Below are 288,358 nucleotides of genomic sequence, written 5' to 3' on the forward strand. Positions count from 1 at the left end.
GCTCCCGTTCATATTGATATTGTATTTAAAAGCCTTCATGTACGTGTCTTAGTTTTTCTGAAACACTTCCCCTACCCTGAGACCATTCAGTAGTAGAATCTTCAGGCCGTGAGCAGCTCCTAGCCCTTCCTTTCACCTCTGTGGCTCTGAAGATGGTATTTCTCCCATGATGCCAGATCTTCAAGTGCTGCTCTGAACTTGGGGGGTTGTGGATGAGGAGATGGTGAACATTCTTCAGCTCCAAGACAAGTGCTTCACCTGGCCTGGCTTACCCGTCATTAATTTCTCTATGTGTTATAGCTGAGCGCAGAGGAGCCAAGAGGAGGAAAACCTGAGATTTCACTCTCACCTTGCAGGATCTGCTGTCTTCTTTGCACCTGCTTGTGGGGGTCACCTCTGCTTGTGGGGGGTCACTCCACCTACTTTCTTTGACAGATGGTTACTAAGGCACAGGGCAAAAAAAGAAAATCTCTAATAATATCCCTGGACGAAACAGGCATTTGCAGGCCAGTACGGGAAGTGGGATGTGTGTTCTAAATGTCAGACGATCAATTTAGAAGCAAACTTGGAACACGATTGCTTTCCCATCTGAGTGCTGCCTGTTCCAGCAAAATCAGCCTCTTGCAGCGATGACGGCGACGCATGGAGGAGACCTCAGCTGATTACAGCTGACACCGGATGGGTAAACATCCAGCCCATGTAATAAGGTGGTTAATTATAGCTCTGCCATGTTTATAGAATCCGATTAATCTCTTGAGCGTATTTAACTTTGTCACCTACACTGGCTCAGGGCATCTGAGCAGGACTTCTGAGAAGTCACGCTCCTGCGTTGACTCTACAGGCATGCCTTAAGAATCAAAGGGCTAGGTGGAGTAGCTTGCTTTCATTATCCTCTGCTTGGGGATAAATCGACACAAAGTATCTGAGAAATGCTGAGGCAAATGAAACAGTGGCAGGGGATTTAGGAACATCTGACGGCACTCCCTGGTCCCCACCCTCAGTTACCAGCGCCCGGCACTCTTCCCTAGCGAGGGAGGATGTATTCAGATGTCCTGGAACAGTGAGCCCACTGCCTCATCTGAACTTGAATCCCTCTAGCAGTTGTACTGATCAAGGAAGGTTATTCTCACAAAATGCAGTATCCTTGGATGCCCTGGAGAGCCAGCCCATCCCAAGCAAGGATCATGGCAATTTAGGGGCAATAGCTGACTGGTCCATATTGCTCTGGTTCAGCTCCAGACAACAGGCTCAACTCTTGTGCATATTAGCCTATCTCCAACTACCCTGGATGAAACTGGCCAGATGCCCAGGCTAGCCCTGGGTCAGGGCTGGTTTATGTTCTGCAGGTCTTCGTAATGGGCAGCTGAGACTGAAGAGAGTAGGGAACCGGAAGCTACTGGGACTGTTTTTTAACAAACAAAGTATTCACACGGCGTACTTGTCACTCATAACAGAGTTGTAGATAACTGTCATCTTCCTAGGCCCTCTGCCAAGTGTGCAACTGTCTGCTCTTAGCGGGTGAGAAGACTGTCTAACAGCCCTTGGATTCTGCTACCTCATGGCCACATCCCATTCAGACTCTCGCCATCCTCTCTAGTCTGGCTTCCCCTCCCTAACCATCTGTAAGCACCATTCCGCTGTTTATCTCAAACCAACACACATTTTCTTCCTTCTGTATCATCCATCAGCGACTCCTTCCATCGAGGAAATAAAACAAAACCCAGTGTCTTCTCTCCGTATTCAAGACCTTTCACCGCTATGCAGAGAAGTCACCAGGTCCCTAGAGGTCCTCAAAGACTGCTGCCGTGTGACTTTCAAGTCTTTGTTTGGCTAGCCCCATCCTGTCAGGAGGCCCCTATTCAAGCACAGTCCCCCTCAAAGCCTCTGCTCTCCCACTCTTTTTTTTTTTAAAAAAATATTTATTTATTTATTTATTTATTATGTATACAATATTCTGCAGGCCAGAAGAAGGCACCTCATTACATATGGTTGTGAGCCATCATGTGGTTGCCGGGAATTGAACTCAGGACCTTTGGAAGAGCAGGCAATGCCCTTAACCACTGAGCCATCTCTCCAGCCTTTCTCCCACTCTTTAAGCCCAGTCCTTCATCGCTTTTAGGTTACGGCAAAGCCTGAGCCTTGTACATGCCTGGCATATCGGGTGCTAAAAAGCAAATTACTTAATTAGCAAATTTTACTTTCACCCCTAAAATGTGGTTCTTTTCCTTAGCGTCTGTTTTCTGTAAGGGCTTTGGTTAGGTTGGTAGGTACAAGGGGAAAGGTTTTGTGTAGATTTGGGTTTAAAACTCTTGATTCACGGGGCTGGAGAGATGACCCAGCAGTTCAGAGCAGTCCCGGCACCCACACGGCGATACACCTGCTCACCTGTAACACCAGCTCCAGAGGACCCGCGGCTTCCTCCGGCCTGTGCTGGCTTCAGGCGTGCACATGGTACTCATACATACATGGAAACAAGATTACTCAGACATAAAAATGTAAATGCCATGGTAACATTCACTAGCGACAGGGTCTTGAGCAAGATTCACTGTTTCCTCAAGTGGTGAAATGAGGATGACAATTCCTCCAATCGCCTGAGGATTAGACAAGACAGATGTAGCATTGGATGAATAACAAGTGGTCTGATTTTTTTTCCCATTGACTTCTTCAATTTACTCTGCAACATTCATAACACCCCACTACAAAGTTCTGGTTTTAGCTAGGTCTGATGATACAGGCCTGTAATTCATTCAATAGACTGAGACAGGAGGATCATGAGTTTAAGGCCAGCCTGGGCAACTCAGTGAGATCCTGCCTTGGGGGTAGGAAGCGGGGTGGGGGGGGGAGGACTAGGGGGAAAGCTCAGTGGATAAAGCACTTGCTTTGCAAACATAAGGGCTGGGGGTTGGAATCCCAGAAGTCGCATAAATGCTGGGCAGGTGTGGTGGCCACCTGTAATCCCAGTCCTTGGAAGGCAGGGACAGGGACTAGGCAGTTTGACTAGCTAAATTAACTAGGGTTAATGACTTCCAGGTTCAGCATGCGACCTGCCCCAATAGAGTGGAGAAAGATTAAGGAAGACAGTGTTAATTTTGGGCCTACACATGCATCCATGCACACACACAAGCAAAAAACCAAGGGCTATAGCTCAGCGGTACAGTGCCTGCTTGGGGCCCTAACTCCACACACACACACACACACACACACACCCATCCCACCTCTCACTGTGCACTCTAGACTTCTAAATGACTCGTTCTGAAAGCTCTTGCTTCTCATCCTACTCACCAGGGTATCTTATTACTTTAATTTCTCAAACAGTCCTTTGAATTATTACTGCCTCTTTGGAGCCGAGAAAATCAGAGCAGAGGTAAGGTCTTGCCATTGGGGGCGAGCGAGGCTCTGCAGAGATCATCTCTAGACACTAATTCCCGGCTCCTTCCCTTTATGCCTCAGGGCCTCCAGCCTCGCGAATGCAACCACTTAAAAACAACTGACAGTTTTAAATGTCTAAAGTTACTGCCTTTTTTTTTTTTAAAGAGTCAGGGAGATATCTTAGTGGATAAAGGTACTTACTGCTGAGCCCAATAACCTGAGTGCAATTCCCAGAACCCACATGACGGAAGAACCAATTCCTGCAAGTTGTCACCTGACCTCTATACAGGTACTGTGGTCTATGTGCGCCCACATGTACACACACACACACACACACACGCGTGCGTGCGCACACACACACACACACACACACACACACACACACACACACACACGTCCTTTGAGCCTCTGATGAGACAGCGGTGTGTGACTTTGCCACAGTATCTGGAAAAGCCCTTGAAATCTTAGCTGGCAGGACTCGCCGCCTCACAGACATGAGGATTAACGTGTGCAGCCCTAATCTGGCAACACAGGCCTGGCAGACTGCAGAACTCAGCATCACTTCTCACCATCCTCCACGAGGGTGTCCTAAATATCCTCTACTGCGGGACAGAAGAACGCAATGAAAGCATGCGAGCACTTCTTCCTGGTTCCTGCTTAGTGCGAAGTCGAATAACAAAAGATACCTTTAAGGCCAAAAAGTTAACTTTATTGACTGCCGATCTTACCATGAAACACCTATAAGAAATAATTACAAAATAATGCGAGTTTTTTTTTTTTTAACATACTTTCAGTATCATCCCGACACGGTGATCCTTTCACAGAAAGGATTATTTACAGCTTACTTAGATATAACACTCACTGCGGCAAATACACACGCGGGTGACATGGAGCGGTGGTGACATGTACCGACCTGGTCTATTGACCAGTCATCGACATGTTAACCAATGCAGCATCAGTAACAGCTGTGTCGTTTTCTTTTCCTTTGTTTTTAAAAACAATTTCCCAATACAAAAATGTCAATTATTCAAAGTGGGTTTTCACATAGCTACCTGTGTACGAGTCGACCACGGACCACAAAATTACAAATGATCCCTAGTAGGTTTCCTCTTTGAAAAATCTGTAAGGCTATTCCCAAATCCAGCCAAAGGAGAGGGAAGGAAAAGCAACGCCCCTGGCAGAGCCCTGGGGACTGGATTCTGGAGCAGAGAGGAAAAGAATACAGAGTATGACCTGTCCAATTAAACAACTATTTTATCTTTGTATCTGCAAGCGCCGCTGAGGGCTCGGCAACCGGGGCTCTCAAGAAGACCAACTTCACCAGGGCCTGGCCCCTAAGCGTCTATGAAAAGATGGTGAGATTGTGTAATGACTCATAAGCAAAAGAAGTCATTAAGTCATCCCTTCAACTTCCAGCCTTCTGCAAGGAGACTGAGATATACTCTGGTATCAGACTTTGGTTCTTCTAAAAGCATTTGACAACAGCAAAATAATGTCATGGCCACAGAACTTTTGTCTTTTGTTCTTCTTTCGAAAGGGTCCGGTGAGAGTTACTGGGTGACATTCTGTGGAAGCTGTGCCTGCACAGGAGGGCAGCATGGTGGGGCAGCCTTGTGGCTGCCACCGGCTCTGTAACACTGACTCCCACCCAGAGCGAACACTGCTTAAGTTCTGCCGCGCCCTACGTCTATTTCTTCGTTACTTGAAAACATAATTTTGTAGAAAAATATGAGCTTCTTTAGAAAATAATACATTGTTTTTTTTTTAATAAAACCTGGCAGATAGCAAAAATGGAGTATCAAAATATGGTAAACAAATGTTGTAAAATACTAAATCATCAAAAACACCCCCTAGAAAGACATTGTGCAGTGAAGTCCTCTCCTGAAGGGCGAGCAGCATTTTCACTGCACGTCAAGTTGCTAACTCGTCCCCTGTTGCTTTCACCACACTGTGACAGTAGCGGGGCAGTGGTTGCCTGCTTAAACACGGCCCATTCACCATCACTAATATCCTCTGCATACTTTTATTTCAAAGTTAATAAAAATACACTCTGTGGATCAGTGGGCTCCAAACCTACTGTGCATTACTTCTGCCTGGTAAACTTTACAAGAAAAGACAGTATCACCCGGGCCCCATCCACAAGAGGCTGATTTAAATTGACCTGGGGTAGGGCCCAGGCTTGTTTTCAAAGCTCCCCAGAGGAAGTCTTATGATGCAATCAGGGTTGAGAATCTTGGCCAAAGGCACACAAGGAAAGTCACTCTTAACTCTACATTTATCAACTGATTGTCTGTGGCTACCATTCTTTCAATAATGTATCCTCAACATTAAACAAGGAATTCGATGTGTGCAAGACATACACGGAAATCCAAATGAAGAGTCATTAGGTTTTAAACACATATAAACACACAGGGTATCTTTTTAAAGCAGAAACTAGCATTGCCACCATTAAAAAAACAACAAAGAAAAGACCACCAAACAAACTTTTTCTAAGACATTTCCACTGTCTTTAACATATACCAGCTTTGTAAACTCCACAAACCGCACCAGGTCACGGACACAAGCGAATCCCAGAGCTTGCTGGAAGACCAGCACAGTGGGCATGGCACTGTGTGAAGGAGTCCCAGCACACGTCTTCCCGGCTCTGAGTAGCGCTTCCGTTGTACACGCATCTTTGGCTAGAACCCCAGACTCCCGCCACTTCGTCAGCGTTCGTTCATTTTGGGCCAGCCTCTGTGAGGCAGCCATGGCTATGGACCTAAGAACAAACAACTCTCTGTAAAAGAAGAGAGAACTTCCATCTGTCCTCCCTCAAGACATAAGCGCTCCATGAGGGAGTGGCTAAAAAAAAAAAAAAATATATATATATATATACAAACAAACAGATAAGCCTAACATCTTCCATGTGAATAACGTGTATTTGAACTAGAAAACAAGAGATGAACACACACACACCACAGCCTAAGTCTGGAAGCTGGGCAGGCTCTAAAGCACACACCTCCCCAAAGGGTCAATAAACATCCGGGCACTTGTCTGCCTTTTACATTCCATGTATCTTTTACCTCTGCATAATACTTAAAGTGCATTGTCCCAAGGCTTTCGTTTCCATCGTGGATATTATAAAGAAAGAGCTAAGTTTGGGGCGAAAAAAAATATGGCACAAATAGTATGTGAAGGACCTCGGGCTCCACAGCCTCCAGCAGACAGCAGCTGCCCGCACTGGGGCTCACACGACGAACTCCGGGACCTCGTCGTGGGTGAGGTCCAGGGAGAAGTATTTGCTGGTTCTTTTGACTGGGAAAGTGTCTTGGATGTTGACGCACTGCTGAGCCAAGCAGCTGTTGCAGTAGAGGCTGTCCTCCTCCAGTCCGTGGCCACACCCGAAGGTGTAACTCTGAGCAGTGTCCTGACACAGGCCTGCGATGCGCAGGAAGTCTTTCTGGTACAATCTGATGTCGTCGAGGCTCAGGCTGTGCCGGTCGGTGGAAGTCTTTGGTTTCCGACATACTGTCTGCAAGACAAGGGAAGGGTGAGAAGATGCGGTGATGTGGACTGCCTGGAAAGGCAGTGTCTCTGGCCAGCAGAGAGAGCCGCGGCACAACTGTAAAACGTCTAGCAGTCCTTCCGTGTTACAAAGTGCTTTCCTACCCACGGCTTCTGCGGGAAGGAACTTCGATCGACTGTTTCAGTGTGCCTGTATTCTGCCTAGAGACCCAGCTGGTACAAACTGTGTGGTGTCCCTCCCCAGTGTATACAGCCAAAACAAAGACAGGTGGGCAACTACTCCTAGCACTTGAGAAATCCAGCAATTACTGCAAAAGAAGGCTATAAAGATAGAAATACTGTTTTTCTTTCTTTTTCTTTTTTTCCCATCAGGATAGGGCAGTTCAACTTCCTAACACCCTTCCTGTTTGTGTCTACTAATATTTTAATTAGAAATGGAAAAGCAATTATCACTCAAGAAACACAGCTTGAAGAAGCAAGTTCTAAAGAGTCCAGAACATAGAGCTCTTGCTGCCGACAACCGGGAGGAAACTGGGGCTGTAAAGACGGCTTAGCTGTTAAGAGCACAGGCTGCTCTTGCAGAAAACCCAGCAGTTCCCAGCGCCCACAGCCGTGGCTCACAACTGTCTGTAACTCTGGCTCCTAGGACCTGCCACTCTTTTCTGCCCTCTACAGGTACCTGCATGTATGTGCACACACATGCCCACTAATAAAAAAATAAATTTCAAAATGCAGAATGAAAAAGAACAGCAGTTCTAGACACTCAGAGAGGGCCTGTCCTTCCAAATGGTACCAGTAGGTGGCAGGCCTTTTGAATTCATTATCCAAGTGGTCCTGGTGTAAACAGAGAAGTTAACACTGGCTGGGAGAGTAACACAAATGGGAGACGCTTACTGGGTGATGTGGAGAAACTAGACAGTCTAAGCTTGTTGTTTGGCACCACAAGGAACATCTTGTTGGAAAAGGACACCACTTTTCTAGACACTAACATTCCAGGAGCACATTCTGCTAAAAAGGGTCACATATGAGAGACACTGGCTATATGGAATGTCTCCTTAAACTTGATATAGTTTTCTCAGGTCTCAAAAGGAGCTCAGACATGGAATCATTTGGTTATTACCACAAACCCTCAAGGCACACAAATGTCCCAGAGTTGTAGGTTTGGCATTTGCTGCTTAGCTGTGATACCTGTGACATCCGTGTACAGTGTAGTATACATGGGGTGACAGAACTTGAGTTTCAATTTTCCATGCTACACCCACTGTTTAATATCAGGAATTCTAGAAAGATATTTAATAAATGCCATTTTCATAGTATGACTTCTTTTATGGCAGTACAAAAAATGGATTAACTCACCCCCACTCTGAAAACCCCCCAAAAACAACGTGGCAGTAAGTAAGTAGAGTACAAAGTGAGCCACAATGCCAGAAAAAGAAAGAAAAGAAGGGGAAAAAGGGTATATAAGTATGTATATATTTTTAAAGATTCTATGAAGATGAAAGCCAAAAAAAAAAAGAAACCAAAAAACAAAACAAAAAAATATTTTTTAAAGAGTTGCACCAGTAGCCACAGCCGGCAGAGAGTGTAGCTCAGCATCAGTGGTCACAGCCGGCAGACAGTGTAGCTCAGCATACTTTGGAAATTCAATGAAACTGCCCTGCCAATTACCACACTCAACAATGATCCTCCCATCTGCTGAGGTGGCCAGTCCACCATGACACACACTAACACAAACATGCACCTTCTCAGGTACACACAAGCAGTTATTCAGAAACCTACTGACCAGAGGTTCCCACCTAAAGAGAGTGTATGACAAAGTATGTAATTATCCAAATAAAACCCAAATATAAGTGGAACTAGCCAGCAAGATGAAAATAAATTCAGAATATAGTGAGCTGTATGTAACTGGTCATGACATGTTTCCTTCTGGCTGTTTTTTGCTCATTTGTATGAACTGCAGTCCTATGTAAGCATGTGTTGGTCTGAATAGGAATGGCCTCCATAGATTCATGTTAATGCTTGGCCCATAGGAAGTGCCTCTATTAAGAGGTGTGGCCTTGTTGGAGGAAGTGCATCACTGTGAAGGTGGGCTCTGAGCTATACCCAGTATGGCCCACAGTTCACTTCCTGCTGCTTGTGGATCATGATGTAGAACTCTCAGCTCCTCTCTAGTACCACGTCTACCTGCATTCTGCCATGTTTTCCTGCCATGCTGATGATGGACTAAACTTCTGAGTTGGAAGCCAGCTCCAATTACATGCCTTCCTTTATAAGAGTTGCCGTGGTCAATGTCTCTCTTTACAGCAATAGAAACCCTACGAAGACAGAATGTTTGTAACTTCAGTTGACAATATAAAGGTTTCAATGCCCAGTACCTGTGGAAGGGAGTCGGTGCTCTGTCCACGCAGCTTGACAACCGTTTCTGAAGAGCTGGAGGTGGAAGAACTGACTTCTTTCACAATTAACCCTGAGGTAAAACAGAAAGAACAATGAGCCTCCTACACATTTTCCAACAAGGCCAGCTGTGACCATTACTGAGGACTCTCATGATGACTCCCCAGTGGCTCACAGCTAGTGGCACACACTCTTTGCTAGGAAGCAGAGGGTGATGAGTAAGGGTCAGCTGGGACAGGGAGGTTCAGGAGTAAGTTGTTCATAGCATGAGATAGGGGCCTTAGATATGAAGAGGCCTCTTTACTCCATCTTTGCATCTCCCTTCTCCTTACCATGTATGACAGTGTGCAGCACCAATATAATCTCCTAGCTTTGGTTCTATGTGGACATTGGGTGTGAGGATGTCGGCCTCTGCAATCTGGGGAGCTGGAACCTGCCCAGATAATTTACTGTCTGGGTATCCTGGCCAACTCTCAAGTCTCCCCACATCTCATTAGCTTCCTTTTACAAATAGGGCTGCTACTCAACCAGCATTTTCGTGATGGTTAAACAGTAATGGACCAAAAGGGTCAGGAGCTCCGGCTGGCCAACAGGTCACTATGACCACAGCCCCCATGGCAGATCCCAGGGGGAAGAGATCGAGATGGAGATGGTAGTGAGAATTCAGCACTGGGTCTCAGAGATCAGCACAGCCCGTGATCACCTCTGGGCCTCGAGGAAACCTCCATTTCCAGGACCAGAAATGCAAGGATGATAGTCTCCTTTCTGACTTTAACGTGGGAGTGATGCACTCTCCAAAAACGTTCCAGAGGCTAAAATCACCAACCCGTGCTGGATATTGGACCAAACACCACTGAAACAAGTGAGGACCAGCAGAGGCGTACAGACAATGGTTCAGAGGGACATACACCCCCACCACCACACCACTGCTAGCAGCCTACAGAGCCTAGCATGCACTTTGTAGATTCAGAGGATTCAGTAAGCAGCTCAATTGAAACGTGAACCATGAAGCCATTCCTGGCTTATACACAGGTGCTTTAGATGCTCTTGCTTGGGATGCAGTGTGAGCCCCTGAATAGATCCCACAGGACTGAAGGGCTCGCGCACTATTGGGCATGTGGGATGATTCTGTGTGGGTTCTCTGGTAATATTCTGGCTCCTATGCCTGTGAACACTCTCCTCCATGCTCAGATCCGCATGGCTGCCCTCATCAGTACTCAATCCGCTGTGAGAGTCCAAAGGCAATGACCATGTGGTACAGAAAGTGGAAAGCTGGGTGGCGCAAGGAGAAACTGAGAGCATCTGTGACCCCATCAAAGTCACGTTCTATAAACAGTTTTAGTTATATCACTTTTATATAACTTGTACTTTTGTTGCCTAGCTTTGGAATTCTGTATAGTATCTTTCGAAAACTCATGTAAAGGCTATCTAATGATCCAATGTCTAGTGATCAGATAATTCAACTATTCACTGTTTGCCTTTTTCACTATTAAAAAGGCATATCAAATATTAACAGCCATACTATTTAAATTCTGTTTCTATTCAAAATTACAAAATTAATAATCTCATGAAGATTGAAAGCAGAAACATACAAATATGAAGCACTTGCGAGTGGCCCACATATTCTACTTTCATGGGCATTTTGGTGCATACCACTTCAAATACTTTTCTTTTTACAAACATAACTATGCAGCACTTCCCATGCACTTATCACATGCACACAGTTGAGGATTTCCACATAATGAAAATGGGCAGGAGATACCAAGGCTGGCTCAGCATCATGAACCTGGGCTGGTGTGGAGAGGGAGCTCCATCTCCACTGTGGGTGGGTCAGCCACGGTTTGGTCTGAGCATCTACAAGTGTGGTTGGGCTGGGTGAGCAAATGGGATTCTGCAAGGGATTGGTCCTTGTGCTCTGTACAGTAGGAGGCGGGATGAAGGTGACTGTGTGTCTATCTAGTTTCCCTCTGACAGCTGGTGTCTGCCATTTAGGGAGACAGATGGAAGAGCCTCTCCCTTGATCAAAGCTGAAAGTGGTTGGGGAATAAGGATCCAGGGTCCCTTTACAGATCTGGCTCCCTAACTCTTAAGCCTAAAGAACAGACCAGTGATAGAGGCACACAGAGGTTTTAAAACAAACTCACATTGCTGACTTCAGATGGTGGAAATATGCATTACAGAATATTATATAACCCTAGCATTGAAGTTACTGTGAAGGCATGTTTTCTAGAAGAATTCATGCAAATATGCAATTTAAGAATGTCCACCTTTCTGAATGACAACATGGTTTACAGAGTGAATTCTAGGGCAGTCTGGAATTTGAGACAGAGAAGGCCTGTCTCAAATAAACAACAACAAAAGAGAAAAAAAAGACTATCAAAAAAACTACACTGGTTTTTCTTACAGATTCTTTTCTTCATATAATACAGTGGGGACACAAACCAGACCTGGAGACCTGACTTCTATTTCTAGCATGGACACTTGTCTCTTTAACCTCTATATATTTGTCATGTACACAAGGAAAGAGGCCAAACTGAAGGGTCTCCAAGGTTCCTTCTGTGGCCACAGGGTTCTCTAATTACCAGGTTGATAATAGCAAGGAGGGAGATGGGAGAAGGAAAGAAAAGAAAGTCAGTCACCCTATAGCACAGCATAGTCCACAGCCTGGGTAAAAGATGTTAAAGTCCCTTCCTGGTATTCCCCGCCCCAAACACACACACACACACACACACACACACACACACACACACACACACACACACACTTTCCACAGACGGCACCTGGCCTTGTGACAGTCAAGTGACCCGGAGAGGCTGTTTTCCCTGGTGAACTGAGCATGCCCACTCTCCTCCTAGTCTCAGAGTCACAGGCTTGTGGGTTGCTGCAGAGCTCACCCGAGTGTCCATTCAGCTTCCTTGACAGGAGCATGTCCTCTGTGATGTAGATGCACACGTCGGGGCTGACTTCCAGTGACTCTTCTGTCATTGGCTCCAGGTCCCTGGGGTCATCGACCAACATCTCTATTTCTGACACAGAAGCGGGGAAGAAGACACTGAATGAGCCCGAGGAAAATGAAGACCATACCCACAGTCACACTACACTGCGAGGGCAGCCAGGTAAATATCCACACTGAGAATGAACCGAGAACGCAATTCCGCGGCAGGTTCCTTCTGAAGGACCGCTGTGACTGCCACAGCCTCTGGGCCACCATCTGCCATCAACCGCTCCACTCTTTAGGCTGCAGGGTCATGCAGCAGTGACCCGGGGCTAACTGATGCTGGCGGGTCATTAGCACCAGGGTGAGGACTGCTGACCCATGCCCACCTGAGCGCCCCAAAGCGGCTGCTGTGGAGTCCCGTGCAGTGTTCAGGGGCCTAACGTGTGCTGCTTTTCCTAACAGAGTCAATCGTGTTTCTTTGTTTGTCTGTTTTCATCAAGCCCAGATGTCACAGATCTCATGTGAAACAGGAACAAAGGGAGCAAACAAATGCTACATCTGGCAGACACAGGCTGGGTGGGATCTGCTGCACTCTCCCCACGGAGAGCAATTTCCTAGCAGCCACGTTCCGTGTTTCTTTTATACGCCCTATAGTTCCGGTGGCATGGGGAACACTCAAGAAAACACTTTAGGGGTTAACGGTGTGTACTGGGTGCAATGTTTCAGGGGAAGAGGAACACAGGACAAAAGGGCTACAAGACTTCTGCCTCCTTGACTTCACACAAGCTGCCAACCCTGAGGCTGCCAAGGTCCCTGACAGACACGGGTAACTCAACCATGTCCCTGGGGAGACGGCCAGAACTCCCTACCACCATTACTTAGTCGCTAACCAGATACCAAAGCTACAGGACCAACAGGGGAAAGCGGCAGCGCCAGGAGTTACCGTCATCCTGAGAGTCCTCCTCCAGGCGCTCCTTGCCGCCGCTCTCCACCCCTGAGGTGTGGGAGCTGCCATGGCTGGTCATGGAGCTGCAGGTCTTCAGCTTGCGGTGCATGGCGCTGCCGGAACAGCTGTCTTCTGGCCCGGGGTCCCGGGGCTTAGTGTCGGCTTCGATGCCGGAGGTGTGGGAGCTGCTGTGGCTGGCCGTGGAGTGGCGGGACAGACGCTTGTGCTTCACGCTGCCGGCGCTGCTCCCGCTGGCCCGGGACCGCTTTTCCAGCTGGTCCATGTCGAGGTCCAGGTTGTCACTGATGTAGGATTCCCGGTACTGCTTCTTTTCTGTGTGGGAAAACGCAGCTCAGCAGCATGCTCAACCAGGGCAGTGAGCATGAGAGGGTCGGGCTGAGATCAAGGGCAGCCTCTCTGAATCTAGTGACTGAGGAATTCGGGGAGCTGGAGCTTGCTATAGGAACACTATGCGGGGAAGAAACATCAGTGCAGCAGTCCTTTGGGGGGACTTTAGAACGGCCAGTTATGAAGCTCCAGACACCAGAGAAGTGAGCTCTTCCGAGTGTCACGGCATGTCACTCCCTGTCTGCAGACTGCTACCATTCCACAGTGAAATAAATTCAGTGACCGAGAACACCTATCACCTTGCAGCATGATGGTGACATTACCACGGCAGTCACTATGGGATTCTGCATTTTGCAAAGCTGGCGGATAACAACATGTTTAATACCAAAATCTGGTCCTCCACAGATGATTCTAGAAGAAGCACTCAATTACTAGTTACTCAGTATGCTAGCTGCTGCTCATTTTGTGTCCATTTGTTCAGTTTGGTCTCCTGTTACCTTCAGTTGCTGAACCCAACCAGACAGAGATATTCAGAAAATTTCTTTCAAAAAATTCTAAAACTTAGCTTTTCAAGTAATCCAAGAAGAATGACTTTCTCCAGTTTGGCTAAAAAGCGAGGTACTATTTACCACGGTCATCACTAATGGCTTCGTGCCACACCCAGGTGACCTCCGACTGGTAAAAATCCTCAGATTCAACAGATCGGTGTTGTTGGCTGAAGCAGTCAAAGCAGACGCGGGAAAGCCAGACTTTAGGAAGCTTTCTTAGCAAACACTAAGCTAATATACACGGGGTTACAAAGCCACAAAGGAACACGTAAAATGAGCAGCTGAACTAGGGGGTGGAGCTCACTGCGGAAATCTTATGTTTCAGGTGAGAAAAACTTAAAAGCAACAGTCTAGCTTCCTTAAAACTGATGAGAAAGAAACACAGTAGACCAATGTTAAGGACAGAGTACATTTGGGGAACATTAAACTGATGTAATTTTAGACGAGCAGACTAATTGGGATCTTGGGGGTCTGTTAATGGACATACTTGTCTTGCTTCTTGGCTAAGTGGAAACACTTGCAGCCCTTCTGTCTGCACACAGCCCTGAACCTGCACCCCCACCCGCTCTCCGGAGGAAATGGGTGTCAGGAGAAAGAAAGGAGGCCTGGGGATGCAGTTCACAGTCCCCTGCCTCCTTCTGACCACAAAAGCCCATGGCCAGATCATCAGAACACCGTGCCTTCTACAGAGTAAGCCGGGAGAACAGAGGTTTTTTCCAGACTATATTTTGGAATATAATGTGGTAAGTGTGACTTCTTGATCTGGGACCTAAGAATGTGTTCTACTAACTTTAGATGATGCTTTTTATTTGTTTGTTTTTTTCAAGACAGGGTTTCTCTGTGTAGCAGCCCTAGTGTCCTGGATTTCACTTTGCAGACCAGGCTGGCCTCAAACTCACAGAGAATCGCCTGCCTCGACTGATGCTGAGATTAAAGGCAAGTACCACTGACTGGCTACATGATATTTTAAAGACACAAGGCACCCTTTCCTTCTCTCAACCCCGAGAAGTATTCTTGTGACTTTTTCTATAATAACGGTGAAACAGTGGTATCTTAAAAAGGTATGTAGAAATGAAATTTAAGAACACTCCTTTTTATGTTCAACTAAGTGCCAAAAAGGGCTTTTCTGGTGAAAATGATAAAGCCCTTACATGTGGATTAGTAAATCCGCAATAAACCTAGCTCACAGAAACTTGGTGTGAGAATTTTCTCAGACCTGAAGGTACCTCTAAGTAGGAAAAATAAACAAACAAGCCCCCCCCCCCCCCGCACCGCTTACGCCAAGATGGGGTTTCTTTGTGTAACAGTCCTAGCTGTCCTGGAACTCGCTCTGTAGACCAGACTGGCCGTGAACTCACAGAGATCCACCTGCCTCTGCCTCCCAGGTGCTGGGATTAAAGGCACGCCTCACCAGTGCCTGTATATATATATATATGTATATATTTTATAAGGATACTGCTCCCATAATTTATTTGAACTGAACCAAATAAAAGAAGCAACATGCACCGCTATCATTTCTCCGGTCCCCTATTATGCTCAACCCCGCTTGAAATTTCATCAGTGTTGAGACAGTGTGAGCTGTGGGCTGTTCAGAGGGATGAGGCTGTGACAGCTCTGTCCCTATTAATGGGCAAATGTGACCGTGGGCGTCTCCTCTGGTCTCCTGCGCCTGCTCCTTGCTCTTCCAGATGATGCATCAGGAAGTCCCTGCCAGACGCCCGGCCTTGTTTGGACTTCCCAGACATTCTCTCTGTATCACCAGCCTGGAGCGCTCTGCTCCGGCAGCAGAGTGAACTGAAACATTTGCTCCCTTAAGTTCTACACATCAAGGGGACCGTGCCCTGGCCTCCACGAGCTCAGCATCCTCTGTAACCTCACCAAATCTACCAGATCTCAAGGGCTCCACTCAAGGTCTGATGTGATAAATAAACCTCTTTTAAGGTGCCACAGTGGCCACTTAGGAACAAGGCAGAGGTGGAAAATCAAGGGCTCTACACCCAGCTGAGTCACCTGTTCTCACAGGCTCCTCTTTGGTGTTTTTGTCCCTGAGAGGATCCCTCTTAATATTCATGCCAGCCCAGAGGTGACATATTGGCTAGGCTGAAGGGACAATGGTGGTCTGCAGCAGCAGCCAGGACACGGGATGGTGCCACAGCGGGTCACAGTGGCAGATGGGACGGAGAGATTCACGTTCACGTTCCCATCATTGTAGACAAAGGACTCTTCACACATATTTGGCCACACCTGGCTTTAGGGAAGTTGGTCAGATGCGTGTTGTCTTTAAGGCTGTGCTGTTGGAGGACTGGTCCTTTCCACAGGAGCACTGCAGTCAGCAGTTGTTTCCTAGAGCTAATGCATGAACCACTGGGTCCTGAGGCCCAGGCAGACATTCCGCTTCTAATCTGATTACTGTGACAATGACCACAATAGGACTTTGTGGAACAAACTGAAAGCAATGCTCAGCAAATGCACATTTGGGGCTGAGAAGCTGGGATTTACTAAGCAGAGGAGCCCCAGGGTGTCATAACTGACGACAAAGATAGAATCTGTTAAACCGAGGTCTCCTACCAGAGGCCCCAACACTGTCTACTTCTCCACGGCTTCCTTCGCCCTCTTCTTAGGAACAGTGCTAGGACCTCAGACACGCTCTTCAGGTTCACTGCATCTCCACGTGGCTGTGGGCAAACTCCTTGGCTGGAAAAAGCCTCCACCTGTATTATAGGGTCACCTTGAGGGTCTCCCTGCTGTCAATCAGAGAAGCTGTGATTTATCTTCACTGCCACTTGGGCCTAAGGAAAGCAAGCATCTTGTTAGGAGGAACTGCAGCTTCCTGTAGCAGCAAGGCCATGGCCTGGTGCGGTCAGACTCTGATGTAGAAGGTTCCATCCTAACCCTCTGCAAGCTTTTCGGGCTGGGGCTAGAAACTCTAAATAGATGAGGCTGGGGAGCTGCTCAGGGGGAGGGCCTCCTGGGTGGAGACAGGACTGGAACTGAGCTCTGAAGTTCTAGTGCCTGTTCCTGGCGGGGAGAGCAAGAGGCTAACGGGGCCAAGGCCGTCTTTGCTTTCTCCATGTGGGACCCTCAATGCCACCCCACCCGTCCCACCTTCGTTCTCCTCCAGCTTGCGGAGGTGGCGCAGGACCGGCTGCAGGTTCATGTAGAGGCGGTGGCTATTGCTCAGGAGCTGCAGGAGATGCCGGGAGCGTGTGGGACACCCTGTGTAATAGACCAGCTTCCTGGCCGAGGGCAGGCCGTCGGGCAAAATCTCAAACTTCTTGCCCTGTGGAGAAAAAGCGCAAATCAAATTATGGTAGAAAACTCCCCCAACAGCCAAAGGCCCCTAAGCTTTTTTTTTTTGATAGTTTATTTTTATTTTATGTGTATTGGTGTTTTGTCTACATGTATGTCTGTGTGAGGGTGTCAGATCTTGGGGTTACAGACAGTTGTGAGCTGCCATGTGGGTGTTGGGAATTGAACCTAGGACTATGGAAGAGTGGTCAGTGCTCTCAACCGCTGAGCCATCTCTTCAGCCTGTCCCCTACACCGTTAAACTACGATTCTCACAGGTATGTGAAGCTGAATTGACTGTTCTGAGGGACAAATCATTGTTTTTTTCTCCTTCAGAGCTGTCGAAGGACAGAGAATACCGAACTCAGGTGGGTTCTACCCAGGGTGTCCGGGAAACCCTGACAGTGGGACAGGTTGGGCCCAGCACAAGAGACCCCTCCAGATACAATCCCAATGCCTTAATAAAGCAAGTGAAAGAAGGTGGGGCTGGAGCAAAGCAACAGGGGACTGAAACTCATATACAGATTGCATTTATGTTTTTAAACCATTGGCTCTTAATTTATTGGACCACAATGTTGGGACAGCAATAACTGATATTTCATAAGCATTAAATATGCATCAATTCATCTAACCCTCACAAGATATCTGCCACTTGGTAGAAGAGCAGACTATCACTATTTGAGAAAAATGCCAAGGTGGAGAGAAACTGAGTCTCTTGTTAAAGGTCACATGTAGGCAGGGCTGGGAGACTTGGGAAATGGATTCCTGGTGCCCATGCCAACTGATAAACCTCCCAGGGAGGGAAACGAGGCTGAGAAACCTGCCACCTTCAACAAGACCGTAGGTAAGGGTGATGTGGTGGGAGTTTCAGGGGTCACGGTCAGAGAACCCTAAAGAGACTTTAAAAGGGCCAGACCACGAGAGCACAGCAAGCAGGGGGCAGAGCAAGCTCGACTTGGCATGAGTGAGGCCAGAGAATCGGTGCTCAAGGAATTAAGGCAACGCATAGTCAGGCCTGACTGGCAGGGCTGTGCGGGCCAGTGTTCCGCTGCAACCAGGTAAGATGGCCCTCTGCCTGCACAGGCCTTTTGGGTGACAGAAAGGAATGTGTGTCTACACATCTTCTAACAGCGTTTCCTGGTCTACTTTTCTGGATTGCTTCAGAGCTCAGGAGGATTATGGATATTTGTGACCTCCATATAGACACACATGATGGTAATTCTTGGAATGCTACCACAGAGTGAACATGGCTGGTAGAGAGAGATACCGTGAAGAATCGAGACTTTGTTCTCACAGACTCTATGTCAGTCCTTACTGCTCCCCCATTTCTAGTGGACCACTAGAAATGGTGAGCTCAAGGTTACAGGGTCTGGCAGTCGTGGAAACACCTTTGTTAACTTCACGTTGCATTCTGAACTTCCCAGGCCAACAGTCTACACGCTGAGCCATGTACTCTACGTGCCGACAACTCCTCTACTGTGGAGTTTGAAATACAATTCCATGTGGTGGACTAACTTCTATTTTCTCCTTCACTTTCTCCCTGCACCCCAAGTGACTCACGGTGGTGTGGCAGGAACTGGACTCACAGATGAAATATTTTGGTTCTAATTTGCTTCTGACATAAATAACTCTGGTTTCAAGAATACTTACTTAAGAAAGCAAATTGCTGTCAGCTTTTTTACTTTTGAAAAACCACTTAAACACTTATTGTGTGTATGTTGTGAGGGGCACAAGCCACTGCGTGTTTCTGGGGCCGGCGAGAGGACAGTCTGTGGGATCAGGTCCCCTCCTTCCACCTGGTGGGTTCCAGGGAGTCAGGTCAGGTTGTTAAACTTGACGGGGAGCCCTCCATGCAGAGTCATTTCTCCAAGTTTAAATTTCACCGGTTTAGCTTAGATTAAACAGAAAACAACCAACCAACCATCCCTGGCCCCATTTAAAAAAACCCCGATGACTTTTGCTCTTGGACAAAATATTTTTCAAAATGAAACCCCCAGATTCTCAAAACAACCATGAAGACTTCTTTTTCTCCTTCCCACCCCTTTTCTTAGTTAATTTGTACTTACCACAAATACCAACTTCCCGACATTCGTCCAGGGGAAATCATACAGCAATTGTTTCTCTTCTTCTAGATTCTGTGGAGAAAGAATGTCAGCACAGAAGGAGTTAAGAGGAAACAACAGATATCCCAAAGCTGCTGGCTCATCTCATAGTAAACAGAGATTCAGTAATTAAAATCTCAAAGAGTTCTCAACCCTTTATGGAGAACTCAGAAGGCAATTTCCCCATTGGTCTTATCTCTGAATTTAAATAGGAAGTCCAAAAGACTCAGAAACTGGGCAACCAATGAGACTTCCAGATATTTTCCTGGATCAAAGATAAGACATCTTCCTCCCACCAGCAGAAGGGAGACGGATACACTTATGGGACATCGTGTATCAGAAAACTGTAAAAGACACGGAATCATCGGGAAGAATTTTCTATGCTATGGTCCATGAGATCCGAGGAGCAAAGTTTGGATAGTGAGGCTCTGGAGTGCTGAGACTGGGCCTGTCCTGTGCCCTGCATTTTAAGGGGGACCAACTAGCGGGTGGAGCCACTCTATCCATGACTTGCATCACCCACTCTGTGCCAACATGAGGAGATGAGGGCTGAGTCTGGCAGGTTCGCACAAGCATTCCCTGTAGTAGACCCGCTCACCACCATTGGATACTACTCCCCCTCCCCTTTACAAACCTGAAAAATCTGTATTCCCCGCATGGTCAATCCCAGGGCCAGTGAAGCTTCAACTTCCCTTTTATCCTGGGGGAACAAATTTTATGAAAAACCGTTTTTCCTTGTATAACAAACAACTGAGTAATGAAGAAACAAAAAGATACTTTTCAGAATTAGGTTTTTTTTTTTAAGATTTATTTATTTCTTATGTATACAGTGTTCTGCCTCCATGAATGCTTGCAGGTCAGAAGAGGGCACCAGATCTCCTTACAGATGGCTGTGAGCCACCATGTGGTTGCTGGGAATTGAACTCAGGACCTCTGGAAGAGCAGCCAGTGCTCTTAACCTCTGAGCCATCTCTCCAGCCTTGTTTTTGTTTTCTTAAAATAACTGCTCAAATCTTTCACATCCTTGGTTTCCTGCAAGACTTAAAATCTTGAGTATTTATTAAACCAATTGTTCTCTTTATTTCTGACTCCTTAGGTTTCCAGATCTTAGCGTTCAGCACCGTATACACAACTTCCACTTCTGAGACTTCTAAATACTAATGTCCCTGAGAACTTGGACAGCAAGGTGTTTCCTGCTGCCTTCCCCCTTTAGATCACTGTCTCCTTCCACTCTGTGCTCGCTTACTGTTGGACTACACTATTGATTCAGGGGTCTAGTTAGAGTATAAGACGGATCTGACAGGCTTACAGGTTTCAAATTGGGTAACTCTCCCAGCTCCCTATCCCTGAAGCCAAAAGGAGAGACAAGTGAACAAACATGGCTCGCCCACAGAAGATTTATATTGTTAGTCTGCAGATATGTGCTGATATACACTCTACTATTTATTATGTGTGTATGTATAGAGACTATAAAACTTAAGTCATTTTAACTATAAGAAAAACAATGCTACAATTAAAAAATGTGCTCAGATTGGGCAAATCTTTAAGGACTTATATGTAATGAGTAAGCCATGAAGCTTTAAAAGTTACTAATATTTTCATTACAAGTTATCTCAAAACAATAAATGAATATTATAAAATCTTTAAGTTTAAAAAATATTTTTAGATTTATTTTACATGCATGGGTATTTTGCCTGTGTGCGGGTATGTGTTGTGGGCTGGCAGAAGCTGAAAGAGGGTGTTGGATGCCCTGGAACTGAAGTTATGGATGCTTGTGAGTCACTATGTGAGTGGTGGGAATCTAATCCAGGTCCTCTGAAAGAGCAACAAGTACTCCAAACTACTAAGCCATCTCTTCAGCCCCTAGATCTTTATTAAATTTGAGGCCAGTTTTCTCAGGAATGTAGGAAGAAGTATTAGAAATTATGTTCTTGCCTGAAATCGAGAGAAGAAACTGACCTGTTACTAGGTTGGATTACTTCTGCCCAGCTAACTAATTTTTATGTCAAGAAAGGCACCCGCACTGTCAGGCTCAACAGGGCCTGCTCCATCAGCACACAACCTCAGGTCGGCTTCCCTCCCCAGGCTGTGCCTGTGCTTCTGAAATAAGACTGGGTCCAAAACAATACTGTGTGCATGCCTAGGAGTGCATGAAGAAAGCAGGCACCAAATGGTTCCCTGAGGAACGCTCCCCTCTGCCTTCTCCCTTCTATAAGTGGCCCCTAATGAAGCAGATTTAATGGCTGCCATTTGAACTTTCCAGACAGAAGGTGTCTATCAGGTAGCAGTATCTCCTTCACCCACTTCAGTTACAGCTCTGGTAAGTCTCTTTTTAAAGCAAACAAGGCATTTTCTATGCAATGTAGAACCATATACTAAACAAATTGCCCCCATGCACCCTCAAAAGATTAAGTTGTTTATATCAATTTTACTGAAAGACTAATTTCTTATCAAGTTTCTTTAAACTAGCAAATTGCCCTAGCAAATATGACGAAAAGCAATGGTCAATTTCTAAACACTTGCTAATGTCACAGGTGTCCTGCCTTGCTATTTCAAGCCCATTACTGCATGGCCTTCACAGGCCATAGAGTCAGTCTTACTCAACAGATGGCCCGGGACCAGTACAGCTGCCCAGGATCCCCAGGGCCTCTAACTGATACCTCATTCCAAGACCACAGTCTGTCCAGCATATCATTTATATCTCTAATGCACTTCAATATATGAACAGATTGTCCCCAACGCCACTTACTGGAATTGCCCCATGTAAAGTGAGGTGTCACAAAGACACCTCTTAGGAGAAGCTCAGCCCTTTAGGAACTTAGACAGATCATAGGAACTAACTCCACAGGCCTCCCTAGGATGGTGAGGTGTTAACTCTGAAAGCCAGAGTAAAAGAAGGAGAGTGTGCTGAGGTTTGCAAGCAGCTGGGAAGACTACCCAGCAATACGATCAAACACTCCCCTCTGCACGCATGTGCACGCACACACACGGGTTCAGTTATACTGATCTCATCACAAAGGATGTGGTAGGGACAGCAAACATATCAACAAAATAGTTCGCTGAACATCATGCTTGACATGTGACAGACACTGTTTTAAGCATGGCTCCCTCATCAATTCTTTTAGACTGCAGTCTGAAGGGTTAAGTAGGTTCTAGTGATCCTTTAAGCCATGGGACATCTGCAGCACAGAGATGTTATATGCTTGCCTAGGGTCACACAGTAAAGAGCCAAACTGTGTTCAACCTCACAGGTAAGACCTACTGACCATATTTTAACAACTTCATCCCATTGGGCTTGTAAAAACACCTTGAGTACTTAGGAGAATCCAGTTCTAGTCAAAGAATAGCACTTGTAAGGATAGGGAAGATGGAGGGGGCAGGAAGAGAAGGCAAGAAGATGCTGAAGCCTGGCATGAGTGTGTGCACAGCAGAGCACTCCTCCCCCAGTGCTCTGTGACTGTGTGGTCCATATCAGGACAGAAAAACAGGGCTAGGGATACATGGGCCACAAAGGAGACTAAGGCACCCGAGTGCGGCAGTGCTTGACTTACACACACTGTCATCGAGGAGCCCGGGCTGAATCCACAGTCTGCCACTTGGTTTTGCAACCTTCATGAATTATTTAACTTCCTTAAGCCTCAGGTTTCCTGCCTATAAAATGAGCATACACTTCTTGCTGAGTGGTGGAGGTCTGAACTAAATAACGAGGAATACCAGGCTCTGTCTGCACTGGCTGCTATGTGGACATTTCTGCAATTAAAGGACCTCAACAGAGGCGAATGAAGGTTAAATAATATCCACCAAGTGGGTTGCAAGGGTTACTCTTCAAAACAGAAAAAGAACTGCAGAATACGGGCTGCAGAGATGGCTCAGGGGTTAAGATCACCGAGACTCCTCTTTTGGAGGTCTTGGGTTCAATTCTCAACTGTAATGGTCTGTCCTGTCCCTTTAAGAGACAAGCTCAACCCACTCCCACATCCCTGTCTACCTAGGCAAACTGATCTTCCTTCTGCTTCCAGCCTGAGCTCCTTCCCTTTCTGTCTTTCTCCCAAAGAGGCAGCTTCTCTTCTCTTCTCCCCCTCCCTCTCTCCCTCTCTCTCTGGCTCTCTCTGCTCTTCCCCTTCTTCCCTTTCCCTTTCCCCTCCATAACCCACTAAATAAATACCCACTTTCTCTGCATGGTGTGCCTATCCGTCTGGTCTGCCTAGGACCTGCTGCCCCTCATGGACTACTGCCCACTGCTGTCCCTTGGGGAATGGGGCCATTTTATTTTTACCATTACACCAACACCACATGGCAGCTCACAGCTGTCTGTAACTTCAGGATCCAACACTCTCCTACAGACTTACACGCCAGTTAAACATTAATGCACATAACATAATGAATAATATAAACAAAGAACATTAAAAAAAAAAAACTACAGAACAAGCCCCGAAGAGGCAGATTCACGCTCTACAGACATCTGTTACTGCACTGTTACAAACATTTAAGGAATACTCCATCTTGCTTCCAGGCTGTATCAAGATGGCCTCTGGCCTGACCTGTGGAAACCGAGGGCAAGCCGAGAAGCTCTTCGCACAGCTGTGCAGTGCTCAGGCGAGCTTATCCCAGGGGCGTGGCCTCGGACGTTCCTACCTTGTACAGCCTGTAGTAATGGACGGCAACGTCGTCCAGCCGGACGGCCTCTTTGATGTAGTTCAGATGCGCCTCCGAGGCTGTCAGTGCAAACTGGTCTTTGTGCATGTTCGGAATGTGCTTCAGAATGTACTCCTTCCCCCTCTTGGAAACAACCTGTTGGGACACCAGCCCCCACAAACGACAAAAGGATGAGAAGCTAAAACAGGCCACATAAACTGGCTGATTTCCACCAGAAAACTCTAATTTTATCCCCTTTTCACTGCCTTGTTATGCTACTGGGTGGAACTGGCTAACATTATAAGCTACAAGTCCATTTGGTAGAAGAAAAATCCCGATGGGAAAAACAGTTTCTCCTTGTTTTAACAATCACCAAAGTGGGGGGAAAAATCCCACGCAATCTGGTGTAACTTCATACACTTCATGGATTATACTCCCAAAATGGTGCGTACCATAAAAAACGCCTACGTCAGAACATCTGCAGGCTCTGGTCCCGCTCACTTCCATGGTTACACACACACACACACACATACACACACACACACACACAGAGAACACGAGACTGTAAACGTGCATCTGGGGAAGGTAAAAGAGCAGGCAGGGTTCTTTGGAACACTTCTGGTTTTCACACAAGAGGCTGGAACTCTACTTGAAAATGTGTGAGGAAACTGTTTTAACTCAATGTTCAATGTGATTTGTGTGTGATTCATCTCAGATTCTGATGGTGTCAAAGGCACACAGGACCCAGCAGTTGCAGGCTAATAGATGCAGAGAATGCCTGACACACAGGACCCAGCAGCTGCAGGCCAATAGATGCAGAGAACGCCCTACCTGATCTGGAAATACAAAAAGGTGGTGGCAATGTGAGCAAAAGGAAGGGCTTCAAACAGGAGTGCGAATACTCCTGGGTTTCTAGCTTTAACGTGGTTTTTCAGACATGGTATTTGCTTCTCACTTTGAATATTTCATAAAGAATTTTATATGGCACACCTTTAACCCTAGCACTCAGGAGGCAGAGGCAGGTGGATCTGAGGACAGCCAGGGCTACACAGAGAAACCCTGTCTCAAAACAATAACAACAACAACAAACTATACATGATAGGACTTCCCACCACAGGGAACTGGGGAGTTGCTGCAGGCTGGATTCTCTCAGGTGCAAGCTGGGGAAGCAAGGACAGCGCCACCTGGTGTGCTGAGATCCGGGACTCAGATGGCAGGACCGCTGAAGGGAGGGGATGCAGGGGACATGGATGGGAAACAACAGTAACAAGAAGATTCGGGACTAAACAGGGTGGCAGGTGATGGAGTGGCCATGTCAGAGGATGTTGCTGTTGCTGGGTGGGACAAGGAGGAGGCCGAGCACCAAGCAGAGTCCATGTGATGCCAGCCCGGTTCTGGGCAACCAGGCCAAAGGCAACGTCCAGCACTCTATACCATGAATATGGAGGTCGGTGGAGGTCGGCTACTTCTGTGGAGTGGGGGGAAAGGAGCATGATCTGGGGTGCTCTGAGTCTGCGGTCCTTATGACCGCACGGCTATGTAACAATACTGTGTAAACATATTTAGGGGTCACCTTCATATTGTGACGGTAGCCATGAAAAGCAGTGATCAGGATGAAATCTCCCTGGTGTAAATGGCCAAGTGCCATGTGCAGTAGAAAAACTCAGCAGAAAGAGAAAAAAAACGTGCTAAATCAGGCAATGTGCATGGCTGAGCGGAAGCAGGCAGGTGGAGGTGGACCAAGATATGCACACGGGAAGGAAGAAGCTAGAAAAATCAAAAACACTTGGCCTATCTTTGGCTTTTTCAAGCTTTCCTGAGACAGGAAGCAAGCCAGGTGGCTCTGCTTTGTCGACGCAGGTGAACCACTGTTCTGTGAACACTACTGCAGGAGAGTGAGCCAGAGCCGAGGACCCAAGAGGGCCAGGGTGGCCTGCAGGAAGAACGGCAACCCAACAGGCTAGGGAGCCTGCTGACCTACATCTACCTTGTCACCGACAGAAGGGGGTGGCTCCTCGCCTGGCAGGGAAGGACACAGAGGGCAGAGCCAAAAGTTGATTTCGATTTCTTCTCTCAGCCCATTAAAACTGTGAATGACCTCACCTCTTGAGAAGCCATCATTTTTTTCCTCAAAGGGAGAAAATGATTATTAGCAGGAGGACCGTGAGTGCCACCGCCATGCACATCCAACAGGGGGCTGTGGACGCTTGCAGTCCCCTGCATCTAGGCTGGCCAGTGACCCTCCTCAGCTATGAGCAGACTGGGAAAGACCTGCAGTGTACCAAGCTCCTGTACTTGGGCATCGTGAGCAGTTTCACTGTCCCCAGAACCCGCAGGTTCATCTCTTAAAGAAGGTGGTGCACCTGAACGGGCAGGATGGGGAACCCAGACAGTACCTACCCATGCCGGGAAGTAAGCCTCGGGCTCAAAGTACTTTCCACAGTGCTTATTCCTTTTGAAGTTCCCGAGATCAGCCTGCAGCGCGAAGGCCGCCAGCAGGAAGTAGGCCTCCTCTCTGAGCACGCACTGAGAGTGCAGGACTTGTTTCCTCAGGTGCCAGTAGTAATAATACCGCGCAATTCGGTCACTAGAACACAGGAAAACAGCCATCATGTTTTGGAAGAATGGCACAAACACATGTCAACAGAACCCAAATCTCACTCTGCATCTGCTGGCAGACGTCCTTGGCTTCTGTTCCCCGTGCCTATATCACCAAGGGCGGAAGGCCCAAGCTGGGGCCAGATTACCACCTCAGGAGGCTGCGGGAGTCAGAAGGCCCAGATGCCAAAGACACACTCTAAGGCCCACAGTCTTTGATTTGTTCAAAGAAAGGGAGGTCTGAGGAATTCCACTCCAGTAAGGCAAGTATGTCACAGAACACAGTGTGGCCACGCTGGAAGCTGGGCATTGGCAGTCTGGTACATCACAGAACACAGAGTGGACATGCTGGAAGCTGGGCATTGGCAGTCTGTTTAATGCCTATTCTTCCCCTGCACATCAACGCTGTGCACACCACTCAATGGGAACAAGGCTGACTGATGCTCTTTGGATTGCTCCAAATGCTCTAAAGTCCTTTAGAATGCTTGTCGGTGAACACCACACACTAGTGGTCTGTTACTCTCCTGTGGCTGAGGAAGACTGGACCAGAGCTTCCCTTACACCTGCCCTGTGTTACAGGAAGAGGATTCTGTCTTACAGAGTGTTTTCCCTGGCACGTCATGACAACCATGATGCTTCCCCCAAGAGGAAATACCAATAGTGCACGCTCCATAAACCACTCCAGCCAGAAATAAACTCAGTCTCGGCTGAGATGAGTGGAAAGTGCTGGCCGTAGTGGTGGCAGGGGTGGGTGGGTCACAGGACATCTATGAAGACATTAACTCTACAGAAATGTTCCTAGGCAAATAGGATAGCTTTGCAATTAAGGAAAACAGTCACAGACATGCACGCTCTCATAGAGGTCACTGGTCTCCCTACTTCAGACTGTTTCCCTGAGGTCACGGCTCATCGGCAGGTAACAGAAACATAATGGTTTATTTTAACCAAGACCAAGGCTAAGAATGAAGGTCTTAGAAAGAAAGCATCTATGGCATTCCTTTCCCACGGACAGGGCACCTTTAGTGTTGCCTTTTATGACACTGACTACATGCTGTCGGAGGGGTGGTGAGAACCCAGCCTGCCTCCATCTTCCAGTAAGGACGAGCTAGGTTTATTCCTGCTTATGATTAAACCTCTATTTCTCAGAGATGGGGTGGGCTATGTCCCACCTATAACTTAACTACACATGGTGCTGTGCTGCCTGTTCCAGGAATGGCGATCATGTCTTTGTTCTAAAAAGTTGTTTATAACCAACTTACTACCCTACCTTTGTTTCAAAAGGTTGTAGGGCCACCTATGACTACCTCGCTATGACTACCTGTTGTCATGACTACCTCGTTACGCCCACCTTGCAACCATGTTATTGTTTCAGGTGGCTGTCAGGACTAACTTGCTATGCTCCTGTAACCCTGTCTATTTTGCCTACAAATCCCCCATTTGGAAATCCCCCACCCTGAGCTATAGAGGCTTTGTCTTTCTCACATCCAATGCTGACCCCTCAAACTCTGACTTAGGGAAAGGCAGCCCGTGGAGATGGATAAAAATGCTTGCTTTAATTAATTTGGTCAGGATGATTTGGGTCCATGGTCTTTCTCCTCCCATCTTTGGGGTTAATAGTGGGGGTAGGGGCACACAGAAGTAACGGGTTAACATTCGTTAGCCCTGTAGGGTTTATTAGTGGCCAAGTAATATATTTTCCTTTCTTGCAGGGCATTCCATATAACCAGGTAAAGTGGATGGGCACATCATACAAACTGAGGCAAACTAGTGAGGTTTTTAGCCTCTAGAAATAGTCTGGGTATTAGTACTTCTTACTCTTCCTATGCAGCTGATAATAATAGAAACAAATTAAGTGCTAACTTTTCACATTACATTGGCCCAGCATCCTTCAAGGTAAAGGGAAACAAGTTCTTTCTTGTGGTTTCTGTCGGCCAAATATGTGATCTCTTCACGTTCTCTAGCATTGAATCCCACACCAAACAAAGAGATTCAGAACCAGTTAATTCTGACTCACATCATGGTGCTGATCACACATCCACCTCTGAGAGAAGAACCCTGCTCCCTGCCCCTCAGAGTGTACCCTCGAATTCCACAGGAAGCGCCTCGAGGTTCACTCTTAGCTTCTGAACTACTGGCTAAGAGTGCAAACAAGACCTCAAGTGAAAACCAAGCTGACCCCTAAAACTCAGTGGCTTGAGAGTTTGTGGCCCTGTCCCACCTGGAAAAGATATAATTGCCGGGCCGTGGTGGTGCATGCCTTTAATCCCAGCACTCAGGAAGCAGAGGCAGGTGGATCTCTGTGAGTTTGAGGCCAGCCTGGTCTACATAATGAGTTCCAGGACAGCCAGGGCTACACAGAAAAACAAACAAACAACCCCCAAAATAAACAAAACAACCAACCAAACAAACAAGAACAGACTCATATTTAACGAGTCTCTTTTTACAACAGTGACAGTTCCTTCTTGGGGACTGTGAGTGAAAATGTGAGCCGGTGACATTAACATCATCACCTTTAGTCTATGATTTATTTAGCCCACAAACACTTTTTTGGCAACAAATGTACCCTGTGTTTAGGCACCGAGAATACACGAATGTGCAAAGACAAGCAAGCGAACAGACGAACGAACAGACTGCTGCTGTTGTAGACTTTACATTACAGCAGGAGAAGAAAGCAAAGAACACCATGATGTATCCGGTGTGTGTCAGGGAAACGTGCTGTGGAGCAGACCAAGGCCCAGGCTCACGAGTGCTTCGTCTTCATACCTGATCAGTTTTCCATTCTCCACATAGTACTGCACCCGGAAATGGATGATCATGGGAGGCCCGAACTGGTCGATGCCCTAAGACGGAGACACGGGCAGTGAGCTGTGTGAAGTCATCTCCACTGCGGGCTTCAAAGGCAGTCATACTGCTATCACTAGCAAAGCACATTCCCCCACACAGAGAGGTTTTATACGCTTGGAATGTGGAGCTTGTGGTAGGCACTGTTGTCCCATGTGGACACCAGGTCCACGTCCAACCAGAAAGCTACAAGGCACCCTCCCTCTTTGGATTCTCGTCCGTAGTGATGCCAATGGGAACATAAGGGAAGATAAAAATAAATGCCATGGAAATTTCTAGCTGAGATCCGGCTTCTGGCCCAGCTCTGTCCCCTGTGGTGACCATTTGCTCCCTATTACAAATGCTCTCTTGTTCCCTCAACATTCCACATGCCACATTCTAATATGCTGCTTGTTTACTTAAACGTTGGCGTGTTTTACTCTGTGGTTGGCTTTGAAGTCCGCCTTCCAGTGCAGCCCAAGAATCCTACACTGCTACAGGAGAATCTGGATTAGAAGTGTGATTTCATTCCTGACTCACCAGGATGATGGGAAACCACACAGCCCCCCTGTGCCTGCTCCCTCGCTCAAATGGAACTCATGTTTGCTACATAAAGACGCCAGCACAATAAACAACAAAGGCCCGAATGCAAGGACTGTGAGAAGGCAAATTTAAAATTACTAAAGACTCTGGCAAGTTTTGACAACACTGTCACAGGAGGAAAGCAAATACTTTCTCATGCTTCTCACCCCAGACATTACCCAAGACTACCGAAACATCAGCACCTAGAATTCATTTCCTTTTCTCATTTTCCAGCAGAGAAATTGTTGCTTAAGACTTTTTCCTAACGTGACAGCTAAAATAAACAGCTTTAAAGGATAAAAAGAATTTTGCACATAAATGTAATCTCACCCAAGTGACTTCGTATTGTCGTACCTTGCTGGCCTCTTTTTTCCATTCTTTAGGACAATACTTATAAAGCTTTTGTGACAACTCCATATATACGTGTTCATTATCTGCACATTAAAAAAAAAAGACAAGATGCTAAAGAGAAAAAAATCTGTTTCAAAGAAAAAATATGCCAAGTGACAGTTCAATAAACACAGCCTCATGATCTATGAATAAAATGTGAACTCAAGACACACACACACACACACGCACACACACGCACACAAAATCCAAGGTGTATTAGCTAGACATTAATGAGGTTATGAATTTTCTTGCTTCTGCAACACAGAACTCAAGATTCTAGCATGTACTGCTTAGAAGAACTGTGGCTTCTAACTCTCCATGTGCTTAGCTTCCAGAATCTGTAGACAGCACCAAGCACCCACTCCCATGGACACGCATCTTAGAAAATACACTTTGGTTTGGTGTACAGAACACTCTTCTCATAGATACAAAAACTCTGATCCAGCGGCAGCACCAGATCAACCACTGTGAGACACTAAACACGGATGGTAGCTCACTTCCAAGGGTGGGCACGACACCTGCTTTGCGAAGAGCTGGCTTTCAAACATTCTTTCTCTGTGTTCCCACGCTAGAGCACAGCTTGCCAAAATGGCAAACCACTACTGGCCCTGCCTTTGGGATCTACCCTATCAGAAAAGTTCGGCAAAAAACCAAGAGTTAACACCAAACAATCCCTCAAGGGGGTGACTTGCTCTTAGAGTGAACAGAAAATATGCCCACGGGAACTTATGAGAGATGAGTGAGTGTAAACCGGAAAATGCCATCAGGACAGTAATGCCACTCTGGCTATAAATGGGCTCTTCAGTCCTCTTAACATAGCAGAAGGGATGAGACGTCCCAAAGAGGAAAGGCAGGAGGTGCTGCTCAACCCAATTAGCAGGTCAGTGGGTGCTGCCGCCTCGCCTCTCGTTTTTACCGACTGAACACGACTGATCTGGGTGTGGCTGGAGCCCCTGTCAGAAGCAGCAAAATGATGACCCAAGTGAGGCCGCTCGGAGTAGCTCATGCATATTTTCATTTTACATACTGTCGAAAATAATTTTTTAGACAATATATTCAGATCATGGTTTCCTCTCTCCCATTCCCTTCCACAACTGCCCCCACCTCCCCTCTCAGCCAACTCCATGCCTTCTCTCTTTAGAAAACAAGCAGGCAAATAAAACAAACCAAACATTTAAAACAAAACAAAACAAAGAAAAAAAAAACATAAGAAACACAGGCACAAAATCCATAAAAATACAAAATCAGAAACTGTAAGATACAAGCAAAGGACCAGTTAAGATTAAAAAAAAAAAAGGCCCAAACAAAGCACTAGGAGACAAATGTCTGCAAAAACACCACTGAGTTCGTTTTGTCCACTGAGTTCGTTTTGTGCTGGCTATCTACTGCCAGGCATGAGACCTGCCCTGAAGTGTGGTTTGTATCCCCAGTGAAACTCCACAGGACAAAACTAATTTTTCCTTTGTGAGTGGTTGTTAATTAGAGATGGCTTCTTGGTTAGGCATGGGATCCACTTCCCCCTCTTGGGGCTGAGACTCCATTTGGCTTAGATTTATTTGCACAGGCCTGTGTATGCTGCCATAGTCTTTGAGTTCATGAGCACACACATATTTTAAAATTACCTTTATGTGTCTATCACTTGACAATGTGATCAGCTCTGTCTGGCTTAAGAACTCGGGGTATCTAAACACAGGGAAACTGGTATCCAATGAGAGCAGATGGTGTCCCCTCCCTATAACCTGCTCTAGTATCTGTGCCTCTGCAGCATCCTTTATGGCACAATCCTAAATGCCTGATCAAAAAACCCAGGTTTCACACTGTCTGAGGGAAAGAAGAAGGGGTAGGAAGAATCTCATGGAACTAGATTATAATAGAAGGGTTAATATGAGCTCATAAATATCAAGGAACACATGTGGAGCAATTTTTGCCGAAAGCTAACATCACCATTAAGGCATAAGTAACTATTGTGTGTCTCATGACACTGTATACTGAGATGGGCTAGTTATCATTTATCTGATATTCCCACCCAAATCATGTATAACCTGAATTAATCATGAAGAAACATGAACCAAATTCAAATTAAAAGACATTACACAAAGTAACTTGTCTCTTCTCTTAAGAAAAAGCTAAGATCACAAGGAGGGGTGACGGAATGGCTGAAGAACAGACCTGAGCCAGGCTATCAGTGACTGTGATGGCTATTTCCAGGCCCCTTGGCATTAGTGTGCCGACTTCCTGACAATGAAGTTCCCACCACAGTTATGTAAGGGATGTTGGAAAGATGGGAAACAGTAGATCACAGATGGAGAAGACATGCGCTCTGGCGGTGACACCTGAGGACATCTCCACTGCCTTCTTACATGGCTGGAAGGCGCAGAACTGGGATGACATTAGGGTTCCTCGTGCTCAGGTGGCTTTTGAGAAGAGTGTTAGAATGGCTGGATTTGAAAATGCCAATGTCTGAATTACATTCTTTCCAACCATTCGGCTGACAAGGAGAATTCAGCTGAGAATCTATAATGGTGCGAGTGGCTGGGGCAGTGACGTCATCCTGCACACCGCGACCACATGCCATACATCATGCCAAGCCATGGGATACAAACACCCGGAGTGAAACCAGGGGCAGATGATGGACTCATCAGGGTAGGTTCACTGATGGCCACACCAGGGTTGGGGCTGACAGTGGGGAAGCTGTGCCTGCTGTGCTTGCATGCGCCTGGTTTTCTGGAACTCTCTAAGACTTCCTGCTCAACTGGGTTGGAAGTCCAAAACCACACCAATTAAACAAAACCTGTGAGACAAATTCTCAAGCACACTTCCAATTTCTATCTGATGTGAAACACCTTGACAATGAGGAAGTCTGGTGACCTGTCTGCAGGTTCACTGCTAGCCAGCCAGCGGTAGAGCCAGAATCAGAGCCAGGTCACCCAGCTGCTGTTCCGACGCTTTCACCACACTGCAAACTCTCTTCTACAGAGCATTTCAAATGCTCCCCTTGGAAACGGAAGGAAGCTAGGAACTGGCTTTCTTGGACCAACTTGTTGAACCACAGAGGTCAACAGTCTGGCCGCAGGTGCAAAAGGAAGAATTAGCCTTGAGGAGACCACAGGAAGAGCCATTGGAGTCTGTAAGGCATCTTACTGATTCTAGACCAGTGGTTCTCAACCCATGGGCTGCGACCCCTTTGGGGGGTCTAACAACCCTTTCATGGGGGGCTGCCTAAGACCATCAGAAAACACAGATACTTAGATTAAAATTCATAACAATAGCAAAATTACAGTTATGAAATAGCAACCAAGTAATTTTATGATTGGAGTCACCGAACATGAGGAACTGTATTAAAGGGTCACAGAACTAGGAAGGTTGAGAAGCACTGTTTAGACCCTTCCTGGAAAGATGACGGAGGTCTGCACAGACACAGGGATGGACGGAGCTTAGCCTTCCTGTTTTCATTGCATTGACCACTACAGAAGCAAAGCAGGGAGTAAATGGCTTTCGCAGGGCCCTCTGTTCTCCATCCTACGTTCCTAGACAACTGAGCACAGTTCCCATTCAGAGGAAGGGAGCTGGCTTTATCTGTTGACCACAATATGTTCTAGAACTTGGCAGATGTGAACATTCACAGCGCAGACTAGATTCGCAAGCTATCATAATCCTTTAGATGTAAACTGATTCAAGTAAAATATTATCCACAGAAATATAGAAAGCATAATTAAGTACAAGTAAATCTCCTTGGAAAAGATGAGCAGAGATGCTAAAAGACTCTGGAATTTAGAAAACTAACGCAGAGGAATTTCCAGATACAAACTGACATGAGGCAGCTTTTATCAAACGGATGCAGGTGGTCCCCAGAGCCTAGAGCTACGGAAGGCACATGAGATGGCAATGCGTCTATCAAATCTCTCACGGAATGGAGGAAGAAAATGACTGTGTTTCAAAGTCACATAGCCTGACCAGAAAAAGAAGAGCACAAAGAAAACCAGAAAATAAAATTCAATGAATCATCTGTGACACTGTGAACCAGGAGTCTAAAAAGAAGAAAGGCACCTTTACTGAGCTCAAAATTTTGGTAATGTGACAAGCCATTACCACTTATAGCTATTATAGATCGCAATGATAACCGACAAAAACATCTACTTTCCTCCCAGCTACAGCTGGTCTGTGTACAAGAAAACTAAACAAAAATCAAACTTGGTTCACTAAAACAAAACAAAATACGAAACAGATATATAACCATCTAGATTCCTAAGAAGGAATCGTTATTAAGTTCAAAATGGAATAAATATAATAAAAATCATGAATCATGTAAAAAGTACATCACGCTGATATTGGAAAATAAATCCCAGACTAAGAATGAAGATTAGTTGATGGGTATCTGACAATCAGTTTACACAGTATGATGGCTTTAGGCTTTAAAATGTCATTTCCCGGGGACACCCGGCTGAACAGAGAACGGATTAAGACTTACTTTGTATAACACTGAGACCAAAGAGGTGACAATCCTTTAACCTGAGCAGGTCACACACCTGGACCAGCAACTCGTGACAGAGAATTTTAACCTGTAGGAGGGGAGAGAAAAGACACTTGAGACAATCCAATTCAGCCCACACTGAGTCCCAATCAGCTACTTTCCAGCAGGACTTGACACATCAGCACCGCTGGCTTATCACTGCAACCCGTGGCTGAGTGTCAACGGTTATCACAGTATCGGTTTTTACAGCACTAACAGAGCACCAACACAATCTTTCACAAGACTCATAAATCTTAGGACACACAGATCAAGTTCTCAGATCAGTAGGAAAAACGGGCCCTTCAGAGGGTCCCTTAGAGGGGCTCGCTCAACTACAGGCATTTGTTTGGCAAACATGTTTGCTCTCTTAACATTTTTTCTTACTTTAATGGATATGCTTTTACACAGTATTCAATGTTTTGGTATATGTATACCCTACAGAATGAATTACCAATGCATTGCTTCACATATCTATTATTCTTTGGTGTGTATTTAGGATTTGCTCTCAGTCAGCACAAGACTAGTTACAGTTGCCATTCTACATAGGTTTCCTGAACTGATTCATCCTGCAGCTGCAACTTTGGATCCTCTGACCAACACCTCCCCACCTTGACTACTTTAGGCCCTGGTACCTACAGTAACTGCCTTACACTCTGTTTCTATGAGGTAGCCTTTTTTTGGATTCCACACAAATGAGACCATGAAGTCTGTGCCTGGCTTATGACATTTAGTATAATGTTCTCCGGAATTACTCATATTGTTGCAAATGACAAGCTCTCTCTCTTCCTAGTGTGCTTATCACTTCAGCCTGTGTGGACACACTACACTTGGTCTCTTCAGTCATCAGCGGGCACAGCTGACTGCCCTGAACAAGGCTAGGGACTGTCACAGTGCAGGTGCATTTCCACCACGGTGACCTCATTTCCTCTGGATACCCAGGGGTGGACCTCCGAGATCACAGACTCATGCTATATTTAACGTTTCGAGGAACCACATGCTAGTTGCTACAAGGGTCACACTGCTTTTAATTCTGATCACAGATGACACGTGCTCCTCTTCTCCACGTCCTCGGGACTCTGTTTGGCGACAGTCATTTGAACAGCTCTAAGTTTCAATTTATGTTTTCTTGGTTGATTACCGAGGCCGAGCTCCTTGGTGGACACCCATCAGCCACTTGTCTATCTTCCCATAATAAACCTTTCCTAGGGCATCTTTGTTCAAGGAAGCTTTCTTCTTAAAGGTCCATGCAAAACACTCACCTACTGCACATGACAGCCTGCCCAGATTTTATTTATTTTAATCAATCACTTATAAAAGTATTAGAAGTACTTATTTTCCCTTTCTGAGTCTTAGCATAACTCAATCACACTAACATTCTGAGGATGAGCTATTACTGACTGAGAAGGCATCACTCACTTGGATGTATGTGTGTCTGTGTTCATGTATTTGTATTTGTGAAGTGTGCATGTGTGTGAGAGAGAGGGAGGACAACCTTGGGTGCCAGTCCTCACCTTTCACCTTGCCTGAGGGGGTCTCTTTGCTAGCGGTCCTCTGTGTCCACTTCTCCACCTCCCATCTCCCTGCTTGAGCTGCTGAGTCAGGCTTTTAACTGGGTTCTGGGGACTCAAATCCAGGTCCTCGAGTTTGCACAGTAAGCGCTTTTACCCTGTGAGTCAAAGCCCCAGCCCCCAGACACAGACTCGATGCTTTCTCTACTGTGGGTGAGCTGTCAGGTGGCAGTGCCGTGAGCCTCCAGAGTCAGCCACACTGAACCCAGAGTCACCTAAGAGACGGCCCAGCTCCATCGCTTCACCTCACAGAAGGAGAAAACAAAACTGTTCAGTCATGTAAGTGACTAGTGACAAAGGCAGGCCCTCACAACTTACATGTGTCAAAAGTTGCATACGGGCTAAAACGTGCAACACAACCTTGGCGATTTTGATCTGCTTACGGTCATGACGGCACCAATCGTAATGTCAGTGATTATGATTTACTTAACTCCGAGTTAATGATATTATGTTTTAATACAGGACTAAAATTAAGAAAATGAAAATATGCAAAATCCCACTGGAAAGAGAAGACACTGAAGGCCACAGGGACCTGTTGAATTCTCCAAGCCCCAGGGACTGAGAAAGCTGTGGCGGCTTCAGGGACTTTGTGCCACTGTGACAACATAGGTGACAAGCATCTGAGAGGGGCGCATCCTGGGCAACCGAGGAGGAAGGGCGCATCCTGGGCAGCCGAGGAGGAAGGGCGCATCCTGGGCAGCCGAGGAGGAAGGGCGTGTTCTGGCTTACAAGGAGCCACACTCCATTGCTGTGGGAGGGTGGGGTGTGGTGGGTGCAGGAACTTGAGGCGGGGTCAGCGGAGAGGTGAATGCTGCTGCTCACTCTGTCAGTTTTACTCAGTCTGGGATCCCAGTGCACGGGTGGTCACCCACATTTAGGATGTGTCTTCCTGTATCTGGGAACCTGACCCAGAGACTCCCTCACAGCCATGTTGTGAAGTTTCTAGATCCTGTCACGGTGACAATAAAGATGAGCTGTCACAGGTAGTGTCCCTTTACATGTACGATTCGAGTCCCTGTGTGGTCCCCTAGAGACCTTCCCCTCAGTTACCCCTATGGACAACTCTCGCTTATAAATAAATGTGCCATCCAGCGATATTGTAAACACTTACTTTATATGCACAGGCGTTTGCCTGAACGTGTCTGTGTATCTGTGTGTAGAGTGCCCTCTAAGGTCAGAAAAGAGAATCGGGTCCCCTGGACCTGATGAGCTCTCACCTGGGCCCTCTGGAGGAGCAGCCTGTGCATCTCGCTGTGGAGTCATCTCTCTAGTCCCAGCACCCAGCACAAGTTCACCTCACCCCCCCACCCCAGACCCATCACCGCCTCCCTCCCCACTCCGTGCTAGCTCGATCCAACAGCTTGGTGTACTTGACTTGTGTCCTAGAGAAGTTGACTTATTTCCGACACTCACTGTAAACACTGGATTTGGATTTCATGATATAACTATACGGCCGCAAAGAAGCTTGAACAAACTGGCAGTGAGGGGGAAAAAGGGCCACACTGACAGACAACTCTTACACCGAGCTCCATAAACTTGAGACTTACTTAAAATGTTGCACTGTTCTAGGGCACTTTTAACCCTTAGCTTGGCTGTTTAAACTTTGGTTGGCTTGGTTGGATATGGAGCAGCCAGGGTGAAACGTGACAAGCAAGCAGCCGAATTCCAAATTCCAAACCCAACGTTGGTCAAATAAAGTATGTGGTGATTCTTGACTAAATAAGGCCGTGTCTCTCTTCCAGGCATCCCATCTAGTTAATACTGTCCCGCTACTTAGATCAAGTATCTGGAGCCTTCTGCTAAAGCGCTCTAACAATCATCAAGTAAGTACAGTGTGCTTGTTTAAAAACTATAATTAAATAAGGATGTGGCTTGAAAGGGTTACCTGCTGTGAAAGCCATCTCCAGCCTTGGGTGTGTGCAGAGCAGAGTCTTTATAAAGTCACATGGCTGACTGAAATCTGGTAATTCTTCTCGTCTTCAGGGGCAATGGGAACTTTAGAAGCACTACGCTCTTGACAGCGTGGGCTTTACCTAAAAATACGCTCCATATGGAACTTTGAAGCGGAAGGGGGTTTGATCCTCGCTGTGCCAATGGTGTGTCACCATGCAAGGATATTTGAACTATTCTCTGGAAAGAGAGAATTGTTCGCCTTGCCACAGGAAGGAGAGTATAAGCTCCCGGCTCTGTGACTTCTACCACCCTAAAGCTTTCTGCCTCTTATATTCACCGTAATTTTATTGTTTAAGTTTCTATATTTTATATTCATTTGATGATTAAGATGATTTAAAATAGCCCCTACTAATACAATTCATGGAGATTCAAAATGACTAAAACATTAAATTGATTCCACATGCAGAAAGCCAATATGAAGTCACCTAACCTGAGAGGGGAAAACTCCCACTGCTGGGGGTAGGCACTGATAGACATTTTTTAAATACAATTAATTTGTTACCCCCAACTATGTAAACATCACAACCACCCTTCTCAGCTGTGGAGAAAGGGGTTCTGGGCACTCTGGGCTGTTCTTCTAGCAGTGGGCAAGGCTCCAGGCTACCACATCCTTCCTGAGGTCCCAGGGCTTGCTGGACGGGATGGTAGATGACCTATGTTTCCTGGAGGGAGGGATCCTCTGGGCCTGCACGGTGCCCAGACTTTCCATTCTACTCTCAGTGGCAGAGCGCCCTAAAGAAATGAATGAACAGAACAAGGAACTAGACAAGGGCAACGCCACTCCATAACGACCGACTCACTGAGCGACTCTGAGGGCAGACACTAAAGTGCTCTCTCTACATACAGTGTCTTTAAACCCTTGCCATGTTCCCACATGAGGCATAGAATAGCCAGCCCTTCATGCATGAGGAAAGGAAACCAAATCAAGAACAACAGACTTAAGAATCATGCCGAAGACTGCAAAGAAAGCCAGGGAGTAGCCAGTTCAGACAAGGTCCCTGGTGTCAAAGGCCTCAGAAAGTGAGTGGCGTGGAGAGTGGGGCTGGGCCACAGGCTCTTCTGTCTGCTTAGGACTTCAGCCATCTGGTCCCTGCTGAGGAATTTTGCTAAATCAAAATTCTTGCGTCCTGCCCTAGACCTACACCAGTGTCTCCATGGGTGAAGCCCAAAGAGCTGAGTACTAAGTCCCTCCCCCAACAATCCTAGCGATCTACACAGCAGGAGGTACGTGGGAAAACTAACCCACAGCGCTGCATTAAGGCAACTTTTGCTTAATTCTGTCAGACTGCAATTAGATGAAAGAAAAAATATGGAGGTTGGTAGTAGGAAGAGGCATTTTAAAAATGCTAGGTATGATACCATAAGACACGCCATGAGTCAGCCTGCAGTCGTTCAGTCTGTTCTCAAAAAGTATTTCCCTCGGTGGAGGCTTCAGTATCAGTGAGCGCCTTTAGAAACTGCAGTCACCTCAGCGTTCCTCACCATGACAGATCTGGTATGCCTTTCCCCATCCCATACGTGCCACACGCTCAGCAACATGGACACACCCTTTACCGGGTAAAATGACAGGGAAAAGGCAGGAGTTTCCTCGATGCTTATGATGTATGTCCTGGGTTGCATGTGCTTTAAAAATTCAAAGGACACATTGCATGTGTGTGTGTGTGTGTGTGTGTGTGTGTGTGTGTGAATGAGACTCACACAGCAGATCTACAGACACAGCAGAGTTTTACTTTTGGTTCCATTTATGTTGCTGACACCCACACTGAAATGTTTTCAATTTTCATTATATTTTAAAAATCAAGTGCTGCAAAGACAACAGCTAGCACTCTGCATGGCCAAAATCAGTTCCAGGTTTCCTAATCAGGAAGGGAGCCCATCGCTAGACACTGGCTGGGAGGCAGGTTTGATGCTCCAAAATGCATACGAGCAGAAACCAGGTAGCAAGAGTAAATCAAGAAACTGTTGGCTGCTTGAGTGAAGCCAAGATGTCTATGGTTACAAGCAGAACCTGCTGCAATCCAAGCTTTTAATGAGGTTATTTTAATGTTGTATCTGCTCTGCATAACTATCCCATTACACAGAAATTATTATTAAAACTAACTTGCATACCAGTCGGAAACTAAGTCACGGGGTGACAGTAAAGACAAGTTTTCCTTAGTTCCATCAGAATGCAGTGAAGGGGAAGAAACATTATGAAAACTGATCGGTCTAGGCGTGGCGGCCCACGCCTTTAGCTACAGCACTTGGAAGGCAGAGGCTAGCCTGGTCTACATAGTTTTTTCCAGGCCAGCCTGGCCTACTTTGTGAAGCCCTGTCTCAAAGCCAAAACAAGCAAACAGGTTGCTAGGCACAAAATTGATGGCCATGAGCCGGCCTGGCAGTTCCCGCCCAGGGTGCTCGCTGTCTCGCCATGGTGGTCTGCGTGATTCACACACCTACTCTGACAAGAGCGCGTCTGTGTTTGTAGGGCTATCCCGAAATGCTCACAGCAGCTTCCTTCATATTAGTCTGGAACGTCAAATGACATACCATCCGTCAGCCACAGTGAGTGCGTAGCTAAATGGGGCATGGCCACACCGCTGAAATATTATCTTATAATGAAAACAAACACTGCTGTGTCAATTTCATGGGCCAGATGCTGAGTGAGAAGAACGCATCGCATCGCTCCCGTGGCAGGATCACTGTCACAAAGCGTCACCAAGGGTCTTTCTGAGGAGATGGAAATTAGTATCTTATGTTGGGCAATGGCTACACGGGTGTATACACAAACAGTATATATACTGAGCTGCACACTTAAAAAGAAATTTTATGCTTTGCAGTGTGTAAATTATAATTTAACTGTTAAAAGTTAAAAGAAAACAACTAAAAATAGTATCCCAGTCCTCAGTGTCCTGGTTAACTAAGTATCTGAATCTGACTTACAAGCCAGAGGTAACATCTCAGCTCACCCATGGCCCTTCAGCTCATCTGGGATATTGCTTAGGCTGACTGATGAAACCAGTCAAGACACAGATGAGAAACTTAGCAACGGCTACCATCTTATGACACGGGCAACAACTCTAAGCATTTAAAACACAAAGAGGGGCTATACAGACGGCTCAAGTGATTAAGAACACTGGCTGCTCTTCCAGAGGGCCTGGGTTCTCCCACATGGCAGCTCACGACTGTCCACAATTCCAGTTCCAGGAGACCTCAAGTCCATGGCAAAACACCAATGCACAGAAAATAAACAAATTAAAAAAAAAACACAAATGGACAGACTTAAACAGAAATTTTATTCAGAAAGCCAAGCAATTTTAGAGGCAAAAACCAAGGCTCAAAAATGTTCAGCTTTGGGCTTCCTTACTCCACCTCTAGTCTCTGGCTCCTGTCTCATTGCATTAATTCTTAGCTAAGAAAGACACACAGTAGGAGTAGCAAAAGGAATTCTTTCTAGCACAGAAACTAGGAGCAGAGGAAGCCAAAGAAGAAGCTGAGTCTGATGGTGGAATATGAGGGGGTCCTGTTGCTCAGCAATATTAGGAGCATTCCCTAGCCCTAGAACTGAGTGGAAATGGGAAAGGTATTCCAAAGGATCCCAGATGGATCCACGGCTGAACACACAGAAGATGAAGAAACAGAGAAATTCAATAAATTAATTCAACTGAAAAATTATTCAATAAAGTTTAAAAACAATAAAGTTTTTTTTTTAAGCTTAGTACCCAAACTCCTAATTCTACCCCACTAAGACACTGCTGAAGGTAGCTGTGCTGAACGGAGCCAGAATGCCGCTTACAGCTGTGTGGATGTCTAAGAGGAAGCCTGCCACATTATCTCTGGTTCACTCTCTGATGATTTCGCCCTGAACTACCTGACGTGGGTGTGGTCTGGCAGGGGAACAGCACATTGGAACGCTCCTAGAGGAGACCTACTCACGTTTATGATGATGTTCAGGGACTCATCATTGGGAAGGAAGATACACACGCTACGCCGGTCCTGCATGACTCTGTTGTTATGAAAGGTCAGTTTGTTCATTGTGTTGTGGGCTCTCCAGTGGGCAGGCTGGGCGCACCGAGTGCTCAGCAGTTGCTCCAAAGCCAGCTTCTCCTCATCCTCATATGGCCAACAGGAGAAGCATCGTAGTGCCCCACTATGTAGGTTTCATAGCTGGAGAAAGTCCACGGGGAGGCCTGTGAAGAAAGGGGGCAGTCTGGTTAGCGGAGAGGCAGGCCAGTAGCACACAGCTATTCGTCAAGTGCAGGGAAAGTGCATTTCAAGAGAAGACTGCTGTACCCAGGACACGCCAAGGCACAGACACATTCTGCCCCTTAACACCCATCTCCACACTCCATTCTTAGACATCGATTTATAGATACAGTGAGAGCCTGGACATTCACAGACGGCCAAGCACCACAGACTCAAGGCGATGGATCCCGACTGAAGAGTTCCCAGTCTCTCAGGGGGGATGACAGGGTTCTGGAGTGAATGCAAGGATGGCATTAACAGAAGCCTCTCTCTGGGTATGGAACACAGATGGGTCCCTGGCCTCTAGCACATTTCTGATTTCAGCAGCTGGTTCTACAAAGGGAGCCCTGGCTGCTGGACCACCCACGGGGTCCATGGGAGCAGTAGCAGCCACTGGAGCTGATTTCTCCACGGCATCCTCCAGGGTTATTAAGTTCTCCTCGGTTTGGATGTCCTGCTTTCTCCTGGTTCCCTAACTAGCTAATGAAAAGTTAATTCATTAGTTCATCGATCAAATAATACATAGCAATACTGATGCTGTATTACCAAGCCAGGTATACATGTAAAAGAATTATGGGTCTTAGAAATCTCTTGTGTTTTGTCAGTTTACTAAATGTTAAGTTGGCCCTCTGCTCCCCAATGTTTTAAATTGTGTAACTTTGCTTGCACACTTTTATATCTCTGGTCTTCAGTAATTTCACCCTTCATTCTGTTTTCTGCCTCCCAGTATTGTAAAAGCCTGCAGAGTGATTGTCAAGCACTGGTGTCTTTTTCCAGCTCTCGAGGAGGGCTTCGTACATTGCTGCTAGCAGGACATTATTCAACCACACAGTGTGTTGAGACTAGCTGTCTCTGTGCCGTAGGTATTTACATTACTCCTCTGCAGCTGTATTTGCAGGGTGCGAGAAAGAAAGCCCAGGAATGCGAAGCTGATTCCAAGGCAGAATCTTGACCTATCTGCTCTTAAATCTCATCTGTTCTCAGCCAGAGAGACGATATTCACAGATGCTGACACGAGTAAATGTCATCTAGTGGTTTTTAAAAACCTAAGTAAAGCTGGGTGCGGTGGTGGTGTGGTGTGGGAGAATTGTCTGTATTCTGTCAATCATATTTTAATAAAACGCTGATTGGCCAGGCAGGCAGTATAGGCAGGAAAGCCAGACAGGAAGTAGAGGTGGAGCAAAGAGACTGGAAGTATTCTGGCAAGCAGGAAGTTCCCTCCGCAGTTCTGCCCAGACCACCGGAGAGGAAAGATGTAAGCTGCCCCACTGGAAAAGGTACTGAGCCATGTGGCTAACATAGATAAGGAAAATGGGGTAACATAAGTTATAAGAGCTAATAAGTAGCCTGACCTAATGGGCCAATCAGTTTATAATCTTATGGAGTCCTGATCGATTTTCTTTGGGATTTGCCGGCTGTGGGGTACCAGGCGGGAACAGATACCCCAACAAGCCGGCCCTCATGTTACAGTGGTGCACGCCTTCAATCCCAGCACTCAGTAGGCAGAGGCAGGCAGATCTGGTTCACAGAGCGTGTTCCAGGACAGGTTCCAAAGCTACAGAGAAACCCTGTCTCAAAAAACCAAAACAAATAAACAAACAAAAACCCAAAACAAAAAACAAATAAACAAAAACCACATTAGTAAAATATAATCTTCAAGAGATTTATTCAAAACTAAAATTAGGTGGCTAATCTTGTATGTGTTACTTCTTTCTTAGGAAGGGGACCATCCACTCAGGCATTCTGTCTTCCTTAGAGGAAAAGGGTGATTGCTTCCCCTTGGTTTCCAGTACATCTCTAGAGGCCAAGGCTTCTTTAGAATATGGATGCTCAATCCCTGAGTTCCAGGAACCACTCCCCAAATGCAGTCGCTCATCTTGAAAGTATTCTTTCCTTTTAAAATTTATTTATTATGTATACAGTGTTCTACCTGCATGCCAGAAGAGGCCACCAGATCCCATTACAGATGGTTGTGAGCCACCATGTGGTTGCTGGGAATGAACTCAGGACCTCTGGAAGAGCGGCCAGTGCTCTTAACCTCTGAGCCATCTCTCCAGTCCTGAGTGTTCTTTTCTGAACCAATGGTGCCCAAGCACCAGCTCAAAGGACAATGCTGGCTACATGTGACCCACACCTGGGGTTGGAGATAAATGCAGAGTCCACACCACAGTGACACTTCTCCTCATGACAACACCCTGCTGTGCAGCAATGTGGAGTCCACCACTTCATATTCCACCCCACTCTTGGGGCACGCCGGGAGAACATCCTAAGAACTGACCCATATCAGACAGTGACCCCTCATTGCTACTGCTGAAAATGTTCTCAGCATTTTCAAAGGTATACATCCCAAAAGCATGCTGGGAGTCTCAGCACTAAAGCACATGAATTTCAAGCTCAAGGTCATCCTGGGTTACATTCCCATCCAGTTCCATACACGGCAAGAGTCTACCTCATGGAGCCAAACATGAGTCAGGTGTGGTGGTGCACACTTGCAATCCTGGCCTGCAGAAGCAGGAGATGAATGGCCGCACATTCATCTCCTGGCCATAACCCATGGCCAATCCAGCCAGGGTTACACAGGGAGACTCTGTCTCAAAAACACCGAAACTAATGAAATTCCTGAAACAGATCAAATCTGGAGACTGGGAGCCCCCCACTTATACCCTCTCTTAAAAATTCATAAAGTAATAAAGGCTCTGAGAGGTGCATAGGCAAATTCCTTAAAGCTGACAACATCTCACATGCTCACTGATCTCAGCGCACGCACTTCTCTCCCCAGAGACTGCTATTAAGGTCCTGGAGAACAACAGCCTTAGGCACATCCTATCGATTGAGAAAGGCAGTTCTGGAGTAATTCTTTAAACTACTAAATTCCACAGCAAAAAGTTCCCCCTATCAATAGGAATAGTCCAACCTTTAGGCCTCTCTTTACTACATAAATTATAAGCTATGATTAAATATATCTTAAATTAAATATATCTTAAATCAAACCCTTAAGTGATATGAATCCCACTATAATTCCTCATATTTAAATCTGCATTTCATATTGAGAAAGTTCTATCTGTTTCCATTTTTAAATTAATTAATTAAATCAATTAATGCAGGATATTTCTACTGACCTACTTTTTGGAATTTAAAAGTTAAACGAGGGGGGATCTTCTGAGGTTTAGGATGGTTCTAGCTTCATTAAAATACATTAAAATTCTCATTTGGGTGTGATTTGTATTTTGCGATTTGGATACAGTACAAAGTCTGGTCAAAGATTATGGCAGCAGGGTTACTGACAGCCACAGAAGAAGGGGTACTGCTTCACTGCCGCCTTAACATGAGGGTGACACACCCAAAGCCCCTAAACAGAGAAGGGACTAAGCCTTCACTATGCCAAGACACCATCAAAGCTGATTTAAAAGTCCCACTAAAAAAGCAAACACAAACCAAAGCAACCCTATCTCTAACACATACCAGTATAAAATTCAATGTGACCTGGACTGTCCTGGCAAACAGTAAATAGATAGAATTTATACCAACGTGGACTGCAGAAATCAGGAAGAAATCACCGGTTACTTGTTCTGTGGTCTATGCTGGGACTCACCTCAGTGACAGGGGGACATTTCTACCCCAGAGCAATGCCTTCTTTCCCCCAGTTTATGGGCAAACCAGATGACAGTGATCAGACCCCCAACCCTTTTCCCAAATAGACTTACAAAAAATATACATTGCAGAATCTTTAGTTTTTAACCACATGATGTAGTTTCAGTTGGGAAAGAGGCAAAAAGGATTCTCTTTCTGGATCTACCTCCTCAAAATGTAACAAGATGACCCTTGTCTAGATCATGCAAGGCAAACATGATTAGGAAAAACCCCATCTGCAGCTAGCATGGTCACTCTATCACCCAATGAAAACGGAAGAAGTTATTTTGGAAAGTGAACTGTGAGAACCCTGCCTGTTTCCATGTCAAACAACTTGACTGTTTCCATGTATAGGGCTCAGGTCACACACGGACTTAGACTTTGTGCTCACTGCTTGCTGAAAACAGAACACAGAAGTTGCAGCCGTCCCGTCAACGTGGGTCACGGACACTGTCGAGAAGCCTGAATGCTGTTCTGATTCCCCAAAGCACACACACATGTGGGCAATGACATGTCAGTTCAAGGGAAGCTGCAGTTGAGTGACAGCTTCAAGTACACAAATACAGCCTCTACTGTAAGCTATACGATGTGATGAAAAAAACCAGTCTAGAGCAGCGGTTCTCCACCCAAGAGTCGCAACCCATTTGGGGTTGAAGGACCCGTTCACAGGGGTCTTATGTCAGATATTTACATTATGATTAATAACAGTAGCACAATTACAGTTATGAAGTAGCAATGAAAATAATTTTACGGTTGGGGAGTTACCAGAACATGAGGTGAGGGTACTGAGGGGTCATGACTGTGAATGTTGTGTTGAATAGGCAACAGGAATCCTTGCTGATGGGCTGATACTTGAGCAAACACCTGAACAGAGAGTGGTGGTGGCGCACGCCTTTAATCCCAGCACTTGGGAGGCAGAGGCAGGAGGATGCCTGTGAGTCTGAGGCCAGCCTGGTCTATGCAGCTAGCTTCAGGATAGCCAGGGCTGCTACACAAAGAACAAAAAACAAACGAGCAGGATGTCACATCTTCACCCACCCACCTGTCTCAGGGAAGACCTTCCAGACAGAACAGTGAGTACCCAGCCTCGCTCACTGCTCACACAGGCCTGACGATTGCTACCGTGTGCTACACACTTGCTGCGTGCTGGGCACTGCTGCTAAGTACTTGTGGATCAGGGAAGAAAACAGCGACCCCTGTGTCATGCACCCCAGTAAGGAACAGGTTGTCTTTCTCCCTGGAACCTGGGTGGACTGTGTGATCCAGTCATGTTAGGAGGATTTGCATCACTGAAAACCAACTTTTGCAGACACCTGTTTCTTCTTCTTTTTTGATACAAGGTTGGAGGCTGGAGAGATGGCTCAGGGTTAAGAGCGTGAGCTGGGTTCAATTCCTAGCACCCACATGGTGGCTCATAATTGTTTGTAGCTCCAACTCAGAGGGCTCCTATACCTTCACACAGACGTGCATGTAGGCAACCAATGTACATAAAATAAAAATAAAAAAATAAAAGACAAGGTTTTGTTGTGTAGCCCTAGCTGTCCTGGAACTAGCTCTGTAGACCAGGCTAGCCTCGAACTCACTGAGATCCACCTGTCTCTGCCTCCTGAGTGCTGGAATTAAGGGCGTGAGCCACCACAGCCTGGCCTGATAACTGTCTCTTATATCAAAACATCATCTCTACATGAACACTGAGCTTGGCCACTTCCAATTCTGCCTTTCCTTGTCCTTTCTTTTCAGATCTGAGAGTCACTATATAAACTCAAGGCCAGACTCATGGACCAACACTCATCAACCGCTGTCTGCAGACAACAACATCCCTGACCAGTGAGGCTCCTCCCACTGGAGACTTCTCAGTCTTGGCACTTGTCATGATTTGAATGTGGCTCCTGGTGGCACTGTTTGGGGACGTTATGGAACTCTGGAGATGTGAGACATAGCTGGAGGGGTGGAGTGCCTGGGAAAGGGCCCGTGGAAGCTGAGCCACCCCTGGTTGTTTCCCTGTTGCACCACCACACGGGAAAGGGGCCGTGGAAGCTGAGCCACCCCTGGTTGTTTCCCTGCTGCACCACCACACGGGAAAGGGGCCGTGGAAGCTGAGCCACCCCTGGTTGTTTCCCTGTTGCACCACCACACGGGACACCTTCCGTATGCTCCTGTCCCCAGAGCCTTGCTAACAACTTCCTCCTGCGGGACGGCCTGTGCCTCAACAAACCGTCCCTTCCAGGCACACTGTCACACTGAGACACTACCCAGGTCGGGACTGCTGTTATCTGGGGGCCAAACGGTCTCTGTAGTGGGGGTTCATCCTGAATCATGTCTGTTTAGCTACTTCTTGCTTCTGTCCACTAACTGCCAGGGGCCCCCTCTCTATCAGCTGTGACAATCCAAAATGTTAATGGGCATTGCCAAAATTTATCCCGGGGCAAAATTATCCATGGTCAAGAACCAACAGTCTGTATGTTTCTGTATAGAATTATTAAGGGCTACCTTTTTTTTTTTTTTTGGTGTTTTAACTACTCAACTATATTTTTTAGAGTAATAAGCTCTTAATAAATACATGCACTATTTATCTTTAGTTGTGTGTGTGTATGTGTGCATGTGTGTAAGCACACATGAGTGCAGGGCCCTCTAAGGCCAGAAGAGGGAGGTGGAGTCCCTGGTGCTGGAGCTACAGGCAGTTGTGAGCCATCTGATTTGGGTGTTGGGAATGAAACACAGATCCTCTGAAAGCGCTCTTAAGCCCTGGGCCATCTCGCCAGTTCCAAATGTGTATTTTTAAAATTAAATTAATTTAAAATTAAACATTTTAAATTAAATTTAAAATTAAATTAAAAATTAGGAAAGAAATCTGGCCTGAACTCCGAAGTCAAGTTTTTCCCTGCTGCTTGAATGAGCATGGCCTACAATTGTGGGGCAGCTTTGAAATCCGGCTTCATGACGGTGCCTTATCAGGCCCTCATACAGACCCTCCCATTACTGTGCTCTGAGGAGCTCACTGCTTTGAAGATATGAAAAATAACCTGAAAATATGACATTTGACTTTTGTGATATGCCTGGATTTCTGTCTTACAAAGGATTTTAAGAAAGGGTCATTTACTTCTAAGAGATACTTGGGAACAATAAAATTTCCTTTTGTTATTTAGCTAGGGGAATAAGTGAGTGGGATAGTTCCTGCTTATGGCCGGTTTCCATGTGCATGAGTGCTTACCTGTGTGTATATATGTGCACCGCATGCATGCCTGCTGTTCATGGAGGCCAGAAGAGGCAACTGGGTCCCTTGGAACTGGAATTAGAGAGGGTTGTAAACTGCCATATAGGTGTTATGAACTGAACCTGGGTCTTCTAAAAGAGCAGTAAGTGCTCTTAACTGCTGAACCATCTCTCCAGCCCTGTGGCTAGTTCTGAAGTGACTGTTGCTCCTCAGGAGAGAGTGCCTGGTGGCTATTAACCACAAGCAGCCAGATGTGCTGGGAAGAACATGCATTTCCTGCTTGCTCATCCGCCCTTTCCAACTCTGCTCTAGCAGAGCAATGGAGCCCTGGGGAAAGAGTAAGGGTGCATCTCCACAGAGCTGGTCCCCAGGAGTTTCCCATCATGCCCAGGACAGAGCAGGGAAGACCTGACCTCAGCAATCAGTCAAACCTAAATGCCAGCTGTGCGGCCATGTGTCCATTCCCTATCTGAGACCAATTCTTCATTTGCAAAATTCGTAATATTGGCCTCCTAAAATACTGGACAGATTAAATGGCATAGTGACTATAAAACATTTGATGTCAAGGCTTTTGGGCTAGGAAAGGCAGCTCGCTAGACGTTATGAACTTCCAGGTGGGGAGAAGAAACAGCTACGACTCGGCCACGCGACAAGTCACTCCACAGAGAGCTCTCCATTTCACATTTCCACAGCCAGCTAAACTACAGAAGCTTATCCTGGGAAAGGGGAAGGTATTGCTGGTTGCACACAGTAGAGTGACACTGTACTAGGCCACTGCCCCTCTGAAATTCTGCAAAAAGAGCAAGGCTGTGTGGGAGTGTGTGTTCAAATGTGTGCTGGCTGACCAAAGGATGTGCAGAGGTAGGGTGGTTCTTGACTTAAGACCATCTGAAGGACGAGACACGTGTTTCTTAGAGTGATACAATAAATTACACAATCTCCTCCATTATGGTTGGCATGGCCAACCACTACAGCTTATATGGCTCTAACTATAGAGATACTTACATCTTTGGTTTAACAACTCCACATTTGGAGCAATAATCTGGCCAGAGCAAACTACATTTCTGAAAAAAAAAATGCATCCATCAAAGGGAGGATGGGAGAAACGGGAAGTCTACCCACAACAAGGTGCTTGCAAACTAGGAAAAGCATTGGAAACCCTGTCAGTAAGAGTCATTTGCTACACATCCCTTTGGATCACAGACACCCATATATCCAACAGTCCCCATATACTTTAGAGTAACTACTGGAGAAACACAGGGACCCAAACCAGCAAATAAACCAATGTTAGCCGGCACCTGAGTACCACAGTAATTGGTAAAATATTTCTAGTTTTATATTCTGTATTTGAGATTCTTGGGACCAGAGTGTTTCAGGTTCTAGAGTGTTTCCCAGTTTTGGATATCTGCAGAGATTTACCAGTAAATATTTCTAACGTGAAACTCTGAAACTTTAAAACTTTGGCAATATTATGTTTATGGAGGAGCATTATGGAAGCTGTTCATAAAGCTTCCAATTGCACAGCATTCTGGTTTATGACTCTGTGTTAAGAGATGATGTGCTGGGGCCTGTGAGCACCTGTCATCCCTCAAGCCACTGCTGAATTCTGGCCACCAGAGCTCATAATCTCTGTGTGGAGCAAAGGAAGCACAGCAGAAACATTAGAAAGTAATACTGTGATATTCTAGTTAAATTACAAAGTGATGCTACAAAATGAGACACTCCTCAGAGGGAGGTCCACCAACCAATCGCCTGCTCTAGCCACCCTGGTGGTTCTGAGCGCTGCTGCTGCTGTTCTGACTTCTGCTCCCACCATCACTATTTTCTGTAACATTCGCACTCACTTGAGGAAGAAGGCTAAGCAAAGGACAAGACAGCTGTGGTACTTGGGGAAGTGACGTGACATTTCCTGCCCTATAGACTAGCAGCACAGTCCTTCAAAGCCTGACTTCGCATGCCTGTTCTCTAGAGTGAGGGGGAACAGGCACCGTACTGTTAATCAATGATTTTCCAGGGCTTTGTTCCTGGAGTCTATAAAGGAGTCAGGGTGACCTGCCACTCTTTCTAAAACCCTGATGGAAATGTCACATTTACTCTGGCCGTACACCAGGGGAAATAAGTATCAGTTAATTAGCACTCCTATCATCTGAATACTTACCTGGAGAACACAGTTTCACAGGCCAGAGTGATAAAATGAATAGATAATCGTTCCAAACCCAAAGACTAAGGGGAGGGGACAGATGACAAAGTGATCTTCGGGGTCTGACTGCCACATGTAAACAGTGAAAATAATCTTAGCAGGGAAAAGCAGTACTCCTCTCCTCTGGGGCACCCCTTCTGATGACCATGGTTAGCTGCTGTTCTCACCTGCATTCTCAAGTTCTCTTGTACTGTTCCTTAACCACACACCCAGGTGCTTCTGTGTTAACAAACGCTGATCACAGAGAACACATGCTCACATTCTTTAATGGCTCGACACGTCTCTGGACACAATTGTCAAGGCTCACTCACGCTCTGGGTTACTGCAAATCATTTCAGATTTTCTCTTGCTTTTGATCACGATATTCCCTCTGCCCAGGATAGCCCCCCTCACATCCTGCCCCAGCCGTCAACTTCTTCAAGAGAACAAACATGGTCCTTCCTGCTCCCTAGAAAATACAGGTGCTCCTGCCTCCTCATCCCGGGGTGGTCAGCAGCTGCTGCTTCCACTCCGGTCTGGGGATATGGTTCTTCTCCAGGACAGGTCTTTGTTAGCCCGGAGCAGCGCTCTACTTCTACACTAGGAACCCAGTGAGACTTGCTGAGTATTTTAGACTTACTTGCCAAAAAAGCAAACAAACTCCTTAGTAATTAAGATTAATATTATGTTCCTTAAATATCCTTTGGAGCCAGTCATAGTAGCTCATGACCATAATCCTAACACTTAGTAGGCTGAGGCAGGAGGATTGCTGAGTGTTTCAGTCTATCCTGAGCTACACAGTGAGTTATAGGGCAGCCTGGTCATTGCCAGGCCCTGTCTCAAACATCAACCAGTAAGCAAGGAAGCAGGCAAATGAACCCTTTCTTCCCCAGTAGTATTAAGAACTGACCTCTGCTGTTTGAACATCTACAAGGGCTAGAGACAAAATGGGCACATCTTTTCTTTTCCTCTAAATGGAAAAGGGCAAACAATGAGAATCCTGTTTCCCAACAACTATAAACAGAATAGGGTTTTTTTAGGTCTCCATATCTTCTGGTAATGTCAACTTATATTAAAATAAACATAATGAAAAGTCACGGTCAGATTCCCTAAATTGCAAGTGCCAAAAATACCCAACTGAAACCTGGACGGTGGTGCCAACTGCTTGAGTCCAACTCTTTGTTTGCCGTTCTCAAGCTAACCGGCCACTCACCAGCTGTATACTCTGGATGAGTCCTATCACCTTTTGGTATTGTCTGGGTGTTGGAGGGTCTTGTAAGGCATATGGTAAGTTCGATACAAATCTTAACTATTGTTAAGTAACATTACTCATTAAATAATTCAAGGAGATTTGTAAAGCCGATGTCTTATGTGGGTCTGATGGAGAACACAATGCCGTCTAGGACCTCGTTTCTTCCTGATGCCCTGAAATCGGTTCTATCTGAACCAGCATCTCTCAGAGTGGCTGCATCAGCTAGAAGGTGGCAGGCAGAAAACAAGAACACTCAACTAATGCCATGGGTCACAAGGCCCCATCAAAAGGCAGGAGCAAGTCCGCCTCTACATCAGGAGGAAGAATCAACTTCCCTGGAAGCAAACCAAAACCCAAACTGAGTACCGTGGTGAAGCTGAGACGGTGAGGTTAGACGGGCATCAGCAGGGAAGACAAAAGCAATGCTAAAATTCATGAATCTTAAACCACAGAAACGTTGTTTCCACAGCCATCTGCAGTCAAAAGTCGTATCATGGTTAGCAATGAGGCACAAAAATTCCTTTCAACCAAGATGAACTCCTAGCCTGACACTGCCAGCGGAAAGTGCTGTTCTCAGGGAAAACACTAGACCCAGACGCGTCTGCTTCTAATTCCTACAATGAAATCTTTGATTCCTTCATTAACAGGACTCGCAGTCAATTCCATCTGCCACAGGAATTATGGTTTTGTAGATGATGATTTTGTTGTAAAATTCTCATTTTATATATACATACATACACACACACATGGATAAATATATACATGTATGTATGTATGTATGTATGTATAGAATTTTAACATTAACTTTTTGGATGTTTCTCCTGAAATACTTTTCTCCAAAGAAAACATAATTATAATGCCTTTAAGAAAGACTGAATCAAACACTTGAGAAGTTACTAGCTTTCTTGAATACTGCATAGTCTCCATATCATTAAGGAATTCCTCATAACAACACACACAAGTTGAAAACAGAGATATCCATGACCATGAGTAACATAATACACAAATAAAAATCTCAGAAATGATGAATGAAAAAAATCAAGTTAATAGAAAGATATATGATTCTATTTCTAGGATTAGCAAGTTCAAAAATAGGCAAAAATAAAGAACGATTCATTTAGGATGACAGGACAGACGCACAAGGCAAGACTTTCAAGGGAAGCAAAGGAACAATTCATCTCAAAATTGTATAAAAACTACATATAAACTCTTTATTCTATGTGCAACTTACCAATTTTAGAGAGCAAAACCCCAATCTGTGGGAATTGATGATAAAAATAACCACACACTAGCAATTGAGTTTTAAATATATATTTAATATATATTAATATATATAATATATAATATATATTAATATTAATATATATAATATATAATATATATTAATATTAATATATATAATATATAATATTATATATATGGGCTGGAAATATATGTGATTCTGCTATGACTGCCTTCCACACTTCACAAGGTGTCCCACTGAGGACTGTATCAGCTTATCACATTTTAAGCTAATATAAAATATTTCACCTACCACATAATTGCTATCATGGCTCTGAAACTGAACAACAGCCTCCAGGGCACTCAGTGTTAACTTAGGAGACAATTTAGTGACAACTTGTGTGTTCTCATCATGAGTTTCTAAGTATCCTAAATGGAAACATTGTAATCAAGTACAATCAATGACACTTTTACCTCTGCTCCACTAGCTGAACTTGGGAACTTGACAGGTGAAAAAACTGGCACCTGACCAAATGACCCTGTTGGTGTGGGCTGGGCTTTTCCTTGCAAGACTCTCCCTCCCTAGTTTAAAACAATACCAGATATGAAATACTTTAAATCTCCTTGGAAGGCACAATAGCTACATATTTCATAGAAAGTTAAAAGACATTTGGAAGCATTTAACTATGTCAAACACACTCAAGTGCTAATAAAATGTCTTTTTTTTCCCTACCCGGATAGCCACAGAATTACATGGGAAAACATATGACGTTAGAGAAAGACTCTGAGATGCCAGAAATTCAATATCCATATATATATATATATTATGAGACTGAGGCTATACTGTTACATAATGTGACACACCCAAACATGTGGCAATTCCACAAGGTATCATCATGTACATGCACACATACACACATGGCCTGTATACATGTAGTCTGGGGACAGACACTCTTTTCAGGAAAAGATCAAAAGCACAATCTACAGGCTTCAAAGGAGAATTTTCTAACAAAGCTTTATATTGCTATGAAGTCTTGTTTTACACCCCCTTGGGGATTTTGCTTTGAATACATGAGTTGGAGACAAAGATGTCATATATAGACAGAGCTGTGATTTATGGCTTAAAAGGCACTTAAGAGAAACGATAAAAGTATTTGCTCTATGCATGACCTACTTTTTACAGCTTCACACAATGTTCGCTGTAGCTACTCGCACAGGGAGTCTCTATCAGACGCCTGGAAAAATATGTCTGCTCCGGCCAGCTTCGGTCAACGGTCCCTAAAGTGCCATTAAACTCATGAGCCGTCTGCTCTGAGGAAATCATGGTGGTTTGTGTACCGGCTGGAGTGGTTGTAGGGAGATGGTGGCAAGCCACAGCCATGACCCTTACCCAGGGAAATCTTCACCCCGAAGCTGTCTCTCTTAACCAATAGCCAATATTTAATTACTCCAGCTTACTCACGTCTGGAAGTAACTACCGTAAACACGCCAAGTCCACCACCAGCTGGAATGTCATTTTTGAAGGGTGCTTACCTGTGGAGTAGCATTCTGTTTTCCCCTACACCAATTCACAAGTCTTATTCTTTAACTCTTCTCACTGAAGTTTTTGAAATCAGATAAAAATCAAGGCCAACTCAATGATTATCCATTTCTTCTCTGGGGGATGGAAAGGAAGCCAAGGCCTGACACTCTGTGCCTTCTGGTTTGTGAGGCAGCGAGCCATGAGCAGCCTAGGCAAGCCCCGAGGGCAGAACCCCTGCTCCCTGGATCTCTGGTTGCGAGATGCGCATCTCCGCATCTCCCGACAGGGCACATTCCTTCTTACAGAGATCACTGGCTCACTGGCGGATGCTGGGAGAGACTTGCAGTCTGGCTTTCCGAGGGTGGGGAGGAAGGAAATCAGAATCACACCTTACCTACACTAACATGCTTAATCTTCCGTGAAACAAATGGAACTATCCCTCAACCTTAAAGGTTACAGTTTTAAAAAGTCCCAGGCTAAACAGAACCAGAAACTACCCCACCTCTGCTCGGGACTTTTTTCATAAGGCTGTGATCACACCGGAAAGGCAACTATTTTTGAATTGAGCTAGGGACTTTCTGCCCGGGGAAACTGGATGTGCAGCTTATTTGTGACCAGTTGTCACTCACGGCAGGACCAATGCCCGGCACCAGTGGTGCAGGGTCACCTATTAATTCCCTCGAGTCTAACCAGGACAAGCCTGTCTACTGCTAGTGGCCTCAGAACCATTTCATCTGTGAGCCAGAAGCAAAGCATTCAAATGCTTTATTTAAAAGTACTCCTCTTGCCAGCATAGTTGCGCATGCCTTTAATGCCTTTAATGCCAGCACTTGAGAAGCAAAGGCAGGCGGATCTTTGTGAGTTTGAAGCCAGCCTGGTCTACATAATGAGTTCCAGGAAGGCTGATCTACATAGCGAGACCCTGTCTCAAAATAAATTAAAAATAAAAAAATGTACTCTTAGGTGGTGGTGGCACACACCTTTAATCTCAGCACTTGGGAGGCAGAGGCAGGCGGATTTCTGTGAGTTTGAGGCCAGCCTGGTCTACAAATCGAATTCCAGGACAGAATCCAAAGCTCCAAAGCTACACAGAGAAGCTTTGTCTTGAAAAAAAAAAATCCCCAAAACAAAACAAACAAAACCCCCAAAACTGAAACATACTCTTGATTCAGTGAGATGGCTCTGTGGGTAAAAGGAACCTTATGCATAAAACCTGATGACCCTTGAGTTCAATTCCAGTATCCCACAGTGAAGGACAGAACCCACTTCTGAAACCCACCCCTACTCTGACCACCATATAAGCACCATGGTCACACACACACACACACACACACACACACACACACACACACACACACAGAGTACAAATACAATTTTTCATTATTAAAACTACTTGTGTGTCTAGACTAAGGATATGGCTAAGAGGCAGAACTCCTGGTTAGGGTTCATTTGGGCCCTGGGTTCAAACTCCAGAACCCTGGGATGGAGAGGGAATGAGTTAAGAAAGCATGTTACCCCTAATGCTGAGCTTCCTAGTATGGAGAGTTGAGTGAGAATTCTTTCTGCCATATAAGATCTGAAAACGCTATCTGCTGTCGATACAAGCCACAAAAATCAGATGATCCTAACACCTCCCCTGGCAAGTCTTTCTTTCAAAAGCCATCTTCCAAGTGAACACAATCTACCTGGAGCTCGGAAACGACTTCCTCCGAGGCAAAGGCAGGCAGTTTCCCAAGCATCTGCCTTCCAGGTTATCAACATTAGAGATGAGGCCGTCAGCGGCAGAGGTCTTCATTTCGGTCTTACCTTGGCAACTGCGCAGTACACTCTGGATGAGCCATAAACAAATTCCCATTAGCAGATGAGTGCTCGCTGGAGCCATGCTTCGAAATAAGCACCCGCATAAAAACTAGGCATGAGATACTGAGTGTGTTGCTGTCCATATTTTCACAAGTATTTCTTCTGGTTTAAGGAGTTTTAAAGATTAAAATCAAAACAAAACAAACAACACCACATCTAGGAATTTCTAGCGCTTGCCGAGTTCTGTCTGGCTGAGAGGAGAAGACTGAGATCAGAGCTGGAGCGGTAGAGATAGTGGTAGAGCGGTGGGGCTAGGGCAGCACCGAACATCAAAGAGGAAGTTGAGGTGCAAAGCAAGGGCTAAGCATCTATGGGGGTGAGGAGAGCATGCTGGAAACCACCAGCCTGGTGTCCGTATGGAAAAAGTCCCACAAAGTCAGACACAGAATCCTCAGAGAGCAATAGGCCAAATAATCTGAGTTCACAGGGTCTGGCAATGGCTCTAGGTCCCATTAGCCAGGGAGAACAACCCTCTAGCATGCAAGGTAACAGATGGCTTACTTTGAAGGCCCTCCTCATAGCAAGTATCTGAAATAGCTGTCGTTTGAAGGCAACTCTCAAAATACCTTATAAGCTTCAAATCTTCCGGGGGCCAAATGTGAGCCCACATGCTAGAATAAAGCCCAAACTCAACATTCAGCAACTGGGACAGATGTGTGAACCGTTTAAGTAGACAGACACAACGTAGCTGAAGTCACAGCCGTTCAGAGGTCAGTGGAGAAATACTAGCAGCATGCACCACGGTCTGTCACACAGACCTAAGTTCTAGGAAAACTAGACAAAGAAAATGCCAAGTGCAGATGCTATCCCTCCAACTACTATCAATGTTTAAAGAAAAAACAACCTAATTCTCTACAAAATTTCTAGGAAATTAAAGAGAAGTATTTCCCCATTATTTTTATGAGGCCAGCATTTCCAAAACCTGTTCATTAGAGAAAAACAAACAACATGACCAACATCTCTCATGGACGCACTTAATAAAAAACCTTTACTAAAACTTGGTGTATTGAATCCAGCAAAATATAAGAAACAAATATGAAGCTGGACATGGTGGCGCATGCCTTTAATCCCAGCACTTGGGAGGCAGAGGCAGATGGATCCCTGAGTTTGAGGCCAGACTGATCTACAGAGTGAGCTCAGGACTATTCAGAGAAACCCTGTCCCCAAAAATCCAAATCCAAAAACCCAAAACTAAAAACTCCAAGAACCCAGGAGGAAATACAGTAAGTCTAAGCCTATAGCATAGATAACAGCATTATGCCAAAGTTAAGTTCCGGGTCTGGAAAGCATATATAGTTATGAGATTCTCTTTTCTCCAAGTGGAGGGGTTATCAAAGGGTATGATGAAACTACTATTTTTGTGGGTCTCAAATTATTTCAAAATAAAATTTTAAAGTCTTGCAGTGTGCTTTTTTAATTCAAAAATAAACAAGCGGATATAAAATTAGCTAAAACGATTTTGAAGATATTAAAGTAGGTCTTACGACTTCATCCATAGAATTCTTTTGAAAGACATAGCAACCAAAGTTAATACGTGCCTAAGGAAAAGTGTAGGTAACTAGAACCAAACAAAACCAGAAATATTCAACCAGGTAGAATAAAGGATTCAGAAATAAAGCCTGTATAGTTATCTAACTTTTGAAAAAGTGATTTAATAGCACATTTTTTTATCAAATTGTACTGAAACTACTATATGGAAAAAAATTATCACAGACCTTAAACAAACAAACAAACAAACAAACAAACTCATCCACAGAACTCTGCCCTTTGAAAGTCACCTTAAAGATGAAGAAATCTTCACACTGGAAAAAAAAAAGTAAACACCTGCTTCAAAACAAGTCCAGAAAACGTGAATGACACAAACAGCTCCTATAACTAAACAGAACCGACAACTTCTTAAAAACATGACCAATAAATCTGAATAGTCATTTCAGCGAGGAGCAGGCGGGAAGGGCAAAGAAGCACTTGGGATGATGCTCAGCATCATTAGTCTTTAGGAGACACAAATAAGAGCCACAGTAAGCTACCTACACACTCATAAAACTGCAAAGACTGACAATGCCAAGACTTGGCAAGAATTTGGACAAAGAACTCTCGGCCATCATCGCTCACAGGACCTTGAAATGGCACAAGGCATTCCAAAAAAACAATCAGGCAATTTCTCTCTCAAGAATTCTTCAGAATTAAGTTATGTATTCTCATACCAGGCAACTAAGACAGGAAACGAACATGGATATTCTTGGTAACTTTAGGATGGCTCTAAAATAGAACAACCCAAGTATCCTTCAATCCTTCATCAGTAGGGGAATGAATGAGCCAACTGACAACTGGATGCTACCCAAGAATGCAAAAGGAGCTACTGGCATGGGCAACCAATGGTGAATTCAAAGCATTAGGAACTTTTTCTTTTCTTTTTCTCCCCCTTTTGGTTTTTCAACACAGGGTTTCTTTGTGTTGCCCTAACTGTCCTGGAATTTGCTCTGTAGATCAGGCTAGCTACAAACTCAGAGATCCTTCTGCCTCTGCCCCTGCCTTACAAGTGTTGGGATTAAAGGTACAGTGCCACCATCATTGGCAAGAACCTTTTCTTTAAAAAAGAACACTCATGAACATGTTCACCAAAATCCCTAACAAAACTTGATATCCCCCAAACACATCTACTAAATAACAGAAGAAACCATGTACAAAAGCAAGTTGAAAGAAAGAATGGGGGTATAACTAAAAAGGGGCCACAGTAAACATTTGGTCCTGACAGAAATAGTCTATATTTTAGTTATTTTGTTGGTTACATGAGTGAATACATTTACCAAAACTCAATTATCTACTTATAACTTGTGAACTTTATTTCTCATGTATATAATTTGTCATAGGAAAGGTAAAATGTTTAAAAACAAATCTACATATCTACTAGTGTGGATTTACTTATATAGTAAGTAGCAGTTATTACCTCAAACCTCTTATTAATGTGTAATGAATAGAACGCAAAATTGGCTCAATTGGTAAACCAGAGGCTTTAGCTTAAACCCTGAGCTTAAACTCAACCTTAGAATTGAAATGTAGGAAGTTGTGGGCATTTGGTAACTGAGACAATGTCAAGGCTATTTCATAAAACAAAGACCCAGTTACCACTGAGCAAAAATTCTGAATGCTTTTAATCTCAGCATTTGGGAGGCAAAGGCAGACGGACCTCTGTGAGTTTGAGGCCAGCCTGGTCTACAGAGTGAGTTCCAGGACACCCAGGACACCCAGAGAAGCCCTGTCTTAAAAAACTGAAGGGAGTCTAAGAAAAGAAAGAAAAGGAACAAGAGAAAGAAAGGAAGGAAGGACGAAATATGAACAGCAAAAGATAATTTGTTGTCAAACAAAAACAGGAGAGCAGTTATATGTAGCATTCTCCTTAATTCGCTGTGTTAAGTATATGCTTTCCTTGTCTTTCTGGTTGACCCGTGCTAGGCTCTTGTCCTGCTCATCTCTGACTTTCAGCAAAATCTCTGGCACGTACAACAGCAGTGTTGAGACAAGCCATCCGCTTTCAAAGTGACCTGCGAGCACAGCAGGGGCACGTGGAAGAAACACTTCCATGAAACACTGGCTGTGCCACCCGAGCTCCAGGTTTCAGAGGAGGAAGCTGTAAAGCGTATATGAAGGTTCTGAACTGACTATCTCATCTTTAAATATACAATGTGCAATCATTTCAAAACCTTTTCACCTTAGATTTCTTGTTAGTCAGTTTGAAAAAGTAGCAAGATAGCATCTGCATTTAACAAAGGAGCCACAGTGTAAGATTTTACACACATCTTTGCTTTTTGTGCTTAAAGTCAATGATTTGGAATTCTGTGGCAAGCTGGAAATGTTTGAAAAGACAGACTTCAGTTAGCCTGAAATAAAGCTTCTCTCCGACAAAATAAACACGAGCTAAAGAAAATAAGTTGCTAGTGTCCGACAGAAACTACAATTGGCTTTGTAAGTTATCAAAAAGAGTACTTGGGAGGTTGAGGCAGGGCTGTGGCAAATTAGAGGCTAGCCTAGTCTAAGCAGAGTAGAGGTATCAGGCCAGTCAAGGCTATGCAGTGAGACTATCTCAAATAAATTATTAGGTAAATTTTAAAGGGGCTAAAAAAAGGAATAAAAATATGCCATATATTTCAAAAACTGCACTTACTTTATTAAACAAGGCGGTCAGCGGAAAGGAGCCCAGGCCTTAGAGTGCCTGTTCTGCTGCAGTCACCGACTGCCAAGGGAAAGGTGTCCTGCCATTTAACTCACTCCTTATGGGCTCTGTTTTACAGCTATTTTCTATTAGAAGTCTTCAGACTCAGTTCTCAGATTTCAGATTCTTTAGAAAATTTAAGCATTAAATACACCGTTGTTCTTAAGGAGCTGTACTTCGCTTCCTGGTCAAGCTGCCGGTTCCCGGCCTTTGGGAGCGATCACCCATGCTGAGATGGGCTTTGGTGGTGCGTTCCAGTCACTTCTGCTCTTGGCCGTAACCCTTCACCCATATTCCTGTAAGTAACCCCCATAAAACTCATGGGCCACCAAGTTGGACTTCGGGGTGTCAGTACTTTGGTTTGTCCCGGGCTCCAACTCTGTGGTGAACACAAAGTTTTGTCACACAATACCTCTAAACTCAGGTATTTCAAAAGACAGAGCTTACATTGAGAAAGCACAGATAATTTCTACTGTTATTTTCTATCAGTAGTCATAAAAACTCAGTCTCTACGTAGGACCTTTTGAATATCTAAGGAACAAAATTTGTATTCTTTTCAATGCAAATATTAAGAGCTGAATATGTATCGCTGTTACAAGATGATATAGTTTATTCCCATGTCAGACTTAGGACAGAACACATTCCCCTTGTGGGCCAGCAGGTAAACATGTGATTTGCCTACGGTGTGAACCCGAATGCCAGGTGAATGACCTCACACTGCTCGGAAGGAACAAAGCGGACACCGCTAGACACAGGTCAAGAGCCAGCAGTGTTCCAGGTGGCAGGAAGGAGTCCAGAAGGGCAGAACAGGAGCCGCTACCTGTTGGCAGCTGCTTGCTGCCTACCTGTTAAGCCACAACAGGCCTCCCAACGGTGTTGGTGTCACTTCGCGAGACACAGGAGTTACCATTAAAGTCCTGCCAAGACTCTAATGCCCAAAAAGGCAGTTTGGCTAACCCCAAGGCAAGGCCTCCTCCCACCCCAATGCTCCCCACCAGCCCCAAAGCCCTCAAACCAAATTTCACAGCCTTTCCAATCTCTTAGGCAATTTAAGATAGTACTTCAAACTCTATTCAGCAGAAAACAGATTACAGAATAAAGGTATTAATTTAGCTCTCTGTCTCTACCATTCCGATTCCCAGGGTCCTTCACAATATCCTCCTCAGCAAGCAGGCCTACTTGAAGGACAAGGCTGGTACTAAAGGGAACTGCACGCCCTATCTTGGGTCACTTCCATTTCTGTGACTTCATGAAAATGTCTCTTTTAATGTTCCTCTAGGCACCTGTAAAATAAATAATCAATCAAATGTCCTTTTTCAGCTATTTAAAATGAGCATAGGCTCAGAAAATAAACTCTGGAGATTAGAAAGGCTTTATTTTAAATGGACTTAGTTAGGGTTTACTGCAAATTCTAGACCCTCGACATTCCTAGAAAAAACTCTCTCTTAATTTGATTTTTAAAAAAAACATTTTTCAATGTTAAATTTGAAAATCTCAGGTTTACTTAAAGTAACACTCCCTAAAATCTGTCCATAAGTAACTTGATTCCTTAATAAAGATTTTAAACTGGCACCTTGAAGCCGACTTTACTATGAAAAACAAATGAACTTTAATACTGTATTTAGTTGGTTTGGTTAAGCACAGGATTCTCTTTTCTTTGGAAGAAAAACATGAGTCGTTTCTAGTTGTGGTGACGGAACCTAGGCCAACACAGAGACTGCGGTACTCAGCATTTCCCAAAGACATCAGACGGGGAAAATCGCTATGAGCTTGGAACCATTAAATAAAGGCTACCCACTTCTCATGGGGAGGGGGTGTTCATTTATTTTTATTTTTTCCTTCTCAGAGCAATGAGACAAGACCCTACTGTTACTATCTTTGAAATAGTTCATAGTCATGTAAATTATTTCCAAACTGGCTATGTATGTCTTACATTTGAAGCCTAATTTTCCTTTTGAAAACAGATTCAATCAATTCCTAGAGTCATAAAGTATTATTTTCTTTAACACTACTGCAATGACAGCAGACAAAGAAAACTCTTTGGAAAATAGTTTTTCCTTTTTTGAACATTTTCATCCCCTACGCCCTGGCTTTCAGTTACATCTTCATTCATTTTTGTCCCGAAGGCTGTATGTTTACATTCTGATAATTTTTAAATCTTCTGTTGGAGAGCAGAACGGAAGGTGAAGGAATTCAGAACTTGGTCACTATCACATGTCCTACCGTTGCCCCCTCCCAGACACTCAGAGAAATCGCTAAGATCTTGTGTATACTTTTCTTCTCTCTCTCTCTCTCTCTCTCTCTCTCTCTCTCTCTCTCTCTCTCTCTTTCTCTCTCTCTCGATTTTTTGAGACAGGGTTTATCTGTGCAGCCCTGGGTGTCCTGGAACTCACTCTGTAGACCAGGCTGGCCTCACCCTCACAGAGATCCACCTGCCTCTGCCTCCCAGTGCTCTCTGCTCCACCACTGCCCGAGTTTGTTGTATACTTACTGCAATAATTTTCAAAACTAAATCATTATGTACTTTATTATTTAGAACCTACTTTTCACAACCAGTCATGGTGGTCCATACCTTTAGTCTCAGCACTCAGGCAGGCAGATGCAGGCGCAGACTTGTGAGTTCAAGGTTAGCCTGGCCTACTTAGTGAGTTTCAGGCCAGCCAGAGATACACAAGTGAGACCTTGTCTTCACAAACAAAATCAAAACCAAAAACAACTTGGGAGGCAGAGGCAGGAGAATCCCTATGTTTGAGGCCAGACTGGTCTATAGAGCTAGTTCCAAGACAGCCAGGGTTAACACAGAGAAACCCTGTCTCAAACAACAACAAATAACAAAAGTAATGTACACATTATCTGTAAATGAATGAAAAAAATCTGGACTTCTGAAAGTGGTCATTGCTAAGATAAAGCATACCCCTCCCCCAAACTGGTAGGCAGTGATGACTCATTCATCTGGGAATCACACATTTTCACATTACACACTGTACAGAAGCTACACATCTACACAACAGGACAGAACATTGAAGGTAACAGAAGTATTAGTGAATGGATACGCAAGAAGACTGTGCAAACACTATGACAATGGGCTTGGGAATAATCTATCTAGAAAGTACAGTTTGAAGGAGATTTTATGTAAGACTGCAATTTTTCATTTCTATACCATCACCATAATTATAGAGTTCTGTGTACCAGAAACTAAATCAAAAAAGCTAATCCAGTAAATCTAAAATAAACTTTCTTGGTACTGGTAAATTATATGGTCTTTGCTTTCAAGAACTGAGTAGGGAGACTGGGCGAGCCAGGTACCACGCGCAAAGCTGACTGCACAAAGTGCCAGGTGCCAGGTTTTGGCTGTGAGGAGCAACAGAGAGAGCCTGGATTCCGGAAAGAAATCCCAGAAGAGGAAATACGGTGTCAGCGTGTCACATGGGATGAAGGGGAAGACAATTTAACTAGACCTAAGGCGCTTTGAGATGACACACAGCCTACTGGAAGAAGCAGGCTACAGTGAGACGGAGCAGCCCAACTCCAGGCATGTGGACACTGGCTGTCTGCTGGCCTCAGTAGGGCTGCGGAGCACACGCCCACACGAAGGTCACTACCAGGGGGAAGGTCTGACCTTTCAAGAGAAAATGTAAAATACAAGTTTTAAAATGTCAAATTTCTCAAGTTTTGAATGTTGGCGAATAAAAGTGTTAAACGCTAAATTATGTCTGCCACCGCCAATCTTGCTGATGGGCCTCAGGCAGGGAACTTTGGTTGGGCGTGAAAAATCTCATGCTAAGAACTCTGTAGAATGCATCCTACAGTCCCGGACAGAAGAGACTTGACATGGTCTGCTTAAAGTTTGGCACCACATAGCATCCACCATGGAAAATACTGCACTGCAGAATCATTTCACACTGGCCTGGTGTGTTTCTCTGTTACGAGTCAATCATGACCATTTAACTAACCAGAGAGAGACTTGCAAGCTTCAGCTGAAAAAACACGCAAAATGATGATGAAGAAGTGTAGACAGCGCATGCCTGAGCATGTTGACGTTAAATGCCCGAACCACAGTGTGCTGGAAACAGGCTACCATCCGTGGTGCTCCAATATCCATAAACCATGTGCCATAACCCATTGCCAACGAAGCCTTTGCCCTTTCCAGCACGTCTCCATAATTAGTGACTTTCTAAAGAATCTTTTATTATCAAACAATAGTCAAATACATGTAACAAAGTCTTAATTCTCCCAATCACTTTGTAAGCCTTTAACGCTCCAAAAGCTTAAGTGTCAGTGTTTGAATACACTTAGAGAAAGATAATTAGTATTAGAGATGTGTTATTCATTTTGATGATAGCATTACATAAAATTACCATTATAATCCAAAGTTAATTCGAGGAAGGGAAAATTCTTGGTGCTCAATTATGATATAAAATCCAGAATTACAAAAATTGCTTAATCACATGCTTAGAAATAACGACCATGATGAAAGCCATTAACGGGGTATAGAACAAACACTAAAGAGAACTTCATTATTTGCTTTGACTCTTGAGAACCTCTAGTCCTAATCCCCTCTGTGAATGAGGACTTCCAGAGTGGGCCCTATGCCAGGCTGGACACCCCAAACCTACCGCTTTTCAGAAAATGTCACCTCAAGCCTTATATCTCTTTTCCTACAAAAGAACTTCATATATTGAACCCAAGAGCAGATCACTGGACAGACAAAGACTCACGCAAAGAGCTTTCAGAGCACAGTCTTTAGCTAAAGGCAGTCACCCTGCAGCTTGAAAACCGGGAAGAACAGCTCTCTTATTTCAAAATAAGTAGATACACACACCTGGACACCGGAGCCTTACCAACAATTACCAAGGAGGGGGGCGTAAAGGTGCCAAACTCCTGTCTGAGCCCACCGAAGGCCTCAGGGCTCCCAACAATCCCATTTCTGAAATAATGCCCCATATTAAAATAAAAAAACCCACAACCAATATTAAAGATTTATAAACAGCAGAATTACAAACAGTTACTGCTCATAAACTTCTTGTTCTCTTGGGACCCTCTCCAACTGGGTGTCTGTCCCTACCCTTGCTCTCACCACAGCTTTTGCCTTGGTCTAGAATGATTTCAGGAGTTCAAAGAATGACTCTCCTCCCTTACCCCGCTTGACCTCCGAGCAACACATGACACTCACTCACTCACTCTCCCAGACTCTGGGAGACATTTACTTGACTTCAGGGACATTCCCTGCTATCCTTCTGGGAGTTCATTCTAAATTCAAGTCTGTTGATGAAGCATCCCAAACACCACAGTCAGGAAAACAACTCCTCTGCCTGTAGACAACGGTGTTCGTAACAGCATCAGACACTCAAGGAAGAGACCACTCCACTGGAACCGTGTAAGATCCTCAGGTTAAAAGCCTTCCTTGGGTAAATGGTTTTTTCTCTTCTCCACCAACTACAGATACTTATCTGCCTTGTGGCTTTGCTCACAGGTCTTTCTCTGTCTGCACAAACTATCTTATGCACATTGTGTTGGCAACTTCCAAACTCTGGACCCTTTCCCCGGACTCCAGATTCCACAGCCAACCTCCCTCTTCCTCGGCTCCTCCACTTGGAAGTCAGTCAAAACAGCTTCCGGGAACTCTGCCCATCTCAGTCACTGTCACTGGCACAATGAAGCAAAATGCTTTGGTACTGCCCTGATCGCCTGGTCTGAGAGCTTAGGTGGTCAGAAAACGTTGTTTCTTATGGATTTCTGGCCTGTTTCTCCCCACCTCCTCTCTGCCATCTTTCAGGCAGGATTACTGAAAACAGCTGCTAGCTGGCACCCCCACTTACACCTCTGCATACTCTTTCCCTCACGAAAGCCAGGGATTCTATCAATACCCCTATCAAAGCGCTTCACCCGCGCCACGCTCTGCTCAAACTCCTCATGGCGCCCTACTTCACTCAGGAAAAACCAGAATCCTTCTAATGGCCTGGGCTGGCCCTAGCCGGCAGTCACCCAAATTCTCTGGATTCTGCTACTCTCCTTGCTCATTCGCCTCAGACACATTCCATCTGAGTCTCCTCAGCTCCTCTGCTAGAAGGCTGTGTTCAGGACTTCTGCACGGCTCCCCCGCTACCTTCTCAACAAGGTCTCTAAATGACACTGTAGATAATCTGACTTTGTGTTTTTTAACTGTAATGTAAAAAAATTGATATTCTGTAGGTGAAATCATGTTTCTAGCTTTGACTTTGGATACTTCCCGGGCTGGCAATACAGAACAACTCTCTCTCCTGAAACTGGAGCGGTGCAGTTGATCACAAGACACAACCCACACTCTCCTTGGCCCTGTGCCGCTAAGCTGTGCTGTTCAGTAAGTTAGCTACATGGAAGCACACTTCCAACTCCTAGCATTCTCAACTTAGTGTGAACATGTCAGACATGAGCCCAATATCAGCGTCTCTACCCCAAACAGTAATGTCCCCATCTCCCTGGACCAGCATTCCTTTCGTTTCATACTTATGACCTTCTGAACACATAAAATGGTCTTCACCTCCTGTCCGTCTCTTAACAGACTACCATGAGAGCTCTTTTCTCTACTCTGCTCAGTTATGTATCTCTGGGGCCTCCGACACAACCTGGCATATGTTAGACGAACAACGGAATTTAAACATCCAGCCACTTCAATTTCTTAGTTTTCTTCTAATACTCGAGGCTTTTCCCTGAACTCCAGGCAAGTTCCCAAAGATGGAGCTCAGTCTGGCTTCCCACCTACCACAGGCTCAGCACCCAAAGATGGGACTAGACATCGTACCCTTGGCCACGACCACTTGTTTCCTAATAACAAAGGCTCAATTTGGCACTTCCCACACTTGGATTTCGCTGGCCAGGGAGACAGGCGCCACAGGCATCCTCAGTATAGCTCTGCACACCTTACGCAGACCCTGAACCTAGTTTCTGCTGGTCTAGCGCACACCGCTAAAGTGCTCAGCTTACTCGAGCCTGAGGTTTGCAGAATGCACCGGCAGGAATGGGCCATGTGAGGTAGCACCCCCACTTCCAGGAACAGATCAGAATGATACGGCACGACTCATCCGGGCCTATAGCTGAGCTAGTAATTACGCTGTTTAGATGTAAATGTATCTTCCCAATGTGCTTAAGCTAAGTTCCTTTTTGCTTAAATGCTCCCTCTGAAACTTTCAGACTATTAATTTCCTCTGAATGAATGGTTTTAAAATCTTAAAACTCTGGGCCCAATAACAGAAAGTCATTAAGGGGTTTGACTCACAGTGTATAAACTGGGCCAATGGGGGGGGGGCTGAGGAATAAACAGTAACAGGGGCTTTGAAAGGGTTCATGGGAAATTGTGCCGGGCGTATGAGCAGAAAGCAGGGTCATCTGCCACTCTTCAGTCTGAAAGCGCTACCCAGTATATTAATGACATAAAGAGAATATTTTTAACATGCAGACTTACTTTTTGGTATCTGTAAAAGAAAAGAAAAACAATTAGAAGAGAACTTGGAAAACTTCCTCCCTTCAATCAGTGGGAAAAGCTAGCTGTTCTTACTGCAGCAAACAACTGCCCAATATCTGAACAGAGATAGGTTCTGTTGCCTGCTTTTCCTGAGAAGAAAACCCAATGATCTAGTCGTAAACAAAGGCAACCTCTAAGAAGCCCATTACTCTTTCTGTACATAGCGATAGCAGCTCACATCACGTGACTGCTTGCTGTATGTCAAAACCAAGCCAGCTGTTCTGCATGTACCATTTCATCTAATGGTCACAGGAACTCTGCGGGGCAATTAAAACTTCTGTCGCCCATCGTTTGATAGGAGAGAAGGAAATGCAACGCACAAGTCATGTCTCCAGCTACCCAAGGAGAACAGCCGAGTCTGGATTCCAGGGAGTGACTTCAAAGTTACCCAGTGGAATCTGGGTCAGCATACTAGAGGCACTGCTCATGATTGACAGCCCCGTTGTGGAGTCAGCCTAGGTGCCTATTAGCAGATGAATGGATGAGGGAAAATTTGGTGTATGTGCGTGTGTGGGTTTTATCCAATCACAAAGTATATCATTTACAGGACTAAACTCAGAAAGACACACACCACATTTTCTCTAATATATGGTTCCTAGATTTCATATACATATATAAAATCATTTATGTGTGTGTGTGTGTGTGTGTGTGTGTGTGTGTGTGTGACATGAAAAGAGAAGCAAGAATAGCTGGATAAAGGAAGTGCATGAAGTGGGAGGGGCAAGTACAGTCAAATCACATGATACATTTGAATGGAAACTTCTTATGAAACCTATCACTATGTAAAATGAATATAGGCTCACTTAAAACAAATCCTTGCCAGGCAGTGGTGGCACATGCTTTTAATCCCAACACTCAGGAGGTAGAGATAGGCGGATTTCTGTGATTCTGACGCCAGCCTAGTCTACAGAGCGAGTTCCAAGACAGGTTCTGAAGCTACTGAGAAATCCTGTCTCAAAACTGCTTCCTCACCTCCTCAAAAAATTCCCATCAGTAAGTAGGCCAGTGGTGATACATGGCTTTAATCCCAGCACTGGGGAGGCAGAGACAGGCAGATCTCTGAGTTCAAGGAAAGCATGGCCAACAGAGTGAGGTCCAGGACAGCTGGGCCTACACTGAGAAACCCTGTCTAAAAAGAAACAGACAAACAAAAATCCTCACCTTACCACCTCACGTCCCTGCCTCTCCTGTCTACAGAGTCCTCAGGCTATAACAATCCTCTTGTTTCACTGAGTAACATGTCGGGACTGTAGCTCTGCGGTCATCATATACATTTTCCCGGGATGCTACATGACAAGATTTTGCTGTTGAATGTAGTGCCTCATTCCATCAGGGCTGAAGATGACACACCCTTATTTAAATTTCTGTAGTTCTACCATCCACTACCACCTTTTCATGAGCCTAAACTGAAATGGCAAGCCTTGTCTGGAACCATGAAAACGCCCTTTATTCTTCAGGGAGACTTGAGAGAAAGAGCGCATCTGCATCCTTTGTGAACTCTTGGTTTCATCCACTGGGTCTCAATGAGACCACAAGCCCAGGCTTCTCTGTTAGCGCTTCCAGGGTGGCCACAGTCCTCGGCAGAACTTTACCTCTGGTTTTGGTGAAGACGGGCTGTTTCTGAGGATATTTACTTGCTGGGGGAGAATGTGGAGAGGGAGGGAAACTTCAGGGAGGGAGAAAGCTCAAATGGAGGAACCCAAAGGATGAACCTTCTTTAGAGACAAGATCTTTGAAATTAGAGTCCATCTTAACAGGGTCCAAGGTACCCACTCAGCTGTCTGCAGCCCAGCATCTCTGGCAGGCCTAGGCAGGAAGAATATGAGAGAGATGGGGAAGAGGGAGGGGGAAAAGAAAAATCCCAATAGCTCAGTGTGGAGGGCGCAGGGGTAGGGGTGGGGTCAATGGGCATGGATGGACAGAGGGATGGGCGGATGTCCCACCTTACTACAGATCCGTTCTAACAGGTTGGACGACCTGAGCAGAGCCACACAACATCACCGGGTGAATCAGAAAAGGGCATCTACCCTAGGCACTGAGCCTCCAGGCAGACTGGGCTGAGAACTACCGGGTTCCAGGCCTGTGCTCTCCCCTGCAGGGCAAAACCTGCACTACTCTGGACAGCAGCCCCATCTGTCTAGCTGTTGGCTGAACTACACTGGGTCCTGAGACACGCCCACTGGTATGAGTCATTCCGCCTCTAAAAATGATGGGTTAGCCGATATGTCACCTAAGGCCCCTTTCACTACCTTTGGTGCTCAGCCAAAACACTTCAAACTATCCCATAAAGGCTGAGTTCCCAGCTGAACCTTAAGTGTTTCTGTTGATAAATACTGCTTTAAAAAAAAATCATTGCATACCCAATTTTTGAAGTTATTTTTAATCTTAATATTATACTCGCAATTCAGAAATATTCAATTTCTTTTTGAGCCATCAACGCATTATTCACTACATATTAGCCCCACACTATCCAACTGTCTGTTAACAGAATTGAGAAATTGAATGTATTAATTAGTGGAAATTCAAGAAAAAGAATCACCACTCACTACATCAATTTCTATGCATTAAGTGACATTGTTGGGCTAACCATCCAACCCCCCACCCAAGGCAAAATACACAAGAAAACCAAGCAACTTATATTGCCTGTCTTTAGATGAAATCTAGGACAGATTAACCTTATATAAGAATCCAGAATAATGGTCCTCCTTGGACCAGATCCCGTTGTGTCGGATGATTCTGAGTTGAGCATGTCTCTGGTTATATATATAAGAAGTGAGCAACAGATTTAAAGAGATAAAGCAACAAGGACTAAAGGTGTGGAAGAAAGTCAGCCAGCCACTGCAACTGTACAGCACAAGCTGTGTCCTGTGGGGAGGATATTAATTCCATCTCATTCTGTGTGACCAGAGAGCCAGCTCCTGAGTTAGCTTCACTTAGGGAAGACTTTCTCTCTCACACAAGACTGTGGCTGTGCGTTAACATAGAACGGTGTTTTATATAAAGTATAAAAATGTTGGAAAACATCTGCGGGTACGCTGGGGTACGTCACTCAGGAAACTCCGTATCTAAGTTGATGCTTCTGAAAGGAACCTTGTCCCATCTCCTGGGGAACATCTGGCTCACTCCGTAGTTTCTTGCTGTTTGAACTCTGCCTCAAGGGCCATGCAGGTGGGAAAAGCAAAGCAAGCGAACGCTGAGCTAGAGACAGCACCAGGGAAGCCGCAGGCCAACAGTGCCTTTTCCTTAGGACTACGTATGCTTGGTTCATCTGTGAATTCGTTTCAGCACATTCTTCTCTTCCTGGAGCAACACGGCCAGCTGTCAGATCAGTTATTTTCTCCGTCCTTCTCATGGCCTGTGATCTCTCTTTGATCAATATGATATATTGCACAATGGGTCCACTTGGTGCACAGAAAGAGTGACTGTGTACAAACTTGAACTAGAAGTAATTACACCACTAAATCATAAAAAATAACGCGATGCACAGAGTGCCTGCTTCTACCCCAAACTTAATGTCAGCCATTACTGCTGAAGAACCCTTTGGTCCCACAGTTTTTACCAAGCATGTATTAATAGCCTACCCAAATGGTAGAAAACAATTAAATATCTGTATAATCATTAGCATTTACACACAAAAATTTTCCACTCTTTAAAATGGGAAGTGGCTGGGTAGGGGTGAGCAGTAATGGCGTTCGGCTCCTACACATTACTTAACAGCAAACTAGTGAGTCAACACCAAGGGAGGCAAGGTTTCCAGGACAACAATCAACCAGCAGCCGGTCCCACTGCAGGCTGTATACAGACCCTCGGCATGTCAATTCCAAATTGATCCTTTGTGCAGCTAAGAAAGATATTATTCTTTTAATTCAAATAGAAAGGCCTCCCTCCTTTAACGCTGATATTCATCATTTATCCTTCTAAGTTTAAATTCCCCATGCGAGCCAATGCTCAGTATTCTGCTACCTGGTTCCTCTCAAATTATCCCTTTACCTTGTTTCTACTTATTTATCTAGGTCGGCAAGACCTCCTCCGCAGACAGCGTGCGATTTTAACAGCCCTCTCAACTGTCTCCTACCCACTGAAGTTTAGCCACTAAGGTTGGCAATCCCACTCTTCTCACTTAGCTTTGGGGAAGATACATTTTTATTAAAATTCCACTGCTCAGAAACTCCTTGACAGAGCTGGGCAGTGATGACACACGCCCTTAACCCCACACTTGGGAGGCAGAGGCAGGCAGATCACTGTGAGTTTGAGGCCAGCCTGGTCTACAGAACGAGTTCCAAGACAGCCAAAGCTGTTGCACAGAGAAACCCTGTCTTGAAAACAAACAAATAGATCAATCTTCTTTCTCTTTTAAACTACTTGTTCAGACTCAGAAGGGGGCAGAGGGTTAAGGCTAGTCAAACAAGAACCAAAGACACTTGAAACCACAAGACAAGCCCTTACAGCGGGACTCCACTGAAGACTGGAAACACCTGAAACTTCTTTTTCTGTTAAAGGAAAGCTGGACCCAGGCAACTAAAGGAAACCTTTTAGAGGCTAGCCCCCTACATGCTCTCTACCTCCTGTTTTCACACTAAGGAGCAGAACGCATGTCCTGGGCTGGGACCCTGCAGGTTTCTGTGGGAATAACAAGCACCCGCCCTGCTATGGTTCTGAAAGCTTTCTATTCTCGAGATTTAAAATAACATTAAAGTGACTTTGGAGAAAGCCCATGAAATTCGGTCCTCAATTCAGAAACAGGCCTATGGGATAATTTGTGGATGCCATCTGGGATCCAGGCAGTCTCATCAACAAAAGGGAAACTTGTTGAGATCATCCAAATCTAAAATTCACATACATTTTCTACATCTGGACTGAATTAATCTTTTCTTGGTACTGGCTTTCACGTAACAAAATAATTGTTTGCAGGTTTCATTTAAACACACACACACACACACACACACACACACACACACACACAGCTTTGGAAATCAAAATGTATAACATCCAAGTTGAAAACTACAAAGAATTCCTTTATCAGAGAGTTCGCTGTGAGGCAGGAGTCATTTACACAAAACTCTTAAACCTGACAGCGCCATCAAAAACAATTCTATTTGAAACTTGCATTCCAAGCAACAGCCACAAAAGGCTACACGGCCCATTATGTCATAAGTTCTGAAAGCCAAAAGCTCTCTACAAGCATAGTTAAACGTGGAACGGTCTTCAACAGCCCCCAATTCAGCCAGCCCAACTGAATGACAGATTTTTAAAAAGCTATAGCACACTGGCATGTTGCCTTCAAAGCAGGGCCTCAGGAGCCTGCCCAGGTTGCTTGCAGGCATTTTCCTGGAAAGCCAGGGGTATCTGAAATCTACACGCTCAGATTGTGTACTCGAAGTTGGGGTCTTACCCCTGTTAGATCCAAAAAGGGAGGGACGAAGAAGACAGAAAGATTTTTTCCTGTGTCAAAAGGTTTTGAGCCCTGCAAGAACTGCCCATCACGTCAAATCACGGGTATTCTACAAGTAACTCAAAACCGGCGGGGAACGAATTCTGATTAGAGTCAGCCCACTTTCCGGAGAAGATATCCTGCAGATACCTTGATACGGGATATCCCCTGGGGGACCCCCTCCACCTAATAATCCCACCTAAAGTCTATTTCACTATGAAATATGAAGTCAGTGTGTTTACAAACATAGCTCCCTCAAAAAAACCCCACATTTCCCTGTCACCTGCCTCCAATTGTGGAGCATTCTCATTTTTAACGTAAAACTGTAATTTCTTAAAACCACACCTAAGGAAAATGATTAGGTGCTAGGAGTTTTACTACAAAGGACCGGGGCAAAAGGCATCTGTTTTCCTGCCCCTTTCTGCTCCCTTCCCCTCCCCCCACTCTCCATCCTGCAAACCATTTGTAGGTCTTGGTTGTTAAAACTTTGTACAGCAGTCACAATACTCTAGATTCCAGATAAAGAAAGCAAACAAAACAAAACAAAACAAAACAAAAAACCAAGAAGCCTTCTTGTCCCTTTAACAATGCTGGGCCTGAATTTATGCACTGTTCTTAAGGAGAAAACCCAAAAGTCACAAGTCTTTTAAATGACAGATGTATTACGGAAAATTTTTCCCCACAGAGTTTTGATGCTGTGAAATATCAACTCCCTGAAACCACAGAAAGGAAATGACTTACATTCTTGGAAAATGAAGCCACTAGCAGCTTTCTCCAAAAGCATTCTCTAATCCCCAAACTACACCCTGTGGCAACAGGGGGTATTTCGTGTAAAAACTAAATGTAAGTAGACGCTTAGAAAACCAGTGAACAAACATCACCAGGTCCAAAGAAAGGAGGGAATCGTGTGTGGAAAATCCGGCAAGGTACACTTTCCCTCCACATTCAGAAGTGCGGAGAACCTTTGCGCAAGTTTTCTTTCCCCGCTGTGGGCACCACACAGCTCCCGAGGGCAATGCAGGCAAAACAGACCGGCTGCTTAAATAAATAAATAAACAAAACCAAAAAAGGTGTAAGGGGGCCAATGAGGTAATATTTCTTCTTCCGACACCAGCCACAGAACTGCACGGTCTGAAAATCGTGCCAGCTTTTATTTTAACTTTAAATGTGCTTGTTTTGACAGCTTTCCATCTATCCCCGCCTTTAAGAGAGCGCCCCACCATTAGGCTAAGCCATCCTGGAACTCCAAGTGTTGTTTTTAATCCTGTAGCCCTCACAAGGGTGGCCCCCAGCTGTCCGCGTCCCCGCCTTCCCGGCTCAAAGGAGGCTAGTGGTCTTTGCTTGGCCGTGTTAAGTTCCTCCAGAAACCCAAATTCTACAGGCCGCACCCCCCGCTCGTGTATCCCTGAGGCCCCCTTCAGGGGCTTCCCACACTAGGCAATTGCGGGGACCCCGGACGGCCGCACTGGGGTGCTGCCTTCCCAAAGCCGGCAGCCCGGCCTGCGCGCACAACAGGCAATCCTGCACAGCGCTCGGGAACACCCGGTTCACGACTGGTCCCAGCTAGTCAGACGGGGCGCTACAAGGAGGCGCCCCACGAACCGGGGTCTCGGAGATTGGGGACTCAGGATCGCAGCGCCGAGCACCCCCAGCTCCGCGCCTCCCTCGCGGCCGCGGCTGCCCCGGGACTCCAGCCTGGGCGAGCTCCGACTCGCGGAGAGACGACCTGCCCGCCCGGTGCCCGACGCCCAGAGAGCCCCGTGAGATACAAGAAAGACGCCGAGAGCGGCACTGCGGGGAAATCGCACTTTAGACCAGCAGGGGGCACAGCGGCGGCCGGGGTGCACCGTCCCAGAAAGGGAGCCAGTAGGCCCGCGCCCGCTCCCGCGCGTACCTCCGAAGTTGCCAGCGCCAATCGTCCGACTCCGAACCGGCGTCTGCTCCAGCGGCGCCGAGTCTTCTCGCTGCTCCCAGCCCCTCTGCCGCCGCCAGACCAACGCCGCAACTGCCCCGCCCCCCGCCCACGCCTTCCGCTCCGCCCCCTCGAGCCCACGCCTACGCCCCGCCTAAGACACGCCCCACTTTGCCCGAGGCCCCCCCCCTCCCCGAGTTGGATGCGGAGGCCGAACAGCGGAAGAAGCCGAAAGCTCGGGATCGCGGCCGCACGTGGAGGCTGCCCTCTCCGCCCCGCCCCGGACCTAACCAACAATCCCGCGGAGGGGTGAGGCGACCTGGGGGCGAGGGAATGCGGGGGAGAGCCGTCCCTCCTCTGAGCCTCGGATAACTGAGCCAGGCTCAAATACAATAGAATGGACTCTGTCTTTGCATGCCTTCTCCTGGTACGACGGATGCCAGGGCACGATTGTAGACTGTTGGCTCCCCCCTCCGTCTGAATGATCCACTTCTCCGCTCGCCTCCGCACCTCCAGCCCCCTTGGCGCACCCTTGGAGGCCCAGACGGGTTACCTATGGGTGGCTGTTTGACCTGAGATCTCGCTTGATAATTAGGAATAAACAGGGGCGGCCACTCCGAGAGGAGGCGGTCCCCAAAGGAGGCGGCTTCGTGACTCCTCGGTCCCCTCCTGTCCCGCTCCCACCTAGTCCTTATAGCAGGATGTGGGCGCGGCCCAAACCCATCCGCCCCCGCTCAGTCTGTCTTTCCCAGTTGGCACAGCCTCTGCCTGTGACCCTCAAAATGATGCTCGCTCCAGGTGAAGCTGGCCCGCACAGCGGCGAGTAATGCAGGAGGCAGCAAGAAATGATTTCATTGGCCCCAAAGACCCCAGCAGGGCTTGGAGGTTTCCTTGCCTTCCTTAGTTGTCAGGTGAAGTTAAGTTCACCTTGTTCGGCACCCATCTGGCCCTGCAGCGGTGCCTGGCAGGTTAGAGAGAGCGACCCCAACTGGCCACGAGGCTTGCCACCCACAACTACACGCTGGGTTCTGTGGGCATTGCTGCTCTGATGAGGGGGCGGTCTGTGTGCCTGGCTTTGCCAGGTAGGTGCAGAGACCCATGAAAGAACAATTGATAACCGGTAGAATCTAGCTTTGAAATTGTCCCCGCCTTTCGATCCATACATAACTATATAAAGCTCTCTGTTATTGATTGAATAGACGTGCCTTAATCTGTGTGACTTGTTTGCATAGCCAGAGATGGTCAATTTAGGGTTCCTTACAGATGCTTGGAACAGTTAACTTCTGTCTTAGTTATGGTTTCTATTTCTGGGATTAAACACTATGACCAAAAGCAAAGGGTTTTATTTTAGCTTCCAACTCCCAGGCCGCTCTCCATCACTGAAAGAGTGGGAACTCGAACCTGGTGTCAGGAGCTGATGCAAAAGGCCTTGGATGAGTGCTACTTACTGGCTTGGCTCAGCTTGCTTCCTTAGAGTATCCAGGACCACGAACCCAGGGGTGGCACCTCCACCCCCAACACATACACACATGAGAGCTGGCCCATCTATCAAGAAAATGCACCGAAGGCCAATGTGGTTGGGGCATTTTCTCAATTGAGTTCCATCTTCCCAAATGACTCTCACCTATGTCAAGTTGACATAAAAACTAAACAGCACACCCCCTCAAAAACCTTTCCTGTTTGGAGAGTATGAAAATTAAGGATTGTGATCACTTACCTTTTCTTAGGCCGTTTCTATGAAAATTACACTTAGAGCCTACAGTTGTGACCTGTTTATGGAAAGCAGAACAAAAAGTGTGTTTCAATAAAAGCTTTTACTTATTGTTATACTAATATAAAATACTAGTTAACGGTAGTGAATCGTGGTGTCTTGTATTGCATTTAAAGTAGGTAATGGGGTCAGAGAGGTGGCTTTATCAGTAAGACACCAGTGGCCAAGCCTGATACAGTACCCCCTGATGGAAGGAGAAAACCAACACCCCAAAGTCTCTGACTTCCCCGGGAGCACATGAACAGAAGCCTTGTTCCTCTCATGTTTTATACTTACTCAGGATGGGTACGTACTGGGTATTAGTTGGGTAATAATATAATCAGTGTTTAATGAGACAAAACAGGATTTATTGTATATGATAAACAAGAAACATATTACTGTTTTAGGAAAGAGTTCCTAAATCTGGTTCATTTTCAGGTTTCATGTATCAAAATTTAGCAGAGAAAAAAAGAAAACAACATATTGTTAGACTGTGAAACAGAACTGCAATTATTGAAACAATTAGGCAACCCAAAGAGCAAAATATTTTAAATAGATTGAAAAAAAATGTTCAAGAGTGGATTTATTGCCCAGTTTAGATTGTCTTAAAATTTATTATGTGAATTTTTTTTCCTGAATTGTAACGGCCAAATTTTAACAGCGATGAATTGCACAGTAACCCACTCTTACATAACACATTTTGTAAACTACTTCAAACTTTCTAAATCAGTTTTATAAACCCCTGCGACATAAAATGCCACGAGTTGCCTTGGAAGCAACACACAGGGCACTAAAGACAGAAAGGGGACTGAGAAAGAATGCATTTCTTATCATCACAGGATATGGTTTTTAATGTGCTCATTACGATAGGAATGTAGTTCTGTGTGCAGTCTGGCTTTCTCCTTCAGTCTTGAGATCTAGTTTATTTTCACTGGTACAATGAGATGTTTCTCTAATGTGTGTTACTTCACCAGTGACACATTCTGAGCATCCTAAACTATCACTTTTCCCAAAGCATTTAAATATCAGCATGACACGTTTTTAGTTTTGTTTTTCTTTGGATCTATTCCATGGGTGTATTAAGTAGTCCCAACACTGGGGCATAGGGTTAGCCCTGCGAGTCAAAGATAAAAATTCACTCCTGCATCTTAGAGCAGATGGAGAGGACAGGCAGAAAGCTAAACAGCTGCAGCATCCTCGGTGCTGAGGTAGAGTTACTCTGGAGGAATACTGCAAAGGCCTTGACACCTTCAGGGAGAACATTAGACATCCCCCGGGACCTGAGAGGGGAAGAAGGAACAGAGCGTTCCCTCGGAACCAGCTTGTTAAGGCAGTTCTCCTCAAGCCTGTCAGAGTACTGGGGTCATCTGGAGACTTCAGAAAACTAGCAAAGAGTGTGTACTAGGTCTGGATTATAGCCTTGGCTTGGGAACATTTTGAATATGCCCACGTTATGTGAAGAAATACTTAGGGTCAGGTACTATAGGGTCTCAGGTAGGGTCACAGAATGAGGAAGTATCCAGAAGCATGCCTTGCTTTTAAAGCTTGATATACATATAGCTTACTCCTGAAATCAAAAGGCTTATATAGTTTAAGTATTTGCTTGCTTGTTTGTTTTACAAGCTCTTGCTGTGTATTTCTCACTGGCCTCAACTTGTAGTAATTTTCTTCCTTTCTATGGCTACTGAGAGAGCAATCAAAGACTCAAGAGCTGAAACACTACTCTGGGGCTTTTAAGATCCATCATATGGACACAAATGTCAAACACTGGATTTCATGCTGCGGGGAATCTGTCCCCACTTGTGCTGTATGTCTTTCTGTCCTGAGCCCTTCTGCTCTCCCCCATCACCCTATGGGATGCGAGGCCTCACTCATAAGCCAGCCAGCCTATTTTCACAAGTCCCCAGCTGCATTTCAGTGAGCCCAGTGTCCCTTCAGCTAGCCCTGCCTCTGCTGCCACTGAGTCTTGTGACAGTTAGAGCTCAGAGAAGTCCTCCATCCTGGGTCACACCTTTGCAAGAAAGGAGGACTGGGTGGGGTCCTCCTGGCCTTATCTATGGAGCCTTTCTCCTCTCTCTGTAGTATCTGAATATTCTAGGTTACCAGGGCTGAGGTTGTGCTGTTTGTGGGAAGCGAACTGTACAGACTATGTGGTCTATATCCTGTATGTGCGCTTTAAAAAAAGACAACCATACAGACTGTGGTCTAAATCCTGTATATGCTGTTTAAAAATCAACCTTTGTCCCTCAGGAATCAAGATATCCTACTGCTAAAGATTGTCTCAAATATTAATGAGCAAAGCCAAGCATGGTGTTGCATGTCTGTAATTCCAGCACTTGGGGAACTGAGGTAAGAGGACAACTGAGTTCAGGGCCTACTCAGTCTACATAGCAAGACCCTGCCTCATACCAAACTTGATGAGCAAGTGAGAATTTAATGAAATTATTTTTCAGTTTTGTTCTTCTAAACTGGATAAAGGTACTCTTTTGAAGTAGATTGCTCAATAGCATTAATCCTTCCAATTAATCATTGAATGGTACACACTACAGAGTATATTCTGTTTACTCTGATCATGTGGCTGGTTTGTGAATGTGTGTGTGTGTGTATGTCTCTTTCTCTCTCTCTGTGTTTTGCAGCTTTCTAGACCCTAATATAGCAGGAAAGTATGTCATTATCACGAGGTCAAGGGAAGACTAAAGCTCAAAATCTAAATGATGTGTGGGTTTCACTGAACACAGACAATTCACTTTTACAACATAAGGTAAAAACATCCTAAATCACATGAATTGGGACTACCTAACTTTAAATTTCTGTGTCGATGCTCCTGGTAGAATAATCAGATAGATTAAATACCTGACATCCATTTTCTTGACCTGACCACTAAAATCTCTTTCCATGTATTTATTTTGCAGGATACAGTGATGGAGCCACTGAGATCAGTAAAAAGGGTGTTTTCAATGTTGGGGTGTGAGAGCCCCTAGGGAAGTGCCACACTATTTAAGTGTCTGTGTGCTGTAATTTGTCTTTTATCAGCTACAAAGACGTTTAAAGCATTTAGAATAGGACTTCAGTGATCTCATTTAGAGTGTATTTTAGTTTGCTTTAAAAAATGAATAATTACCAAAATGGAAAATGAGCTTAATCTGCAAGACCTTCAATCAATATGATTAATGGTTTTTAAATTTGGAAAATTTTTCTTTAAAAGCCAGTATGTCAAATTATTGACTCATCTTTTAGACCTGAATCAAAATTTCAGCATTAAAATATACTATGAAGCCAGGCGGTGGTGGCGCACGCCTTCAATCCCAGCACTTGGGAGGCAGAGGCAGGTGGATTTCTGTGAGTTAGAGGCCAGTCTGGTCTACAAGAGCTAGTTCCAGGACAGGTTCCAAAGCTACAGAGAAACCCTGTTTCGAAAAACCAAAAATAAATAAATAAATAAATAAAATTAAATATGCTATGAATCCCTAAAAAACTTGGAGTACATAATAGATGAAAAACTAAAGTTTTTCTTCAGTCTATGGAACTGATCTGTTCACCATATTATTCTGGCGTCTAGAAAGTGCCTGTACAGGAACGCTTACTATAGTGGATGCAATTTAGAAAACACTCACAGAGTTAATTTTTACCATAGTTTAATTCTAAACAATAAAATCAATCTTAAAATATTTCTAAAAACTTATTTATACTAATTTGTTCTTTTGGTTTTCTATACACAGGTACTCCTTACATCAAAAGCCTGAGGCAGCTGGGAGGACACGCGCCTCCCTGCACTCAGTGGTCAGAGAAAGGAGGGTGACGGCAAGGTGAGGCCAGTCGGGAACACACAGCAAGACTTTGTCAGAACAAACAAACAGTTTGTTTTTATATAGCAAGGATATAGGAGGTAGTCTGTATGGTTGTCTTTTTCTAAACAGCAGACAGGATGCAGGCCACACAGTCTGTACGGTTTGCTTTCCCACAGACATCACAACCTCAGTCCTGGTAAACTAGAATATTCAGATACTACAGAGAGAGGAGAAAGGCTCCATAGATAAGGCCAGGAGGACCCCACCCAGTCCTCCTTTCTTGCAAAGGTGTGACCCAGGATGGAGGACATCTCTGAGCTCTAACTGTCACAAGGCTCAGTGGCAGCAGAGGCAGGGCTAGCTGAAGGGACACTGGGCTCACTGAAATGCAGCTGGGGACTTGTGAAAATAGGCTGGCTGGCTTATGAGTGAGGCCTCGCATTCCATAGGGTGATGGGGGAGAGCAGAAGGGCTCAGGACCGAAAGACACAGTACAAGTGGGGACGGATTCCCCGCAGCATGAAATCCAGTGTTTGACATTTGTGTCCATATGATGGATCTTAAAAGCCCCAGAGTAGTGTTTCAGCTCTTGAGTCCTTGATTGCTCCCTGACACTCCGAAAGAAAACACACCCACCGATGGGTAACAGTCTTACCTGGAGTTAGATTAGATGGGAGATGGGAGGAAGCATGAGTCTGGCAAGTAGACCCACTGATTATTCAGTCTTATTTCTGCTTTGGGCACGTCCTATCTTCTGTCTGTTATCTCAGATAGTCATCCTAGGAGGAGTCACTTTAAGACAGTGATAACATATAGATATCTTGGACCATTGAGGTTTTATTCGCTATTTTTTGATATCTTATCACTTTGTGCCTGCAACAGCTGAGCGAGAAAGGGGAACTTTGATCTTTCAGACCCTGTGTATCCTGGTTGTCGAAGCTGGCTTTCCAGAGAACACCAGCAACCAGTGGTGCCATTCCTTGAGAGGCCTTCACAAAAGCCCCCTTCCCCTCCTTTCTTAATTGGTCACCTTGAGTAGGTTGTAAGCATAACAAACCTTCTCTCAAACTTGGATCTCAGTGCTGAAAACAGATTGATGGATAAACGCAAGTGAGATATTGGAGCCCAGGGAATAAGTTCACTGAAGTCAAAGGACCTGAGTTGTGGCCTCCAAGAATAAACCTCGATGCCAGGCAACTGGGGTATAAAACATGGCTCTGCTGGGTAACAAAAATAATTTGGGACATCTTCATTTATTCCCTAACTTTCTTCATCTGTACGTTAGAAAAAAAATCAATACTCAAGCTTACTCAGTTTGGGTATGGAGTCAACTGCCAAATAAAGTATTCTACAAGCAAGGCTGTGCTTATACTTTTCCTTTTTAATGGTGGCCTCACAAATCACCCTGGAGTGATTGTCTCTACATCAGTTCTTAAGGGAAGAAACCTGGCAATAATACCTCAGATCGTGAATTAGGAACCGTGGGCTGGGAAATTATTCTCAAAAACTTCAAATCAAGGTGTTGAATTTTTTATTTTGTTTTGTTTTTCAAGACAGGGTTTTTCTGTGCAATATCCCTTGCTCTGGAACTAACTCTGTAGACCAGGCTGGCCTCAGACTCACAGAGATCCTCCTGTCTCTGTCTCCCGAGTCCTAGGATTAAAAGCATACACCACCACTGCCCAGCAAGGTATCGACTTTTGATAGGTACAAAGACAGGATAGTATTGGGCAGTACCAGTTTCAGCTAATTGGCTTTGAAGGTAAGATAGGGGATGCATTTGTGAGACTTACTCTTTTCAAAAGCAACTATGTATTTGAGATTTGTGTGTAATTAGGCCAAACATTCCACTTGGTTTCTTTTTTTGTCTTTTTTGAGGTATCAGATGTCTCATGTAGCTGGGGATGGCCAGATCGCCCTCCTGCATCTCCCAAGTGTTATGATCATGGGTGGCACCATGCCCAACTTCCCTGTGGTTTCATAAGCTAGAAACACAGAAGGCAATTCTTCTCTTCGACCACTAATCTGTATTGGATAGTAGCTTTTGTCCTTGTCTTAAAGGATAATGGGCACATGTGTATAGCCTGTGATAATTTTATATAACATAGATTTATTAAAAATCCATATAAGGTATTCATGATCATGTACATTCATCTTTTTCGTAACACTTCACCCTCTGAAATTATTTATGAATGAGTTTGTCTCTTGGAGTTTCAGCTTTGCATGAGCACACAACTTATCTCTGTGGTGGCCCTAGTCTCTAGAACATGCCTGGCATGTAATTACTGAATGAGTCTTAGAAATGATGTGGGGGGGGAGAATCTTTGTGCCCCATGCATTTGTGTTTGTGTATTGAGGGTGGGGTGGAGAGCAGAGAGTCATGGCAGGGTGAGAATATGGAAGGGAAAAGAGCTTTTGAGATGCTTCTTGGGCAGATAACCCTGAGGCTGATGAGAAAAGGAATTTTGATTGGCATGAATAAGATGACTTTAGTCAACCAACTCACATAATGTTTAGTTTTTCAAGTACAGATAGGAGATAATGATTAAAATCCTGTATCCATTGATGATTTTCCTTCTTATATAGATGGTGTTTCTACCCTAACCCTTCCCTCTGCTTTTTCCTAATCACCCTATAGCCCTTCTACAAGCTAAGATGTTTGCCTAAGCCATTTTCCTACAGGTAGGTAAAAATTGCTGAATTCATGTTGATGGGATGTCCTTGGAGACAGAGTGGCTTGAGTGACCAGGATAGGGTGGATGGGTGGGGTGGGGTTGGATGGGGGGGGGGGATGAGTGATCTTGTTTCCGCTGGCACAGCACCCCTCCTCATGTGAAGTTAGCAGCAGTGGCTCCACCTCCTAGCCCTTGCTGGAAACTACTGGCTCCACCAAGTCCCGCCTTCTCTTCTCCCCTCCTCACCCTCACCCCCACCCCACCCAGGAGTCTCAGTTTAGTTCCTGGGTTTTTGGCTTCACTCCTTTTGTTTTCAGGTTAATCCCCGAGGTTGTCTTGAGTCCTGGGCCTCTTGACCTTCTAATCCAGCTTTTCTAACAACCTCCAAACGAAGGCCAACCCAGCCATTGCTTTCCCTGCTTTTCGCTTTAAAGTTACCGAGAAAGCCTAAGAAATCCAATAAACGAGCTGACTAATCTTGGTGACTAGTCGCGTCACCAAGACAACAGCTCCATCAGTGTTTCCACAGATGCTCGGTCAACTTTCTATTTCTCCCTGCTTGGACCGCTCACTGTGACTACATGTTTCTAGATAGTATCTGTTCTCTGCGCCCCCTTCCTTCTCTCCCTCTCCTTCCCTGCTTCCTTCTCCCTGGATGCCTCCTTTCTTCTTCCACCTCCCCTGCACACTAGGGTGTTTGATCTGAGTGATGAAACTCTCTTCATTTCCCTCCTTCTGCCACTCTCCACAGTCAACCCAGCCTTCCTCCTTGTCAGTCATAGAAAAGGTTTATTGGTGTGACCTTCCTAAATCCTGGCAGCAGTTTGAAGGAATTACCGTCGTTATCCTCATTTATAGATGCCCAAAGTTTTACTGAAAACCCATATGTTGTTTGTCCCTCCAGTCTGTGGCCCCCAAGGCAGAGCTGGTCAGGCATTTTCTCAGGTGCGGTCATTCATTCTCTCCACTTCAAGACTCCTCTGTACTTTCCCTTAGCCCATTCTTTCCTGATGCTTCTTCTCAGTCTCCCCGCTGAAGCTCCTCCCAGCCCTTCTTCACCATGTACCGTTGACTCGTTAGCAGATATTTATTAAGTACTGTTATATCAGATACGAAGGACTGGCATACAAAAAAGAACCCATCATCACTCACCCTAGAACTTTCATTCACATAATTTGTTCTAGCCATTCAATTTGTGCCCATCCTCCAGATCCCTTCTTAGTCTACAAAGCTGTGGCTTTTTATCTGGGGGCCCCTACTTGATAGATGGATGAGAAGCGTCACCTGTCTGTGCTCCTTTTAATATAAAGTGGCATACTTGAGTGTTCAAACTTCTGTAGCTCCTGCTCTCTCTTTGGTTTAATCTTAATAAAAGCCTCTCCACCAACACAAGAAACTCCAATCAAACCAGATTAGACCAAATTAAAATGCCCATGTTTAATAAATGCTACACTCTTGGGTGGATCAAGACAGCATGGCAGGGAGAAAAGCCCATGCAAACCCCAAATCACGTGTTCCTTTTTCCAGCAGGAGCCTAAATAGCCTGTGGGAGTGGTCCTGACCCTCCCCGGGGGAGGGGTCAGCACTTGGCAGGTTGGGAGTTGGAGTCAGGACCAGGGCAACTCCCAGGCCAGGAGCTTCCAATCATCCCAGACTTCTTGGTTATAGGGGTGTTAGAAGACTGGGGTTATGCCCCCAACTTAATACTACACTCTCCTCATTTCAGACACAAGAAAATTCTAAAAACCAATCCTTTGCTGTTATGGAGGGATCTGTTGGCTTGAAGGCATTTCAACACCTGAAAGGTGGGCAATATTTGTGACACAGAAATCTTCAAGTTTGTGTTTCGCCACTTGTAGTGGCCCTCATGCACAGGGCACTTTGTCCTCAGAGAACATTTGGTCATGTCTAGAGAGGAGAGCAGAAGGGCAGTGGTCAGCCTAGCAGGGAGAGGCTAGAGACACCACTAAACATCCTATACAGTACAAAGAACCATACCCACAATGAAGAATTTCCACCGCTGGTTGAGAATCACTGATCTAGAAGGTAAATGTTAAGGAAACTTGTGTGCCTGTGTTTTAGGGTGGGGGTGGGGTTCATCTGGGGATCCTGATGGAGCCTGCAGGAAGCTCGGGACAGAGCCACTGGAGTCCACCTCATGGTCTTGGAGCCACTACAGAGTGGCTTGGTAGAGATGTATTTATAGATCAAACAGCATGTATGTTAAACAAGTTGCCCCCACTAAATATATAAAATTAAGCTTTGTTTTTATGCATTTCTAGGTATTGAATGCAGGACCTTGTATATGATGAGCAAACATTCTACCACTGAACCATATCCCCAGTGTTTTAAAATTAAGCTCTGAAATGATTGAGAGCTATCAAGAGTTGATTATATAAATTATACTGACCAAATTCTTATTGACTAAGACTCTTACTTAGGTCTAAATTTCCATTGTTAATCATATCTCTATCATTTATGATAAAGAATTATAAGTGTTATATATTTAAATATATTGAATATCCCATGTAAGCAAAACCCAAGAATAACTATAAAAAGTAGAATAAATCATCTTGTAAAAATATTGTCTGATTCCCACTTAGATTTATTAGCTGATTTCTTTTTGGCAGTGATTTCCAAATCTGGCAGTGGATCGGAACCATGTAAGAACGGGTGACAAGGCTGAGCATCTTGATTTAAAATAACTACAACCAACTCCAAGTGATTGTGACAGTCATTCATGACCACATGACTGTGTGAGGCTGGTGCCAAAGCAAAATTTAAATGAAGTCAAGAATATGAAGTGTTTAGTTTAAAGCATTAAATGTTTTAAAAAGCTTTATTGTCCCCTTCCAGGGAATAAAGCCCATAGAAAGGGAAATGTGTCAAGATGTCATTAGTAATCTTTTTTTTTTTTTAATCACAATAAGGGCATTGACGTCATTGCAGTCAAGTCAGGTTGAGGAAGGGTTGTCTATTTTTAATTTCCTGTGATGTGAATAGGATAATCAAAATTGATTATTAATTTGGGCAATAAGAAGCTGTTCAACTAAAGATAATGAAACGGAAATGACCAGTGTCTTGGTGAATAGTGTAATTGCATTTGGCCCCTAGAAACTGCCACATCAATCTAATTATGTATAAATGAATCAGGGCCTTAATTAACATTTCCATAAATATGCTGAAGCTGGGAATAATGACTGAGCAGGATATATGAACATCCTAATTTCTATTTCATACTCACTCCGAAGTTCCCTCTTTTGAACATTTATATATTTTACACCTATACCTAGGCAAATGAACATATTTCATCCCAGTGTTCTGCCCATTATAGTCTTTGGAAGGAGACAATTCACAGATAAATAGATACAAGGTACATTGGCTAGAAAGTGGTTTGTTGAGTGAATGACAAGGGGTAGGGTTTTTAGGAATGTATTGCGTTTATAAGTAACAGCTGATTCCTTATGATCATTAAGTTTATTGTCTTATTTAATCATAGCAGCAATACTACGGTATGGGTGCATCATGTTTTGTTTTACAAATAAGGAAACAAGACACAGGCAAATTACCCAAAATTGAATAATTCATTAATGGTTGAACTTCTGAGTAATTTGAAGAGAACAGGTCTGTCAGTTCAAGTGGAAACACCTGTTTTTAATGGAGAAAATGGGTGGCACTGAGTGTCCGCCTTCTTGGCAGAGTGTGAGGATTTCAGGCAGCCATCTGTGTATCAGAACACAGGGGAAATTACTCAAGGTGTGTGCCCACATATGTATTTGGAACAGGAAGGGCTGAGGGCAGACTCTCAACCCATTTCCAATGGGTGGACCGCTTTAATAATAATTACAAAGAATCACTGGAGCTCATTTGGCAAGAAGGAGTCAATAAGCCCAGCTTGAGGACACTGCCTCCTCTGCAGGCACTCAGGTTTGCCTTGGTCTTGAAAGGAAGGGATTAAAGAAAGGGTCAGACTGGAGCTCTCAAGTTGCCACGCCCCTCAGCATTCTAAATGGAACTCAGTTTTTGTGCTTTCAAGCCTCCAGTTGCTTCATATGACACACACACACACACACACACACACACACACACACACACACACACACACACACACACACACTATTCAGATCACAGGTGGAAAGTTGTCAGTCCCTCAAGTCAGTGCCGTCAGTTTCTCTGGTTGTGTGTAGCATTGCTGGAGCCACGAGGTAAAATCCCACAAGTGACAAGAGCCTCTGATGTCAGCTGTGGCTCCCAGAGAAATGGCCCAGCCATGCGAGTGTTCAGCAAGAATGCGAGCAATGCAGAACCACCCTCTTCTGGTGGCTCCCAGGCCAGGTGGAGTGAAGAGGCCTTGGCTGCCAGGCCATCCTGACCCCTCCGATCATTAAGTCAGGAATGAACTTGGCAAATTTTCTACTTTTTACAGACAATCCTGCTGCTCTTAGCATCTTGGAGAATTCATAAGTATCCTCAAATTTCAAGAAGAAGAAGCTATTAAAATCTTCTGGGAGATTTGGGTGGGAGGGTGGGACTTAAGTTGAAATGTCTGTGGAAAAACTTGGTCGGATGTACCGATTCCATCCTTGAACACGAGAAGACATCAACATGTGAATTTAGTCTTTCGTTTTACTACTTGCTCTACCTTCAGAATGAAATCCCTTTAGTGTTGTGGCCGGTTCTGCTGACGGACACAGGGACAAGCTTTCCTTGTCCCGTTTCTTTTATTTCCCTGGGATGCACTGCCCTGGAAGTCTGTGGTGGCAAACAGTTGTAGATTTTTCTGCCCTCTGCTGATGGGCATGCCATTTGCTTTAGCTCAGATGCTATTTCTGGGCAGAGTTATCACTCTTGTTGCTCTTTAAAATATGTTTGTATTTATAGCAAAGCTATGCTCCTAAAATAAAGGGATGACATAGGACATATTTGACATCATCTACATGCTAAGCCAGGGCACATCCATCAGTCAAGTCATGTTTTCAAGGGTTTTGATGTAGCAGCTTTTACTTATTTTTAAGGTTTATTCTTGACCTTAAATCAGAAGCATAGTCATCCAAGAAGAATTTCTGGACAATTATTTCAATGAGCAAGTGAAATTTTATTTTTAAGTGTGAAATGTATCTACTCTTATAGTATTTATGAGTGTGGGAAAATAGTTCCAAATGAATCTGGACTTTTCTTCCCTACGGTTGCCTCTGTCTTACTGTTGTTTGTCAGCACTCTTGGGAATGCACTTTCTACTGCTTCCTTCTCAGAGTGCGTGGGGTACGTAGAACTCCAGCACGCTTATAATTGAACATGTGACCTTGTCACACTGAGAGACTTTTCAGATATCATATCCCCCATTTTAACCTTGATGGCCTCAAACAGGACTTCAGTCGGTAGAGCATGGAACTCTTAATCTCAGGGTTGTGGGTTCGTGCCCCACATTGGGAACCAATTTGTTGGGAAGGCCACTTATATTTCCCAGCCACCTGGATGACTTAGACCTGAAATAATCACACAGAAACCATATTATTTAAATAACTCTTTGGCCCATTAGCTCTAGCTTGTTATTGACTAACTCTTTTATTAATTTAACCCATTTCTATTAATCTGTATATTGCCACATGGCAGTGGCTTACCAGTTAAAGTTCTGACAGCCATCTGTCTCCAGCGGCTCCATAGTATCTCTCTGACTCCGCCCTTCTCCTCTCCCAGCATTCGGCCTTGCTTTCCCTGCCTACCTAAGTTCTGCCTTGCTATAGGTCCAAAGCAGTTCCTTTATTCCTTAACCAATAAAAGCGACACATAGAAGAACCTCCTACACCAGGACCTTACCATACTAAGTAATATGTTATATGGCTAAACCAACAGACACATTTCTTGTAGCTTTTCAAGCCATCCTCAACACAGATCAGCATTTCAGGCAATACTTTCCCTGTTGGACATATAATGGGCCATGGTACAAAGCTAGACAGAAGACCAGGTAGGTCAGTAAGTAGATGAGTTGACCCAAACCAAAGGTCAGTTCATGGCAGACGACTCTGGTCCCCAAAGAGGGGCAGGAAGAGCTGTCAGTCAGTGACCTACCGCTGCCCTCCACACTTCCTACAGAAGGCATTCAAATTGGACAAAATGAAAAGCTTAATCAACCTAAAAGGAATGGGTTTGGGTTTGGTGTTTCTCTTTTGTTACGGTGTCTCAAGTAGCTTGTGCTGGCTTCAAACTCTCTCTACTGCCTTGCAGTAGTAGAGGAATACATTGAACTCTTGATTCTCCTGTGTCTGCCTAGAAAGTATTGGGATTACAGGTGTGTCCCACCACACTCAGCCCAAAGTGATAGAATTCATGGTGGTTTAGCCAGAAAAGTACTATTTTTCTAGATGAAGAGAATATGAAAAAGTCAATTATGGTGCTATATCAATGGCTCCCTGTGTATCCGGTACTAGAGTATTTTCATTTACTTCTTAAGCCTCCTAGCAAACTCATGAGAGAGTACTTTCTAATTAAATAATCAGTCCTTTTAAAAGGTAAAGTTACCTACAGCACAGAGAAGTCCTTCTACCTGAAGCTAAAGCTAAATTCAAACCCAGACGGTCAACGGAAGAGACTATATCCTCTATAGCTAAAATATGCTGCCCTATGGTAAAACCTATTTAAAACATTAAAGAAAATGAGAGCATTTGATTTTCCCCCTAAATATATTTTGCACCCTCCTCTGCAACCAGGAACATTCATTGACAAGTAAGGATTTTGTTTTCCAGTGGCTAGGTTCCCCACATTTGTGATGCCACTGGGTCCAGGTGCTAGGCAATGCTGGCCAAGAAGCTAAGCACTTGGTACCACCAAGCACAGGTTAGTCCCTGCCCGGAGGACGGTGGGGAACGGGCTGTTCTCAGACCTTTAGTACATGAGGAGCAATGAGGTGACTTTACTGGGGTAGGGGCAGCCAATAAGCCGGGCCTGTCTCTGGTTTTCCTCACCACGTTCATGCAGCAGCACAAAGTTACAAGTTATCTCCAGACGCACGAGAGAGGATTGTCTGCTTTTTCCTCTAGGGTCTATCGTTTTGTTTTTCTAAAAGCTAGTAAATTAATCTTTAAAATTTTTCTTTTAATTTTTTAATGAAATGCGTTTGGAATTCTCAAGCACATGAGTTTTGCATTTCCTACAAAAGGGGCCAAGCCCAGCAATTTAATTTTCTTAGGCTAAGAGCTTTGATTAAAGCCTTCACCTTGACAAATAATTGGTTTGGGGAGTAGGGGAATAGAGGTAATTCAAAGATAGGATAAACAGTCATTCATTTATTCAAGCAGATACTCATTGCATGCTAAATATGGTTGAGACACTATGCTAGATACAGGTCAGACAAACATCATTACAGCAAAGTCCTTTCCCTTGAGGGGAGTGTTTCCCCAATCTCCCCTCTTAGCAAAGGGACTGCATATTTTATTCTTGCTTCACTTCAAGTTACACCGTGTCTCCCAAGGTGTAATATGAAGACTATGTGTGATATAGCACGTGACTTTAGGTGTCAGGAAACAAACATTTTGAAGAAATAGTTATGTATCATTTCATTGTGTGAAAATGTACTTGTGTATTCAGTGTGGTTATATATTCATTTCTATGTAGAAAAACCCAAGCAGCCCACGTCCATATATTGAATAACATTCAGCATATATGGAGTAGGGTCTCAGTGCTAATTCTTTTTACCCACTTTGCACACACAAGCCAAATAAGCTGTTATGCTTACGCATGCTCTTTTATTTTATTATTTTTTTCCTTTCTTCTTGTGGCAGAGCCGAGGACCCATGCAACCTAAGTCTTCTGCTCTGAAGTTTCATAAACACGATGATACAGATTTTTAAGAACACAGAAGATTAGCCGGGCGGTGGTAGCTCACCCCTTTAATCCCAGGACTTGGGAGGCAGAGGCAGGTGGATCTCTGTGAGTACGAGGCCAGCCTGGTCTACAGAGTGAGTTCCAAGACAGTTAGAGCTACACAGAGAAATCCTGTGTCAGAAAGACAAACAAAAAAGAATGCAGAAGCTTGAACTCATAACACAGAATGCATGAGCTGAATTTCTCTGTTCACACCCATATTCTTTTAAAGATATATAAAAATAAAATGGGGGGAGGGATCTCACAATATCTAAGAAGGTGTGTCAAAACACTACTTCTGAGGTCGATGGTTCTGCGTGTGGAATCTGTAGCTATTCTGAACAGTTCGGCTCCCTCTCAGCAGCTTGTTTTTAGGTACATGTGTGAAAATTGATTAGCGTTATTATGCGTACCATTTGACTTAACATGCTTTACTTGTAAAAACATAGCATTGCTTTTTATTCTAATTTTGTGGTTACCTTCTAATTAAGGCAAATAATTACTCACTTTCTCATTTTTTTTAATTCAAAGATGTGCAGCTGTGTTTGTATTTCAAACAGCAAACACATCGGAACTAATCAGTAGTAACAAGACGTGTTAAATTTCCTTGTTTCGTGAGACGGTCGATCTGTGAGCTAGCATCTGCAACCTTGCTCTGTTCTTCACTGCTCACTGACGTGGGCCCAGGCTGTGATGGCTGGATATGTATGAAACTTGTAACAGTCTGGAGGCAACCTGTCCCTCAGCTTTCCCAACCAGAAAACCCTGGAAGTGTGGAAAAGGAGAGGGAGAGGAGGAAAAGACAGAGAGAATAAGATAATAGCAGACTCCCTCCCAGTCCGAGCACCAGTGCATTTGACTTCTTAGATTTGGGGTTGATACATCAGCATTTAAATTATATCATGGGGTCTGGAGAGATAGCACAGTGATCAAGTACCCTTTGGTATTCAACAAAGACATTCACTCAGTGATCCCCAAACCTATAATGAAGTTGGGGCTGTCTATCCATACAGATCATCTCTTGGAACACGGTTTGGGAACAGGTTGACCTATGCCGCATTACAGTCTTTATTAACTTCACAGCTGGTTTAGCAGAACAATTTGAAGGTTCTCCCCAGTTCTTCCTCTTACCCTTAGGCCCCAGGTGTTAACTAGTAGTGTTTTTTTGTTTGTTTGTTTTGTTTTTTATCCATTAGAAGCTAAGTGTTATTAAGTGCATGAAATGAGCCAAGTAACAAGACTCTGCTGGAGTTGGGATTTAAATATAAAGTCCTAAAATATAAATACTTGGGGGCTAAACACACAAATAGCCCTCAATTACGAAAATTTTTGTAGACTGTAATAACTAGAAAGGTCACTTCCTGATCCATGATTCATATTCTCATCTTCTGTCCCTTGTCTAACAATCCCACACTCAGCATGAACAGCCCCTGACTTGATTCTGGAAGGAATAGGGGACTAGACAGTCTACAGGTAATGGATGACTTCTCCCAGAAAGGGCCCCATAGCTTCTTCCATGCAAAACATCCCTTCTGCACCCTCTTCTAGAGCCACCACGCAGAGATGCCAGGTGGCCGTGGGTGGCGGTGACATCAGTAAAAATTCCTCTTACCCGAGGGAAGCAGAACTATTACTCAAAAAAATGTACCAGTTTAATTCTGGAGCCGCTCTGCTTCTCACCTTGGGTGGTAAAAATGACTGTGGATTTTCGCTGTACTAACCAGGCAAGTACGCAGGATGAACAATCTTTTCTTAGCTGGGAGAAAAATGAAAATGTCTTTTTAGCAATCAGGAATCCCACTCCTCCACACTCCTCCTGTAGCGGCCAGTTGGGCTCTCAGTCACCAGGGCGCGAACTCTGCATCGTGCATTGCACCAGAGTGTGGTCGCAAGAAGCCCCACACCACAGAAGGGATAATGACTGGCAGTTGAAAGGCTTGGCGTCGGAGTTCCCATTAGTTGCCTTGTGTGTGTGCTTTCTGTTAAACTTCTCCTGATCATTAAATTGTGCTGCCTTGTTTGTTCTTGGCAAAGTGAAATCCAGCTTGGAATCTTAGCTTCTCTCGCTATCTGTGTGACCCTTTGTGATTTACTTAACCTCTCTGTGCCTGTGTTTCTTCACTTGTAGGATGATGATTATAAAACTAACTTAAGGTTTATGAGTTTTATGATTAAAAAATATGGAAATGTCCATCTCAGATCTGGGACATGGGCAGTTACTGAACACTGAGTCCCTTTGCTCTTCCACCCCAGCACGTAAAACTTTCATTCAATCCCATCATTTTGAGAAGAAAATCAAGAACCAACTATTTCTTTGGTTCTGTTTGTTTTCTTTAAAATAGCAACACAGGATATGAGAGGCTTATCCTAAAAGGCCCTGCTTCAGTGTGTGGGAACAGGGCAGGCCTCACATAGAGAAGCAACTGCCCAGTGGTCCGGGGGAAGGAGACTTGCCTCCAGCTCCTCATCCCAACATCTGCCACAAGTCTCTTTCCCTGCTTTATTATGAGCGTCTGACTAAACATACTTTTTCAACCTGTGCGGTTCCAAGTTGATGCATGGTTGTGTGTCACTGTACGGTGTATATGATTCCAAGTACGAGTATCCTTAAAGGGCAGATGCCAGGCCAGGCAAAGCTATGAAACAACTGGAACCCTCGTGCAAAGCTAGTGGGAATGGGGAATTCTTTTCATTCCAGAAAGCAACTTGGCAGTTCCTCAACAAGTTAAACTTAGGATATCACCCAGCCATTCAGCTCTTGGGAATGAAGGGAAATGAAAACATATCCACTCCAAGACGTGTAAAAGAATTTTTTTGGTATTTTTTATGATTTTATTGAGCTATACATTTTTCTCTGCTTCCCTCCCTTCCTCCCCTCTTCCCTTTTGTCTTCCCCCATGACCCCCACACTCCCAATTTACTCAGGAGATCTTGTCTTTTTCTCCTTCCTATGTAGATCCATGTAGGTCTCTCTTAGGATCCTCTTTGTTATCTAGGTTCTCTGGGATTGTGGACTGTAGGTTGGAATTTCTTTGCTTCTTGTCTAAAAGCCACTTACAAATGAGTACATATTATATTTGTCTTTCTGGGTCTGGGTTGCCTCACTCAATATGTTTTTTTTTTCTAGATTAATCCATTTGCCTACAAATTTTAAGATGTCATTACATTTTATCACTGTATAGTAGTACACCATTGTGTAAATGTACCACATTTTCTTTATCTATTCTTTGGTTGAGGGACATCTAGGTTGTTTTCAGGTTCTGGCTATTATGAATAATATTGCTATGAACATAGTTGAGCACATGTCCTTGTGGTATGATTGAGTATCCTTTGGGCATATGATATGGGATCTCCTCAGTATGCTGTGAATACCATTAATGGATAAAGAAACTGCCTTGGCCTGTTGATAGGGCAGAACTTAGGTAGGCGGGAAAAACTAAACTGAATGCTGGGAGAAAGGAGGCAGAGTCAGGAGAAGCCATGTAGCCCTGCTAGAGACAGATGCCAGAACTTTAGCCGTAAGCCACAGCCATGTGGCAATACACAGATTACTAGAGATAGGTTAGTTTAGAATATGAGTTAGTCAGAGATACATTTAAGCTATTGGTCAAACAGTATTGCAAATAATATGGTTTCTGTGTGATTATTTTGGGGGGAACAAACAAGTGACCCCCCTCCAACAAATTGGCACACCAACATGGGTAACTATATCCACATAAAAACCTGAGAAAGTTTAAAAAGGAATTCTAGACACAAAAGAACAGAGTTAAGTATGACTTTTGGTAGCCACAACATTTGTTTTCCTAGATGGGCTTGCAGAGTAAAAACAAGCCAGGTAAAGATGAAGCATGCACAGAGAGTCCGGATTATGTATATTATTGTGTTGTCTTTAAATTTTTTTACTGTAAGGAGCTAAGTGACCAACATATATACTTTAAAGGTATCTTGAGTTCAGAATTTGAGTCTAAGGATATGTTGCTTTGGAAAAGAGGTTCTGCTTTTGTTTCCACAGAAGATGAGAACCTGTGGATTAATTCTAGACTAATGTGGTTTGATGCACCAAGAGCCCCCGAAAGGTTGCTGTGAATTCCCCAAAAATACTTTGTCCAACAAAAAGCAAGAAACAGTTTGGAGAGAACTACACCCATATTCCAAAATATTGTTTATAAATGTTTGTTTACATTTAAAGGGGGATATGCATTGGTATGGATCTTGGTTTATTGATACAAATTTAAGGTCAATTTTGTTATACTGTGTATATGTATTTCTGCTCTTGATTAAGGTATTGTGTTTGTGCAGCTCATTTAAAATTTAATGTATAATTTAGAAATATGGGTTAATATATAATTATCTATAATAGTCAAGCTTGTAGTCATGTTAGTTAGATTTTCTAAATGTACAGAGATGTAGTTCAGATGAAGAGACATTCTTAAAACCTTTCAAAGACTACATAATATGGCATTTAAAATGTTTTAAGAATTTAGGACTTTTCATGACAGTGAGACACATCTGCTCCTGGCAACACCGATTACTTCAAGAGAATGGATGGGCATTGACGAGGCTCGTTATGGAGTTTGTTAGCCATTTGGACAAGAAACTGCTCTTGCCTGGACTGCTTGATGGTACGCTGTGTAAACTGGACATGTAGGACCCACAGAGAGATGAGTGCTGAACTTGCCTAAAGGTAAGACTGTCCTTTGGGGTTCCTGATTCATAAAAGAGTCTGCAGACATTTTGCAGGACACAGAAAACAAACTACCAATATGGGCAGAACTGTCTTTGAAATTTCCTGCTTCATGGAACAGTCTGCTAGATATTATGGGCCTGTAGACTGAAGATGGATGCCCCAATGTACAGAAGAACTTTGGGTGAGTATCCAGGCAGTGAGATGTCTCTGTCAATTCTAGTGTTTTGGACATTGCTTACAATGCACTTCCTGTTTACTTAGGTAATATTATATCCTTCTGGAGTCTTTGATGGAGTTGAAGAATGAATAGTTATAGTTTTCCTTAGTTATGATAAAAGATGGAGTAGATATAAATATTGTAACTATAATTCTTGCTTGATAACTGTTTTGTTATATGTAATTTTACTATGTTAAAGTTAAACACCTTCCTTTTCATTTAAACAGAAGAGAGGAGATGATGTGGGATTTCCCTCTGTATGCTGTGAATACCATTGGTGAATAAAGAAAGTGCCTTGGCCTGTTGATAGGGCAGAACTTAGGTAGGCGGGAAAAACTAAACTGAATGCTAGGAGAAAGGAGGCAGAGTCAGAGAGTTAGCCAGAAATACTCTTAAGCTATTGATCAAACAGTATTGCAAATAATATTGTTTCTGTGTAATTATTTCAGGGCTGAGAAGCCGGGAACAAACAAGAGGACACTTACAACAGGTATATGCCCAAGAGTGGTATTACTGGGTCTTGAGGTAGATTGTTTCCTAATTTTCTGAGAAATTGCTATACTGATTTCCAAAGTGTCTATACCAGTTTGCACTCCCATCAGCATTGGAGGAGTGTTCACCTTACCCCACATCCTCTCTAACGTAAGCTGTCATCAGTGTTTTTGATCTTGGCCATTCTGATAGGTGTAAAATGGAATCTCAGAGTTGTTTTGATTTGCATTTCTCTGAACAAATATCCTCTCCCTCTCCCCAAGACAGTGTTTCTCTGGGTAGCCCTGGCTATCCTGGAACTTATTCTATAGACCAGGCTGGCCTCCAGCTCACAGAATTCTGCCTGCCTCTGCCTCCCAAGTGCTGGGATTAAAGGTGTGCACCACCACAGCCCTGCATGTATGGGTATTCTTAGCAGTATTAACAATGTCAATTGGAAATGACTTGGTGCAGGGAAAGGGAAGTCTATTCAGAATAAAAGGAACAAGTGGCTGCCACCACATGGGTGCACTTTAAAGCCATCATACTCAGTGAAGGGAGGAAGATATAAAAGACAGACTGTATGATCCCATTAAATGAGAAATCAATGGAAACAGTATTTAGAAGCTGCCTGCGGCTTGGAATAAGAGACTGGAAAACTGTCCTGGGACTTATCTGTGGGATGTTGGAATTATTCCCAAACTGGATTATGGTGATGATTATACAACTCTTAAAAAGTTCCTAGAACATTTCCGTGTGTAAAATTTATGACCTTACTTCACGTTGTTTGGAATGTCTCATTACTATATAATTCATAGTGTTCTCTTATCAAACATAGCAGTCACAGTTGTGTGAAATCTCGTCATCATGCATTCCTGGAAACAGACGGAGACTATGGCTGTGCAGGCAACAGCGCCCGTGCTGCGACTTTTAAACTGGGCAAAGCGCGGAATGGCAAGCAAAGCAGACAAACACTTTGATTGACAGCAAATCCAAGGAGAGGACACAGGGAAACAGGGAGCAGGCCAGAAGTCACCTCTTCTGGTCTTTAACATCAGCCCTGGAGATGGCAGGCCAATGCCACATGGCCTGCACCCAGCACCCAGCACCCAACACACCCATCTGCCACTTCTTGTCTCGGCCTTGCAGCCTCTGTCTATGTTCTCTTGCTTTTGTTTGGCTTGATTTATAATCAACTCTGATAGTCCATACTTTTTCCTCTGTTGCTCCTCAGCTACCTGTACCCCAGAGTGTCACATCTGGAGACTTTCTGATGAGGCTTAGTCCCTTTGTGTCACTTTTGAAGCTTATGAAATGTCTCTCTAGGTCTTATAAACATATATCTAAGCGGCCACTGGGATTATTCATTTGTGATTAATATTACAGCAGGAAAAACACGTGGTTGAGAATCTCAAAGAATAGTGAAATGAAATAGGACTAGATTGTTTAGTAATGCTTTCTTTTAACTTCATCTAGTCTCAGTTGTTCGTTTATTTTTGAGGAAGGGTCTCACTGTGTAGCCCTAGAAGCCCTGGAACTTGCAGAAGAGACCTTCCTGCCTCTCTCTGCCTCCTGAATGCCAGGATTAAAGGTGTGCACTACTGGTCCAGTCTCATTCCTTCCAAGTATGATTGTTAAGATAGCGTGAGCTCTGGATCATGCAGGTAGATACACATAGCACTGATCGGTGCTTTGTTTGTTTGTTTGTTTGCTGTGTTTGGGATAGAAGCCAGGGCCTTGTACATGTGAGGCAAGTGCGCTACTGCCGAGCTACATTCCCAGCCCATGTGGGTGTAGTTCCAAAGGCACAGAAAGAATAGTCAGAGAGTGTGTGAGTCATCTGAGTGTCAGTTCATTTGGCATACAAATGAAGCCTATTTAAAACCTCCTTAAAGTTGAAAAGGTCCCCCAAGCCTACCTGGCAGCTAAATAACTGGGATTTTGAACTCTGTGAGTCTCTTACTATAAGAAGCTTATAGTACTTTGAAAATTATAGTTGATAATTATCAAGCAGTCATAATGGCCCAGCACTTTGCGTAATCTTCACAATGTCCCTATACAGTAAGTACAACAATTATTCCCATTTTACAGATGACAGAAATGAGACCTATAGAGGTGCCCTGCTCAAGGGCAAAGCTGGTAGCACAGCTGTGGATTCAAGGCCAGGTCTTTCTGACCCGACAACCGTTGCCCATTGTCACTACCCCATGCATTTAACCAAACCTCACAATGATAATCGTCTTACAAGACGGTCACCCTCACTGTAGATGGAAGGCCGTGAGAGGCCAAGGAAATGTGACTCTTAGAGAAGAGTAGGCAGCAAGGTGCGTCTTTGTAGATCCCCGGGCTTGAGCATATACCCTCCTCCCAGCCCCCACCCCAGTTCCTCACCAGTTCATCAGGCTGTCTTAACTGGTGCACTTACCCATGGTCCAGCTAAAGCGTCCCACGTCAACCAGAAGACTGCAGGCTCCTCCTTTACTGGAAATCACTGGGGCAACTAGAAAAAAAAAAAAAAGGCCCATTTGTATTCAGAGAGCCGGGTCACGAGACCCAGTAAAGAAACAACTTTATTTGGCTTCCATTTTGTTCAAAGATTTTGTGCATCTGCCTACTGCAGAAAGACAAAGGCCCTGAAGACCACTATCCCACAGCGCATCTCTGCAGAGAATTTAAATAACCCAAACTTAAAATCATTTGGTCATTTGACTCAAGGTAAATGCTTACACGGCAAATTCCTTTAAGAGCTTCCTCTGATGGGTCTTAGAGGTCTTTGTCTTAATTTGACATCAGACTGGAGTAACAGGGAGAATGATAAATCCTGACAGCGAGTGAATGACTGGCAGAACGAAATCTCTGGAAACCTTTTCCTTATGAAGGTAGCCTGGTGCTATAAGCACGGTGCAGAAAACCCTAGTCCAGGACCTAATGGTTAAGAGGAAAAGTCACATGGGCAAGCTTGCCACAAACTGCAGCCATTCCTGTGTCCCCTCCCCTGATTCTCTCCCTATGAGTGCAAGTAATGCTACTCAATAATGTTTATTTCCCTGAATAAGAAATACCTCAAAGCCACATTAATCTATTTGGCGAACTAGTACACAAGGGAATATTTATCGTCTAGAACTTGATGCATAAACAGCTGCCGTTTGGTCCAGAACCTCTTTAGAGCAGGCATAGTACCTGCCTCTTACCATTTAGAATCTTCGTTCCTCTACTGTGGCAACAACAAAGAAAATGGGGGCTATGGAAGCTAAAAAGCCCCATTGGATGCAAAACGCCTGTTCTTTCTTTCCACTGTTCTATCTCCCTCCTCATCAGACCTTGGAGTACCACCAAGGATTGGACACACAAATATTTATCTTGCATATTTAATGCCAAGTGAAAGCCTAGGACAGGACGATTCCAAGGAATAAGATATGTGCCTTCTTCTTTGGGATCTCATAATATAGTCAAGATGAAAGGAGAGGAGAATAGTATTAAAATCTGTAAAGACTGATTTTGGAAGTAAATTAGATGAGAATTTAATTAGTAAATTAGCTAGAGAATTAGATGGATGCAGTTAATGTGAGTGGGTTGGGGTGGCTCCCTATACAGTGGGACTCGCAGTGGAGCAAAAGAAGGCAAGATCTGGGTAAGCTGGAAAGGGAAGGAAGAATATTTTACAAAGCGCTGGAATGAGGGATGAACATTGTACATAACCTCCTGGCTGAGTGGTGAGGATTCTGATGAGGTTCTAAAAGATTTGAAGGCTATAGTAATGCATATATATATATATGTAACCAATAAAACTCTATATGTTTATGTATGCATATTTAATAAGAGTCCTATACAACACTGAATGAATTTAGTTCCAAAGTTTAGGCAAAAGTTGTATAGGCACTGCTTTCTATTCTGTCTAGAATATGCCTGTTTTCAAGTCCTCATATGAAAGAAAGAAAGAAAGAAAGAAAGAGAGGAGAGAGAGAGAAGGAGAGAAAGAGAGAGAGAGAGAGAGAGAGAGAGAGAGAGAGAAGGGAAATACCAAATGAGTCATGTGACAAATATAGGCTTACAAATATTCAAAATGCCAGGTTCTGTTTTCAGTTTTTGTTTCATGGATTCTCTAAGAATGTAAACAATAGAAATCGTTCGACTTCTCCTGAGCTCATTTTTCACTGAGAAAGCTGTAGAGCCCTCTCATTCCTGCCACTAGCACTCGGGTACTAACTACCGATTTTGCCGGTGAAGTTTTCTCTCCAGCCTCACATTACGCCTGAGACAGAGCAGGCAGTCAATGATGGTGCCGGAAAACCGTGATGACGCAGGCTCTTCTAGCTATCAGGAGAGCTGATGTTAACTGTCTTTCTGGGTTTCAAGCTGTACAATGTAACTTTTATTAGCATTGTAATTTTTTTCTTCTAACCTAGATCGTTTAAACGCTTTCTAATATGTTTAATTACCCAGTTTTAAATTTGTACAAAATTGGGCTGAATTATCATTTAAGATTGGTATTAAATAGGCAAGTTAGCATCAGAGACAAGATTTCTAAACTCCCTTAGCTCCAATTTGGGTTAAAAAAATTCGTTTTACTAACTCATGGAGCACAAAAGATTTGATGCTGATGTTTAGCAATCTCGGCACTGATGTTTATTAAGGATAAGTGAAACCATCCCTGTGGGCTCATGGGACAGCAGAAAGCAGCTGCGGACGACGCTCTGATCACTGGCTAAATAAAGCCTAGCACGGTTCACTTCATGAAAGACAGAGAAACAGAACACACACGCACGCATGCACACACACACACACACACACACACACACACACTATAATAGAATGATACACTCACCTCTACTTCCCCTACTAGTCATTTCATTATTAGGAAGGCAACAATATTAACAACTAGAAGAGGGTATAGTTGCAAAACTGACAAGTCCAATTTACCATTTCTATGTTATTCAGACACTCCCAGACATTCGGTTACCCTCCTCCTCCCTGTATACTCAGTGTTTGTCTAATACTAGCCACAAGGTGTTCCCAGGAAGAAACGGAAGAACCAAGTCGACGGAAAAACTTCTGGCTCTTTTCACCAAGCCCCGGTTCCTGTCTCATGTGTGCTGTGCATTGCTGTCTTGCTTGCGTTCACTCATTCTTTCTCCAGCATCCCTTGTAGTCTTCGTGCTTAGGTTGCTCAGAGTCTAGTCAATGAGACTGGGGAGTCTGACTCCTCAGCACAGCACAGCACACAGCAGCTGTGCTGGGATTGAGAACAAAGGGTCCGTGGTGACCGGAAGTCAAAATGGGCAGAATGTACAGTGGTACCTGCGAAAAAGTCACCCGAGCTGAAAAGACAAGATGAGGCTTTGCCAACAGGGGAAACAGAGAAAGTGCTTGGGACTTGGCAAAAGTCACTGATGGAGCTGAGAGGGGCCTGAGCGATTTACAGAACTCCAGCATCCGAGTGACCAATCAGGGGTCAAGTTTTCATAATCTACTATCTCTGGGTGTTTGGGCATGTAGAATTCAAGGGTCCCTGTTAAAGCCATCTCCTTGGTTGACTATGAGGGAACATGAGGGCTGACTGCTCCATTGAGGCAAAGATTCTGCAGTATGAGACTCTCATTTCATTTCCTAAAACTCCCACCAGAATTATTCTTGTTTTCTTTAATACTAATCTCGTCCTTCCCTGCATTCCACGTGCAAACACATTGCCTTCACTTGTGTACTGAGGCTGCTCACTTTAAGTTCTCATCTGCCTCAGTGGCACCCTATATCCTAGTACATGGGAGTTCAAGGCTAGCCTTGGCTAGATTAGTTGCAGGTTCCTTCTTTCTTTATGGTTCATTGACCACCAGGCCATGAGGGCAGAGGGGGCAGAAGCGACAAGTGGAGCTTTGTCCAACCTGTGGTACAATAGAAATAGCTTTCCAGGAGACGGCTTCAGTGTGACAGCTCAGCTTTATTCCAGAGTGAGGGGAGATATAAAGGCTGGGACAGTTGCTGGGGCATCATCACTGAATGTGCATTAAACAGCATGCCCCTGTCATAAGGGTCCGTATGTGGCAGCAGGGTCCTATAGCTCTGAACATGATGTCTATTCTCATATAGGAAGTAGGAGGAAAATGTCTGCAGGAAGCTGTCAGAAGTCATACTAGAGAGAAGTCAGGTATACGGGTCTAGAGGCATTCTCTAAACAAGGTCAGGTAGAGAGCAGGAAGCTTCTGGTATGTGTAAGGGTCCTCCATGTTGTGCCAAGCTCCGAAAGAGCTGCCAGGCCATGGTAGACTGCAATCTCTGACCTGCAAGGGCTCCCAACAATATTATTGCAAGACCTTGTTTAAATAAATAAACACATAAATATTTTTGATTTCCCTCCTTTTTCTTGAGGAGCAGGTATTAGTCATTCTCACTGTATAGTCCAGACAACAGAAGACCTTAGTGTTGACGGACAAAGCGGCTAAGTGAGTTTGCATTAAGAAAGAACTAGATTGAAGGACTCTCCAAGACTGGTTTGGGCTGAATTTGGGGGGTTCTGCAAACAAGCGCCAATCACTGGGAGCTAAATTGTGTGTATTGCATGTGTGTGTGTGTGTGTGTGTGTATGAATCCAGGTAGGGATTGATGCCAAGTGAAGCTCCAGGGTCAGAAGTAACAGAAGTAATGGGTACAGGAAAGGACAGACCAAAGGGCCATTTTCATCCTATAACCAGGGACTACTGCGGAGTTTGTATCTTCATCTGGGAGCCTCAGCTGGAGCGGAGAGACCTGCTTGCATTTCTCAAGCTTTCTTGGGTGACCATCTCTGCCTACGTTCACCATTGTTGATGTGGTACAGTGAGAAGTTGCCCACATTAACCCCCTCGTGGGATGACGTTGACTGTTCTTCTCTCTCCAGGCCGTCCCACCTAGGCAGGTGCCCTTGCACAGGCGTGGAACCTGAAGCTCACACAGTTTGGGTGGCAAGTAGGAGGGGTGTGTGTGAGGGGTGACTTACTTTTTTTTTTTTTAAAGATTTGTTGTAATTCTTGTCTGTCTGTGTGTTTCCATGTGAATGTGACTATATACTAAGTATGTGTGGGTTCCATGGAGGCCAGAAGAGAGCATCAGCTCCCTTGGAGCTGAAGTTTCGGGGGGATTGTGAGGCCTCTGACATGGGTGCTGGGAGCCAAACTTGGCTCCTCTGGAAGAGCAGCAAGTGCTCTTAGCCACTGAACCATCTCTCCAGCCCCAGGCTGATTTCTAGAAAGAAGAGTAAAAACATGCATGCAAAGCGAGTCACCAAATTAATAATTACTTGGGACAACGAATGAAATCCAAAAGGCCGCTGATGTGAGACTTTATTGAAGGCAAGTGCCTGGAAACGCTTCTGTAAGAACGCTTCAATCTTTCTGTCCCCTCCCGGCTCAGGTCACAACCAGCACAGCACTCACGAATCTCTCTCAACTGAACGCCCTGAGCCCTACAGTCAGTTCATCGACCTCATGAGTCACCCAGATGCGCTCCCACTGGCAAAGGTTACAGGAGAAGCGCTAAGCGATGGCTACTGGACAAACTGTATTGTTCAGCTGTGGCCAATAATTCCTGCTGTGTTCTAAAACCAGCCCTGGTTTGCATGCTGCTTGATATGGTCACCCTCTTTGCATGGGTCTCCTCTGTGACCACTTGAGCTTGACCCAGATGGGAAGCTTTTTCAGTTCTAACTTTAGCACCTCTGCTGGCCTTCTGCCCAAGCTGTGCCTAGCAGAATCTGTTTCCCAACCTTAAAGTGGGCGTAATCAGATTGACCTACTTACAGTGGATTGCAAGAAGGATTCTGTTATACATTTTTCTGTACTCTTAAAAGTTCCTGTTTCCAAATTACATACATCTAAACCAATGGTTTCAAACCAGTCATTGCTGGACAGCTTCTTTCTTTAGAGGTCACAGACACAGTGAGGGATGGCAACTAACCCAGTAGAGTTATCCCCTTCGTGGCCTCATGAGGCTCAGCCCATCTTCCTGAACAGCCCTGCAGGGTGGGGCAACCAGACATTCAGGTCTCTTCAGAAGCTCGTTTGGCTGAAACAGGTCATCTGGATATGCTGTGGCACTAAAGAAGTTGATCCCAGAGGTCACTTGACTTTGGTGGGTGGCAGGAGGGAAGCTCAGAACCAAGAAGGAATGGCCTTGGCTCTTAGTCTCAAGTGCTCGAAGCCTGTAGCCCCATGCAAAGCTGGGTCACCGAGAATGGCAGGGCAGGTTCTCTAGTAGAGGCTACAGGTCCAGTTCCACACTCAGAGCCTTTGAGTCACCCCAGAGAGCACAAATAACCAGGCTGCCGAAGTCACATGCGGTGTCGAGGAACTTCAAAAAGTTAAGGCTTAAAAGGCAGTTCCCTTTGAGTGCTGATTTGGATACGTAAACAGTGGCATGGTTAGAGGCCACTCTGTGTTTAAAGTAAATTATACCGCAGCCCTGGAATTCGGGGCTGTGAAGGCCCCGGGGCAGCAAAGAGAGTCATTCCATCAGCAAACTGGCAAGTCAGCTGGCTTGGGTGCCACTGTAGCTTCCTCAAGTTCCTGTTTCCGACTTGGAGGCCCTTTCCAGAAGCATCAGAACTTGAAGACACATGTGAGTGCATTGTTCAGCTCTGGAAAGCTTGGGCCAGCATCATGTGTCTGCGGCATGGCTTGGGGAGCTGGGTCTCTAGGTCCTCTATAGGACTGTAGTCACTCAACGCTTCATACACGGGCCCTGGAAGATAGCTCAGACCCATCGTGGCAGCGGGGCTATGAGTCTGGATGTTATTATTCTGTCTTGGCAGATCCTGAAGAGCCACGACTGCAACCGTTCAGCAAGAGGGAAAATATTCAACAGGAAAAGACTCAGGGTTCCCAGGAAAAACCTCCCTAGGGATCAAGAGATACGCTCAGGTTGTAGGAGTCCATGTTGAGGGCACACTGTGACGGAGATAGCTTAATTTCTTTCTGAACAGAAGGATACAGGAGAATCAGACCTCTCTGACTTACGACACGCTTGGGAGTCATACTTCCTCAGAGAAAGAGACACAGTTATCACCCCAGCCCCCAAATCCGCGGAACCTTTCTTGAGGCCTGGGGAGAATCACTTCCCTATACCCTCACGAGCTCCCTCGGTTAGCTGCTGCTGGCATCTGTACTCCTGCTAATTAGCTGCCCTTGATGGATTTATTTCATCCAGTTGTAAGTTTTAGAGACGTTCCCAGGCCAATTTAAAAGTGGCGTGCACAAACCAAATTGAGTGGAAATCAGGTTTGGATGACCTCCACGGAGCGGTCAAGCCAGTTCCCACAGGGTTTGACCTCTTCATTCCCGAAGAGCACTAAAGTTGCAGAAAGATACTCAAGGAAGAAATCTCGTGTAGACCATTTAATTCAGCTACTTCATTTTGCAAACCAGGGACCTGGGGGCTCCTAAAGGTGAATAGCTTATCAGAGCTGGTCGCTGAGAATGAAAAGAACACGGAAGGCGCTACAGACTATAGGGGATGTGTGGATAGTCAGCACGTGGAGCGGCCTTGGCTATTAGTCTCTTATTATTTATTAGTCTATTATTCATCTTCCTTTCACTTCCCAAATTTTTTAAAAAATGGAGTAATATTAAAACCCACAAGAAAACACATGAAACCCAGTTGTTGAGCTATTTCAGAGATTCCAGAAAATATACAATGTAGCTGGCATAGTTTCGGTAGCATCAGCTGCTAGGAAGCATGGGGCTTCCCAGACATCTGGAAGGGTCTGTGTCTTCGGTTAATCATGCCCTGTGCTCTTGCTGTAAACCTTGGTGCACTGAGTGCAGGGCGGTCTCGATCCATGCTCCATCCAGCACTTTAGAAGTATAGGGAGTCATTCTGTGAGGTCATGGGGCAGAGAATTTGCTTTTGGGGGTATGGAGATTAAATCTTTCCTGTCATATTTATGATGTTTCCAAATGGCATGTTTTCCTTTATATACTGGCCTTGGATTTGTTAAAATCTAGGATGTTTTTCTCTTCTCTTGTCCTTTCCTCAACACCTCAAATTCCAGCTCAGTTACTTAGTAAACATCCATCTACAGTAATTGATTATGTAAGGGACATGCTTAATTTTGGCCTCCTATAATTTATGAAAAATAAGTGTTTCTTCATATTGCTCAATTTCACTACAGATTTAAATTTCTATTTTATACACAAGAAGACTCTCTGTTTTATTTTTCATCAAACCAAGAACAGTTAGTGTGAAACTTATGGCATGAGAAATATCTGTCAGCAGGTTCAATGGAGCCAAACTAATAGTCAAGGCAATTTGAAACCACTGGATAACCCATTGAGATTTTGCCTCATTATTTGAAATTCCTTATGCACAGGGAGTCCAAGAATCATCTGGACTTCTTTACTATTATAAATACATATGTATATAGACATGCATGCATGCATACACATTCTATATAGATTTCGCAGTGTTTCACAATGACAGATGCAACTGTCAATTTGTTGTAAAATATATTTGTGATTGTGATATAACATTTTACTGAATGTGATGGGATAAAATTGCTGCCAGTTTGATTACGTGATTCTGAAAGCAGATTCCACAGCATCACCTTCCCTGCTGAATCTGTTCCTACTGTAGACTGCAATATTTCAGTCAGTGGTAGCACCATCTGTCCATCACCTCAGCCTAGATGGCTGGGTGTTACCATCTCTGTTTGATTTTTTCAGTGCTAAGGTTGGGATCCAGGCCCTTGCACGTGCTAGACAAGTCTCTACCTCTGAACTGTGACCCCAAGCCCAGGAGTCCTTAACACCCTTCAGTATTCATCTTCTTATTCAACCCAGCATGAAGACCTGCCAATTTCTGTCCCAAAATGTGTTTAGACTCTGCCTCCACTCCCCCCCTTTTCCCTAAGCCACCATCAAGGAAGTAGTCACTCACCCAGGGCCTCCTAACAGGCTTCCACACTTGCCTCTCTCTCTGTGTGCTGCTCACAGTGACTAGAGGGAGTGTTTGAAGAGGGAGAAGATGTGAGCAAATGGTCCCTTCTTCTAGATTCCTGAATGTAGCTCTAAATCGTTTTTCACTTCTCCAGGGGCTCCCTAAGCCCCAGCCACCTTGGCCTTCTTTGATATCGAAGACATATATACCCTTTGCTTCCCTTTCACCCTGCGCTGTACCCAACTCTGTACAACACAGGTTTCTTTCTACCCTCAGGTCTTAACTGAATGTAAATTTCCAGAGAACTCTTTAACTCACGCTTGTGGAAGTAATATAATGGAACCAGAGAAAGTAATTATTACTTTCAAATGCAACACTGGGTACTGTCTTAAAAACTCTTACAAATGTAGGCTGGAGAAATGGTGTAGCAGTTAAGAATACTGGTTGTTTTGCAAAGGACCTGGGTTCAATTCCCACGGCAGCTCACAACCGCCATAACTCCAGTTGCAGGGCATCCAACTCCTTCTTCCAACCTCTCTGGAGGCACTGCACACATCTGACACACATACACCTATACAGGCAAAACACTCAAATGCATAAAATACAAGGGAATAAATCCTAAAACAACAGGAAAAACCTCTTGCAATGGCCAGGCATGGTGGCACATTCCTTTAATCCCAGCACTTGAGAGGCAAAGGCAGGGGAATCTCTGTGAGTTCAGTTCCAGCCTGTTCTACATAGTGAGTTCAGGGACAGCCAGAATTACACAGAGAAGGTCTGTCCCAAAAACCTCTTGCAAATGTGAATATTATACTTTAATGTATTATATCACACTAATATATTTTATTGTTGTGTTTATATTATGTGTGATTTTATGCATGGTCTATAGACACTGTATATGTTTCAACTCAATGTAGGCATATAATAAAGGTCCAATAAATTTGCATGAAAAAAGATCATTAATGTCATACATTTGAAAGTCGCATGTGTTAATCTCACAAGCACAACTATCCTAGTATCACTAAATTCACTTACAAATTCACCAGGTGATTTTTTGGTTTTCACTAGATAAATAAGACAGAGCTTCACAAGTACAGTCCTCCCAGCAACTCTATAAAGCAGGCAATGGTATGTTTACCCGTGTTGGTGTTTGTTTATTTGATTTTGAGACGTAGCCCTGGCCGTCCTGGAACTATGTAGATTAGGCTGGCCTCGAACTCACAGAGATCCACCTGCCTCTGCCTCCTGAGTGCTGGAATTAAAGGCGTGCGCCACCACTCCAAGCTATTTTTTTTCCTTTTTTTTTTTTTTACAGATAGACGAAACTAGAGATAGATAGGGCTGAAATGACAAACCCAAGGTCTCAAGCACACTACAGCAGTAGGTCAATTTAAATCTGTTTCTCAGTAGAATGCATAGTCCTGTTGGTTCTCTCACTGAAGTGTAGTTGGGGCACACTGAGCGTTGGGTAGCTAGGTTTCCCATATTGATCAATATTCCAGGTTACAGAATAACTCCCAGCCAGTCTTTACCAGCAGCAGTCCCTTCTCTTCAGCTCCTACCTCTGCTCTTCCTGCTCCCTCCTCCTCCCCTTCTCTTCTCTTCCTTCCATCTGCTGTCCAGTCAGGAGATCTCGGATGGAGCCACTTTTCTGTCAGGCTATCATATGTAAGGTCAGTGTTCCCACATTCCAAAGGTAGGTGGAAATGTGTGTGGAGAGCAGGGACTTCTGCCAGAACAATGACTCGCTGTGTACAATGCAAAGCAGTTCAAGGGGAGGTCACCCTTTAGTTAAGAGCAGGGTGCCTGTCCTCAGGAATGCAAGAGGGCTACCACAGAGCCCTCCTAAGGGTCCAGTGTGGCTTCTGTGACACTTGGGAAAGTCAAACCCATCATAAACAGGTCCTGATGCTTTATTTCATGACCGAAAGGAGGTGAGGACACTGTGAAGTTCTCAATGTTACAACATCGTACACATTTATAGTAAGCACACACAGCCGCCTCTAGGTTATTCAGCAGCTAATAATCCAGGCAGGGAAGTAACTGGTTCCTTTGCATCTCTTTGTGGCTTGTTTACTTGCCTGTCTTTCTGACCCAGAGTCCTGTTGACTAGAACATCTATTAGCACAGATGTGGGATTGTGGTGGGATTGGCCTGGGGAGCTTCTTGTCTCATTATTTCTAAGCCTTGGCAAGACCGAATGGAAATGACTTGAGCCGTATTTATACCTCTGTACCCTCGAGTGTATGGTCTTTCCTACCACGATCTTAGTAACCACCAAAGCCTACTTTGGGACTAGCTTCCCTGCTGGTATAATATTGCTACTGTGGGTGGGGGAAAAGCCCCTGTAGACTGGGGCGCTGACAAATTTGTTATCTCAAGATTTACTTTGTCTGTAAGGTTGACTCGTCGTGTACATTGCCTGTGTTCAGCTCCCTTTCTCACTCCCCCGGCCCCAGTGGTGATACCAAGCCTCTGTTGTGCTCCCAATCCCTTCAATTTAAATCAGTAGTTCTCGTTTGCCACATCTTAGTCTAATCACCCCAAGCCCTTTAAAAAGTTCTTTCCTAGGTTGTTATCCAAGATTAATTAAGTTAAATCCGCTGGCATCAAATCTAAGCATGGCTTTTTGTTTCTTAATTACTTTTGTGTGTGGAGGTCAGGGGACAGCTTGTGGGAGTCGGTTCTCTCCTCTAATGTGAATCCTGGAGACAAAACTCAGGTCACCAGGTTTGGTGGCCTTTACTGAATCATCTCACTCAGCCAAGCGTTGATTTTTTTTTTCTTTTTTTTAAAGATTTTGAGATAATTTCAGTTTATAGCTGAGGACTAAACCATCGCTTTCAATGAATAACAACACTTTATAAATCACCAGAAGATGTATGGCCATAAAGCATAGGCGCCTCACCCCCGAATCCTCTCCAAGCTGTTCGATAGCCAACCTTCTCTTCCTTCCCTTCCTTCGGGTTTTAGAGATTCGGGCATCCCTTGCTCCGTGTGAACAAATTCTGGCTATGGTCTCTTTTATTCTATCTTCCATGGACTGAATCTCTTCTCCGGGACTGAGTCTTTCCTTCCAGGTTCTAAGTAAGCTAAAGTCTTATCCCTAGAAAGATAATCCCAGAGTGTGCCATTCTACCCGTGTCTCCAGTCTCGCTTCCGTCTCCTCCTTCCTGGGTCTTTCATTTACTGGTTGTCTTCTCTTTGAAATCCTTGACTTTCATAATTCGGCTAAGCCTTACCAATCTCTCAGAACTTGGCTCTATTGTTATATTCTTCATGAAATGTTTCTAATTTCCCTGGCTGCATCAAGCCTCTACCCTAGCACTTGGCCCCCACAGTTGGGTTCTCTATTTTTCCTTCTTCCTCAGATGTACGATGCTTCCTGAGGGCAGGAACCAAGCTGTCTTCTTCTTTGTTGACATCAGAACCTGGTTCACTCTAGGTGTTCCGTCAGTGCTTGCTGAGCAGAATTGCAAGCAAGCAAACAAACAAACAAAAAAACATTCTCTACCTGAGGAGAAGGATGGGATCGGCCTAGCAATATGAGCTTTATTTTGTCAGGGTCTCACCCTAATTTGCACAAACAATTGCTGTAGAGGTCGTAGGCACATTTTTTTAGAGTTTTATACCATGTCACAAGATAATGGCACATTTACGTTTTAAAAATACGCTTCTACACCCATTTAACATAAAATTCCTCTCATCAGTGTCTCTGTCCTCTCCAAGGCACCCCCCCACACACAATGACCATCAGTCATCAGAAGAAAGAAGGACCAAAAATATGACTTATACTTTATAGTATTAGTAATTAAAATTCTTAGTTGGGCGATGCTGACACACACCTTTAATCCCGGCACTCGGGAGGTGGAGGCAGATGAATCTCTATGAGTTCAAGGTCAGCCTGGTCTACAGAGTGAGTTCTAGGACAGCCAGGGATACATAGTAAAAACCCTGTCTTGGGTGCTGGAGAGATGGCTCAGAGGTTAAGAGCAATGGCTACACTTCCAAAGGTCCTGAGTTCAATTCCCAGCAACCACATGGTGGCTCGCAACCATCTATAATGAAATATGGTGCCCTCTTCTGGCCTGCAGGCAGACCACTGAATACTTAATAAATAAATAAATAAATAAATCTTTTTTTTTTTTAAAAAAAAAAAACCCTGTCTTGAAAAACTGAAAAGGATAAAAGAAAGAAAGAAGAAGAAAGGAAGAAAAAGAAGGATTAAAATTCTTGCCTGGACACATTCTTCTTCATTTTAAAATTGGGTATCACTTCCCTGTGCTGACCTATCTCCAGCAATCAGAGAGAGAGAGAGAGAGAGCAGGCTGGGCCACAATAGTGAGCAGTCCTGTGCTGACAATTTCCTGCTTCCTTTCTTTTCCTTTTAAACATTTTTTTTTTTAAACACACATGCCTTTCCTCGGTTTTACTCTAAATGCTTGCTCCCGAAGGAGGAGAGGGCTCTCTTCATCATCTGATTAGTTGGCTGAATGGATCTAAGAAACTCCTCGGCCCTGTTTCCCTCTTCCTGCCAAATTTTTATGAAACTCAAGACTGCATGTATTCGTAAGCACCAGAAAACACCTGTGAGCAATTAACCACACGCCCTTGATTTAGAAGCCTTGGAAGTATGCTGATGGCCTTTAGACCGTTGTCGCAGGTCTATAATTACGTACGACCAAAAACAAACCATCCCAACAGGCCAATTACAGGAAGGGCCATTCTTTCCCATACGATGTGACCCTGCCTCTAAAATCATTCTGTCCAGGACTCCGAGAGACGTACCCTTTAGAGAGGGCAATCTTTAAAGGATCCATATGGAGGGATTTGGGAAGAGACTAGGGCCTTACGGCATGTCTCTGAAATATATATATAAACAATGCATGGGGGAAAGAAAGCTACCAAACTCAATGAGAAGAAATCACGGAATTAAATACCCTATTTAAAGTTATCCATCATAAAATGTCACATATAACTCCTCATTCTGTCCAGCCTGGAAGCAATCTCCACAGGGTTAACAAACTGATTCTGCAAGCAACAGTGTCTCCTAGAAAATGCCCAAATCTGTCTTTTAGTAGATAGCCCACTGTCGGGTTGCAAAACAAAAAGATTTGTCTAACCCTTTCTTTATGTGCAAGAATGAGTTCTTATCATTACACGGGACACATTATTTCACGTTGGACGTGAGCAAGATATTAAAAGGGAAGCCTTCCAGCACTGAAGAAAGCCATCTTTTTTTCTAGAATCAGACTCTAACAACAGGGCCATAGAAGCCAGTGTTCTTAACCAAGTACAGATGTGCCTGGTGAGCTCTAAGAATTTCCATGCTATCCGGACCCTCTCCTAAATCTTTGTAGTTTTCAGGCAGCAGAGTAGTGGTCTATGGCTGCATCGAATGCGGTGTCACTGTTCTGTGTGGCTACTGAACCCTTTGTAATCTCTCGCCTCAATCAAGGGGCGTGCAAGACTGAAATTCACATGATTGTGAAGACTTACAGTGACAAGAAGAATGTTGACTAGCTCTATAACAATTCTATTGATTAAAAGAGAAATTTTATTTTATATATGTTGGACTGAAATTATTATTAAAATGGATTTTTATCTTTCTTTTTACTTTGAAAATACATGGCAATTAGAAAACTGAAGTTGCGCAGGTAGCTCATATTATATTTCTATAGGAGATTACTGGTCTACCACTTTCTTTAGAATTGCTGAGGACCCTTTTTCTTAGAGAAACGAGAGTCTTGTGAAGATGTGCAGGCTCGCACCTCTGCCTGTAGGTGATGTCTTACTAGGTCTCGGATACAGCCCAGTACCAGGGCACTGTGACACTAGGCTAGGCTGACATGGCTGGTAATTGACAGGAACAGAACGATCTGCCCATCAGTCAACTGACCACTTACACACGGATTCTGTACTCGTCCATTTTCTAGGTTTAGGAGTATATGTTTGCCTGGATCTGCTGGGTCCACCTTTCTGGTTTCTCCACCTGAGGATTGAATAATTCAGCAGCTCTCACCCTAATCCTGCTCCTCTTGCATTTTCTATCTGGGTCACAGCCATGTATGGCTTCCTCCTCTCAGAATTGCATGCCCACACCCAGCGTGCAAACAGTCATTAAGGCCTATCCATCTCTCAGTCCACCCTTTAGGATTTCGTTGCCACCACTGCTTGGATTATTGCTAGAATGTCCCAACTCTCTTCCCCCAGCTCATCTCCCTCACTGAGGATAAAGTTAATTTAAAACAATTGCAAGTCTAGTAGATCACCCCCTGGTTCAAACATTAAGCCATAAGCTTTTCATACTAGACAAATGTTTCTTCCTCAGCTGCTTCTGTCCTGGTTCAGTATCTACCTGTCTTCCCACACTAGCTCTGGCCACCCTGACCCAGTCTTCGTTCATGCCACTAAACCTGGAAACTGGTGCGCTCTCCCTCCCTTCTCCTTGGAATTCTCTTTGTCTCCATTCCCACCCCCTACTGCCAATTTGGGATTTCACTCTTGTGCATTTTCCCATTGTGGCACATGTGCCGTTGTGTTGACTTTATTTGTGGCTTTTCGTGCTTGTTGCTTAGTAGATAGCTAAGAACGGGTGAAGAGTGACAGCCAGAGAAATTCCAGATTAGGCAATGCTCCTACAGATCTTCCCCAAACACAGCCCTCCAACTTTATGAGTCTGGAGAAAGCTTGAGGGTCCTCTACCCTCTCATCTCCTCCGGAGCCTACGATGGAGGCGGAGCCATCCCTTAATGCCTGCTGTCTCATTTCATGCACACACTGACCTCTGAAATGAGCATCTCTCTTTACACACATTTCACAGAAGCGGAAAACCAGGCCTCTGTGATTTAAGCAAAGTGTCCAAAGTCAAGTAGCTAGTTGCAGGGCAAGATAAAAAATAGAACTCAGGTCTTTTTCTACTAGGGGGAGCCAGCTTTGCCTTTCTCGCATGGCTACTTAGGTTCAGAAGCACTCTGAGCTACTCAGCATAAATAAGGCTGTTATATTCATATAGAGAGAAAGAGACCGATTTGGTGGAAAGAACCACATTGCGACAATGTGGCTAGTTTTATCCTCAGCTCTGTGGATTATTAGCAATCTAATGAAAGCACTTGTCTCAGTTGCATTATTTGCTAAGTGGAGAGATTTTTCTTGAGCTATATTTATTGCTAATAGAAAATAAGAGTGAATTTAAGCATAAAATTCGATATATGAACACATTACTGTTTTGTTTGTGTGTTTTTTGTTGTTGCTTTTTGAGACAGGATTTCTGTGTGTAACAGCTCTGGTTGTTCTGGAACTTGATTTGTAGACCAGGCTGGCCTCGAAGTCATAGAGATCCCCCTGCCTCTTCTTCCAGAATGCTGGGATTAAACACGTGTGCCACTACTGCCCAGCTTAAATTTGTTGTTTTTAGTGTTCAGATTTTTAGGCTTTCCTTTTGGCAATATTTCATGTGTCACAGAAGTATGTGGTTATAACCAAGGAATGCTTGACAACCATGAAAATGAAGAGAATATCACTACCAAGATCACTAATAGTTGGCCAGGTGATGGTGGCGGCGGCTGTGGCCTTTAACCCCAGTACTCAGGAGACAGAGGCAGAGAAAACTCTTGATTCAAGGCCAACCTGGTCTACGTAGAAAGTTCCGGGACAGCCAGGAGTACACAGAGAAACCCTGTCTTGAAAATCAAAAACAAAAAAACAAACAAACAAAAAAAAAAAAACCGGTGTGGGGGCAGAGAAGCAGGGAGATCACTAGTAGTGGGTAGATCACTAGTAGTGGGTAGATCACTAGTAGCGGGTAGATCACTAGTAGTGGGTAGATCACTAGTAGTGGGCGGATCACTAGTAGTGGGTGGATCACTAGTAGTGTGTCCGGAGTAATGTCTCAGCAGTTAAGAACATGTGCTATCACTGGGGCCATGATGGTGCCCGAGGGTCTTGCTGTCTCCAGAGCCATACAGATGGGTAGCCCGCACTGTCACCCAGGGTCATGGTGACATCAGTGCACTGGCTGCTGCCAAAGGTCATATCTAGGTCTGTGGTCCTACTGTAGCTGGGGTCTGTGTTGATGTCCATTGCTTGTGTTACCACAGGGGCCCATGTGAGCCATGTGTTGAAGTACAAGAGCTATGGGGGCCATGCTAAGATGACCTTACCCTTCACTGGCCTGGGGATAGCTGACACAGCCCTGGGATAACTGACCCTTTGACTCTGGCACTGGAGAGCTGGTCCTGCCCTTCTTATGAGTGTTCCCCAAACTTAGGAAAGCTGGCCCCAACCTCCGTGGGTGTAGGAGAGCTGGCTTTAACCCTAGCCTGAGGGGGCTGGTCCCAGAAGACCAGACCGACCAACTCAGCTACCATCCAGACTCACATCCAAGGCTTTGAGTTGGTACTCCCCAATATCTACCCCATCTATGACCTGCTGGAGCACATGAGGGAACTGTAGCTGCAGGATCTCCACGACTGGGGCAACAGTAGGATATCTGAGAGGAGTTATGGTAAGGGTCCAGTATCGATGGTGTAGCAGAAGCTGGAGGTCTGGAATCTGACCAACAGCACATTACACAATAAGCATGTGTAAGTAAAGCTGTTTGGACAAAAGGGTCTACTGAATGGTACATAGCAGCATCCAATGTCACTAAGATGAATGGAGAGGTGGGGCGGATGGAGGAGTGAAGTGATTTTGTTTGGTTGTTTTTAAATTAATATTCTTATTTATATTTAAATTTTTTATTATTTCTTTCTAAGTTTTCCTTTGTGGGGGCCATAAAAGGGTGAAGGGCAGATACCGACAATATTAACAACCTAACATGGGTTCAGAGATCTCGCCTCCTCCTCTACTTCTCAGGTGTAACCCTCCTAGATCAGTCAGGCCTGCATTTCCTGGGGACTTGTTAGAGATGCGTCCTCTTGGGCCCTATCCCCAGCCTACTGAATTCAAATCTTCATTTGAGATCCACGGGTGATTCATGTGCATGTACAGCAAAAGGAACAGTGGTTCTCAATCGTGGCTACGCTTCAGAAAGGAATGGAAAGATCTTCAAGATCCTAACGTCCAGGTTGCTCCCTTGCTAATCAAGTCACTACAAATGGAACCCACACAGTAGCGCTTATCAAAGCCACCCTGGTGATTTCGTAATGCGCAAGGGACACAGAAGGGACTGAGTCACCACCACAAACAGATTCAAAGCTGTTTATACAGCACCACGCTCCAGCGGCAGAGTTCTTCCTATTAGACCATTCTATGCCTTTCCATGAGGAGTTCTGGGGAAATGGGACAAAACTGAGGCAGGCAAGCTCAGGGAGTAGTTTAGCAACCTGTGACTCCACTTGGTTTGGGCTATGAACGCACCCTTCTGCTAGCAATTGTGCATTTGACATCCTGGGACAGTTACTCAATTTGTATACACATTCTACACTGAACAATACACCTAGCAACCCAATTTTGGACTCCTACCTACATTGAGCTACATGCACACCCCTCTTTAAACAACAAAATAGATTTCTCCTCCCCTGACACAGTCAAGCTTAGCCAGAGCCTATTCGGTTGTAGTCTTGTGTCTGGGTAGCAGGATGGAAGAGCCAATCAAACTGAACTGGTTTGGGTGCGTGTTCAATAAGGCAAAATTGTGTCCTCAAAGCAAGTGTAGAGAGAATCCCCTGTTTAGCATCTAAAGACTATTCAGAGTCAGGTGTACACAATGATTAAAGTCAGACACATTGCAGGAAGGGACAGATATAAATAATTGAGAAATAATTATAACCTAATCTAGCAATCAAAATAGAGAACCATCCAAACTACATTCCCTAACAAGCGTCCCCGCCTTCCTTTAGAATCCCGGGAAAAGAAACACAGGGTCCTTGAATAATCTCATTCAGCAGGCCCTAATCTCTTACATTGTAATCTGTCCTTTCTATCACTTCACTTTGAATAAAAGTCCCTTGGCACTTTTGCAAATGTCTGTGAGCCTTTGTTTCAGTTCCTTGAATAAGAGGCCAAGAACCCAGGAATACTAGGTCTGAACTCAAACTGCCATCAAGAAAACAACAACAAAATAATATAGAAATTAATTAGTAGTTTTCTCTTCCTGACCCTTCCTAGCCTCCTTCTCTATGTTTCTCTTCCCTAAAGTGATTTCTGGCTTTTGTGCTCTCAGGCTACAAACAATGGTTTCTGTGTGTTGTGGAGCCACTGGACAATAGGAAGATCAGCCCATTTCTTCCCCTAATTTATTGTCCTGACATTCTCCTGATTGCTGCATGTCTGGTCTCTCTTGTGCCTGCATTTAAGCAAGCCACTGGGTTTTGAAATTCTGATTCCATCTACACAAGGCTATAGCCACAGGTGAGAGACAGAGAGGTCACACCCATCCGTGATCCATGATTTTCGTCATTTTCTTTTCTTTCAGTTTTTATTTTATTTTATTTTATTTTATTTTATTTTATTTTATTTTATTTTATTTTTGAGACAGGGCTTCTCTGTGTAGCCCTGGCTGTCCTGGAACTCACTCTGCAAGCCAGACTGGCCTGGCCTTAAATTTACAGAGATCTTCCTGCCTCTGCCTCCCAGTGCTGGGATTAAAGGCATGCACCACCACCACCTGACTTTCTTTCTAGTCAATCAGCCACTTCACAAAGAGATCCTTTTGGGCTGGAGAGGCTGTTCTCTTCCAGCGGATTTCTGTTCAATTCCTAATAGCCACATAGCAGCTCACGAACCAGTGAGCTCTGCAGGTATCTAGTGCGAAACTGGTACATAGATGTACACACAAACAAAACACAGACACACATACAATGAAAGAATAAACTAAATCAAAAAGTCTTTGAAAAAGAGAGAAAGTGACTCTTGTGGGAGGTTGGAGTCTCCCATGGCTGCAGAGTATTTAACTGTTTCTAACTTAGAACCAGAGAAATATAAATCTTTCCAAAAACAGTTGGTATTGTACCTGGTTTTTTGTAGAGTTAGAACCATACTACATGATACTTCTGAGTATTTTGACATTTGTAGAGAATATTAGAATAGAAAATGACACGTTGATATGCTATTGGTAAGGAAAATGATTCTAAAATTTTCTTAAAATCTCTATTATGATGATGATGGGAGATTGGGGATCAAACTCAGAGCCTTGAACCGGCTAGGTAAGCAGCTCTGAACAACACACTACTGTCTTTCAAATTTTTAAACTTAGCTGCATGATATTTAAAAATTATTGGTAAACTTTTTTATGATGGTTTGAAAGAAAATAACCTCCAAAGGATATGCCTATATTAGGAGGTGTGGCTTGGTTGGAGTAGGTGCAGCCTTGATGGAGGAAGTGTGTTACTTGGGAGGTGAGCTTTGAGGTTTTATAAATGCTCAAGGCATGCCCAGTGTCTCAGACCACTTCCTGTTGCCTGAGAAAAATGTAGAACTCTCAGCTTCCTCTCCAGCACCATGCTTCCCTGAATGCCATGTCCCACCATAATGATAATGGAGTGAATCTCTGGACTGTAATTGAGCCACCACAATGAAATGTTTTCCTTTATAAGCGTTGCCAAGGTCATGGTGTCTCTTCACAGCAATAGAAACTCTAAGACATTTTTATAACAAGTAGAAAAAGAAGAAAAAGGCTAGTAATGGCTTTGATTTTCCTTTCTTTTTGAAAGTCACCAAACACTGAAAAATTAAAAAAAAAAAAGAAATGAAAAGAAACTGAGAAAGGAGCTTCCAGTTTCTGGACAATTTGAGAACTTTTTTTTTTTTGCAGAAAGCAACATAGTAAACATAGTAGAAGGTGATCTGAAAGAAAAGCAGATTCAACATCTATTTTCCAACTTTCCAACTCCTGTCTCAGGTCCCTAGGGGGAGGATTGTCCTGGGGCTGAGACTGTCAGTAAATCAAGGAAGAAGAGACAGGTAATCTGGGGAAATAATAGAGCTTGCGGAGTACTGCCTACTGCAGCTGCCACCAGAACCACACACAGGTAGATGCCCAGCCCAGTGGTAGCTCTTCAGCCGTGGGTAGCTGGAAGCGGGAGAGTTGGATCTCAATCCTACCTATGCACACAGTACTCCTTAAAACTTTTCAGAGGCTTCTCCTGAGCCCAAGCAGGCTCACTGAAACAGGCTTCAGAGTCTTGTGACCTCAGACTCTGTGTTCATATGCATGTTTGGGGTGAGAAGATCTATGATCTGTACCATCCCATTCTCCAGAGGTCTGTGTTAAGAGTTTAAGATACACATCTAGAAGGCCTGGTCTCTAACACAGCAGGGGAGGGTCTGAGCAATCCAGAGGAACCAACTGTCTTGAGCCAAGTCTCCTGCCAGCCCCTGCCTTACCTTCAGTTATAAACTAAACTCTGTTCTGTGCATGAGCCCCATATTGGGTGCCATTTGTAAACAGATTTTTCTTTGAGTTGTCAGCCACAAAAAATGACAGACTTATTATTAATTATGAAAGCTTGGACTGTAGCTTAGGCTTGTCCCATCAGCTCTTATAACTTTAACCCATTTCTAGTCATCTATGTGTTGGATTGACTTGTGGCTTTTACCTCTCCTCCTGCACATCTGTTCCCTCTGTATCTGACTGGTGATTCCTCCTTTCTTCTTCCCAGAGTTCTCTGTCCTCAGAATCTCACCTATACCTCCTGCCTAGCTATTGGCTGTTCAACTCTATTAAACCAATCACAGTGACACATCTTTACACAGTGTGACTATTCCACAACAGAACTCCAGCCCCAGAATCCCTCCTCTCTCACCAGTCTCAACACACATGACACAGTGAGCTCTTTTAATATCAATATGCGTCCCCCCACCCCCACACTGACCTTTATTACTTGCAAACCTTTCCCTGCTTGGTGAATCCCCTCCTGTCCTTTAGGGCTCAGTCATAACATAACCACATGGTCTCTTTCACTGGCCCTCTACTTCCTCCCAGTGTTTTCTTCCACTGTTTTCTGACCAATGCACATGCTTATGTCTGTAGAACAATCCCAGTATTGTCCCTGTGTGTGTGCTGCTCTTCCAGTTGTCCGTGCAGTCCAGAGAACACACAAATCATGGCTCTTTCTACTCCAAACCACAACTGAGGACAAAGTAGGCAAAAACAATATGAGAGAGGCAGTGATTACATTTATCAACAAGGTCAACAGTCTCCTTGGATCCTACATTGTTGTAAGACTGGGCTAATCGAGGCCAGGTTCCCTGATTAAGTTCTTAGGTACTCTCCTGGTCAAAATACACATTTATGGCTGATTCTTTCACACATTTTAAGACATTCTCTTTTAAAAAGAATAATCAGCGAATAGAAAGATCACTAAGAGATAAAAAACAGAATATAAAAGAACATAAAATTTAATAGGATGTTTGGAAGATAGAATTGGAGCAACGTAGAGAGCAGAGCAGCCATTCAACCAGAATATCTCTGTGCACCCTGCACTAGCAGAGACATTGACATGTCTTTGTCTGCTGGGCTCCCACAATAGGGACCAAACCTCTTTCTTCCCTATCAGCACTCCAGCATTTGGTACATAATAGCTGCTGGCACATTTCTTCCAAAGGAACGAAGGGAGAGCACATCAGCAAGTCAACGCACTTGATAGTGGAGCTAGGGTCTGAACAAAGATCGGATGTAAGCAGCTTTGGTATTTTAGGAAAAGACGAGTGAAGGCACTCCAGGGACTTCTGCCTAGGAAAGGCCAGGCCAGGGAAGCAGCATCGAGTTCCCAGTGTCATAACAGAAGAAGGGGAAGATGGACCTACAGATCATTGTTTACAAGAGCATCAGGATTCTCATGCTGACTCCTGCAAAGCTTCACAGTACTGCAGGGTAGCTAGGATCATCGTTGCCAAGATGAGCTCCCTTGATCTGTGGTTTTACTTTCCAAGGTTTCAGTTGCCTAAAAGGTAACTATGATCCAAAAATAGTAAATGGAAAATTCCAGAAATAAATCATTTGTGTATTTGAAGTCTCTTTGTAATTATAGCGCGTTGGTGTGATTATTCTATTATTAGTTATTAATATTAATGTCTTACTGTGCCTAGTTTACAAATGAGTGTTTATTATAGGGATGGACGTATAGGAAACAAAACAACACTGATGAAACCCTGTGCAGAGGAAAGGAGGCTACCATACATGTTTTCGGGATGCCAGGACAAGGCTGTGCAGTGGTACTTATCTGTCCAAAGAGTCTAGAGCCAAAACGTCATTCTAGGACCTTGAATTTGAGGAAAAAAATCTGACCGTGTCTGTATTGTCTTGATGCTGGGCTATTATCCCTGGCACAGTTCATGCCAAGCTTCCTATGAGCCCTGCTTTCCTGGCCTTCACCCAGCCAGGGCTCCCAACTTCTCTAAAGATCAAGGCTTCCAGCCAGGATGCCAACTTCCTCTCCCAGATTATGCAGTCCCCCCTCCCACTCCCCACCCCGAAAATTCTGTGTGGGAGAGTAATAACTGGGTTTAGGGCATAATGGTTTTCTTCTGTTTTGTGTTATGGGGTCTGGTGTGTGCGCGCGCGTACACACGCACACACACACACACACACACACACACACACACACACACACAATTACCCAGAAGCTCAAGTAATTACAGTAAGACGACTCTGCTTCCTTCTCTTGGTCATAGCAGACAGGCGGAGCCCAGACACTGCAGAGAGGGCACAGTGACTGCAAGACGGGGAAAGGCAGGGACTAGGAATTAGGGGCTGTGACAGAACCTCAAGCTCAGCGTGGCACTGGGTGGGAGTGAGGGGAAGGCCCTGCCTAGAGGGCCCGGGACTTGTCTCATTTAAAAACCACTTAATAGAAAGCCCTTTCAGACAGACGATTACGTGAGGGGAACGGCAAGTCTAAGACAACTCATGTAATAGGCTATCGTTTCCGTCAAGAAAGAGAGAGCTGTGCAGCCCATGTTTGCGGTCTGGGAACCACCGACAGCGCTTTTTCTGTGGGGGAGAGAGCAGTTTGGTGGGAGGAGGAAGGGTTTTGACTTTGTTGGAAATAAGATAACAAATTCAAAAGACTAGTGAAAACGAAGCAGCTTTTAATATAGAGATCTGCAGAAAGAGACACCAGCGGGGAGAAAAAGCAAACGTGGCTTGCTTGCTGATTTGGAGCAAGGCTCTTTCGGAGCAGTCCCATCATTTCCCGTCTCTTCTTCCGTAGGCCAAGGCTTGTCCCCCCCCCCCTTTCCAAAGTCCCCCTCCTATTGGCCCAGTCCACAAAGACTCGGCCAATGAACAATTTGGGGCTTTAGGCTGCCCACCTTTTCTGATGGGGGCTTAGGCACCAAGCAGATGATGCCAGTAACTTTCCAATTCTCCAGAGACAAGCTGGCGCCAGGTGCCAGCTAGGGAGAGAGAGGTCCAGAGCCTCTGGTCCCTCTGTGACTCCGATGAACTCTAAATGCACCTCATATTGAAAATGGACCGCAGCAGTCTGCTTCTTACAGGAATTATCTATAATTTTGAAATTTTCGCAATACTATGACAAGCTTGCATCACCGGGTAATGAAAACAGTAAAACTAAATCAAAGGAATTTAAGGAACAGATAATGTGGAAGACATGCTCACTCATTTCCTTGTGCACGAAGATTAGACAGAGCCATTTTATTCTTTGATCTCAACGACCATGACCCCCTTCCCCATATTAAATTAGATGTGGAGTTCACTTTCTACCATACAGTGCAAATTAGGCTAAATTTCACAGTCTGTTTGACCAAGAAAAGACTGAAGAAATCGTCCAATCTACCATTTCCAGAGACAACACAGGGAAGTCAGCTCCTACCTGCTACCCTCTTACTTCCGGTCACCGCAGACTTCCTTTTTTCTCAGCACTAATTTCAGACTCTTGGTCCTAGAGAGATTAGGAAGGGAAAAGTTGGTGGGAGGAGGCTGGAATGTAGCTCAAGGCCAGCGCACCATTGAAACAGAAGGCTGGGGAGGGCTTCTGGTGTGAGAGACGGTAGAGAGCGGTCTTCGGACATGGCCTGCGCAGTGCTCAGCGGCTTTGTGAATGTATGTGTTTACGTGAATGTGAGGTGTGTACATGTAACGTGTGTGCTCATGTTTGTGTGACTATGTAGGCGTTTAAGTCTATATAGCTGAATATGTGTAGTTATGCATATTTTATGAACAAACTGTGGATGTTTATGGTTGTGTTGGTATCTGTGTGTGGATGTGTATGAGAGAATGTCCATGTCTATGTGTGGGGTGGAAGATTTCTTTCTCTAGGCCAAGTTGATTGAAAATCTGATGCTACGTTCCCTCCTCCTCCTCCTTCTTCTTCTCCTCCTCCTTCTTCTCCTCCTCTTCCTCCTCTTCCTCCTCCTCCTTTTCCTCCTTCTCTCTTCAAGACAGGGTTTTTCTGTGCATTCCTGGCTGTCCTGGAATTCATTCTGTAGACACTCATGGCCTCTAACTCAAACTTAGAGATCTGCCTGCCTCTGCCTCCCAAGTGCTGGGATTAAAATCATGCACCTCCACAGCCTGGCCTGACGTCTTGATTTATCCTTTTGATGACCTTGAAGCACCAAACCAGGATGCAAGTATGTGGCAGGAGAATATCCTTCTCCCACTCAGGAGATAAACAGCCTTTCTGTAGTCTCAGAAGACTGATCCATCTTGCTTCTGACTAAGTCACCAATTTCCAATTGACACTAATTTCTCTGACCCTCCAGAGTCAATGGCATGGAATCTGAGTTATTAAGAGTCCCTACAGAGTAGCTTAGAGTCTAAGGAGCTCCCTCACGAAGGGAAGAAGTCTCGGCACACAAGGGTTCTCATTCCTCCTGCTTGCCCTTTTAGCAAATGAATAACGGGATGTTTGGGAAGTCTAGTTGCATTCCTCTTCAGTGGGTTTCAAAATTAATAAATATTACATCATCAGTTTTTTAAAGGTATGCATACTATCTCAAATAGAGGGGGCCAAACTAACAAATAGCCATATTCCAGATCCCAGAGGAAGTTAATCCGGTACCACCTTGGTCTACTGGTGACTTTTCTGGAGATGAAATTTTACACTGGCTCAAGTCTGGAACGAATTAATATACTCTAAAGAGACACTCAAGTCTCTCTAGCTGACTATCAGACTGTTAAAACAATGGAACCCAAAGAAGTGGGAATTTTTTCCCAGGAATCTCATGCTGGGAGAAGGAAAGGGACAACCAGAGGGGCACTTATTTCCCTAAACAACTAATTAAACCCACTTTAAAGGTTATGACTGAAGCCCAGACAACAATGGGCCAGAACTGCTTATCCTACACATCCTTAGCCCTCTATTTAAATGTTGACCTTACTTCAGGATCCCAAAGATGGACTTGAGGGGTTGCTGGATCTCTTTGTCTTTCTTCCTAATGTGGTCACATTGAATAAATCTCCTTTTTCTGCTTTCCATGCTTAATTCGGTTTCTTTTATTGGCTTATTGAGAATGGGTGCCCAGTCCTGACTTGGGTACATGTGATCTCTAAATATGATAAATATGATAGTACCTTTTTTTTTTTTTTTTTTTTGGTCTTTTGAGACAGAGTTATGCTGTAGTTTTGGAACTAGCTCTTGTAGACCAGGCTGGCCTCGAACTCACAGAAGTCTGCCTACCTCTGCCTCCAGAGTGCTGGGATAAAAGGCATGCGCCACCACAACCGGCACTGAATATGTAAGATACGGAATCTTTTTCACATACTCAAGAGTGATATTTAAATAGAACAACGTACCGTTTGTGGTAAGACACGGCAATGTCACAATACAGACCCAAAGTACTTCAGACATGAAGTCTGTATGAAACATTAGGAGAACATTGTTTGCTTTGTGTGATGTAGTGATGGTTATCTAGATAAATCCATCCTAAAACTGGACTAGAGTAAACAACACAATGCAAAGAATATATGTAAAGAGATACACGTACAAAGGAACCTAGAGAAAGTGGTAACTGTGCAGGTGGCAGGGGTGGAGACGCTTGTTTTTGGTTGACTTTCATTTTCCTCTTCACGTGGCTCGCGATGACTGCTCATGTGGGTCATTGACACTTCCAGAACTGTATTTGTGTGCCAGGAATGGTGTAAAGAAATAGTTGAAAAGATAAAGAGAATTTGGCTTTGGGAAGGTTCTGGTAGAACGACATGTGGACATGAACTCTCAGGATAGCATTCTCCATAGAGCACAAAAGAATACAGCACATTGTAGGGCTTTTGACTGAGGCTCTCCTACCCAGGGAATGTGCCTTGGTGTCTGCTGAAGATGTGTAATGGGCTACAGAACCTTAATCCGCCCCGCCCCCCATTCTCTGAAACTCTTCGTATCTATTCTCCTAGTTTTCTAAATGTTTTCAATGACTCTTTTTACTCCTCATCCAATTATATCCAATAATTTCCTCTAATCAGAGTTATTGTAAAGGTATTTTAGTAACAATTTTCTCTCTTCTTAGCCCTGAGTGGGAAAATATTCCTTATCATTCTAATTACTTGAGCTGGAAAATGTGTTGGACACACCATGATTGCTTTCAATGCCTCCCCCAAAGTAATCTCCTTCTCACCAGCTCTCTCTGTGGAGTCGATGTGTCCGAGGCGGCTTGGGCTCCTGGTGCTATCACATAAGAGGCATGAAAACCTCTGGGTTATACTGTGAACTCTGTGACAGTTCTCTTCCAAAGACCCTTCCTATCACACCTATGTAGACATTCTGACTGCTGGTGCCCTCCTCCCCTCAGCAATCTAGCTGTCCCCGAACTACGTGAGAAGTCATGGAAGCTGTCTGACCAAACGATTAGGTTAGTGCCCTTCCCAACTATTCTGTCTACCCTCATTTTCAGGTGAGTTGGTGTCTCACCCCCGTGGATGTCCCCCCGTGGATCCATCCTTCACCTTCCACTCTCCTCACTCCATGTATTTTACTTTAAGGACCTTGTTCACAAGACAAACTACTGTGGAATATAGAACATCTTTGTAACCAAAGTTTTCTCTGAAGTGTGTTGTAAATCAATACCTTTACATGCTTATCCGCTCCCCACTAGGTCAGTTATTGGTTATTTTGCATACATTAGCTTATTTAGTGCTTGAAAAAGCATGAGCAGGGTGTTGTTTCCCTCATTTGAGAACTTGGAAAGACAAAAGCAAGCACAGATGGAAGCATTGATGCCATCTAAGTCACCTCGCCAGTGACCTGCAGACCTTTCTCAAGCCCGGTGGGCAGGCTGGTGACAATGTCCTTGTTCCACTGTCTCCTAGGAGAATTTACTTTTTGCCTTATAGCAGGATCAAAGATGTTACAGTTTCCTTCTATTTTTCTTTTAAATTGTGTGTGTGTGTGTGTGTGTGTGTGTCTGTGTCTGTGTGTGTGTCTGTGTCTGTGTAAGTGCCTGGGAATTCCTGAAGAAAGTGTCAGAGACCCTGGAGCTGGAGTTACATGTAGTGGTGAATTACCCAGTGTGGGTGCTGGGAACTGAACTGTGTCCTCTGTAAGAACTTAGCAGCTCCTGTTCCATTAAAAACAAAAAACGTTTGATTCTGAAACGAGAGGTAAAAAATTTTTCACTATGTACATGTATATATTCCACTTTTAAAAATCAATATCTGTTTATCAAAATTTATTTTGAAACTGTATAGACACAAAAAGAAGGGGGGACATCATTTATATCCATTGGGTATAGCAAGTCTGAATTTAATCAAGTCTGAATTTAATCACAAATATTTGAAGACATTTTTAGTTGGGACATTTTGATGAGTCCACACTACACAAAGAGAGTTAACAGCCCTATGTCACTTGTTTCTAGCCTTTCTGAGATGCTATAACAAAATGCCACAGACTGTGAAATTTATTTCTCTGGAGTCCGAGGATTTCGAGGTGTCTGGTAAGAACCTGGATTCTGGTTCACAAGTGGGGCATTCTTGCTATGAGCTCACCCAGTAGACGAGCTGGCTATCTCACTGAGTGCTGTAAGGAGTTAATTCCACTCATTAGGGCTCTCCCTTCGTGACTCTGTGATTGCCCTAAAACACCCTCTTGTCACGGCCGTCATCTTAGGAATTAGGACTTCAACACACGAATTTACTTTGTTATAGGACACAAAAATTTTTTACTATTGAGCCAATAAAGAATTCCCTGCCTACCAACTGTTTCAGTGCACTGTAATTTAACAATACCATATGGCTAGGCATGAAGTTTTGTTCTCTGTGTATAATAACAAAGGATTAACAGCTCTTTAAATATTTCTACATTTTAATATTCTGGAGGGGAAGAAGTATTATTTGTTGAGCAATATTTATGATTGTTACGAAGGTCATTCAAATGAAAGTATTACAGCTGAAAAAGAGAAAATGTAAACCTGGAGTTGACAGAATTTTCTTAGAAGGGGCGGATAATAACTACTTTAGCCTTAACAAATAATAGGATCTCTTATAAAACTGTTCAAGTCTACCATCACAGCACAAAAGCTGCCATTGGAAAGACATACATGAGCCAGTAAAGAAATCTCAATAAATCTTTACAAACACTGAAATTTGAATTTCATAGAATTCTTACATGTTTCATAAAATATTATTCTTCTTTTATTTTTTCCCAACCATTCAAAAACATAACTACAGCAAGTGGTCCCCTCATGCGCTAAATTATCCATTCATACTAATGAGGTAATAATAGATCTGTGTCTAGCTACAGATTAAGGCACAGAATTAGTGAGGATTCCCTCTCCCACCCTTCTTGGTCCTGGACTTAGACATACCTACATCCACATCCACTCACGTCTACGCCTATTATCCCCAAGTCCTTCCATAGCAGATGGGCCACCCTTCTCCAGAGTCCCACAGGTTCAGAAATTGCTCCTGTCTAGCATGAAGGCACACACCTGTAATCCCAGGAGGAAAGATGTAAGTTTGGCCCAGCTTGTCTCCAAAGACCCGTGGTGCACAGCTGGGCATGGTGGAACACACCTTTAATCCCAGCATTTGGGAGGCAGAGGTGGGTGCTGTGAGTCCCAGGCCAGCCTAGTCTACATAAAATTCTAGGACAGCCAGAGCCACACACTGAGATCCTGTTCCCAAACCCAAACAAATGCCAAAGCCCATGGCACTTCCGTTTTCCTTAGTCAGCTCTGTTTCTTGGAGTATCTAATTTTCTCTGGAAGTCATTCACATCAAAGAGTGACTGGCAGGGAGCAGCTGTCCTCTGGGAATTACCACTTTCAAGTGTATTTCTGTAACTAACTGCATGTACATTGGGGAAGTCCTGTTTGAGCACAGGGTTGCCAGCTGTTCATTTAGGAAGGTGATTTGGTGCTATGCAACTAGTGGAGAAGACCAAAATAATTCCTCTGCCAGGAGTTTAATTGGGGAGGCAGAACAAGGGTGATAACAGCTCAAATCACAGCAGGCCGATAGTGGTGCATGTCTTTAATCCAGGAGGCAAAGGCAGAGGGATCTCTTAGTTCAAGGCCAACTCGGTCTACAGAGCTAATTCTAGGACTGCTGAAGCAGCGAAGAGAAACTTTGTCTCCAAAAACAAAAACAAAAACCAAACAAAAAAGTTCAAATCATAAACTGTTAACTACTCTGTAAGTGGTAGGTTAACTAGAAAGCCTAAATTCAGGTAGAGACTGTTGTAGTTGCTCAACGTTGTCCAGCAATACAATCTGGTATAATTCTCTGCACACTGGACTACAGGGGATTATAACCTTTGCCTCAAGTTCCCAATTTAAGTTATAACATTAAAAAACTGTCAATGTTCAGGCTGGCAGTGGTGGCGTACTCCTTTAGCCCCAGTACTTGGGGGGGCAGAGGCAGGCAAAGCTCTTGAGTATGAGGCCAGCCTGGTCTACAGAGTGAGATCCAGGACAGCCAGTGTTAGGAATATTTCTTAGATGATCTTCTCTGACAATGCAAATAATTCCAATCAGACTAAATTAGACCAAATTAAAAGATATCCAGGTTTAATTGGACATCTGCGCTCTCAGGTAACCTTGGGAAAACACGAGGTGGGGGGACGGAAAGCCAAGTGATCACTGGAGAGGGAGAAAGAAGACCACGCTGTTTATTTTCTGAGGGGCAGTTTAAATAGCCTGTGGGAGTGGTCTTGACCTTCCCTGGGGAGGGGTCACCATTTGGCTGGCTTCCTTGACACTCCTTGGGGAGGTGGAGTTTGAACTGAGGCAACTCTCAGGGGAGGGGGCTTTCAAAGATGGACGTGGGGAGCTAGGATGAGGCCCCCAACTTAATAATCAGGGCTACACAGAGAAAGTCTGTCTCAAAAAGCCAAAATATATATGAAACGAGTGGCTATAATGCATGTCCTCTTGTAACTGGCCTGCTTGGCAGGAGTGGATATTCTCCAGAGACACTGGTGCCCTTCTCATTGGCTGATAGATTATTGAATCAATGGAACCCAGGATGTTTGACTTTCCCTAGGAATGTTCTGTTGTAGAGGGAAAGCCCTGGGGCAGCCGGAGCAGGAACTCCTCTCCTGGAGAAAGATGTACAACTTGTCAGAGGATCTTGCAGGTAAGACTTGAGCTGAGACAATGGTGAGAACATCTCCTATTTCTGCTTTTCAGTATTAATTGCCTGTTTTAATCGGCTTGTTGAGGACAGGTGACTGAATCTAGCATGTTGGGGCACGCGCACCGTGACCCTAAGTCTGATAATACTGTCTTCCACAGTAATTTTTCTCTTGGGAAAAGAAAAGTGTCCTAAAGATGCAATGCATGGAGGAAGGACCCTGGAAGGTGAGTAGGTGGATAGTCGGGCAGAGGAAAATGGAGTGCTGGGGAAAGTACCGGCCTTGCCATTGGCAGGAATCTTCCACAGTGACTCACAGACAGCTAGACTGTTAGGGAGAAGAGTGGGAGCGAATTTTCTCTTTATACTTTTAGTACTTTTGGGTGACATTTTCAGACTCACAGAGGAAGTCATTTCTTTCTTTTCAAAGACATTAACATACAGAGATAATGTGAGGCAGACTCCGGTATTGTGCGTAATGGCTTCACAACTTCCTTAGGGGCCCAGTGCTTTTATCCGAGAGTCCCTATTTCATGGATTTACATGTGCATAAATGATCAAAAGAAAAAAATCCTTTTTTTTCTTCCCCGTTAAGCAGCAGCCCAGGCTTGGAGGCATTTCTTGAACCTTTTAGTCAATGAGCTGATGTGTACCACTCTGAAGAGAAGGCCCATATAAGGATGGATCTCCAGAGCTTTGGCAGGATCCATCTGACAGAGCTGGTGGGATTGAATTGAAACTTCTGCCAGGATGCCCTCACTCTGGGTGAGAAGGAGATGAGCTACCCAGGATGAGCCCTCCAGTCTCCTTTCTGAAGACATTTTAAACCCAGGGTGGAAACACCTCTCTAAGTTGTCAGGAAATGGTGGCCCTGTGCTTCTGCCTAAGGACTTGGAGTCCAACAACTTTCTCCAGCCAAGACATTCCCTGGGGCGGGGAGGGAGCATTTTACTGGAAGTGGGGGGTCAAGAGAAGCCCCAGGCCTGACTTAGAGGTCAACATCTGTGTAGCCCAGTTGCTTCAGGAAGGCAGAGGTGAAAATATGCCTTATCTCTATGTTCTAAAAATGGCGGCCAGATAGATTTTTCTTTAATCACTCAATTTTTATTTCCAAACTAAGTGTTGTTAATAGGTCACTAAAATAGTACGCAATTACTAGCCAGATTATTGGCAACTGCTACTTGCTGCAAGTCCTTGACATTGCTCCCTGCATCTGACCAGAGTTCCACTTCATCTGGCTCTCTGCCTTTGGCCATGGCCAAGGTTTGATGGTTCAGAGAAAGGCAAATTGCTTAGCTAATTAAAATCTATACTTTAAAATAAAAAAAAAAACATTTCCCCCCCTCTTATGTTGTCAGGCAAAGTTGAATGAGTACAGCTTTCTTGCTGGAAAAGCTAAAAATAAATGTTGAGCTTAGATGTTACAGATACAATTGCTGCCTTAGAATCTAAATCACAGGAGAAGAAAGGCCTCTTGTGGAGGTCACTATTTAGCTGCAGCCAGGAAGGAGTAGGCTCTCTCTGCTATTGCTACCCTCCCCTGCAAACCCAGCTTCCGGAGCTCCCCGTGCGAAACATCAACAGAAAGCTCTCTTGCCTTTGGCGACTGTAATTCTACGTCTATGTCAGCCTTCCCCACCTTGCCTGTAACACTGCAAGAGTCAAAAGGATTTCCAAAGTCAATGGCAAGAGAGAACTGTGGTTCCCGTTGATAACTAAATTATGTCCCAATTTCTTGAGTTCTTCTGAAAAACGATACTAAGTGGAGAGGAAATTGAGCCCCTAAGCTTCTGCACATCTTTGCCAGCTACAGTAATTCTCTGTGCCCCAGGCACTAATCCCCCTGGCAATTCAGAGGAGGGCTTTTCCCAAAGATGGGGGAAAAACAACTGTTTTCCTGTCTGTAGCCTTTGGGAAGAGGTCAAAAGGTCGTAATTTTTAAAACTTGGACTAGCAACAATGTCACCTTGATTTCATGAAGTCCAGGGTTTCCGATTTGTGATTTCAAACTTCCTGATAACTCTTTAGGAGCCTGGGTTAGAGGGTTGGAGATGGATTGACGATGGGATATTGAACTGAAGGCAGAGATGGCTGGCTCTGCATCAAGACCTAGAGGACCTGGGGTCTTTGGTACCACACTGCTCAGAGGATTGACAAGTCAATCTCCAGAAAGCACGGAGGGCGGAGAAGTCAGAGGACCTCAGAAGCGTTTGCTTCCGTATTTAACAGTAGAATTTAACCTGGTTGTCATCATTCCGGACCATCGCTAAGGGAAATGGCAAGCTGGAAGAGCGGCAGAGGAAGCTGCCTCAGAGAAGGGGCAGGGATGACAAACGGACTATGAACATCTGTCCTCAACCCTATGCCCAGATGTTCCACCCACTGGATCTGGGCTGCAGGTAGCTGGGGTGCCCCTGCGCTAGGCATGATGCAAGTTATGCAAGAAGCCGTGGCTCTGGCACCCCGTGGTCTCTGTCTAACACTGTGATTTCTGGCTGGGGTTTGCCTAGCTGATTGCTTTTCATTTTTCTCCTCTCTCCGGCAAAGCTATTTTCTCTCCTCTCTCCCTCTTTTCAGTCTTCTCATGACCAAGGAAATTGAAAATGGGGGAACTTTTTCTGATGAAGAGAAAACCAGACTGGTGTGAAATGGCTTCCTGTCCTTTCTTCAAATTCCATATTAAAAACAGACAATCAAACGAAGTTGGGAGGAGAGGGCAGCTGTCTGCTTTCAGAATCAGCTCTGTTCCCAGGCTTGGCCCTTCTCACACTCGAAAAATATTCCCAGGTTCTGGGGTGCAGCTGTTCCCCATGCTCGGCTACCACAGAGAGTGCTAGAACTTTGTTGTGAACTTGGAACTTTGAAAGGGTTCCTTGGCTTCTCTCATTAATCATTCTGACCGAGGTTTGTGGAGCTCGGACTGTATGCACAAAATGTTCTAGTAATCTTGAGCTCATCTCTTACTTACACAGTCCTTTAAATCACCACCGTAGAGATGCAGAAGCCAGGGCACAGAGAGGGTCAGCCATCGTCCGTGGCATGGGGAGAGCTATCACTCCTTAGGCCTCCTGTATTCCAGCCAGATTTACCTGTTTATGAATGAGCGAGCCCTAGTTCTTCCGTCCTATGCCTGTGTTCCTCCCTGTTTCCTTTGCTTGGAAAGTTGCCCCAGCTGGCGCTTTTGATCAGCTCTGGATTGTCTATCAGTGGTTCTCAACCTGTGGGCCACGACTCTTGCGGGGAGGTCAAAAAGCATTTCACAGGGGTCACATATCAGATATCCTGCATATCAAATATTTACATTCTGATTTATAATAGTAGCAAAAATTACAGTTATGAAGTAGCAATTAAATAATTTTATAGTAATAATTTTATGTTAGTTCCACAGCATGAAAAAAAAACCCAACCTGTCTTGAAAAAACAGCAACAACAGAAAAGATGGCAACATTAGGAAATCTGGGAATCCCTGGGAATGCTATTTAACCGGCCATGGTCAGAGTCAGACACTCCTCCAGATAGCCCCTGCTGATTGCCTTCAGCCAGAGTTAATCTTCTTATCCTAAAACTGCAAAGCACTCATTTTACCATGCAGCCCTGTGCTTCATTCTTCTCTGTATTCTAGTGCTGTGTGCATACATAAAGCCAGCCTTTGTATAAGCTTTGCTTTCCATGGCAGGCTTTGTGCCTTCAACATCACCCAACTCCCACATTGCCTGGCTGAGGCCTTGGACACATTAGATGATCTGTGTTGCTGAATTTATCACATGTACAGGTGTAAGTATCAACCCAGACTGCCAAGTGTTTGGACTCCAACTCCCAGCCTGCCAAGCACTGACCCCTGCGAGGGGGAGGGGGGAAGGCGGGCAGGACCACTACCACTGGGTATTTAGGGTCACTCTGGGAACAAGGTACACATGGTTTTGGGTTTCTGTGATGCTCCCGGCCACCTGGGTGTCCGTTGTCTATTAAACTCGGGCATTTAATTTGGTTTAATCTGGTCTGATTGGATTTCTTTGCGCTGCCTTTGCACCAGCAGAGAGGCTCTGTTAGAAAATATTCCTAACAGTTGCATGCCCTCCACCAGACTAGATCGGCTTCAGACTTGGTGAGTTCCCCTTCTTTTGCTGTATGCCAGTAGGTTCCCCCGGGGTGACCCACTCGCTTTTTGGGCTTTTGTTGAAGTCTTGGCCGTGCCAAAAGCCTGATCCACACAGCGAAAGCCAAGCCTTTTGTTGAGTTAGGACTTGGGTGTCGAGAGACGTCCCTTACCCACTTCTCATGCACCCCTGTTTGTGACTCAAGGGTTCTGTTTGGTGGATCCATTGCAACAGGTTTGAGTCGCACGGGATTCAGGGATGTAAACTCGACCCCCTTTCTATGGGCCAAGGACAGTGGAGGCCTTACTGTGGCCGGGATTTTAAGTTGTTCAGCGAACAAAGGTTTCTAAAAGTGTTTTATTTGTCTCTCTGTTAAAATGATGTGACCATGGTATGTCTCTGTAACTTTATAAATGTTTCTGTGTGCATGTGTGCTCGTTTTAAGATTCTTTGACTTATTAAAATATTCCTTTTAACCTTCTTACATTTACTAGCATTAATCAACTGTAATTAATTAGATAAAATATACATTTAATTTTAGCTTATATGCCCAGTTTAAAGTAACAGGTAATGGTACCTGGTTCTCAAGTGCCTTTACCGATCTGAGGGCATGGCATTTTAACCAGAGCTTCTAACACAGACATGCCCCTCCCGCAGCCCCCTATAGCTCCTCCAAGAAGATGGAAGACCTTTTGCCTCCAGGCCTTGCCTTTGGGTTTGGCATAACCACCAACACAGCAAAAAGCAGCCTTTGATCTCTCCGGCTTTCTGGATGCTTCACCCGGGAATTGATCTTCTCATCCTGCCAAGCCAGGTAGACTAAATCTCCCTCCACCCCCATAGGAAAAATCTTTTGGGCCTCTTGTATTCAACAGCTAACGGCAAACACTGCTTCTAAGACTGGGGTTCTCCAAGGACTAGGAGAGGATTTGGGATTGCCTGCGTAGATAAAAAGCTGTCTCATTTTTACTCATTTATCCCTCCCAGATCTGTCTAATGGCATTTGACAACCTAGGTACTGTTAACTCATTCCTTCATCCACGACATTTAATGAAGTTTCCTGCTAAAATACAGACAGGTGTGCCTAACAGGTTTCAGGTGTGTCTTAAAAACCCAGGGTTCCCAATTACTTTAATTGTCTTAACCAAAGCAATAGCCTTTTGCTATGACACCAAGGTGTAAATCTGTTCCAGTTCTCTTACAGGTTCCTGGAAAAGTTCTACTGCTGTATCAAAATCAGGTCTGGAAAAAACAAAAAAAAACTCTACAATCAACTAACAGTCTCCAGAGCCTTTTGCTAACCCCAGCAAGTTTAAGCATATTTTACAGGTCACTTCTGCTGCCTGGGTCAAGACCAACCTACAAAGCGCTCCCTGGATAACACCAAAGACCTGTACCAGCTCCTGGGACTTCGCCATTGGTACCAACTCTCCTGGATTAAGGACACCTGACAACTAAAATCTGGTTTCAAGAATCCAGGGTTATCTGCTATTGTGTCCCATCCCATGGCCCCATTTCACAGGGCCAATAATAACAACTTTTTTCCCTCCTAGTCACCTGCCTTCTCTTCTCCCTCAAAAAAAAAAAAACTGCCTAATGACTCCAGGATGACAACAAACCAGATGCCGCTCCAGCCACACCTCTTGCTGAGCATAAACCCACCAACACCCAGCTCTCCCCTCTCCCACATCACCCCAAGCCGCAGGAAGCAGCCAGACGTGAGCCAACACCCCTTTATGCAAAGAGAGCCTAAATGTTGGTCATAAATATCACCTCAGCTCCTTGTCACACCCGTATATCCAAAGAGTCTGGAATGTGTCACTCCAGCCTGCCACGCACTGGGACTCCAACTCCCAGCCTGCCAAGCGCTGACCCCTCCCTGGGGAAGGTAAGGACCACTCCTACTGCGTATTTAGGCTCGCGCTGGAACAAGGAACATGTGGTTTTGGGTTTGTGTGTGTGCTCCCCCTTCCATGCTCCCGGACACCTGGGAGTCTGCTGTCTATTAAACTTGGGCATTTAATTTGGTTTAATCTGTCCTGATTGGATTCCTTTGTGCCAGCGGAGAGGCTCTGTTAGGAAGTATTCCTAAGAACAGGAACACTGTGGATGAATATACATATCACACAGGTGATGCTGCCGCATGAACCACGGTGTCTGATACACATTACAATTAGGGTCTTATAAAATGCTTAATATAAAGCAAATGCATTTACGTATGTTAGTCAGAAACTATACTGTGCTCCCTGAGGGACAGGTGTTTATACAGCACTGTGTACAGTATAAAACAGCGAACAGCAGAGCCACAGAGCCAACCTGAAAAGCTCATGAACAAACACATGTGACCCATTTGTCTGGCATGAGACAAACACTGCCCTTTCTTCCTTCCTTCCTTCTCTCCCTCCCTCCTTCCTTCCTCTTTCCTTACTTTTTTGTTTTTTTCGATGGGGTCCTTCTATGTATCCCTGGCATACCAAAACTTGCTATGTAGATCAGGCTGGCCTGGAACTCACAGAGATCTACCTGCCTCTGCTTCCCTGGTGCTGAGTCAAAGGCGAGCCCTACCACACCTGTGTTCTCTCCATTTTCCTCTGTGAAACAAGGAGTTTCTGCTGGGTCGTCTGTATTCTTACTGCCCTTTCTGGGCCCACGAACTTTTTCGTGCCAAGGCACTTGGGCTCTGCTCAGGGGAATTGTTTCTCGGCCAGTCTGCCCACACAGGAACCTTGTTTAGCCTGAGTCCAGAGCCTCAGGCAAGGCTTAGACCCCTGCTGCAGGAGAGAAGGGAGGAGAGTGAGGTCAGAATTAGCTTATAAAAGAAACCAGCTCGGAAACCTCCCATGGAGGCCAACAGGTGATAGAGCATTCACAGGGAAAAAAAGCCTGCTCTAAGCCAGAGGCCTATGAAGGTCACAATGTGCTGAGTACAAAGCCATTGGGTGTCTAGCCTTTCCTTTCAGGCACAGCCTGTTTTATTCCTGGAATTGCTTAAGAAAGATCTGGGCTTCTAAGCCTTTCCTTGGGTTGCCTCTTAATTCCTTGCTCTGGGACACAAGAACCTGGAAGTCCCAGCGGGTGTCACTGCCCTCAGGACACAAACCATTCCTGCCTCCGTGTAAGGAAGCCCATTGGGCTCCTTACCCTTGACCCATTCTGTACCTGTAGCCATGGGGGCGGGGCTAACAAAGACTGTACCTCTCCTAATCTTCAAGCTGGCCGCTGGAGCGAACAGAAAACAGCACAAAATATTTTGATCTGATAACTTGATAGTAAAGAGGCCTAACTTAACGTTAGTGCAGACATGACAGGCTGCAAACTAACAATACTGAGACTAGGCCTCACCATTACAATAATGGGAAAAAGTGACACATTTGTACCCTGTGGGGGACAAATGAGAATTGAGATAAACAAGTACTAGATGCCCCAGAGCATCAAGGATAGCTTGCCAATTTCTTTGCAGTAACGCCATACAAATCCCGCTTTGACAAGACTGTTTCCTCACTCCTGTCCAGTCAGGAGTTCAACCCCTACCTGAATCCGGAATCCGCTACTCCCCCATCCTTTACTCCTTAAAAACCGTGGCTTAACTAAGCCCAGGGCTCCATGGTCCAACCAGTGGGGGTCCCAAGCTCAACCCTGCAGTAGAGGCTCTTTGTTTCTGCATACGAACTTAGACTCCTGGTGGTCTCTTGGGTGCTCAGGACCCAGGCATAACAGATAAGACCATACTTTGTAAGCATTAGTTTACAACAGAGTTTGACTCCCTAACTTCAGTCTTCCACAACTCTCCAATCAATAGAGAGAGGGCTCTTGATTCTGCCTATTCATTGGAGCCCCAGTGGAGACACACACACACACTCTCTCTGTCTGTCTTTCTCCTCGAAATTCCACAAAGTTTCATAGTTCTTTAGGCTGGGACATGTGGGTTGAGAATCGTCACAAAATAAGACAGAAAATTACTAAGCAACACCTACTCCCTGGCGTGTCCCTTGTCATCGTTGCTTTTTAATCAAAAAGGTTACAACAGGAACATGAACAGGAGCATGAATTAGTTCTGCCAGTGGCAAGACTCACAGTGTTTCACAGCTGTGATGGCAGCCGCAGTGAAAGTAGAGAGAATACACATGGAAGATCTTGGAGCTTCCATTCATGCTAGAATGTCATTAATGAACTACTGGCAAAATTTTAGTGCTACAACCAGAATGAGAAGACCCATGATTGCCTCAGAATCTAAGGAAGGCAATCTGTTGTTTACTGAGAAAATTGTAATGAGCCGTAGTCCGCAACCATATGGCAAAGCTAGTACTTTCCAGTCTATAACAGGTAATTGATCTGCATTATCTCAATTTTACCCACATTAACTGTCTTCTCCATGAGATAGAAGGGTGTCCTCTTGCCATTTCCTTTTTTTAAATTTATCTACTTTTATTTTATGTGCATTGGTATTTTGCCTGCATGTATACCTGTGAGGGTGTCAGATGCCCTGGAACTGGAGTAGTTACAGACAGCTGTGAGCTGCCGTGTGAGTTGGGAATCAAACCTGGGTCCTCTAGAATAGGATTCAGAGCTTTTAACTGTTGAGCCATCTCTCCAGGCCTCACCCTCTTGCCGCTTCCGATGTGGCAGATTCTGAGTTGTCATGTTGTATCGACTAGTCTTGTGCTCTCTCTCCTCTCTAAATCCTCTTATTCTTTTCCTGGTGTTCTAGTCCAGAGCCCAGCCTTTGCACTGGTAACACTTTCCTACCCGGGAACAGAAGGGATGGAAGTGTGTTCACTTCGTCTTCTTAGTCAGTCTCTAGAAGGATGCCAGTGGTCTAACGCAGCTAGGCCCACCAATAACCCCGATACCCCACTTCACACACCCTAGAAACACACTCAACCATGTCAAGCTATTTTGTCTGACCTTTGGCTCAGAAAGCCTGAACATTTTTTCTCTTAAAAACAAGGAGTGTAATCAGGCATAGTGGTCCACGCCTTTAATTCCAGCTCTTGGGAGGCAGAGGTAGGTGGATCTCTGTGAGTTTGCGGCCAGCCTGGTTTACAAAGTGAGTTCCAGGACAGCCAAGGTTACAGAGAGAAACCCTGTCTCAAAAAACCAAACCAAAACAAACTAAACAAACAAAATAACAACAAAAACCAAGAAATATAAAATTTATAAAGGTGGAAAGAAAGTGGCTCTATATGTGTGTATATGTGTGTGTACGCATACAAATATGTATATATATATACATATATATATAATTAAAAACATCAAATTACCATGTTCTGTTTTGTCACTGAAAAATGAAACAAATGCTTTGGTAGCCAGAAATAGGAACACAAGTTACCTGGACTTTCTTGTTGAGATGAACCGTGTTAAGAAGTAGCAAGGCAGAAAGGCTCAAAACTGGGTTTGCCATGTCAGAGTGAGAGCTCACCTCTCTGGCACAATTCCGTGCTCAGTGCCGTCTCAAAAGGCTGAGACCCTGCATCTGAGGTGTCATTCAGGGGACAAGAACATGCAAGCAGCAGCCGCCTCGACAAACACCTTCAAGGTCGGAAGAGAGACTTCCTGAACGGTCGGTGGAGTGTAGAGTTCTACTTTGCTCTCCTTGTCAAATGCTTTTTTCATTGTGCATAAAGATAGGGACATGGGCTCTCTAATGCCACACCGAGCTGGGGGCAGTACAGTTCACCTTGTACTAAACCGAGGGACAAAATAATACGGTAATGGCCTGTCCACGCGCATGACTGTTTGTCTGGAGTCAAGTTAAACAGCCAGTCCTAAAACAAAAAAGCAACCACCTATCACACACCCATCTGCTGCCTGCGTCTGTGTCCCGGGTACTCAGCCTGATGCCAGCCCTGGACAGGTCTTGTGTAGATGACTCTGGGATGCAGCTCTCTAGCAGCAAGCTTGAGAAACTTTATAGTCTTTCATCCGATAGAAAGTCAGGAAAAGGGTTCCTCATCTGAGGACCACCCGGCGTAGGTGCCCGGGTGGTCACAGGTACCTCTCACAGCAGAGGGCTGAATCGCCTGCCTGTTCCCGTCTACAGCGGAGAGCATGCTTGCTCTCAAGAGGCTGCTCTCACCAGCTTCAGCAGAGCCGGTCCCTTTCCGATGGCTGCAGTGGGCGTGGACAGGAGGTAGGATGCGGCCTGAGACTCCTCCCTCCACATCAGGGTGCCTCGGGTTGGGCAGAGTGGCCTGCTCCTTGGGAACCTGAGTGCTTTTGTGTTTTAGCTAGATGTGTTTGCTTTTTTTTGTTGTTGTTGTAAAAACCATTCTTCTTTAACAGTTCAAGTGACTTGTTACATTTATTATAGCTTTGAAATAAACAAATGCGAAAATGCGCATGGTTGCACTGTGGCTGGAAGTTTTAGTCTCAAAATGTTTATGCCACCTTTGTCTCCTGTAATTTTGAGGGGCTACCCAGGCTCTCTCCTCCCTAATGGCTTATTTAATCTTCCCTGTGTCATAATAAAACTGTATTTCATTCTAATAAAAAGGTGTTGAACTGCATAAGGAATTTCTATTTTTGTTTTCACTGTCCTTCATATATTTTTAACAAAGGGCATGCTTTCTTAAAAAACATTATCTGTAAGCTAGCCTGTTAATTAAAAATGAATAATAGCTAATAAGTAGAAATTGTAGCTTACATAACAATCATAATTCTGTCTGGGCCTGTATATTTGGGTAAGAATTGTAATCAGAGAAATGTGTTAAGATTTTGAGGCTGCATTGCTGTAACTATGGAAACCAAAGAATGTCCCCACCATGATTCAGGGCCTTCTAGATTCTCAATAACCATGTCATTTGAAGAAAGAAGTCAAATTTTAATTGAATGTGTAGACCGCTTAAATAATTTAACACATAGTTTACTAAAACATGTTCCAAGGTCAGCTGATACATCCTTCTTGACCCTTTGGTAATTTCCCTTAGCAACTGCAACCAGACTTTTGAGAGGCGGGGAGAGGAGTTACTGAACCCCTGAGACACATGTAGAACACTATACATGGCTTCAAGGTTGGGAGAGAGAACACGTGTGTGTACTGTCCCTGTGTGTAAGAAGCTAATTTTAAAAGAGTACAGACAATGACCCCAAAGCTTTCTAGGGCTAAAGGTGGAAAGACATCTCATTCTCCTTTTGGTCAAAAGGACCTGATGAACAGCAGCAAGAGTCCAAGGCTCTTTAGCTCTCAAGAGAGCTGAGGTTTAGACCAAGTGTGAGTGTGTGTGTGTGAGTGTGTGTGTGTGTGTGTGTGTGTGTGTGTGTGAGTATTTCAGGTACGGTAATTTCAGAAGAGCCAGCTGTGGTTCTGACAAACAAACTGTTTGGCCGGGAACACACAGTGGGACAGATCTATTCACGGCAGTCGGGAAGCTGAGAGAAACAGAAGAGGTACCACTCTCTCTTACGGGAACATCTGCAGTGGCCTAAATGGACTTTTACTTGACCTCCCCTCCTGAAGGCTGAGTACTACACAGCAGAAAAAAATCTTGAGATTTGCAGGCAAATGGGTGGATCTAGAAAACATATTGAGTGAGGTAATCCATACCCAGAAAGACAAATATCATATGTACTCACTCATCAGTGTCTTTTAAACATAAAACAAAAACAAAAACAAAAGGTAGCTTATAAATCACAATCCCAGAGAACCCAGACAACAATGAGGACCCTAAAGAGAGACATACATGGATCTAATGTACATGGGAAGTAGAAAAAGGCAAACTCTCCTGAGTAAACTGAGAGCATGAAGACCATGGGAGAGGGGAGGAGGGGAGGGGAGGAAAGGGAAGAGGAAGGGAGGGGAGTGGAGAAAAACACATAGCTCAAAAAAAAATACCCAATAAAAAAGTTAGCATGGTATTATCAGCGATTGTCCTAGGTAGTCTCTGGTAGTGCTGTGCTGTTTGAGAAGGGTTACAGCAAAAGGCCAATGGATAGAAAGAGAGAACCAATCTGGCCAGAAGACAGGGCTGATATTAGAATAAAAATGACAAAAAGTCAATTTTCTGTGCTTTAACCGTGATCATGATGTTGGTGGCTAGACTAGCTAACATTTATTGAGCGCTTCCTGCAATCAAGTAATTAAAAAGAAATTTTGTATGACTTCATTTGTTTTCTTCCTCATCTTTTTTGCTGTTGTTTTGCTTTATTTTGCTTTGATTTCCTTATGTAGCCCTGGCTGTCCAGGAACTCACTATGTAGACCAGGCTGGCCTTGTTACTCAGAGCTCCACCTGCCTCTGCCTCCCAAGTGCTGGGAGGCCTATGCCACTGCATACAGGACTTCCTTTCTCATCTTGTATAGGCTCATAAAGTTTTGTGGTTCTACCTGGTTAGCCTATACTGAGGCCCAGTTCTGGGCAGAACTGTCATTGGCTGCTTCACACACTGACTAGGGGGGCTACTTTTCAGTTTGCAAAGTCCTCTTATGCTTGCTGATACAAGGTGTGTAGCTGGGCATACTGTGGCAGGCTTTTAGGGTAGGTGAGGTGGCACTGTTGGTCCTGCAGCTGCCAGACCTGAGCCGGCAGCCTGCAGGGGTTCAGAAGGGCTGCCCTTTTCATAGTTAGTATAAAGCCGTGACATCGACTCCTCTTGGTCAAACTGCCTGATTTTCAGCACGACCCTCCGAATGGACTGAGCAGTTACGACAACTGTGGTTTTATACCGAAAATACAAACAAAGTAGAGCCCACAGCAGTTCCTGCTGGGTAAGGGATTCACTTGGGTGATGAATGAGTTGGAGAGATAGAGATGCTGATGAGGAGGAAGGGGCTGGACTCCGGGACTTGAGGAAAAAGGTAACGGGGCGCTGGAAGGCAGTTGGGCTGCGCACTGACAGCCGCAGGAAATTAGGTTTCAGCTGTCACCAGGAATTAGACAGCCCTGGGTAATTTAATAACTTCCACTGGGCCAAGTCATTTCTTCCCTGCAACCCCAGCCTCGTCTTGCATTTGGCTCAGAATATGGGTGACATCTTCATTTCTCTGGGGTGCTGGTGGCGGGGAGGTAAAGAGATAAACAGATAACTGTTTAAAGGCTCGAGGCCGGAAGCAGGCTGTCTTTCAAACACCTCAGTGATAGAAGCTGCAGCAGTTGTGTGAGCCGTGGGATCTGCTCTCTCACCTCACCTAGGAATGCTGCCCCATAAACCAGATTCCTTTAGGACAGGGGACCTAGAAGGTCTGGCTTCTCCTAGGTGACGTAGACTTTCTTCGGGGTTTACAAGCTTTGCTGTAACTATTATATGTGAAGTGGCTGAGTAAGAAGAAAAGAATTTTCCCTCCTAGAATCATTAAGTCCTATCAGAGGCTTTGAAGACCACTGCAACCAAGAAGTAGAAGGGACTCGTCCTTAGAGACACAGCTTGAAACAGCTCTTTAGTCCAACATGGAAAGTTCTAAACATCTCTTTAGAGAGATACCTAAGATACTTCACCTAGATAGAGATGTCACTAGTACGTCAGAATAGCCTGCCAGCTCTTCTATGTGAAATGTCGTTAGGTTTTACAAACCCATTGTTTTCCATATTTTTTGCTAAGGTGAGAAAATTGACCCTAATTTTCATTCATCTATTGTGTATTAATACCTTGGAATTTATTTTGAGATGTTCTGGGCCATGGCTCTTGCCAAAACTGGAGGTGAACAGTGAACCCAGAACTATTTTCTGTCCCTGAGCCCAGGGTTAGTGGAGCGGCGACGGGGAGTGAGTAGGCAGTGGCCGCTTCTTTCTCAGCTGGTGGCCATAGTTTCCTGTCCTCAGTGATGTGTTTTAAGTATTTGATGGGAGGGGCGGGGCCCGTTGGGAGGCCTGGCTGCGGTCCCTTTCTCACCCCTGCTTTTACCTGCTTGAATACTGGAGGCTCTTGTTGGCTTTATTGGAAACGTAAGACAGTCCATTGGCAAAATGAAAACCAAACCAAAGATGAAACCAACCAACCAACCAACCAACTGACCGACAACCAAACCAACTAATTAAATAACTATCCATTCAACTACCCCTCGTCACGCCCAACCAGCCAATCAGCCAACCGTTGTAACAAACGAGAGGCAATGGTGTTTTAAAACACACACAACACACAGACACAGTCACACACACACGTGTGCATGCATGTACACAAACACGCTCACACACACGTGTGCGCGCACACACACAGAGTAATAGATGCTCTGAATGATTTCCTGAAATCACTTAACGTCTTCCGAATTTGACTTTCCCATCTGAAAACAGAATTAATAGCGCTCGCTGTAAAGATTCAAAACTTTAAAAAAAACAAACACACAAAAATACATTCTTTATAGCTGATTCCCAGGAGACTAGGGACAGGTAGAGTGGGATGGGAAGGGAAGAAATGACATCACTTTCTAGATCTCCGTTCTTTGACTCCCTTCCTGGGTTTGGATATGTTATCACCTGTGTGGTGGGAGGCCAAGTGAGAAGCCAGAGAAGCCTGGGCAGGTCAGGGTTCTCTCAGTGGGGGTGACATCTACCATCAGAAGCAATGGTACCAGCTACTGTGCAGGTTCCCCCAGCGATGGCAGCACCTGAGTCAAGCTGTTGATGTGGTGCCAGACTGTGAGCTGGTGTCATTCCCAAGACGGGTTTTGAGGCTGCGTCTCTGGTCTCCTGGAGTCTGTGAGCATCTTTGATTTGATTCTCTAGTGTTTGAAGTAGCCAGAGCTCTCCTAAGAGCTGACAGGAATAGTCAGCGGCTTATCAGAGCTGGAGCTGGGAACAGCTTTTGATGATAATTTTAGGGGCTCTGAAGCTCTCATTTTGGGAGATTTCCAGCCAATCACATCACTGTGCTTTCAGGGATAAAAAAGCTATTATCCACTGTTGGGTCTCATCTAAATCCTAGGAGAGAGGCTGGGCAGGGATGCGGGGCGAAGGGGCGGAGGGAGGGAAGCTCGGCCTTTTGTATTTCTAATTGCTAATTTTTGTTATATAACCAAATAGAGACTGCTGAACATTTATTTTAATTTCAGCTTTTCCTCATGCTACTTTTATTAGGGTTCAATTCATCTTTTAAAATGTCCAAAACTAAATTAGAAGGGGCAATATCATCATTGTCATCATTGTGGTCATTGTCATTATTGCAATGCCAGAGAGCGTGGTAACTAATAAAGAAAATAGGGGTGAAGGCAGTCAGCTGGAATCCTCATTCCAACAGCCCCCGGCTCCTGGAGGGAGCTTGCATCCACCTGATGTAGCCTAAAGCTTGCTTTGTTCTGTTGCCTTGGAGGAAGAATAGGGATGTCATGGGTGTCACGGAAGCTGACATCAGTTCGAAGGCCCCTCAAGATTATCTTGATTCTCTATAATTCCGGCAAAGTTGTCTCATCTTTTTAAAATGTAGCCACAGACAAAGCTAACAGCTGTACATTCTCACGTCAAGGTTATTCGTATACCCCAGAGAGTTACTAAGCAATCGCAAAGCAGTGGCAACACCTACATCTGTATGTAGAAAAGATAAGGCAATCAGTGGCCTCGCCATCTCGTTGGACCATGGTAGTAGCTGCTGAGTTCCCTCAAAGAGCACATCCTGCAGTAGTCCAGCCTCCCGCAGTATGGAACCCACGCCCAGCCTCACTGAGATGACAGGGTCCTGCAGCACTGAAAACTCCTGGCCTCATCGAGGTGATGGAAGTCTCGCCTGAGTAGCCTCGTTATTGACACCTTCAGCTTAAACAGCTAGCAGCTAGGATGGCTGATCCACTTAATGAGCCAGTACTTACACTGCCGCTTTGCCCCAGCCCTTTTCTTTTTATTGGGTATCACCTGCAACAAATTAAGCCAATGACTTGAAGCCCAAACTAAGGTCTCACAACGTGGCTGAAGGAACTTTTCAGACATTGGGTATACTCGCAATGACTTGCTATTGTTTTTCTAATGATGTGGAAACACACACACACACACACACACACACACACACACACCCCTCTGTTACAGCTTGGGTGGGAAATGAGGTCATGACCACAATAATAACAGTAGCAAGAGCTGAGAGAGTTGAGAGAGCCAGAGCCAGAGCCCTGTGGGCACTCACTGTGTGTCAGGTACTATGTGCACCATAGCTTTCAAAATTCTAATCCTTACAACAGCAAACATTCCTGGTTCATGGGGAGGAAACCGAGATAAAGATCTTCATTTTAAGTCACAGAGCCATAAGCAACAAGCATGGATCTCCCTGTCTCTCAAGTCTTGGCTTTCAATCTTTTCTCAGCCCTGTCAGTGGGGACGGCTTTCATTTGAAACGTAGCTGGGCGAATTCCATGTGGGATCGTAGGTTTGGTCTAAGGGTTTTCATTTTCAAAACTTAGGTGGCCTAATCACAATTTTAGGCCATAAAATTGCATTTAAAAAGCAATAAAGCCTCCTCCGCCCCCACCCCTCCAGGACAAATTTAGGTCACATGTACTTATGTGTGTGTGGTGGGGGGAAGGGTAGCTTATTGGAAAAGGACTTGGCTATAGTGAGCAGCCAGGGAGCCTGGGACACCTTTTCTGGAGAAGTAGAAGGGAACTCCTGGGGTAAAGATGATATATTGTTACAGCCATGGTCACACGGTCGGTGTGCTGGTGGAAAGGAAGACTCCATCTTTCCCAGGCTTCCACGAGAGGAAAAATTCTGAAACCACAAGGGACAAATGGGAGTCATGGGGCTGTCACCACACAGCTTGATGTTTGCTAGACGAAAATACTAATATTTTGTTGTTGTTGTTTTGTTTTGGGGGACAAGGACTCATTATGTAGCCCTGGCTGACCTGGAATTCACTATGGAGACCAGGCTATTCTCAAACCCACAGAGAGCTGCCTAACTTTGTCTCCTGAGTGCTGGGATCAAGAGCACTGAGCGCCGTGCCCATTGGATGGAAACGCTAGTCTTCCGTGTCCTAAGTCACCGAGTGTTCACATTTCTCTTAGATGGTGAGTTCTGATCACAACCCCAGTTTGTGGTTTGGAGAAGTGAGCCCCAGGAAGGCTAAGCAAGGCTCCCATGCTATTCAAATGAAGAGCTGTGTACCAGGATTTCAGCTGAGGTAAATTTCCTTCCGCATTTACTTCCTTTACCACTGACTGCCCAGCCTCTGAGGGAAATAAGCACGTATGAAGCTGAGGAGAGGTGAAGAAACCACCAAAGGACAGGTCGGTGTGGTGGTCAGTTTCCACTGCTGTAATGGGATAGCCGAGGCAGTCAATTTAAAAGGAGAACAGGCTTATTTTGGCTCGTGGCCTTGGAGGTTTCGGTCCACAGCGCTTTGGCCTTGTTGCTTTGAGTCTGTGGTGGCACAGCACACTGTGGGCAGGGTGGTGACAGTGGAGACCTGTCCAGTCCATGGGAACCGAGACAAAAACAGATGCAGAAAAAGAGATTGGGGCCCCACTATCCCCCAGTTAGGGGCCTGCCCTTAAAGGCCGAACTTCTTTCTATTAAGCCCCACTTCTTTAGGCTCCCACTACCTTGCAAATGTGCTATTCGAGCTGTTGTAACCAGGGAGAGCGGACAATGAATGGCAGAGCAAAACTGACCCCAATCCGTTCTCTTACTCATGTGCTGACCAGGGCGGTAACCACCGAAAGGGAAAATGACAAAGGACCTTGAAATCTATTTATCGTAGGACAGAAAGTACCACAGAGCTAATTATAATAAAGTCACCCCCATCTCACAGGCTGATAACTTCTGTCCCCAAGTGGCATCTTTACTGGATTTCTCTATCTCTCTCAGAGCTTGCCAGTGCGGAGGCACCTTGGCCCTTTCCTTTGGTATTGATGTTCCATCGGGATCTTGTAATCCTTTCTGGAACAATGTTCCTTTTCCACTGATCCCAGGCTCTGCTTGAGGTTTGCAGCGGCACCTCAGAGGTCACCTTGCCACAGTCTCCATCTTGCAGGCTGAAGTCAAGGCCTCTGCGGGTCTTCTAGGGTAACCCAGAACGTTGTAAATGGTTCTGGAGGATGAGTCAGAAGAACTGTGCTCTGTCCAGCTCAGCCCTCGTTATGATTAGACTTTCTGAATAGAACAAGAGATCTTGGGACTAATGCTTTCTTAGGTTCCCTTGGAAGCTGACCATTATCAATTCATGAATGAGTCAACCCCTGTTGATACAGCTGCCCATGGATCTATGGATTTGTTTGAACTTTAACCAGAGGGCTCAAGGCTCTGTCTTCAGGTTTTGTCACATTCCCCCTCTCATGCCAGCTTCGTTTCCTAAACCCAGCTTTTCTGTGGTTATTCTTTCTTCCTATAAAATCCTCTTCCTTCTTCCTGGGATAGCGACATCATTGTTCAAGTTCCACTTAGGATCCTTGATTACCAGTGAGTCTCCACCCAAAATGACCTAAGGCTACAATATTTTAATTTTACAGATGATGTTTATATGCAGAAGACAGTGGTCAAAGAGCCTGGACCTGACGACATGGAATCAGGACCTTGCTCTACTGTTAGTAGCTGCTCAGTTGACTTCTTGATACCTCAGTTTCCCTTTAAGATGGGTTCAGGATAGTGGCCACTGGGTCAGATTCTGTGAGGGTTCATATTCATAATAATAAATGTCAATCAGATAGAAGTGCTTTGGATACACCATAAATGTTATATAAGTATCACTTATTATAATGGAATTATACATCATTTAGATGACTCTTAAGAAACAATATTTTGTACTATAGATATTATCTTATCTAGTAAGTAGCAAGGATTTTCACCATTCTACACTGTTTCCGTTTCCTGACCAAGACAGGCTGATGCTCAATAAACGCTGTGAGTGAGCTGTGGACTAATCAAACGGGTAAAGGAGCAACGCGCAGCATCTACAAGAGGAGGCGGAAGGCACTTATTCTACTGCCCTAGAGGATGGAGCACATAGTGAGCCGTCGAACACGCATTCCTCATGGTAGCTGACTCAGTTTCCAAGCTGACACGGCCCTGTAACCCGTTTACGCAGGAACACACTCTGTATATTTGGCATTTCCATCTTATAGGAGAGTTAGTCAACAGGAAGCATCCATCTATGCTTATAAATCAGAGTGTGTTTCTTCAGTTCTTCAGGAAGAAAACCATACTAATTCATGTGGCTCACCAACAGAGAGGGAAACAACCACAACGATGTCCAAGAAGAAATGTTGAGCGTTTGATGGATTCCTTTAGTAACAGACCTAAAACTTTAGATGCTGCCCTTCCCTACCAACTGCCTTAACAGTTGTTTGTTTGTTTGTTTTTGAGTTGGTCTTATTTGTCCCGGCACTCCTGAGTTCATGTTGTTCACCTGTCTACATAATGTCTTGCTGTCTTGTCCGTTCTGGAGCTCACTCTCCTCCCAAATAGCAGGGACAACTGGCACACATCACTGTGCCTTGCTACAAATGCCTAACTTCCAAGCCTGGGAGTTTGTTTCACATTAATAAGGGACTCCTTCATCATCCTGCCATTAGAAGAGGACACTAAGTTGATGTGACAGCCCCAAGGAACAGACCTGAAGTACCAGCGGGTGGTGGGTTGAAATCCCGGTGATTGGGTGACAGATGTGGACACACAAGATCAACACTTTGTAGCTGAGGGCTAAGGACCTTCATGGCACGCTGCAAATGAAGCCGCTTTGGTTCGACAAACAGAGGCTGTGATATAAGCCAATATGAAAGTCCCTGCAGCTGCAGCTTCCTTCCAAAGATTTTTCCTCTTCAAAAATCTAGGTTTCTTCATGAACCTTTATAGCTTGATTGTCAGAGCTGGGGATGGGACTTTCTAATGGATTTTCTGAAGCAACCTTATATAACTCCATGCACAAAAAAAAAAAAAAAAGAAAAAGAAAAAGAAAAAGAAAAGAAAAGAAAAGGAAAAAAAGAGAAAGAAAGAAATAAAAAAAATCCTTTGGGAAGAGATTTTTACAAGAAAGGGAAGAAAACTAGTGTATGTGTGGAATAAAATGAGAAAATGTTCATTTTCTCATTTAACAATGCTACCCTTTTGTTCCATTTTACTGGGGACTACAGATATGGTTGGGATTGTTTGTCTGAGTTTTACCTTGAACTGCTCACTAATATGCAAGAGGCCTTTCAATACAATGCCATTTGTAATATTCATTTGAGTACAAATAGTCAACACAGCTTTCCGGGACCTGTAAGAAGTGCTCTGCCAGCAAAATCCCTCACAATTGTGTTGACTTTTTTTTACCACTAATTTAAGCCAAGCGTTGATGCCAAGGTGGGCAGGAAGAGGGTGGCAACGTCAAACATTCCATTCCATTCAAAGCCTAATGATCATGTGTGTTGCGAGCCTCAGGTCACACATGGCTAGATAAGCCAGTTCTCAATGGCAAGCTGGTCTCACAGGTGATACAGATCAAATCTTGCCACTGCAACAAAATAGGGTCAAGATATAACTTATAATGGCAAAGACTTTGTGTAGACTTTGCAAGGGATGTGGGGATCAGATTCATGGGACATTTTGCTTACGATTTCTGAAGCAAAAATTCAAAATTTCCAGGTAATCATGGGCCAAAGCTTTTGTAAAGCAAAGGACATGGTCAACAAGACAAAATGACAGCCTACAGCATAGGAAAAGATCTTCACCGACCCCACATCAGACAGAGGTCTGATCTCCAATATATACAAAGAATTTAAAAAATTGATCATCAAAAGAACAAATAATCCAATTTTAAAAAATGGTGTGCAGACCTAAACAGAGAACTCTCAAAAGAGGAATCTAAAATGGCTGAAAGACACTTAAGGAAATGTTCAACATCCTTAGTCATCAGAGAAAAACAAATCAAAACAACTCTGAGATACACTTGTAAGAATGGTCAAGATCAAAAACACTGATGACAACTTATGCTGGAGAGGTTGTGGGGTAAAGGGAACACTCCTCCATTGCTAGTGGGAATGCAAGCTGGTACAGCCCCTTTGGATATCAGTATGGCTATTTATCAGAAAATTAGGAAACAACCTTCCTTAAGACCCAGTAATACACTTTTGGGTATATACCCAAAGAATGCTCAATCGTGCCACAAGGACATGTGCTCAACTATGTTCATAGCAACTTTGTTTGTGATAGCCAGAATCTGGGAACAACCTAATACCCCTCGACTGAAGAATGGATAAGGAAAATGTGGTATATTTGCACAATGGAGTACTACACAGCAGAAAAAAAATAATGACATCTTGAAATTTGCAGGCAAATGGATGGATCTAGAAAACATCATATTGAGTGAGGTAACCCAAACCCAGAAAGACAATTATCATATGTACTCACTCACAAGTGGTTTTTAAACATAAAACAAAGAAAACCAGCCTACAAATCACAATCCCAGAGAAACTAGACAACAATGAGGACCTTATAGAGACATACATGGATCTAATCTACATGGGAAATAGAAAAAGACAAGATCTCCTGAGTAAATTGGGAGCATGGGGACCATGGGAGAGGGCTAAAGGGGAGGGGATAAGAAGGGAGGAGAGCAGAGAAAAATGTATAGCTCAATAAAATCAATAATAATAATAATAATAATAATCATAATAATAATAAAGATCTTTTTGCTCAATTAGTTTCTCACTGGTCCTGCTCAGACTTCTTGAATCTTTGAGTCACAATGAAATATGATACCACAGACCAGGCAAAGAAATCTACTAAGGTTTGTTTTGCTTTGGTTTTCTGAGACAGGGTTTCCCTTTGTAGCCCTGGCTATCCTGGAATCTGCTCTGTAGACCAGGCTGGCCTTGAACTCACAGAGATCAGCTTGCCTCTGCCTCCCAAGTGTTGGGATTTAAAGACGTGTTTCACCACCCTGTGACTGCCAGTTGATCCTTTCTACATTTCCCCCTTTTATCCCCAGCATAAACTCTACATTCAGATCTTCATTAATAGAAACCATCCAGTCTCCATTTATAGGTCAACAATGGAAGGATCTTTAAGGGGCCTTACAGAACATGTAATGGTGAGAGAGGAGGGATGGTTGAAGGTACTCCCCAACAGCTTGTACTTTCCTCACATTTGTACATTTGTAAATGCATTTCATAGCACCTATTGAGAGCAGGGAAGCACAAGGCTGACACCCATTGTGCAGTGTGGAAAGCATTCTCTAGTACGACGCAGTGCAATGTGTGCCCAACAGTGCGTGGCGACCCTGGTCTGTGAGAATCACATTGTAAAATCAAATGTTTCTGTTCTGTGATGCTTCTACCTTCTGCTCACAGTAACTGTTGGTTAGACTTTGAATCATTCTGCTGGAATTCTTGGGTTCAATTCCTGGCCCCACCACTTAACTACTGTGTGATCTTGTGCAAGCTACTTAGCTTCTTGGTGTATTGGTTTCCTTCATTGCAAAACAGGAATAGTAAGTTTCCAAGGCTATGGGGCTGATGTAAGAAACAATTGAGACAGTCTTTGGAAAGCACCTTGCCTATGGATTGGAAATATCTGGATTGTTGTAGGTGTCAACAATCAAGGCTGCTAAAAATAATTATTGTTGTTGATAAGTGACATCCAAGTCTGGCCTGCTGGGCATACCACTTCTGAGTGCTTCCAGCTTCATCTGCCCATTCAGGGCTCACCCCTTCACAGACTGATACCATGGCCCTCCCATGCTGTTGTTTCTATGGGCATTAGGCAGAGCATTCCCAGCTGTGGGTTACTTTATCACAAACCCACAAGCTGCAGGAACACATACCTCCCCACTGTCTTCAACCCTGCTATTGAATCAAGTGACAGTTAGGAGCCTTCTCTGCCTCTTTCCAGGTTAATTTATTCACATATGTTTGTTGGCTTTGAGAAGGAAAGGTCAGAACCAACCATAACTTTCTGGAATATTTCATTGGCAATAACCATGAGTTTTAGGGGTAGGGATAGTGAGGTAATGATGGATTTTGGCCAAGGATGAGCCCCAGAGCATAGGGAGAAGACAAGTGTTTTTGTTGTTTCGTGGGCAGTGACTTTATGCCTGTGTTGGGTTAGGAATGGGATGTGGGCACCTTAGTTCTGGAGATAGATCTGGAAATCAATGACCAAGTCATTGATGGGGATCTAGGGTCAGGTGGAGAGAGTGAACATTCTGCCAGGAAGACCAAGGCCAACGATGAGTATGGACCATGGAATCAGATCCTCTTGTTAATCCGTCGTTCATTCATCTGACAAATTTACTGAACATTAGTTGTGCTGTGGGATTGGGCACAAGGGACTCCACAGAGAAGAAGGCAGCATTGCTACCTTCTTGGAGCTTATTATCAAGTCCAGACAAGTGAACACAATCAAGAGTATTTGATCCCTAGAGCAAGCGTCACACGTTAGGATGATGGTGGGTGTCGAGTGGCTTGTTTTCTGGAGAAAACTTGGTATTGGTAGAGAACTCTCTTTGGATCAGGATGGCTGGGCTACATTGGGGGAGGATAGTTAGGTGAAGGTGCAGAGGTGAGCAGGAGCAGAATCACAAAGAAATTCTTAGAATCATAAGTTAATGCTGGACATAACGGAACAAGCCTTCAATCCCCACACTTTGGAGGCAGAGGCAGGGAGATTTCTCAGCTCAAGGCCAGCTTGGAACAGCCAGACACACACAGATAGACCCTGTCCACAAAGAAACAGGAAAACAAACAAGCAAAAAAGAAGTTGAGGGTGGGGCTGAGTTGATAAAACACTCGCTGAGAAAGCATGAAGACCTGTGTTGGATCCTCAAAACCTGGGTAAACGATGGATTCAGGTGGCTGAGTCAGCCCAGTGGGTAAATGCATACCCTCAAGCTTGATGGCCTAGCAATGCTGTTTAGAACTGACTTCTACACATTGTCCTGGGACCTCCATCAATGCACTGTGGCACATGTGCCTGCACACACACATGATATAATGAAAAAGAAACAAAACAGGCATGATTGTACATGCTTCCAAGTCTAGCATGAGGAAGACAGAGGCAGATGGATCCCTGCCTAGTCAGGCAGTCTAGCCTACTTGGTGAGTCCCAGACCAGCAAGAGATCTTGTCTTAAAACACAAGGATGGCCCCTGAAATTGTCCTTTGGCCTCCATCTATATACCCACAAACACATGTGCACCTCCCCATATGTATAAACACACACACACACACACACACACACACACACAGAGGCATGCACACACATGTTAAGGGACTTGTTCTTTATTTTGAGAGCACTCTACAGTGCATAGCAAACATCAATCAAATGGCAAGGACTGGTGTACAAGGCCAGTGAGCAATTACTGAAAGTAATATTTCTGGGACCAAGAGATGACTCCGTAGTTAACAGCACCGTCTGTTCCTCCGGAAGAACTGAGTTCAATTCCCAGCACCCACATGGTGGCTCACAGCTGTCTAATAATCCAGTTCCAGAGGATCGGATACAGTCTAGCCTCTAAGGGCATGAGTCACGCATCAGGTGTGTAAGACATCCATGCAAACAAAACACCCATACATATAAAATAAAAATAAGCAAAGCTTTAAAAAGTTATCTTTTCTATACGAGGGAGACTCAACTTAGAATTCCTTCTGGGGAGGATTGCTCCCCCATGTTCTCAGCACACAGTTCTCTGTCTGCTGGAGGAGCAGGGCCCTCTCTGAACTCTGCAGCCACACCCGCCATTTCTCCCTAAGCGGAGTGTGCAAACCCTGCAGCAGCCTGTATGTGTTGAGGGTGAGTGTTCATAAAGCCACATGGGAGGAAAGGAGCCCTGTCATTTCTCAGCTTCCCAAAGCCTCACTCAAACTCCTCAGTTTGGCTTTCAAGGTCGTTTGACTTCTCCCAGCCAAACTTAGCTTCAGGTGGGGCTCATCTCTCTAGTCAAATGAGTCTCTTTCTCTGTCTCGTCACTCCCTGCCTCAGTGCTTCTGCCCTGCCCTTCTCACCCACCCCGAGACTCACCTATAAATTGGGACTAATCACTCCTGGTTCAGGAAGTTCTGTGGATCGTCTGCCCGAAGTTTCTAGCACAGGGCTTGGTGCTAGATCATCTTTCATCTAGGCTCGGCAGTCATCGGACTCAAATTCTAGACCCTTGCCCACCCATTACAAGTCCACTTGAAATGGTTCCAGAGCTGGGTATGAATGATAGAACCAGAGTCAACTACGAGAACTTTCCTCTGCTTTGGGGAAACAGGTGCAAGGACACACAAAAGCAAACTAAACAAACAGATACATTAAAAGAAAGTAAGACCATGCCTGGGAAGGACAGCGGCTTCAAGCCACCATTTTGTAATTCTTTTGCTTTCTGCCTCCACTTTGGATGGTAACTATGTCTATCTACAAAGCTCTCTTGTTGCCCAATGGAGCTACTTACTTCTCACTGAATTCATGTTCTTTATGGGGTCATTAATATTCCAATGCAAATCACCTTGATTCTCAGGATTGTTTTGAGAAATAAATGCGACTGCATTATTTGAAGAGTCTTGGATCTGCACCTCCACAGTAGTTTTAACGTTGTTAAAATGGCAATGACGTTGTCATCCATCTCTCGGGCTCAGGGAGATGCTAGGTCTCACAGAGTCCGGGAATCTTTTTCCTGCATGCTGACTTAGTGAGAAACAATTCTAACGACAATAATGGTTACTGCTTATTGGCCCTTAGTCACCGGACAAGAGCTATTTGTGTGGTCTGTGTTCTAACCCAGGTCTTCTCATGAAAACCTGAGAGGCAGGACCTGGGAGTTTTATACCGGATGAAGAAACTGAGGTCTTGAAACATCCAGAAGCTAAACAAGGTTTATAGTTAGGAAGCCATGGGGTCAAACTTGAACCAAGTGGGCTAGTACCACAACCTGCATACTCGGTCATGGCTCCGGACTCATCCTGACCGACCTCTGTTTGTCCCTACACTCCCAGCTTACAGGCTCCTCTGCCTTGACTTTCCAAGCAGAGTGCACTGCTCCGTCTACACACTCCCATAGGACTTTAAGATAACAATTAACTTCTCTAGCAATTATCACATTACCATTTTTTGTGTGTGTGTGTGTGTGTGTGTGTGTGTGTTTACCAGTGCGTGAGTTTCTCAAGGGAGAGTTTCTGCTTACTCAAGGTTGTATGTTTCTCACAGGGCTTGAAACCTTTCTGATATACATCAATAACCGTCGAGTCTCAGCTGAACTTACGGCGACCCAGGAGAACCTGATGCTGGTGGGCCAGATAACTGCTGGAGGTAAAACATGGCTGAACAGGAGGTAAAGCAAACAGCAAGAACCACGGTGCTGGCACTAACCTATTGGCTTTTTGTGCCATGAGGTCAGAGATGTTTTTTCTGTTGTTTCCAATTGGAATGGTTTTACTCCTTGCCCTCCAAGATGTCTCTTCGAACCACTGCCTCAAGCCCTGTTGGCTACAACGCTGTTCTCCTGTGTTCCTTCTGGGAGGGAGGGGTTCATGGCAGATGTCAGAGCTTCCTGAACACCACAGGAGAAAGAAAGGCCCTGCCCAAACCTAAGCTTAGCAGCAGTTAGTAATATTTCACCAGTGGCTACAGAAGCTGAATGAATGCCAGGGAGCCTCAGCCCTGCCCTGCTGGGAACCAAAGTTCCATAGTGTACACCACACTGCCCTCTGTCTGGATGATGCCTTACGACTTAAAAGAGAGAGCCTTTCTCTCCCTTCGCTCCTCTGCTTCCCCCACCATCCAGCCGTGGGTGAGAGAGGCTCTGGAGAGGACAGGACTTGTCTTGCCAGAGGAAGATGTAGTTGGGACGTGGTCCTGCCTTCTGAACATTTGCAGGGCGTACCACGCAAGATGGCCTGAGTAGCTGATCCGCTGCTGAGATTTTCCCATCCCCAGAGCGTGGGTTCCTGATCCTCAAGGCCTGGGTAGGTAAGGCAGGGAGGACTCGGCAGATGGTGGGAAGAGAGACACTGAAGGACAAGAAGGACACCAGGAGGAGGGACCAAGAAGAGATAAGGGTCATGAGGTGTTCTCATAGGGACCTAAATGAAAGTCCCCTCACCAAAGGAGGCCATATGTGCATTTTATGGGATAAAATCTTTTTAAATGATTTATTTGTTTTTATTTATTTTATGTGCACTGATGTCTTGCTTGTATCCTTCTCTGTGTGAGGGTGTGGATCCCCTGGAACTAGAGTTGCAGACAGTTTTGAGCTGTAAGGTGGAAGCTGGGAATTGAACCCTGGTCCTCTGGAAGAACAGTCAGTGCTCTGATCCACTGAGCCGTCTTTCTAGTCCCAGGATAAAAATTTTAAAAAGCCCTCTGTTTTAAGAACACGGATGAAATAGGTTTGCTTGAAATAAGCCAGAGGAGTTTTCATCAACACACACTTCCTCAGCAAACCACATTACACTGAATGTCCCTGTAGCAACTTCTTCAGACTTTCTCCATGTTCACCTAACCGCTCAGGGCAGTGTTCTCAACTTGTGGGTCCCCACCCCTTTGGGGGTGTCGAATGACCCTTTCACAGGGGTAGCCTAAGATCATCAGAAAACACAGATATTTTCCTTATACTTCATAAGAGTAGCAAAATTACAGTTATGAAATAACAACGAAAATAATTTTACAGTTGGGGGTCACCACAACGTGAGGAACTAACTGTATTAAAGAGTCACAGCATCAGGAAGGTTGAGAACCACTGTATGGGCATGAGATTCTATCCCAGTGGCTTCTCCTCCTATTTATAAAGGGCTGCCCACACTTGAAGCAGCTCTCTAGCAGGGAATGTTCCAGGGTCTTCTTTGATGGCCCCAAACGCCTTGCTTTGTGCCTCCAGGTGCCTTGGACCGTCAGTTCTGTGGTCCCCACCCTCGAATCCTCTTTCTGAGCGCTGGTGGGGTGGGTAGGGTATGCCACTTAACTCCCGTTCTAAGCTGTTGTGACTTCCCTTTGTCTCAGCCCGATCACTCTTGTGATCGATGGCTAACCACAGGCCTAGGATGGACTGTTTCATGTTGGTCCAGGACTACAACTACTGGTTGCCAGCAGCTTGTGTGGACAGAGGTCCCTACTAGATGTCAACTTCCTCAGAATGTGCGACTGTACTCAAGACTGTCTCCATCAAGGTGTGGAACATTTACTGACAGGTTTGCAAAGATACAGGACCCGCGCAGGAGTCCACCCCGGTTGCAGGGAGGGAGCGGAATGGAGGAAGGGCTGGGGAGAGTGGAGTTCTAGGCATCTGCAAAGACATAGCGGGTTCTGAAATACAGCTGAGAGAGCTGCAGTTTGGGCAGCTGAATCTCATTAAGAAATCATGAGCTAGCGTTGTGTTCCCGCCGATGTGAGGAAGAGGAAAAATAATCTCCCAGGGCTTCACAAAGAAAACATTTGTGAGCAGAAGGCTTAGAGTTCTGCAAAAACTCAAAATGGAAACAGCTTGCGAGGCACCGGGTGAGCCCAGGAAGGAATCAAGCCTGCTTGCTCCTAAAGACATTGCCCTGGGAGGCTCTGGGAAGGAAATTCCAGGGCCTGGCCAGAGCACCTGCAGGGGAAGCTGGGGTCAGGTGGGCCCCTCGGAAGGCTGCCCAAGGCCAGGATGCTGCTGGAGTAGACAAAGCCACCTTTATATTCACAGCCCCGCTTTTACAAAGACATTTCATACCAACAGATAAGGTAGAATTTGCGTTTTTTTTTTTTTTATTGACTCCCACCCTTAGGTTGTGTCTAGACTTAGTTAACCAAGTTAAGTAGTATCTTAAAATAAAGTCACATCGCCAACTGAATCTTTAAAGAAATTCAAATTTAAGCCACCCCAAGGACTAAAACAGAATCGGTACATCTATTCTTGGTAGCCTTTTGATTGACGGGGGATCATCGTCTCCGTGGGCAGGAGAGATTGTTTTGTAGGCTTTGTGCTGTGATAAAAAAGGCCCAATTGGTCTCTCCTAAAAGCAGCATGTTTACATCATATTTTAAAACTATAGTGTGCATGCAGATCTGAAAATAAAGGTCTTTTAACCAAGGTTGTTTTAAAGGGTCTGAAGATTTATTATCTATTTTTGAATGTACTCAGATTTATGTTAGGAAGATCATCATTCAATAGACCTCGGGGTCCAACTGAAAGAAGGAACTCAACATAGTCTGTTGGGGGGTTGCGGGAGGGAGCCTTTTAGTGTGGGCATGAAGGCTGAAGTCAGGAGAGGGTTTATTCTGATGGCATGTTCTTGAACTTTCATCAAAGGTAAGTTTTTATTGGTGGTGGTGGGTTTTTTTCCCTTTCTTTCTTTTCTCTTTCTTTTCTTTTCTTCTTCTTTTTTAAAGAAAAAGCTCATCAAATTTTGAACTCATGGGCCTTTTACCTCCAACTCCTGAGTGCTGTAGACAGGTTTACGGACGTGTGCCACCACACCTGGCTCAAAGACAACATTAACTCACAGGGCGGCTAATGATTCTGTGCAACCTGTTCACCCAAGGACAAGCTTTAATTTAAAAAAATAAAGAGAAAATGGGTTGAACACGTCAACGGCTTGGTCAGCGGCCGGACCTGTGTTATGGTGTGTGTGTGGTGACTCTGGTTTTGATTAGAGTAGTATGGTCTTGGCAGGGGTCCACCGGCCTCCTTCTTGCCTCCCTTGAGGTAAAGATACTCACTATTTGGCACTTAAAAACGTGTGCCAAAGACACTGGAACCATCTTTATTACTTGCATACAAAAGACCAGCATGAGGCTGGCTCCAGACAGCACCCCCTTGGGGATTCAGTACCTGGCCGAATTTCCGAACCATTACTCAGGCTAACATCCCGTTCCTCCAGCTGCCTTTCTTCCTGAGATCTGGCTTCTCTGATGTTGACTCTCTCAGAAGTTAGGAGAGGAGTGAGCCCATGAGGGAGGATTGCATTCCTGGGCTATCTCGTTTACTGGGTGAGACCTCCTCTGTCCTTTGTCACCTTTCTTTCCTCCTCTCTCTCCTTCCCTCCATCTCCTTTGTTTGACAAGCAGGAGTGATAAAGACTCAGCAGGACACTGGCCTGATAGCTCAGGGGCCTCCTCAGAATTCTCCAGCTGACCAGACCCTGCTGTGCTGGACCACCTCTTTCCTTCAATTAAACCCAGGTTTAAATGACTCACAGTTACTCTCTCTGCCTGTCTGGGCTGGAACCCCAGCCACAGCACAGGTAAGAACAAATGAACCTTCCCCAGAAATGAAAAGGGAACCGATCTCATCCTTTTATACTGGTGTGTCCACAATGAGACTCGGTGCCAACATCCATGCAATTCCCGTCTCTTAGGTGTTTTTGTGTGTATGTGTGTGTGTGTGTGGGGGGGGATGGAGGGGGTTGACCATTAAAGAATCATGTAGCTTAAGGATATGAACAAAATTAGTCTTCTCTTTTTTTTTCCACGAAAATTCCTGTGAAATTGCAGACAGGTCTTTAAGCTGTTCTATTAAAATGGAACAAAAGGGCTAGTTTGAGGAGACAGCAGTAAGCTCCATTGATGGGAAGTAGAAGCTCTTTCAAATAGCTCCTTCAAAGACTTTGGCATCCTGAATCCAGTACCACCATAGGCATTTGTTTTTAATGAGTCCTTACAGTGAAAATGATTCAACAGGGCGCTTCAGAACTGCATTTCTGACCAGCAAAATAAATATTGGCTCCAGATGTTTTTCATTTTTCTATGTCACTCATTCAAACTCTGAAAACTCTTGTTACAGGGCATCCATTTAATGGTAATGTTTTACACACCTCTCTTTTCACAGTCTCCTTTCCGTCTCCAGGAGCTCCCTCTCGCCAAAGCATCTAAGGATAATCTACCTAGGATGCAAGTGTGCCTTTCCAGCATAATCTAAGAGGCTGGGGACAGAGATTGTCCTCCAAGGTCCTCTTCATGTCTTTTGACCTTCTGATGCCTGCGTGAGTCATCCAGATGGCCTTTCGAATTTTGTTTTTAGGCTATAGTTGATGTTAGAGAAACTAAAGTTGCCACTTGATGCCCTCCTAATAGTAGATGGGCTGTGTATGATGTCTTAGACTACCTGACCCCATGCTATGAGCAAGGGCCAGCAGATACCAAGACAAGAGGAGTGGGAAGCAGGGGAGTAATACCGAGACAACGGAGTAGCAGTGGTTATGAAGACGCACATAGCTGAGGTATTTAAGGGAGCCACTCAACGTTTGCCCCACATGCTTCTCATAAGGTCTTTGCTAATTTTAAAACATGTGATTCCATTAATGAAATGATCTCAAATGGTTCTTTTAGCTTAGTTCAGAAACATCCCCCTAGGCTTGTATGTTTGAACACTGGGGTCCCAGCTGGTAGTATTGCGTTAGGAGGTTCTGACAGAGATAGGTCATGGAGAGCTGATGGTGATCATTATAGCCTGGCCCCTATTTTAGTCTATTCTTTCTGCTTCCTGGCCCACCAAGATGTGAACAGATGGCACAATAAACTCCCTCTGCCACAACTGAGGCACTCCAGTCACTGTGTTTGTCCTACCATAATCTCTTTCACCCTCAGAAACTCTGGGCTAAAATAATCCTCTCTCTCTAAGTTTATGCTACAGCATATCAATGAGAAAAAAATCCAGTGCAGGTGTGGCTAGGATTTACTAGGCTCATTGCAGTCATAAGTGCCCCTAACATTTCTCAGGACATCCTAAAATGTGAATCTCTGCCTTGTCAGTGAGGAAACTGAGTCTTAAAGAATCTAATGATGACTTGTGCAAGAAATATGTATGTTATAGGGAAGAAATCATGTGGTTTGTGTGTGTATGGTATATATATATATATGTATATATATTTATACTTATATGTATGTATGTATGTGCATTCACGTACACGTGTGTATAGGTGTGCTCATCCATGCATGCATGTATGGAGGCCAGAGGTCAATGTTGGCTGCCTTCCTCTATTGTTCTCTGCTTTACCTTTGGAGACAGGGGCTCCCAGTGGACCCTGTATCTGCCTGTCTCCAGCACTGGGGAATCAGACGCATAGCCTGTGTGTCTCTGCCTGACTATTCTGTGAGTGCTAGGTTTCTGAGCTCAGTTCCTCATGCTTGTGCAGAAAGCATGCTAATCCCTGATTAATGCTGTCCCTCCAGCCCTGATCTCTCCCTCCTATATTGTGAAAGAGAGATCATCTCAAGTAAAGGCCCTGGCCCAGCATTTAACTGTCATTTCAGAGAGATGGCATCTTCCTAAATACTGCTCCTAAGATGAACAGCTACTTCACAACTGTCTTCAGGGACACACCGAGTCATACTCTGTTATGTGGTGGTTTGGCCGCTGTCAGTGATCTACACTAACCGTCAGAGTTCACAGTATTGGGTATTTCAGGAAACTCCAACACATTCTAAGTACTGAGAGAACATGACCGCATTTGAGTGACACAACCCTTTGCAGATTACCTCAGAAGTGACAATCCAGCAAGTCGAGCCCACATGAAAGTCTTAACTCATTTATAAAAATGACGACCTCTGAGCATAAGTATGATCGTTACCGGTCTTAGAAGTTTGGTACCAGTGGCAGGTATGCCATTGGTGACTACTTCCCTTCTCAAAACTAATAATGAATTCCAATCAGATATTAGTTGGCAGCTTCAGTGAAATCCTAATTTTGGGAGGGTCTCAGATGGCACTTAAATTTCACAAAGACAAAGTGTTTGGAGCAAAGTATGATTTTATATTGTGAACTTCAGCTCTGGGTCTACTTTAGATGTGGAAGGGATTAACTTGAAAGGAGAAAAGGCAATGGAGAAAAGAAAGGCAAGGCAGACATCTAGACCAATCAGAGGGAGAGCCCCTGTCCCTGTGGTTCACAAAGCCCATGTAAACTAGCTATTGAAACTGTTGTGTGCATCAAAATTGCCTGAAAATCTTCCTAACGCATAATGGAGATCCTGAGACATGTGCCTCCCACAAGCTCTCAGGTGGTGCTTGGCTACTGATTTGGAACCCGTAGTTCTTTAATTAGAAATAAAAAATTATTATTTCTTGATTGTGGTGTGTGTGTGTGTGTGTGTGTGTGTGTGTATGTGTGTGTATGTATATATGTATTATGCATAGGCTGGAGGTTGATATACGGTATTTTCCTTGATCATCACCTTACTTTTTCTTATTTTGTGCCTTTCACTGAGGCTGGTTTGGCCAGTGAGTTCCAGGAATCTGATTCCTCTTCACTCAGTGCTGGCGTTAGAGTTGAATGCTGCCATGTTAGGATTTATATGGGTATTGGTCAAACTCTGTGAAGCAAGTATTTCAGCAACCCAACCATCCCAGTCCCTAGGACCCAGACTTCTAGAAAGAATATACTCTGAGTTGTATGTGGTTGGAGATCTGGCTTGACTTTTCCGACTTGTGTTCTAGAGTCTCTCTCCATGGCTGATACCGTCTCTGGATGTTATAAACTTGTGGTTAATTTTTTTTAAAATTAAACTTATAGTTTCACATTTAATATATCTTACCTGGCAAAATTTGGTTAAGTTTCCAGTAGGAAGAATGTTCGTGGAAAAATAAATGGATGCAAAGCTGTTGAGAGAAAGATAAGGGATAATCAAGAAAAGAAAATCAATTTCATTTTCATTACTGTTGATAATAGCTCTTAACAGAACAAATACTGTAATAAGGACAGATAAGTTATATTCTACACCAGCTATTATTATCAACTTAAATACATTTGTAGGTGAAAAAGATGCAATTACATCTATACAGTGTCTGGTTAAAAAGGAAATTTTGATGATTGAACCATCAATTCTATTGAATAGAAAACATCAAAATCACACTGATAACTCAATGCTCTAAACAATGTTAATTAACATCTATCATGACTCATGTTTTTATGGTGATATTATAGTAAGTTCTTAGAGACAGAATCTTAGTGTGTAGCTCAAGCTGGCCTCGAACTCAAGACCTTCCTGCCTCAGCCTCCTGAGTGCTGGAATTTTACATATGAGCAACATAGCCTGCATTTGTGAAGGTGGGTAGAGAGAAAGGGCTTCTTCAGACACTTCAGACATTATTCTTAGCATTTCCCTGGAGGGCAGCAGTGGTGGTGGTGATGGGCAAAGAGGGGGTTGAGGCTTTCCTTCAGTGGAAACCGTTCAGAACTCATTCAACTCATTCAGAAGCAGGCTTTTTATCACAACTTCCTCCTCTGGTGAAGTCCCAAATCATATGGATTCAGGGGAATCTTGCCTCTATTCTTCCTTTCTCCTTGCAAGAATCTAGCCTGGCACCATAGGCCTCACTGTGAGACATTTTTGCTTATTTTTGCAATGTAAAACTAAATTTAATGGCCAAGGCCTGGCAAAATTCACTTGTAGAGACAGTGGCCATTCTTTCTGCACACCAACATTTGCTCTGCTTTTTCCACCAGACATGAGAGCTGGACACACACACACGGTACACATACATACACACACACACACACACACACACACACACACATTGGTTGACTGTCTTCTGGATGGAGGCCAATCACAACTCAAACTCTGCCCCTCCAAAGTTCAGAAAATTCCGATGTTTGAATGTGGACCATGAGTATTACCTTTAACTAGGACTCTGTGTGTGCCAGTGCATGTGAAGGCCGGAGAATGATGTTGAGTGTCCTTCTCTATCACTCTCTGCTTAGTTTCCTTAGGACAGTGTCTCTACAGAATTGGTTATCTTGTTGTCTCCGCCTTCTCCCCACCCCAGTGCTGGGATTACAGGCACATGAGGGTATGCCTAGCTTTTTAAAGTGAGTGCTGGGGACCTGGACTCAGGTCCTCACACCTATACACTGAGTACTCTTATTTCTAGCTTAGATTCCCCAGCCCTGAACTTCATTTTTCAAATGTCTAAGTCAACACAGTTTGCAGACATGAGTCGGCTCAGAAAACTTCTCTTTCACCGTTGAGGTTTGAAGCGGGGGAGGCACACCTCCTCTATGGGACTAAATATAACCTATGATGTCTTTACTTTAGAAAGACATGATGAGCCCATGCCTGTGTTCACCAGGTGTTTTCTCCTTAAAATATGACGGCACGCTGCTGCTCAGTAGCTAATCATGGCAAGGCGCCTGCAGAGGTCGGCTTGTCGGTTTTCCTGGGATAGACGCTTGACGTCTGTCTTTAGGTTGCTAAACTCCATCCAAGTTTAACTGCACTAGTGTGTCAGCAAAAGCCATATTCTTTTATCTCTGTTGAAATAAAAATACCAGCTGCAAAGAGGTACTGAACTTTAAGATTGCCATAAAAGCCGTATTCAACAGGAGCCTTGCCCAGGATGGATACCAAAGACTGAACAGAAAGCGGCAAATGTGACGTGATTAGAAATGAAATCCTTAGAGATGGACACTGTCAGAGGAGCTGAGGACCGCTTCCAGACGGAAGAGATGAGAGCAAAGATGAAAGGGTGCATGTGATCAGTGCAAAGCATGGGTGGTCCTTGTGTTTATTTAGATAACGAATGTACTTCCTTAAAGAGCTTAGTTTCAGGCATTAAATATTGTAGAGGCCTACTGCACTGGTGGACCAAAGGAGTTTTTGGTTTGATCTCCCTTGGCAAGGTTTTTAAACAAATGCATATTAGTGGTTAATATTAATACATCGGAAGATTTTACATTAAAAGCTCTTGGCTTATAAAGCTGGGGATGTAGCTCAGTTAGTAGGGTGCTTACTTAGCAGGCGTGAAGTCCTGAGTTTGATCCCTGGCACCATATAAACTGGGTGTGGTGGCACATGCATGTAATCTTAGCGCTTGAGAGGTGGAGGCAGGGAAATCACAAGTCTCTCTCTCCCTCTCTTTCACACACACACACACACATATACACACGCACACACTCACATACACACACATACATACACACATGCACATTTGCACACACACACTGAAATTAAAATCATTTTGGACAGTGGTAAGTGTCACAGAATACATCCTGATATCTCATATTTCACTCCATGTAACACAATTCCATCCCTTCCATCCACCCCACCCCATTCTGCTCTGTTTTTTTTCCTTTTGAAATAATTGGTCAAGGCATAATAAAGTTGGTTTCTCAACTGTTTGCTTCTCAATTTGAAGAATATGAAGTTAATGGGAAATGAATATCCATCACTCTAACACATTAGTGAAAGACAACTAATTATTGTATATGAAGAGGGCTTCCTCTTAATTCATGTAGATAAGGTCTGTAAATAATTGCACAGTATTAAGGTCCTTTCAATTACTTAAAAAAAGACAATATATTTGGGAGCATTAATCTATAGAGTTCAAGCACTTATTTAGAATAAATTCAAATTCATATACCATGTAGAATATGCAATCTGCATATCATTGCTTCAGAAGAGCTGTTACCACTTAGGTACGAGTGATAAATTTAATCAACTGGAGCTCAGTAAACACGTCCTTTGATGCCAGATAGAACTGCTCAAGGACACCAAACCAGAAACTATACTCAGATCGACTGAATCCCTTCCCCACAATGGCTACTATCCAACTTTAAGTTCAGATTGTACTCACAAAGAAAGAGTCTATCGCAATAAAGAATGTACTAGAAAAGGATTTCGTCTTCTAAAGTAATTCAGAGCCCCCTCCACACACACATGACTTCCACCTGAGGTGTGCAGTTTCTAGGGAAGCTGGCTCAGTTCTTTCTCTTCTCCCTTTAAGGCTAATGGAGGGGACCTTTAGAATCCCTTCCTGTGGCACCACCAGTTCTCAGTGATTTGTTTAAACCAAACTAAGCCAGCCTCCACCATTACTACCCTCAGAGCCCTTTCTCCATTTCCGGACCCTGTGAGCATTGTTTATTTTTAAATATTTACGAAGAACCTCCAACCACCTTCTAGAAGGTCTAGAAGGGAGGGCTTCACTTCTTCCCGTCACTTTCTGATATGTGGACCTGGTGGGCTTATTTGATGCCTTCGTGAAGCATCTTTAAGCCCAGTGGGGCCAATTACAGTTGCCTAAATGGGCTACTGTAGCGTGGGTCATATTTGCTTCGAGTCTAATGACATCCTGTGAGGAAGTCATTTCAGTCTGAGAAAAATACAGTCATTTGACCATTCTGTTTGCATAGTTTTGAAAGTTGCCAGACTTGTCATGCCAGGCATCAGAGTTAAAACTTTCATCTTCCTTGGTGCCACCTCCTCAGTGCGTGTGGAGCGCAGAACAAAGGGAGGAGGCCGCAGGCAGTGCCATCTAAGGAGCCAAGGCAAAGGTCAGCCTTTTGAGTAATGTTGACCTCTGAGTGATAACTGCTTCCCACGGAAGCTTTCACTCCAGGCTTTTATAGGCTGTGCAAACGGAAATGAATCAAATCAAACTCGGGGCCATGTGAAGCACGTGGCAGGGAGGCGGCTGAGAGTACCCCCACCCTTGGAAAGACAATTTCTCTGTATTTTTCACTCTCTTCAAGTATAATACATGCAGAATACACATACCTTTTCCTGTATTAGGAAAATATCACTCACGTTGATAATGTCTTTCTGTAAGTCACAGGGCACCTGGTTTTAGCAAACACAAGTTCTTACATGCAAGTGGAGTCGCTCTTACATGAATGGCTTATTTAAACATTTGCTTGCTTTTCTCCTGAGAGAAGGTTGCTGCCCAGAGGGCCTTTCACAGAGACCTGGAGCCTGCTCTCTACGGCTGTTCTGTTCTTTAGGAGGCTGTACAGCATCCTTTAAATAGCCCATTATTCCGAACCCTTGCCTTCCTCAGTCTCTTTCTGTCAACTTTGTCCTTAGTTGACTTTCTTTGTGACCCCCAGTGCTCCACGTTCAAGTAGAGGCCACGCAATCAATCCTTCCACATGCAGGGCCTTCTGTTCTGTCTCCTCTCTTTCCACTGAGGCCAAATTCTTTTTTATAGCATCATTTAAAAAACCGTCCAAAGGCAAGTTTGGTATAGAATAAGGTTATACAAGTTTCTATTCAAGTTCATTCTTTGAGAGAAAAAAGTGGGGAGCAGAGACAAGCTTATATCATGTGTCTCCAAGAGCAAAGACAACAGGCGCCATGAATCCTCTAATGCACCACCCATGAGGTTACCAAGTTTAGGATTGTAATGCTTAAAGGGTGACATATTTGAATACACTGTAGAGAAGACTCAAGCAGGAAGTGAAACATGACAATAACAAGGGACTCTCAGAGAGGAAATAAGATCTTGGATTACTTCCTTTGTTAGTGACTATGATGAAATACCTGATAGAAGCAACTTAACAAGGGCAATGGTTGTTTTGGGCTCACGGTTCAAGGATAGAGTCCATCACGGCAGGGAAATATGGAGGCAAGGTCTTGAAGAAGTGGCTCACAGTGCATCCCCAGTCAGGAAGCAGAAACAGATGAGTGTGCTCGGCTCTCTTCCCCCTTCTGAAGGAGCTGAAGAATTCTCAGCTCCTTCTCCAGAACCACATCTGCCTGTGAACCATCATGCTTCTTGCCAAATTGATAATGGACTAAATCTCTGAAACTGTAAGCCAGCCCCAATGAAATGTTTTCCTTTATAAGAGTTGCCATAGTCATGGTATCTTTCCACAACAATAGAGACACTAACTAAGACATTCACTATGGGGCCATTTGGTCATCATGGAAGAAGTCTTTAATCAGTAACCCTATTGAGCCCACAGCCTACAATCATCACCACCAATTACTAGGCATGGCAGAAAGAAACCTCAAGACCATTTCAGCACCTTGTTAGCAAGCCACCTCGACTCTTAGCTCTTCCCAGAAGAATATTTACAAAGTTCCAGACGTTGCAAAAAGAGACAAGCCATTCTTCCTGTGTTCCTTCCAAAATTCTGCCTCAAGGAATCCAAGAAAAATGGTTGTTCTGTGTCATCAAATTTGGGACTATATTGGTATGTAGCCAAAATAGCTAGAATCATCTATAATTACTATGAGGCAAGCTGTGTTTTTCCTTCCTTCCTTCCTTCCTTCCTTCCTTCCTTCCTTCCTTCCTTCCTTCCTTCTTTCCCTCCTTTTCTTTTCTTTTATGAGACAGGGTCTCTCTATGTAGTTCTGACTGGTCTGGAATTCACTATGTATATCAAGCTGGTCTTTAACTTTCAGAGATGTGCTAGCCTCTGTCTCCCAAGTGTTAGATTAAAGGTGTATGTCATTGTGTCCAGCTCCATATATATATTCAGGATAGAAATATATATAAAACATTTATTAATATGTATATAAAACATTTATTTTATTATTTATTCATATACGTGGTGTAGTCTGTATGTGCATATTTACACATGTGTGCAGGTGTTAGTGGAGGCCCCAGACATCCTGGAGTTACAGGTGTCTGTTAGCCATACCACATGACTGCTAGGAATCCGACTTGTCCTCTGGAGAAGTACATGCTCTTACCCTTTGAGTCATCTCTCCGGTCACTCCTAGGCATCCCTTTTACAACCAAGTAGACCAATCAAAGTCAAGGGTTACAAAGTTGAAAGCACAATTGATGGGCCTTGGGAGATACATAAAGTTCAGGATAGGAATCTTGAACTTGGGTCAAGTTCTATAGAAGGGGAAATTTGCAAATGTACAAAATGGCTTAACTTTGTTGAGGACTCATATATATATATATATATATATATATATATATATATATTGTGTGTGTGTATGTGTGTGTTTGTATTTCTATTTAATTTTGAGGTATATCATTATGTTTTTTATTTGAGCTCTCTCTCTTTTTTCTTTTTTAGTGTAACCACTAATAGCTATAAAGACCCCACTATAACTGTCTTGGTTATAATCCAAAAGTTCTAGTAAAATTGAAAATTTTGCTTTCATTTGATTCTATTAATTTCTTCCCTGATTTCTTCAATGATTTACTGCTCATTCAAGAGTGTATTCAATCCATGTGTATTTATGTATCTATGTTTCTTTTGCTCTTGATTTCTATATTTATTTCTTTATAACTTGATAAGATAGAAGTTCTTTTTTTTGCTTTTTGTTAAGACTTGCTTTGTGACTGGGCAGTGGTGCTGCACACCATTAATCCCAGCACTTGGGAGGCAGAGGCAGGTGATCTCTAAGTTTGAGACCTGCCTGTGAACAGTGAGGTCCAGGACGCCTGCGTGCATGTAGAATGGCTAAGGAATTAATTAATATGCTCCATGGTTATTCTGTGGTGAGAAGACTTAAGATCTATTCTACCAAATTTAAGATGTATTCTTAGTCACTGTAGTCAACACATTGTATAGATCTTGTGTATTTATTCATCAGGCCTAACAAGTTTTGCTTCCTTCAAGGAACATTTTCCCACAGGGGCGTGTGGTAGGGCACACCTTTAATCCCAGTACTCAAGAGGTAGAGACAAGTGGATCTCTGTAAATTTGAGGCCAACCTGGTCTACATAGCAAGCTCCAGGCTAGCCAAGGCTACATAATGAGACCCTGTCTCAAACAAACAAACAAAAAAACTCTGAAGGATGTTTTCCCAATTTCTTCCCATACCCCTTCTCCTAGTCACTGCCCCTCTGCTTTCTGCTTCTGTGACTTTGACTTCCACATAAGCGACAGCATGAAGTGCTTGTCCTTCCAGTTCATTCTCATGCTGCTCTCCAGGTTGTTGCAAAAGATAGGATGTCCTTCTTAGTGAGTCGTGTCCAGTGAATGCATTTCCCACATTTCCTTTATCCAGTCTTCCTTCCTTCCTTCCTTCCTTCCTTCCTTCCTTCCTTCCTTCCTTCCTTCCTTCCTTCCCTCCCTCCCTCCCTCCCTCCCTCCCTCCCTCCCTCCCTCCCTCCCTCCCTCCCTCCTTCCTTCCTTCCTTCCTTCCTTCCTAGACAGGGTTTCTCTGTGAAGCCCTGGCTGTCCTGGAATTTACTTTATAGACCAGGCTGGCCTCGAACTCGGAGATCCACCTGCGTCTGCCTCCTGAGTGCTGGGATTAGAGGTGTGCGCCCCCACTTCTCAGTCGTTTCCATTCATTTTGGATGACCAGGTTGATTCCATGTAGTGATGATTGTGTGCAATGCTTCCTCTACTTGCTCATGCTGTCTCATGTCAGTCAAGATATTCTGATGAGTATCTAGGAAACATAATACTGCCCTTTGGAAGGCAGATTTCGGGGGCTGAAATATGGGCATGTGAGGTTCAGCATAGAGCTTAAGGATTCAGATCTGGATTTGGAAGCTACTTGAATGGATTTTTCAGCTAGAGCTAACTGTGGTGGATGGGACAGACAAGGCCTAGGACAGAACTGTGTGGTGACGAGCCAGGTAGTAGTCACGGTGCTGCATTACGTGTGAGGTAAATTCCTCCTTGACAGACTGACAAACAGTGGAGTCAGGATAAAACTGTGTACTGAACTTTTACTGGAGCAGGATGCCTGACTCACGTTCCCAAGTCTGCTCTCCACTTCTCTCAAGAACTTGATCTAAATGTAAAAGAGGATCAGAAACAGAAGAACAACAATTGACCGAGTCTGAGTCCTTTATTGTCTTCAGCCAAGTTTCCCTCTGAGTCAGCTCCGGAGCTTCTCGTGGATGGTTTTATTGATCCCTGAAACTTTCCCCGTGTTCACCACATACAATTCTGCAAAGCAAATGGTGGTATGAAAGGTTTCACAGGTAGCGAGCAAAAGAAAGACTTTCTAATTATTCAGCGATCGTTATGGAAAAAGAACATCGAGCACTCAAGCACACAAATCTGTTGAGTTTGACACAAACTTGCTGTATTTTGTCACTGGTGTGGGGGAGGGATCCGACAATGACCTTGGTGTGTTGTGAGGATGTGGTGATTTCTGGGCAAAGCCTCCTGTTAGGTCATAGGAGTCCCCAAAGCAAACTGTGTTTAATTCATTCATCAACTGCGTTGAGCATGTGCACACAAGCCTTTGATATTTGCATGGGAGATCGAAAGGTAAATAACACTTAGCTCTGGTTTTGGAGGAGCTTCTGAGTAGCTGAGGTGTGTACAAATGACCACATCAAAGCAGGGGCTGATTAGAAATGGCCTCTGTGTTGCTCTTGCTCCAACCTTTGAACAAATCACCTCAGGATCTCAGAGCTTACATAGGAGACAGAACCCAGCATATGATTAACGGCAGCACCAACTGGGCTATCTTTCCTTTAATGTGCTAGTACTAGTTTTCAGCCCCGCACTGGTATCTAATGAGGGCTACAAACTTGGAAGGGCTTGGAATTAATTGGCTCTGCAGGCAGTGCTTCCACCAGCAGCTGTGAAAACAAAACGTTTGCGGTCGAAGTATTTCTTGGCGCTTAGTAGGCGAGCATTATATATTTATCGAAGCAATAATAGTGAAAACATAACATTCGGTTTAAATTTGGTCGAACTGAATTGTATATGTATTCATATACATTAATTGCTATCATTCAAAATATTAAATTTCCATATTGTTTACATAGGTCTGATCAGTATGGCTGCCAACATTTCCCAGCATGCATCTGAGATCACATCTTCCTCTAGAAAGCGCAGAGAGTAAGATTTTGCCAGGTAATGGCATTTGGGTGATGCCCCCTTTACCAGGAATCCTACAGGAAGGACCTGGCATGGGCAAGGTACCCACATTATGGACGCTTCTAGTGTTTCCTAGCACAAGCTGATGTTACTTTGTTTTCTCAATAAACTTTGTTTATTCAAAGAGTTTAAAATTTACAGATAAACTATCAAAACAGGACTGAGTTCCCAAAATTCACACCTATTCCTCCTGTGACTAACATCTGATATCACTGTGGTGCGCTAATTTGAAGGAACAAACTGAATAATTCAAATTCATGTTACAATTTGAATCTGGCTTCTCCCCCATGGGCCGGTGTTTTAGATGCTTGATTCCCAGCTGGTGGCTTTCGTTTTGGAGACAGGGAAGGCTTTGAGAGCTATCGCCAGATCCTGGCTCCAGTTTCTCTCTGCCTTGCTGTAAACAGCCTTGGCTGTACTTCTGCCTTGCCTGTCCTGTGGACCATCCCCTCTGAAAGCATAAACCAAAATAAAAGTCCCTTCTCTTAGGTTGTTTCTGTCAGGTGATCCCAATCACAACAACGTGAGAATAACTAATGCATCACTAACCTGGGTCAAGACTTTTTCTGATTCCTTGATTTTTGCGTCTCGGGATCCCTGGTAGGATGCTACATTACAGTTATCTGTTTCCAGGCCCTAAGCATCCTGCTGGCCCTGCCAGTTTCTTGGACCTTATTTTGAATGGCCTTAATACTCATATGAGCAGCACTAGAGAAGCACTCTATAGAAAGCGGACCGTGCCTGCTGTTTATCTTGTGGCAAGGCTGTGGTTGTTGATTCAGGGCAATCCCAGACTGTGGGTGACTCTTTCATCAGAGCATTCCAAGAATGCATGTGTTGGTCTTGACCCCTGGCTTGGGCAATGTTTGCAATGTCCACCCATTGTAAAGCTAGCTTCTCATTCTCTCTGCACTCAGGACTGAGTCCTCACAGGGAAAGCAGGAATGGAAACACTCTGCTTGGGGCAGAGAATCTGCATCAACCAGAAGAATTTTTAAACACTAAAAAAAAAAAAAGTCCCTTTATTTATTTATTTATTTAATTTAACAAATCGAATTATTTATTTAGCGAGTCATGCATTTACAGCCTGTGAAGTACTAGATGTTGATCTCATGTTTTAGGTTATCTGTTACCCACAGATGATTTCACTGCTTTCTCCCGTGTTATTATAGGTTCAACCCCTGGGAGCTCCCGAGTTGGTGCCTTTGTTTCTCAGACACTTCAATACTGCTTTTGCGTTCATTTTATTTAAGGATTTTCTTACTGTTTGACTTTATCGGATGTTCTGGGTTAATCTTGTATTTTTATTTCCTACCTTCGTTCTAGAACCATCCATATCTTTGAAGGTAACATCTAGGCAGTAGGAATACTTGTGGCTGATGAGGCAGTAGGTGCGATTTCAATGTACAGGTGACACTTGACCTCATCTTCCTCAAGTGCCTCACAGCTCCATTCTCTTCCCACGGCACAGGTGCACCCTCTGCCTCCGTCCTTTTGGTGAGCCACACTGCCGTCCTCTCTTACTCTTTCCTCAGGAGCAATGTTTCAAAGTAAAGCAACATTAGAAAGCGCTGCCGGGAGAAAGATGGCCTCCGGAGATTCTCTATCTCTTGGAAACAGAAAATCTTGCATCTGCCTAACTTCTGGCAGGGGGTTCAAGACTGAGGCATCAAGCAGTGGTCCTCAGGGGACATAAGCTGTTTCATAGTAACAGAAAATGCAGCTCCAAATAGACAGTAGTTAAATAAAACAATAAGCTGGAAAGGGCAACTCAAAACCACAAGGCAACTGTAGTCAGTTCAGTGGGCTAGCAGAGCTACCCCAGACCAAGGTCCTTCCGACTCTCTGCTGAGCCGCCTCAGCGTTCGAGTCTTATCTTTTGACTGCATACCCTCCTACATGCCTGTGTACCCTCCTGATGACAGAACTGCCACAGGCCTAGGCCCAAATCAGACAAACCTAGGCAGCAATAGAAACAAGTGTCTAGAAACATCTAGCAGACGGAGTCCTAGAAATCTCAGTTCCTCCTGTATCATATGTTGACCCCAAAGCTAATCATTGCTAAATTAAATGGTTTCAACTAGAAAGACTACATCCTTCCTTTCCCTGAGGGGTGTGTATCAAGTAAAACTACAATTCTCTTAGCAGGGAAGACAGGGAAATTACTTGGCTGACACCAAGAGGGTCTAACAAAGAGGGAAGTATTAATGCTTTTGTTGAGTTTCCTGGCTGAGGAGATTGCTCAGTCAGGAAAGTTGTTGCTACGCATTCATGAGGACCTGAGTTGACTCCCTAGAACGTATGGACAAAAGCGCATGGCGTGGTTGTACGTGCTCCCAATCTCAGTGCTAGAAAGGTAGAGACAGTCCTGGTCTAGTCAGCAAGCCCCAGGCAAGGAGAGAGCCAATCTTAAAAAAAAAGGATTTACAGAGCCTTAAGAATGTCACCCAAAGTTAATCCTGGCCTCCACTTGCACATATATGTACGCAAATGTACACACAGACACACACACACATGCACACACAAACATGCACACATACATGCACACACACACGTAAGATTGAGTTTTCTTGTGTGTGTGTGTGTGTGTGTGTGTATGTGTGTGTGTGCATACCTATACACATATCCTTAGAATATTTGTTTGATGGAGACAAGGTCTCATGTAGTTTGTAGTTCAGGTTGACTTCAAACTCACTGGGTAGCCAAGGGTAAGTTTGAATCCCTGATCTTTCCCCTACCTCCCAAGGGCAGGCATGACAGCTGGACACCACCAGGCCCAGTTTCTTTTCAGAATCTTGACACTTTTTCACAGGGTGGGTCCTCTGAGAAGCCCGAGGAAGGCTTTCGTAAAGGGAGTTTATTTTGGTATCAGCTCTTGAAACCGAGTGATGGGATAGGAAAACAAAATGGGGCAGGCAGGGAAGTACAGTTGCCAACCGATGCTCTGTCTTGGAGACATGTGGAGGGTCTGTCGGGAACACCTTGGCCCTTCCCACTCAGGATAAAAGGAAGAAGAACTAATTTATCAACCTCGGCACACTGAAGACAGGTGGTCCTGTGGGTGTTCATTTATTCCCCTCCCCCGCCCGCCTTCAAGTTAGGGAATTGTGAGTTCCGTCCAGGTTCTCACACTTCAGCATCCGTGAGGCCTAGCGCAGGAAGCACGGCCTGGCTGCGGGCTGAGGACAAGGGTTGTTAAATTATACCCCTGAGCAGCTGGCCAAAGCCTGTCTGGAACCAAACATCACTTCAGTCCCTGCCTGAGGGGGAGACACAGAGGACGTGGAGAATGGGCATGAAATAAGCGTCCAGTCCACAATGCCTGCCCCAGTTATGAATATTCTCCATCTGTGGAAGTACCTAATCCAAGTCTCCAGCAAGCTCTTCCAGGACAGGAAGATCTCATGTCTGGGCACTGCTGGTCATGATTTGACTGTGAAATGTCTCCCACAGACTTATGTGTTGTTGGATGCCTCGTGCCCAGAGGTGCAGTGCTATCTTGGGAGGTAGCAGAATCTTTAAAAGACACATCCGAGGGGAGGAAGCAGGTCACTGAGCATGTGCCTTTGAAATTTATTCCCGGTCCCTGCTCTTGTTCTTGCTTCTCATTCAACACGAGGTGACAAACCTCTACCCCTGGGTGCTTTTGCTCAATGGTGGGAGGTCGGGCAGCCATGAGCTGAAGCCCTTTGAAAACATAAACAAGGTAAATCTTTCACCCTTAAGGAGTTTCTGTGAGGCACTTGATCATGCGACAATAAGACAGACAGATAGCCTGTTCTTATTCCTAGCCCAGGACCTGGTATGCTATACATACGGAAGACGACTTGGGTGTTTTAGAAAACGAAGTAAAAAAGAGAACACATCTAGTCCTGTGACATTTCAAAGAATTCAATAATAAGCCACAAACCCACCCAACTGTGCCTGAAATCACATGGGACTCAGGGTTCCTGAGACCTTTGAAGGCATGGGCTAGGGATGGCCAGAGCCTACCACAGATACCTTTTCTTCGTGCACAGTTTGGAGATAGCCTGTTGGAGTTCTCCTGTCTCAGTTCTCTTCCTGTCTCAGCCCTACAGAATGCTGTGTGACTGTGTAGAATCCGCAAAGGTTCACATTCAGAGACCTTTCCTATGAACTCTTCCCAGATTCCCTGAAGGCGTCCTGAGTGCTGACCCTGATCTACCACGGAGTCATGGAATATGGACTTGCCCCAGGCTTCCAAGTGAGCTGAAACCCAGCTGTCCTGAGAGTACTCTACCAACTCAGGACTGGAAGCAAAGTCAGATGTATGCAATGTCCCCAAAGTGGCCACTTCATAGGGGATCACTTTACTTGGGGACACTTCTTCCCCGAGTCTCTTTTCTTCTAGTTCTTTTATTTATTGCACTCTGTCTTTTAATTTTAAATTCAAAATTTTCTGGGTAGTGACTATGTCAGCCTCCAGTTTTCAGCCATCTCTAATACTTGTTATGGGAGTTTGAATGTAAGTGGCCCCATAATGTCACAGGGAGTGGTACTATTACGAGGTGTGGCTTTGTTGGAATAGGTCTGGTCTCGGAGGAAGTGCGTCACTGTGGGAGCAGGCTTTGAGGATTTCTATGCTCAGGATACTTCCCAGTGTCTCAGTCGACTTCCTGTTGCCTACAAGATGTAGTACTCTTGAGTTATCATGAGGATAATAGACTGGACCTCTGAAGCGAGCCCCCTCAATTAAATGTTTTCCTTATAAGAGTTGCCGTGGCCATGGTGTCTCTTCACAGCAATAGAAACCCTAATTCAGACACTTGTAGATGCTGAATCATAAAGAGAGACTAACAGTCTGCTTCCTTCATAAAGAATTTAAATGGTTAAAAAAAGAGAGACATCTTATGTTTCTTTTTGCTGTTGGTTAGCAAGGATCCCAGAATCTCTTGCTTTCATCTTGATGTAACCTGATCTGATTAAAGTCTTGTTCCCGTTCTGCAGAGTTAAGGGCACTTGTAGTAAAGAACATAGTTTAATAACCATTGTGAAGATGCTATTAATTCTGTTATCCTAAATGACATTTCCCAACATTTAAGATTTTTCGGTTGATGGCTCGTGTTATCTGAAGAGACAGCAGAGACTTTGAATTCTAGGTGAGTCTAGGAGATGCTAAATTGGAGGGTTTTCACAATTTAGTTCAGGAGATCTTTATCAAAACAAGAAGTTATTAGCAACATATTACAATGTCTACTTGTCAATGTCTGTCTTCTCTTTGAACTGAATAATAATTGCCCAGCAGAACTGATGTCTGGGGACCTGTGACTTCCTATAGGAGACACTGACTATGTAGGTCTGGGAGTTTGGCAGTCTGTGCCTCTTGCTCATGGCAAAGCAGTCTCACATCTGGTTTTCAAGTCCCTGAGATTTCTCAGATATTATAAACCTCTTCTTGATCTATCCCAGAGGTACAGTGTCCTCAGGTGAGTTTTGTTTGGCTTGAATGGTTTTACATTTTAAAGTAAGTTAGTTGCTATTACTTCAGAATCAGGACTTTCGTCTACATTATCCAATCGTAACTTCTTTGAGTTCTTTCCCTCCAGGGCCTTACACTAAGACTTGAATGGGAAGCGGGTGGGCACGCCAAGCTTGCAGAGGAACCCTCGCAAGCTTGTAGCTGCTCCACACGTGGAGTCGCTGCCTATCCCCTAGAGTGGCCAAAGTCTGTGCACGCTGGCAGAGATCCAAGGGCGCTTGCATCCTCATCACTGTTTGTCTAGATCCTGAGAACACTGCACCCATGAATTCAAAATTCCAAAGGAAAAATACTTATTAGATTATAGTGTAGAATGAGTTCAAACAAGGTATCAACATTGGATCTATAGTTTACATAAAGACACACAGAGAGGAGTCCACCAGCCAAAGCCAGTGAAGACCCACCCATCAGCTTTGACAATGGTTTAGCATATAGGAAATCCAACACAGAACACTTAAGACTTACACATAAATACATTGGGATATGCTTATTCATTGATTCCACATATTAATTACTTATACCCTAAACCATATTCTAGGTGTTGCCTTATTTAAATAGGGGTTTAAATTCAATAGCACGGGGGAATACAGATAAAAGAGAACTCACAAAACAATGAAAACATTCTATCTGGGGTGGTGCACACCTTTAATCCCAGCACTCGGGAAGCAGAGGCAGGCAGATATCTGTGAGTTCGAGGCCAGGCTGGTCTATGAGAGCTAGTTCCAGGACAGGCTCCAAAGCTAAGAGAAACCTTGTCTCGAAAAACAAAACAACAACAACAAAAGAACTACTTCTAATATTTTCTGAGAACATGACAGTTAAGGGCAAATAGGCATGCACAGCTGGACGGGATGGCATACATTTTAATCCCAGGTGGACCTCTGTGAGTTCAAGACTGATTCTAGGCCAGCTAGGGCTACGCAGTGAAACTCTGGCTATAAACAAGAGCAAAAGCCAAAACAAGGACTGTACATACACATATACTTAAAATACCATAACAAGCATCCCATGACATATTAATGTGATTCATAATATATGCATTTATTTATACATAAATAGTACACATAGTGTACATTCATTTATATAAAGATTTCAGAATCTATTCACCAAAATGCCAAATGTTGGTTCTCTGTATTTGCTGTAATTGTTTCTGATCTTGTATTCTCTTCTAATCCTCTGTATTTAAGTTAATCTTTCTTCTACAAGAAACTTACAGACTCTAAGTTATATATCAATAAAATTATTTATAAAGGTTATGTGTGCTTAAAAAGTGCTCTGGTTGGGTGGTGGTGGCACAAGTCTTTAATCCCAGTATTTGGTAGGCAGAGGCAGATGGGTCTCTTTTGAAGCCAGTTCAGTCTATAGAGTGAGTGCCAAGACAGTCAGGGCTACACAAAGAAACCCTGTCTCAAGAAACCAAAAAAAGAAAGAGAAGAAGAGGAGGAGGAAGAGCAGGAGAAGGAGGAATAGGAGGAGGAGGAGAGGAGGAGGAGGAGGAGGAACAGGAATAGGAGGAGAAGAAGGAACAAGAACAGGAGGAGGAGGAAGAGGAGGAGGAGGAGGAAGAAGAGGAGAAGGAAGAGGAGGAGGAGGAAGAGGAGGAGAAGGAGAAGGAGGAGGAGGAGAAGGAGAAGAAGAAGAAGAAGAAGAAGAAGAAGAAGAAGAAGAAGAAGAAGAAGAAGAAGAAGAAGAAGAAGAAGAAGAAGAAGAAGAAGTTCTAAAGCATTGAAGCTTGAGGAGGTAGTGGCCCAAGAATAAAGTCTTCTGCATTTCAATAATTTCTTACCAGTCAGTTACCAGTTGAGGTGGGGCAAGTTTGTTTGTTTCTTGGGAGTAGATAGTCAGGGTCTGGCCTAAGATGCAGGGGACAGTCACAGAAAGGTAGAAACTGCTCTGGGCTGGAAGCAAGTCCACTTGACTGACAGATCTTGTCTTCAGATCATTGAGGCAAAGGACAAACGAAGTCACTCAACAAATCATTTGGCCCTATGGGTTGGGAGATGACTCACTTGGTAATGTGTTGGGTTCAAAAACTTGAGGACCCGAGTTCAAGCCTCAGCATCCACTGAAAGATGGGTGGCATGCACCCGTAAACCCTGGCCTGGAAGGGATAGAAACAGGAGGATCCACGGGGCTTTCTGGCCAGCAAGTTCAGTCTAATCAGCGAGTTCAGTAAGCGTGTTCAGTAAGCGTGCTGACTAATTCCGTGTCAGCTTGACCCAGGCTAGAGTCATATGGGAAGAGGGAAGCTGAGCTGAGAGAGTTCCCACAGAGATTGGCCTGTGGGCACGTCTGTGGCACATTTTCTTGGCTGATGATTGTTGTGGGAGGACTCAGGACACTGTGGTGCCATCCCTGGGTAGTGGTCCTGGATTCTATAAGAAAGCAGGCTGAGCAAGCCAGGAGGGGAAAACTGGTAAGCAGCACCCTCCATGGCCTCTGCATCAGCTCCTGCCTCTAGTTCTTGTTCTTCTCAAGTTGCTGTCCTGACTTTCCTCAGCGGGAGACTGTGGTGCAGAACCGTAACTATTACTCGCTCTTCATCATGTTGTTTTGGTCATGGTGCTTTAACACAGCGATGCAAATCCCAACAGAGACAGCGAGAGACACTGTCTCAAACAATAAGGTAGAGGGCGGCTGAGGAAGCCATCTGGCTATCGGTTCATCTCTGGCCCCTACATGTATGATGCACATGCGCACATATGTACACACACATTCCTAAAGACCATTTGTCCATAAGGAGGTCCTGCACAGGGAAGTGAGTTGTGCCCCTGTGGGTAGCACTAGAAATAGAGGAAGGAATTAAAAACAATTTATTTGTGAATCTCTAATATGCCAGCTACTTCAAGTGTGTGGTGTTTTTATACTTCATAGTGAGGAAACCAAGGCCTAAATATACAAGAGAGACTGAGCACTGACTCCATGGACATCACACTGTGTTCCACGGTCATCATGAAAACCATCGAGGTCATACAGAGAGTGCGTGAAAGAGCTGAACACAGGGCTCAGTTTTCTGATTTCAGCCCAGTACTGAAGCATCATTTTAGGAACCTGGAGGGTTTTTTGGTTTTTTTTTTTGGTGGGGAGGGTAATCTTTGTTTTGTTTTGAGACATGGTCGCACGTAGCCTAGGCTAGCCTTAAATTCTCTATAGCCCCAACCTCCTTAGCCAAAACATCTCTAGGCGACAACCTTGAACTCGCCCCTCCACCTCCCGCGTCCGGGGGCTACAGATGCGTACCACCACACCCTGCCCTTTAAGAATCTTGCTCTGGAATTGTAACAGAGCATCGTTTTCTGTGAGAGGGACACTGCTCGTTTGTCAAGGGGCCGAGCATCTTGAGGGAGTGGGAACACACAAGCCCAAATGTCATTTTCATCAGAAGGTCAGAGAAGCAATGGCTGCTCCATATGCAGACACTCTCAGTTGGCTCTAGTTCAAACAATACGCTAAGAGTAGTGCAAGGAGTGTAAATAACAGACCCTTTCATATTCCCCAAAGCGGATTGCGGTTTGGAGGTGAGAGGGAAGGCACAGACTGTCCTCCCGGGTGAATTTCTTCCTGCTGTCCTGTGACTCTCAGCATCAGCAGATACGGCTTTGGCACCAGAATAATGACTCAGTGAATGTGTGTCTGGTGCACCGGTGCAGGAGAACCAATGTTTCAGGTGAGGTCCTCACCTCTAAAAGGAGAGTGTTCTAGCTGGGGAAATGGGGCACAGGCCACTGAGGACGGTGCCATGCCTGAGTAGGTGGTCCTGAAGTATACAAACAGGTAACAAAGCAAGTCACGGGGAGCAAGTCTGCCGTGTTCCTCCAGGGACTTTGGTTCTGCTTCAGTGTCTGCCTCCAGCTCCTGTCCTGCCTTCCTTCCAGGATAGAGTGTAAACTGTAAGATGAAATAGTCTCTTTCTTCAGTTCCCAAGTTGCTTTTGGTCATGGTCTTTATTACAACAATAGAAAACACATGAAGCTAAATAAGAAGGTGAACCCAAAGAAAATCATATAGTTATCCTCCTGGATATTGGAAGTAGACAAGATTGCCAGGCAAAATTTGGGTGCACGGGGGTGTGAGGGGGTGGATGTAAGGGGAGATGGGTAGAGAGAAGGGAGAAGGGGAGGATTTGGGAGAGCTTGGGGGAATGGGATGGGTGGGATGGAGGAAGGGTGGATATGGGAGCAGGGAAGTAAATATCTTAATTAAGGGAGCCATTTTAGGGTTTGCAAGAGACTTGACTCTAGAGGGGTTCCCAGGAGAAGTCCCCAGATTGTTCCTTGGGCAGCAGAGGAGAGGGTGCCTGAACTGGCCTTGTCCCGTAGCCACACTGATGAATATCTTGCATATCACCATAGAACCTTCATCTGGCGATGGATGGAGATAGAGACAGAGACCCACATTGGAGCACTGGACTTAACTCCCTAGGTCCAAATGAGGAGCAGAAGGAGGGAGAACATGAACAAGGAAGTCAGGACCACGAGGGGTGTGTCCACCCACTGAGACGGTGGGACTGATCTAATGGGAGCTCACCAAGGCCAGCTGAACTGGGAGTGATGGAGCATGTGATCAAACTGGACACTCTGAATGTGGCTGGCAATGAAGGCTGACTGAGAAGCCAAGGACAATGGCACTGGGTTTTGATTCTACTGCATGGACTGACTTTGTGGGAGCCTGGTTTGTTTGGATGCTCACCTTTATAGATCTGGATGGAGGGGGGAGGACTTTGGACTTCCCACAGGGTAGGGAACCCTGACTAGAGAGGGAGGGGGAGGTGGAGAGGGGGAAGGAAAAGGGAGACGGGGAGGAGGTGGAAATTTTAATAAATATGTAAATAAATAAATTAATAATAATAATAATAAAGATATAATTCTCGGATTTCCTTCCTAAGATTTATCTATGCACACGTCAACATGGATGTCATATGACATTGCTTAGGCAATCTGGGTTAGCATGTGGTTCTATTTATTTATTTACAAAAGACCTCGGGTTACTTTGTTTGTTTGTTTCAGGGCTACCCAAGAGTCCCAGTGTCTACCCAATCTCGAAACCCTTGGGAACTATGCCGCTCTCTAAAATGCTTACAAATGTGTCTCCTTAGGACAAAACAACTATTTTTCTTCCATTTAGTGTTCCTTTAGCATGGTCACAAGATTGTTCAGGTATCATATCATATTTCATGGTGAAGATAAAAGAGACTATCACATAAGAAAGTGGGCATCACAGCTTTTTAAAAAAATTACATTTGGAAGGGATACATAAAGTTTGCATAGGAACAGAAAAAAATACTTTAAATAGAGCCATGCAAATAAACGCTATAGAGCCCTCTCTATACGATGCCAGCTGGAAAGATGTGTTTGGCTAGGGCACACCAGGCGAGGCCATGAATCACCGCGTGCCTCTCTAAGCCTATTACAGAATGTGTGCATGATATAAACCAGAAAGGGCTGCATTTTAACTCTGACTCATGGAGCAGAGCTTGTGGCTTCTTGGGGAGGATCAGGAATAAGGATGACATCCGGCTTGGGCCCAGAAAACTTGTAACCAAAGAGAAGCCTCCACTTCCTGGAAGAGTGTAGGATGGGCAGAGCTTCTGGTGTCGCCTTAGGTAGAATTACATAACCTGTCAGAGGCTGTGACTTCGGGGTGGAGGGTTTTGTGCCCCCCCCACCCTGCTTCTGGTGTAAATATTTTAAGTTCTCCAAAACATCAGAGTTAGAACTGACTTTCCTGGAATGAAGTTCTAAAACAAATTGGCAGCCAAACACTCTGTGGAATTTCTAAACGCCAACAGGTTTGTTGCTATTACATAATGCAGCAGTTTGGGTTTTAAACAAGCTGTTTCTTTTTTCACAATATTACTGTTTCCAAAAATCTCTGTACTCCCTGCACCACAGGGTTCTAGTTGTTGGTTAAGGAGAAAGGCACCAAGAGCATACCAAGAAATATTTTGCTATTTCTTTCAGTGTGAAATCTTCCTGATCCGAAGCATCGGAATTGTTTTTTTCCGTTATGAATTGTTTTTCTGGACCTCTGTTATCCAAGTTTCTTAAGTCAGTTCTTTGTACAGATATTATCTCCAGTTTTGATTTTTTGTGACTAAGGTCTTTGATGGCATCAGATGTGCCCAGGGCTGGAATACAGCCTCAGAAGATCTTATCAGAACTTTGTTCAGTGAGAAAACCGCAGGCGTATGCTCCTCACGTGTACCTGGGGTGCCGTCAATAACCATCCAGGGACAATTGGCTTTGGTTCTGTATAGCATCCCTTTCATCTCCTCCACCTCCTCCGTGGAGCTGGAGACAGAACCTAAGGCCTTGGTAATGCTAGGTAAGCTCACCTCCAGCAAGCTGTAACCGCCCCCCCTCCCGTCTTCCTTTCATCTTTTCAATATTATTATTTTAGCCCCTCCCCCGAGTTTTTATAAAGCAAGTTAGTTACCTGTGCCTCGTGATTCCAAAAATGAGTCAAGTGTGTGGTCAATGCTGGTTTAAGCAGAAAGACCTTAGAAATATTGCAGGGGCTATAGGAAAAGTCACGCTACATACAGAATGGAGGTGGGTTGTCCTAAAGGAAGGCAGAGAAACTCGGGACCTGCTAAGAGCCTGCATCAAGATGTATTCAAAACTGCATTGAACCCTGGACCCTTAGCCCTGGAATTTCCATAAACCAATAAGTGCCCTTTTGCTTAGGATAATTTGGGCCAGAAATTGATTTTTTTGTTTTGGTCATAGAAACCTAGAATTTCATATTTTTTCACAAAATATTCAAAATTATTATTATTATTATTTATATTATATTGTTCTTTATGTTTATAGTAAAATGTCAATATGCCATTTCAAAGAAAACACAGTGTAATAACCAGTTTAGATAGAGTTAGAAACCTCTGCTTTTGATTTTTTTAATGTACATTCTTTTATTTCTATCTCCCATTGTCAGGATTGAGACATTTTAACCTGACACTAGCGAATGGTACAATGAGTTCATTAGACTTTCCCTGGGTCTATTTGCTTATTATTATTAGTTGTATGTATATATGTATTCCCTGCTTTGTTGCCAGGGAGATCATCAAATGGGAGAAAAACAAAAGAGAAAATGTCTACTTCGACAAATTTCTCTGTCAGTTCGACAAGTAAGTATCAGTATATTTGCATTTGTTTTAAGGCTTAAAACTAATTGTTTTGCATTTGTTTTAAGGTTGATACTCTTGCTGTGGGAGCAGCATTTATTGAGAGCCCTCTGTACTGGTGGCAAAGGAGACCATTCATATCCACACATCGCACCAGAGGAGGCTCAAAAATATCTGGGCAATAATTCTTCTCTCTGTGTTGAACAGGTACAGAGCTTTTCTCCTTGTTAGTCCCTAAATATACTAAACAAAAACAATTTACAATGTATTAGGCATAATAATTGAACCAGGGACGATCTGAAGTGTGCAGGAAGACGTACAGAGATTATATGTAAACACTGTATCATTTCATATTAAGAATTTGAACACCCATGGATTTTAGTGTCCTGGGGGGTCCTGGAACTCATCTCTCGCGGAGACAAAGGAAGGACTGACCTGAGCGACAGGGTTCACAGAAACTAGCTCATTGTCCTCAGACTTACTTCGCAAGCTGTATGTGGTGGTGACATTGACTCCAGGGGCAGGAAAAGAACTGTTGATGTACAGGTTTTGCCTAACTCCGCAGTATAAAAAGCTCCACCTTGGATTTCCAGCAACCCGTAGTTCAAACAGTGGCTCCCCAGGATCTGTCACATTTAACCACCAGCTCTTGGTGACAGTCTGCAGTATATCACTAGAGAAACATGGGCCAGAGAACGGTCATGCAGTTTGCCCAGGTCCAGCACTGGAGACCTAGGCCTGCCCAGCTCCTGAGCCCAGGGTCTGACTTCTGGGCTCCTTTCCAATCTCCGGTCAGGCTTTCGCTACGTCATCTGAAGAAAACACATGGTTCTGCAAAGGCCGCTTACATGTGTGCTGCATTAAAACAGATGTCATGTTAAAAGAACAGCTAAATTGCTTCCATGTTGTGTGTTAAGATCCATTATTAAATATGACACACACCAAGATCTCTGTCCAACAGTCACCAGCTCTCCTGCTATAGAATGTTCTAAATGTAATCTTGCCCAACGCATGCCTGGCGTTGGACGTGAAAACTGGAGAAATAGCTTAAAACCTGGAGCTCCAGTTGACAAATCTCTGAGCATGGTTCGACTCCAAACCTTACAGTAATTCATATCTTGCCATGTTCCTTAATCTTATATAAGCCTTTCCAAGAGGTTTAAGAAATTTCTATGTGCTTAAAGCCAATGAAGAACACCAGGTTATAATCATGGATTTAAGATCATTTACTGTGTGTAGATAAATGCCAAGTATTCTCTCATTATCGAAAATTAAGTAAATTATAACTGATGAGATGTTACACTAATTTCCCTTCATCCCTCTTGCAGGCTTCACTACAAAGCTTTTTTTTGGCTCCCGAGTGGGGTATTTTGCATATATTGTTTATTATTACATCCTGAGCCCCAAAGCCACAACAAAGAGAAACTGATGGCAACCGTAAACATTAGATAATAATGTCTTTACAGAGCGGGGCTATCAGAGTTCAGCAGATAATAGGCAGGCACTGTAGGCGCAGAGTGAAGATTCCCAGTGCCGCACGACGTGGGGAACCAGGGAACGAATGCTGTGCAAAGGCGAACCAAGGGGAACGTTCGCAAGAGCCCCGTTTACACTCGTGGTTTGCTGTGAAAACGTGCAACAGAAAAGAAGCTTCTTTGCAAAATATCTGTAACTGCAGAGTTAGCATCTAATGCGGTCTGGCAGCTGTTTTGTTCCATGTGAAGCATTATTTTAGTTTTGAAGAAACTCAGTGGCCCTTGTATCTCCTACTAAAGGTATTAAAGAGAAAAAAAAACTCTCCACGGAAAAATAAGATAGAATTTTATATATTTTATATGTTAACATTTATGTAAATCCTCAGGGTTTGTGTGTATGTGTGTTTATGTTGTTTGAGACAGGGTCTCTGTACACAGCCCTGTCTACAGGGCTCGCTACACACGCTGTCCTGGAACTAGCTCTTGTAGACCAGGCTGGCCTCAAATTCACAGAGATCCACCTGCCTCTGTCTTCCTAGTGCGGGATTAAAGGCGTGCGCCACCACCACCTGGCTTTTAGTATGCTTTTGTTGTTGTTGTTGTTGTTGTTTTGTTTTGTTTATCAAGACAGGGTTTCTCTGTGTGACATCACTAACTGTCCTGGAACTCGCTCCCTTTCTAGACCAGGCTGGCCTCCACCTCACAGAGATCCGCCTGCCTCTACCTCCTGAGTGCTGGAATTAAAGGCATGTACTACTACCACCTGACTCTCAATAAACTCTTGAGGAGTGAAATCAACGTAGAAATCATTATATACAACTGTTTCTATCAGTTCATCTACAACAGTCAGAACAGTGGCCAGGCAGTTTCTACTTTGGAGTTTTGCTTGGCTTTAACTTCTCTAAGTAGCTCACTAAAGCTATTTATAGCCCGAACTAAAGAGCAGTACTCAGCTAATAGCAGCTTTTCTTGAAAGAAGAGCAGGTAAGATGTATGTCGTTGCTCAGACACCCAGACTTTAAGCAATCTAACCACATGTGGGACAGTTCTAATCAAAGACTCAAAGCCAAAATACACCAAACCCTCAATCTTTTTGGAGTGTTAACGTGATGCCTCAAGTAGGTAAGTTCACATATAGCTTCATGTGACAACTCGCAATCAAAATGCAGGCATGTTAAAATGACTTTCAGGGCAAATGGATGGAACTAGAAAAAAAATCATCCGAGTGAGGCAACCCAGACTAATAAAGACAAACATGGTATGTACTCACTCATAAGTGTACATTAGTTGTAAAATAAAAATAACTATGCTCTAACCCACAGACACACAGAGATTAGGTAGCAAGGAGGTTTCAGGAAAGGCTACCTGGAGCTCCCTGGGAAGGGGAAATAGAAGAGAATTCATGAGTGGACTGAGGACAGGTGGGGATGAGAACATGAGGTCAGGTTGTGGGGGCAGAGCAGGGAGTACTAAAAGAGACTACTGGATGAGGGGGACACTTGGGGGGGGTCAGGTAAAAACCTGGCACAAGGGAATCTCCTAGGAATCTACAAAGATGGCCCCAACTAAGACTCCTAGTAACAGCCAGTGTGTAGCCTAAACTGGCCATCTCCTACGAGCAGATTGGTACCTAGACCAATAGTCATCAGAGAGGTGTCATCCAACAACCCATGGAAATAGATGCAGACCTACAGTCAAACATTAGGCAGAGTTTGGGGAATCCTGCAGAAGAAGGGAAGAAAGGATTGTAGGAGCCAGAGGGGTCAAAGACACTACAAGAAAACTCAAGGATCAATTAAACTGGCTCATAGGGCCTCACAGAGACTGAACCACAACCAGGGAGTCTGCATGAGACTGACCTAGCCCCTCTGCATATACGTTACAGCTAAGTAGCTTGGTCCTCTTGTGGGACTCCTAATCGTGGAAACTGCTGTGGAATATTCCTTTTTTGAATTGTAAAGATTTGGTGCTGTGATTAGTTTAACAAAGAAGCTGACTGGTCAATAGTTGAACAGGATAAAGTTAGGCGGGAGAGCCAAACTGAGAATGATGGGATGAGGAAGGGTGAAGTCAGAGAGAGTTGTCAGTCAGACACAGAGGGAGCAGGGAATGAATGTGCCATGCTGATAAAGGTACCCCATGTGGTAAAGCGTAAATAAAGAATACGGGTTAACAAAATGTAAGAGCTAGTTAGTAATAAGCCTGAGCTATTGACTGAGAATTTATAGGTAATCTTAAGTCTCTGTGTTGATTATTTGGGATCATATGGTTGGGACAGGAAAAGTCTGCCTATAGGGAACTGGGGCTCTCTTCTACTCTTTGACTGACTTTTGGGATTCTGCAGCTTGATATGCCATGTTTTGTTGATACCCATGGGAGACCCACCCTTTCCTAAACAGAAATGGAGAAGTGGATTGGGAGATGGGGGCAGAGGGAAGACAGGGGTGAGGGGAGTGGGGTGGAAGGAGAAGAGAGAGGGAAACTTTGATGAGATGTAAAATAAATAAATTTACTTAAAAAAATAAAATGACCTTCAAGTTATGGGTCTCTGGTCTGGATAAAACATCAATGAATTTTACATTCACACAAGGATCCTATCCCCAAGACGTCTCATTATTTATATGGAAATAGTCTCAAATTAAAATCACTGTGGTTAAGGGCTATCCAACCTGTAAAGAAACATAATTCTCAGCAGACACGATCTTGGGAAAGATTGGCGGCCTTAGTGCAACAATCACAATCACAAAATTCAGACTCTGAACCTGAGTACTCTTCCATAGCCAACAAATAGCAGAGATATTAGAATCAAAATTTAAAACTTCTACTCAGTTAAGGATGTAAGATAGAAAAGGGCTGGGCGGGGCTTAGTGGCAGAGGGCTGGTCTAGCAGGTGTGAAGCCCTGATTTCAACCCTATCATTAAAATAACAGAGACTGTGGACAGGAGGAGGAGGAAGCAGAGAGGAGAGGAAGGAATGGGGAAGGAAGGAAATGCAGCCCAAAAGAACTCAGGGCAGAGGAAATGTTCGCAAGTCACACCACCGACAAGAGTCTCATATTTAGAAAGTACAGAGCTCCTACAACTTAAAAATCAAAGACGAACAACGCAGGAAAAATGAGTATGGGTCTGGCCTGGCGGCCCAGGCGAATGATCTGTGTACTCAGGAAGTGAAGGCAGAATAATCTCAAGATCAAGACCTGCCTTACCTACAGAGTTCAAGGTTGGCTTGGACAATTTAGTGAGATGCTGGCTCTCTCTCTCATAAGAACTGTAACAAGGCTGTGACTATTGTTTGGTAGGAAGTGTCACCTCAGCTCCCTGGCACCCCTTTATACAAAATGTCTGGGTTGTTTGCCTGGGGAATTCACCCCAGCTCCCGGCATAAACTCTCTCCCCTGGGAGTTGCCTCAGTCCAAACTTCACCTCTGAGAAAGTCCACCAGATGGTAACCCCTCCCCAGGGAAGGTCAAGACCACTCCCACAGGCTATTTAAGCTGCTCCCCACTCCTCTCTTCCCCTCTCCATGTTTTCCTGGGAGTATTATAGTCTATTAAACATGGGCGTCTTTTAATTTGGTCTGATTGGGATTATTTGTGTTGGTAGAGAGGTTTGTTTTAAGAAAATACTTAATAGCTATAGGTCAGGGTACAGCACTTGCCCTCCACCACTAAACATGTGCACACAGAGCATGCGCCTGAGCAGAGCCTTTGTCCAGAGAAGAATTGCAAACAGTTCTTCTCTGCATGCATGGAGATTCTCCATGTCAATATTCACTAAACAGGGGAGATGGTTGTAAAACATTGTGAATATCCTAAATGTTATTGACTTTGTACTCCAAAGTTGCTAATACTATAATTTTTATGCTGGATGCTTTTTCTAAAATAAAAGACATGAAAATTTCGGAGACCAACTTTAGCAGAATCTATTTTGAGGCACCTGGTATGGATCTCAGGAGCAAACCCAGTGCCAGTGTCTCGGGAACACACTGTAAGAGGCATTAGCATTGTATTTCCATAGTAAAAATCCCCGCAGCAGCTTCGCAGCAACTTCTATTTCAGCAAGGAGACCCTCCGGAGCTCCTACTTCTTAACTTGGAGAGCTGCTGAGGACTTTAAATGACATTTCTGCAGGGCCCGGTTACATAAATGTGCTTTCCTCCCCACTCAAGCCTTCCCACGCGACACCTGAAGTCACAGAGCTGTTCCCCGGTCAAGGTGAATCTCTCCCGTGCCCTCGATCGAAGTCTTTCTTCTCACTCATATTCCCAGCGTTTCTTCTTTCTATTGCTTTCTTCTCGGGCAAAAGGCAGGCCGACATTTCCGCATCTTAAATAATGGGTGTCCTTTGATCTCCAAGATCTTCGAAGGACAGTTCCTCCTGCATTCCTCCTCTCATCCTCTCCCGCGTTTAATCATCGCTCCCCCCCCTCCCCCCCGCCATCTTTGAGACATTCATCCATTTCACTGTGGGCGGAAATGATGCCTTTACGTCGAGGAGAGCTGCATGAGCTTCGGACTCTCTTGCGCAGCTCTTCAGAGGAAAGTGAGAGACTCAACCCATGCTTACTAAATATGCGTGGAACTGAAATGGCAACACCTGGGGGATTGGGAACGAATGCTCCCACAGCAGAGGAAGTTAAGGCAGAAAAATCCAGGTCTAGGGGTTTTGACTCACGGAAGATCTAAGTTTGTAACCAATTTCACCAAGCAGTCACCCTGACTCAGAGTCTGCTCCCTTTAGAGGAGAGTTTGATAGGAAGCAGCTGGAAAATTGCCCAGGAATCCTCAGAAACTCTGGTCTAAGACACCTCACATCTGACCTGGGGAAGGTTTGCTGAAGTAGTTCTCCCTTCTAAATAGAGAGAATACCGTGAAATAAATAGGCAAAACAAACAAACAAACAAACCAGTCCCCCCTCCCCCCACGCACAACCTCCTCCACCAAAACCAAGCCAGGGTGGGCAGTCCTGGCAGGTTGTTTATCTGAAACACAGGGCTAACAGAGTAGCTGGGCGAGGGACTGCACTTTTACAAACGTCCCTTTCCATTTTTTGTTCCAAAATAAACGCCTGGGCATTTCGAAATCTCCCTTGACAAGGCATTTCAAAGCTTAACGCCGTAAGCTGTGTGTTTTCATTTTGAAATTAATTTGCTTTCTTTTTTATTGACGGTGAAACAATTATTTGATTTTACTTACTCACAGAATGTGTTCCTGACTCATGACCTACCAGTCCTAAGTGCTGTGGACACTCGCACCTTTTGGCTTAGAAGAAGAAGGAACAGTCTCAGGGTGATTCACACAAGCAGGGAAAGAGTTCAGCTAGGGGAAGGGAAAAGCTAATTACATCATCTTATTCAAATGTTCTGGGCTTTCCAGGGACCCCCACTCTGAGCCAGGCCTTGTACTCGGTGATAGTGATAGAGACTCTAAGTTAAAACAGAGCTTCCTGCAAGGCAGCGTTTTCCTCTCATGGGACCTCGTTCTACAGGTCTCTCCTCACCCAGCAGCAAAGCCCATTGCAGAAGGAAAGGGCTCAGCCAGGCTCAGTATGAACACAGCCCCAGAGGCAAACGGTTACCTTCTGCTGGTTCGACCGCTGGACGTGGATTTCAGTGGACTTCAGTGGGGAGCAGCAGCCCACTGCAGTCGGGTCTCACTCTCTGGCCCTTGGCTAGTCTCCCTCTGTTGACTGCCACCCTCAACTGTCCTCCTTCTCTAGGCTTTATCCTGCCATTTGAGCACCGGGGTTGAACCTAGACGTTTAAGAAAATTCCGACTAAGAAAGAAAACAAACTACCACGCACTGTTACTGAGATCTATGAAGAACTCTGGGTGAGAGGGCAGTAATTGGAAGGCTCTCGGCATTCTTGGAGAAGAGCACACAAAATGTGTCTTTCGCCACACTGTTCCAAGGGAATATTTTCCCTGCTACTCACTGCAACAGCTGGTCAGGAATTTCCCTATTTGTTAGAATGAAAGAATTTGGCAAGTGAAATCCTGAGTCTTCGCCTGCTACCCCCCACCGTAAGTCAGCTGTGCCTCCGGACAGGTGACAACACAGCAATCACACAGGTTATTCATTTACAATTGAGTGAGTCAGGGAACTGACATTTTCTTTCCAACTTTCCCACCCCAGGCAGGGAGTTCTGGTGGAGAAACAACAAAAGAAGAGCTGCTGGCCCAGGTCCCCACGCCTCTGCTCTCCCAAGACGATCACATTCCATTCCGGAATATACCGCAGCTGAGGGAGGCCAGATTGGTTAAGTAGGAAGTATGTGCCCCACCTACACACACCCCTAGAGTTCTTAATGATGGCTGTTTGCCCCTAATGCTAGCTGTTCTTTCTTTCATCCGATAAAGGCTTTGCTGAGCGTTCTTCGTTCCGGGTACTGTGTAGGTGATGAGAATTATAGGGAGGAAAAATGGGCAGAAACTTATGGATGCAGCCTTGGTCGAGGGATGGTCCAAGGGAGAGGATAGAAGAGGCAAAACGTTGACGGGAAATAGTCCCGCAGCTGCTCAAGAGCCAGTGCACATCTGGACCAGCACAGTGGCACCTCCTGCCATAGAGCTAAAGGGTGAGCCGGCAGACGTCAAAGGAAAGGAGAAATCCAGACTGAGGGAGCAGCCTGGGCAAGACCCAGGGCCAAGGGCAGCTTAGCAAGTCAGAGAATGAAAGGGAAGCCAGACAAGGATGGAGGTGGTGCAGAGAGGGAGAGAGGGGCAGGGAGAGGCAGGAAGAAAGAGGAAGAAATAGGGAGGCAAGCTGGACTAGGCTCTCTTTTCTCTCTCTGCCTATGGTTCTTCTAAAGAGGCAGCATTCTGTCTCTCCTTCCTCTTCTCTCCCCCCACCCCATGCCCTCCTACCGGCTCATACCCTCCCAATACACACTCATTAAACTCTCCATATCCAAGTCCTCTCTGCATGGCATATTTGTCTGTCCCTTATCCCCTGTGGTCCCCCACCTGACACCTGCCAGAGTCACCGTGTTGTATCTTTCAGAAGGGGAAATGAGAGGAGAAAGAGGAAGGAAGGGGGAAGGAGAATTGGGGAAGAAGTAAGGGTAATGAATGGTCTGCTCTGTCCCTTTAAGAGACAAGCCACGCCCACTCCCTCCCCCATTCACTGAGGCTAGCTGATCCTCAGCTTCCAGCCTGAGTCCCTCCTTTTCAGTCTTCCTTCTCTCCCTTCTCCCTTCCCTTCACCTCCTCTGTTTCTCCTGTTTCTCCTGTTTCTCTCTCTCTCTCTCTCTCTCTCTCTCTCTCTCTCTCTCTCTGCCTCTCTGCCTCTCTCTCTGCTCTTCTACCCTTCTCCCCTTCCCCCTTCATAACCCACTAAATAAATGTTCAACCTCATTCTGCATGTGGTGCCTATCCATCTCTGTCTCTCACTTGCTGGGGTTGAGGGCTGAGGCTCCCTGCCTGGGACTGGCTGCCCTCAGGATCAGCTGTCTGCTGCCGCTTGGGGACCTGCAGCGTGGTCTCATGGCACACTGCCCACTGTCGCCACTTGGAGACCTGTAGTGTTTTACTTAAATAATCTTATAACAGATTGGGCAGTGAAGAGGGGTGTGGAGAGTAAGAGCAGGAGAGAAAAGGAGGGAGAAAAGAGAGAGGAAAAAGAGAGGGAAAGATCAATGTATAAAAGTCAATTCTGTATCTATACAGTAGCAATGAACACCTCAAAATTAAAAAAACAATTTCACTTATAACAGCATCATAAAAAACAAAATACTCATCAGGACCAAAGAAATTCAAGTCTTGTAGGCCGAGAACACGGACGTCATTGAAAGAATATCTAAGTGAAGTGGCTGGTGTCTGTGAACTGGAATCCAACAACCCCTTTCAACACCCACATTAGTTCTTTCAGAAACTGACAAGTTGACCTCCAAATACACATGGATACACACAGGACTTAGCCACAGTTATCTTGAAACGAAGGCGTACTTCCCAATTTCAGATCTTAGCAGGAAGCTGTAGGAAACAAGACACTGCCGTCGGCAGGAGGGTGAACACACAGATCATAAGACAGCACCGACTCTCTAGAAACAGACATTGCCACTCTAACTGGTAATGGAATTTTGGATGAGGGTGCCAAGGCAGTTAAAGAATAGATTTCTAATAATTGTGTCAACATACCTGGCTAATCACATGCAAGAGACCAAAGCTCACGCCATATGCAAGAAACATCTCAAAATATACAGAGCTGGTCTAAACGCAAGTGTCAAGGCTTTCGGAAGAGAAACGTGATGGCAAAGCTTGGCCTCGGATCAGCCAATGGTTTCTTAGCTGTGACGAGGACACAGGAGACAAAAGACAGAAGCAGAAAATTGAGCGTCATCAGAAATCTGTGCTTCCAAGTACACAGTCAAATCGTGTGTGTGTGTGGGGGGGGAAATTCTACAAAACAGGAGAGACTATTACCAGATAGGAAAGCAGCTCAGAGACAAGGCAGAGGTGCAGATTAAATTCAACAGTTAAAGAAAATAAAGTGTGCAAAACTCACGAGCAGAGACAAACAGACTCACTCTTCACCCTTTGTAAGAGTTAACTCAAAACACATCAGCAACCTAAAACATGAAGGCCGTAAATATAAAACTCCTGACAACAGAAAAGCTAGATGACTTTGGCTGTGCCCATGACTGTTTAGATCAAAGGCATGACCTATGAAAGATGTAACTGATACACTGGATTCCACGGAGATTAACACTTTTGCTCCGTGAAACACACTGCCAAAGGATGAGAAGACGAGCCACAGGCCGGGGGAAAGTGTTTACAGAAGACGTTGCTGTATCTGCTAAAAGATTCATCCGGAATATTCCAGGAACTCTTACAACACAGCAATAAGAAGTGAACAGCGGCGCGGCTTAAAAAATGGGCAAAGAGATGAGCAGACATCCCTCCAGAGAAGACGCAAACGACAGTTGAAAGATATTTGATCTCACACCCCACGGAGGAACTGTCAATTACAGCAACAGTGATACCCCGTGGAATACTTAGAATGGCCAAGATCCAAAATGACAGAAAATGCTGAAGAGGATTTGAAGCCCTGGGAACTCTCCTGGCTGCGGGCTGGGAGTAGGTGTTGGAGTACAAAATGCAGCAGCATTGGAAGCTGGTTCCATGGGGTTTCCTCCAAACGTAAACACAGCCTTATCATGCACCCAGCGAGCACAGTCCTCGCTGCTCATCCACATGAACTTGAAAACAAGTCTGCACAAAAACTTGAATGCTATTTTTAGCAAAGGCACCCTCCAGCAGGTGAGTAAGCTGGGGTACATTCACACAATGGATACCATTCCTCACTAGTCGGAAACGAGCTATCGAGACATAAAGATCCATAGGGAATTGAGTGCCTATTGCTAAATGGAAGAACCCAATCTGAACTTGTTAGGTACCATAGGAGTCTAACTACATGCCATTGTGGGAAGGTCAAACTACAGAGATAGAGGAACCACCAGGGACTGGGAAAGGAGGCATGGACAGGTGAGGACAGGGCTTTGAGGGCAGTGAGATACTCTGTGTGGTGCTGTGATAGCAGAGACATGTCATTAGACTCTTGAGGACTATTGATAAGTCTGTCAGTGTAAGCTCACTGGTTCTAACAACTATTTTACTGTTTTGGGACATGGTTGGGAGTATGGGTGCTGTGTGTGTGGGGGACACATGGGAAATACATATTCCCTTTCAGTTTTGCTGTGAACTTAAAGTTGTTTTTAAAGTAGTCTATTTTAAGACAAAATTCCCCTAATATAATAAACCATTATTTGTATCCTAGCAGTGTGTATAGTGTTCCCCCCCAGAATTTCTAGGTTAGTATGTGAATGATCAAAGTTATCAAGTGAAATATGCTTTTTTAAACACTTAAAAAGTATAAACCAAAGGGACTCAGAAGGTGATTGTAATGGTTTAGATAAAACGGTGCCATTCCCTGAGGATCCCATGAGGAGCTGTGGCAGGTAAGAGACAGATAGGCGCTAAGCAGAGAAAGTAGATATAGTTTATTTAGTGGGTTATGGAAGGGATGGGGAAAGGAGTAGTGGGGAGAGGAGGCCACAGCCTCCTCTTCCAAAGAGAGACAGGAGAGAGAGACAGAGAGAGAGAACTCTCAGGCTGGAAGAGGAAGGAAGATCCACTTGCCTCAGTGGAAGGGGGGAGTGGGCGGGCTTTCTCTTAAAGGCACAGCACAGACCCTTACAGTGATTCAACAGGTAAATATGCCTATCATGCAAGCATGAGGAGCTGAGTTCAAATCCCCAGAACCCATGTAAAGCTGGGTCCTGTAGTGTGCATTGCAATCCCAGTGCTCCTAAAGTGACATCGTGAGCAGCTTGTCTGATATATACAGTGGAGATCAAGAAAGAGACCCTATCTTTTTAAAGAAGATAGGCCAATGCCTGAGGTGGTCCTCTGACTGCCACATGCATGCCCTTCACACACAAAAACAATTGCCTATATAGAGAGACAAGGCATTTGAATATACCTTTCTTCAACAGAGATATGCAAAGGCCCAGTGAGTCTTGGTATGGTGCTCAACCGTCATTCATTCCAGCGGAAATACAAATCTAAATCACAATGAGCTACCACTCTGCACCATCACATCGCTTGAAATCAAAAGCCAGAGAATTATCAGTGTTGACAAGGATGGGGAGAAACTGAAACCCTCATATTCTGCTGGTGAAATTGTCAAGTAGCCACTGTGAAAAATAGTTCAGAGGTTCCTCAACAAAATAAAACATAGAGTTTCTGCATAACCTAGCAATTTCATCCCAAGATAATTGAAAACATATGTCCACACAAAGATGTGTCTACAAATGTTCAGAGCTACATTACGAAAATAGTGGAAACAGCCTAGACATCTGTCTTGTGATTAGGTAAGATAGGATATGTGTATTTACACAATGGGAATTTATTCAGCCATAACAGAGAATGTGATGCTGGTCCTTGCTAAAGCACAGATGACCCTGGATTGTTTAACCGAATGAAGGAAGCGAGTCACCAAGGACCACACAGGTCAGAGTAGCACATCTACAGACGGAGCAGGCAGCGGCTTGGGGAAGGGGTATGGACATATATGGTCAGGGTTGCTCAACAGGTCAGTGCTTCATTTTGATGCTGTGTGTATTCCAGAAAGTGATCAAGATGGTGGCTTCCCTTATCTGTGAGTATACTAACACCACTACCTTCTTGAATGTTCAAAGTATGCAAAGAACACTTCAATAAGCTGTTATTCAAAAAAATAGCAACCACAAATGGAGCTAGAGTGTTGGTGGACATCTGACCATCAAGCACTGTAGATTACGGAGGAAATGGATTCCCCTGATCCCAGTCAAGAGATTAAAATCAAAATCTGTTTTTCTTTTTTTTCTTTCTTTTTCTTTTTCTTTTTCTTTTTCTCCTTCTTCTTCTTCTTCTTCTTCTTCTTCTTCTTCTTCTTCTTCTTCTTCTTCTTCTTCTTCTTCTCTTCTTTTTGGTTGGTTTTTCGAAACAGGGTTTCTCTGTAGCCTTGGAGCCTGTCCTGGAACTAGCTCTTGTAGACTAGGCTGGCCTCATACTCACAGAGATCTGCCTGCCTCTGCCTCCTAAGTGCTGGGATTAAAGGCGTGTGCCACCACTGCCTGGCTTAAAAATCTGTTTTTCCTTTCTCCCCATTCTGCAGACTTTAGATAAGAAGCTGTCCTGAAGATGTTAGAGCCCTGTGGTGAGCATGGGTGAGCTCTCTTCACTGGGCAAGTCAGCCACATTAATTCTTCTGGCCTCTGCAATGGGGTCTCTATTTTCCCTTACTGTTACCCTGGGTTAGCAATACCACATGGAGCTGGGCGCTGTACTGGGGTCCAGCGGACTCTCTCTGGAGAGCACCTGGCACAAGCTCCGAGTCTTTCTGGATTTACCTCCTAGTCACCCTGCTTGACTCACCAAACAAGGGCAACCTTTCGGGTCACACCACTGACCCTGTGGCTCAGCTGGAGAGTGGGCCTTTGTCCAGCTGCTCCCTACCCTGCTTCCTGTGGTGGCAGATATTGATTTTCCTCTTGACAAAGCGGTTATTCACCCCTTCTGGAAGGCTAGGAATTGCAGTCCCCTGTTTTAGAGTTAGGACAGCAACCCTGATAACGTCTCCCAGTAGAATGTTCTAGATGGGAAATGTCAATAGAGAGACTACTGTATATGGGGAAAGGAAAAGGAGATGATATTTACACAGACTTGATGCATATCAAGAGTAGGAGAAGAAGAAAGGGTGAAAAACATACATCTCAAACCATACTCCAGGGAAGAAGCTCCTGGGAGCCAGCACCTACACCGTTTTCCATGAACCTCCCCTCATCACGAGATACAGCTCCTTGCCAATCATGCAGCACGGCTCGTGCTGTGACTAAGCTTTAAAGACTGATGGCTAACTCCCATCCCATCAGGGATCTAGGGAGAAAAGTCCCTCCTTTCTGAAGAGGTGATATGGGATGGGGCAACAGTTGCTTGGGAAGAGGGCTTCGTGTGTGTGGTTCGGAAGCACATAACTAGTGCTAGACCCTTGGGAGTGAACTGTGATCTGCAGCCACCCGCCCTGTGTGGACAAGTCCCTGCAGGCAAGCAGAATAGGGGACAGTGCGAGTTCCTAATGCACCCCCACCTGCCATGGACTTGCCTCTTCTGATGTGCATTGAGTAGGCACTTGCCTCAGGTAGGCAACCCAAAGCTGTACAGTGGACACGCCCCCTTCCTGGCGAGCAGCCACCAGCCTGCTCTGCGTGACCCTCTACTCCCATTAGTCTTACTACAGTTGACAGAGATAAAGGATCCACGTTGAGAAGGAACACACAAGGGAAAACCCAACTGAGAGGAGTGTGTCCCTGCGCAGCGACAAGCACTCAGGAGGCGAGACCGCAGCCAAGACTGGCACTCTCAGGAAGGGGAGCTGTGGGGGAAGTGTAGATGGGTCACAGGCTAGGAAAGAATAGGAAAATCTGAAGGCCTGCAACACTACCAGGAGCCTAGGATGTTGGCTGGTGGAGTTCATGCTGGGAGTAAACCAGGTAGAAGTGTCGGAAAGTGATCATTTCCCAGTTCCTAACTTGGCGAGATGTGGCATTATTAGGTCAGGTACTGCTTAGAGCAGAGGCAGCCATGATCTGCATACACCAGTCTCCTCAAAACATCAGCTCAGATTCTGGGCTAATGGCCTCAGGAAAAAGAATTTATGCCATTTGGGACAATTCATCCTAGTGTAATAAGGAGCCTGTTTGTAGTCAGTGTCTTGCTTTTGTTTTTTGAGACAAGGTCTTACTACGTAGGCCTGACGGGCCTGGAACTTGCAATGTAGACCAGAACAGTGTTTCATTTTTCAAGCAACTTTTCTGTGAATTCAACCACTCTAATTAAGAAATCTGACGAAGAAATCAGTCATTACAAACACTGCGAACAATTTCCAAGTCCTTGAGCAGATCAGTTACTTGCCCTGGATCTCTTTGAAGCATGGCCGAAACCTAAGCCACCCTAGTCACCTGGCATGGTGAGTCCTCTGAACCACATTCTTTTCCACTGGGTTGAGCATGGGTAAGTTCAAGACCACTGTAAAAACACATAACCTAAGTCCTTGGCAGGTGTGAAGAAAGCGTAAGTCATGGTTTCTAGGGATGAATTGGGAAGTATTTGAGAAACATACATTTTTCAAGGTGACCCAGTGGCAGCATTGTGGCCCTCAGAGGCCTGGATGGCTCTGAACACCATATTGAAGAGTCTACTAAGAGCCAGGCCCAGCTGTCGAAGTCTGGCTGAAACTGAGGTGGCTTTCGGATAGCCCAGGTCTAAATTCTGTCTCCCCTGCTGCCACTGTCCAGCTGTTTGTTTTGTTATTTTCAACACCAAAAGCCAGGAATGACAGATTATATGCAAAGGTGGATTATAGCGGTATTTCTTTCTCTATCTGAAAGACTCGGAAGAAAAAAGTTCCTAGAAATAAATAATTTATTTATAGGCTGAAAACTAATTTTGAGGAAAGTAATAAAATCTAAAACTTCAATTGCTGTGACTGTGTAGCCGTTTTTAAACACTAGGCAGTAACAATTTGTTGATTCCACACTAAGGTTCTTTGATGATACAGATGAAAGTAGAGAAAGTCTCTATGGTTAGGTGATGTGGGAGGTCCTTCTGCATCTGTGTTGCTTTTATTGGTTAATGAATAAAGCTGCTTTGGCCTGTGGCAGGGCAGAATATATCCAGGCTAGTAGAGATAAAGAGAGAGAGTAGGTGGAGTCAAGAAGATGCCAAGTTGCTGCCGAAGGAGAAAGACGCCAGGCTGGAAACTTACTGGTAAGTCATAGACTCGTGGCGATACATAGATGAAAAGAAATGGGTTAATTTAAGATACAAGAGCTAGCTAAAAAGACGCCTAAGCCATTGACTAGCAATGTTGTAATTACTATAGTTTTTGTGTCATTATTTGGGTTTGGGTGCCTGGTAAATGAACGAGCAGTCTGCGCTTATAGTTAGAAAGTAAATTCTTATTGAAGGAATAAGATATAAACACACACCACACATCAATAAACGTATATGTTATGTAATCTCCAGATGAATGGTACCCCCTCCCCCCTCTAAAAGGAACATACATGGTTTCAGAAGCTTGTGGGAAACTTCCTGAAGAGAAAAGAAAGAGCTAATATTGTGCCCAGTAAATGGGGCAGGCAAAGAAGAGGATGAGGTTATTCTGGGCAGTAATAGAATGATGGGCCAGACACAGAAGACAAGACGTGGAACACAAACAAACACCAAGTCCCAACAGACATCCAGCAGTAGGGGGTGTGGGACTGCAAAAAGCAGCTCCCAAACCGGAGGGAGAAGTTTGGGTCAGGTTGAGGTCACCTGTGGGAAGCCATCGAAAGGCATGGAGAAAGTGGTTCTGGAAGTGACCACAGAACAACAGGCATATCCTGTCCTTGAGTCGGGGTCAGTTTTGGTGGTCATTTATATACAAAGGAACTCTTTGAACTCAATAAATTAAACAAATATACAAACTAAAATGTCGTTAGTATAAATCTGGATGTCTGTCAACACTTCCACCTAGCTGGAATTGATGAAACTCATCAGACAATGATGGCCCTGGAGCAGCGCGGGTTTAGAGAGACGTCTCAGAGCCGGGGGTGGGAGCATGTTCTACCCACTCCTCAACTGCCGACAACAAAATCACAATCAAAATAAAAGCAGACATTTATAATAGATGTTACTGATACAAGATCGTAGAGAGCACATAAAATGCGAACATAAGCAAAGCATCAAGAGCATGAAGAGAGATACTTGTAAAACTGGTAAAGGGGGAGCAGTGGTTCACTTTGCCAAAATATGCTTTACATTGTCAAAATATTTATAATAAATGGTGCATTTAGGCGAGACATAAACCTGAATGGATGTATTTAATGACTTGTTGAAGAAAGGCCCAGAGACAGAAAGATGGGAGGCTGACAGCTCTTCATGGATCTGCTGTACATGTTAGCATGTGACACCCGAATCTTGATTCTTTGGATTTTCCCCTAGTTTACACCTGTAGCAAACCTACAGTGGCTGTTGACAAGTGAGTGTCTATTATACTGGCTGGTATATTTGTTTGTGTTTCTAAGGTAAAGTGAGACAAGAGACTGTGACACAGTTACCATTTGATAACACAAGCCCTCCAGGGCCTGCAGACAGGTGAACCAAAGGCATATTTATTTGGTTCTTTGTGCTTGCTCATCATCATAGCTGTGAACGCAATATGTTTGTTTGTTTGATATGTGTCTATGCACACTTGCTCATATGGCCACACTGGTTTACAGAGTGAGTTCCAAGACAACTAGGGCTACACAGAGAAACCCTGTTACAAGAAAACTCAACAAAACAAAAATAAGAAACAACCAGCCAAACAAAAAACCCACGCTAAAACCAGAAAAGTCAAGTGATTTCTCCGGCATCACACAGCAGCCCAATCCAGATGAAAGCCTGCCACCTCCCAAGCATCATCCATATAGACTTGTGCATCTCTCATGGTGGAGTTTGTGGAGGGCCGGACCACATTCTCCATTGCTTCTAGGAACAAAGGTAGAGATTGACCTCTGTGACCCCAAGGTGTGCAGGAGTTGACTTTGCTGCTCTCTGGAGAACAGCTGGGGATACACAAACCACTCATAGCTCTCCTGTGGGCGATCAGATGGCCATGATCCACTGGCCACTCACCAATGTCCACAGGAGGAACCGGCAACCTCTGCTCAGTGGACTGTCTTGTGTCTCTGTTGAATTCCCATTGCACATGCCAAGCAGAGATGGAGCAGAGGACAGTGAGGCGCTGTGAGGAAGGATGCTCAATCTACCCGCTCGACCTTCTGTCTGCTATAATGATGCAGCAGAATCCCCTTTGGGTCTAGCTGGAAGATACACTGCTTTAGTAAGGAGCATGAAAATATGGGCCCACTTGAACAGGCTCTTCGGAATGCAGAGTCACCCCCAGAGCACAAAGCAGCTGTTCAATATTTTCTAAGGGTTTTCATAATTTATGAAAGTTTTTATCCCATGGAGGCTTTCCTAGAGACGCCGTTGGGAAGCACAGGCCAGCTCTACGAAGAGCAGGGAGAGGAAGTGGGAGGAGGGCTCCCGTATGCATCCACATTTCCGATCTGTTTGTCCCATCTACCCAAATATTTACACAGCCCTCTCTTTCCCTTGATTATTCCCTTGCCCAGGGGTCACCTGTCCTCGGCCTGCAGCTCCAGATGCTTTGAGACAAGCTGTTTAGCTGTTTCAGGCGTTGGTTTATTCCTTCATGGATCTAGATGTTGTCGTGAGGAATATGTTTATAAGCCGTGTGATGCTTTCGGCTGAGATGTTCCGAGAATATAAAAATCTCTGCTGTGATGATTAATGCATGGCCTTTGCCAACGAGATTATTTAAACGATAGAATAGTGACTCCTATTTTAATGGCACAGACTTTTTGGAAAGTTTCAAAGCTGTTTTCCATCTTAATTTGTGAGGAAGCATTGTTTAACCCCACCGAGAGCCAGAGATGTTGAAGTGCAGTAATGCCCAGGCTCAACAAGGCACAGGCTAAGCTGCCAGGGTTGTGTCCCTCCTCTCCCAGAACATCATTTCGACTCTCTTCTACCTTGTCCTTCCTGGTAGGTGTTGGTAAACACCTTTGTCCTGAGGCATTGTCCCACAGGAGGATGACAGTCTGCAGGAAAATAACTTAGCATACATTGACTTAGGTCTTGGAGACACAGGGGTGAACCACAGAATCCATGTTCTCAAAGCCTTGTGATTGGAAGAGAGGCTACATGGCTCGGGACATGTCTCTGTGTGGAAACAGTGGGGACGGGATAGGAACAAGAGCGGGACCAAAGCAAGGGCAGGATGAGAAGTGGCTTTTCTCTTGTTTGTGTGCTCGTGGCCTTTGTACTTGAGTCTGGATGGTGACCGTGGAACAGATGCCAGGACAATGGTAAAGAAAAGACTGTTGGGGGCTTGGGAAAGTGAGACAGAGGAGGGAAGAGCAAGTGGCTGTCACTGGGAAACCGGAGCTTATTTCTGGGGTAGCGAATGCCTTAGAGCCACCCCAGTCAAGGAACAGGGGAGCTGGGTCTATGTACTTAAACTTTTGCTGGCTACTGGTTGGGGGAACACTTGCTGGGCACATGCAACCCTGACATTTATTATGGGTAAAATGGGAGCAAACTGAGTACAGAGGTGGAGAACAAAGCCTCCAGACAAGAAACGGTGACAGCAAGAAGTCCTGTATATAAGATGACGCTGAACAGGGGACAGTTTCTGCTCCTCTTTGAAAGGGAATCAAACCAAGAGTGCAAATAGCTCTGTTGTTGCTTGCCTTTGAAGCGAGTCACAGGCTGAAGTTTAACCGAGGAGTTCTCTCTACGGAGTGACATGCTGGCCAAGTGAAGGGCAGCCCTGGCTAAACACATGTCAAGAATGGAAGAACATATATGGCTTCCTTCTCAGACTTAGGAAAAAATCTTATCTCACTGCTGCTGTCCTTCAGATTCTCAAACAATATCACCTCCTGAGCCTTCTTCCAGATCCAGCTGTGTCTCCCATGGGGCCCCGAGCTCACCCTTTCCATGTAGGTTATAACACCAATGTGCACTTGCCGGATGGTTGACTCGCCATCTCCTTCAATGGTCGATTGCCAGAGGGTGGCGTCTGCCTCACACAGACACACGTGGCATCCCCCTAGAAATGTGCAAGGAACACATCTCTTCCATTGTGCAGTTTTCCCTTTGGAACGCGTGCTGGGGAGTGTGGACACATGGACTCCATGTTGTAGGGTATTTTGATCACACTCTGACATTCCCGAGACTGACAATAAAGTTTGCCTTGAATCAGAGGGCAGAGCTAGCTACTATGTGACCAGAATTAGCCATAGAAGTTTTGGAGGAGCAGGGCATATATGGAGACACAGGAAGTAGTAGGGAGGGACTTAGAAAGATTCAAGGGTGCTTTTGGATTGAGGAATTGAGGAAGACAGGAGAGAGGGAGGGGGGAGGGAGAGAGCGAGAGCGAGAGCGAGAGCGAGAGAGAGAGAGAGAGAGAGAGAGAGAGAGAGAGAGAGTCACCGGTAGTTTTTCTGCTACTTCTGATCAATCAGGTTCTTACCCTGATATTTGACTCCCGAGTTTTATTTAGTATTAGAACAATATAAGTAATTGCTTCAACTCCAGGAGAAATGGAAGATAAACTCAGGATCATGATGAGGTTAGTACAAAAGGACAAGACAAGAAGAAGAGGGTCCCGGGCTGGAGAGATGGCTCAGTGGTTAAGAGCACTGCATGCCCTTCTGAAGGTCCCGAGTTCAGTTCCCAGCAACCACATGGTGGCTCACAACCATTTGCATTAAAGAAGAAGAGGAAGAAGAAGAAGAAAGAAGGAAGAGGAGGAAATCTGAGTCAGAGTCATTTTGTCTTCTATACATACTTATTGTTAGGAATATTCCTAATACGAGCTCTCTGCCGACGCAAAAATCCCAATCAAGCCAAATCACAAGAGAGCATGAAGGAACTCTCCGGGGAGCATTTTAAATAGACAGGGGGAGTGGCCAAGATTTGGTGGCTGCCTTGACACTCTTCCAGGAAAGGTCAAGGTGGAAGGGTCAAGATTTGGCGGGCACAGGGGCGGGGGGGGGGGGGGGTGTCTCCAAAGATGGAGGCCAGAGACCAGGACTTACACTTATTACAAAGAAGTATTTATCTACCACCTATTCATTCATCCATCCTAGATTATATGTTTAAAATAAAATGCCAAGACGAAAATGAAGGAAAAGTCTCGCAGCACCATAGTTTTGGTGGTCATAGCGAGGGTAATCCTATGACAGATTAGCCACAGCAGCAGAGAGCCATGTAGAACGGAATGAACCTCTCAGGGTAGAGTGGCCCTCTCTCTGAAGTAAGTAGGGCAGAATAATAAAACGCTATGGGGCGGTATTGAAACCGTCACAACATGGCTGTACTTTCACATCCAAGTTAGTGAGGAAGAAGCTGACAACAGGAGACCCCTAGAAACAGTGGACCCCGAGAACAGCCGATCCTGAGAACAGCGGATCCTGAGAACAGCGGACCTCTTGCTAGAACGTCTCCTTAGTAAGAGAATGCGGCCAGGAGCGATGAAGTCTGGGCTTGGAGTTCAGATTTTTTAAAAGAAATTTATTTTATTTTTAATTGTGTGTGTCCGTGTGTCTGTGTGGATGTGTACACATGAGTGCAGATGTCTTTGTAGGTCAGTGACCTAAGATCCCCTGGAGCTAGAATTATAGGCAGTTGTGAGTTGCCTGATGTGGGTGCTGGGAATCAAACTCAGGTCCTCTGTAAGAGCAGTATGAGCTCTTAGTGGCTGAGCCCTCTCTCCCACACAACAGTGTGAGTGTGTGTGTGTGTGTGTGTGTGTGTGTGTGTGAGAGAGAGAGAGAGAGAGAGAGAGAGAGAGAACTTTTGAAACATTTGTTTTTATCTTTAAGTAGCCAAACTGTCAACTTGCACAACACATCATTTTGTTTAAATGCTTATTTTTCACGGCTGTGAATTTGCGTGCCCTAACGGCTGGACATTTAATCCAAAGACATTTAAAAACCATGACCCCAATTCCCAGAGATAATTATAGCTTCATTTTCCTGTGTTCCCATGTGGTTCTGTTCTTAGCCTCCGCAGATCAGGCCTATTGCTTCCATTCCTGTGAACTGAGACACTCTGAAGAACCTGCATGTAATCTTTGCACAGGCGCCGCGCCCACCTCCTGATCATGTATCTAGTGAGCGCACGCTCTGCACAAGCAAAGTACTACCCTACAGTTTATGTGGCATGCTGCGTTTACAGCGTCTCTTCTGGCTCTGCCTTGCCTGGAGCTGGAGCTCTTTTTGGTCTGAGTCCTCCAGGCTAAATCTAATTTGCTTGACTTGGGGAGACATTTCCGACTCAGGCATTTTCAACCCAGGAGGACATGCAACAGTCATTGCAAATGCCCAGATGGAGACCCTTGTGCAAATTTGTCCAAGCTGGGTTTTTTGTTTTTGTTTTTGTAATGATGCTGAGGTGTAGCTACATGTGACAGAATTTTAAATCAATGCTCCATTTCCTAGAGCCCTTCTCGTTATGACATTCCGGCTTGGCAGCCCGTGCCTGTGGGGCTTATAGCAGCTATGTAATGGACAGCGGCTTCCACTGCAAAGCTACCTGAGAAACAGGAAGCCCCTTCGCAAAGGCTGACTTTAAATTGCCAGTTACCTTATGATTCCACTCCTGCCCCTGCCCTTTTCTGTCCTCACATAAAAATAAGCATCTGTGAGGTATGCAACTATGATTGGCATTGTCTGCTATTCGTGACCTAGAAAATTTGAGGCCAAAATACTCAGTTTATTTTCTGATATTTAGAAAGAAGGCATTTTTACATAAGAACCCGTTTATGATTTGATGTGTTCTCTTTTTTGAATCATTAAGAGGTGTGTTTAAGCCACCTTTAAAATCTTGCTATATAACAAGCGCAAGGAACAACTAAATTAGGAATTCCATCTTTATTTTCATAGGTGAGTCATGTGGACGACCTTTCTTCCTGGTACGTTTACGAAGATGACTGCAATTAATAGGGCTCATTCTGCCCCCCACATTTTCCGCTGCATTTTAAGCGAGTTCTTCTCAGAGGAAACACGATGTAACTATGTGGGCTTATGCCAGATGCAGCCACAAATATGATTTTTGCAGAGCTAAGAATTTATGAGACATAAATATCACTTCGGCTTTTTACAAATTTGTCTTAGTGAGTTAGAGAAAAGTCGAGAAACAAAATTTGTAGGGCTGAAACGAGAAAGATCTGACCCACCATAGTACACAGCAAGCTTCCTGTGTACCAGTCCGGAAGACAGGAGCGGGAGGCGAAAGGTACCTAGGCTGTGCTCACTGTCCCGGCCTGTCCGTAACGTCTGGAATACCTATGAGATTTGTACTCAATACATATTCCATAGAAAAGAAAAGGAGCCAGTGGAATCAAGACTGTCTCTGAAGTGGACGGGGGGAGTCACCTTTTGAGGTTAATTCATCAGATCACGGTGTCTTGTCAGTGAAAATTTACCCTCCTAGCGTTGGGCTGGAGAGATGGCTCAGCACTTAGGAACACGTATTTCTCTAGCAGAGAGCTTGACTTTGGTTTCAGCACCCAGGTCAGGCAACTCACAGCCTCCTATAACTTTAGCTCCTATAACAACCTCCTATAACTTCAGGGGGTCTATCATAACTCTGGTCTCCTTAGGGCACCTTTCCTCGTATGCATGTGCACCCCTTCCCCCATCCATGTAATTAAAATAAAAATCTGTTCTTTGCATGCCTCCCCCTGTTACTCCCCCCCCCTTTTTGGTTTGGGGTTAAGATTTACTTCTTGGCTAGAGGTTTTGTATTTAATGCTCTCAGCCTTCCCTCTTCTATCATTAAAGCACTGCTTCTCTTCATGAATTGACAGTGGTCCTTTATTTTGGAGCATATTCTCTCTGAGAAGATAGAGGATACACACGTCAACTGCTTCTGGAGATTCAGGGACACCATGTTTCATGTTCCCCGAGATACGCCCCAGCGCAGCTAGGAGTGCTTCCTCCAATTCATGCACTCCCATCTTTAGTGCTCTACGTTCTGTTATAATAAAGACACCTTAAAGTCTGTTGGATTTAATAGAAACACTTTGATACTGAGTTCTCTCTTAGTCCACTGATAGGCTTAGAAAAGTCAATCTGATGATTCATTGTACAATGGACCTGCTGCATGTATCACATCCGTGTGGCCATATCCACAGGGAAAGCCCAGCATCTTTTCACTGTCCCGGAGAGCCCTCTTAACCTCTTTATTGTCAGGTCATTTCCCCTTCTTGCTACATCCACATATTTGCTTTCTGTTATTTGGTATGCTTTTTAAAAAAAGACTATTATTTTTAACTCTCTTTGTCTCTGTCTCTCTGCGTGTTTGGGGATGAGTGAGGACATGCACAGAAATGCAGGTGCCTGTGGAGACCCAAGGGTCACGTCCCCTGAAGTGGAGATCCAGGCAGCTGAAAGCCACCTGATGTGGGTGCAGTAACTCAGGTCCTCTGCGAGAGCAGTATGTACTCCTAACCACGTATCTCTTTTTTTGGACATCATAAATATTCAGGTTTTTAGTCTATTTTTTGTACAGTTTTTGATCAGCATAATGTGTTTGAAATCCATCCATGTTGTATATATGCACAGTACACTCATTTAAAATGCTGGTCTTAATTTCATTGCACAAATATATTATGTATTGTATATTCATCCATTCTTTGATAGACGTTTCTAGTTTGGGGCTATAAAGAACTAAACTGCTGTGAATATTCATTTCTAAATTTTTTTGCCTGTATGTATTTTAATTTTTGCTGAGTAGAATAAGTGAATGGAGCCTGCTGGGACACGAAGTAACATTCGATTAACTTATAAAAGCGTCGCCTAACTCTTTTTGCAAGTGGCTGCACCGTTTCACCTGCCCATTGGCAATGCCTGAGAGAACTGGCCAGACATCCTTTCTAATTTTAGCCGTCCTGTGGGTGTAGAGTGGTATTTCGTTGTGCTGTGTAATTTCTGTTTCCCTGATGACTAATGAGGCTGAGGCTGGGCATCTGTTTATTGGTCACTCACACGGCTTTTTTAGTGAAGTTTGCGTTCAGTTCTTTCTGCTAATGCTTAAAACAGGTTATTTGTTTTTCATTATTTACTTTCCACTATCCTTTCTGTCTCTGTGGACAAATCCCTTGGATTGGTACGCTATCCGTATTCTTTCTTCCATTCTGTAGTTTCTCTTTTCATTTTATTAATAATGTCTTTCCCAGAGCAGGAGTCTTTGAAATATTATTCCTTAGCGTGTAGTGGGGATGGCTTTATAAATAAGCCTTGTGAATGAATATATCGATCGTTTCTCATGGTCAGTACCAAGGAGAATCACATTGCCTATTTCATAGCAATTAATAAGGGACCCGTGGCAGAGTCCTCTATGCTTACTAATGAAATATCTGTCAGTGATAAACACCCTCCCCCTTATGCCACCAGGAATCTCTGCTTTAATGTCTTCTCCCATCCCCTTTATATATCTCTCTCCAATGCTTCTTCTTCATAGAAAGTCTCTGCTATACAAGACGCTCCAGCAACACCATTTCTTTACGATGCAAGGGTCACCCACCACGACTTTCTTTTTGCAGGGGAGGAAGTAACTTTAAAATTGGGGTTGTTCTGCATTTCATCAGGAACAGGGACCTCCTCCATAGCAGACTTCAAAATCTCAAGCGTTTCCTTTGGTTGTCAAAGTTGGAACCCAGGGACTTCATTCTGACTCAGGATCCAGACAGAGTATATTCTAGTCATTTCTTTCAGTAAATCTATCTGGACCACATCTCCTGCACTGAGTTAGAAGCACAGGATCTAGGGTAGCATGTGTCAACTCTTTTAGCTTGTTAGAGAGCAGTGAGCACCTTGAGGACCAGCCTAATTTACCCATTCCTCTGGCCTGTGGGTATTTGTTAAATAGAACTCAACACATAAGTGATTGTGTGCGTGTCATGATTGATGTGCCAGAGGGCTAGCTTGCTTGAGTCATCCTGAAGGTGTTTGTTTGCTTCAGAACCACATGACCACATGCCTGTATCCTTACAACATTTGCTCTAGCAGGAATTACATAACCAAACAGCCGCCATCAACAGGGGGAAACAGCACTTGGTGGCGATGAGGTAATTACATCTCCCAGGCTGAGACCAGCAGGAAGTCAGTTGATACACAGGGTCAGCCTTGTGTAATTTTTGACTCATACTGGTTAAATTTTCCCAAAGTGAGAGAGAATGTTCTGGCTCTCAGAAATGATAGGGATCATAGGAAAAACCACTTTCTCCTCAGCCTATGTCAGAGAGAAAACCGATAGCACAAAGCAGACGGACCACCATCACAACCACCAGCACTTGACACAGTCTGGGAGACCGTTTCTCATGCATTTCACACCAGGTCCTTACAACCCAGTGTGAGACTGAATACCAAGTGGCCTAGCTGGACCCACAAATGCCTTTAAAAAATATTTTATTAATCTATGTGTATAGGTATTTTGCCTGCATGCGTGTCTATGAACTGCATGCATGCCCAGTGCCTGAGGAGGCCGGAAGAGGGGTGTCAGGTCCCCTGGAGCTAGAGTTACAGATGGTTGTGAACCACCAGGTGGGTGCTGAGAACTGAACCTGAGTCCCCTGCGTGAGCAGACAGTGAGTGCTCTTAACTGCTGAGCCTGGGCTGTCTATAACCCCAGAGAGTCCTATAAGGTCCTCTTCATTGCCTTGGCAGCGGACATGGTTACTAACAGCCCTGGCTGTCCTGGAACTCACTCTGTAGACCAGGCAGGCCTTTAACTCACAGAGATCCACCTGCCTCTGCCTCCCAAGTGTTGGGATTAAAGGTGTGCACCCCGCCCCCTGGCCCCCCTTGATCCTTAAGTAATGTCCCTCTGTTGCACCCTGAGGTAAGATGAATTATCTTTGCTTCAGGTTATCTTCATGGTGCACTCTGCATCATGTTAAAGAAAAATATTGTCAAATACAGTTTGGGCACAAAATTTCGTCTTAGTCTATGGGGATGAGGATGTTGGAGGCCATGGGGCGGCAAACCCTTAAAATCCCCTTTTCTCAGCAAACCCAGTTTTGAAGAGTCAACTGAATATGCTGAGAGGATGTTTTCCTCTTATATGGCCAAACTTGATGTAATGTTTTATGTCATACTTGTGAAGCCACGCTTGTCCTGAAAGTCTGCTTGGCTTGGTCACACGTGAACTTTGTCTTGATCGTACTCAGAGAATTAATGGGGCTTGGGAGTTGCAGACATGAGCCGGGGAGTTGGGACCCTTTGGAGTTGCTAATAACCACCATTCAGTTCTCCAGGAACCAAGGTACGCAGCGCAATCTATGAGTTTTCGCACCAGACTTTCTGGAGAAGCAGTTTCAGCTACAGAACAGTCATCCACCAGAGACCAGGTCATGGCCTCAAAATAACCGCGACTTCTTGCCGACCTTGCAGCAGAGGTGCAAGGTGGCTCCTAGCTTTGCAAAGAATGAAATGCATTTGCCTCTGCCCCCGACAGTGGTGTGCCTGCAAGCTGTGGAGCAGAGCCCTAAGGAAAGAAAGCTCAAGTTGGTTGGGAACGAGTGCCACGAAATCGAACTTGAGATTCTGTCCTTCCTTCGGTATTAGATAGACTGAGGAAAATTCAATTAAAATTCTGTTGCCCAAACAGTGTATTTCCATATTCTCATAGCACACTTGAAAAAAGACAAACAGCGCAAATGGGTTCATTAGCATTTTTAGGACATTTGTATCTGTGTGACGTGAGGTGCATTCTTCCAATGGAATGAAGTACTTGCAGCCTCGATTCCAACTGGTTGGATTGGGAAAGTCATTACCACTCACACTGTCTTCCAAGCAAACTCCTCAGAGGAAAGCTACTACCCCTTATGGATGGAGACAAGCAAATTAGATTGGTCAACTTTTAAAACAAACCATTGGAAAACGTGATTTTTGAGGAGGAGTTTATCAATGATAGATTGTTTCCTTAATCATCCTTGCTACTTCCCAGTTCTAATTTTTGGATTTTTTTAAATTAAAAATTAGTAATTAGGGGTCGGAGAGATGACTCAGCTGTTAAGAGCACTGACTGCTCTTCCAGAGGACCTGGGTTCAATTCCCAGCAACCACATGGCAGCTCACAGCTGTAACTCCAGTTCCAGAATACCCTACACCAATGCACACAAATTTAAAAAAATAGTAATTAGAGCATAAAACAAAGCTTATAATTCAGTCTATCATAGTAGAACATCTATTTATAATGGCAGAATGGAGAATGGCATTACGATTTGGAGCCAAAATGATAAGATCTGTTAGAGTTAAGGCACTTGGTAGAAGTCGTTGTTTCTTGACTCAAGCATTGGTCTGGGTTGGAAGAGGCAAGAGAATGTTTCCAATGGAGAAGATTAAAATGCAATTATAAATGCATTTATCTCCCTTTACTTAGGAACTCTCCATTCCATAATACCATTTGCATAATGGGATGCGTTGTTCCCTTTTAAATGTTAAGCTTGGAACATTTTATTCTAAGTGCCCATCAAAAAAAATAAACAAGTGGACTTTTAAGCCCTGGGCCTTTCATACTATCTAATGCTAAGAATTAGTCCATTTTGCCTGTTTTCAGGGAAGTTTAAGCACTTTCATATTATTTTTAAACATTTCCAAGATGACAGAGTTCTAAAGAGTTGTAAAATAAAGACAATTAGAAGTTAGGAATTCCTCTCTTCTATCCTCCTCAACCAACCACACACACACGTGCACACACACAGACACACAGACACAGACACACACACGCAAACACACACACACGCACGCACGCATGCACACACACACACACACACACACACACGCACGTGCACACTTCCACACTGCTCCCTCTGAAGGCTTGGGAGGTGCCATTTTAAATGTATTGGTGTCTCACTGCCCCAGCTCCCTCTGATTTCTTCTGTCTTTGTCTAAAGAACCCTGGTCACTTAAACCAATGCATGCCTGCACTCCTTCCTCCCACTGGTCCTCAGTGCATATGAACCTGTCTTCTATCTAATTGCCTGGATAGCTCAGAGCTAACTGGGGAAAAAAGAAATCCCTGCTTAATGGAGAATCTATCAGCTCAAGTGGAACACGTTTTATTTCTTAAAAGGGACTCTTGGGACCTATAGTAGTTGTGTTTACTCATTTAAAAATGGAATTCAAGGCAGGAGGTCAACCAGTGGTCAAATTGCTAGCGGGAACAGAAACACCCAGTTTCCTCCATGTACCGTGTAGAGATCTGACTTTCCCCAACCTCCGCACCATCCAGTGTCATCACACCTCTGATACAGGGCCCAGAGATAAACAGTACATTAGCCAAACGTGTTTAGGAATGGAGATTAGAAGAGAAAATAGTCAAGCTAGAGAGTATCCCATACTAGCCGAGGAACCTTTTGCGTAACGATTGTAAGTACTGCATAGCAGCTTGGGCACTTTAAACTCCACTTTTCTGAAAGTTCTCCTATTTGTATTAGCAGCTGGCTTTCTTCTGAGTTAACTTTTATTAGCTAGGACACAGAGTCTATGGTGTCCAGTGGTAAAAATTTAGCCTCCCTGACGGTTCCCCTCAATGCAGCTATTCATGTAGTCAATAGACAGACCTCCTTGGGAGACGCAGCAGCTCGTTTTCCCCATCTCCCGAGGGTGTTCTTTCTTCATCATTGGCTGTTTATTCCCGGCAGCTGTTGTCCTGGCTACAGCTGGGCATGGGAAAGCCATGTAGCGAGGAAGAGCGAATCTGCCACTGAGGCGCAAGGTAGAGGGCAGGAGCTTGGTCAAGGTAAGAGTAGGGGCCCTTCAGACCAAGGCACTCCATCCAGGGAGTATAACAAAGTCCATGGCAAACCTAACATGCTCATGGCGTCCAGCCATAGAGCAGGAGTGAGGAGGTAGGAAGTGCATATCAATTGTGATCGAAAACCAAGGTCCTACTGCTGGACAAAGGGACTAGCTAGCTAGGAAGATCCTTTGCAGTAGAAGAGGACTGAGTTGTGTTCTGGACCATAGGTGGGACAGGCACCGAAGAGATCTATGACCTGGGGAATGAGGAGAGAGGTGGGCAGTATGGTTTCTTGAAACTTGGAATCAGGGAGCAGATCATGTTTAAGAACCGGGCCACTGAGGAAAGGGATAAACGAGCAATCTATGATTGGTTTCCATTTATTTCGATCTTATAGCACAATCTAGGAAAAGGGGCATTGTAGCTCAAGGATGAGGCTGGGTCTACCACTGTGGTTTAATAGATTCAGGGACTGAAGAGCTATCTGAAAAGCTCTGCCATCAACCGAGAAAACAAGCTTAAATAATGAGACAACATCACCTAAGACACCTTCTCTACTTATGGTGTACCTCATTTGTTTCCTGTCTTTCTTATAGCGGTAAAAAATGATTACACTAACATTTTAGGAGATTTTAAGAATGTCACTTTTGAAGAATGTTCTAGAACTGGGGAGAATTTTGAGACCCACTGCTTCTTCCCTAACTATGGTCTTCTTGGGAGACCTTTCAACTAAGCTGGCAACCAGATGTGTAGTGACATGGGGGAGAGACATGGTGAGAGATAGGGGGTGATAAAGCCGGCATTGTATCGTGTCCTCGAACATGCTGTGTGTGATGAGATGTGGTGAGAGATGGGGAGGGGTGATAAAGCCAGCACTGTACCATGTTCTTGAACATGCTGTGTGTGATGAGATATGGTGAGAGACGGGGGGGGGTGATAAAGCCGGCATTGTACTGTGTTCTTGAACATGCTGTGTGTGATGAGATATGGTGAGAGATGGGGGGGGGGGTGATAAAGCCGGCATTGTATACTGTGTTCTCGAACATGCTGTGTGTGCTGGCACAAGGTAAGACACTAAACGTGGAACATTTTGTCTGGCCCCAGCCAAGTAAGAATTAGCTTTCTCTAGCTCTCAAATAAAACCGCCAGAGTTTGAGACCTGACCTCCTATGGTCAGTTAGTGTTGCATCAGTTAGGTATGGGAACTGAGAAAGCAAATATGCTGTTTGCCTCCAATCCGGCCTAAAGAGGAGGCAGGCCTCCTCTGGACCTCATCTCGACCCTGTGCCGTGAGTGAGGTGGGCATGAAAGGTATAGAAGGGTGACAGGGTAGATACAACTCCAGAGGGGCCCGAGTCAAGGCCAAGACCAAGCTGCCTTAACTGAGTGTTCTCCAACCCTGGGCCTGAGTCATTAGAGAGAGGTCTTAATGATATTTAAATCCTGCCTTAGTTTAAAAAAAAATCTAGAGATTCAGGAAGTCACCAAAAACACTGATCAAATGAGTTCAACATTCCCTTGGATGTAAGAGGATTTGTCTTGAGCCTCTCGCAGACACACCTTACACACCTTGAGAACCATGGCAGCAGGAAGCCTGGCACGGGCTACTCTTACCCGGTGTTCAGTACTTGACAGGATTATGAACAAGAGGAATGGCCGGAGGAATCAGTCCCTCAGAGCCCTCTGATTCCTGACTGGGACGCTTTCCCCCATTGAGGCAGCAGGGACCTTATCTGCTGGCCCTCAAGGTTGGCTCCTCTCTCCTCAGGAAATCAGAACAACTAGGCTCTTTTGGTCATTTGGAGCAAATTTTCAGTTAAGACCAGTTTTATCAAGGAGTTAGTAAGGAGGGTGGTCGGGCGCTGAGAACCCCGGGGAGGTGAATCAAATGCAGCCAGAGACTTCCAGATCCTAAGTCCCTTAGGATACAGACGGGACTCTTTGGTCGAGCCTTGCATAAAAGACCCTCCGTTAGGACTTTAGAACACAGGAAAGCTCCCTGTTCACCTTCAACCACGTTTCCACACTGGTCAATTCCAGGACACACTATAGCATCAAGGCCTGGAGCCCCTCCTAAATATCGGGAGGCTGCAGTGACCTCATTATTGAACATCATTCTTTGCTTATTTTTCCATCCACATGGCCAGAACATAATGGATAACATAATGGGGGAAGAGAGAAGACATACAGGCTATTCTAGCACCCCTGGCCCTGTCCCCAGCTACTCAATCCTACCAATTTGGGCTGCCTAAATACTTCAGTTCTTTTTAACCGTCTTGAGGGGGAATGAAGTATTACACCAGCTATCAGAGCGAAGCTTGGAGGACAAGGAGTTGCTGAGGCAGAAAATTCCCCAGCGGCTGGCTTGATGGATGATAGGACATTGTCTCCTGGGGATGCAATGATTCACAGCGACTTTCCAGCAACCAAAAATAAACCTTCCTTCTGTGCAACGGGCGAGGAGCTTAACATCTACATCCCGCAGCTTAAGTCTGTTTCCTGGGCTTCCCAGACTCCCGACTCAGCTCCTCTCATTCTGGCCATCCAATCTGGAGCAGGACCGTGGGAAGGATCCTGGGATAATTGTTTTTTGGTTGAGCACCTTTCATCTGAGGATCTCTAAGTACTTCATAAACACTAATTAAATTGCCACAACACACAGCATTTTAGAATGCGTAATGACTATCTACCACCCCAGCACTGGGCCAGCTCTTTAAAGACGGGGAGCTTGAAGGATGGTGTGGCCAGATTTCAGAGACCGACTTATCACAGCGGCGAGGCCCCAAATTGAGCGCTCCTCGTTTCTAGTCTGCGGAAGAGGACCCACGCAATGGAGAGAGTCACGTGGTCTCTGCACAAATACACCCTGTGAATGACCGAGAAGAGGATAAGATGTCTGCACTGCAAACTCTAAAGGCTGCAGCAAGAATACTACTTTAGATACTCCTTCCTATTCCAAGAGACTTAACATCTCTTTGCTTCAGTTTTCCACCTAGGAAATGGCGACAGACAGGATCCCCAAATCTCTCACACGGGCCGACTGTGCATTCTAAAACCTACAGGCAGTACTTCTGTGTCCCCCTGTAACGGCTGCACACCCCCAAACTGACATCTATTATTTTACCCTGCAGAGTCTTCATGACTCAGAGCACCTGCTTTCTGTTTGGTTCTAGGACATTAGCCTCTCAGATGCTATTTTACCAGGCAGCCCCGCTGCAGGGAGACCTCTCCAAGCCCCGGATTCCTCACAGAGCTGGCGGGAGAATTGAGCGAAGAGTTTAGAGCTGGGCTCATCATAGGACAAACTGATTGTCAATGATTAAAAATGATGCTCCACCTTCCCGAACTTTGGAAAGAAAACCAGCTGAAGCACTTTCCCATGCATGGCTTCCGTGTTGCTCTGTTTTTGAAAATTATTTTGGCGCATCTCCATTTGGGTTATCCTAGGGCCTTATTTAACACACACACACACACACACACACACACACACACACACTATTGCTAGTGGCAGTTCTTTTTTTCTAGAATATTTTATTCTTTTCCCCAGAAAGATTTGTAATTTAGAAACAAGTCTGATGGAAGAAAATAATCAAGAGGGGGCAAAAACGTTAAAGCCCGACTTTTGGATTTCTCCTATGCCCTGTAAGCTATCCCCAGAGGCAATTCCAGGTAAGGACTCGCATAAACATTTAGAATAATGGTGGGCAGTCATGTGAAGGTATATCTTCCTGGGCTTGTTACTAGAGTGATGTTCCTCATCTGTGCTTGACTTTAAAAAAAAAAAGTGCATGTGTGTGTGTGTGTGTGTGTGTGTCCACGTGCATGCATTCCTGCAGTGGCCAAAAGGAGTCAAATTTCCTAGACCTGGAATTAGAGGTGGTTGTGAATCAACTGACCTGGGAGTTGGGAACCCAACTTGGGCCCTCTGGAAGAGCAGCAAGCATGCGCTGTTAACCACTGAGTCATCTCTCCACCTTGGCTTTATAAAATGGCTTTTTAAAGTCTCAGTTCTTTTGAAGTCCTATGTTGACTGCCAGCCTCAGTTCATAGTTTCAGTCAGGAATGTGGGGAAAGTTAAGAGGAAAAACCAGGTCTAAAGAATGGGGTGGGAAGAGAGAGAAAGGCTTAAGTGAAGGGACAAGTTGAGGCAGGGAAAAATCAAACCAGCTTAGAGACATCACAGAGCGATCAACCTTGTAGGCAAGAGAACTTAATTACAGTTTGCTTTAAGAGGTAACTCACAGGATTATTTGTTTTGGGAAGGGGAGAGACTGCTCATAGCGGGCTGCAATAAACTTTCCAGACAGACTGGCTCGTTGCCCCTCATCTGTCCTATCTAGTAACACCTTTTGAAAATTTGGGTCATTTGGGGGATCAATTATTTGACTTTTTCCTCTGTGTTTTGGACAGTAGCCTACCACCTGTTCCCATCTCTGTGCTGCACTCCAGCAGGCTCCAGGGCAAGCAGGGGCTTGAGAGTGCGGACCTGTGGGAAAGGCCAGGAAGGCACGGTGTCTCCACGGTGAATACTCATTAGCTGTATGAGAGCGCTTCATTCCTTTTCCACAGGCCAGGTTTTCCTTAGGTGCTGGCAGACTTCCCAGACAATTTGCTCTGGGGACAGACTTGGCTAAACTGCTGCCATTGCCAGCTTGGGGCCCTCTAGATTTATGAGTTTGAGTGGCCGAAAAGGCCCGAAAGAACACCTGAGGAGACAAGAGGTGGGGAGGATGTGGTGTGTCATGTAAGGTAGGGTGTGTGGGGGTCACCCAGCAGGAGACACTGTAGGGAGCACGGACTCTCTCCCTGCCTCCTTAGTGTAGCTACAGGGGCAGCTGCCAGTACCACTGAGGGGCTGAGGGGCATAGTGTTTGTAGGCAAGGCTGTGGGGGAAGAAGAGCTCATCAGTTTCAGGGGCTGTTGCCAGCTGCCTCAGTCTGAGAGCTCAGGCACACTAATGCCTCTTAGAGAAACTTTTAAATAATTTTGTTTATAGTAGAATTTTGAAACGACCCATGGTCACGAAATATTCAGGGTCACTAGTTGCTGTAGTCTCTAGTATCTTCCAAATGCCCTCACAGGGATCCTTGATTAGCTAGGATATTAGAAATACTGGGCACTACTACCTTGCTGCTGCCCCAAGTGTCTGCACCAGACAGGCAGCCCTGAGGCCATGGCAAAGCTGGAAACTGGAATTCTGTGGGATGCAGACAGGTGGCTGTGATTTATGCTGTCCCTGTCTTCTCCCCTAATAGAAGCAGCCTTCAGACTGGTGATCCTCATGTCTCTGTCCTTCCATCCCTCTGATTTTTATATCCCTCTAATATTTTATAATTTCAGAAAATAAATGAGAAAAAATACTACCAGCTTGCAATAGAATACTGGTTACATTATAGTATTTCTTAGGCCTTTTCTATGCTGCTATTTTGAAGTGAAATCATACACACACACACACACACACACACACACACATACACACACATCCATTTTCTACTATATCACAAATATTACCCTTTACTGTTTATAAATATAGCTCTGTATTGTGGCTTTGGATAGCTGGTTAATGGTCTAGGGCAAAAATGTGCTTAGTTTATTTAATCATATGCCTGTAGTTGGGCATTGCTTCTGTTACCAGGTTACAGTTGATACAAACTGGACTCTTTATATAAACACCACTAAATACTGGTTAGATGTTTCTCTTTAGAGGAATTCTTCCTAACATAAATGTTGCGTCAAATGCTGCCATCCTTTTAAAGGCTTTGATGTAACATGTCAAAATTTCTCTGTGCATACCCCCCTACCGGCATGCAGAGTCCCGGCAGAACCAGCACTGCCGTGGTCCTCCCACTCAACACAGGCATCGTGAGTCCTCTTCTGCTCCGATATCCCTGACACAACACATTTGCTGTCTTAACCTGGTGTTCAATATTTTCTTGCCCCCTTTCTGGTCTCTTCCATCATCTCCTGGAGCCCTTATTTGACTTGTGCTCCCTCCCGCAACAGGAAGCACTGACTGCGCTCCGCCTGCGTGTAGTCAACACTCCATATATTCTACACCAGCCACAGCAGTCGCTTTGTGGGCGGGACTGAGGGGCGGTCCCGGGGAACTGGAGAGAGGCGCTCTCCGGGAGCTGGAGAGGGGCGGGAGCTGGGAGCTGGAGAGGGAACTTGGGGAAGGAGAAGACAATTATGTAATGGTAGAGAAGTGAAGTAAATGGGAAAATGTATTTAATGCAGAGAAAAGAGGACCAGCAAAGCCACTAAGGTTTGGGTTACCAGGGAAGGTAATGGGGTTGGTGGTTAGGTTTCTAATGGAGAATGGTTCTGCAGAGTACACGGTAGACTTTAGACTTCTGCTGTAGCTGTGACAGAGTGCCAGAGGCACAGGGGGCCGGTTGGTTTCTTGCCAGTTTGACACAACTAGTGTCATCTGTGAAGAAGGAAACTCAATTGAGAAAACTCTTCCATCCAATTGGTCTGTGGGCAAGTCTACGGGGGCGTTTTCTTGATTCATCTTTTATTTTTATTAATTAATTAATTATTATTATTTATTTATTTTTTGAGACAAGGTTTCTCTGTGTAACAGGCCTGGCTCTCCTGGAACTCGCTTTGTAGACCAGGCTGGCCTCGAACTCAAAGAAATCTGCCTGCCTCTGCCTCCAGAGTGCTGGGATTAAAGGTGTGAGCCACTGGGCTCGGCATTCTTGATTAACTATTGATGTGGGAGGGCCCAGCCCTCCCAGCCAATCGTGAGCAGCGCCACTCTTGGGCGAGTGGTCCTGGGTGGTAGAAGAAAGCAGGCCCAGTGAACCATAAAGAGCAAGTCAGTAAGCAGCATTCCTCCACAGCATCTGCTTGAGGTCCTATCTCTAGGTGCCTGCCTTGTTCGGGTTTCTGACTTGGGATGGACTGAGATCGGGGTGTATAGCCAAATAAATCCTTCCGTCCCCGAGTTACTTCGGGCCAGAGTGTTTATCACTGCAACAGAAACCTAAGACACGGGACTTGTAACAGAGAGGGTGTAATCAGAGTTGATCAGCTCAAGGCAGATGTACGAAGGAGTTAAGAGGGTGAGAAGAGAGAGATGGAGGCAGGGAACAAGGGAAAGATTGACAGGGGAGGAGGCTGGGCTCTGGGGACTTGGAGCAGACAAGTGGGAGGTGCCGTCTGTGGGCTTGGAGACCGGCAGGGAAAGGAGACGTTCAAGGGTGACTGAGGCTGTAGAAGACATGAGGACAGGTCTATGTTTGGACCAAATGGGTTTCAGGGGATACCTCCAAAAGCAGACTGGATGTGGGACCCTGGAGAGACTCACAGGTCGCAGGCACAGATAAGGGAGTATTTGCCACCCAGAATCTACCAGACATTCTGCTGCTACGTGCCGCTGACTATAACGCCTTAACCCTGGCTTGGTGTGTTATATCCCACAAAGGGCCTTTGACCTCTGAATCCTTTCCTTCTCTTAGATGTGCTTACATTGTGGTGAAAAAGAATGGACCAGCCAGATGTGGTAGCACACGCCTTTAATCCCAGAACTCAGAAAGCAGAGGCAGGTGGATCTCTGAGTTCGAGGCCAGCCTGGTTAACGTAATGAATGCTCTGCCTCCTAGTTCGGGTTGTGCCAGCCTCCAGGGGAAAGATTCCTGGCTTCAGTCTGAGCCATAGGACTGAGCTTCACTAGGGAACAGGCTCCCAGTAAGCAGGAAGCCTGAAGAGGAAGGAGACGCATGGCTGCCAACGCCACTGGCTCATCAGGTTCTCAGCTAGCATCTGAGTGACTCAATTAAGGCAGCTGTCAGCCACTGTCTAAATTTAAATGGAAACATTGTGAAAACAAATTCGGGCAAGTGTAGTCTACCCTGTTCTTTCTAACAGCTCAATAAATCTTTATCTAAAAGAAAATGGCTGTGAGTGGGGTGCTGAAAATGTGGTTGAGTGACAGCCCTCAGCTGCTGTTTCCAGTAGCTGACCTTGCGGCTCACCTGCAGACTGTGAACGTCTACTGTGGTCTGACTCTGAAGAGCACAGGCGCCTTCTCTTCCTGGCTGTGCCCTTCTTGTCAGACCTCCCCTCTCTGATGGGAGGGATGCCTGATGCTACCCGGTACTACAGAGAATCCCAAAGAAGCATCGCCCACACATGCCGCTTCCAAGAAGATGCTTCTGTTTGCGGTCAGTCTGTCAGGAATGAGTCTCCAGGGGTTCAACTGGGGGCCTGCGTGCTAGGAAGGAAACCTCTGTTATTTGCATAAGAATTTGGCTAGAGAGAAAGTAATCTAATTAAGATGGCGCTTAGCCCCACGGTAGATAGACAGCAGGTTAGCAGGCTGTGTGGTTCTCGCCTTTACTAACATGAGTTTAGTGAGGTGAGATTGTGGGCCCCCAAGGCTGTGAGCCCTAGTAGGAGGTGTTGGGAGCCACCCAGTCCTTGCTTCATCCCAATTTTTCCCTTTGCATGCACACTGCCTAGCACACTGCCTGTTCTTCCTCCTGAACTTCAGACATCTTTACCATCGCTACCCTGTCACTGCCGAAACTGTTGAAGCATTTGGGAAGGTTTGCAAAGACTCAATTATGAATGCAAGTAGTTTCTTCCTTTCTTTTTCCTGGCTCTGTCATGTGTCATAAATCCTGCCGTGTGGTGAGCAGACCAGCCCGTTTTCATCCAGATCTGTGGGTTCTCCTCCAGGGTCATGGGAGCCCTGCAGGGGGTCTTCCTAGACTCAGCAGGCTCTCTAGTCAGGTTCAGGGCCACCGAGTCATTATTTCCACAGCACATTAGGGTTTTTTCAATCTTCCAGGCTTAGTTCAGATATGAGACGCAAGTGAAGCGGACTAGGAAAAAGGGTGATAATTTAGACAGCAGTTAACCGGATGGGAGTCAGCGTCCTAGAGAACCTTTGTGCAGAAATCCTAAAGAACCAAGCTCCGGAAGGTAGCCACTTCCCCATGCAGTCAGGCCTTGCCAGCCATATTTCATCTGGTACCATTAACTCCTTTGCTTTCTCTGTCTGCAAGCTGTCTGAGTTCAGGTCCCACCTCCCTCTCTAGTTTGCTGTGTGACCTTGGGTGATTGACTGGTTTCTCTGTGCCTCCTCCGGGAAAGACTGCCTTGAGAAGTTAATGAGAGGAAACTGCTGAAGCTTTCGGCGCACTTTCTGACACCTAACAAGTGCGGAATAAATCTCAGCTGCTTTCTTCTAAATGGGAAGTCTGACAAGCTGTCACAATGGGGAACTTCCAACATTAGATATGGAGAGGAAAATTGGTCACTGGGAACTCGGTTCCTCTTTCTTTTCCCTCCCTTGAGTGTTAATGGCAGGTGGCCACCTTTCCAATTACAGAAAAGCTAGGTGCTCAGCCATCATTGCTGGGAGTCTGAGCTGAGGGCGGGCGACGTGCCTCTGTGCTTAAAAAAAAAAAATGCTCAGATACAAGAGCAATGTGTCATTTGTAAAAGAGACTAGAAGACTCCACCAGTGGTCTGTGCTCGGCCCTCCCCACTTTCCTCCTTGACGGTAGACTTGATCATATGACACATGTGGGCCAATGGGACTAGAACTGCCAATGGTAGAGTCTTTATAAGTTGCTCACACATCTCCTACCTGAAAGCAAGGCCCAACTGTCTCAGCTGAGTTCAGCCCCCCAAGGGACCTTCCAGCTGAACGCAGGTACACAATAAGCCAGTGGGTAATAACAACAAAGGTTAAATAAGTCAGTCACTATAGTCCCGGGAAAGTTGAAATGTGGCCAGTCTAAACTGAGAGGCAGTTAAAGTGAAAAATTAACATTGGAGCCTTAAAATGTCGTAGGCAAAACCCACAAAATATCTTAATTTTTATGTAGTTTTCTTATTGAAATGATAAATTAGACGTATTAGGTTAAGTGGAATATATTAATGAAATTACTCTAACCTATTTCTCTTTACTGCTTTTTGTTTTAAATGTCATGGGGTACAGTTCAATGGTGGAGTGCTTGCTTAGCAGGCATAAGGGTCTGGGTTGAATCTCCACTATAGTGCACATGCGCATGTGTGCATGCTCATGCACACACAAATGCGTGCACACACACACACACACACACACACAAAGTAGCTCTTAGAATTTTAAAACGTGGCTCATGTCTGTGATTTGCATATTTTTCTTGGCCAGCACTAGTACAGAGACTTGTCCCCAAAAGCATTGTAAGTACAAACTTCATGGAAAGCACAGCACAAAAAGGGACGTAGAAATCCTACACCATTTCCAAAGGTGTCATACCAGACTGTAGTGTAAGGAGCCGTCCGGATATCGCCATTACAAGATGGCGCTGATGGTCCTAAAGCTTGGAGGTAAACAAAGTCCTTCTTTGGTATTGCCGCGTGGGGCTGAGCGCCCTTTGCTTGTACATGCGCAATTGAGCCTTGCCCCTGGCCAATCCCGAGGCTTTGGGCATCAGCAGACTGGTATTCACCAATCAGGACAGTACCTGAGTCCCTTTAACCTATATAAGCAGATGCTGCTTGGCCTTCGTGCTCTCTCTCTCACTTCCCGCTCTCCCTTCAACCAAGAGGCTCCAATAAAGTGTGATTTGAGACGAATCCTCGACTTCGTGGTCATTCTTCCTTGCTGGTCAAGGGGCGCGCCACACTGTAGTAACAGTTTAGAATGACAGGAAACTTCCTGACTCCCTACTTTCTAGGGCTGGGAGCACTACAGAGTGGCAAATGCAAGCCATTTCTTTCCCAAAAGACATCTTAGAACGTAAAGAACTCAGGTGGTGAGTCAAATGTGGAGCCAGGATTTGTTCAAGGAACTGGGCCTGCTTGGATAGGGGAGCCCGACTATCTGTATGTAGACAGATTCAAGAATCACTATGGACCGGCTGCCACTGTGGCAGCCTATCTCTCCCACCCAGAATGAAGGTGTCTAGCTATTTAGGTAGCTTGCCTATATATTTCATTGTATGTGAATATACATGTTTCATTGTATATCAGGTATATGGCTTAATTTGGAATCTGACTTTAGAGGAAGTCAACAGGCTTAGACTGGCTATGTTGGAAGACAAACTTCCCCGCTGGATAAAGGGAAGTATTAAGACACAGGATACCTTTCCTTTGTCTGGACTGGATGCAGCACATAAGATGATCGAGTTTGAGCCTCACGTGGTAAGTAATAGAGAGTTCGGGGGCCTTGAGAAGATGAACATGCTTTACACATGGGAGGAATGCATACATATTATCTGAAGATGGACTTCATGGATTCAAAGTGAGGACAAATCATTTGAAGATGTTACTAAGAAATGGAATTTCAGCCCTGATTGAGGAGCTATGGACAGTTGATGGCTTCTGAGGGAGGAGGAGTCAGTTTTCTCCGAGGGTGTAGCCCCCCATAGGTTGACTATACTCCAGTGGGTGGTTCCTCACCTAGGAGCGTATGGGCAGTATGAATGGGGCTTGGTGGGTTATTGTTAATAAAAAGAAAAAGGACATGTGTTGGGTTAGCAAAGTTGAGAGGAGATCCGGGAAGGGGGAGGAGTTGAGGTCAATTCGATCAAAATACATTGGATTCAATTCTCTAAAATGAATAAAAAACATATTTGAAAAAAGAAATGGACTTTATCCAGGTGTGGTGGCATACACATGTAAGCCCTGCATATGGGATTCCGAGGACAGCCTGAGCTATGTAGCAAGTGTCATGACAAGAATGGCTCAGGAAAGGGCCTTGCTCAAAATCAAAACAAATCAAAAAGCCCCAAGAACCAAAGAAAATACAGCATTTGTGTCTCCTTCCTTCAAATCTAGGTGAACCTCTTTGCTTGCTTTGCTCCGTGGAACATGCCAGACAGAGGTGGCATCTAACTTCCAAGGCCAGGCTGCAAGAAGTCCTGTAGTTCCTGCTCTTGTCCAGCTGTTGGTAAGGACTGGGACAAAAGGCCAGCTCAGGTATTCCAGCTACCTTATCCCTGGAGTGATGCCCTCTTAAGCCAGTGACCCAAACGGCATGTGTGCGGGTGCAGAGGACGAACCAGCAGAAGTGGCTGGTGGGTTAGTTAACACAGGGACCATGAGAAACAATACACTCAAGTTGGTTTAGGACACTGCTGTTTCAGGTGTTTTCTCCGTATCAGCATTTAACTGGCACCATCTGTTTACAGAAGTCTTGCAGGGCATGGACACGACTGATGGCGTCACCTTTCTGGTAAAGCTACGCCTTGGGATCCTACTGCAGTTGAGGTACTTTTACCACCCTGTTCTCCTCTCTCACATGGCAACAGCTGGCTTCCCTCAGAAGGAGCGACCTTGGAGAGGGAGGCTGTGAGTTAGATGGAGGCTACAATGTCGTTTATAACATGACATCAGGACAGACCTATCGTCACTTCTGTGTGCTCTTAGTCAAAGACCAGCTCTGGTAGAATGAGGAAGGGGACAATACTGGATACTAATATTAGGAGACAGGGGCCCTTAGCAGCCATCTTGAGAATGGCTACCATATAAATCAACCAATCAATGATTACGTCCTACATGTTAGGCTTCATTTCAAGAAACCCGAAGAGGCTACTTTATCCATAACCACATTATTCCTCAATCCAACTTTCCTCGTTTATTCTCCATCTCTTTCTCTTTATTTCTCAACCTCTCCCAGATCTTTCCTCCACTTTCGCAACCCTAGTAAACATAAAACACGGCGTTTCAGGTCTCATCCCTCTGGCGAGAGGAGTCACTGCTAGGAACTGACTTGGTGTCATTTTCAGAAGGATCAGTGATAGGAAGAAAAAGCCTCCTGCAATCAATTCCCCCGACCTCAACACAAATCCAGCTGAATATAGGCTAGCCTGAGACCACTGCTGGCTGGGTAATTTCTCTCTGGAGACGGTGTCCTCTTGTTATGTTTATATTCTCCCAAAATGGACCTCTGTGGTGATCCTTTTGAGGTCTCAGAAGGAAAAAAGAAGCCACAGAGAACACTACATTGTCTGTAGAGAACACCCAAGTAGTCATGAGTAGAAGTCTGGGAAAATGTGGAGGCCAAAGGCCATTCTAATGAGCGCTGTGGATGGGAAAGGAACTCAGCCAACTTGTCCAATTGCAGTGTTTGGTGGAAGTGGGACTTTTGAGAGACAAAAGTGGGCAATCGACTGAATGAATTGTTGCAAGTATTTGACCATATTTAAATGAAAGAAGAGAGAACTGATTAAACTGTGGATTATTACTCTAAGTAGATGCTGTGGGAGCTCCTTCCGCTCCTTCAGCCTAAGTAGAAGCAAATTAAAATATTTGGAAAACTGTCCGTCTGTCCAGACTATAAAGAATGTAAAGTACGTTTGGAGGATCCAAGAATGTGGTCAAATACTCTAAAGGGAAACCAAGACACAAACTTCAAGACAATGAAGAATGACCCAGAAGGGAATTCAGGAAACATCATAAATGTAGAACAAATGAACGAATAAAGTAGATAAAACACAGTACATGTAGTGGGCACCTTGCTAAGATCAAGAATGGAGAAGTCAGAAGCTTTATGAAGAGATTATTGTTAACTAGAATCCAGAAATACAAGGGTTTTCATGTGCACACCATTCCCCAGGAAACCATGTCTGAGATGAGTTAACTGTAGTAGGAGCTATAGTTCCCATGAGGCTGAATGTGCTTGACTCTCAATCTGCTCACCCACCAAGCAATTGTCATGGATCTATGTGCCAGGGTTGTGGGGCTGAAGAGAGATGCGCTACCTCAGGACACTGGCCACCAAGAAGCTGTTTATAATCAAGGCACCATAGTGGAGGCAGGCTTGACTCAGAGCTTCGATCTGACCCTTGCACCCCACCACCACCATGTTGTCTAGCCTGACTCCATGATGCTTGGTCTTCAGCCTTTCTACGCTGCCTGTTTCTGTTGCGATGAAATGCTGCTTCCTAAGGAAAGAGGCTAGAGGAATACTTGGCTTCCAAAAGGTGTTCAGGTAAGATTAGCCTTCCTCTAGTTTTCTTATTTAAATCTCCAATTTTCTCGTTCTTTTAAAAAAACAATGTCACCACAAAGAAAACCTTTAGAAACGTAAAGGTAAGGCCGAATATCAAAACTGGTTCCGTTTCAGCAATTCTTTCTGAAAGCCTCACAATAACAACGGTTTCAAAAGAAGTCTAAGGAGATGGAGGCTCGGGGCACTGTTCAAGTTAGCTAGAGAGCTTGGCCCTGATGCGACTGAGAGCTCTTCCTTGACATCTCTAGCCTTGTGTGACAGGAATCTACATTCCCGAAGACTGGGGTGGGGGTTGAAAGCATGAAGGGGTTCAGGATGTGAGAGCGCTCCCCCTGAGTGAGCCTAGGCCATCACTAGTAGCGCGCGGACGGAAATGGTAAGTAGCCCATATTGTATTCTTCATGGGAATTGTTTCCGGCAGCTGCTAGGAGTGGTCAGTGGAAGCTGCTAGAACAGAGTCCCCTGGGCCTTCATGGGGTTAAGTATGCAAACTGAAAGCCAAGAGAAGGAAAAAATAAGCGTAGAAAACCTGACATTTAAAGGCCAGAGCCTGTCTCCAGAAATACCAGCACTGGGAAAGCGGAAACCCCCATCCCCATGCCTGAAGAACCCATGTGGGCCCTAAATAGCAAGCAACGAACAGGCTGCATAGTGCTTCTTTATCAACTGGGACCAGGACAAATGTCAGCTGTCAGGCCTCAAAGGTAGACATGACAGATGACCGCAGAGAAAAGTCACCCCAGGCTGTGGAGAGAGGCCTTTGGTCTCCCTGGTGGCCACTAGCAGACCTTTCCTGAGGCTTCACGGAAGACAAGGGAGCTGAGAAGGCTGGGATAGCATAATTTTCTGTCTTTCTTCATGAGTCTGTACTATCTTTGAGCAACTCCTGGGCTACCTCGGCTGGCTCTCTCTCCACAGGCTGCAGTGGAGACTGCAGCGCCTTTCAATCTGACCTTGACCACGAGTGTGTACAAGACTCCTCCTTCCTTCCTGGCTTGCTTCTTTCTTTCCTTCCCTTCTCCCTACCTCCCCCACTTTGTGTTTTCACAAAGTGTGGCATTAGTAGTCCCCACCTCGCATTGTATTGTAAAGGATGTACTAGGTCAGGGAGTTGCAGCCTTTGGAAAGTGACAGCTAGAAGAGCCTGTATTCGGCATGAGCTGGGAGCCAGTGGCTGCCAGTGACAAAACTCAGGACTTTCCAGAGCAGGGCATGACACAGCAAAGCCAGAAGGGAAGAAGCTGCGGGGAAGAAAGGACAAAGAAGGGCGCGCACTGGGAACAAGGCCTTGGTTCCATCTCTCAGCCTTGTCTCTGGGTCTGCAGGAGAACAGCTGGTGTTCCAGCCTGCAGTGGCAGGGGATGGTCCAGGACTAGGATGGAGGAAGGTCTAAACATGCTTGCTTCAGTCTGGAACCATTCAGATGTGTCCCAGAGTGGGAAAGAAAGAGCCCAGCAGACATCAGAAAAGAATTCTCTGAATGAAAGAGGTACCCTCACCCTCAAAGGGCCTGGGAGAACAGCGCAGAGCTTCCCCTGCTTCATACCTCCTCTCAGACTAGGAGCCGTGTTCTTTCCCAGAAAGTGTGGAGCTCAGTCAGTATGTAAATCTGATAGCCGAGGACTGACTGTCACTAGGCCACTAGGAACTGGACTTTAGAAAGCTTGAGCCAAGCATGCAAGCCTGGGGGTTGTTATTTTCAACTGGACAGGGCAAGCACGTGTTCTTCCCACAGCCGCACCAAGACTTCAGCTGTGTTTTTGTTGGTCACCGTCATAAAAGGTAGGTAAAGGTTACTGAAGAGGAGAAGTAGGAGGGGAGATATAGACATGTAGATGCATGAACAATACAGATACATAGTTGAGAGTTTATCCAAGTTCCTAAAGGTCAGAGGACACCGGTTGACATTTACAGAAAAAGTAGTTAAACTCGGGATCGTTTTGCATGCCGTCCTTGTGCAGGGGCAATGCTAATGTCTGCTCCATTTCAATTCGAGTACATTCACTGCCGAAGTGAGCACTCGGCATCTGTGGTAGCCCTGTATGCCAGGTGTCACGTCTGTCCATCCCCAACCCAAACACGCAATGGCCAAGAGCAGTCATTACAAAGTGGTGATGTCACGACATGATTCTTAAATATCTTATCTGAGAGATGATTGTTTGGTTGCTGACTCCCAAACCTACTTAGTTTTGTTTCAAGAAAGTGGACCTAGAAACTCTCACCGATTCCATTTTGTTCTCCTCCACATTCTCTTTATTACTTCCTTCTATCTGCCATGCATCATATTTTACTTTTACGGCGCTTGGGACCCGGCGATGACAAACCCTGCAATCGCTCATCGCGTTTGTTTTACGGCCCCCCCATCTGGTTTCACTAAGATACATTCCTTATAAAGAGGAGCACGAACTCAAAATGTGTCGTTACCGCTTGTGACCCTGAGGGCTGAGCCGGGAACCGACGTTAATGCAACCGTCACCCACTCGATGCTTCTCAGACACTCAGATTCCTTTTCAAGAACATATGGTAGCGTCTTACAAGAAGCCATTGTTGGACTGTTATAAAGTCGTGCATTAAGGGGAGCTCTGCTCAGCATCTGTGATTTTGAGAGGGTTCTTCACAATGCTGTGTGTGTCTGCAGACAGGGCACACACACCAACATGCACAGGAGAGAAGTTCAGAAAACACAGACACCCAACTCATTAAAATGTGGATTCTTTCCTATCCTGCCGGCTGTGGCTGTAAGTGAACAAGTCTCCAGAGACGACCCATGGTAGTGATGCCCTCAACAGTATAACCAATCTTTGCATTAGCTGCTGCTTCCCAGACAGAAGCCAAAGCACTTACACTCTTCGATTACCTTACTGTACTCCGTTCACTGGTACTTGGGATCCAGTCTGTCTTCAGACTATATAGTTCATGCAAAGCAAAACACAAGAATGACCATTCTTTTCCTACCTGCTCCAGGAGCCACCAGGAGCCTGGCTGCTGCTCAGAACCCGTCGGACACCAGGGTGAGTTCTTCAGCTCCTTCCCCTGGAAGCAGAACCTGAGAAAACTTTCAGTTGCTATGAGCAAGCAGACTGTAAACTTCCAGTCAGTTCCTTCTCTTCCTTCCCCATGGTTTATGGAGTACCAGGGTGAAGGACTCAAGAAAAAAATGTTTAGAGTGATAGGGATTAGAATTTGGGGGGAGGGAGAGGAAAAACGGGGCTTCCAAGGCAAGAGTTAGTTCACCGAGCAGCCTTACTCCAAGGAGGAAATCCCTCCTTTCCCAGCTTTGATTTCTCACAGAAGATCTCCAATGCATTACTCATGTAATTGCTACATTGCCCCTTTGCAAACTGCAGACTTGCTTTTTGGGCAGGCATCCAGAGTTTTTGTGCATGCCCCTACCTGTCCACGGGGATATCTCTGGGCCTGGGAAAGTTGAGAAAGCAATATGCCACCTGACAGGGAAGATCTAGGCCAGACTATTAATCAAGCTGTAGGGGCAGAAGACACCACAGAAGGATAGAGGGCTGGTAGGAGCTCCTCCACGCATAGGGCGTCCACCTCACTCATGGGATCACCAGGCTATGGCTCGGAGTCCTTCCAAGTAGATAGGCAAGCTACACTCTGTCAAGCTTTGACTTGTTTCCCCCAAAGAGCCAAGGAGTAGTGAGGATTACTATCACAGAAGGAATGTGGTTTTCTTACTCTGGGCAGCCAGGGCAGGGGAGCCAGAGATGACAGAAGAACTATTACAGTTTCTTTAAGTTGAATACGGTGGAATATATCGTTAAAGACAACATTGAAAGATAAGGCAAACATTATAGAGGCTCTGTCAGATTAAGTCCTGAACGCCAAGAAGGCAACAGTAGAGAGGAAAGACCAATAAAGAAGAAATGAGGAATACTTGGTTTCACTGGTCCTGATCGATGTGACTTTGCTTAAAACACTTAAACCACTAGCTTCTAAACAAATGGGATGAGAAGAGCGGCCCTGGGATCAGGGAGATCACACCACCTCTATTCCTGCTCTTTCATTAAAATTTTGACTTTCAATGGAGCATCACCCTTTCCCCTGCTTGTTTGGGTGAGGTCCTTACCACTCCCAGACTTTTTTCCAGAAGTATGCAGGAGACTAAGGCCAGCAGATTCAGAGGGGTGTTCTGAAGCATTTGCTGAGAAAATGATTTTTTTTTTAAACCTGTAGTGACTGCCGACCATAGAGACTGAACCTAGGGCTGAGGGTTGCAGTCCTAGGGGAAGAGAGACTGAAAAGAAAGCCACTGAAGATAAAATCAGAGCTTGGAGATGGTGAATGTTAGTTAGGTTACTATTGCTGTGGCAAATACCATGACTGGAAGCAACGTGGGGACAAAAGGGTTTGTGTCATCTTATGCTTTCAGGGAACAGTCCTTTACTGAGAGGAAAGGAGTCAAGGCAAGAACCTGGAGGCAGAAACTGGAGCAGAGGCCATGAAGGGGGGTCTTTATGAACTTGTTACTTCTGGCTTGCTCTGACTGTTTTTTATACAACTCAAGACAACCTGCCCAGGGGTGGCACTGCCCACTGTGATGGCTAAAGTTATGCTTTAAGTTTAAATTGCTGTGTTTTCGGGATCTATGAAACAGAAATGCCTCTAACCTGTAAGTCCCACTTGCCCAAGATAACGTCCTGGAATGCTGAGGTTATTGTTCACATAAGAAACAAGCCACACGTTTTTGTTTCTGTAAACAAGTTTGGTTGTCCCAGCTGCACAGGATGTGCTTGATCACACAAGGCAGGAGGCACATAGACAGGAAGTACATCGGGATGTGTGCTTGCCACTGATTGGACGGAGGTGGGAAGTATGGAACCTCGTGGGTCTTGCCTTTATAATGTCTAATGTAATTCAGCACCATACTCTGGGGATCCTGGGTGAGGACCTGGCCAGTATCTGGCTAGTATTTAATAAAACTTGCTTCAAATTTGACTCAAAAATTGTGGTAGTGGTCTTCTTTTCTGGTGGGATTAATGCCATGTCAATCATTAATCAAGAACACGCCCTGTAGGACTTGCTTATAGACAATCAGGATGGAGGCATTTTCTCAGCTCAAGTTCCTCTTCCCAGATGATCCTGATTTATGTCACATTGACCAAAAAGCCCAACCAGAGTGTGGCATGAGACCAATTTTTGAGAATGTTATTTGAAGACTTGGCTTTAGTCATGGCCAAAGTCAGTACTTCTTTTGTGTTTCTAAAATGTATCACATCTCTCCTTAAACCCACACAATTAGAAGTTTGATACACTGGGAAAATAGCATCTGATTCGGCTCTTTCCCTCCGCCTCTACATCACACACCACCGCTTTCAAACCTTCACATTCTCAACAGCAGTTTCTGCAGGGTCATAGGTCCTGCCAATCTGCTTCTCTTTGATTCATTCTTGGAAACATTTTTAAAGTCTTGTTTGCATATAGAAATATGCAGAAAAGGTAAGACAGATTCTAGAGAAAGATTTCAAAATTCTGTCCTCTGTTTTCCTGAATAGAGTTCTTTGTTAAAAATCTGGACAACTCAGGAAAAGGTGGAGTGTCACAGTGGAAATCCCCATGACTGGATCTCCCTAATAAACAACAACAATAATAATAATAATAATAATACATAATACATAATATTAGAGTGACTGGCTGTTCAAAAGTGTGATCCACAGAGCAGCAGGGACAACCTAGAGCTGCCTAGAAATGCAGGGCCTCAGGCCAGTCGTGCATTTTAATAAGACATCCAGGGAACTCGTGTGCCTAAAGTCTTGTATGTGTCTTTGTATGGAAGGGTTTTTACATATAGTTACAGCATTTGGGGCAGGGCAAGATATATAGTTTCTCCGCTTTTAATCTCACAGTTTAGGTAAATGGAAAGCGTGGGTGAATACAATGAGCCAGAGGGCAGACTTCAAAATCTTTAAAACAGAAGCAGTTCATTTACTGGAAATTTGTGCCAGTGGTGTTGGTATTATAGGTCAGTACTAGGCTCTAGGATCCTGTGTACAGTAGCAAACTCAAGCAGGACACAGCATACAGTAGAGGCAGCCAGTCTTCTGCTGGACTACGTGGAGCCACATGGAGGTCATGGTCACAGGTGCTGATCCCCAATCAATGTTTAGGGTTAATAGGTCTGGATGAGACCTAAGAATTTGCATTAATAACAAATGCCTGGGAGTGTCCATGCTGCTGACTCTAGAAAATTTTACCAGGATTTAAAAAACAACAACAACTTGTTTTACACACATACACACACACTGCATGTCTGTATGTGTATGTATATATGTGTGTTGCAGGATATTTGATCACACTGTGAATGCTGATATCGCATTATTTGCCGGAAAATCCTGTTTCTAGTTGTGGTGTGGCTCAGTCTTAGCACACACCTTTAACCTAAGAGCTTTCTGCTTGAATATTGTAAACAGGATTAAATAAAGTCAGCCATAGGTCAAGAGGTGGAGCAAGAAACCAGTTGTTAGGAAGTGAACGTAGGATTATTGATAAAAAAAAAAAACACCATATAGAGTATAAGAGAGTCAGGAGGACAGATGGAGAGATACAAAGGAAGTAGAAGGGAGGGACGTTCAGACTGAGGAGAGATTTTTAAGACGGTGAAGGAGAAGCATCTGGGACATTGGTAGAGGAGAAAGGTCAGCTGGGTGCTTTTTCTGAGTCAGCAGGCTTTTAGTCCAGCATCTGGATCCTGAGTCTTCACCGGTAAATCAAATGATTGAGATCTTCTTAAAATCAACTGCTGCGGGATAATCCTTCTGTACGCTGTGAATATGTATTACTGTCATTGGTTAATAACAAATCTGACTGGTCTATAGCAAAGCAGAATAAAGCTAGGTGGGACAATCAAACTAAGGACTTGGATGAAAAAGGGTAGAGCCAAGGGAGACACAAGCGAGCCTCCCAAGAAGCAAGATGCTAGAAGACAGGTAAAGACACTAACCATGTGGCAATACATAGATTAATAGAAATGGGTTAATGTAAATGTAAGAGCTACTTAGTAATAAGCCTGAGCTATTGGCTGAGCATTTTATAATTAATATAAGCCTCAGAGTGGTTATTTGGGAACTGATGGGCAGTTCACAAACAACACACATGCGCGCGCGCGCACACACACACACACACACACACACACACATTCCTGAAATTTACCTTTTACTTCTATTCCCACGAATGGGGCATCATTTCATGCCTTTAATGTAATATCCTATCATTTTAAGGGTTATAAGATAAGGAATTTTGTTGCTACGAAAATGCATGTTAATGATTTTAAAAGAGAACCATCAACGTCTTCAACATAAGGATAAGCATCCACACTATCACTTCCTTTTTTCAAAATTAAATTTAATTTCTTCTTCTTTGTTTTTAAAAATATGTTTAGGGTTTTGCCTACATGTATGTATGTGCACCATCTGCACGGTTGGTATCTTTGGAACTTGGAAAAGGGTTTCAGATCCCCAGGAACTGGAGTTATGAATGGTTGTGAGTATTTAGAATCAAACCCAGGTTCTCTATAAACAAGTGGTCTTAACTGCTGGGCCATCTCGCCACCATTTTAATCATTACCTTTAAATAAACATCTTGCAATTGGGTCTGAAGATAAGTGAAGATCTGAACTAACCAGAAATGGGATTCACATTACATAAGTGCTTGTGGGTACACACATGAAATTCTGTCCCTTTGGAAACTAGAATCGTCTTTTTCCTCTGTATATCCACAATGACAACTGTGACCTGGACACACAGAATGCTATGGTGGCTGAAAACAAGGGGCTGCTTGATGCAAAGTCGTCTACTGTGCTGTATATGACACTCAGGGGCCCCATGCCCTCCTCGGCAGCCAGACTCCTGGAAGAAAGTGGCTGGATTTGCAAAGCGCTGGGAAGCTCTGGGCTCAGATGTCTTCGTCTAAGCAAGTTAACTGGTCAAAAGGGTTTTTTATTTTGGTGCAAAAAAACCATAGACATAAAAAGAAATATGAAGGTATATTAAAACATGGGTATAAATTTATTTCTCAAGTTGAGCTATGCTCTTACTCTGTGATTGCTATCAAGGGTGACAGGACCACTATAGGTCTAGAGCACTGTAGGTCAGGACCCCTTGGGGGTTGAACAACCCTTTTACAGAGATGTATACCAGATATCCTGCACATTCGATATTTACAGTACAGTTCAGAGCAGGAGCAAAATTATGGCTAAGAAAGAGCAATGAAAGTAATTTTATGGTTGTGGGTCACCACAACATGAGAAACTGTCTCAAAGGGTTGCTGCATCAGGAAGATTGAGAACCACTGTCCTAGAGAATCAAATAAAGAATATTTTCGTGCAGAGATTGGAAATCTTAAAGAGCCACCAGATTGCTTCTGAATAAGTCACAGACTGGTCCAATTTGACTAATTTCTAATTGAAAACCCTATCAAGAAGACTTCATTTCACCCACCACACAAGCCTTCAATAAACCTGTTATGAGCCTGGCATTGTGCTTGGAAAGACGGACAGAAGAATTAAGACAGCTGGGCAGGAACATGACAGGAATAGAGGCATGCTGACGTCATCTTACCCAGACGAGACCTCAGCAATGCTTGAGACGAGACTGCACAGAGGACTAGGTACAAGCTGGGATGGCTGCACAGAACACGGTGTGTCAGCAGGCATGAGTAACGTGTGCCAGGGCATGGGCGTGAGGAAGAGTCGGGCAAGCATGGGGCACTTCCAGACCTCGTGTGTAAGTACAAGTAGGGAGATGAGGAAGAAGTCAACTGAGAGGTCAGACCTAATCACGGCAGACTCATCAGTGAGGTGCGTAGAACAGGTTCTCGTCTGTGGGAGCTCCTTGACAGCGTTGTGAAGACTGGAGATGGGAGGCAAGACTGGAGTCGGGAGGCTAGCTTTGAGCCTCTGGTGGCATCTCAGGGAGGAGGAATGCTGTGTCCTGGAACTGGCCACGAACACCGAGACAGCAGGAGAGATTCAAGGCAGATTTAGGAGTGAGGAGGTGTGACGCTGTGATGATCAGTTGGTGGGGAGCCTGAGGACGAGGTGTGAGTCCGAGCCACCATGGGTTTATTTTAGGCGGCTGATGAAGAGCACCAAAGCATTCTGGGGCAGGGTCCAGCTGAGGGCATGAATGGGCTGGGAGATGGTCCCAGGTATTGCCTCTAAAACCAGAGCGAATGAGCTAAGGTTTGCCAAGAGTGATTACATCATCCCACACACAATGTGTAAATACTCTCATAGAAGGCCCAACAGTGTACCCTCAAGATCCACATCTACCCAGAACCCATGAACGGAACCTTAGAGTCTTGCATATGTAATTAGTTAAGATGTTAAGTCAGCTAAGTCAGGATGGACTCTAAACCTAACGCAGTAAGAAATGCAGAGGCTCGGGGTGACGCAGGCTAGGATTAGAGTGGCCCAGCCACATGCAAGGGACAGCATGGGCAGCTGGAAGCCACCAGAAGAAGCAAAGGACGCTTCCTCTCTACACCCTTCTGAAGAATCATGACTCCACTGGAAAACTATTTGATACTTGGAGCTTTCAGAATCGTAAGCAAATAACTTCTTACCGATCTAAGCTGCTCAGTTTTGTGCGGGGCTTGGAGCTGTTCCAGCCATACTAAAACGATGATAGTTCCCCAAATCCCTTTGGCCAGGCTTTAGGTGAAATTGCACTACTATGCAGTTTCCTGGGTAAATACATGTTTCTTAGGAAGGGATGCTAAATTGAGCTAGAAAACTCCACACAGGCATGTGTGGTTTACGATAGCTCATTACAAGGCATGATGGTACTGGTACACGCTTGCTTAAGTCAGAGCTGAGGAGGGGCAGGCTGTTGGGGAATCAGACCAAGACTGGATTCTGGAGCTAGCTCTGGGGGGTAGGAGCATCAGATTATCACCGACCTCACTGCCAGCATTCTTGGAAACAGGCAGACTGGGCATTATATTTACAGTTTACGTGTGTGTACGTGCGTGTGCGTGTGTTTGCGTGTGTGTACATGCCAGTGAAACTCTGAGGATATCTTGTAGGAGTCTGTCCCCTCCTTCCATGTGAGTCTCAGGAACTGAACTCAAGTTGTCAGACTTGGGGGCAGGCCCCTCCATTCACTGAGCCCTCTCTCTCCAGCACTAAGTTGGGCATTATCTCCACCATTCTAATTAACAAACAAGTTGACAGACATTAAGTAATTATATGAGGATTATATATTCAACACGTGTTTAGCAGCAGGTCTAGAAGCCAGATTTCCTTCTTCCTAGGCTAGACATTGTGCATGGGTCTGACCTCCGCTCCACTTTCCCTAGGGAACGATTTTGGACATCATTAGTTATTATCACAGAAAGAGTCTCCGAAAGCAAATTTCCCACACAATTGAAATCGTTTCTGTAAATGGAGCTATATCATGCGGCAGTCTTTTATGCCTTCTAAGACAAATTATTTCAAGTGCATGGATCTCTTCTTACTGGCACGGGTAGTGATTATTGTTAATATAATATATGAACTAATATACTTTAGTCATCTTGACACCCCCAAAGAAATTTACAGAAATCTGCAGGCGCAGCTTCAGGTAGCAGAGCCGGAACCCCACACGAATCTGCACGCCCACCCCTGGCCAAAGGAGAATCATGTAGGAAAGTCTCATTCCCAGCTGAAGAGCTATTGGGAATTGGCAGCTGCTGGGAAAGGAAAGGCCGTTTTCTTTAAGATGTGGCCCCTAGTAGGTTGCCGATACACCCAGGAATATATGGGCAACACGAATGGAAACGATGGGTTAAAAAAAAAAAAGATGAGGGACATAAAGTTGGGAGGGTAGGGAGAGGGTTGGTGGATCTGGGAGGAGTTGGGAAAGGGGAGGATAAATATGATCAAAATACACCTTATAAAATTCCCAAAGTGCATCTCTCCCTCTCCCTCCCTCCCTCTGTAATGTAGTTAAGGGTTCAAGGCTCCCCCTTTTTGAATACAGGTATGCTGAAGAAATACACTGAACGTTTGACCACTGACTCTCAGGCACTCGTACACCTCTCTCTGACGAGATGGTTTTCTGTAGGCGCAGCACCATGGAAGCTGTTTATCTGCATTTCCTAGCTGTTGTTGGATTTGTGTCTGCACCTCAGTTCGTCCTTGGCAAGAACTGTGATGGGTTCCCAAAGTTCACCATTCCTAGTGTTTCCTGCTGGACGGAGACCCAAGGAATGAACAGCAGAGTCCTTACTCTTAGAAAAGAAGAGACAAGGAAACACGCACGGATGCTCCTTCCAGCCTCCTCTGCTGCAGGGCGAGTTTTGCCCTGGAAACTTGATTTAAGAAGCATCTCAATGGCCTTCAGTCCACTGTGGGTGTGGGAGTGCATAGCCTCCCTGTCCCCATGTTCTGGGGCTAGCCACAGAAAGACTCTGCACGCTGCCCCTGTGCCATGACATAAACCTCAGACTTAGCCTTTCAGGAAGCCAGCACATAGCTCCAGGGAGCATCTGGATTCAAGTCCAAAGTAGGTAAAGCCAGATAATTCCACCGGAGGAAGCTTCATTTTTGTCAAGCACTAATCAGGTTGAGGTGTCAACCTTTGCTAGCCATGGCCTTCTTTTCTACATGGAAAGGATCCCTAATTTCTAGGCTCTGAAACTTCCAACTCTTTGAGATTCTCATCACCATACTGCCTGCCTTCTGGTTTACCCAGAAGGAAAATGCAATTAGAAATCATAAAGCACAATTTGAATAAACAAAATAAAACACGATACAAATTAAGGCCAGTTCCTGAAATAAAAAAACAAAAGAGCTCACTCCCATTGCATATGCTCAGAGCTCTTACGGACTTATTGGATGAAGGGCTCATTCCAGGGAGCATTTGGATGGTCCACGTGCCAGCAAGCACACTCACGCTTTCCAGTCAAGAGGCCTGGAGATTCCTCTGACAGTCAACACTTGCTGTTCCAAACATGCGGCCACTTTTGGGAGCCTCAGATTTAAGTTTCTGCAGCCCAAGAACTATAGTAAAAACCAGCTTGGGTGCTCAAAGGAGACATGTTCTGACGGGGAGCAACTTGGGGCCCAGGTGGCACAGCTCTGGTGGTATCTGTCTTTGCACACGCGAGGCACTTGGTCCTTTCACCTTTCCTTTGTTGGAGCTGGAAGGGCGCAACCCCCATAAAGCGATGGTTGCAGGAATGCTGAGCCAGCCCTTGAACGTGAGGTCTCTCAGCCCAGTGTTCGCAACCTCCCTGACGCTGTGACCCTGTAACACAGTTCCTCAAGTTGTGATGACCCCCGACTATAAAATGACTTCGTTGCTACTTTTTAATTTTGCTACTGTTATGAATTGTAATGTCAATATCTGATATGCAGGGCATCTGAGACCCTCAAAGGGGTTGTGACCCACGAGTTGAGAACCATTGTTTTAGCCTGAAGCAATATACACTAATATCTTCCACTTTATTGTTTGACATGTGGATTCACAGAAATTGTTTTCTATCATTTTTTTTAAAAAAAAATTATTAGCATATGCTAATTATGCGACGGTTTGTGGGCTTCGGGGCATTTACATATATGAATATGGATTTACATATATGAGCACTTAGCTCATATTCCTTCCTTTACTGCTTTTTCTTACACTTTCCCCCCCTCTATCTTCCCCTTCCCACATCCCTAGAGGTCCCCTTTTAATTTCATGTGCTTCTTTTTTAACTTTCTCCAGTAGATGCTACAGATGAATGAAAAAATTATCCAGTCAATAACTGCGCTGCGGGCCTGAACAGCCATTCTCAAATGGTGAAGTACGAACGGCTGATAAACACACAACAAATGTTCCACATCCTTAACCGCCAGGGCAAAGCAAAATCGAACCTGCACTGAGATGCCTCCTCACCCTAGTCAGAATGGTTATGCCAAGAAAAGAACAGCAAGCGCTGGCTAGGGTAAGGGAAGGAGAGGAATCCTTAGCCACTGCCAGGGGGGATAAATGGCAGTACGTCCCATTGCTGTGGACATCAGCAGGGAGGTTTCTCCAAAAAATTAAATGTGAACTCGCATAGGACCCCGCTATTCCAGTTTTGAGTGCAAACGCAAAGGACTGCGAGTGAGTGCCAGAGACACACTGGCACGTCTGTCTTGGTACAGCACCGTTCACAATGACCAAGTCACAGAGTCGGTGTAGATGGCTGTCAGCAGAAAACGGATAGCGAAGAGGGAGATGAGATCATTTGCAGGGAAGTGGATGAAATTGCAGATCCACCATTTACATAAAATCAGCCAGATCTTCAAAGATAAGGAATTATTCATGGTTATTCTTTTTGGGTTTTTTGTTTATTGGTTTATTTTGGATACAGGGTCTCACTACACAGCTTGGGCTACCCTGGAACTCACTATATAGAGCAATCAGGTTGGCCTCAGACTCACAAAGATCTACCAGTCTCTCCCAGCACCAGTACTGGGATTAAAGGTGTGTGCCACCATGACGGGTCTGTGCACTCAACGTGTTGGGCAGGGACTCATTTACTGGACAATGCATTCTAAGGTTTTCATCTATCGGAGGAAAGTGAGCTACGGTCCTCACCACCACATCATGACTGTCCCTCCCCCAACACACACATAGCTGCTGTTCCTCCAGTGCATGTCCAGTCTTCTAAATCCTCCATAAAGAACCCATTCCGGCCTCATATTGTGAGACAGACACCATTCTCGTTCTATCTTATCAAGGAGAAACCTAAAGCGAGAAGATACAGGAATTCACTCTGGGGCATATGTGATGGTAATAAGATCCGAGTCTAGGAAGGACACCAAGCCCATGGGCACAGTTCCTTTCTATAGATGCAATGCTGCTCTCCCCTCCAGCATCGTAAAGACCCCTGGAGGACAAACACGGGCAAGTAGGTTCTTACATTGCTACTTTTTTCAGTCAGGGTTCGGTAATTTTCTACACAGCAGGCAAACCCGTTGCGCTGGCTGGTTTATGTCAGCTTGACAAGGAAGAATCCTCTAGGAAGAGAACCTCAACTGAGAAAATGCCTCTACCACAATCACCTATGGAGAAGCCTGTGGTGCATTTTCTTATTTAGTGATTGATTATGAGAGGGCCCGGTCCTCTGTGGGCAGTGTTTCTCTGGGAAGAACAAGGAAGCCATGAGGAGCTAGCCAGTAAGCAGCATCCCTCCATGGCCTCTGTTTCAGCTCCCTCCCTGACGTCCCACAGTGGGGGAATTGTTACCTAGGAGAGAAGTGAACTCTTTCCCCTCCATGTTGCTTTTGGTCACGGTGTTTCACCATAGCGGTAGAAACCCTAACTAAGATGCCTGCCTAACGGAAACAACTCTGAGAATATAGACAAGGACTCCTCTCTCAATTTGTTCTTCTCAGTTGCTAGTCTTGGTTTTCTGTGTGGCCACGGACAATGGCCTCAGATTTTCATTGACCTTTCAATTATGCAGCCTTAACTCTTAAAAACCCACAAATATGTGTCGACTGTGTTTGTAAGCTGTGGCCTCAGACCCCCCCCAATGCAACTGTGTTCTCTCACTGCTCCACAGCTCTCCAAGGCCTTGACAAGAACTTGGCCTTGTCTCTTTTCCCATTCTGCTTGCCAGCCTCTGATTACAGCTCAGCCTGGCTGCTTGCAGCCTTCCCTTCAGCCTCCCTGCCTTGGACCTTCTGCCCACCAGCCTGCACCCCTTTCTGACTCTCCTTGGCCCCATCACTCCTTCATTCAAGTATAGACAATGCTTCGCAGGGCCATTCAAATCCAAACTCCCTCGCCTGACCTGCAAGGCTCCCATTGTCTCACCCCACCCTATCTATTCAGTTTGCTTTCCCAGAAGGGCCAATCCATTTCCACTGAACCGTGAGGCTGTTATCTTCACCACAGAGGCAGCCACCCACATTCCTCTCCAATTGTCAGTTCCCACCTCAGGTGACCTTTCTTCCAAGGTCTCCTCTGGCAAGTTGCATTTTACCCATCACAAAGGAGCCCACCTCAAATCTAAGCTCTATGGGGAAAAAAAAAAAACTTTCTCTACCTCTTTAACACGTGCTGATCCTGTCTTTCTTATTGTATGTACAAATAAATAATAACATGGATAACCGCCATGGTGAGCCAACATCTTTCGAACACTTCCTATGTGTCAGGCTCTTTTGGGAAAAGCAGTTTTATGTTTTATCATTTGTGATTACAGATGGGGAAGCACAGGCCCCGGGAAACACTGTATCCAGAATAACACCTGTTTGCTATTTGTTTATCCCACGAGTTACCTAATTAGCTCTCCACTGAGAGCACAGTCGGAGATACAGATGCTTCCCACACAGCCAGCCGGGATGGGGGCAGGGAGTCTAGTTGAAGTTATTAGGTCTGTAAGTCAGCCACTTATACCTGCAGGTGTTATACATCTTTTAAAATTCTTAGCCTGCAAGAGTCTAATGAGCAAAGGAATACCTGCAAATACCAGCCCTTTGGAGCACAGTGATGAACAGCTTGGGGGAAATCACAGTCTGTAAACTCCCCCCCCCCGGTCCCCCACCCTGTGTGAATCGAAGTCACTCTGCACATATACTGGAAATGGTCAAGATGGGAAACCACAGAACTGTCAGCAATTATTCACGAGACTAAGTGGCGTTTTAGGAGGGTCACTGGGCAGGGGCTGAGGTCAATGGTCAATATCTTTATTCTCTAATTTTATTTTTAAAAAAATCACAGGGCAGCAAGATTTTCCTAGAAGCAACCAAATTTTTGTAGTACAATATTAGCGTTTTCTTCAAATCTTCTCCAATATATGTTCTTCTTATGACAACCAAGGTAAGTAGAGATAAAAATTCAAAAAAGACAAATCTCACAGTGTGACCATAAAGGAGGGAAAGGATTGTGATTTAGGCGAACACTTTAATTTTTATGACAGTCATAAATATGTTCTATATTCACTGTAGGTGCAACATTTCTCTTCTCCCCCACACCTATTCTGTTTAACCCCCCACAGGCAAGAATTCATGAGATTCCTCCCCTCTGCCCACTTCAGATTATAGCTTTGTTAAAGGCCAAAATCACAGAGGAGAAACATCCTACCTCAAAATTCATAGTTTAGCTCTGCTGTAGTTTATGAATTCCCAAGCAAACTCATAACACTAAAGGAGCAGACGGTTGTAAACTAACATGTCAGCTGAGAAAACATACTTCATCCTGCTTTGACTTTCTACTGATTACTGCTCACTTTCACTGGTGTGAAGGATTTTTCCGACCTACCCCCCGCCCCCCAAAAAAAAAAAAAAGAAAAAGAAAAGAAAAAAGAAAACAGGAAAAGCATGTCATGTTTCTTCTGTTTCTTTAAAGGAATGTTTACCTGCTATTTATTGTGCATGTAGGTGCATGTTTCTGAATGAAGGTATGTGCACTACGTGCATGCAGGTACCCTTAGATGACGTGGGAAGTCCTTCTGTATATGTGTTGCTTTTATTGGTTAATGAATAAAGCTGCCTTGGCCTACGGCAGGGCAGAAAGTAGCCAGGCTGGAAGGGATATATAGAGAAAATAGGCAGAGTCAAGACGTCATGTAGCTGCTGAAGGAGAAGGAGAAGCTGGAATCTTACAGGTAGGCCACAGCATCGTGGTGATACACAGATGAATAGAAATGGGGTAATTTAAGATGTAGAAGTTACTTAATAAGAAGCCTGAGCTAATAGGCTAAACAATGTTGTAATTAATATAGTTTCTGTGTGATTATTTGAGCCTGGGTGTCCAGGAAACGAATGAGTAGTCTCCAACTACACTTAGAGGCCAAAAGAGGGTTTTGGAGCCTCTGGGACTGTGAGCCTCCCAGTGTGGGTGTTCAGGACTGACAATGGGTCTTCTGAAAGAGCGAGTGCTCTTAACTGCTAGGTCACCTCTCCAGCCCCTTTATGTAGTTCCTTACAGCCTTGGCTTATTGGGATTTCCTTCACTGCCAACTGAAGCCAGATACATTTCCATCTGATCCTGTAGTGATTTCAGTTTCAAGATAAGCTGGGTTAGCAAGCATTTCTCTGGAAAAGAGGTTTTCAAACTAAAAGCCACTTAGAGGACTAACATTTCAGATCTTTTCCCCAATCACCAAAAATAATGCCAGTTCATTATAGAAAACATGGAACACTCATTTATCCTTATTAATTTCTTTGCATATAATTTTAACCTTTCAGACCTAAGTAAACCCCATTTTTCATGGTATACATCAACTTGTGGTATATAGTTTAGAAACACTTAAGATACTTATTTTATAGTTCATGTATACCCCAATGGTCATTGGGAGCCATTTTCTACTCTCTCCCTCTCTTTGCCTGTCTGCCTGTCTTTATATCTCTGTCTCTATCTCTATCTTTCTCTGTGCCTCTGTCTCTCAGTCTCTTCGTGCGTCTCTGTGTCTGTCTCTTTCTGTGTAAACCTGAAAATGAGTTTCCATAGCTCCTGCACACTGACACTGCTGGTAAATCTGGAATTCTCAAGGACGAGCCTGTTTCCTAGAATGGCGCTTTAGCCGCCATCAGCTCTCCTGTTGGTAAACTGCTCATTTCTGTCTCAATGCCTCAAGAATCCTTCAACATGAAACCTCAACACATTATAAGTTGTGCCTCTATGCGAGTCTGGCCATTTTAATTTTCTCTCAGATGGTCTTCGGTCAGGCTGCCTTTGACTGTTTCTGGCCATTGTTCCCGGCACGCTGTTTCAGGTTATTCATTAGGAATACACAGAACTAACTCCTACAGTGCTTTCTGTCACCTCACTCGGAATTGTCTTGGCTCTTTTGCTCCAGGTTGGCTCTCCATGGCATAGTGGAGTCTGCTGTGGCTGCTACCTCCCATGTCACTCCTCTTTCTGTTCCCGTGGTTTTGGGACCCGCCCCCCACCTTCTTCTTTCCCCACCACAGGATGGCTCCTGTTTTGTAGCCATCCTGAGCGCCCAGTCATCAGAGATGCAAAACTACAGTCACTCAGGTGGATTCTTTCAAAGATACCACGCGGCTGCTTCAAGTTTTGGTCAAAAGGCCATTATCTTTTCCCTTATCTGGAGATATTCATCTCTCGGGGCTACTTGAGCATCTCCCTCCTATTTGTGCTAGAAAAGAAAAAGAAAAGAGAACCATGTGTTCTGAGAGTACTAGGGAAGTGTTTATACTTTCTGACTTTCCTCTGGAATCCAGCAAAGACCAGCAGAAGAGGAAGCTGAGGGGCATCCTCCTGCCTGAGCTTTCAGGCTCTACGAGCTACCTATCCAGCTCACTCATCTGATCACGAGGTTGGGGTTTCTAGAACAGTGATTTCTGATCTGTAAGAGGGGGACTGAGAGGTACCCCGCAGCTGTGCAGACAGACACACCCAGCCCCCAGCATGGCTCTTTTCATTACACAGCTGGCCATTCTAACAGGTAACACCCCACCCTCTTGTCTTCATCTACATCCTGCTTGACTGAGGAGCCACAGCTTCTGAATCCATGTGGAAAGGGAGACAGAGGAGCAGGATGAGAGGATTGACTCTGGGTTGTGCTCCAGTTAGCTCGGAAGACAGTCTTCTCCTCGCTGGACCGCCTACTGTTCTGGCCAGGTCAGACTCAAGGTCATAGTACTGTAGTGTACAAACAGTGCATCCAGGTTCACGTAGCTCCCACGATCTTCAGCACCATGGGATTCTCCATGTCGGAGCAGGGGTATGTGGAAAGCACTTGCAAGAGCGTGTCTTTCAACTCATCCCATTAACAGCGGTATTGTAGACAGTCCCTGTAGACCTCAGACTATGGACTTTCTCCATCTTAACTTAATAAGTCAGTTCTTATTTTTTTTTCCACTCTGTTTTGGCATTTCTTGGGTATCTTGGCAAAAATCTTGTAAAATTTCAGTTATCACCTGTCTTCTTATCTTAAGAAGTCTTTAATAAGAACATTAACTACTGGAAGCTAGGATGGTACAGATAATCTATAACACATCTCTATTTTAAATACAAAGAGAAAGAGACTTTCTTATTCCACTTATTTCTTATTCTTATTCCATAGCTTTAAAAAGGAGATATAAGGCACTGTGTTTGATAGCACCACGATGTGTCATGTTAGCTATTGAGAAGTAAAGAAGCGACAGGACCCTGCAGTGGCTGTGCTGCTGGATCCTGGGCATGAGAACACTCTCTTGGACTGGAAATATCAATTTAGAACAGACAACAGCGGAACTGCTTCTGACACTGTGCTTCCTCGTTCCACAGCAAGAACAAATTGCTCCTCCAATAGAACCAAATAAAACAATGTATCTCATACTCAGCCTAGAGACAGGATGACCCACGCTAGTGTTCTGGTGGAACGCTGCTTATGCAAGTCAGTTTATTGTCGAACAAACTGCATCGTCCTCCGGCTGGAAAAACAGCAAATGTGGTCAGCTGGGAATTCAGGAAAAGAGAACAGGAACTTGTCAGGACATCTCTAGCACTTTCCAAGATGGATAATAGGTTCTGGCTGGTCCAAGGAAGCACGCCTCCCTTCTGTCAAGGACAACACTGTCTTGGAAGTGGAGGTGGTCACAGCAGGACGACTCAGTTTCTTGAGGTCATGTGCCCTTGACTTCAAGCTGTGAATGATGCAGGACAATTGTCTGTATTCTGTCAATCATGTATTTTAATAAAACTCTGATTGGCCAGGCAGGCAGTATAGGCGGGAAAACCAGACAGGAAGTAGAGGTGATGCAATGAGAACAGGAGAATTCTGGGAAGCAGGGGTTCCTCCACCACTCCTGCGCAGACCACCGAAGAGGCAACATATAAGCTGTCACACTGAGAAAGGTACTGAGCCCATGTGGCTAACACAGGTCAGAATAATGGGTTAAGATAAGTCATAAGAACTAATAAGTAGCCTGACCTAATGGACCAATCAGCTTTATAACTTATAGAGTTCTCTGTGTGATTAGTTTTCTTTGGGGCTTGCCGGTTGTGGGGTACTGGGTGGGAAGGAAACCCCAACAAGCTGGCCCCTCATGTTACATGTGAACAACCTCACTTTCCACACGTGGCTTTCCTTCAGTTCAGGGGAAAATCTGAGCAGGCAGATATGGCTTGGCTGCTGAAGAGGTAGCAGAGCCTAGTTCTGAAGTTTATTGTTACTATAAACTCTAGTCACAGACAAAATGAGCCACACCAGGGACAAAAGAGACATTTAACAATTGTGTGTTTATCTCTGCCACGTCTTTGTGGCTTTTTGTTGTCCTCACTCTGACTGTTGCGCTAATGAATTTAGTGTTGAAGACCCTTCTCACAGCCTTCCTCCACTATCCCCCATGTAAGATGCATTCCTACAAGGCAGTCAGCCCTTCTCAATTCAGCCTTCCCAGACTCCCAAACTTTTTCTCTTCTCTTCTCTTCTCTTCTCTTCTCTTCTCTTCTCTTCTCTTCTCTTCTCTTCTCTTCTCTTCTCTTCTCTTCTCTTCTCTTCTCTTCCCTTCCCTTCCCTTCCCTTTCCTTTTCTTTTCTTTTCTCTTCCCTTCTTTTTCTTTTCTTTCCTATTTCTTTCTTTTTTTGGTTTTTTGAGACAAGGGTTTCTCTATGTAATAGCCCTGGCTATCCTGGAACTCGCTCTGTAGACCAGGCTGGCCTCGAACTCACAGAGATCCACCTGCCTCTGCCTCCTGAGTGCTGGGATTAAAGGTGTGCGCCACCACTGCCCGACTCAAACTCATTCTTTTCTCTATCACATCTCACATTTTCTCCTACTTCCTTCCTACAAACCCGAATAGCACCATGTTAAGGGCAAGGGCAAGCCCACTTTCCTCCGGTTAAACCTTTCCAGTCAACCAGCACTGCCAATTTCAAACATATGTCTAGTATCCTATGTTCACCTTCCGACTGGCCCTGAATGACCACATCAGATTCCTATGGACTTCATCACTATGCTTCTCATTTCTCTGGTATATAAATTTCCAGAAAAGTTAGCAGTATAAAACTCCTTTGAGTATATGTTTGGTCCCTGAAGACTTCTAAGGACAGAGGTTTCCAAGTCTCCTTTCGTCTTACCACGCTGGTAACAAACTGGCTCCAGCATCTTCCTGAGCTGGAATGAAATTTAAGCGCTTCCGCACTGTCAGAACGCAAGCTCAGCTGCAGTTTTTTTTTTTTGCTGATGGGTCTCTCCAGTAGTTGGTCAGCATCTTAATTCTTCCCACCATGTGACACAAATGACATAGTGACCAGGGAGAAAGAGACTTAGACGCAGCCATTGTTTCTATAGCTTAGTGAGAGTTAGATTCTCTAAGCCAGGCATTCTCATCTTTACAGTTGAGGGTTCCTAGGGTCGTGGTGAGCATTAACCAAGATTATGTGATATGTTTATCATAGTGCCCAGCACATGGTGGATGCTGCGTTATTGTTAACTGTGATTGACAGGAAGGATTCCAAGTAAAGCCTTGATTTGAGGCAGTGCTGTGAGAACCTGCAGTAGCTTTAGACAAGGAGAAATTGCATAACACTTTAAGCCTTCATGGTTAAAGAAAAGAAAGAATCAAGGAGACAGTAAAATCAGATCATGCCTACCATCATGAGAAAGTGGAAACAGAGATGCTCCTGACCCAGACGTGTGCCCAGAACTAAGAGAAAGTCCAGGTAGGCAGGGTGAGCATTTCTCTAGGAAGGAGGAACGTTCTCTGAGCTGAAGCCAACAGCCTGGGCCCTCGCCTGGGCTTCAGTCCAGAAGCAACAAGAGTATTTCTTCATGAGACTTCGTCCGGTGACTTCAATGAAGGCGCCGTCTCAACCTGCCCGGCTGTCCTCAGCAAAGGCTGTGAAGCAGGAAGAACAGGGTTACCTTTGCTTTCGGCCCAGACCCTCCCAGGTGATCCAGAATCCACGATCCTGGAAAAACAATGCCTGCCAGGTTCCAAGGCAGCATGAGCAGCGACCACAGTGGCCACCCAGGGCTTTTAGAAACTGTGGCGAGCAGTCTTTGCTGGGAGCTGATTAAATAAAATGGAGTATAAATTAGAATGGGAAATAAGGCTGGGACAAGAATAAGAGACGTATACAAAGATGATTTCAGACCAAGTTCTGTCTGTCCCCAAAGCTGACACGGCCCCAGCATAGACTATACGTCATTACCAAGTTGGGGGAGGTGAGCAGTTGGCTTTCCCGTGTATAAGTTGGGCCCTCCCATCTCTCCCAGGACCTTTCCTGTTGGCCTCGCTTGGATGTCTTCCAAAATAGCTGAACTCATTATACCTCACTCAAAAATTATTTCCCAAACTGCTCAAGGGTATCAACTAATAAGTGTTGCAGAGGTAACCATTAGGTCTTATCACATGTAGGGACAAATGAGCTCCCAAGGAAGCACGCACACACACACTCATATTATCCTCAATTAAATCATGTAACAAGCTTACAGCACAGCCTTGGGGATTGACTGGCCCAGGTGGCTGAACAAAGATTCTGGGCGCCTGGTGCTAGAGTCCAAGGATATTTCAAAGACTCACAGGAAGCCCAGAGCTGGGCCAGGTGAACAGCGCTGCAGATTCTTCACAGGGCGCTTCGCCAGTGAGGTAGGAGAATGGAAAAGGGGGGATTCTGTCTGTTCTCGGGATCTTCTCTGGCAGGAGGAGTTGAGCCAAGGCAAAGGACCCTAGAACTTTACTCTGAAATCTCACAATGAGGGATCCTGGTATAACTCTCAACTTTCACTATAGTGGGTTCTGGAGGCTTTTTGAATCTGGCACTCTTCTCTTCTTACACAAAAATACTCTCGTTTCTTGGGCAATTTCTCTTCCACTTTATTTCTCCTCCCCCTTCTCAACCTCCTCCTCTTCCTCTCCCCCTCTTACTTACCTCTTCCTCCTCCTCTTCCTCCCTCCTCTTATACCATCTACTTTGTTCTTCTCTCTCATGTGTTTCTCTTTCCTCCCCTCGCTTTATCCTCCTGGTCCTCTTCCTCCCCTCCCCGCCTCCTCTCTCTTCTTCCCCTCCCCATCATCTTCACTCTCCCCCTCCCCTTACTACACTATTTGAATGCCGGCCCTCCAAGAGCTCTTACCACCCATCCACCACTTCTGTTGCTGTCTCCGTGCTGCAGGCAGTCTTAGCTGGAGCCTCAGAATCCAGAACCCTCTTTGACCTATAGCTGCGTCTCAGTTTCCTCTGTCCAAGAGCACTGCGTGTTCTTTTAAAATAACAACTGGGAATTTTATAATGACAAAAGAAACAGTTCATCAGGAAGACACGGCAACTTGAACAGACTCTACAGATACTCACAGCAGAACCTGAGGGCACGGGGTGGGGTGGGGGGGGGGAGAAGGAAAGGATTCCATGCTTACACCGGGAGCTAGTTTTAGCATCCTTATCAGCAGGCAATTCATAGAAAACCTTGATGAAACAACTGCATCGAGGTAGACGGTGTGAGCAACACTGTTGTGTGAGCAACACTGCTAGGCACCGCCTAATGACACCATGAGCACAGTGTTCAGTGGCTGCTGAGCGCACATGCTTGCACACTGAAAAGGGCAAACCACATGATGGGTGATAAAATGAGTCAACAATTTGTCGAGACGGGGTTTCTCTGTGTAGCCCTGGCTGTCCTGGAACTCACTCTGTAGACCGGGCTGGCCTCAAACTCAAAGATCCACCTGCCTCTGCCTCCCAAGCGCTTGGATTAAAGGCATATGCCACCACTGCCTGGCAACAAATCAGTATTTTTAAAAAATATTTTTTTTTATTTTTCCATTCAAAAATTTATGCTTCCTCATCTCCTCCCAATCCCCTCCCACTCCCCCACTCACCCTCTTCCCTCCCACTCCCTGCTTGAGAGAGGGTCAGAAATCCTGCCCTGTGGGAAGTCCAAGGCCCTCCCCACTACATCCAGGCCTAGGGAGCTGTGCATCCATATAGACTAGGGTCCCAAAAAGCCAGAACATGCCATAAAAACAAGTCCCAGTGCCTTTATCAATGGTTTCTCAGTCAGTCCCCATTATCAGCCACAATCAGAGAGTACAGTTTGATCACATGCTCGTTCTGTCCCAGTCCAGCTGGATTTGGTGAGCTCCCATTAGAACAGGCATACTGCCTCAGTTGGTGGACCAACCCCTCGCGGTCCTAACTTTCTTGCTCGTTTTCTCCCTCCGTCTGCCCTTCAGCTGGATCTTGGGAGCTCAGTCCGTTGTTCTGATGAGGGTCTCTGTCTCTATCTCCATTCTATGGCCATATTCAAGATAACTATCAGTGTAATAGTGGGGCAAGATCAGTTCAGGCACTCTCTCCTCTGCTGCCCAAGGACCTAGCTGGGGACATTCCCGTGGACACCTGGCATCCCCCCTAGAGACTAGTCTCTTGACAACCATAATTCTCTTAATGTAGATATCTCTTTCCCTGCTCCTATATCCGCCCTTCCTCCATCTCCACCCTCCATTCCCCCAAGCTCTCGCCAGTATTTATTTATTATGTATACAATATTCTGCATTATTGTTAACTGCAGGCCAGAAGAGGGCACCCAGACCCCATTACAGATGGCTGTGAGCCACCATGTGGTTGTTGGGAATTGAACTCAGGACCTTTGAAAGAGCAGGCTATGCTCTTAACCTCTGAGCCATCTCTCCAGCCCCTAAGTCAATAAATTTTAAGGAACTGAAAAATATAGTGGGCTTTTTTTCTGGTCACAGTGGAATTAAATGAGAAATCAATATCAATATGATATCTATTCAGACCCAGATATCTAAAAATTCAACAAGATTTTTTAAAATAATTTCTAAATGAATAAAAAGATCATTGTATCAGATTTTCAGAAGCCACTTGTCTCAGTTAAGGTTTCTATTGCTGTGAAGAGACATCGTGACCACAGCAACTCTTACAAAAAAATATTTAGTGGGGGTGGCTCGCTTACAGGTCAGAGGTTCAGTCTTTTATCATTATGGTGGGAAATACAGTCAGATGTGGTGCTGGAGAAGTAGCTGAGGATCCTATATCTTGCAGACCACAGGAAGTCGACTGAGACAGTGGTGGTATCCTGAGCACAGGAAACCTCAAAGCCCGCCCCACAGTGACACACTTCCTCCAACAAGGCCACACCCCCTAATAGTGCCACTCCCTGTGAGTGTATGGGGGCCAATTACATTCATATTACCATACCACTAAAATAGCTTAAACATACAGATTATTAAAAAAATAAATCAGGGGATGATAAAAATAAGAGCATGAATCAATGCAGTAGACATTCAATAGATAAAAGAGAAAAGCTGATTAAAATACAGAGGTTGCCAAAACAAACAAACCCTTAAACAAGACTGAAAGAGAGAAACCGTATATCACCAACACGAGGAATAAAAGGGGCTGTCACCAACAGAAATCCTGCAAGCAGCTAAAAAAATAAAAGAATAATAAGAAGAAATTATGCTAAAAAAATCTAACCATTAAAATTCTTGGGAAAAGTTTGAAATTTGATTTGAGAAGTGGGGCATCTAAATAGCTGAATTATCTACCCGACTCACGGAAGGATCTTGAAGGCCAATAATCTTCACGAACAGAGCAAAAAATTCTTATCAAAATATTAACAAATTGAATCTAGCAATATTTAAAATACTGAATACATAATATAGAGTACAAAACATGATACATAAAAGCTAATAAACACGAGGAAAAAACCTCGGTGCCATTAATTGATCACCAGGAAAATGAAATGACAGTTAAGATTTATACACACATTGCATAAATTACAGAATGACTGAAAAAAAAGGCCGATGTATGCAACACTGTGAAAATGTGGGGTGCGGGTACTCTCCGTCAATGCTGCTAAGTGCGCTCTGGATCAGCTCCATCAATGCTTGCAAACTTCATTATCTACTTACCGTAAAACCAGCCACTGCAGTTTTATATTTACCAAAAACAGATAAAAATGTGGGCCTACACGAAGACATCCATACTTTCTTCTCAACATTTTTTTTCTTGTTGTTATTCTCCCAGACTAGGAACCACCTAAAGCTCATCAACATGTGGGTGAGCAAATAAACTGTGGAGTGTCTCTGCAACAATGGAATGATATCGAGCAATAAAAAGCAAGCCGTTGATATTTATATATTCAGTAAGTACAAATACAAGACAACACCATAACGTCTCAAAAGCACCATGCTGAGTGACACTAGGGAACTAGGGCCCTAAGGGCCAATTTATGCTCAGACAGCTTGGGGATAACATAGATATCCAAAGTGGCCAACACTGGCTATCCAGGGTCTATATCAGCACAAAACAGCTGACAGCCGTTGTTCAGGAAAGCCAAAAGTCAGCAGTGGGGCACTCTATTACACACCATTTCTGGCAGAATGCCCGTCTATGGGTTTGGTACAAATAATTAACTTCATGACCCATCTGTGTTGATTTAGTGACAGTATTAGCCCCATTTCTCTCCTTTCTCTTCATTGTCTCTCTTTGCTTTGCGATTCCATGGCTGTTTAATTCAGTTCCTGCCTTGGTATGGACTCTTGCTCTTCTCACCTTCCTGGTAGGTCTTGGCTGACTGGAGGCCCTTGGGTCTAAAGCAGGGATAAGGTTCCTCTCAGATGTTTTCCCTCATTTGTTGATTGTATTATGGCTCTCTAGAGGAAGAGAATTGATAGAATAAATCTACATATTAAAAAGGAAATTTCTACAGCAGTTTACAGGCTGTGGTCCAGCTATCCAACAATGCTGTCTCCTATAGAAAAGCCAAGAATCCATCTCAGCTGGTCTTCAGTCTGTTAGACTCCTGAAGGAGTAGGTTCTGCAGGAGGACAGATGAACGTGCCAACAAGAGTGAGGGCAAGCAGGCAAAATCACAAACTTCTTTCTTCCATTCTGTTTATGTGGCCCGGATTTAGGGAGAGTCTTCTGAACTCATATAACCCAGTCAAGAAGATTCCTCCCAGGCCTGCCCAGTTGTGTGGTTTTCAGTCGATTCCAGAAGTAGTCAAGATTAACTGTCACCCTGATCTAGTAGACACCCTTGGAATACAGCATTGGCAGAAATGACCTATCTCTTAGGCAGGAAAGAAGCCTGGACAGAAGCCTGCTGATCTCTTTCCCTAGGCACAGATCCCTCCCCCAACTATACCAGCAATTGAAGTTCTGCTTGGACACCCCCAATTCCCTGATGGTGGTCCTGGTCCTAAGTGTCCCCATGACCCTTCCTGAGTGGGACACCCATCTGTAGCTGTAACGGGAAGTTTCTTGCTAACCAGGATATGGTGTTATTCTTGCTGCCCAAGTTACATTTGGAACCAGCTGAGTCTTCAGCTCCCGAGTCTCTCTCAAATTATCCAGATAAAGTTAGCTATCTTCAGCACTTGCATCAGTCATTAGGAACTTCATCTCTTTCCTCTCTCCTAAAAGCCAGCCCTTTCCTCTCTACGGCTGCTCCCCTGCTCACTGAGCTGGGTTTACAAACGTTTTATTCCTGCACTGTCAGGAATGATGGTGTTCCGTTGGGACAAAGATAAATTGACTGTACTCTATCTGAAAACCCAGGAAATACCGCATGCTGGTGATCTCAGCATTTGTTTGGTTAAGGAAGTTAAGCATCCAGGTGAAGGCAGGAGAATTGTAAATTCAAGACTAGTCTGGGTATAGCAAGCCTGTCTCAGAAACAGAAAAGCAAGCCAAACACTCACACAAAAACCTCAAAAGAAACGACAGCTGTGTTTTAAGGTGTAGATGGTTCAGTAGATGATATGATGTTCCTTCATGAAGATTGACAAGATGTCTACGGTTGCATGAGGAGGGATTACACTAAGCCTGTCCTTACGCTCACCCTCACTGTTAATTCTCACTGGTTCCCACTGAAGAATGTCCAGCATTGCCAACAACCCCTACCTGTGTCTATGTGGGGCAGTGGTTCTCAACCTGTGGGCCACAACCTGTTTGCAAACCTCTATCTCCAAGAACATTTACATTATGATTCATAACAGTAGCAGAGTTACAGTTGTGAAGTAGAAACTAAAATAATCGTATGGGAACATGAGGAACTGTATTAGAGGGTCGCAGCGTTAGGAAGGTTGGGAAGCACTGATAGGGAGCCTCCCAGGACCATTCCTGTGGGTTTTGCTGGATACTTAGTTTTAATGCAGAAATAACATGCCCTTTAGAAGTTGAAGAAACAAGTGTTTTCCACATCAGTAATTAGTACAATGTGATGAGTGAAAATTGAGAAAACCCACAAGGAAGAGCTGACTTTTTCCCTAGTGAATCTAATTGTAATGCTGTGGCAAACGATGTCCTTTACTTGTTCCCAGTCAGGCACCAGCCACAGAATCGCAGAAGCAGAATGTGACAGTGATATACGAATGCGACCAGCTAGTGAGATCGTACCAAACATTGAACAAGAGAATGAAGCCACTAAGTCAATGCTTCTCAGCTTTCCTAATGCTGCGACCCTTTAATACAGTTCTTTATCTTGTGGTGATCTCCAACAATAAAGTTATTTTGTTGCTATAAAAATCATAACTGTAATTTTACTACTGCTATGAATTGTAATGTAAATATCTGATATGCAACTCCTGGAGAATGGTTGTTCGACCTTCTTACGGGGTTGCAACCCACAGGTTGAGAATCACTGCGTTAAGTAAGTCATATTGCCCAAAGTCACATGACAATTTACAATAGAGGTAAGACAAGAATTCTTGGCCTCTACAGTTTTAGTTCATTTCATTTTCTGATTTTTTCCTCTTTTCTTTTTTTTAAAAAGATTTATTTTTAATTTTTAGTGTGTGTGTGTGTGTGTGTGTGTGTGCACGCGTGTGCGTGCATGTGAGTGTATGCATAGGTTTGTGCTTGTATATGGGGTTGTGGTACTGAGAAGGTCAAAAAGCATTGGATTCTCTTGTACCTGGAGTCAGGGCAGGGTGTGAGCCACCTAGCATGGGTGCTAAGAGCCAAACCTGAGTCCCCTGGAAAAGCAGGATACACTTTAAGTTTCTGAACCATCCCTATAACCCCCTCCCTGTAAGTGAGACACTTTACGATCCCTCGGATTTTATGCTCAGAAGAGGTCGCACTGATAACCAGATGCAAAAGGTCGGAAGATGAAGCTTTTGCTCTTCTGTGGTCCCTTTGTTCTGAGGAAGCAATTCAGGGCACATACACAGGACCACCAGCAGGAAACCCCCTGCCTCCAGCTTGTGATGGCTTGTGTTTTGCCAGCTTGACACTTGGGACATGGGAACCTCACCGAGAAAATGTCCTCTGCCAAAACGACTTGTGTGCAACTCTGTAGAGCATTTTCTTGATTGACAATTGATGGGCAAGCGCCCAGCTCACCGGGGCTGTTGCTCCCCTGGTGTGGAAGTCCCAAAGAAAGTAGGTTGAGCAAGGCATGGGGAGTAAGCAGCACTCCTCCATGGCCTCTGCCTCAGTTCTTATCTCCCTGTTCCTGCCTTGAGTTCCTGTCCTAACTTCCTTCATGACAGACTATATGCTATTAGAGGAAATAAATCCATTCCTCTTCAAGTTGCTTTTGGTCATTAAGTCTTTATCACAACATCAGAACCCTAATTAAGACACCGCTCATGAGCGAGGTGGGTGGGCATACCCATCTGGTCCCAACAAAAACTTCTTCACAGATGACCAGGTCAGGTGGGAGTCCAGTCCTCAACCTTAGGCAGAGCCCCCCCCCCCCCCGCAGCCTGTTCCCCCAGACACAGGTTAAAGAAAAGCGGTGAGGATCTTCCATAGGAATGGTGTTTCCTGCTTGCAAAGCCTATGCCTTGGAGAACCAGCCCCGCGTTTGCCATCAAAGCTGCTGGAGGCGAGTTCTTGACGTCATCCCTCCTGCTGAGGAGAAGAGGACCCGAGGGTGGGTGTTCCCACGTGACAATTGGGAGTGCACAGCCAGGCCCAGGGTCTGAACCATTGGGCCCACATCTCGTGCTCTTCTTCAGCATCCCCAGGAGCAAAGATCTAGCCTTGTGACCTTTCTGCCCTTCCTTTCCTCCCCTCCCTCCTTCCTCCCTTCTTCGGTTCTTTTCCTCCCCTCACTCTCTTCCCACCCCCCCCCCCCCGCCCTCTTTTGTCCCTTCTTAACAGAATTATCTGGATGAGGGTTAGGTTAACACCAGGGGCAGCAGGCACGTGTGCTCTGGGCGGGGCTTGACATTAGAAATTCTCTCACTGTTCTCATCCCCACCAACAGGGTAGACGAGAACACCGAGGTGGCGCTAGGGACGTTGCCCAGACCGGTTCACAGGCTGGTAAAGCGTGGAGTGTAGGCCTTCACCCAGGCAGCCTGGCGTCAGGGTCGATAGCCCACATCCCCACTTCTTTACCTTCTTTCACTTAAAAAGAGAGAAATGTGAATGGTGAATCGCGAATAAGGGGGAAGCTTGACCAGACCCGAGCGATCGAGCGACTGGCGGTGGGTAAAGGTTTAGGAACGCATGCTTCTCAGACCAGTGTTATGAATAAGTACTTTTTCTGAGTCAGGTTTGTGTCTTGAAGGACACTGAAAGACAAACCTACTAAAGACCATTTTCTCAGCTCCTTCTATTTTCTGTCTAGCGTAGTATTATATAACATCCAGCTATTAGTCACATCGTTTCGGGGAGCTTTCCTCATTCCATCAAACACTGGGATGGTTTTAACCTTTATTATTGGGGTAGGAACACTCAGGACGTGCAGGCTTTAAATCCTTAGTGAAGCTTTCTGGACAACTGCTGGACCGTCTCAGGGAGGGAAGGTTGTTTCTATCATATATTTTTAAGACACCTTTTACTACTTCCTCTAGAAAGAAATACTTGACTAATTGACAATTGACAATTGACTAATAATAATGCTAATGGTGATGGTGCCAGACCACAAGCAGGGACCCAGGCACTTGCTAAAGCGTAGAAGCAAAAATAAAACAGAAACCTGCTTGTAATTTCTGGACTGAGAATTTTCACAGACAGCCTTTAAATAATACCAGTCCGATGATGCAGCGTGCATGCTTTGCCTTGCTGGGAAAGGTATAGGCAGATGCTGTGGGTCCCGACATGCATGACCATGCTAGACCATGACAAGAGCTCCCATTGGAGGACTTTGACCTAAAGGAAATTTGACTAAGGGCCTTCCACTCTCTTCATATAAACTGGCTATCTTCTTTTAAAGACTGGCTATCTTCTTTTAAAAAGTATTTTTTTTTTAGTGTGTGTGTGTGTGTGTGTGTGTGTGTGTGTGAGCGTGTCCACATGGAGGTACCCATGGACGCCAGAAGAGGGTGTCAGATGCTCTAGAGTTGCAGTTATAAACAGTTGTGGGTGTGGGTGCTGGAACCCAAGCTCTTGTTCTCTGTAAGAGCAGTAAGTGTTCTTAACAGCTGAGCCATCTTTCCAGTCCCTGTTCCTTTCTTTAATCTGTCATGAGCCGGTATATTTTTGTTTTGCTTCTTTCATACAGTATATCCTAATTGCAGCCTCCCACCCTTCCACTTCTCTCAGTCTCCCCCCTATATTCCTCAGATACCCTCCTTCTCTGTTTCCTTTCAGAAAAGAACAGGTCTCCCAGTAATATAAACCAAACATGGCATAACAAGATACAATAAGACTAGACACAAATCCTTGTATCAAGGCTGGATGAGGGAACCCAGCAGGAGGAAAAGGGTCCCAAGAGCAGGCAAAAGAGTCAGAGACAGCTCCTCTTCCACTGTTAGGAGTCCTACCACCCCGAGTTGAACAAGCACAGCATGTATGCAGAGGATTTAGTACAGACCCATGCAGGCTATGTGGTGGCCACTTCAGTCTCTCTGAACCCTATGAGCCCTGCTTAGCTCTCTCATGGGTCATGCTATGAATCAGTACTCTTATTGTTTAAAAAAAATCAGAGAACTGGAGAGCTGGCCCAGTTATTCAAACACTTACTAATCTTGCAGAAGGTCTGGGTTCCGTTCCTTGCACCTGTAACTGTCTGTGACTCCAGTTCCAGGTGCTCCAGCACTCTCTTCTGACGTTGGCAGAAACCAGGCTCACATGTGCTATCCAGATATACATGGAGGCAAAGACTCATACACATAAAACTAAGAAGAAATAAACATTTGAAAAATTAATGAGTTGCTAGATAAAACCAAAGTTAAAAGATATTATCCAATATGCATATTCATTTTTTTTAGTAGAAGATTTTTAATTTTTTTTCCATGTGTGGTTACACGCACCTGCGATCCCAGCACTTGGAAGGCTGCTGTATGAGCGTCAATGAGTTCAAAACTGGGTTACATGGTGAGCGCCTATCTTTTTTAAACGTTGTAAATGTTTAACCCTCAGTTATTTGCTCATCTCAGACCATTAGTGAACATCTCCAGGGCGCTCCTCGGGAGGAAAACAACGTTTCGAGCTAGTTTAGAATTTATATAAGAAATATATGGCCAGCTCTTGTGGCTAAATTAACTGTGCTTTGAAAACAACATACTGTTTTCATGAAGGACCTTGGTGGTGCATTCTCCAGGCCTTTCAATAGCTTTGCAGCTCTGCACTCGTGTTTCTAGGAGGATTTATGATAAATCTTCTTTAAGGAAATGGCATCACCTGTGCCAGAGGTGCAAACTGTAGGTTTACTGAAAACAGCCATCGATTGGAAACAACTTAAACATAGAGGATAACGTAGCAAATGCAGGGTGTTCGGGGCCGGACTACATCATCTCCTGCCCTGTTTCCTCTCATGGTCCACTTGGTAGCACTTATGATTACGGTTAAGCATGTGAACATTAATTCATATACTTCTTTTTATTAATTATTTTTTCTAGTCCAGTCACAGTTTCCCCTCCCTCCCTCCCTCCTCTCCTCCTAATCCCTTCCCCTAATTTCCCTTCTTTCCCCCTTCATCCTTTTCTCCTCCTTTCTCTTAAGAGCACGATTCCTATGTTTATCGATCAGTCGTGGCATATTAAGTTGTGGTAAGACTGAGTTGCACCTCCTCTCCTATTAGGGCTGGATGAGGCAACCCAGTAGGAGGAAAGGGTCCCAAAGGCGGGTAACAGAGTCAGAGATAGTCCTTGTTCCCACTGTTAAGAGCCCCTCAAGAAGACCAAGCTACACAACTGCAGAACATGTGCAGAGGGCTAGGTCAGTCCCACATGAGCTCTCTGGTTGGTGGCTCAGTCTCTGTGAGCCCTAGGAGCCTAGGTTAGTTGATTCTGTGGGTTTTCCTGTGATGTTCTCGACTCCTCTGGCTCCCAAAATCCTTCCTCCTCCTCTTCTGCAGGATTCTCCGAACTCTGCCTCATGTTTGGCTGTGGATCTCTGTATCTGTTTCCATCCGTTGCTGCATGAAGTCTCTCTGATGACAATTGGGCTAGGTAACAATCTATGATTATATCAGAATGTCATTAGGAACTATCTCGTTGATTTCTTTTTTCTTTTTTTTTTACCAGTCATGTTTGGTTCTATCCTGGCTCTCTGGACCATCCAGCCTCTGGGTCCTGGCCCTCTGGGCAGTGTCAGGAATGGACTGACTCCCTGGTATGGGTCTCAGGCTGGACCAGTCATTGGTTGGCCACTCCCATAATTTCTGCACCACTTTTTCCCCAGCACATCTTGTAGGCAGAACAGATTGTAGGTCAAAGGTTTTGTGGCTGGGTTGGAGTCCCAATCCTTCCCCTGGAAGTCTAGCCTGGTCACAGGAGCTGGCAGTTCAGACTCCTTATTCCCCATTGCTAGGAGTCTTAGGTCACTCTCATAGATCCCTGGGAGCTTCCATTGCTCTAGGTTCCTAGCTCGTCACAGAGACGCCCCCAGATTCTGGTTGTCTCTCCCAGTACTCTCTCCTTCCACCCTCCCCCACTTGATCCCTCCTATTCCCATGCCCACCCCCATCCACACCCTCTCCCCTCTGCCACCCATCTACCTGTGATGTATGTTCTATTTCCTCTTCACAGTGAGCTTCATTAATTTATATACTTCTAATATTTAGCCTGGTTTCCATTCTTTTCTCCAGTACTTACTATTGTTCCTGGCACATAGTAGCTGTTCAGTAAGTGTTTAGTGGATAAATGGACACCGTATATAAGAATAAATTTTAATGACTGGGAAAGGTTCTCATGATCTAATCTCTAATAAAACAAGCAAACAAAAACCAGGTTGCTGAATTCTATTAAAGGAAAGGCAAGACTCTTAATTTAACCTCTTTATTGACTCTTGGGAGTTCCACATTATGTACCCCATTTCTGCTCACCTCCTGGTCCCCCCATATCCTCCCCTCATTCCTGCCCCCCATCACAAAGGGAAACAAGTCAGAGTAAGTATGCAAGCAAACAAAAGCAAAAACAAACAAAAAAACCCAAACAAAGCAAAAACCACCACAACAGAAATATCTCTTTGCTTTTCCTTCTTTCCTGCCTCTCCAACACCTCTCCATCCATCCTGGTGGCACTGGAGGCTTCATTGTGCCCTATAGAAAACCTCTTTGTCCCATCAGCTTTCCTGGCAAATGTTCACTGCAGTGAGTCACTGGTCTGGTTCAAGGCCTCTGGTTTCTGGTCCATCACCATTACTGGATCCTCACCGGAACTCCTCTGGGATATCCTGTGGCTGCCACAAATCTTGGAGATCTTGCAGATATGGTGTCACAGGACCAGTCCCTTCACCAGCTCCACAGGTCCTAGATGGATGGGGTAGATTCTAGGGTGGGTCAACCCGAGGCCCAGCTGGGGACCTGGCTGGTAGCCAAGCTGGTCAGTTTGGAGGGCCCCTGGGGCCACCCACCTCAGGCGAGGTGGAGTCAGCTCCCCCACACGCACTCCCTCAGGGTCGGTTCACCCTGGCCTATCATGAGGGGTGGGGGCCATCTCTCCAGTGTGCAGGAGCCAGCTCTCTAAGGCAGGACTCTTTAAGCTAGGAGTAAGACTAGTGATTAACATTAGCTGATATATAAAAAGTATTCGAGTCTTTAATTACTTTTCTAGATAGGCTTACAAGCAGGAAAAAAAAAGTGGGCAAGCAATGGGGACTGCTTAGGAGCACTTTGTCATCCTGCTGGAAAGAAGGGAGAAAGCACAAGTGCCCACGGACCATTTTACCTCTGTGCTACTCAACGAGGAGCGCCCCGTGAGGAACCTCAAGAACTAAACACACACAGACTGGGCTTCAGCTCTAGGAAGGCTAAGAAGAGGAGAGGTGGAAGAGGAGAGCGCCAGTCGCTTCAAGGCATTCTGAAGTCTGGAAGGACTGGCTTCCTGAATTGAATTCCAAAGGCTACCTGAGTTACCACAGAACAGTTGGCTGAGAGATTACAGGAAGCAGAAAAAGCAAACAGAAACAATGGAAAACCTCGGAAGACCAAGACCAGCGAGATACTGCCCCGAAGTATGGTTTCCTCCCCATTGTTACTGTGGTATATAGGTGATATTTATCCCGTGGCCACAACTCTTCATTCTTAACTCTCATTTTGCTTTCTCTCAATTTAGGACAGGGTAGTGAGACATCCTAGAGATACTTAGAAGCATTAGTACCGAGTTTCTCAGTGAGGATGTTCTGTGAGTTGTGTGTCTTAAGTGTGTATTTGACTTACAATGTTTTCAACTGAGAATGAGCTTTTCAGGACAGCCACGGAGCAGCATCTGTACCTACCCTGTTCGACTCTGTAGCAGCATCTTAGATGCCCTAGAGATGGAGATGCTGGAGAAGGGTTAAGAGCACTAAACCAGACGACCTCTGCCACCAAGCCGATGGAGGACTCCCCATCACTCTCTCTAGCAATGCAAGCCACAAAGTCACAGCCTCAATTGCAGCCCAGTGAACTTCCGTAAGGACACACCTCCACCTGCATCTCTAGCCCTGTGCAGCTTAGCAGCTGCCGGCTTCTCACGAGCCAGGCCAAGAAGGAACAGACATTGCCACAGGTGGGCTGCTTATCAGCTCCAGACGTTGTATGGTCCACTCTTTCGTCCAGGCCAGGCCAGGCTCAGGATCCAGCTTCGAAAGCAGTCCAGGTTCCCTTCCAGCGCTTCAGTTTCACCTTGCTTATCTGCTAGTGGTAAATAACCAATCCTTCAATTGGTTCTGGAATTACGGCACTAATGGTCTGCAAAGATAGTCGTGTGGTAGTCACTGACTGGGGAAAGATCCAGGAAGAACCCCTCCCCCCAGACTTCAAAGGCTTTAACCCACTTCAAACCCACCCAGAACTTTGGAGATTATACGCAGTTTAGCTGAGAGACGCGGAAAGCCTGGAGGAGATAAGATAGACTCCCCAGACCTTTCGTGGAAGCTGTGAAATGCTATCAGGATCATCTCTCAAAAATGCAAAGCGCCCTGAAAGTAGAATCAGTCACTTGGCAAACATTTCCCTGGACAGATAGGAGACCTGGGCAGGGGTCAAAGGAGATGGGACAGAGGCCATGCATGAAATACCAATGCATGATGAATAACCAATCTCTTGGTTCATCCAAACACTGCGCTAGTCCATTCTTCAAAACTTAATAAAAATGGCAGCTTAGGAGAGGTCAAGGCAAGCAGCAGCGAGCCGTGGAAACAAAGGAGTCACAGTGTTCTTCTGGAATGCAGGTCTTCACCTACTTTATCTGGTCCACATTCCAAGGCCTCTTAGAAAGGTTGGTAAACAATCCTGTCAGAAACCAGCCAAGAACTGGCCTGGAAGAATCATAAAGGTCCACTCCCTCTTCCAGGTGAACTTGATAATTCCCAGCTTGTTCTGTTGGTTCCACCTGAACAGCCACGCGGAGGTGGGATGGCTGCCATCTGCAGTTCTCTCGTAGGCCCCTCATTGGCCCCTCTGAGCTATAGGCTTTTATAAAGTGGGCCATTTGTCCTATGGGAAACCCCATAGTGGGTCATCTTATTCCTCCTCAGTCAACCACAGGAAGGTGTTACCTTCTCATTCCCAAACACCCAGAACTTACTGCAGACCCGGACCTGTCTGAATGCACGGCAGGACAATGAGGATGGTTGGATGTCCTGGAGGACTCACTGCAGGGGGCAGGGATTTCTTGGCCTCTCCATCACACAATGAACTCCAAATGAAGAGCAACCGAATCCTCGGGGCTTTACTGACATACAGAGCAAGGAACTGACATTGCAGGGACTCACAGCTTCCAGAATATGCTTTTCAGATGAAATGCGTTCGCATGTATGCTGTTTGTTTTCCCTAATGGTCCTACAGTTGGTTATTTACATTTTTTTTGTTGCCTCCCCCCACCTCCCCTGGGGTTTTAGCAATTACTGCGGCAGAAATTCTCCAGTGAGGAGTCCAGAAAAAACTTAGTTTGTTTATTTTGGCATTTGGCAGGCTTTTTTTTTTTTATGAGCAACTGTAGTTACAAAGTGGGGTAATACGATACATGTAGTGAACAGAGCCTCTCATTCTAGAAACAGGTAATTGGTCACCTCTCTAGGTGACGCAACATGTCTCAGACCACACAGCTTCTTAGAAGTAGGGTGGGGCCTAAGAAGTCAGTGCTCTGCTAAGTTTCTAGTATTTTGTGCTGTCATGTTTATTAAGTATGGATTCCATATTATGCAGGTATAAAATTAATGACCAAAAGTTTTATAATTTAGCTCTTCTCTCCATATGTGGGAACTAGCCATGTGTTCTGGATATCTGTAGCAGAATTCCTGGGCCCTCTGCAAGCTGACTTCCTCTGGCCAAGGCTGGTGATCTCTGTGCTGCTTTTGAAGAGTGGGCCAAAAGACACACCTTTCGTCAGGCTGTTCCCCTCCCTGACAAGGAAGAAGCCCAGCCTGAACCCTCTACAGCAAGACAGGCAGGGATGGAGAGGTCGGCCAGACCATGAAGACTGGCTCTAGTCGCATGGCCAGGAGAAGGCTGAGGGACAACCAGGAGACTGGGGGATGGAGACAAGCCCCCAGGGCAGACCATTCCAGTCACAGACACGAGTGAACTGAAGAAGGGGGTATGTCAGCTGAATCAGGCCAAGATGGAAAAGCCCAGTCTCCCAGCACAGGCCTGAAATCAGTCTTGTCTGACTTGCCTCTGCACCCAGTTGGCCACTAGCCCTCAGATACAGTGGGAAGGATAAGGGCGGGGGAGGAGCATCAGGAGCCAAGCCAGAGTCTCTATTATTTAGGCATTAGCGTCTAACAAAAAGCCAGACCGAATCAACAATTGACACAAAGCTTAGTTAGAAGCCTAAGAAGCAGCGGACACTTCTCTCTAAAGTTAGGAAAGTAGAGATGGGCTCTCAGCCCAAATCAGAGTAGGAAGGCCAAGGAATGGGGTGGTGAAGAAGAATTTTTTTTCTAAGACTCTTTAGAGCCTTCCTTTCCCTAACTCCCAAGTGATAGATAACCAGGACTCCTGATAAGTGTGCTTCTGATAACAAATTAGTTCTGTGAAGGCACAGTATAAATAACAGTGATATTCCACATCAGGCCAGACTTGAGCCCTGTCGAGGAATGAATGATCTAGAAAGCAAGATTTTCCGGGAGTAGCAAACCAGGCGGTAAGAACCACACACAGAGATTACTGCTAGGGCTCCCCAAGACTTTCCCTGGGTCTGGATGGGAAAGACTCCTCCCCTCTCCACAGCACAGCACTGTCCCAGCCCATCTCCTGCCATTCCAGAAAGTGACAGGCAGATCAGGTCTGTGCAAGAGTGTAAATTCTGATTTCCAGTCTCCCCTGAAAAGCAGGCTTCTGCACACAGACTCTGAGTTTAACCACTGGCTTTGTGCTGCCCCTGTCTTGGGAGGAGGCCTGGCCTTGACAATGGAGAGCTCACATTCCTGAACCTCACCCTGGTCGCCTCTGCGTAGCAATTCCGTGTTTTCTCTTGCCATTCCCAAATCTTTGTCATGCCTCTCATTCCCCAGAATCTAATGACCCTTGACACTGAGCTGGTCACTTCTTGAAGCAGCTGTCTGCTTGGGGTTCCCTGCTTTGGGAACCCAGCACGTGAGCCTGTCTAAAGAAGTTAAGTCGCTCACCCAAGATCACAAGAGAGGCGGATGAAACTCAGAGCTGAGAATGTGGCGTAGTGTCAAGGACAGGGTCTTTATCAGGGTCACCATTGCTGAGGCGAAACACCATGACCAAAGCAACCAGAGGAGGAAAGGTTTATTTGGATTTCTTTTCCATACTGTAACCTATCATTGAGGGAACTCAAACAGGGCAGGAACCTGGAGACAGAAGCTGATGCAGAGGCCATGGAGGGGTGCTGCTTATTGACTCATTCAGCCTACTTCCTAACAGAACCAGGTCTACCAGCCCCAGGACAACACCACCCATAATTAATCATTAATTAAGAAGTGCTCTACAGTCAGTGGTGGTAGTAGTGCATGTGTTTAATCCCAGCACTTGGGAGGCAGAGGCAGACAGATCTCTATGAATTCAATGCCAACCTGGTTTATAGAGCAAGTACCAGGACAGCTAGGGCTACCCAGAGAGACCCTATCTTGACTCCTCCCCCCACCTCCCCTGCCAAAAAAAAAAAAACAAGAAAGAAAATAAAATGGCCGGCCTGTATCAGGCTGACACAAAACCAGCCTGCATAGATAGGTGACATACATACACTTAAGAAGCAAGTAACAAAAGACAAAACAAATAAACACCCAGTTTTATAAAACTTTCCTATCAAAGGCCAAGTTCTAAGACCTCACCTCTGGATCTAGCCACAGTGACCTGTGGTTATTGGAAGAGCCCCGATGTAAAGCCAAGGGACATTGACATGGTGGCTCTCTGACCGGAAGCTGGGGACTCATCCCAGCGCTTTCCCAGCATACATAAAGTTCTTAGAATTTCCACAGGAAAGAACATGCTACTTGATTTAACCTGATCTTTTCTAAGTTGCTCAACCACTGCTCTCTTCAGCTATACCTCGGCCTCTCCCCTGGGGTTCCTAATTGTTCTGAGAATGTGGTTTGGGAAATGCAGAGAGAGCCCTGTTTATTAAATGGGGCTTTAAAGTTTCCGGTTCTTAACTAGATTTATTAGTTAGAATCAGTAAACCGTGTGTGGCTAGCGATCTTCTGACACAGGTCCTACAGTGAAGTGTGCCCTCAGTGTCTTCCTTCTTTAATGAAGAGTTGTTATACTGTATCCTGCCATAAGGAGAAAATAAGACAATGTAATACTCTGGGGAGCATTCCTAGTCAATGGCCAAAATACGAAGACGTGATGAAAGACCCTGGCTTCTTCTTGTGCCAATGGAGGCACTGGGTTGTGATGGTTGTGATGGACGTACAAGGTCACGCAGTCGCCCCCTGCCAGCTGCTGCAAGCACTTTGGGGCTCTCTGACTTGGCCCACCAACTGGCGTGGGCAAAGTCAGGCATCATTACCCTTGGAGATTTTCTCTTCCAGAAAATAGCTAAATATCAGCTTAAAATTAATGTAGGAGGGTCTTCTGTCTATTTGTTACTTTCATTGGTCAAATAAAGAAACTGTCTTGACCTTTTGATAGGCCAGCCCTTAGGTGGGTGGAGTAGACAGAACAGAATGCTGGGAGAAAGAAGCAGAGTCAGGCAGATGCCATGGCCCTCCTCTCTGAGACAGACATAGGTTAGACTCATCCTGGTAAGCCACAGTCACGTGGTGATATACAGAAATATATTAGAAATGGGTTAATTAAGATGTGAGAGTTAGCCAAGAAGAGGTTAGATATAATGGGCCAGGCAGGGTTTAAATGGATACAATTTGTGTGTTGTTATTTCAGAGTATAAGCTAGCTAGCCAGGAGGCTGGGAGCTGGGCTGCGGAAAGCGGCCCACTGCTCCTTTTACATAAAATGACCCCTCTTTGGTGTCTAACTCAATCTAGTTCAATGTGCAAGTTTATTTGCTACACAGTTTTCTCGTTGCTTTTCTGTCCTGGTCTCCCAACTAGCGAAAAACTTCTCTTCTGCCTGGCTGAGTCTAGAGGCATAATACTGGTAGAAATAATTTGATAATCCTCGCCAACACCAGGGATATAGTCACTTCTGTAATTTTATTTACTAAACTAAGCCCCGGTCTGTATGTTCGCTGTCAAATGCCACAGGTAAGGACATTCAGATTCTCGGTCCCCTTAAAGAGGTGGCTAGGCTTTCTCTACTACCCAACATTAACCTTAATGCTTTGTTTGTTGTCTGCCCATGCCCAGGTTGTCATCTCTCCCTTCTACCTCTGGCCCTTCCCCCACCCTTCCTGTCTTCATTGTGTCATGGCCTCCCCACCTCAATGAGGCCAAGATGTATAGCCTTCTCATGTTCTCCTCACAGACGCTATGTTTGCAACTCTCTTTTACTTCTCAGGACAGACCAGTTCCTATCCAGAAAGTCATTGGGAAGTTTTCTCCTGAGGTCCCTGATGGTGGGGCTGTGCCAGCCCTCATGGGACTCGATGGCTTTCTTGTCTGTGACTCTAAGGACTGTTCATACCTGGAGAGGTACTCTGTGTCCTTGGCTGTGAAGCTCCAGATCCGATTTGCCTTCATCAGCTTGGTGGCCCTGAGGCATTTAGTGTAAGCAAAAAAAAAAAAAAACTCTCCTGAACAAAGAATTCTGTCTGTTCTCATTTCCTGACTAGAGTTCTATCTAATAGCTAAGTAATTGTAGTGCAATTTCTACTTTGCTTTTTGAAAATCAAAGAACCTTATTTCAGATTTCCTCTCCTCTGTCTTTTCCTTAAGGAACCATAAGATAGTAATGACATCGCCCATCTTCAAACCTGCATTTGGGTGGCTCACTGAATTCTTACCTCTGTGATAGTGAGACCCAAGGTCTTGGTAAGTATATTGAATTTTTGCCACTGGTATGGTTGTTTTCACACAACACACACACACACACACACACACACACACATATACACCATACACAGAGACACCTCAAAAGTTGTTTGAGGCTTAATTGTCAACAGTTTTGTGGGAATTGCTACCCCGAGTTATATTTCCCTGCCCCCATTTGAGGTGCTTATCTGCAAAGAATCATAACTTCCCTCTGCTTCTGGAGTTGGATGAGGAAGTTTGAGTGTACGTGATTATTCCTTGATCCCTGTTGGGGTCAGGTGACAGTCCCTACTGGGGACAGGTGAAGGTGGAGTGTATATGATCAGTCATTGACCCCTACTGGGGTCAGGTGAGAGTTCCTCCTTGGGTCAGGTGACAGTCCCTTCGCAGCCCCCTCCCCATTTGGTGCCATGGTATAAAAGCTAGCCCCAGCAGAACAATAAACGAGCTGCTGTTTCATCTCAACCTCGTGCTCTGTGGATTCATTCAACCTGGACACCCTCCGTCGAGACTCGTGGTTCCAGACCGTGCAGGTGCGGTAATTGGAGGTCCCACCGAGATCGAAAAGGTAAAAAAAAAAAAATGGACCGGGTCATCCTGTAGCCGGCCAGGATACATTGAAAATTAAAATATAATTAAAAAACAAGAGATACTTAAGATAGTTAAAAGATAATTAAAAGATAAGAGATAATTAAAAAATGAAAAATGCCCCGGATAAATCAAAACTAAAGTTTCAGTTAAAGAGGTTATTAAAAAAACAAAAAACAGCTGTAAAGACTAAGACTTTGGATGATTTTCTTAAAACTATAAAAACGTGGAGTCCCTGGTTCATCACCAGTGGAGCCCTCAATATTTCTAAATGGGAACAAGTTCATGGAGATCTTCAAAAAACTTTGAGAAAGGAGGGGCCTACACCCACACCCATGTTGGCTAGGGTGAGGGGAGCCATTTGTGTCTTCGCTCCAGGAACCAAAAAACCCAACTAGGTGCCGGAGCGGAATGTTCGGCCAGTGGAGCCAGGTCCTACTGGTTCTGACAATATGGATTCAAGTAAAAAACATCGAGGGAGCCCTGAGATGGGCATTGGTGAGGAATCCACCCATACTGATGCCAGTAAGTAAAGTAAGCTCTGTTTTTCCATCCTTTTATTCCACCAATTATACTTTGGGGGTTCCTGCAGCAAATATAGCATTAGAAAGATCTTCATTGGGTAATTTAACATTTGATATATCTCATGCCCTTTGCTTCCGGAAGATTAGCAATATCTCAGAGATGCCTAGTATCTCTCTTTCTGGACCATGCGTGGTCCTTAGTAATTATTCTCTGGGAGACTTTTCTTCTGATTCTTCTGGGCATCCTTGTTTTGGATTGAGAGATATCTTTTACCCAATAAATTTTTAAAAAAATGTTTCTGGACTTCCAACTCCTCCGAGACCAGCTCCCTTATGTTGGAAGATGCCACAATCCTTCAGATTGTACTTACCATTATCTTGGGGAAATTGTGCTCCCAAGGAACCATGGAAATTGGAGGGAGATAAATATTTATGATGGTTTGATCACCGACCTACCTCTAAAAACTCCTTGAGAAGGGCCTTTGATTATTCCTATAGAAATCCAAATATGGCAGGAGTTTCACCTACGTTCGCGGGCATGTTTCTCTGTGGCCCTCGTGCATGCACAGATATAAGGCCTTTAGCCCTTCAAAGGGGCTTGGCTTTCAATGCTACAGCCAGATGAAACACATCAGACTTCTTTGAAACATCCCTCCAGATTAACTATGCAGCGAGAATGAATTTCTCTATTATCAGTCTGGCTTGTGTTCTGCCTCCCTTTATGTTTGTCTCCTTTAATGGGTCGGTCGGGGAGGATGGTGTCCTTGATTGTTCTTCCAGCTCCCTGTTTTTTGAGCAACTGCTGGTCCCCGACGGATGAGTCCGTGCTGATGGTGAGAATTCCTGCTCTGGTTCCCCTGATGGTAGAAAACCCACATGATGGACGAGAGCTTATCTTGTATCGAGAGAAAAGAGACTTAAAAATCACGGCTGCAGTCATTGCCATATTAGCCACAGCTGCCACCGTTGCGGAAATCTCCGTGTCCCAGAATGCAGCTACTGCAGAGACTGTTTACACTCTTGCTGCCCGTGTTACCCAGGCCTTAGAGACTCAAAATACCATGGACTCACATATTCAAGTAGGGATGTTAAATTTAAATCAACAAACAGCCTTATTGCAAGAACAGATTAATGTGCTATGGATGGTACAACAAGCTTCTTGTTCTCATTTCTATCATTCTGCCTGCGTGACCCTTATGAAAGTAAAAAATATGTCCTTTGAGGTGCAACGCCTTAATGCTTACCTTAGAGGGCCTTGGAATGATTCCTTTGTAAACTTTACCCACTCTTTGGTACATCAGATTATTGCAATTAATAAAACCCATGTTAAACCTATATCTGCTGAGGGATGATGAAATGCCATGGCCCAGATTGATGGTTGGACACAGCGATGGGCAGGTGCGTTGCCCCTGGGGATCTTGGGACTAGTAGGGGTGGCAGTAGGTCTGCTCCTCTTAAAACGATTTCTAAACACCTTCACCAAGACTGAGCTTGTCCACCGTCAGGTGTTACTCAGTCTGGCCCATGACTCTCCCGGAAGTCATGAGGTATGGCTACAGATGCTAAAAAAACGAGGGTCTCCAAGGACGGGCAACCTGTGGGGTGACCCCCTGCCTAAGACAGGGTATCGGGGCCCCAGTGACGGGTAAGGGGAGGTACTTCCCTCACAGGACCTAAGACAGGACCCCTCATTATAAAATAAAGTTGGGGGAATTGTGGGAATTGCTACCCTGAGTTATATTTCCCTGCCCCCATTTGAGGTGCTTATCTGCAAAGAATCATAACTTCCCTCTGCTCCTGGAGTTGGATGAGGAAGTTTGAGTGCACGTGATTATTCCTTGATCCCTGCTGGGGTCAGGTGACAGTCCCTACTGGGAACAGGTGAAGGTGGAGTGCATATGATCAGTCCTTGACCCCTACTGGGGTCAGGTGAGAGTCCCTCCTTGAGTCAGGTGACAGTCCCTTCGCAGCCCCCTCCCCATTTGGTGCCATGGTATAAAAGCTAGCCCCAGCAGAACAATAAACGAGCTGCTGTTTCATCTCAACCTCGTGCTCTGTGGATTCATTCAACCTGGACACCCTCCGCTGAGACTCGTGGTTCCAGACCGTGCAGGCGCGGTAAGTTTTATAAATTTTAATGCTTTGGGGATTTAGTTTTTTCCTACAGGCCCAGGTGGAGCTCAGTGGCACCAGGAATAGCAGAGACAGCAGGTTCCTAGGAAGAGAAAGTGGGCACTGACCTCTGGTCATGCCATCTGTTCCTGCGTGCTGACCCAAGAGCTGGGGGTTCCCATGGGGCCTGGGGCATTGTTCAGCTGTGAGTCCATTTTAGGTTGAATTCAGCTCATGCTCCTGATTTCAGGGCTTCAATACTTGGTCACCCGGTGTTTGGCTCTGCCAGATACCACTACTCTGGGCTTTTGAATACATACCTACCAATAATAAAAAAATTAATTCTGATTGATGTAACTGGAAGAATTTGACCACACTCTTTGGGAACCCTGGGATACTACCCTGCACGCTACAGTCTGGGATTCAAGTCAGGGGCTGTGGATCAATTTCAGAGCCTTTTCGGCACAGGCCAGCCATTTCTCTGTGCGTTGGGGCTGTTGGAGAGCAGCATGGAAGCTGTGGATCAGCCTGACGGTCACATAAGCCAGGAAGGAGAAACTAATGGCAGTCTCAACAGCCTGTCTCCTTGGATAGAATCTCAAAACCAGCAGTGAGATCACATGCTCCTCTGTAGAACTGTGCTAAAGAATGAGTTTGGTGTCTCTCCCCTGAGAAATCCCCCTCTGAGGAATGTCTACAAATTAGGCGTGAATGTCATAGGAAGAGACCCACCTTTCACCTGTCCCTGTGCTCCCTACCAAACGCGGATAGGAAGCTACCGTGAACACTGTGAAGTCATGTATATCTTTTCTGGAGAGTGACTTTGACCGCACACTGTGGACTCTACCTGGGCAGTAGACACCAATCTTCGTTCTGAGGAGGTTGTAGGGTGTGTGATTACTAAGTGAAATTGGGCCTTTCTACCCCACTTACATGCACGGTGCCTGGGATGAGATACCACAACTAGTCTGAGCAGGTTCTCAGAGGCACACTAAACCACAGACCGTATTCTTTTAAAGAAGAGAGTATATGAAGATTAATAGCTATATCAAACTGGGTGAGGTAACCCAATTCAGAGCTGGCTTTTCACCTCGGTCTGAAGTTTGGCACTGTGTCACGTTTCCTGCCCCAATTTTCATGGCCTAAGTCAGGTGACATTTGAGAGTTTATTTGCAAAAGAGGTTTGGCCGTGGTTGTTAAGCACACTGCTGCATGTTTCTGCTTGGCCGAAGCTTTCTTTCACAACAGACAGAGATGCTAACCAGGGCTATATGTCATTATGGTATGAAGAACCTTCTTTCCTTGCCATTGGACGAACCAGTTTCTCTTTAAGAACACATTTCTACTCTCAGTTTCGCAGGAAGAACAGCTTAGCAACCTCCAGCCAGTTCAGGGTAGCAAATGCTTACCAATCACTGGTTAGTGACAGACACTCTAAATGACATAGATCCAGTTCCTCATCTCAAGGCGCTTACAGATTTAATGTGTCATTAGACACCTAAAATACAGATCAGTGAACTGGAATGTGGTGGCAAATGAATTATTCGACATGCAGCCCAGTCATATAAAGCAAGATCTTTTTTTTTAAAGGAAAAAAATCATACGGAAGATAAAATAAGAATTTCTACCATGTATTTAATGGTAGAAATTTAATGGGTTCTAAAATGAAATTCTAGAGGGAATGATGAGGAAGCAATATTCAAAGAGGTAACAACTGAGGATTTTTCAAATATCCATTATTTTTTAAAATCTCAAGTGGACAAAACAAATGGCTCTGAACGGAATCTATCATAGCGAGAGCATAAACGCTTAGGTGGAGAGATCCTTTTTAGAGCCGCTGAAAAGACACATTACCTTCAAATGAGTAGCAGCAGAACGGAACTAGCTTCTCCATGACAACATCAAGGGGCAGAAAAACCAAGGCAACAATGCCTTCCAGGCAGTCCATCACTGCCAAGCTAGTATTATATGCCTACCAATGCGGCAACGGAACAATTTAGTGTTCAACAATTTGAGTGTCGTGGCGATAATAAACAAGACACCCTGAGGAAGGAAGACACAATTGATTGTGACTGGAGGGTAGTGATGAGGAGTGGTGAATGAACCAAATGGCACATAACTAGATCACCACCCAGACAGAAACACAGAATCCAGGTAGCAGGGATGTAGAGATGAAGGGCGCACGCCACCATAACTGGCCAGATTGGCAGGTGGGTTCAGGGACCCTCTGCACGGGCCCCTCGGGTCCCACAGGAAAGCTCGCTGCTTGCACTGCTTGGGCATGCAGAGCCAGAGACCACCGCCACCTTCTTCATATGCTGCGCGCTGATGGGCAGCCCAGTGGGGTCTGAGTGGCTCCCGCCCACCGCCTGCATACTGCTCATTGGGCCCACAACCTCTAGTGAACAATTACTTCCTGCTGATTGTGGCCGCTGTATCTTTAGGGGTATTCTTCACAGCTACCTTTCACGGGTCTTGGTGTATCAAACCACATTAGCCTGGAATGAATCCACAGGTTCTCATCCTCTGTGGAGAAAAAAGCAGAACCTCTTTTCTAAAGGGACAAATCCTTAAACCCATATTTTAAAGTCCAGATACCTTTCTTAGCAGTTCCCAGAATCAAATGTCTGTCTCCAGTCAAAAACACAAAAGAAAACACAATAACATACATCTGTACACATTCTATCGGCGAATCAATCCCACACCAGTTATGTTTTAAGGGGTTATTTATTTTGGGGGGTAAAACTTACATACACCATAAACCATCAGGAAGGGAGCGTAGTCGCTGGAGCAGGAGCCGGGAGCAGGAGCTGGAACCAAGAGGGCCTGATCCGGGATCTGTGTCTCTTTTTAAAAGAGAAATATACCACGCCCCAGTGGGCTGGTATTTCAGCGGCTATTGGCTGACAGAGTGGAAGGCCCTCCCGCAGCACCGTGGGCTCGTGCTTCAGCGACTATTGGCTGACTGAGCAGAAGATACTCCCGCAGCAACATTCCATCTTTTTGTGGCTTATAATCTGACTGTCTGTACTCTATCTCTTTTAAAAAAAATTACTCTCTTTACTCTGTCTCTTTAAAAAACTTTAAAGCCTTCAATTCACCCTCCTGCTTCCTTTTTATTACTTTCCTGCTGATCAGCCTTCTGAGGGAGGGTGTCCCTCAGAGAGTCTCTAGTTCCCAATCTCAGCTGTGCCTCTTGCTGTGGCACCTGTACCACCCAGAACCACTACTGGGCAAGAGTCTGGGGATGAAAAACACATATACACCATATAATCCACCCTCGCCATTCCTAAGGGTGATCTCACATTTTCCTAGTTTCCAGTCTCACTGGGAGCCTTGTAAAAAGCCGAAGGTTCCTGTTCTGTCCTGTAAAAACTGATGGTCCTGTAGCGCCCGTGCCACTACAAGACAGTAGGTGAGCCGGGAACTAAGCTGGAGACTTAAAAACACATAGACAGAGACAGACAAAGGGAGACACGGACAGGGGTCATCCTTGATACAAGAATGCCAATGCCAACTTTATTGTGCTCAGGGGAAGCTTATATAGGAATCCTTAGCCACGCCCAGCTCTCGGGATCTTTCAGCTGCAGGCCCACCAGCCTGCCATCAGGGCCTCGTGCTCAGAGCAGCTGCAAGCACGGGTGTTTTGCTCAGTTCACTCCAGCAGGGAAAGGGTCTGAGAAAGTCAAGAGGCCAGGGATCTGCAGATCCCAACACCACCCCATCTACAACAGAGCTGATACGCAGAGCAGGTTTTTCCTAGAAAATATAAACTTAAGAATGCTGACTGTGTTCTACGGCTTACATCATAATGTTAGACCTATGCCCGATGTCTACAACTGTGCACATTAAGAACAGACCACTCATCCCAACTCTGAATCTTAATTCTGCTACCTCTTAGCTCAGTTATAGTGGTGTGAATTAAACTCCACAAACTGATAGCAAGGCCCTACTGCTAAAGACAACATTTATGTATCTCATTGAGCATAGAAAAGACATGCTGGTCCCTAACTAGAGCTTTAATCCTTACTAGCTAGTGTTCATGGTACTGGTGTTATGCCCAAGTTACTGATCTCCCAAAATCCACAGAGTTCAGTTTCCAATTCAAATTACATGAGGGCTTTTATTTTACAAACCCAAGTTTGGACCACCCCTTTCCAGCACCTCAGCAGGGTAGGTGAAGAAAGTGTGGTAAGGAGCCCCGAGGAAGGGAAAGTTTTAAAGGGGAAATACTCCGTAACCAGGGGAGCTCCTGTCCTGTTGTCTTGGGATTGGTCAGGAGTAGTTTCTGAAAGCACTGGTTAGTTTTTGGGCGCAAAACCCCCAACAAGGAGCCATTAACAACTGAAAAGGTATCTTCAAGGACAGGATGCCTTCTAGAAACAACTGAACCTTGTCAAAATTTTTGGCCCTGCTCCCTAGCTCCTTAATTGGCTATTTTCAGGGAATTTCTTCAAATTCCGCTATTGCAACACATTTCTGGAGCTGAGATTGGCCCCCACTCATTATACAGCTTAAGATGAAGCTCCTTCTTTAAAATGGAGTTTGCAAAGTCAAGTCCTCACATTGGAAGATACTTTGCAGGCTGCCAGAGGAGAAAGGTAACTACCCACTCCAACTCCAAGCCCTGTGGTCTACAGTAGCGACCTGCCTGCATGATAGGCTGATATATTGGGGGCACCAATGTTGTGTGAGTCACCAACCACTCTCTGATTGGATTTCAGGCCCACTCCATGAGTTAGAACCCACGCCTGACAAAGCTCTGGTAGCCGAGAACCTGAGACTATGTACACCTTGGGCCCAGGGAAAACGAAAGGAGCTTAGTTCTGATAAAAGAGGATAGCAACAAATGACTGTGAATGGCCTTCTGCTACCCTCATGCTTTTGCCTCTTCAGGTCTAAACGGGCACTGGTGATATTAACGACCACCTGGGCTACTAAAAGGATCAAGTGAGGTTAAGATACATAAAATGCCTGATATGTATGAAATGCAAGAATTACTAGCTAGCATCATCAGAATGGCATATATTTATGGAGCTAATTACAGACAAAGAAGAGCATCACCATCCTGGATAATTTGCTAGATAGGTACTTTTATGTCTGTTCACCGCATTTATATAATGGGAAAGCGTAATTTTCTCATCTTTCACTTATTAATGGATTTGATATGGTAAGGTGTCTCTAATAAGACGCTGATATGTGCTTAAAAACAGGAAGTTATATCCCTTTGTTTCCTGAAAACCCAATAGACAGCTAGTTGATCTTTAAGGCTCTGTATGGCTTTTAAATTGTATGATTTTATATTCATGGGGTTTAGTTGGTTCTAAAAAGTTTTTTTTTTTCTTCTTCTTCGAAAGAGGCTTGGCCATGGTTATGAAGTGTACCCGCCACATGCTCCTGTTTGGCTTTATCTACTGTCATAGCCATTGCTCCATTGCTGTGAAGAGACACCATGACCATGTCAATTCCCATCAAGAAAAATGTCTAACTGGGGGTCTGGCCAGTTTCAGGGGCTTAGTCCATTATCATCATGGTGGCAGGCAGGGGCGGTGCTGGAACTACATCCTGATCCTTAGGCGGAGAAAGAGAAGGGGAGGGAGGGGAGAGAGACAGAGTCTGGGCCTGGTATAGGCTCCCTCTGAAACCCAAAAGCCCACCCTCAGTGACACATTTTTCTCACCAAGGCCACACCTACTCCAACAAAGCCGCAGCTCTCAATCCCTCTCCAATAGTGCCACTCCCTGATGACCAAGCATTCAAATATGTGAGCCCATAGGAATCATTCTCATGCAAACCACTACACCTACCTAGGAGGAGCACAAAGAGAAATACTTCTGCTCTCCTTGTGGAGATTGAACGACCATGGGGGAACTCATTTATGAGTGACAACAGAAAGGCCTGGACCTCACAACCCAAGCCCAACCACTGACTTTGGTGACCACAGGGAGGAGGTAAGGAAGTAGTCTTCAGGGTGGGAAGCGGTGCATGACAGTTCAGGAACCTGGTGGTGCTCACACGGACCAGGACACCGCTAATAACTGCTTGGGAGAGGAACTGTGTCGGGAACCTTCCAGCCCTCAGCCTTACACAGAAGCCCAGCTCTCCTCAGCAGGAGTAGGCCTGGGCAGAGATTCACCGAGTGGTCAGCAGATGGATGGAGACTGTCAATTCTTTTTGGTCCGCTAAAAAGCAATTAAAGTAGAGACATGAACAGATGATTTCAGTGGCCCGAGGCATTTGGATGAGTGATACATTACCTCTGCGCAGGGTTTCAAACGTGAGGCATCTGGACGTGAAGGAATCCCTAAAGAGGATCATCTCTATGGAGCTCCTGCATCTTTGGTCAGATGGGAATGGACTGGGACAGGAGTTTTTCTGGAAAGCAATCTTGGACAACTAGGAGCTTTAAGAATCCTGGCAGCTGTGCAGTGGGTGTGTGCTGTAAGAAGTGAGGAAGCTAGCTCAGAGCTCTGAGAGGCCGGCCCAGGGACTGGACCACTAGGCTGGGGGCTGGGGGTTCCCCACTGTGCCATCAGCACACAGGACAGATAGGACATTCGTGCTACCGAACACAATGGGTCAGGATCGCAGGTTTCATCTCCTCTCCCAGAATTCCTCAGGCCCTCAGCTGCAAGGTGGCATGGTACTAGAGACCGTTTGGTGCTGACAACGGCATTGCCTCAGATAGTTCAGACCAAACAGGACAAACTGAGCAGAAGCAGAAGCCTGATTTCCTGTCGTGTCAGCCCTGAATAAACAGCTCCTGGTGTATCCACAGTCAGTGCTCATCGCTGCCTTCCAACCTGAGGAGGACAATGTCAGGAAATAATCTCAGGTTTTCAGAACAACAAGCTTCCCCTTAGGTTTCTTGCCAGCCGGGCCAAGACTGAGCAGGAAAAAACCAAAACCAAAACCAAAACCTATTCTGTTAGATAAAAGTCACAACTCCAAAGAGGAACAATTCATTCCTCTGCACCCGCCCCAAACATATGCTTCAGATTTCCTCCACAAAGAGCAATCCCCTTTGTCCAGTCTCACTGTTAAGTGGAGAGAACCTTGGTTCTGGAACCTAGTGAGACAATGAGGAAATGTTTCACCGTTTATTTCTAAAGGGAAGGCCACCTCGCGTGTACTGGAGGGAAGGAACTCTTTTGTATGGTTTTGCTGGAAGATTGGGATAGAGTTAACAATGACGTAAAGCTTTCAGAACAGGGTACAAAACCCACACATGTAGACATCCTGCTGGCCCATGAACTCAGAATATCTTCCCGGCCCCGCCCAGAAGATGTCCTGTCCAGTGCCAGTTGGGCAAGGTGAGCCTCGGCTTCGGAAGCAAAAGTAAAAATCCATCTGTACTTGGCAGTCACAAAGCTTGCCATATGCCAGGGAGAGAGAGTGTGTAAGGGTTGGATTGCACGCCGCCTCGTCTTTGGTGTGTCATGGCTGAGTCACCCTCATCCCGACACCCAGAGAACATAAATAGAAAGATCTGAGGGCTAGAAATCTGTACATCTTGGGCTTTTCAAGTCCTTGTTAGATGTTCTGCCTTCCCCCGCACTCTTGCCTATGAAGAAACAAGACCGAAAGAGGAGCCTTCGCTCCAGTCTTGGAGTGTCTCAGTACACCGGATCTGGAAGCTCAACTGAGTCACAAAGAACACACCTTCATTTCTCAGAACAGGGCCTATCCTCTAGCCCAAGGTTAGGAGAAAAGGAGTAAGCCTTTCACAGACAGTGGCGTTGCACCGAGTTCTCTAAGCTGGTCTGATTTCCAGCCTTCGCCTAAACCCCCTCCGCTGATTCCTCCAGCAGGAATCAGCTCAGCAGGGCACACAGGATGATGTAGGTGAATTATCTACTTTACACCCTTTCCTTAAATGATTCCCAACCTTCCTAATGCTGTGACCCTTTAACACAGTCTGTCATGTTGGGGTGTCCCACAACCATCAAACTATTTCGTTGCTACTTAATAACTGCAATTTTGCTACTGTTATGAATCATTACGCAAATATCTGATATGCAGGATATCTGATGTGCGACCCCCAGAGGGGCCACAACTGCTGTTCCAGAGCTTCATAAAACATACATTATCTTACTGACTTTCTTGAAGTTTTTCTAAAGTCCAACAGAGAATTTCTTTGAATGTTATACCAAAATGGTTACCCTAAAGAGTCCTGGCGTGCATTTAGCATGAGCAATGCTGCCCTGAAGAGGAAGGAGCAAGTGCTGGTGAAGAACAAGTCACGGGCTTGCTGAAGTGACCCTGGAGAGTCAATAGTCAAATGTGTCAACAACTGTTTCTCAAGCAATCCCTAAAAGGCATAGCTCCTGCCTCAAGGAGCTTCTGCTGTTTGCTGGGGTGGGGCACGGGGTGAGAGGAGAGGAGGGTGTCAAGGACAATCGTCAAACAATTACAAGACAGTAAAACTTAAGGTAAACACTGGTAGAGTTTTTCCGGAGCTTTCCAGAGTGAAATCTGAGACAGGAAAAGCTCAGGAGGCCTTGTAGTCTATTATGTGAAAGTCTCAGATTAACTGCCCCTCTGGAGGGCTCATATAATTAGCACTGTGCTGGGCAATTACTGCAATTATTATTTCTCAAGATACAGAATTAAAAACCTTTGAAAGGACTTTGGAAAAAAAAACAGGCAGCAGTGTGCATGTCTGTGTGTGTGAGAGAGAGACAGAGACAGAGAGAGACAGAGAGAGAGAGAAACAGAGTGGGGAGAAAGAGAGAATAGAGAGAAAGGAGAGAGAATTAAGGAGGGAAAGAAAAGGCAGGGAGAGGAGAGGAGGGTAGCGGAGGGAGAAAGGGAGCAATACCCAGTCTAAGCCAACATTCAATTGATTCCGACTTGTAAGAATCTCCTAAGAGCAATAAAGAATTGTTGAAGCCACCATCATCCACAAATACTTTTAAGATATTTAAATATATGAGAAGCATTTAATGTGCTTTTCAGGACAATGCACATGAAAACAGATTATACACGCCGTAAGGGGCCCCCACCCCCAGCCCCCGAACTGTCTGATGTTGGGAAAGGTGCTCAGAGAGAAGAGGGTAGATAGCGATGGAAGAGATTAACTATGTCATTAAGTAGTATATAATTATCAGGCACATTTAATATCACTGTATTTATGCCAGTTTTCAAGATAAGTTTACATCATTATCTTACATTATTCCCAGAGACGTTTAGTGTGCTTTTCTGAAATGGTAGGGTCCTAAGAAGAGGTTCTTGCAGGTTTAGCTCTCATCCCATCCTGGTGCAGGAGACATGGGTGATAGCAAAGCTTTTGGTACATCACCTTACTTCGAAACACGCTCTGCCTCTGCCACGGAGGTCAAAACAGCTCGGAGTGCTTAGGTGAGACCATCAGAAGTGTTGCCGTTCCCATCCTTCTGCTAGTGCCAAATATAATATAAAAAGTAAAATCGCCATCATCTTTTGTAAACAAGGAGACAACCACAACCCCAAGTCACAGTCTATGGAGAATGGGTGTCAAGTCCAGTGAAGTTGGAACTGGACCAGGGAGACACTGGGTTAGAGTGTGCGTGGTGACTCTGGACCAGGGAGATACTGGGTCAGAGGGAGGATGGAGACTCTCTGGACCAGGAAGACACTGTGTCAGGGTGAGGATGGAGACTCTGGACCAGGGAGATACTGGGCCAGAGTGTGTGTGGTGACTCTCTGAAAGGAGTCAGAGTTCTCCTGGAGGGGGTTGGGCTACCATGGACAAGAGTGTCAGAATGTAGAGATGAGAGCCGTGCAGAAGCAGTCTCTAGTAGCTGTTTCCTGAGAAAATTGCCAGAAAATTATCCAGGACAGAGACAGCTTGAGGTCAAAGAAAGTCTGATTCAACAAAATGACCCCCCACACAAAATGACCATGATTCTTAGATTAAGGATATAATCCGATATTTAAGATTCATTTAGTCAAATCCAGGCTACCCAAACCTTTGTATAATCACTGTTATTACGCACGCTTTCTGGGCCATTGAAGATTTATTTATTTTATTTATTTATGCCAACATTTTTATTCTAAACACTTTACAGCTCTAAGAAAGAGCTGTGTACTTCTCTGCATTTTAATGGCATACATCCAATAGCTTAAGTATTTATCCATAACTCAAGGTCATGACAGCTGACAACAATTACCATAAATACTTCTATACATTGGTGGCTCTAGGATCTAAAGGTTGGTGATTTTAATCCATACTTTACATCTCTTGTCTTTGGTTTACGTTAAGCAGACACCCTCCCCCCATTTAGTTCCTATATCATTTATAACTAGTTTTCCCCATAGACATTAGTGCCAGTCTGGGAGCAGCAGATTCAGCTTTTTAGGAGTCTGTTGTCTCAGCCTGAGTCTGTCACAAATGGTGGTTGTTGGGGTTTTCCTTCAGAAAGAATACAAAATTAAGACACTTAATTGGACAGCTGGAACATGTCTCAAAGATTTCCCTCTCTGGCTAAGTGAGCAGCAACAGTTTAATAATATACAGAAGTGACTATAAAACCTGATAAACCCAACCAACTTCTCCTGAACTGGAGCTCAAGATTCCTGACAGCCTGTCCTACGGCAGGCGATCTAAAGTGACAGGAGCTGGAAGGCCAGACAGAGCGGTGATGCCAGTCAAAGGTAATTGAAAGCTGTTACTTTTGTAGTTTTACAAATCCTTTGACCTGATGAACACACCTCAGGATCCACTTGCTGCGGACTGGCCTTAATCTCATCGACATCCATAAAACAAGAATCCTGAGCTATGCTGATACCTCCTATTTATTTACTCTTGCTTCCTCTCGCTGCTTTATTGGTAATTTCTTCCTTGTGCTTGAGAAGTGTGGCTTTCATCATCCACAGTGTTTTTACTTACCTTTCCAATTCTGGCTGCCAAACAAGAAAGCAGTGCCAGAAGTGTTAAACCAGATTCCCTGAGACATACAGCTACCCACATTTGTGGGATAGGACAGCATTTGTACATAGACCTTTTGGCAATGGCCTTTAATGTATATACATGTATTGTACAATACTGTTTTCCTGAGCTCATTGGTTAGTCCTTGCCATTTTGTCTGATTTCAAATTCTCCCAGCACAGCATTTAAATTTAAATAAATATTGGAAAGGAGGCATGTACTCATTAACATTAACTATCTACTTGACAGAGCCTAGAATCACCTGGAAGAAAAAGAAGGGTCTCAACTGTATGATTGTCTTCCTCAGGCTGCTCTGTGGGCAAGTCTGTGAGAGAATGTCTTGCTTATTAACTGCTGTGGGAGGGACCAGCCCACACAGGGACCATTCCCTGAACGGGACATCCTAGGTTGTCCAAGGAAGCTGGGAAAGCGTGAGTTTGAGTGACTCAGAAAGCAAGCATCCTCCTCCACGCTGTGCTCCCATGGGTGGGAGTGAGGTCCCTGGACAGAGGAGCTCATGGATTACCAAGTGGTCCTGCATTCAGGTTCCTGTCTTAGGGTCCTGTCCTGACTTCCCTCAGCAGTGAACTATGACCTGGAAGTAGAAGATAAATGAACTCTGTCCTCAAAGTTGCTCTTGGTCAGAGTGCTTTATTACAGCAAGAAAAGGGAAACCAGATGAAAGGCGATTCTGTGTGACATTTGTCTGGTTGGACAAACAGATCAGCGCAGTACAATAAACTCAGAGAAGAGCTGCCTGCACCTTGTCTTCAGCACTCTGCTCTTACTTCCCAACTGTTTTCTCACACATCCTACAAGTAATGAGGAAGCTTATTCTTTGTATGTTATGCACTCCAATGAATCTATGTGTGCACAAAATCATGCACATCAATGAGCCTATGTGTGCACTGTATCATGTACATGTGTGTACTATATTATACACACCGATGACCCTATGTGTGCACTATATTATACACACACCAATGACCCTATGTGTGCACTATATTGTACACACCAATGAACCTACGTATGCACTATATCATGCACATCAGTGAATCTATGTGTGCACTGTATCATGTACATGTGTGTACTATATTATACACACCAATGACCCTATGTGTGCACTATATTGTGCACACTAATGGACCTATGTGTGCACGTGCCTTTAACAGTCTCTGGCTTCTTACCTAACCAGTAGTAGACTTTATATAGTCTTCGAATTTCACTTTTTTACCATGAACACCATATACTGGAAAATTTGGTACCTGCCACTTTATAGACATTCTTCAGCCTGCTTTTGATGTTTGGCTACACAGTAGTTCACATAGGGGTGAGCCATCACTAACTCAGGCATCTTCCATTTGTAGGCACGTAGATCGCTTATCGTATGATTGGCAGTGCTTCCACAAACAGCCAGGTATGCATCTATTTCCCTACACTGGAGGTGTCTTCTGGAGCAGATTTCCAGAACGGGGTTCCTGGGCAAACAGAAAGTTCCTCTGCAACTTTGCAAGGCACATATTTCACTGCAGACAGATCCCAGCAGCTTAGATCCCTACAGGGGATACATGTGAGCATCTCCTCATCCTATGAAGTGATAGCTCAGTACTGCATTCCTATAACTAGGAATGTAAACAACTTTCCTACCTAAAGCTCGTTTTTGTAATATTCCTTGTGAATCATCCGTCCATCAACACAGAATCCAGCGCTAAAGGGGCTCAGATACTGAGGTCACACAGGAAAGATATACCTTGCAGGTTAAGAGCTTTGTTTGCAGTTAATAAGTTCCTGATTGAAGACAAATATCATATGTACTCACTTATAAGTGGCTTTTAGACATAAAACAAAAAACAAAACAAAAACAAAAAACAGCCTATAATTCCCAATCCCAGAAAATCTAGACAACCAAGAGGACCCTAAGAGACATACATGGATCTAATGTATATGGAAGTAGAAAAAGACAAGATCTCCTGAATAAATTGGGAGCATGGGGACCATGGGAGATGGTAGAAGGGAAAGGGAGAGAAAGGGAGGGGAGTGGAGAAAAATATTTAGCTCAATAAAAACAATAAAAAAGAACAGAACCACACACACACAATACACACACATACATACACACACACAAAAACCCAAAGTAAGTTCCTGTTTGTCCTATGTTTGTTTGCCCCATCTGCACCAGTTGTGCTTAATCACATGTGGACAGGATTACACAGGCGGGAAATATGTCAGGAAGCATGCTTGCCCCTTATTGGACCTGATGGGAAATATGGTGAATTATAGGTTGGCCTTTTTAAGCCCATGTAAAACATGACTCAGCCATTTTCTGGGAACTCAGAGATGGACCTTGTCAGAGTCCATCCTCCTGGCCAGTGTCTAATTAAAGCTTGCTTCCAATTTGGCTTAAGATTGTGGTAGTGGTCTTGCTCTCAGCTAGTGGGGCTCCAGTCCTTTCAGATCGTGTTCTGGGATGGGCTCTGACTCAGCTGAGTTGCACACATGGAAGCCTCAGAACTGAGTGCATTCTGGGCCCGTGCATGTAACCAGAATACTGGGTAGACAGTTAAATTCATTTTGGAAGCAGTCAGATACCTTCAACTTGCAGATTTTTTTTTTGAGGGGGAGGAGTAATTTGAACTTGCTCTGAGGTCTAAGTATTCAAGCCTTGGTTATTTTTAGGTTTCCTGTATCAATAAGAATAATCTTTACAAATGCCTCCGAATAAGGCCTGTGTGTTATGTAGAAATTCACCGAGTTAACC

General features: G+C 44.9%; 1 protein-coding gene, 1 long non-coding RNA gene and 1 other non-coding gene across 5 annotated transcripts; 1 reads left to right on the plus strand and 2 right to left on the minus strand.

Moving 5' to 3' along the window:
* Nucleotides 1-4,056: 4,056 nt before the first annotated feature.
* On the minus strand, nt 4,057-233,067 carry Frmd6 (FERM domain containing 6). 3 transcript variants are annotated; one of them, XM_085697552.2, is made up of 17 exons: nt 232,798-233,067; nt 164,878-164,941; nt 100,523-100,597; nt 78,367-78,418; nt 42,409-42,662; nt 34,931-35,021; nt 30,403-30,506; nt 29,434-29,510; nt 26,473-26,659; nt 24,073-24,228; nt 20,072-20,137; nt 19,402-19,470; nt 17,153-17,327; nt 13,149-13,484; nt 12,162-12,293; nt 9,249-9,340; nt 4,057-6,880 (listed from the first exon to the last, which is right to left on the minus strand). In XM_085697552.2, the coding sequence occupies exons 5-17, from the start codon at nt 42,505-42,507 to the stop codon at nt 6,596-6,598; spliced, it is 1,869 nt and encodes a 622-aa protein (XP_085553678.2). In that variant the 5' UTR covers nt 42,508-42,662; nt 78,367-78,418; nt 100,523-100,597; nt 164,878-164,941; nt 232,798-233,067; the 3' UTR covers nt 4,057-6,595. The 3 variants fall into 3 exon arrangements, with proteins under 3 accessions (XP_085553678.2, XP_048271440.2, XP_048271438.2); XM_048415483.3 differs by lacking the exons at nt 78,367-78,418; nt 100,523-100,597; nt 164,878-164,941; nt 232,798-233,067 and adding an exon at nt 76,632-76,765 and having other exon boundaries at nt 30,427-30,506; XM_048415481.3 differs by lacking the exons at nt 78,367-78,418; nt 100,523-100,597; nt 164,878-164,941; nt 232,798-233,067 and adding an exon at nt 76,632-76,765.
* LOC146892378 (uncharacterized) lies at nt 98,075-99,701 on the plus strand. The gene is made up of 2 exons (XR_015004434.2): nt 98,075-98,116; nt 98,936-99,701. It is a non-coding gene; the product is annotated as an uncharacterized LOC146892378 (long non-coding RNA).
* On the minus strand, nt 231,756-231,858 carry LOC125388113 (U6 spliceosomal RNA). Its single transcript, XR_015739353.1, has one exon. It is a non-coding gene; the product is annotated as a U6 spliceosomal RNA (small nuclear RNA).
* Nucleotides 233,068-288,358: the final 55,291 nt, after the last annotated feature.

This window comes from Myodes glareolus, chromosome 11, assembly GCF_982192425.1.
Source record: "Myodes glareolus chromosome 11, mMyoGla1.1, whole genome shotgun sequence".
Lineage (NCBI taxonomy): Eukaryota > Metazoa > Chordata > Mammalia > Rodentia > Cricetidae > Myodes > Myodes glareolus.

Bases quoted from the DNA above. Each gene is read 5' to 3' on its own strand.
- Frmd6 (XM_085697552.2), bottom strand. From the start codon at position 42,507: ATGAACAAACTGACCTTTCATAACAACAGAGTCATGCAGGACCGGCGT. The intron at 24,229-26,472 runs GTAGGTACTGTC...GTGTCCCAACAG, and splicing joins AGGCTTACTTCCCGGCATGG to GTTGTTTCCAAGAGGGGGAA. The intron at 20,138-24,072 runs GTAGGAACGTCC...TTGTTCCCCCAG, and splicing joins ATTACTACAGGCTGTACAAG to GATAAAAGGGAAGTTGAAGC.